The sequence below is a fragment of the Caretta caretta genome, chromosome 13, assembly GCF_965140235.1.
Source record: "Caretta caretta isolate rCarCar2 chromosome 13, rCarCar1.hap1, whole genome shotgun sequence".
Lineage (NCBI taxonomy): Eukaryota > Metazoa > Chordata > Testudines > Cheloniidae > Caretta > Caretta caretta.
Genome location: NC_134218.1, coordinates 16695553 through 16978149, shown reverse-complemented (window position 1 = coordinate 16978149; position 282597 = coordinate 16695553). Strand labels below are relative to the sequence as shown.

The 282597-nt window shown below is 44.8% G+C and overlaps 5 protein-coding genes and 2 long non-coding RNA genes across 8 annotated transcripts; 3 read left to right on the top strand and 4 right to left on the bottom strand.

The window, feature by feature from the left end:
- Positions 1–15416: 15416 nt before the first annotated feature.
- Positions 15417–27128, bottom strand: SPATA2 (spermatogenesis associated 2). Of its 2 annotated transcripts, none has more exons than XM_048820141.2 (3): positions 26989–27128; positions 22165–22592; positions 15417–19447 (listed from the first exon to the last, which is right to left on the bottom strand). In XM_048820141.2, the coding sequence occupies exons 2-3, from the start codon at positions 22480–22482 to the stop codon at positions 18194–18196; spliced, it is 1572 nt and encodes a 523-aa protein (XP_048676098.1). In that variant the 5' UTR covers positions 22483–22592; positions 26989–27128; the 3' UTR covers positions 15417–18193. The 2 variants fall into 2 exon arrangements, with proteins under 2 accessions (XP_048676098.1, XP_048676099.1); XM_048820142.2 differs by lacking the exon at positions 26989–27128 and adding an exon at positions 26834–26979.
- A 15-nt stretch (positions 27129–27143) lies between these two features.
- On the top strand, positions 27144–30423 carry LOC142068814 (uncharacterized). Its single transcript, XR_012664710.1, has 2 exons — positions 27144–27479; positions 30175–30423. It is a non-coding gene; the product is annotated as an uncharacterized LOC142068814 (long non-coding RNA).
- A 3510-nt stretch (positions 30424–33933) lies between these two features.
- Positions 33934–44828, top strand: RNF114 (ring finger protein 114). The gene is made up of 6 exons (XM_048820149.2): positions 33934–34125; positions 35963–36113; positions 38506–38612; positions 39352–39466; positions 41132–41239; positions 41613–44828. Exons 1-6 carry the CDS (start codon positions 33998–34000, stop codon positions 41676–41678), a joined length of 675 nt encoding a protein of 224 aa, XP_048676106.1. The 5' UTR covers positions 33934–33997; the 3' UTR covers positions 41679–44828.
- Positions 44829–56169: 11341 nt separating this feature from the next.
- Positions 56170–60262, top strand: SNAI1 (snail family transcriptional repressor 1). Its single transcript, XM_048820541.2, has 3 exons — positions 56170–56358; positions 57600–58115; positions 59621–60262. The coding sequence occupies exons 1-3, from the start codon at positions 56280–56282 to the stop codon at positions 59800–59802; spliced, it is 777 nt and encodes a 258-aa protein (XP_048676498.1). The 5' UTR covers positions 56170–56279; the 3' UTR covers positions 59803–60262.
- Positions 60263–151100: 90838 nt separating this feature from the next.
- Positions 151101–200094, bottom strand: LOC125622120 (uncharacterized). Its single transcript, XR_007352655.2, has 6 exons — positions 199480–200094; positions 195974–196131; positions 161118–161209; positions 154909–155088; positions 153949–154002; positions 151101–153837 (listed from the first exon to the last, which is right to left on the bottom strand). It is a non-coding gene; the product is annotated as an uncharacterized LOC125622120 (long non-coding RNA).
- A 773-nt stretch (positions 200095–200867) lies between these two features.
- On the bottom strand, positions 200868–218929 carry UBE2V1 (ubiquitin conjugating enzyme E2 V1). Its single transcript, XM_048819737.2, has 4 exons — positions 218774–218929; positions 206919–207067; positions 203011–203136; positions 200868–202646 (listed from the first exon to the last, which is right to left on the bottom strand). The coding sequence occupies exons 1-4, from the start codon at positions 218793–218795 to the stop codon at positions 202500–202502; spliced, it is 444 nt and encodes a 147-aa protein (XP_048675694.1). The 5' UTR covers positions 218796–218929; the 3' UTR covers positions 200868–202499.
- A 13799-nt stretch (positions 218930–232728) lies between these two features.
- Positions 232729–271825, bottom strand: PEDS1 (plasmanylethanolamine desaturase 1). The gene is given in 6 exon segments (XM_048819734.2): positions 232729–233923; positions 237861–238073; positions 238893–239037; positions 239765–239856; positions 261242–261361; positions 271295–271825. Coding segments are annotated over 6 exon segments (1197 nt in total). The 5' UTR covers positions 271800–271825; the 3' UTR covers positions 232729–233801.
- Between the last annotated feature and the right edge of the window lie 10772 nt (positions 271826–282597).

The window sequence follows — 282597 nt, the reverse complement described above, 5'->3', positions numbered from 1 at the left end:
TTCAACTAAAAGTAGAACTCCTAGAGCTAGAAGCATTAGCAGACCCCTTAGCCAGGCTGTGAGCTAGAGAGTAATATCCGTAACAGTTCCTTGCACGGCCAGTATATTACAACTTGACACTGAGTATGTATTAGAAGACTGCAATTCAAACCAAAGGGTGGTGACAACACAGGCTATAGGTATTCATTGCCTGGTGGGCTGAGAGTTACAAAGGGCAATGTTTAAGAACATAAGAAGGGCCATACTGGGTCAGACGAAAGGTTCATCTAGCCCAGTATCCTGTCTTCTGACAGTGGCCAGTGCCAGGTGCCCCAGAGGGAATGAACAGGACAGGTAATCATCAAGTGATCCATCCCCTGTCGCTCATTCTCAGCTTCTGGCAAACAGAGGCTAGGGACACCATCCCAGCTAATAGCTATTGATGGACCTATCCTCCATGAACGTATCTAGTTCCCTTTTGAACCCTGTTATAGTCTTGGCCTTCACAACAGCCTCTGACAAAGAGTTTCACAGGTTGACTGTGCGTTGTGTAAAGAAATACTTCCTTGTGTTTGTTTTAAACCAGCTGCCTATTAATTTCAGTTGGTGACCCCTAGCTCTTGAGTTAGGAGGAGTAAATAACACTTCCTTATCTACTTTCTCCAGACCAGTCATCCTTTTATAGACCTCTATCATATCCCCCCTTAGTCGTCTCTATTCCAAGCTGAAAAGTCCCCATCTTTTTAATCTCTCCTCATCCGGAAGTTACTCTATATCCTCAATCATTTTTGTTGTCCTTTCTGAACCCTTTTCAATTCCAATATATCTTTTTTGAGATGGGGCGACCACATTTGCACGCAGTATTCAAGATGGAGGCATACCATGGATTTATATAGAGGCAATATGATATTTATCTATCCCTTTTCTTAAAGATTCCCAACATTCTGTTCACTTTGTTGACTGCTGCTGCACATTGAGTGGATGTTTTCAGAGAACTATCCCCAATGACTCCAAAATCTCTCTTGAGTGGTAAAAGTTAATTTAGACCCCATCATTTTATATTTATAGTTGAGATTACGTTTTGCAATGTGCATTATTTTGCATTTATCAACATTGAAATTCTTCTGCCATTTTTTTGTTCAGTCACCCAGTTTTGTGAGACTTTGTAACTCTTCACAGTCTGCTTTGGACTTAACTATCTTGAGTAATTTTGCATCATCTGTAAACTTTGGCACCTCAGTTTACCCCTTTTTCCAGATCATTTATGAATATATTGAATAGGACTGGTCCCAGTACACACCCCTGGGGGACACCACTATTTACCTCTCTCCATTCTGAAAACTGACCATTTGTTCCTACTCTTTGCTTCCTATCTTTTAACCAGTTACCAGTCCATGAGAGGACCTTCCCTCTTATCCTATGACAGATTACTCTTCTTAAAAGCCTTTCGTGAAGGACCTTGGCAAAGGCTTCTAAAAATCGAAGTACACTATATCCCGTGGATCCCCCTTATTCACATGCTTGTTGACCCCCTCAAATAATTCTAGGAGAGTGGTGATGCATGATTTCCCTTTACAAAAACCACTGGTGATCATGTACATGTTATTACCTACAATACTCTTCTAGTTCACAGCTATTTCATAATAGGGCGGTGTCTGAGCTGTGGGGATAGAATGAAAGGTCTGGGTGTTGTTTTTATAGCTTGCTACATGGTGTTATCTTAAAGGGAACAGATATGCTGTGATCAAACGGCATTCCCTAGCTCTGCAATTTCTTATGTCCTTTGTGCATTGATGAAGATGAACTTTACCTGGACTTTTAGCCACCTTGGAAAAATAAAGAGAAGAGCAAGGGTTATGAAAGAAAAATTAGACTTCTGCTTCACTCATCCGGTCACTTTAAGCAGATATTGCACTTGTGTTTAAGACTGGTTTTTATGTGGCCACATGATTGTTTGACTGAAAAAAATATACAGTGCCAACACGGACAGGAAAATCTCTGGCTTCAGCCATTTTCTGGTCATATGAAAATTATTCTGACTGATGAAATAATAAAGTTCTTCACTGGAAAGCTTATGAGAGTGATATTCCTCAGGCAGAAAAGCAAAATCAAATTGCTATCAAGCCAACATTCATTCATAATACACGTCGCCTGTCCCACTCCGTCCCCATTGGGAGAAGAATGAAAGGCTGGTCAAAAGGCTTTGGGCTTGCAGTGATAGGCCAAAAGGGGATTTAACTGTGGGCACTGGAGAGTGCCAGTGAACACCCAGATCATGACACTTTATTTCTTCTGAGGTCCCAAACTGGTCAGTCCTACCTTTCAGTCTGAAATCAAGAGACAGATGTAGCGGTCACACACATTTTGGCAATAGCCAGACTTTATAACACAGTACACTTGCCAGGCAGCTGCAGGGACGCCAAAGCTGACAGAGGGCAGGTTTCAGCTCTGTAGAGATTGGAGCAGGGCATTCTCAATGACGAGAGAACTCTCTCCTGGAGATTAGAGTGAGCCTGGCTAAAACTTGACTACTTTTACAGCACAGTGCAAAATACCCCTCTTGGCATCCTTTGATCATGAAAACAGACAAGAGAAGACATTAAGTACTGTGCGAGTATTCTGAGTCATAGAGGCTGAGTTTAGAGTAGTGAAGAGCAAGGTCACTTTATGATCAAGCTGAACGCAAGGTTGTAATTTCTGTATTTGGAGTCTGGACACTACAGTTATGGGGGCATTAGAAATATGATGGGTAGTTCACACTAACAATTAGTGTGATACTTCCACCAACAAACAGATGCCAAATCCTGTTCCCTTTTCCAAAGAGCTGGAAAGGCCTGCCTGCAGTGGAACCACATACAGGGGGCAGGATCTCTATAGCAGCTTCCTGCAGCGAACCATCGCATGTGCTAATGCATACACCCATCCTAATACATACAGAGAAAGTGAAAGTTATTCCAGGCCTGAGGCTGGAGAAGCCTTTTCCTCTGCAGAAACCCACAGTGCCAGGCCAGCTCTTCAGGCAGAGTACTCGGAACAGAATTTGCCCATGCATGGATAAACAAAATAAAAAATACACTGCAGCAAGAAATGTACTTTGTTCACTTACTTTGATGAATGTCATTTAGTTTTGATTGTTAAGGATAATTCAGAGTACAGTAGAACCTCAGAATTACGATCACCTCGGGCATGGAGGTTGTTCATAACTTTGAACAAAACATTATGGTTGTTCATAACTTTGAACAAAACATTTAGGGGGGAGGGATAGTTCAGTGGTTTGAGCATTGGCCTGCTAAACCCAGGGTTGTAAGTTCAATCCTTGAGGGGGCCATCTGGGGCAAAAATTGGGGATTGGTCCTGCTTCAAGCAAGGGGGTTGGACTAGATGACCTCCTGAGGTCCCTTGCAACCCTAACCTTCTATGATTCTTTCAAAAGTTTACAACTGAACATTGACTTCATACAGCTCAAACTTTAAGATGGTTAAAAGGTTTTTTTCTTCTACATAGTAATTAAAACAAGTGCAGAAACAGTTGCCTTATCAATTTTTTTTTTAAATTTTTCGCTTTTTTTAGTAGTTTAACACTGTACTGTATTTGCTTTGGGCGGGGGAGGAGGGCAGTCTCTGCTGCTGCCTGATTGTGTACTTCCGGTTCCAAATTAGGTGTGTGGTTGACTGGTCAGTTCGTAACTCTGGTGTTCATAACTGAGGTTCTACTGTATCTTAGGGCCTTAGCCTGCAATTCTATGGCTGCAAAACTGTCCTCCTGCATCTCTCTTTATTAATTATGGTTCTAGCCCTCAGTTGTGCAGGAGCCTTAAACTAATGTAAATTTTAAATCAGTCTTTCTGAGCTTGCAGACAGCCTGAAACAGCTCTAAAATATGTGAACTGTCCTGTCAGTGATAAACAGTCATCTTTAGGCTTCAGAGTTAAATATCAGTCAGCACTGTTAAGTATTTCGCTTATGATCATTTTGTCAGAAACATCCAGGTAACGTGGCTACCCACAATCCTAAATTGCCTTCTATGTTTCCTTAAGTACCAAAAGCCCCAAATGTGACATACCTCCCCTTTTCCCCTTGACAACTTAAAGCCATTACACATTGTTAATACAAAAATCAGCAGCACGTTGAAAACATGGGAACAGCATCAAATAAACTGTATTGAATATCAGCAAGTAACCCTGGGATTACTGTATGCATTATTCAGTGTCACATCTAATGGATTGAGAACCTCCATTTTCATATTTAAACACAGTAGCCATGGTATTTCTTGTTGCTGCACCAGAATGCCACACAATCCAGGGAGCCTAGCTTCAGAATTTAGGTCCAACTTCTTACCAAGCACACAGGGCCTTGGTCTAAATACTAGCAGACCTCACCACAGAATCACCTATCAACCTCTGCTCCTCCAGTAGGGAGAGCCTGCCTGGGCATGTGTGCAAATGAAAGTCTGAAGACAGCATTACAGTTCAGGGCAAATGCACCTCAATTCCCCCTCCATGGTCACTCAAGGGCACCCACTCTGGGCTTCCAGTTCTTCAGCTGTCACCTCTCTTGGGAGGATACCTGTGCCGCTCTCCCTCCTGACTTGAGTTTTTCCATGATGAACAGTTCCCTGCCTAAACTGCAGGTTTCCCACCAAGCTATACAACCTAAACAGGCCTTTGTCTGAGTTTTTGCTTTCTCCTCAGAGGCTATGAGCAGCTGAAATTGCCTAGCATTATAAGTTACCACACTTATGGGATTATCCCGTGCCTTGTAATCAAAATGTCATCTTCTTCTGTGACTCTTGTATTCTTGAATGGGTGGAAAAATAGCTTCAGTGTGAAGTTGCTCTGCCAACTTCTGTGCACTCTTCAGAACGTTTTGAAATCCCTCATCTGACTGGTAAGACTGTAGGTATGACTTTGCTTTGTCCAGTTGTTCCATTGCTCCACATAAATCAAGGTCAACACCTTGGAGTCTCTTGCTTACAACATTTATTTCAAACAGTATGTCATGCCACAACACTAAGCCACACAAAAATTTGAAGTTATGTATGTTTCTGGTGATTCCATTTCCCTCTGCCACTGTTCTCCCACAAACAGTTCCTGTCATAGCATTATCCTCCATAATGGCAACTATGGCATCATCTATCTTCCCGATTTGGTGTTTGGTAGGCTTTATCGCCTCTACTCGACTTTGCCATCGTGTGGCACTCAGTGGTTTCAGTGTCAGAGAGGATGTTCCCAGATGTTGCTTCAAAAATTTGCCATCGATGAGTTGATGCAGAGAAAAATACATAGATGCTTTGAATTACATTAAAAAATTCAGCAGCCTCACTAGAAGCTGATGCTGCATCACTGACCACCAAGTTCAATGAACGAGAACTGCATGGGACAAAAAAAGCTCGAGGGTTTAACTCTCGGATCAGTGTCTGCACTCCTCTGTTCTTTCCTCTCATGTTGGCACCATTATCGTAGCCCTGACCTCTCACGTCAGCTATCGCAATTCCCGTATCTTCCAGCTTTTTAAGAAGCACATTTGTCATAGCAGCTCCTGCAGCATCATCAGTGTCAATACTTTCTAGAAAATGCTCTGACAGTCACCATTATGCTCCACAGTGACACAGGAGAGGCTGGTCGGCCTTGCAACCATCTCAATAGGGCGTGAGCTGGCCCAGACTGTGGACCTTCAGGAAGCAGTTCAAATCTTTGCAACCAAGAGGGCACGGAAAGCACCACTTTGATTATTCAAACAGAGAAAAATGCCAGTGTTTACTATGCAGACAAGAAAAGTTACATTTGCTGTTCAGGCGTTTGAAAGTTAAATGTTACTTAAAATGCCTTGTTCAAAAATGTTAAGTTGTTAGTTCTCCTTTATTGGGGTAGGTAGCAGAGCAATACCATGAGAGGAGTAGAACAAGAAGGCAGCAGAATTGAGTCCTTTAAAAGTTTTGGCCCATGTGAGGGGGCATGGAGGGGTCATTTGACCTCCCTGCCTCAGGTGCCAAAATGTTGTGGGCCGGCCCTGCACACAGCCCTTTCTAGGCAAGTATGTTTATTCTTAAGGTGAAGGCATTACAGTGAAAACATATAAAAAACAATGAAGGAATGTACATTCAGGCTAATAAGCTTATCAGAGGTCACCCCTCAGTCTTATAGTGCATCAATAGGCCAAATCCTTCCAACCCTTCCCAGGAAGGATTGGGGCCCTCCTTGGGCAGAAAGGCTTGGGTGTTTGCAGGATCAGAAAGAAGCCTCTGAGTCAGGTTAATCCCAGGCTATCTATCCAGAAGTCCTTTCTCTGCCTGTTGGGCGCTGGAGAGTCCAGTTTGAATCAGTTTACATGAGCCTCTTCAGGTGGTGGGACCTCTCTGGAGTCTACAAGCTGAGTGAATTTGCCTAATCACCTCCCCCTCCCTGTCCCGCAACTGTTCTTAGTTCCTGGAGGGCTGTGATCCCCCTCCCCCATGGAATTATATACGAACCCTGACCCACAGTGATACATAAACTTAATGCAGTAAGATGTCCTAAAGCTACTGCAGGAAATTGCCACGTCTGTCACAGAGAGGTGTGCAAATTATATTTACCTCCTCAGACTGTGTCATTTATATAGCACCTTTCATTCGTGGACTTCTGATTGCTTTACAGACATGAAATAAAGCTCAGACCTGCTCTGGGGTAATTCATTCTCTCTAATTTTACAGATCAGGAAACCGAAGCACAGAAATAAAGTGACATGCTCAAGACTGTGCTGACAGTCAATGGCAGAGTTGATCCTAGAACCCAGGCCTACTGACCGACAGCCTACTGCCCTAACTGCAGAGCCACATGGCCTGAAAAAAGAACTGGGGGGGGGGGGGAGTGTATGTGGAAGGGGGAGTGTCACAGGGTCTGATCTATGCCCCAGCCAGTCCTCTGGGAATGACCCCTTTAGTGTGTCAGGCCCCAAGGACCCACACAGTTCCACAGGAGTAGGCCCGTACCCTCCAAGACTCTGAGGCTAGGTCTACACTACCACTTATGACAGTATCTCTCAGGTCACTCTGGGGTGTGAATAAACCACCACCTTGAGCAACGTAAATTACACCAACCTAAGCGCTGGTGGTGTACAACGCTATGTTGGCAGGAGAGTTTCTCCCGATTACGTAGTTACCGCCACTCATTGTGGGTGGATTAAGTCAATGGGAGAGCTCTCTCCTGTCGGCTTAGAGCGGCTACACTAGAGAGTTTACAGATTGGGCCACTGGCACAAGTATTCCCTGTCTCTCTCTCTCTGTGGCTCCCTACAGTGAATCCAGCCAAGCCAAATGCCTCTGGGAGGCTTGTACTTTGCCCCTTCAGAGTGCAATGCTCTCAGTGAGTAGTCACAGTGACACAGGAAGCCTTTTCCAAAACAAGATAACCAATTATGAGTCACCTGGCATTCAGAAACTTAAAGTCCAGAGGTTAACACAGAGAGGCAGAAGTTAAGCCATTGTCCACCCGGGTCAATCCAGTGCCCTGATGGGCCAGCCAAGCTGTGATGGGCTCCACCTCCGTTTCTCTCTGTTCCACCCTTTGTCTGCCCTGTCCAGGCACCTGAGATCCTAAAAAAAATCAAAACCAAACCAAACACACACACCCTTCTTCCACTTACCTGTCCACCTTGTTTTTCAGCTTCATTCACAAGTCCCACTTGCTGGGGTTTCCTGCTGTTAGGTATTGATTGTGGAGTTGTTGGGGCATCTCTTTCTCTTGCTGGACCCTATGTAGATTTGGGCTGGTTTCAGCCAGCTCGTTAATGATCCTATTCATTCCCCCTCCCCCCAACAGATACACACACCTCCTGTCTGCTGTGCCATTCCAGGAGCAATGTTCATGCTTTTGCACCCACTGGTTAGCAATGCCACATGCAGAGGGAAACTGAGGCATGCCTAGGATTCATAAAATTACGGAAAATTCCCACTTCATCATAGGGAGTTTATGGATATGGATATTGTTTTCTATCCCCTGCACAGAACATGGTGTGACTATCTCTGAATGAAACAAAAGTGCTGAATGTGTCCATCACCACGTCCTGCTCAGACTTTCACTTGGTGGATTCAGCACAAGGGGATAGTAATGGTCAGACCTTAGTCTGTAAGAGTAGATAGGATACTGTGACACTTAATATAGTTATACTTTACAGCAGGCATTGAACAAGAAGGGAAAATTTAATTCCTGGTTGCAACTAGTGGAGTTTTACCAGGGCTGCATTTGGTCCAAAAGCTTTTGGACTCAACTACCAGGATCTGGGTACGTACATCCTCCCTCCCCTTAAGAAGCAGGGTTTGTTTTTTAAAAATAGGACACCACCGCATTTATTAGCAACTCTCAGTACTCACTGTAGTACATACAGCAATGCATTTGTCATGCTCTATTTTGCACCATTAAAATTAACTAGGCTCTAAACTGGTAAAATCTTCACATCAAACAAAGACTAAAACACTACAGGCTTGCGGGCTGCAGATGATTTGTGTGTGTGTATGCACATCTCTAAAGCATGCCCATGATTTTTATGTCAAGCAAAAGACAGTAAGGTCAGATATTTCAGTGTATTTCAGATATTGGGGGTCAAACAGAGGAATAAGAGTGAATGAGGAACATTTTAAAACCTGAAAAGTGTCTACATTTTTGCACTGCGTGGCAATGATCTCTGCTAACCTTGTGGAAGGAGACAGAGATGGATTTCAACAAAGTCTTGATGCTGGGAACTGCGGAGTTTAAACTACCAGAGCTAAGGAAGAAGAAAGATGATAGGGATCCTGGAGACTATCTGTGCACAGAGGCAAAACAGAGATCAGGGTGACATTTATCCAAGTCTGCGCAAGGTCGTCCACACTACTTAAGACCCTCTACTCTTTGTGAAAAGAGATATGGGCAGAATAGCTGCACCTGCCTGTGTGTTAACTTCTCACTAATTCTAATGTTTCTTCTGCTTGGTATCTGAAATACACTACTCTATTCTGCACACACAAGCTCAAAATCCTCAGTGGAGGAAGGGAATAGAGACAGTGACAGCCCCTGCCTGGTACCTGTAGTTGGTCAATACCATACACCAACCTTGTTCAGGAGCTTCATACAAATTCCTGCTCTGTACTCTTTGGGCTACAGCAAGAGAGGACTTGTGGCAACATCTTGTGGCCCTAAATCATTAATGCAGGTGTCTCAGGCACCACAGAGGAGAGCCTGGAGAGTTAGCACCTGCTAATTATAACATACACAAGTACCTAATATGAGCAGAGAGAGCTTTCTGGAAAATCAGATCTCTTTGATTTCAAAGTATTTTTCCAATAGCTTTCCCCCTAAAGTCAATATTTTTCACACTGGAAACAGAATTTCCTACATTGTAAAGCTTCCACTGTGTTGTCTTTAACTGTTATCCTGCTCTCATTCCTTAAAGTAAATTTCTCTCCTTTCCACCATTAATTATTGTCCACACTGTGCAACTAATTCACTGCAGAAACCAAATAAATGTACCTTTTAGAAACTGGCCAGAACTGATATTACTCCCCCAAATCAGACTGCCACAGTGCTGTATGCCTTCAACATGGAAACTGCTGTGCGCAACTAGTAACTGGTACTGCAGTGCCATCTATAGCTACGTTACAGCAAAGCAAAGGACGTGCATACTAGAGTTGCCTCCATGGGGTTTGATTAAAAAAAAATAGGAGAATTTAGTACTGGTGACCGGAGCCACACTGGCACCCCTGGAAAAGGGTTCTCATTTGAGCACAGTGTAGGTACACAGCAAAGCTGCCCCAACCCTGATCTGCTGCTGCCATCTCTAGAAGGGAGAGGGTAGGTCAGTCTCCATGCTCATTCAGTCCCTGGCTTTTCTGCAAAGACATCTCAAAAGCTAGCTGATTACAGATGCCCATTAAGGCCAGAGGATTCCATCTTGTCCTGGAAGAGGACATGAAAAAGATGCCCCCACAGTGTCCTTCATTTTACATGCTAGAATCAAACACAGGAGCCCACAGCATAAGGAGAAATGGAAGTGGCAGTCTCTGTTTCATATAAAATCTCAATGCAGAGAAGGTAACTGAGCCTCACACACACACACACACCATGGGCACATGCCCTGGCTGCTAACATGACAGTTTTCCAAGGGGATGTGATGGAACTGAGTATCTGGTGAAATTTTACTGTGTTTACACAGTGTTAAGCAGATCTGTAAGGACCATAAAGGGTTAATCCTGCTCTCATGAATACAGCCTGACTAAACAGGCTTTGGACAGGACCTATAGGGTAGATAGGAGCTGAGAGGGACAATGGTTCTGTCAGAGTAAAATAACATTAGTTGTGGCCAGTGAATCCACACAGCCACAGATCTACCGGTCATGCCCTTCCCCCAGGCTGCCATGAACAGAAGCATCAAGCTCTACATACCCCTAGCACAGTCTCTTTGGGGCTGACACCCCACCGCTGCCACCACCACAAAAAATCCACTATTTCTCTTCTACTCCAGGCTTTCTATAGCCCTAAGCATTTAGGCCATAAACTGTAACACTACACTATGTGCCTGGCTCTACCTGATAATAAATCAATATCTTTAAAAAATTCACTGCCCAGACCCTCAGGGGACAGACACACCTGGTGTGGGCAAGCAAGGTTTACTGGGGGGCGGAGATGTCTTTCTCTCCTTTCAATCACAGACTGCCACTGAGAAGTTCTACTGGAATATGCACTGGTATTCTAATCAGAGTCACAGGGTTATTTAGTATCCATGCCTGCTCACTTTTTGCATCTTTGCTAAGACTCAAAAGAAAATTCATTGTGATGAGAAACTAGGCTGAGACTCACCAAATTCACTTCACAAAGGCATCAGAGGGTAACTTTTCATCACTATTGCCTTCATGCAGTTTTGGACCAATGACCTACAGGTGCAAGGTTCTATATATTTCTTGCTCATTCTCCATTTCCCATCTCCTCTTCTTGGAGAATCTTAGAGGCACCCTGTCTTCCAACAGAACAATTTACATGCTAAAGAGTAAAGAGACTGAGATTGTTTAAACATGGAATTAGTCAATGTTTTGGGACTTGTTTTCAGGCCGTGAGGGCTCCTGTACTGACTGTGGATACTGAAGGTTTAGGGCAAGCTACTGCAAAGAGGTCTTATGTGAAGGTGCTTCTTTGATAAAGGACGGGGGCATGCAACCGCTAAGCCAACGGCTCCTCTGTAACAGCTGGCATTTTAAATCAGACACAGCCCACTATGAAAATATTACACATATATTGATGTGTAAGGTATTAGTATTAGAATATTCTCATCCCTTCAAGAAAGCATGCAATCTTATTAATCTAAAAAGAGTTGCTTTCTACACTTCACCTATCATTCCTCTTTGATATAATTCATTACATTTTAAAAGTACCTGTTTTAAACAGAAGTATTACATAACACCTGAGTAAAGGAGTGGTTTTAGTAAGATCATCAACTCCTCACTTCAAATCACATACACATAGAGGTTTATGATAGACAGAGTCTGCATTTCCTTTGGGACCATTCCCTTCTTCAGCAGCTATATGTTGTACTTATCAACATTTGAGAGTTGAACACTTTGTGTTCTAGCAACTGGAGAGCCTTCAATATTTGCCTCTCTAAGGCTGGGTGTTGACTGTTTCCCACAAGGCTGTCAGAAAGGTGTCAATGCTGGTGTCTAATAGTGTTCCTAGTGTATATGCTAAGGACTGATGTGTTATACAGGTCCTCCTTGTGATTTTTAGTAGATTAGCAGTTACTGGACCACGCAAGTTACAAGTACGGAGTGCTTTCTTTCTACAGTGCACAAGGGATGGGTTGAGATATGTCAATCACAGACCACGTGGGAATAGGCCAGGCCGTTTGTGGGAATTCTCTCTCTCCCTCCTCTCCTACAAGGAGGTTCAATTTGACTCTAACTAGAGACCTGTAAACAGGCTGTTACTTTTAGATGTACTGCTTGGTAGCAGCTGTTTTGATTATCCGAGTTTTTGGCTTACCTATGCCTCTGGCAACAAACCTCAACTAGGTCACTCCCGGAGCTCATAGTCTAGCCTAATTTGAAAGTAAATAAGAGGGTAGAATTTGTGCATGTACAATAATGAGATGTGTAATATTGCCTCTAGTTCAGAAAGATCTCAGTGTTGTTGAGCTGTTAACAGCAATTTGGTTTACAATAGTGTAGTGTGAAACTCTTAGATAGGATAGTTAAAACAGAGCCTGTTACATACAAAGCAGTGCAAATAAAATGGGCCCTATTTAGGGAAGGCAAAAGTTTCTTTTCCACCAAAAGGAGTATTTTTTTAAGTTGAGCCCAAGCCTTTCCTTTCCCTCCCCCCGGCATGCTTGGCTCCTGTCCCCAGAAGTCGGCTCCGTCCCGCTCCTTGCCCGGAGCAGCTGCCAGGTAGAGTGGCAGAATGTGCCCAGGAGTGCAGGGAGCCAGCACAATGGGAGAAGGAGAAAGCCACACCCCCCACCGCCCCCCACACACAAAGGTAAAGTGAAGGGAGTGTCCAGTTTTTAAATATTACAAAGTTGGCAACCCTAGCTGAAGATGAAAGTCTTCTCCAGTAAGAGTCTGAACTTGTAAGCCACTTCCAAAGCAGGGAACAGGGCAGGCCTCAACTGGCAACAAGTAGCTGGAACACTCATTATACTAAACATCTCAGGCCTGCTCCTGCACCACTGAGGCTAAGGGGAGTTTTGATATTGTCTTTGATGAGAATGGGATCCACTGAAAACTCACTGCAAGGAAAAACTGCTACATTTCTGGAAACAGTTTAGAAAACATTCTAAATTCTCACCGTAAATCAGGAATTGCTTTGATAGAAACGAGCCACAGAAAATGTACACCTTAGACTGAAAATTACAGGAATAGTAGTAGTCTGACCAGCAGCCAAGAAAGGAGCCTATTAGTAACTAATAGACACTGTTAAAATAATTAACATTTGACCTACCTTGAGCTAACTAGAATCTAGGCTTCAGTGGCTTCCAGATTCCTATGTGTGAAGAAAAGAATCCTTTTTGATTCCAAGCAATTAAACAAACAAACAAAAATTAAAGTGAGCGCTGAAGTAGGTTTTTATTTTTTTCTAAATTGGGCCCCCCATCTTCCCTACGCACAGTGCCATCAGATACACAGGGCCTGTGCCCACAATTCCACAAGAGTTTATTTCACTCTCGTGGCCTCACATGGATAGCCCATCCTTACATGTTGCTTCCCTGACTTTGTCTTTGTCTTCACTGCAGAAAGTCGTGTGTGTTCTTAACTCAGGTTAGCAGCTCGATTCAACCCTACAGGCTTTAACTCGGGCTGCTAACTTGTCCTCACTGCTATTTTAACCAGTTAGCTCACTGGAGTTAATAACCTGAGTTAAGTACATGCTTCCTCCCTCCCCGGGTGAAACACACCTTTTGCCACACAAGCCTACTAGCAGCTGTTAGCTGCTCCACAGCACAGGTACCTGCAAAGCCATACTAGAGGGTTTGCTGTGTTATTGCCCAAAGGTCCCAACAATCTGAACTGGGTCTGGGCACAGTATAAACAGACTTTATTCCCATCCCAAAGATCTTATGATGCTGTAAGGAGCAATATTATCTTCCACACATTACCACATGCTTGGAAATCTATTAAGTAAGCCTATCAGAGAAAGGAGCTGCTCCCGGGCTCGACCACCCGTCTCCCCACAAACCTGTGAAACCTTAACCATATAGTGTAACTACAAGTTTTCATGGCTTCAGAACAAAACCACCACTGAAGGATCCTCAGCATCACACCTAGACAGAGCAAAGGGTCAGACAGATTACCTGATCCAGTAATTTATGCCTTTGTACTCTGGAGCACAATGAGGCAACTGTCATGATGCTGGTGCATACAAGCAGAAAGTTATTTTAATTGAAAATGGACAGGGAAGGATAACAGCAAATGGAAGAGGCCATTGCCAAAGAATGTTTTCAAGATGGGTACAGCTGTAAAAAACTAGTGTAATTATAAAGGATAAACAGTGCATTCAAGTTAAAAGCTCTCTCATAAGAATAAGCACAGATGTCTTAATAAAGCTGACCTTGAAGAAATAACAAAATTATATAATTTTCAGAATTAGGTGTAGAACATCCTACAAAAAAAAAAAAACAAAAAACTAAGAGCTTTCCTAGCCTTGCTCTCTTGCTATCTACTTACTACAATAATTGACACATTAGAAGTATGATCCAATGCTCAATTACTTTAAAAGGAAGCTGGACCATAGCCTAAATAGATACATTTGATATGTTACCTTACTTTGTCTAACACCCAACTTTGTGTCTCACTCAGAGGCTCAGCATGCTGGCAACATCATAATCACCACAGAGATCGGATCACTAAGATTTTAAAATCTCTTCAATATTCTTTAAAAAGAGGCAAATATATTATAGCCTTTAGCAGGTACTGTTGGATATTTTTCAATAAAACACACAAGGTGTTTAGAACCCAGAGGAATATCCTCCATAGAATACCTTTAGTGCAAATTATACAAGCTGTCAATCTCAAATACTTGACAATGTTCTTAACTTTTATCAAGGCAATGGAGGAAGCAAAACAAATTGAACCATAACCAGAAGCGTCAGGCAGTAAGAAAGCAACAAATTTTTTGTACACGCATGAGAAATACATTAGCTCTGCATGCACAGAAGTCTAGGATGTGAGCCACTGCAAGAATGTTTTAGTTATGCTTCTTGGGCCTGATCCTCCCAGACATGCATCTGGAACTCTGATTTCTCAAATGATCTGGAAATAAATGGCTTTCAGGACTGGGCCTCTACTGGTTTAAGACAGACATTCACATAAGTTTTAAAATGTATTCAAACCCAAAGGCAGTCTAGTTTGGAATTTGGAAGATGGTTTTACTCCAAAACCAATAGGATGCAGCCAACAAGCTCAACTCAACTGCCAAAAAAAGCATGTGAATAGTTCCACTTATTTTACACTAAAGCTATAGCATATGTATGTACATCAGGAAGCTGACTTTAAAAACAGCACATATTAGGTCCTCATAATGGTGAAGTCAATCAAGTCTGAGAAGTAAACTAAAGGAGGTTCTCACACCATACATATCTGCTCTGTATATCCTATATAGTCTTAGAAAACAACATGCCAATCTTCACATTATGGACCAAGCAAAATCATGCTGCTAGGTTTCTTAAAAAAAAACCAAAAAAACAAAAAAAACCCTACTTTTTAAAGAGTCTATATTTAAAGAGACATTCTCAAATTTCCTGAACTTGAGGCTCCTGGTAGACATACACTTACACACGAGTCAGTGCCCAAACGAGAAACCTTTGTGCAAAGCGTGTATACGAGACATCTAAATGCACTCAACTTCCCCCTCCCACACTCCATAAAGACACAGGCCTTTAAGAGAAGGCTCCAAAACATGTTCAGATGTTTTAACAGAAATCAGATGCAAAACACCTGCATTTTAAGTTAGCATATATTTTACTGTCTCAATCACAGCAACCTCATACAGTAAGATACACAAAAAATAGAGCATGGTATCACTTGCAATTCAACACAGTTTTGTACTACAGTATTCAATGACAGATATAAACACAGGACTTTTCCTTTTTAAAGCAAATATAGTAGTCCCTGCTATGTTCACTGTGTAAGTTACGTGGCATCACAGTTTTAGTTAATTACTGTAGTGAAAGTAGCAATATGGAAGTTGAACTAGTGAACTAGAAGGTACATTGTATAGCAGCCAAAACAGGCATGACACTTCAGAAAGATGAACAGAAAAAATAACTACCAAAATGAGAGCCACCCTAACAGACTGTATTTTAGTAGTAGTTTTAGTAGTTGTTTTAAATTCTGCACTATATACATACTGTATCTACATGTGTTCTATTTTATACATATATATATATACACAGATACACACACACACACACACACACACACACACACACACGTGTATTTATAAAAAAGCCATTAAGATTTTGAAAACCTTATCATTCATTTAAGCAATACTGAGCCTAGCTCAACAGTTCCCAAACTGTGGGTCACAATGCACTGTCAGTACATGGGGTCACAGAGGACAGACACCATTTTGCTCCATGCAGCATGACCTTGCACATACAGTGCAGACAAGGTCGCAATGCATGGAGCATGCCATGTTGTTCTACAAAATGGCATCTTCCATGTTATCTGGAGTCCTGGCAGGAAAGAATTCATTAAAATGGGGTCATGCCAACAAAAAATTTGGGAACCCCTGCTGTAGCCTTCAGAGTCAGCAAGATAATACATGTTTATAACATTTCCAGTTGCAGTCACTGGATTTGTCTTCTGATAGCTAACCACATGCCATTTACTTTATATCTTAATGCAAGTCACAATAGCCTCTCTTAACCTTCTACAAAATCAAGTTTCACTTTTTCTTTTGTATATCTGACACACTTATGGCTAAAATATTTTAGTAAGTTCACAATATTAACCTATTTAATTCCCCTCAACCCAAAACAATAAGACAAATTTGGTGACCAATCATTCATGCATGTTTTTCCACACAGAGTCAATGGATATTTGAAAAAAACAAAAAACCTAGAATCAAACTGTTCAAAAACGTATTATTTTAGTGCAAAGTGGATTAATTTACACTTTAAATAATTTTAGATATTTTAAATGTTTGATTCCAATACTCAGATTAAGTTCCCCAATATTTTGTCTTAACTAGCTTGTCTGAATGTAAAAGAAAAAAAATAAAAGGGGGCTCTTGCAGATTTTCTTTTCCTCTAAGACTAAAGTCTGTCCATAGAAGATGTAGTTTAATTTATTACATGTTCTGTGGGCCAAACTGTACAGCACCCTGCACAATGGAATCCTGGTCTAGGACTAGGGCTTCTAGGCACAACAGTCATACAAATAAATAATAAGTTCTACTGCCCAATTCACGTCTACAACTGATGGATTTACTCCAATGGAAGTCATACAAGCTCTATGAATTTTAATCAGATCACTGCCTTACCTGCTGAGCTATGCTATAGACTTTGCAGTGGATTTAGATGCAGAGTGTATCATCTATGCATACATAGTTCCCATAAGCATAAGGGAAGAAAATGCGCACTTAGGCCCAAAATCCCGCAGTCCTTACTCAGGTAAGACTCCAATTAATTTAGGAGAGGTCTCTCCTGAGTGAGAGCTTTGAGTTCTTTAAAGGAGGAAGCAAAGAAAACAAACTCTTTCTAAGCCAATAATATCAGTCTGCCACAGTGACTGTAGTAAACCATGAAATACAGTACATGTAAAAAAACAAACAAACAAAAACAAACATCCGAACAAATAACCCAGAGAGGCTTCATAGTTACAATGATTTTACCACTTTTAGAATTCAACACATTGAATCTATTTATTAAAAAATAAACTGTTTCCAAATCACCTATTTACAGTACAAAGAATGGGATTTAATAAATGTGCAACAGAAGATGAATAAAATCAGTACTCAACTGGAAAGACAACACTCCAGGCATAATTTAAGTGACATGTATACAGATTCACCTTTTAAAGATACCACACAGTAAAAACCAGTAGGATGGCAATACTAGAAAATAAAGCAAGAACTCTTTTCAAATTCAGATTGTATAAGTTTGAGATAAACATCTTGGGGGATGGAAGGGAGAAGAAGAAACATGAAGACATGAAGAGGAGTTGTCCCGGTGTTTACATTTTAGAGCTCAGGAAACGCAGCCAAACTCTTCAAAAATTAGTCCTTTTTGGCAACCAAGCAATTTGCAAATACTTCCTGCAAGTATTTTAAAGTTACTCTATCAAAACAGACAGTGATTTCACAATACACTGAAAATGTTGCTCTTAATTTCTTGATTTTATACTGTTATGTAGTTTTATTTGGGTGAGGCAATGACTGCAATGTAATAACAAAAGTGTGGTGTCATTTAAAGTGCAACAGCTGCCAAGTTTTAAAGGAAAATGTGCTCTTCTCTCCCATCTAATTGAAAAGCAGTTATCGGATAAGAATCACCTAAATGGTAGCAGCATGAACTCTAATGTATATGCAGCATTTGTGAAGCCACTAAAACTGAAACTGGCACTAATCCTTGAAATGTATTTCCAAAAACTGCACACATCTGGTTGTTTTATATTTACATATAAAGAGGTCAGTATCATATTTGTTACCAGTGAAATCAGAAAATTCCATGTGTTTTTAGCCCTTGTTTATCCCCTCAAACACAGAATTTCAAGTTTATCTATAAACAAGGTGGGGCAGCTGGGTTGATTTATAGTTTAATTGATTGTTAGGCATGAATCTGTGTAGCTCACTCTTTCTACAGCAGGGATCATAATAGTAAGCATTGAGGCAAGCATCACATGAGACTTTTGAACAGAACGTGCATGTGTTTGCAGCTCCAGATCGGTTACAGAAGCTACAGCGCAGGGTGCCTGAAGGCTTGGATTTTGAACTGAGTTGAGCAGCTCTTTCTTGACTCTGAGTCTGTAATGCGTACTGAGATTTCTCTCTCAAAGCAGAGCCAGGAGACAAGCCATCATTTGGAATTGTTTTGCTTGAATAACTGCTCTGTTTCACTGCTGGATATTCCTGCCTATAGATGAGCAGATTTTCACACTTTTGGCAAACAGAAGTGCCGCAAGTTATGCCACAATTCTGGCACTTGAGGGAAGTTGTCTCTTTGGCTAGATGCGTACGTTTGTGGTAAATGGGATTGACATCATTTCTTATTAGCCATACATCAGGTTTACTAGCTTCTTGTCTTTTAAAGTTTAACATACTTCTAGAATCAGGATCAGTATATAAGTCTAAGTCTTCTTGAGCAGAAAAATAGGAGTTGTAGGGGACATTTGTTCTTAACATGCCATTGGGATGGGATGAAATTGGCAAAAATTCATCTGAACACCCATGTGGAGAGCTTGACATAGTAAGAAGAGATGGTGATGGACGTATTATTTCATCTTTAATGTCATCTTCTGTATCAACCAAAATTGGTTCTTTTCTGAGACTCAATGAAGTCATCAATGGTGGTTTCTTGTTTTCCCAATAGCTGTCATATGTATCCACGGATTTAGAAGGCTTGCTTACTTTTGGCTTGAAGTAATCTTTAGAGGCTCTTTCACTAGCAGATTTCTGAAGAACCATGCGTGCCATAGAAGTGTTCAAGTTTTCTTTGCATTCTGTGCGCCGTTTCATAGCTTCTGAGCAGCCTCTTACATCTTCATTGCTATTTTTTCGCTCATTTACAACATCAAGCTCCGAATAACCTTTATCCTTCACTTGCAAGTGAATTTCAAGCAGTTGTTCACACTCTATTTTTGCCAAAAAGAGTTCAAATGAAACCATTTTCACATGGAAGTCATCAACCAGCTCTTTGAGCTTATACATGGTTCCCAGTTCTTGGACATACCCCATGTAGTTCAGAATCTGTCTTACATCCTCCTCAGGTAGTGTGGACTTTATATAATAAACAAAAGGTCCCGTGTAGGTCTGGAAGGGGGAAAATAAAGGAAAAAGTTAGGTTATAAGCTCAGTGATGGACTGGATGCTCAGACACTACAATGCTGGGTACAATATAGGTACCTTGTGAGTCCTATCTAATCAATCTATGACAATCAAAGACTACGTGTACTCCACAAAAGTTGAACGCAAATTCTGCAGCATTCCTGTTTGACAGACTAAACATTCTGCATCAGCTTCAGATAAATCCAAAAAAGAAAGGTTTTGCTTAAATTTGAAGACCATATGATCAGCATGTAATCCTCCTGTTATTAAATTGTTTATTTTATGCTTCCCCTAAGTATTCCAGTTTTAATGTACCAGAAATTGAATTTACAACACAACTGCACTGTACAAGCTTTGGGGGGGAAGATGGAGGTTTCAGAAGCAGGTAGTGGACAGCTAAATATTTAAGAATCTGGAAAGTTGTGGCCGTATTGGGAATATGGGATCACAAAATTAACTGGATATTTCTGCTAAAGCAGTCAGTGAAATAGTTAATGTTGACATTAAAAACTTATCCGATATACTGAAATGAACGATGTTAGTTCAAATCTCAGCAAATACTTCAGGATGTCTGCAGACCGGAGAGGAGAGTGCTGCATTGGTTTATGTTGTTCACATTTCAAAGGTTTTCTTCATACTATAAGTGTTTGAAACATTTTTAAATGACAGTTCATATTTGGAGCACACCTCTGCAGGAAGGGATGGATTTTATAGCAAATTCTGCAGCCATGAAGCATTGACAATAATCTGTGCTTCAGCTGCCCTATCTGTAATGGACATAACATTTATTACGTGCATTTGCAAAGTGCCTCAGATGAAAGGTGTTTCGCATGCTAATAATTATTAAGGACAGAAAATTCCTCAAGAGGAGGAGCAAGTCTCCTGGGAAAGAAGCTAAAAATACAAGCCTAAGATGCAACACGTATGTAAATACAAGTGTGTTCTAGGCCAACTTTTACAAAGGTCTATTAGGTACACTCTTTTCTAAACATCCAAAGCTATGGGATTACCCACTCTGAGAAACTCAAGAAGCACTTGCTCACTGATTCAGACAGAAAAACACAGCAGCCAAATGAATTATTTGCAACTTTGTGAAACACTGTCCCAAACTTATCTTTTATTTTTGGGAACCAACTGACCTTTCTTCTGAGCTGCTTAGCTTAATGCAAATATCTGGCCAGGGACAATCATAATATTTTAAAGCAAGGAGTTCACTCAAGTCAATTTGTACAACATACTTACAGTTTTTTCTTTCAAATGACTATGCGTCAAAAAGCTAATGAAGACGTCTCACTTCAAAACTTCTTAGTACTTTTTTTTTAAACAAAATCTCAAACGTTGAGCTGAGGTGTAGCAGTGAGTGAAATATTTCAGTCTGACCAGAGCTAACAGCCTTCAATATTGTTGACAAAATTGACTCCAAAGAGGATGATGGTTTACAGTGTTTGAAATGGAAGGTAAATTCTACATTTTCTTAAGCCTTAGTCATGTTTTATATATCAAGAGTCTACAGTAAAAAACAAGGCTTGTGGGGGACGACGAAACATATGGATCCATAAGAAATATCCCTTGTGATGCAACATAGCTGAGATGTTTGCTCTGACTGGAGTTCAAATCCTATACTGGGTCACAAGTGGAAATTATTTGGATCTGTCAACCTTATACATAGTGGTAAAAAGAACCACAATATATGACCAACGTCTACAATGTTAGCATCCCAAGAGGTGCCCTAGACTGGAATAGTCAAGATCTTACCACTCAGGACTTCAGTGCAATGAGGAATTAGACATATGTAGAGTTCTACAAGTCTGGAATAGTTCCCCCTCCCCACCTCTCCAAGAGGAAATAGAAACTACTCAATGCACCATGAATTTTCTCTTTTAAAGGACACTGTCAAATCGTTTAGTGTATAGAAAAATGCTTTGTAAGGCTATATTAGAAGTATTTATAGGCAACTTTCCAAAAACAATTTTCTGTCTGGATTTAAAATTTCACCTACGGTGTTCACAACTCAAACACTGCAGCTTTGAACCAGTATAAATGAGAACCCAAAGACAAGACCAGACTCCAAACCGGCAGTGGAAGAGACGCTAACTAGTCTGCTTCCATGGTCTACTCTAAGCTGAGCTATATAAAAGTATTAAACAAATAGCACATATGATGAGAAGTATATTAGGGTTTTAAATACTATCAATCTCAAACAAAGACCCGACACAGGTAAGGAATTTGAAAGGACATTAAAAAAATCAAGGCTCCAAGTGATCAGGAATGAAGAAAGATGTTCTTAAAACAAACTAAAGAAGTTTGCTTGCCATTGTGAAAGGAGTTGAGGTTCCCAATCCAGTGCCTGGTAAACAAGTGTCTACTTCACAAAACAGTGCACATTGCAATTAGTGCTAAATTAATAGCAGTGCTAGCAAAAAGGGCAAATATTGAGTGAACTTAAAAGTCAACTATCCATTCACCCTAGCGGTATTCCCCTGCCGTCAAAGTCAGGATACAACAGTAGGCTGAAGGGAGGGGGAGAAGCTTGCACTGATTCTGCTTTTGTTGTGCCTGTTTTATGGATACAGAGAGGATTTCAGACTCCAGGACTGCCTATCTGTCACCTTTCAGCAATGTAAAAAATACTTAGGAATAAAGTTAGATGAAACTACAAATCATTGTTCTAATGTATTACCACCATATGTGAGACTTCTTACCTTTATAGTTTTGAATTCCTTCTTCCAAGGGTAAAGAAAGAGATTAATTCCTACTATCTCCAGCATAGCGAATGCACTATGGAGAGAACGTAAATTTGAGGATTTCAGGGATCTTAGGGAATTTTCAGCCATATCATAAAATTTAATCAACCGGAATCTATAAAAGGGATCAATCTTGGGAAGGCAGAGTAAGGCTGATGCTGCCACTCGCAGATATTCATCATTAACAGGGCGCTGTTTGCTGTCAGAAGCATTCAATTTGGATTCATGGAACTGTACATACTTCTTAAATAAATCGTCTTTATATTTCGTATCCATTGAAACAGGACTTTGGCTCACTCTTGGGTGGCTACCTCGTCTCTTCCATGGTTATTCTGCAACAGGCGGATTACTGAGCCTTTTACAAGTTTTCAGTAACTGTGATTCTTCTGGAATAGAAAGAAAAAACAAAGACAAGTCATTACAGCTGTATTACTCCAGCATGCCTGTAATTCCACATACCCACAGGAGCCTGTGAAAGTGTGCATAGAACAGTGGATCCCAACCACAAACTCTTCAGGCTTCTGTAACCATGTAATAGGTGTACTGGTCTTTTGGTGCCCCCTGGAGAGCCCTTCACAGTTGTTGTACACTCTTCTCCAACTGCATCCTAGAACAAAGCCAAGCTAGAGACTGATATAGACATTTGGGAGTTAAATCCCAGCAATGGGTCCACAACAATTTCCCCAAGTCCCATCTGGCAAGGCATCCCTAGCCCCAAAGAAATCAGGTGCACGTGAGCCTAAAGAGAGCGGAGATGCTTTTTGGTCCATAAGAATAGAATGGTTTGATGAGTAAAAGCAAGGGTGTGGTGCGATGAAAACAAAGTGACCTGTTTATATTGTTCTGGGGCTAATGAGTTAAATTGCATGAAGAGAACTATAATCAGAGACTTTTTAAATCTATTATTTTGCTTCTTCCAGAAAAAAAATATATAAACAAACATGAACTGCTCCAAAAGGGTTCTTTCTACTTAACTCAGGACTTCTGTTGTGATTCTCTCTAACTGCATGGACTGGACAGCCCAGCACTCTAGTCTTTCTATTTGTACCTTATCTGTAAGCCTCTGTGTGCTCCTGATATCTTATCCAGCTGTGCATATCCTACCCTGCCAAGAAGGTGGGGCGGCTTGACACGCATCTTATAACTGTGGAAGAGGTCACATGCAACTGAACAAGAGGCAGGGGGCAGCAAGTGGCACGGCCAAGATTTTAGCCTGAAACTGGCAGTTACATTAAAAGCTGGGATCCCTACTTCTAACAGCTAGTAGGGGCCCTGCTTGGACCCGTTATGCTGGTGTAATACAAAATCTTCATTACTTATGCTTTTTACAAGTGTATTAATATTTGTGTTTCTACTTTAGCGACTTGATGGCTCCTGCATAGGCAAGCCCTTTACACTGGCTTCCAAATGCTACTGAAGCTGAGATGTATTTGTGTGGCCCTGATGTCATCCAGATTCTACAGAATACAACCTCTCATTTTTAAAGAAAATATACTTCTAGTCCTTATGGTTGTGAAAACCTCCCAACTGTGAGCCAAATGTAAGTCAATGGAGTGTTGTCTTTCTGAGTCTGCAGTCAACCTGAAACAATGACTCAAAAGTGTAAACTCCCCAACCCACATTAAGCCCATGTAAATGCCACCTGTAATTATTCAGTTGCTGATCATTTTAGCAGATGGGAATGAAGCCCGGGGGGGTGGAGGGGGAGAAGAGAGAGAGGATAATGAGAATTTCTGCTGGATAGAAGATGCATCAGGAAGAAGAAGAACAGGGTGGAAAAAGAGGACGAAGAAGAAAGAGAAACAAAGGTCCCAAATTTCAATGGTCCCAAATTCAAGAATATTCTTTCACCAAGTAATGCTGAATACAACAATGAGGAAGTGAACAAACAACAAGTTAGAAGTTGTTTACAAGCGATCTTTGTGCAAGCTTCCCTCTTGATATCAGTGAGAGTTCTGCTGTGAATTACAGGGAATATGGAGTCCTAAATTCATACCTCAGCCCAAGATCCACAAATAAAAATGCAATTGAGTCTTCTCCACAGGATGAGTTTAGTGCCCCTTCCCTAAAGTTATTTCTTTATTTGTATAAAACAGAACTGGACAAAAGCAGCAGAATGCCACTACTCAACCACTACCTCCCTCCCAAATTAAATAATTAGGCTATGCAAAAGAGCTCTGATTGTTTCCAATCAACTGGGACTTTCAAACCAGTCTTGATAAGAGACTTAAACTGCGAACAATCCTGCACTAGAATGGAGCTGGATCAGATATCCTAACCTCCATCTCTGTTTTCAAAAATTGTAGGATACACAGTTACATGAATGGGGCATTAAGATTAGGAAGTCCCCTAAAGACAAGTAAGTCCTTCGTAAAGATTTTATGAACTGTGACATTCATAATCATCTCCAGCTCCCATGACTTGCCATTTGTGGCAACAGGATTTCACAGAATCATAGAATATCAGGGTCAGAAGGGACCTCAGGAGGTCATCTAGTCCAACCCCCTGCTCAAAGCAGGACCAATCCCCAGTTTTTGCCCCAGATCCCTAAATGGCCCCCTCAAGGATTGAACTCACAACCCTGGGTTTAGCACGCCAATACTCAAAACACTGAGCTATCCCTCCCCCAATTTCAATCTCTAAGGCTTTCACCAACACTTAAAAAAAGAAGAGTATTGTATTGAGCACAAGAAAATGCTTAACACAAAAATGTTTTTGAATGTTAAGACATCCTAGATCATGATTAAGTTTATTAAAAGACAGAAGACTACAAGTTACATTCATGTATCACTCTCAACCAAAGCCATCAGTTTGCTTATAAACTGTAGTATTTCAGGTAAGGAGTGGTGTCCCAGAAGTACTAAAACTCTTCAAATGACAAAACTAAAGAAAACTAGTTGACATATTAAGCACAATAAGACAATAAATGTGCCACCTTCAGAAGTGTGATTACATTAGAAAAAGCTGAATTACCATTGGCAATTTCAGAGCAATCTATAGGGAAATCAAATAATTCTGTCCCACTAAGAATAAACAAAACCCACCCAGTCTTAGATTAGTCTTTAAAATGGTTTCTAAAGCATCTGACAAGAAAAATCCCCTGACCCACAGAAGAAAATCCCCCTGCTATTTCTGCCATAAATCTTAACTACACAAATTGGTTCCATTCAAAATACTCATTAGCTCTTTGAATCAGGACTTTATAAGAGGGATTCCTTGACCCAGAAAGCGAGAACATAGCTTTCATATTACACTGGGCTACACAGCATGAAATGTGGCTGAACCATCAAAATAATTTTACCAAAAACCCACAGGCATATCCCCTGAATAGCAATTTGAGGTTGAGAGGCTCATGCAACAGGGTCTCATGGAGCAGGCAGCTATTTTTATTTTAAACCGAATTCAACTGAACCTAAAAAATAAACTGACCCGGTGTACCCAGCTCAATCAGTTTCTGAACCTATAGCTAATTGAGTGAAACCCTGATCTAACCTAGCATCCTTCTCAATCCTGTTTCCATGGTATGCTGTTTGGGAAAACTGAGCTCTCTCCTCACTTAACATGTTGCCAATTCTACATTTTCAAAGAGAGCATTCTCCTGGAATATTCTTCCACTGCTAATCATCAGCTAATTCTGCCTCTGAGCCTTCCTGGGACAGGTACAAAGTCAGGAAAAACTTTATTAGAAATCATTGCTGGCCTTCAGTTATCTACATGGGCTCCCATCCTCTCCACTCCTTCAGAGTATGTTTACACTCAAAAACCAAACAAACAAACACCACAGCATCAAGCCTCAATTGACTCAGGCTACAGGGCTAAAAGTGGCAATGCAGATATTCCTGATCCCTCTGGAACTCAAGCTCTGAGAACTCTCTCCCCCCCGGATTTCAGAGCTGCAAAACATCTATGCGGCTATCATTAGCCCGACAGTGAGCCCAAGTCTGTTGACTGGGCTTTGAGACTCGCTGCCATTTGGGAGTTAGGGGAATTTATTTATTTATTTTTGCAATGTAGATGGACTCTTAGGACCCTTTTCAAAACCTGCTGTGCATGAGATAGTCAGTGGAAGACCCTTGTCTGTATACACTACGTCGTGGCATGCGGTTCTTCCCATAGATCCCGAGGCCAGAAGGGAACATTGGGATCACCTCGTCTGACCTCCTGCCCAACACAGGCCATACAACGTCTCCAAAACGATTCCATGGGCAGATCTGTACACCCTTCGCGGCATCTTCGCCCAGCCCCCCGGGAGGAGGAAGTCTCCGATCACACGACTGGGGCTGAGGGAAACCAAGGGGAGCCCGAGATCTCTCGGGCCCTTCTGCACCTGTGCTTGGCGGGGCGCTGGGCGACAGGGCTGCACCTAGCCAGACAAACCTCCCCCGGCTAGTGAAAGCGAAACCCAGAGCCCGCGCCCCGGGGGCCCGCAGCGGGGCCGGCCGGGCACCTCGCACCGGCAGGCGCACGAGAGCCGGGCGAAGCGGGGGGCGGGGGGCGACAAGGACCCGCAGCGCTGACGACCAGGAGCCACCCGCGGGCACCCGAGAGGGACCGCCCGGGGGCGGGCAGCTGGGACAGGGCCCTGCTCGCCCTCGGGGCTCTCCCCAGCTGGGGCCGCCTCACTCACAGCTCGCAACGAGAGGAAACCGGGCCCGGGTCCCGCGACCAGCCGCCGCTGCCGCGCGCCTGCAGGAAGCCACCGGTGCCCCGGCTACAGACCCCCGTCCTCGCTCAAGCAGCCGGAAGTGACCCCCGTGCGGGCGAGTGGGGAAGCATACGGACCCGGAAGAGCTTTGGCGCATGCCCAGTGCTCTCGGGAAGGACTCGACAGCCGCCTTAGCTCGTAAGGGAGCTCTCCGCCCCTCTCCGCCAGCGAGGCCACCGCATGCCCGCTCTCCAGCCGAAGGGAAACAGCGGCAGCCACAGTAACCCGGCAGCAAATCAGTTTAGGGACAAGAAGTGACGTAATACGGGTGCAGGTTCTCCTTGCGCATGCGCCACTCGTGGGCCTTGTGATGTCATAGAGGGGGATTTAAAGGGCTAGAGTAGCCTCGGGCAGGTCTTTTCCTGTCATGGTCTCCTGCCCTGAGGGCTCTTCCTATAGGCCTGCAGGGTGCCTGGGGCCTGGCTACCCCTTTGCAGCAGGGCCTAGGCTGGAAGTGGCCTGCTAAACAAAACTGGGCTTTTCACGACAGGGCGAGTCTGAGGGCAGGGTGCTGATTGTCCTGGGATGTGCCTGGCCACTGCCAGCCCAGCCGGAACTAGAGTCCCAGGTACTTCCGCTGGAGCCGTGTTTGGTGAGGGTGCCACAGCATCAGCCTTTGAGGCACTGCCTAAGGGTTTGGCTACACTATAAAATTTAGTTAATGTGAGTTGACGTACAGCCACGGCAGTAATTAAAGTGGTGTTTCACGTCCACACTATGCTCCTTCTGTCGATAGTGCGCATTCTCACCAGCAGTGCTTCCACTGACTGAAGTGGGGCATTGTGGCGCACTGACTGCTTGAACCCTCCCCCCACTCTGCCCCAGGTCTAACAGACCGAGCTGCTGGCCTGGTGCGGGCTCACAGCTGGAGTATGGGGTTGGCAGGTTCCCTGCAACACAGCAGCCAGCCTGTGAGTGCCCAACTGGAGCCAGGATTCTGGGAACTGACACCACACCACAGCAGCAGCCCTGGGAGCCTCATCTGCAGGCAGGATTCTTGGTGCTGCTAGGCTCCCAGCTGCAGAGCAAGGAGCCTACCAGCTTTGAAATTGACATTCTTGTCAGTTTCATGGAGGCTCTTATTTCATATTTTGGCTCCTGCTCCCAGGGGCTCCAGCTGTCAGCCCTGTATGGGACTGACAGCCAACAGGCAATGTAAACAACACAGTGTCTACAAGGACATTGTATTGCCCTAACTACATTGACCTAACCAGAGCCTCTCACAAAGGTGGAGTTATTAAATCGGTGTAGTGGCAATTTACATGAGTGAGAGCAACATTGTAGTATAGAAACTTACAGAGTTAGGTCGATGTAAGCTGATGTACACTAACTCTGTAGTGTAGACCAGGCCCCAGTGACTGATAAGCTCCTCAGAGGCTTTGCAACCAATGCCTCACAATAGGATAAAGCTGCCACCCCACAGAATCCACCTTGAAAAGTAAATGCTGTCTCTGAGCCTGGGCCTGGCTACCTGTGGATGATTTAACTGTCAGAAAATGGTCTGGGGTGGAAAAAATATTCTGAATACTTTTAAAGTTTTGAGCTGGTTTAGTGGTTGTTTCATGACCTATGCTGCACAGAAATCCAGAGAGGAGGATGAGCTTTAGTCAGTCTACAGCTATAGGTTCCAAAATTGCCAATACATTACCAATGCTGTGTATTCAAAGAACATGGTTCAGCACCCCAAACCATGAGACTTGAAAATAAGTATGGGGGGGTTAGTTTGCTTTTGGTTTTTGAGCTTTTAAGTTTCACATTTTCTACCTTTTTCTAAAACCATGAGCTAGAAACATACTTTTAAATGAAAATTGAGATTTTCATGTAATTACAAGAATCCAGCAGCTGAGGTTTTAGGAAAAAAACATTAAATATTGTAAGACTTGTGATCAAGCTGCAAGAATTGGCAACATAGCATGATATATTTCTTGGGCCACCCATAGCACTCCAGCAGAACTACTAAAAAACAACCACTTGTGGGGTGGCAACAGCAAGCTGCACTACAGTAGAAGGAAGGGAAGCTTAGACAGGGTCACTGCGTTACTAGTCCTGCTTATAATCGGGATGGGAGGGGATTTTGAATGACCCCAAAGAATCAGAACCTTGATCTTACATCTCATCTGAAAGATATTAAGGCCACTTCCAGCAGCACAATTTTCTCCATTTCTAAGGAAGGAGAAATTTGTTCCATCATAATCATAGCAAAAAATTAATTGTCCTTTTAAATAATGCAGGATGTGGCTACTAAGTCAAAACAATGAAATCAATTGATAAATCATGATATAATTATTTTATAAATTGCTCTAATATCTGCTTGGTTTGAAAGCCATAAAATAAAAGCAGCATTATCCTTTTCTAAAAAGGTCAATATTTCTTCCATAGCCAGAGCAGCCTTGAAGGTAAATGAAGGGGAAAATAGTATTACATTTTGTTACTACAAGACACTCAAAACCATACGCAAGTAATAACATAATGAATAAAATGTGGACAACCTACAGCCTTTAGGCTAATGTCAAAAGCCAGGCAGATTCTGCCTGCCAACTACAATTACTTACCCTCTGTTGCTTTAGCTATTTTTAAAAGTATTTGTTTGTTTTTAGTAACAGGCAATGTTCCCTCTAATTTTTTGACAGCAGTGTGCACAAAAAATTCCTTCTGTGCAAATTGTTGTGCTTCTGTGCAAATTTTTGTGCGTGTGGTGTTTCACCGTGTGTGCGGGGTTTAGGATCTGTGTGCACGCACACAGCTTAGAGAGAACAGTGGTAACAGGAACATTTACCTCTTGTTTCACTTAAGATCAGTCTGAAACTAACAAACTCCATTTCCTTTACATTCTGCTTGAAGGGAGCTGATTTTTAAAGTCCAAGCCTGTTCACTTTTTCCGCTATGTGAACCATAATAGGCTTGTTGTTCTACTAACAATGTTTAGATTCTAAGGCTGCTGCTGGTGAGTGCTAATATGTGTGTTTTACAGCTGAATAGAAGCTGAGTGTTTTGCAAGACCAACTCAGAATGTTTCTCAAGGTATGGCTACACTATAGTTGTTCTTTCTCTGCATCTTCAGTGCCTTGTGTTCCACATATGGCAGGAGACTCCATCTGATAGAGCACTCAGTGAATTCAGTTTTCAGGAGGACTATATCACTTTCAACAGCAGCAGCAAAGTGTTAGCAAAGTCTAAACTATAAGACAGAGAGTCAGGCACCATAAGATAAGGGCTTGAATCTGACACAGTAAAACTTTTACAAGTGAATCCTTATTTTTCAGCTGATTCAGAAATTGAAACTCAGGATGAAATCTACCCGTGGATATGCATGTGCTGTTAGTATGGGTGTTGTGAGCACAGTTCTGAGAAGAGAAGAGAAGAGAAGAGAAGAGAAGAGAAGAGAGACCTTCTGTTATTGGCAATGTATCCCTGGCTTTGATTTTCTAATTCTGCTAGTTAAGTGACAAGTGTCACTTGGCACATGAATGGAAACATTTGGCTTCACATATACAGTATGTTTTCCTCCCGTATTTTTCCCTCTGTCGTCCTGATTTGCATTTCACACCACTCCTCTCTCTATAACTTCCTCCTAACCTAATGTTAATTCTGAAACATTCAAAGTTTTACTTAAATCTTGCATAGTGGGACAGTGTGTTGGAACAATATCTGCAAAATGCCCCATGAATAAATTGCGCTGCCCCTGCCCTTAGCACCATCCATGCAGCTCCCAGCTAATTAGAGCTATGGAGGTGGTGCTTGTGGGTGCAGGCAGTTCATGGAGACCCGCTGCTCCCCTTCCCCGCAGGGGTTGCAGAGACATGCTAGCAGCCTGCCGCTTCCAGGAGTGGTGTGGGGCCAGGTCAGGCAGGCAGCCAGCCTGAGCCCCGCTGCGCCAGATCAAGCTCAGCTCCTTGACTGTTTCGCCTGGAGCGGCACTCAGGCAAGCTCAGAGGGACTCGGGACCATTCGTTCAGGATTGGAGGTGACTTTTAGTGGCCCGGAGATCACGATCGACTGGCAGAGGCTCCAGGATCGACCAGTCAATCGCAATCGATGGGTTGGTGACCACTGATTTAAAGACTTCACATTACAGAGAATCCACCATTTACATTAGTTTAAATCTGCAAGTGACCTGTGCCCCATGCTACAGAGGAAGACAAAAATACCCCAGGGCGTTTGCCAATCTGATGTGGGGGAAATTCCTTTCTGACCCCAAATATGGCGATCAGTTAGACCCTTCACATGTGGGCAAGATCCATCAGCCAGAAACCTGGGAAAGAATTATCTGTAGTAACTCCAAATCCTCCCCATCTAGTGTCCCATCACTGGCCGTTGGAGATATTTGCTGCAGTCACAGATCAGCTACATGCTGTCGTAGGCAGTCTCATCATACCATCCTCTACATAAATTTATCAAACTCAGCCTTGAAGCTGGTTAGGTTGTTTGCCCCCACTGCTCCCCTTAAGCACAAAAGATTCACTGTACTGTATCAGACCATCGGTCTGTTAAAGTCTTGATCCTATATCTCACAGCTGAAGTGTTGCATTTGTAAGTCTGATGAGCAGGAGCATAGGGGAACCCAGTTCTGCATTAATGGTGTAACCCACTCACCTCCTGGGTATGGTGTTCTTTCCCATCTAGTGGCACCGAGACCACTTAGAGAGAGAGAGATTAATGAAAAAAGAAAAGGAGTACTTGTGGCACCTTAGAGACTAACAAATGTATTAGAGCATAAGCTTTCGTGGGCTGTAGCTCACTTCATGTGTTTGCTCTACAGCCTTAGCTGACAGCCAGTTGGCTTTCAGCTCATGCACTAAGCTCTAGAGTCCCCAGGTTGATCCTGCCCACCGGGGTCTGTCAGCATTAGAATGGCCGTGCTTCTGCATGACTGACAAGTAACTCCTGACTAAAAGCAAAATTAAGGCTCAGCAATCATATAACTAAATATTTCACTGGAGTGATAAAGATGCTATTTAAGGCCACCTCTCTTCAGACATGGCCATTCTTCTCCTGGCATTAGCTTCTTTTTTACCCCGCGCTGTTGCAGTGGAGTAGACATGCAAGGGGCTTGACACTTATTTGCTCATTCCACTTTGAGCCTGATCCAAAGCCCATTCAAGTCAATGGGAACCCTTTCATTGACTTCACTGGGCTTTCAATGGCCCCCTGTGCTTAGTACTTGCACCCACACATAGCTTCTGCTCACACTTAACGGCAGTGCTGCAGCCTTATGCTCCCTGTTGCACAGTGAACAAGGATTTACAAGATCAAATCGTAAATCATAAGGTGACCTGCCACCAAATAGTGGCTAATACCTGCCATTTCAGGGGAATATGAAACATGCCAATAACACACTTAGTCAGTTGTTCAATATTGTATATGGCATGACAGAGTTTAAAGAATTTAAGCCATGAGGCATGAGATTTGGCATTCCTGTTTTAGCATTACTACAAATATTTCTGGCCATATTTTCTAGCCTGTTTTAAAGTCAAGATTCGGTTTCAGTCTTTGATCTCCTGATGCAGTGGACTCTCCAGGCTAACTAGTCAATATGGGGGAGAAAGTAATGTTTTAAATTTACCTCCCCAGTGCATTGTCACCTGTTGACCTCCCCATAATATGGGATGGCATGAAGAGATGGTGCTGAGCTCCTTTCACTAAACTAGTCATAATCTGAAGTATCTCAACCAAAGCCCCTTATTCTTCTGCACCATTTCCCCCCACTCTCTCAGATATGTGCAGCCCCAGTCTCTAATCATCTTCAGGGTCCATCTCCTATCAGTGTCATGCCATATACACTTACACATTTCTAGTCCAGGCTGTTTCAGTAGAGGTGAAAGATGTGTTCTCATGTTAATTATAATAATCTTACATTTATATAGTACCTGAATCCTAATTAATTATTAATCATGTTTATTACAAGAGTATTTAAAGGTCAACCAAGAATGGGGACCCCATTGTGCAAGGCACTGTACAAACAGAGTAATGGATGGTCCCTGCCCTGAGGAGTTTAAAATTGAAATAGACCAGACAGACACAGGGCGGGTGAAGGGGTACGCCACACAAGCTGAGTGAACAATGTGACGGCAACAAACATGTTACTGCCACTTTTTGGGGGGAGTGGAGCTACTTAGGAAAGGCTAAGCTAAATGTGGAAAGGGAAGAGCAGAGGGAACGGGCAGGGGAGAAGACGTACAAGAGGCAAGTGTGGAGTAAAGCAGAGATGAAAGGACTGTGAGGGGGGAGGGTTACAGCAAAGAGCCAATCTGCACAGGGCAGAGAATGGCCACTCAAAACGAGGAAGTTCTCTGAATGTCTAGAGGTCTCTGATATGGCTGCCAGCTGGAGTCTATGGCTCCATCCTTCTGCAGTTACCTTTCCCCCGAAGGCCACATGGGAGGAGGTGTGAGAGAAAAAGCACCACTTGGGTTCTAGTACCTCCATAGTAAGTGCTGCATGAGCTGTACACACATAGAATCACTGAAATGCTGCCACATCTGCGGTGGAAGGTGGCAGCCAAAGGCCCGTGTCACACCGCACACCCATGGAGGGAAGGAGACAGGAAATTTTAGCTAATCTACCGGTGGCCGGTTGCACCTATGCCATGTTGCATCCCTTTTCTCCATTCCCTGACTGTGCTCTGCTGCCCCGGTCACGCCCTTGTGTGCCTGTGCCCCATGTCTGGGTACTTCCCTGCCCACTGCCCACAACCGCAGGTTCCTTTTCTGGGGTCACCTCCTGCCCAGCTCTGACCCCTGGGCATGCCCCTTGCCAGCTGCATCCCGACGGGCTACCCCCTGCCCTGCTAGTCCTTCACCAGACTACCCACACCCTTCCCTGCCCAGGTCTCGCCTCCCCCAGCTCAGCCCTGGGCAGAAAAGCACGTGACTGGGTGTGGGTGGAGCTGAAGAAACTGGGCCCGCTCTGGGGCGTGGCTTGGTGGCGAGGGGGCGAGGCTCGAAAAGGCCGCTGTGTCGCGCGTGCGCGTTAGGCCGCCGCCCGTTGCCTACTCGGGTGGGCGTGGCGGAGGGCCAGCCCCTTTGGGCCGCCGTCGCGGCGCTGGGGCTGCTTTGCGGAAGTGCACTGGCGGGCGGCCGGTGGAAGATGGCGGGGGTGGAGAGCAGCTCCCGGTACCCGGAGGGATCGGCGCTTCAGGACCCGCTGTCCCGCTTCACCTGCCCCGTTTGCTTGGAGGTGTTTGAGAGCCCGGTGCGGGCCCCCTGCGGCCACGTGTGAGCGGACCCCCGGGGATGGCCTGGCGCGGGACGGGGGGAGGGTCTGGCACCCAGCGGGGGGCTCCGTGGTGGCAGGGGTTGGGGCAGTGGCGGGGATCCATGGGGAACCGGGGGCCCAGAGTAAGGGGGGCCTAGGCGCGGGCACTTGGAGGCTTCTGGAGGGGGTTAGGAGGGAACTGGCTTCAGTGCAGGGCCGCCCGTGCCCCCTAATCGCCCCCGCCCTGGGGAGAGGGTCTGAGCCCTGCCGGGGAAAAGGGCCTGTTAACGGTGTAAGATCCCCATGAAAAGCTTTCCTTGGGCTTTAACCCTCCCCCTGGAGCCTCTTAACCCGTACGCGGCAGCGGGGCCCAAAGCCACCGGTCATTTAGTTGAGGGGGAGCTTTGCCTGAGTAAGGATTGAGAGATTGGGCCCTTAGTGGGATCGCTTTCGAGCAGCTGACAGAAAATCCGGCGGCCCAAATGGACAGCCGTGAGTGCGGGGAGTTCCGAAGGCTAGAAAAGGCTGGAGAACCAGTGGGCAGATTCCTGGAAACGATACCTGGGAGGGAATGGAAACCGAAGCAGTTTGGTTGTAGGTAGTGTGCGCTGGCGAAGGGGAAGTGTTGAATTGATTAAGGAAGAGGTTCGGCCTTTTTCTTTTCGGGTATATGAACTAATCTGCTGTGAAGTGGTGTGAGTCTTGTATGGAAACACTAAATAAAATGTGGGTGATATGAGCGAAGGATAGAAGGACTATGAGTGGGTTACTGACAGGATGGGTGGGGTACGCAGAAATAAGATCTCTGGCTGTGACTGAAGTGAAACTTAATTACAGTTCTGTCTGTGCTGGGACAAAATGCCCTCCCTTTCAGTAAAATTCACAGGAGACGGCCCCTAAGAGGAAATATGCCCTCAGGTTAGACCTGCCTAAGGTTAACCACAATCTGTTTACATACCTTTAAACACGGTTTTCCTTTTCTACACTAAGGGAGAAGTTGTGGTCAGAACTGTCAGTTAAAATATTCTAGTTAATGTTTTCTAACATGAGATTTTCTTAGCTGAAATGTACTGTAAGCTTTATGGCAGGGGTTCTCAAACTGGGGGTCAGGACCCCTCATGGGGTCATGAGGTTATTACATGGGGGAGGGGTGCAAGCTGTCAGCCTCCACCCCAAACCCCGCTTTGCCTCCTGCATTTATAATGGTGTTAAGTACATTAAAAAGTGTTTTTAATTTATAAGGGGGGTCACGCTCAGAGGCTTGCTATGTGAAAGGGGGCACAAGTACAGAAGTCTGAGAACGACTGCTTTATGGGGTCAAAGAGGGGAAGGAACAATGTACATCCCCTTGGAGTTCTGGGGTCTGAAGAAAAGGGCTTTGCAGAGGTAGCTGAACCCCCTTCTTTCTCTGCATGCAACTAAGGGGAGTAGTTGGGCCATTTTTTACAAGTTACATTTCAGATTACTATCACTGAAAGATCAAAAGAATAATTTTTTCAGTTTGTTTACTTTGTGTTTGACAGCACTTTGTTTAGTCAGCTTCACTCTATAATCATTGGTTTGCGTGGGGTTTTGTGTTGGAAACAGTGAAGAGAAATGCTGAAAAGAGGAAAATGTGGCATAAACCACAAATTGGCAAGAGCATTCAGGGACATGACTTGAAATTGCTTTTAAATTGACTAGATTTACAGTGATTTGACTGTCCCTTAGCATATCAACAGGTTGCTGTTTGTCAGTGGATGTTGTCACTTGTGATTTGTCTTTCCTGTAGGGTAGGTCTGTGAGTATTTTTAATTAGAACAGTGCAAACATGTTGTGGAACATGCATTTTTACAAATCATATTTCTCCCATATTAGCTTTTGCACTCCATGCCTGCAGGAATGTCTGAAGCCTATTCAACCAGTTTGTGGAGTCTGCCGCAGTACCCTGTCTCCTGGCAGTAGAGCTCTGGACTTGGAAAAGCAAATTGAAATGACAGAAACCACTTGTGATGGCTGCAATAAAAAAGTATGAAAGCATGAAAAAAGAAAGTACATATGTGGCTGAAATAGGCAAACAGCAAACATGGAAATACCATAGTTGCACATCAGCTTTCTAGGGAATAAACTTTAATTGTGATAAATAATCCACGTGGACTGCATGTAGGGTAACATTAAAAGATTTCCTTTTCCCCTGCCCCTGCCTGCTGTTTCTTCATGAGGAGGTGGGTTTCAAGTAGAAATATACAGTTAACATGAAGCTGAAGATGCAACAGGCTACTGAACTACATGCACTTCTGCAGGGGTAAATTCTGTTCTCTAAATACAGTACAAAGTGAAAACGGTGTTTTTTGGAGCAGACAGATTGGGTTCTTAATGAAAATTTTCTAATAAAGAAAGGTGTAACAGAATTTTATTTACTGTGTTTGGGGTAGTCACTTAAGACAAAACTGTCTACGGTTAGTATTTTCTATAGATGTGAAATTCTGTGTATGAAAAATACTTTAATACATTTTATTTCTAATGATAGGGAAGTAACTAGTACTTCATGTGAACAATGCAATTTAGGAATTATTGGACACCAGGTAGGGTTGCCAGTTTTGTTTGGACATATGCCTGGAAGTTTCCTCACATGATATAGTCTTAAAGATTAATCTTTAATTCCTGGAGATTCCAGGACAATCCTGGAGGATTGGCAACCCTAACACTGGGTGATGGGTCCTGTAAATAATAATAAACACTAATGAACTTTTGTTACTTTATGTGACACAAAGAGTGAAACTTCTACAGTTAATATAGTCCTACATCTAAATACTAAGTTAATTTCCTCAAGGTGAATCAAAGATTAAGCATTTAAAACTATTTAAGGGACATTGTCATGTTAAATATACTTTTTCTATCTATGGTTACTAAAAGTTCCCTCCCTATTAAATACAATTTGATTATTTATTTTTAGTTTCTCATTTTTATGCTGTTTGCTTTTTGTATTTAATTTAGCTTAAGAATGTGTAACAGCCCAATGACTTTCACTTCTGTTTCTGGTTGGTTTCGTTTTTGTGCCCTGATGTTAGATTAGCGTCCTACTGAACTAAAGTAATTCCCAATCTCTCTCTCTTGGCCCAGTGACTGTTCTACTGTCTATAAATATTTAAACAGTTGTTGGACACAGAGAGAGAATGGGAACTGCTCTGTAGTCTGGTGGTGCAGGCATCCACCTGTGAGTTGGGAGATCCCAGGTACAGTCCCGCTGCTCCAATCACTCATTATTTATCAATAGCGGAGCAACTTTGACAGGAGAGACTGAGGGAGCCCTACCTCAGAATACCCCATAGCTCAGTGGTTAGAGTGTCCTCCTAAGAGGTGGGGGGACTGCTGTTCAATCCTTTCTTCTTCTCTGGCAGAGAGGGGGAATTAAACCTGGGTTTCCCACATGCCAGGCAAGTGATTTAGCCACTGGGCTAAAAGCTGTCAGGCAGGTGGGCAGCAGCAGTGCTACTACTGCCGAATGCCTGTCTTCCCCTCATTTATGGGCCCCTGCTGGGCTTTGGTGGGAGATGGGTGTCCGGACACCCAGAGGGAGGCAGCAGTGTACATGTCCTCAAGCAAAACATAGGTGCTGAGGGAACTTTCCTTCTGAAAAATTTAGGTGCTTACAGAGATTTGTAGTTTTATGTATTGCAGTAGAGCCAAAACTGGGACTTAGGTGCCTAAACACCTTTGTGGATCCCACCCTTCATAACTAATGTTTAAATATCTTTGCTCTTCACTTGATGATGCAGCTATTGGTATGTCTCACTGGCGTCAAGACCACACTTAAAACCATTTTCTTATTAGAATGAATAGAAACGCTAGTGGTTTAACCTGGGTAAATATGTTAACCAGAACAACATAGCTAGCTTGACTTCGATTACTAAAGTTCTGTTTAGGAAAGAACCTTTGTCCTCTGCATTTCTTTGGCACTGTTAACATATCCCTGGCATAATACTCTGTGGGGTAGATATTCGAGTATATCATCTATCAGTAGCCTACTTCCACTTGATCCTGCTGTTGCGGGGAATAGTGAAGGGAAGATCTAGAAAACTGACTCAGTACAGAACAGATATAGTAGTTTTCTGCATCTAAAGAAAATATAAAATAAGAATTACAATGGTCAGGTAAACAAGTAGTCCGTTGTCCTGGGCAATAAAATGCATTGTGTCATTAACAGAAGAGTGTTATAGCTTCTATTTATAGCTCTCTAATCTATTCTGCCCCATGTGCCAAAACATTTGGCTTTCGCTACTTCAGTCTCGTCTGAACATGAAGCTTCTTCCTATAGCAGATTGTTTCTAGATTCCACTGTTTGTTTGCAATCCTTTTTTGAATTTTTAATTGAAAATAACCTTGCCTGTTAACTGCCTGCCTCTCTGTCACTTACCTAGATGTACCTCTCAAAGATGCGTAGTCATGCAGCTTCTTGTTCAAAATACCAGAATTATATAATGGAAGGCGTTAAAGCTGTAACTAAAGAACCACCTCGTAACACCAGGTGACTATGCCTCTTGAAACATTCCTTTTTCAGATTGGTTAGAGGGATGCTGTTGGGTAACTGATGTCCAAAACTAAGGTTTTGAACGGTAGTGGTTTTAATTAACTTGGAAAAGTTTTTTCTTTTCTTTGTTTGGTTTTAAACGTTCCAGTGCATTGCACCTGTGTGCCAGCAAGTGAGACTGAAAGCAATACAATTATTTTGCACAATATTTACTTTAATCCTCTGATACTGATGTTAACGAGGCCCTAATCCTGCAATTGAGTGCACAGGCATGCTGCTCCATTGACTTAAATTGCCCAAGCAGACTATTGTAGGATCAGGTCCTAGGTAAGGGAAGTAAGGAAATGACTGCACTGCTCTATTAATCTGCAGTGTAGCATATCTAGCACTTAATTGTGTGCTTTATTAAAGTGTTGCAAAATATAATGAAGAAAGCAACTTGAGGAATAGTGTCTGTATACTTAGATATATCTAATATTTGTAGATGCTGAAGAATAAGTGCTGTATAAAAGCTAATTGTATTAAGAATTGTGTTTGTTTAAGATGTCATCTGGTAACTAATAAAGAAAGCAGGTTCTTAAATTCAGTTTGCTTGCATAATGTACACTAAGGGTTTAATTTCCAAGTAGTCTGTATTTGAAGTATCCTCTGTCAAGTGACCTTGAATAGCCAGACACACTCTGGATTTTAATTCACCTTTCTATTATATAATTTTTATTTATTATTTATTTTACAGGAATGTTCCAAATCGTTTTACCTTTCCTTGTCCTTACTGCAGTGAGAAAAACTTTGATCAGGAAGGACTAGTTGAACATTGCAAAAAATACCACAGCATGGATGCAAAACAAGTGGTAATATTTACAGTATCAAACTCAGTACAACCGTTTTGATGAGGAAATCTGGTTATTTGGTCTTAATGGTAAATCTCTTGGAAACTACAGAATCAGGGACCTTACACGCACACACGAGCATGTACTTGACTTTAAGCATTTGGGTACTTCTGTTGACTCCAGTGGGACTACTTATGCAAATAAAATTAAGTACCTGCATATTTGTTTGCAGGATTGGGGCCTAGCTGTTAAAAATCTGAAGTTGGGTGTGACACGGTCATAGGTGCACCCACTTTGAGCCATTCTTTCATATTTTAATTTTTTTCAAAGTATTACAGCCTCAAAATAACCCCAAGCAGTAGTAATTTAATAAACCAAACATCTGGAATAAAATACCAATTTAGATAATGTCAAAAACACACTTTTTTGAGGTGTGGGGGGGAAGCCTGAGTCAGACAAATTGTCATAAAGACGTTAAGGTGTCTTAGAATTAACAAGTATTAACACATGCCTATACTGCAGCTTGTAAAAACTCAGTTTAAAAAAGAAAAGTAATCTTAAACTGCCTGCACCTGCAGATTATTCAAAATGGCTCATGTAGAATGAAGTTTTATCATTAGATCCTCTCTATACCAGAGGTGGGCAAACTACGGCCCATGGGACCATCCTGCCCGGCCCCTGAGTCCCCAGCCCCTCCCCTGCTGTCTCCCCCCCCACCCCCCGCAGTCTCGCCACACCACCAGAGCTCTGGCCTGCTGCTCCTACCTGGTCTAAACCATTCCCTACATCCTCAGTAAAAGAGTAGATCGCTAATCTGTTATGTTAAAAATGTCTTGTAATTGATAAACTCTATCTGCAGGTATGGCAGGAGGTAGAGCAGAAACTGCAAAACTTACAGAAATTCAGCTCTAAGAATTAATAGCGCTTTCCTTTGTGCCAAGGGTGGCTCTGGTATCTTCAGGAAATGCCTCAAGTTTCTTAATTTAGAAAGGAATATTTCTTATTCCATGTAGACATGTATCTTCTGTAAGGGGATAATGGGGGAGGAAATACTTTTTTATTCTTGAAAAATGGAGGATGAAATACTTCTACAAAACAAGGAACTTTATGCAATATTCTAACTGTCAGTACACAAAAAGAAAAGGAGTACTTGTGACACCTTAGAGACTAACCAATTTATTTGAGCAAAAGCTTATGCTCAAATAAATTGGTTAGTCTCTAAGGTGCCACAAGTACTCCTTTTCTTTTTGCGAATACAGACTAACACGGCTGTTACTCTGAAACCTGTCAGTATACAGAGGCAGCTCAAAATTAGGAGTTAAATTCAGAAACCTAAAATCTGAATCAAAAGAGTTCAATGAGGAACCAAATATTCTAGTGTTGGCAAAATGTTCTAAATTTGTTTCCTGTGACACATGAGTGTCTTACGAGGCTATGTTTATAATCGCCACAAGCCTATCAAATCATTTTTTCCTTTCATTTTTTACCATTCTTTGTTTTTTAAATCAGCTATTTGGGGGTCAGGGCACATGACTGGATTTCAAGAGGCAAACCTAGATTCCGGGACTATTGTAATAAGAATGGTCTCCAAAGAAGTCTTTGGTTCTGAGGACATTCCCCATGAACTCAAATATAAATGCAATTCAGTATTCAGTTAAAATTTGTTTTCATGGCTTTTTCTCTAAGGTTTGCCCAATTTGTGCCTCCATGCCATGGGGAGATCCAAATTACAGGAGTGCTAACTTCATGGAACATCTTCAGCGGCGACATCAGTTTTCCTATGATACTTTTGTGGTATGTAATGAGCGCGTACTGTTAAAATCTGTTTCTCTTGTAATATCTGTTGTGACTTGGATTAGGTTTTTGAAGGTAGAAATGCCACTAATAGCTGTTTTAGGATATTCCTTAATCTTGGGATATAGCAAAATGGCGGCTGTTAGTTTTTTTTCAACTGCTTCTGTGAAATCTGTTCCATCTTGATGCAATCCTGATGGGGGGCAACTCACCTCGTTGTTTTATGAGGTAGACAAATCGTGTTAGGTAGCTTGTGTGTGGGCATTTGTTTTTTTTAAGTACCTACACTTTCTGAATGTTTGTTCTCATTAGTATCCTTGTTCAATTATTAAGAAGTCAATTTTCTAATGCACGCTGCCTCTTTTGTCTTTAGGATTATGATGCTGATGAAGATGACATGATGGCGCAGGTTTTACTACGTTCCTTAAGGGATCAGTGAACTAAGTGGGAGATAAACTGTATGATACCAACCTTCCATTAGGGGAAAATGCACAGCATCCCTGACACCTGTCCCTTCTCACCCCAAGATGATCTCCGACATCTGAAAATAAATATGGAAGATTTTTGAAGAACTGCAGTTTCTTGGCTCCAGTACCTGATCTCTCCATACATTACTATGGATCTTCTCTATGTTAGTGGTCTCTTTGCTGCTGCTCATCGACTTCCGGGTAGTTCTCTTGCTTCCTTCACTCTAAAGGCTTGACTACACTTGAAACACTACAGCGGCATAGCTGCGCTGCTGTAGCGCTTCAGTGAAGATGCTGCCAACACCAGCAGGAGGGGTTCTCCGGTCCATGTAGGTAATCCACCTCTCCGAGAGGCCGTAGCTAGATCAACAGAAGAGTTCTTCCATCAACCTAGTGTTGTCTATACTGAGGGTTAGGTCAGCTTAACTAAATCACTGGGAGGTGTGCATTTTTCACATTCCTGAGCGACGTAGTTGGATTGAGCTAATTTTTTAGCATAGACCAGGCCTTACACCTGGTCTGTGCTTAAAACTTGTACTGGTGTGGCTGTGTCAGTTAGAGGTGCGAAGAAACCCACACCCCTGATGGACATACCTATGTCTACAAAACTCCCAGCTATGTCAGCAAAACTCTTATGCTGACATAAGAGTGCTTCTCTTGGCATAGAGGTGCTGGTGGTGTTCCTAAACTGGCAGAAAAACTTTGTTGATGTACACTGCATCTCCACTAGCGGTCTATGCCGGTAAAGGCTCTGTAGTGTAGACACACAGCTTAAGTTTAGCCAGTTGTCTCCACATTGCTGCCTGCTTTCATTTTCCTTCCCCTGTTCCTGTATCCTTCTGTTCTCTATGTTCCTTTCTGATTTCCTCAGGTCCCGTAAACACTCTAAAGCTTCAAGAAGGAATGGCCTAAATTGACTGTTGAAGACTATCAAAAAAAAACAAAAAAACCCACTTGAAAATATATACTTCCTAATGTTGATTGAGCATTGGAAGCCATTTTTAGTGAATGGAAACTCTGGTTTTGGATGCAACTGTCAGAAATTTGGTTTGCATTTTAAGATTACCTAATACAACTATGGATTACACTTTCTTTAACAGGCTTTATAATGCTGGTAGTCAGCCTAAAGGCTATACTTAATACATTGTAATAAGTAATAAAATATTACTTATTTTATATTAAATTATACACTAACAATTCTGTGCACCTGCATAAGAAACTGGTTCACCATATTTATTTAGTTCAGCAGCTGCATGTTACATACTAGCATAAATTTATAAACAACTGTATTCTGGTGACAAATTTCTAGCCTAGAAAGTACAACTCTGTATTAAAAAGATAGTTCTTACTATTTAAAAAAAAAAAAAACCACATGATGTATTTTTCTTTGTGATACGTCTAGTATTAATCAATCTTATGTGCTGTCTTGACATTTTATTTTTTTTATGTCTTCGGCATTGGTTTTCTACAGTTTGAACCATTAAGCATTAAATGCAGCCTTTCACTGACAGAGGAATTCAAAAGCAAAACACTTAACTTTTATCTCTGCTTTGTTTTTTAAACTATAAAATGTTCCTATACATTTTCGGTTGTCCTGTACCTCAGGACAACCTGAGAGTAACAAATTGGATTAATAATACGTAGTGTTTATACCCACTCTCTGTATGCTTTACAATTCTAACAATGGTTTGAACACCTGAGCTTCATTTAAATTAGATTTTCTGGTGTCTTCTGAAAGATGTGATTTTTAAACAGGTGAAGCTGTACTTAGAATATGGTCTTCATGTAATTTGTGTATACAGATATAGTTTTATGGCTGACAGGTGGAAAGCCAGGACACACAACTCAAATATGTGGTACACAAAGGTACGGTACATTCCATTTAAAATGTGTGACTGTAACATGCAAATCATAGTTTCTGTAATTTGTATTTCATATGCAGTGACACACTTGATTTATGATGTCCCGTCTGTTGATAGGTCAAGTGTAACACTCCACCACTTCCCCGTACCCATGGAGCCAAAAGCTTCATTACTTATGTCTGTTGGGGGTGAGCTTCAATCTGATATGAAAGAAGACTAAAGCTGATTGTTATGTCTAATGGTAACTATTGCACTAACAACTTCATTGTCTGAAACTGAAGTAAAACTGCACCAGGGTCTATGCTTTCAGAATTGACTGGATTTGCTTACCTAACTTCAGCACACAGTTATAATTACTTGCACAAATTAGGCACCTAAATGCTTGTGCAATTCAGAACATGCAATTCTGAAAACTAGGGCCCAGAGTGTGTGTTATTGATGCATACCCCAGGGAATTATTTTTCTATAATTATATATAGTTTAATCATCTTTAGTGTCTTCATCAGCTGGCTGTAACTTTGAGACCATGTATTGGTGACAACAGAATTCAGACATGTCATCTAATGACCTCTACTAGTGTGGTGGTTTATGTTCAAGTGGATCACTATTAATTCCATTAGTGGCCAACAGTTGATATTACGTTACTAGAAAATGCTTTTTGTTTTGTTTTAACTTTTTTTTAATTGGTAAGTTAGCACCTAGAAGCTTCAAATTACTGGGGTCCCATCCTTAGCTAAGCCTCCCATCTCTACTGGGTCTTTCACTCCCTTTTTTGACCTGTTCTAAGTAGTGGTTTAAAGAGTTCCAGGTAAAATGGTTTGTTTGATGTTCGGCCTCCTCCACACAGGCTGGGCAAGCTAAGTTTAAACCATTTTAAACTGAACTTGGTTTTAATATGACTTTGCTAATTTGGAACAGACCAGTAATCTGCTTGACTTGTGTGTTGAATTTTGAAAAGAGTTTCATACAGTGCTATGAAAATATAAACTACTATGTATTTTTGATACTCTGCTCAGCAGAGATGTTAACATCTTTTAACACTTTTGGGTGGAGGTTCCTAATATTGAATTATAGAATTTCTAGGTTCTGGCTAGAACCCAAAGTCTTGTAATACACTGACTGATTCCAGATTTCTGCTAGTATTTAAGTGCACTTCCATGTAATTCCGATAAAATGTTTCAGAAAGGATCTAAGCAATGGAATTGTCTTGTTCTGGCTTTTGAAGACCAGGTATAAATAAATTTCATATAATTTATAAAATGTTATCTTTATGTAAACTTCTGTAACTTCCCCATGGTTCCATATTGTTCTCTCGGCTCCTCCCTGTGGCTGGCTCCATAACACATCACTGCGTCCAATAGAAATGCATGGATGCAAACACGAGACTACAGCTCAGTCTATGCAGAGATATTTTGTGTAGGTTTTTAACATTGGCAGCAGCTATGCTGATTCTAAATGTTTTAAATGCAAGTGTAGACCGGACAACTTTTTAAAACCAATTCAGGTAAGCATGGTGTAGACCGAGCTGGAAGTAACTCTTATCTGATTGGGTTTTGTTTGGTGTATATTAGCTCTTAACACTGGTGCAGCTGCACTTGATGCTAAAGGTGTGTACTAAGTTTTCTAGGGTAGACCAGGCCAAGTTGGTGTAGGAGGACCTTCCCATGGATCTTTATCTTACTCTGTAGCATTTGAGCATTCCTAGTTTGTAGTTCTTCTGGCTGTAAAGAATAATGTGAATGCTTTTGTGTTGTCTTGAGTCTAGAGCTAGACAGGCTAAAGTGTGAGCTTCGTGTCCCCTTCCCTCTTTCAGTGAGATGGACTCTGAAGTCTAATTCAGTTTAATTGCTCACATTAACAGTGTAGCAACATGGTCTGGTCAGATTCTCACTCTTCTTTTAGTTGAAAGGATATTCTACATCAAATCAGACTGTCAGTTTATTGTCAGAGGGGTTGGGTGTGGGTTTCAAATTCAGGAGAGGTGAAAAGCTGAGAGCAAGAAATAGTTTGGGTGCTCATGGAAAAATAGATGACCAACACTCTTCTAGTTTTGCATTTCAGCAGATAAATAGGAAATTGAACAATGCCCGGACACCTGTTAACCTTAGAATAGCAGGACTTACAGGCATATGAAATACATAATAACTCAAACTGTAATCAATACTTAATGTCACAAGTTGAGCAGTAATGTGAAATATGGTGTGCACAACTCAAATTTCAGTTCTTTACAAGTATTAAGAACTATGGCAAAGTATTTTTTAAATACCCATGCCTGCTCCTTTAGCAGATAAACAGAGATAAAATACAGATTGTGTTTTATCAGTACTTAATTACTCAAAGTAACCAATCCCTAGATGCTCACTTTACAGTGAGGTTGGGTTGGTGCTTTGTATAAACTTTGTTTATCCAGAGTGGTAGCCATGTTAGTCTGTATCAGCAAAAACAATGAGGAGTCTTTGTGGCACCTTAGAGACTAACAAATTTATTTGGGCAGATAAATTTGTTAGTCTCTAAGGTGCCACAAGGATTCCTCGTTTTTGTTCATCCAGCGTTCAGAAACTCTGTATTAAAGATGGGCTTAGCCAACAAATGCTAGTTGGATTTCTTAACCAGGTGCAGTGTTTTCTGAACGAGTGTGAAGTACTCTGCCGGAGCATCTTTCAACTCATTGTCAGTAGCTGCGCTTGAGGCCATAGCATATCCAACGTGCTCCTTGTTGGTGTTTATAGTTCCAAAATAGTACAGATTAGATTAAGTCCCAGTTTCTAGGACTGAGATGGCATTAAAGAGGAGACTTAGCAAGAAGGGATGTCATGCAGTAAAGCAGGGGGGAGGGTGTTCTTGTTTTGAAGTAAAGTTTATCCTCAAGTCAGATGAGGAGGTCTAATAGATTTGCTCAACCTCCACCTTATCAAGTAGCGATGAAGGGTGACACCAACAATCCATGTCTTAAACGCAATCAGCCTCGCATCATTACAATGAATCCCAGTGATGACATGTTAAAAATCTCAAACAACTTTCCATGTGACGGATGCCTGTGATATACAGTACTAATGAAATGTATCCTGGATTCTAATTTCTCCTGAGTTACAAAGGCACTAGGCCTCTGACTATCTAAGTTACTCATCTGGCCCCTATCACTGCAGTATTTGAGTGCCTCACAATCTTCAGTGTATTTATCCTTACAACTCCCTGTGAGGTAGGGAAGTACTATCTTCCCATTCTACAGAATGGGGAATCTGAGGCTCAGCGGGTGTATCTCCACTGCACTAAAAGACTGGTGGCTGGTCCAGGTCAGCAGACTTGGGCTCATGGGGCACAGACTGTGGGGCTATAAAATTGTAGTGTAGACATTCGGGTGTGGGATGGAGCCTGGCCTGAGACCCCCTCATGAGGGGGAGGGTCCCAGAGCCCAGGCTGCATCCCAAATGTTTACATTGCAATTTTATAATCCTGCAAGTCTGTGTCAGCTGAATGGTCCAGCTTACAGCTGTGCCAATTGTCTTATCACAATGTAGACAGGCTAAGTGACTTGCCCATGGTCACATAAGAAATCTGTGGTGGAGTAGGGAATTGAAGCCAGGTCTCAAGTTCTAGGCTAATGTCCAGCCACTGGACCATCCTTCCTCTACAAAGGGTGAGCTTGGTTGTGCTGCTGGGCTATTCTCTGCCATTCACCCTGTCTGAACAGTGAGTAAAAAAGCAGAAGGTCCTCTCTGAAAACCACATAGCTTCTGTTTGAGCTTGTGTTGCCATCCAACTCTCTTTGGATAGTGTCTCTCACAGCATCTCTCTCATTCCTTACCCTCCACCCCCTACTTCACCGCTGAACTGAGATAAATAACTTGTTTTCTCTTCCCTCCTTGAGAGTTAGAAAAGGGAAGAAAGTTGGGGGATGTGAACAGTGAAGAGCGGGAGACATGCAGCCTCCGTTCTGGCTGGTAGTACCTGCTGAGAAAGGTATTTATCCTTCCACTACAACAACTGCACTCCTGTTACCAATGGGGGAATTTCTTAAATTATTTCACTGGGGTAGAAAAGGCCTTTGGAAAGCTGCTCACTACTACCATCCGTTGTCTTCAGCAATAGTTTGACTATCTACAGTCAGTTATGCCACCTTCTGCCCAGATTCAGCTGCATCCATGGCTGCTAACTCTCCCTTAAACATTTATATCCCCTGAAGTCAACTTCACTGCAAGGCCAGTTGTCAAAAGCCAGAAATGTAGTCCTATCCTATCCCATAGCCAAACTCAAGTCTGGAACTGGCCTTCCACTCCCCAGGCCTTGTCTGACATAGGAGAAAATGTGCTTTGTGGGGGAGGGAGGAGGAGGTCACTCAGGATGGCACTACCTTACCTCAGCTTACACCAATGTGGACAGTTTTAAATTGCCTTGATTTTGGCAGGTCAATTATAGCTTCCTCAGCCATGGGTCTGTTGGGGGACCTTTGCTTTATGACTAGATAGCTAGAGTTCACCTCAGCCAGCTACAGTGAAATAAAACTACACTTGGCCTTGTCTACAGTAGGGTTTTACAACCTGTTAGTAATTTCATTGTAAAAAATTCTTTCCTAGGGTAGATGTGGACCTCGTTAAGCCGTGTTGAGTTAATTTGAATAGGAAAGAATCACCCTTTTTCCTCCTTGTCTAGACAAGGCCTAAGGCTGCATATGGAGAAAGTATCTTCTGAGTGCCCTACTGCAGTGCTGGCAACTACAAAGGAAGTGACTGCAAGCAAGGGAAGTTGGGTAGCAGCACTTAAAGGAGCCATTTGTCCATCTGCAGTGGTAGATGGAGCCAAATTGCTACTTTTTAAAACAAAAACACCTTTCATCGGAAGGAGCTGTAGGTTACCTGCTGTCCTAATCAATGCTCAGGACAGCATGGAAGAGGAGCAAGAAGGGATAAAAAAAGTGACAATGGATGAGATCCACTAAGGTGCTTAAGTCCCATTTTCAGCCACTGCTGTGATCCACAAATCTGCTCAGCTGCCTAAAGTCTGTAGGGGTCTACATTCAATCAACGCCTAAGTTTTTGCAGTAAAAGTTCCCTTGGTGCTTGTTTCTGCCTCAGAACATGTGCACTGCTGCCTTGCAGTAGGGGCCTGGGCTTGGGTCCCTAAGTCCTATGGTGAGTCATAAACTGGGGAAGATAGGCATTCAGGTGCCTAACTCTGGGCAGTGCAAATTGACAGGGCATGTTCAGAGACTGCCTACACAATGGATGCAAATTCACATGCAGAACTCAAACAGCCTGGGGGCAAGGACTTGAACAGGAGAGGGGGAAGTCCCGCACATCCTGGATGTGTACCCTAACCAGTGAGTTAAAGGTTATAAGGGAGGTCTCTGCTAGGTGGTTGGGTGCCTACATGTTAAGGCTGTAGGCCAGTCTTTCTGCAGTTCATGAATCGCTTGCAGAGATAGGGGTGCCTCCCTATAGCTGGGATTTAGGTGCTGAACTCAAAGCAGGTTAAGCGCACAACCCTCTCCTCAGCACCTCTTCTTGGCTCGCTGCCTAGCATGCTGGCTTTGTGGATCATGATCAATCACAGATCCCACAATGTACTCAGATGTTCAATACTTCGCAGCTGATTATACCCTACACCCACCTCTTTTTCATACTAATTTTAAGACAGTTACCGGGATCTTCTTTGTGAGGAAAAAAAGAGCAACTCTTTGCTCTGTTGAGATGGTCATGTCTGGAGATTTAGCCCCATGACTCCAATTAACATTAATTGTAATTTCATGGTTAAATCCCCATGTTTTGCAGTGATTGTCCCTAAATTCCTTTTTCATAATGCTCTTTTCTATTACATGGAAAATCACATCACAAAGAAGCTATAATGGCCTCTAAACAGCAGAGGGAGTCCTTGCATTTTTGGGAAACTAGGTGCAGCATCTGTTTTGACCAATGTGAACTGAAGCCATATATACATTGCAGGCAGCCTGTCTTGTGGGCCTCTTCTCTGTCAGCTGTCGTCAAACCCCCTTCTTTAGAGTATTCCTTAGACTCGTCCTCCAGCATTTGTTATAATGGTACCGTGTCCTACAGAGTTGCAAAGCTGGGTCAAATCATGCATCTAAATAAAAAGTCTATCAGTCTAACGTGAAAGTTGCCTCAGTGAAGTTTTAGAACTTGCTTTTCGTTAGGGGAAAGTTCCATTTGCAGCTCCGGCCCCTCAGCACGTAGGAGTAACTGTAAGATTTTTGCTGTACAACAGGATATTTTAAATGGCCTCCTGTTGGGCGGAGAATTTAAAAATGAGAAAATCCTAAGTAGATAATCGAGCTCATCTCCTGGCTAGCACTGGATTTCTCCCTGTGCTTTATCTGACTAGCATTTCAGAGCTGAGGGAAAAGAGGCTGCTCACTTCTTAAAAGGAAACCACTTAAGACAGGGTGGGATCTGAGTTACCCAGGAAAGAATTTTCTGTAGTATCTGGCTGGTGAATCTTGCCCATATGCTCAGGGTTTAGCTGATCGCCATATTTGGGGTCGGGAAGGAATTTTCCTCCAGGGCAGATTGGAAGAGGCCCTGGAGGTTTTTCGCCTTCCTCTGTAGCATGGGGCACGGGTCACTTGCTGGAGGATTCTCTGCTCCTTGAAGTCTTTAAACCACGATTTGAGGACTTCAATAGCTCAGACATAGGTGAGAGGTTTTTCGCAGGAGTGGGTGGGTGAAATTCTGTGGCCTGCGTTGTGCAGGAGGTCAGACTCAATGATCATAATGGTCCCTTCTGACCTTAGTATCTATGAATCTAAGTGGGTACTGGTAACAAAGTCCCCCAAAAAGGGCAGGCTATCAGCACTACCCACCCAATAGGTGCAACGAGCAAGTGATGGGCAACCCTGAGCCTTGGAGGCTATTAGGACAACAAGGGAGCAACAGAAAATAAACACAGGTGATCCACCCAAGGATGTTTTAGATTTCTGCACACCATCAGGCAATGGCGTGGATCTTGCCTGGGTGACTTGCATTCTGCAGACTCCGTGCAGACCTTCAATTATAATTCTCTCCAAAAGCTATTTGACTTCAGGACAGTCAGTGCAGGGATGAATTTAGCCCAGCGTTTTTTGCCGCCTTCTCCTTTTGTTTGTGGGGGGCCCAAACCATTACCCATGTGCCCAAGGGCAAACCACTCCTCCAGCTGAAGTCAAAACAGCCAAATGAAAGGAGTGACTGCTGCTCTGCTCATTCGCTTTGGCCCGCATCCTAGCAGAAAGCAAGCTCTGTAGAACAGCAAAAGGCTAGTGCTGGATGCAGAAGAGAGATGATCTACTGTGCCATTAAGGGATTCTCATCATGTTCTTTCCCCTTCCTTCCTCCCTCAGCCATTACAAGACTGAAGCCGACAAGCTCCGTTGGAACCAACAGGAACTTAAGGCTTTTATAGCAGATGGCTGGACCAGTGCTGTCAAGTTTTACAGTAAAGGGAAAATTTAACTAATTTGAAAGGGCCAAGGGTCAGTGTGAGGCAGGAACAAAAACTTTGGCTGAGCCCTTTAAAGAGAAAAATAATTCTTCTCTATTGTGCCAGGAAAATGGCAATTCTCACTCTCCTTTGGCAAACTGGCTATGTTTGCCACCCTCCCAATAACCCCTGCCTAGTGGTGAGCTGAAACATCTATGGTGTGGCCATAAACCCCGCAAGCTGGAAGTCAGTACCCACTTGCATTCAAGCTCCAAGTGGCCATGATTCAAATAATCATCTCATGGGGGGTGGGGTTGGGGAACTGACCACTCTTGTATATGGGGGCGGGGAAAGAGGGACCTCAATTAATTCTGAGCTCACATTAAAGATCTGTGCATTCTGAACGGCCCCAGTGTTTCGTCGCTGATTCTTATCCTCCAGGAAAGAAAGAAACCCAAACCAAACCGATCACATGAGATCAGAGCAGGTGCTCCTCCTCCCCACCTCGGGGTGCCTGGGTAAGGCCTGTCCCCTGCTACAGCTCACCCAGCTCCCTGTTTCAACTTGCCGACAGCCGCCAAGGTGCGCACGTTTGGAAGCCAGGAACCCTCTAGGGGCTTTGTTCGTGACAGATGGGGAATAACAGGGGTCTGCACGTTTCCTGTAAGAAAACAGAATATTCCTAACTGTCGGCGGGTTGCAAAGCTCCCTTTCCAAGCGCGCCCGAAGCGATGCCGGGTTGGAGTCCGCAGCCAGAGTGAAACAATAGTCCCGCCGGAGGTGTGAACTGCCCCAGTTCGTCTCCATGGGGCGTTGGAGGGACACCATCAAATTTAACACCTTCCTGTCTGGGAAGCTTTTGCCTACTGCTGTGACAAGTAACACTCACCCTTCCTGTAGAGGAACAAGCTCAGGGAGCGGGAGAAATCGCTTCCTCTGGTAGCGCATTTGGCAGCGTTTTCCCTAGGGCGGTTTCACAGGTTTCCCCATGGGTGTAGTTTCTCCCGTTGCTTGTGGGAGTCTTTTCAGGGGTACACGAAAAAGGGGAGAAACTTAAAACAACAACACGGGGGGCAGTTCAATCTTAAAATTAAAACTGACAACAAACGGCAGGAGGAACTCAGAGGCAGGGCTACTACCCAAATCTACCTTTAGCTGGCTTTCAATCGGCTGAGGTTGGCTGGTGCCTGAGGGTAACCTGTCAACACTGCTAACTGTTGCCCTGCTGATTGTTTTAGCTGCACCATCAGTCTGTTCTGGGCTCATTAGGACAGCCTGGGCCGGGTTTGGGTTGGATCCCCTCGCTTCACTTCCTAATCGGACCCCCTGCTCCTACAATCCCGAGCAACGGAATCTGCCAGCCGTTGCATGGCGCTGTGCTTGCTACTAGGCAGGTTTTCCTTTTGCTCGTTAGAGGATTCCTCATTAGGGAGAAATACTGAAACACAGTGAGTGCTGGCCCAGCACGTGTTCCATTCACCACGGTTGTCAATGGGAACCTCCCTACTGACTTCAATGGGAGCTGAATCTGGCGGCTAGATACACTGATTGAATCAACCGTTACAGTCCATGGATAGACGCCAGTTGACTTCAACAGGTTTTTGTTTTGGTTGGTTTCTATCAGGTCCCTAATACCCTGGCTAGACAGACAGCTAGAAAGAAATGTATTCATCAGGAGCAATCAGCAGGATTTACCAGCTGTTTTCTGGTTTAAACTCACTTTTCAAGTTTTTCTTCAACTAAAATACCTCAGCACTCTGAGGACATATCTGTGCCTGCTAAACTTATCCCTGCTAATAACTGCCCCTTCCTTATAGTCAGTGCTGCCTGCCTCAAGCAGGATTCGTGTCTCATGAAATGGAGATGCCTTTGAAATTCATTCGCTGTGCACCTGAGCAGAGGTCAGACTTTTCCTACTTTCATGGGTATTTGCATCTGGGATTTCAGTGTGGGGGAGAGCCAGGAGGATAGGATCTGAACTCAGGGGGAGAGGGTCGGTATTTAAACTGAGGGGAAAGAGAATAGTGCGGGCTGGTGGGGGTGTTGTCCGTCACATGCCTAGATCCATTAAAGAGCCTCTTTATTTCCAAGAAAGGGTGAATTTTAGTAAAACTACATGGTAGAGCCTTTGGGGGTCGTCCTCTCCTCCCCCTCCCGCGTCTAAGTGGCACATTTGAGCTTCAATTCCATTTTCCAATTCCTCTGCTGGCTAGAGGAGCATGGGGTTGACAAGATTACACATGGCTGATATAATTAAAGGTACACAATTACACTATGCCTAACTTGATTTCTGAAATGATTTTCTTTACAATGGAGTTTGCCTTAGATGTTAAGTAGATCACCTGTATCTCTGGCTTGAGGCAATGCTGGTCTGTGTGTCTGATACCCTCTCGCATATCATCACGTTTGTGTGTTTAGTTTTAATGCAGCCACATCACCTTGGTACCAGCCAACTGTATTTTGATTTTTAGATTTCCTTGGACAAAAAGCTTGATACGTTTTACACAAACTTCATTTCCCGCCGAGAAAAAACTTCCAGCCACTTTTCTAAATCACGCACCTATTATAAATTCCTCCTTGGATCATTTAAACAGTTTTATAACTAATTTGAGCTCTTCAAACCACCCCTTCAGTCAATAGCACCTCACTTTATGACCTATGGAAATGTCTCCACCTCCTCTAACTTCTCCTAATTGTGTCAATTTTGACTCACTCCAGCACAATGGGAGTTACCAACTTGAAAGGGCAGTGATCTGGGCCCGATCCAAATCCCATTGAAATCAATGGGAAACGGCAGTGTGAGTCTTGTCCCTGCTTTTAAAGAAGAGGAAGGCTCAATAGGTATTAACTTTTATGGGAGTTTGTTCTGAGTTAGAACTGCAGTTTAGCGCGCTTTTGTTGTGCCTGCAGGTACACACGTATTTTTAAAAGCAATGGAACACACGAGTGATCAGTTTCGTTGAGGGGGGACCCTGCTGCTCCTGTCCATATTTTAAGGAGTTCCCAGCTACAGCCATAAGAGTAGTGAATCATTACTGTACTAATAACAACGTGATTTTTACATCCTCTAATTTTATTCTAGATTTTTAAAATAATCTGCGTTGCAGGTTTTCATTCTATCTCCCTCTATTCAAAACCAGGCAAGAAATTATTAAATGCAGTAGTCCAATACATGGAGAGTAGAGAGTGGCTAGGGATGTTATCCCAACAGAGCAGGCCCAGAGTTGTGTCTAGGTTTTTCTGTCTCTCCGCCATTTGGGTAAAGTTATTAGTCAAGCCATGTGTATACTAGAAAAACTGCATCGATTTAACCATATACATTTAAAATCAGTCTAGTTAAACCAGTGCAAACGCCAAATGTAGATTAATTTAAAGCCAATGTAGACACACTTAAATGGGTTTAACTCTTGCTTAAATCGGGTTAGTTTAATAGGAAACTGTTTAATCAGAGAGGAGGGGGTGTCTTAAATTCAGGGCTGTCCCGGTGATATATGGGTTTGGGGCATTAAAAAAATTATCCCAGTGTAAACTGTAACAACTCTTCCATGTTACTGATTATTCCTCTCTCCTCCCCACACCCCGATTTTTAAACCCTTTGAATTTGAACCCTTTCAAAATAGCAGCTCATCATGAAACTTGTCTCCTGCAATAGCAAGGAGAATAAATCCTGATTTATTCGGATCTGAATACAGTTTTCGTTAAATACCTGCAGAGGGCGATGCTGACCCAATTTGGAAAGAGCTGGGGGAGCCTCTGTTCCACGTGGTAGTAGTGCATTTGTTTGAAAAAATGAATTAGGTCAACAACTAAAATCGAATCAATTCAAGGCGTTTGCTCTTGTCCTAAACTGGGCCTGGCGCACAGCACCTTGTCTGGAGCAATGAAATAGACAGAAGATGTGTGAGAGCAGGTTCTTTGATGATGGCTTTTCACTTTAATTTCTATCACCCTGTAAACTCCCATTTTAGTGCCTTTTAGTCTAGCTCGTTTTTAGTGTCTTGCCTGTCCCACTTTCCCCCGTGCTTGATGATGTGCAGATACTAATCTAGCAGCTCCCCAGCTTGCTTCCAGGCCTCCTCACAGACATCTGTACCAACAGGCCAAATTATCCTCCTGGGGCTGGGATCTAGGCTGGGCTGAGCCCTCTTCAATCCCCCCCTTGCCCAGGGCTTCCCTGGCCCGCACCTGCTGTCCCTGGAATGCGGAGGGCGCAGGTGGCATCTGGTTGACATGTGTGGGCTTGCAGCCTGGGAGAAGAAGCAAAGTTCACCAAAGAGACAGGAGTTGTCTTGAAATCTGTGCTAATGCCTCCCTTTGTGGCAGCTCTTTAAAGGCATGTGCTGCTTTGGGGACCTAAACACCCAGCTGGACCTCAGCACGAGCATATTAGCTTGCACAAGTCTCCCCAGAGAAACCCCTTCTTTCGGAGAAATCCTCAAAAGCTGGACCCAAACTGGACCTCACTGGATGTGTTCTGTGAGAGAGGTCCCAACTATTGGGGCTGGGCCTAGGGAATTGGTTCTGCTTCTGGTGGAGGCAAGAGCCAGCAGTAATGTTCAAGTGCGGTCTGGATTGAAACTTCCCCAAAGTCTGTCCATGGCAGCGCTTGGACTGTGTCCCGAGCCAGCACAGGGATCAGAGGCGGAGAACATGTCTGTGTATTGCTTGAAACCTGAGAATATATGTGCTAAAGGGTGAAATGGACAGCAATAAAAGGAGCCTCCTTGGGCACCGCAGCCGGACTCTGTGCATTTCCCACCTAGTGCTTCCCCACTGAATTCTGGTGCCTTTGCAAAGGCGCCTCTGACCGGTATCTCGGGGGCCCTACTTGCTCTTCTCTGTGCCCCACACGTCTGGGGGGGGGCTCTTGCCAGCCCCGCACAATGGGACTCGGCGCAGCCGGTCAGCGGGATGGGTTTGCCCGCGCAGGCTGCAGTGCACGCAGCGAGGGGCTGGCCGGGTCTCTGTGCGGAAGCCTCACCCAGTCCTGGCCCAGCGCCCTGGGGCGCCGGGAGCTCTGGCCGTGCTGGGACGGCGGTGCTGGGCGAGAAGACGCTGCACCGACTGGACCCCAGAACGGCGGAGACCTCCCCGCCGCCGGCCATTGGCTGCCAAGTGACAAGGGGGCGTGTCCGTCTCGCCCCCTCCCGGGCCCATATTAGCCGCCGCGCGCTGGTGGGCTGCTGAGGTTGGTTGCGGCAGCCGGGGGACTGGCCGGCGGGGGCGGAGGAGTTTTGGGCCAGCGTCCCTTGAAGGCCCGGGTAGCTGGGGAGAGCGAGCGGAGACGCGCCTGGCCGCAAGATGCCGCGCTCCTTTCTGGTGAAGAAGCATTTCTCGGCCAGCAAGAAACCCAACTACAGCGAGTTGGAGAGTCAGACCGGTAAGTGTCCCTGCCGCGGGGGCTGCAGGGGGGCGCTGGGGGCTGGGCACGGGGACTGGAGCTGCAGGGAGGCGCTGGGGGCTGGGCACGAGGATGGAGAGCGGACTGGGCACGGGGATGGGGGGAGCTGGGCACGGGGGCAGGGACTGGCAGGGGAGCTGGTCAAGGGGCAGGGGTGGAAGGGGAGCTGGGCACGGAGGCTGGAGGTGGAGGGCGGCGTGCTGGGGGCTGGGCACGGGGATAGGAGCTGGGCACGGGGGCAGGGATTGGAAGGCGAGCTGGGCACGGGGGCAGGGGTTGGAAAGGGAGCTGGGCACGGAGGCTGGAGGTGGAGGGCGGCGTGCTGGGGGCTGGGCACGGGGATAGGAGCTGGGCACGGGGGCAGGGATTGGAAGGGGAGCTGGGCAAGGGGCAGAGGTGGAAGGCGAGCTGGGCACGGGCATAGGAGCTGGGCACTGGGGCAGGGATTGGAAGGGAAGCTGGGCACGGAGTCTGGAGGTGGAGGGCGGCGTGCTGGGGGCTGAGCACGGGGATGGAGGCTGGGCACGGGGGCAGGGATTGGAAGGGGAACTGGGCACGGGGACAGGAGCTGCAAGGAGTCGCTGGGGACGGGGTGTGGGGCCGGAAAAGGGCACTGTCCGCACTGTGACTTCGCCAGGCTGGTGCGCCCCGGGCACGGGAAGCTGCGCGTGTTGTGTCCAGGGCGCCACCCACGTGCGAACACCGCGGGCTTGAGCAGAGGCAGGGGAGCGGCCTGACGGCTGCCGGCCTGGGGCTGCGTTGTCCGCCCCGGGATCTCCGGGAGGGAGCCCGGCATGTGGCTGCTGCCCCATTGCTGGCCCCGGGAGGTTCTGGCTGGGCGCGCTGCGTGGGCAGCGCACCTGCATCGCAGCCTGAGTCACCGGTGCCCAAAGCCCAGCCTGCGCCCCGGGTTAGAGACGCCGCCCCCATGACCCGCTCGTGGGGTCGCGCTGCAGAGTGACGCCCCGCTCTGCGTACGGCACCTGCGATCGGAGCGTGGCCTTGCCAGGAGCTCTGGGCCCCCACGGCAGCCCCGGGAGCGGAGGGAGCCCGCCGCGCGCTTTCTCTGCGCGCTTCGCGCTGCTGGGGCCCGATTCTGCCCCCAACCCCATTGAGTTCTGTCAGCGGTCCCGGGATCAGGCCCCTCCCCAGCCTCGCGCTCCCAGTGTGGCTGCGCATCCTGGGACTGGCTAACCACCGCCCGCTCTGCTTCTTTCCAGTGATCGTGTCGCCCTTTCTGTACGAGAAGTGCCCCCTGTCCCTCATCCCCCAGCCGGAGGTCCTGAGTCCGGGGGCCTATTACCCCCCGCTTGTGTGGGACACGGGGCTGCTCTCCAACTTCTTCACCTCGGAGACGGAATACAAGACATGCGCCGCTTCCCCCAGCCCAGAGTCCAAGCCCCTAGACCTGACCTCCCTGTCCAGCGAGGAGGATGAAGGCAAGACCTCTGACCCGCCCAGCCCGGCCTCTTCTGCCACCGAGGCCGAGAAATTCCAGTGTAGTCAATGCAACAAGTCCTACTCCACCTTTGCCGGCCTTTCCAAGCACAAACAATTGCACTGTGATTCCCAGACCAGGAAATCTTTTAGCTGCAAGTACTGTGAGAAGGAGTACGTGAGCCTGGGCGCTCTCAAGATGCACATCCGAAGCCATACCCTGCCCTGCGTGTGTAAAATCTGCGGCAAGGCTTTCTCCAGGCCCTGGCTGCTGCAGGGCCACATCCGAACCCACACAGGTAACAGCTGACTCTGGAGTTTCTCCCTTATCTCCTCCTGCTCCTGCCTCAACCCCCAGGCCTGCAGCCTGAAGCAAAGCAACAGTTTTATATCTTATCTGGGGGAGATAAGGGCTCTCTGTAAAATGGCCTTTAAATACCTTTCTGGTAAAATCAGGGGGCAGATTCGTAGTGGGTGTAAAATCAGGGTAACTCCAGTCTGTTCAAACTGCACCCTTTGAGGATCTGAGCCCAGGCGTTCTGAAGAGCGCAGAGTTCATGTTGAAAGCTTGAGCAAAGATGCACTTTCAGTGACAGTTCTGTGGTTTGGGTGTGTTCTCACCCTTCTGTTAAATGTCTTACCTATGCAAGACCACTCCTGCTCTTCTCTGCCCCTCTTCCTTCCCGCATGCTTTTTTAGCTCCTGGAGTAAAGTTCACATTATAATCTGCAGTCTTTCCTTCTGTCTAGTGTCAGGGTTGTGGACACTGGGGGGAAACTTGACCACCTTGATATGAACACTGGCCTGTTATCCAGCATCTCTTTAATTCTCCAGGCATATGAGTCCCTCATGAATCAAGGAGGATAAGCTTAGTTCCAACACAAAAGCATCATTTCAAACCTCACTGATTTTCATTGTTTGGCTAATGGTACTATTGAGCAGGGAGTTGGGGACGCTGAAGGCTCATGGTCTGTGTAGGCAGGTGCTTTAATGTAGCAATGCTGTTAGCATGGTGCACCTGTTACTGTAATGCCCCAGGCAAAGCAACAGACTTGCAGCTGCCAGCCTGTTGAGGCTTTTAGCTTTTAATCCAAGAAGTATCACATTTACAATGCATCTCCTTCAGCATCCTTTGTGCTTGCCACAGGGATAGTTTAATTGTTGCTTGGCGCTGATTTCACACCCTCTTAAAGTACTAAAGATGTTGTTTGAAGGAAGCTAGAAAGACTTAATTGTGCTTTCTAAATTGACCAGGCACATTTCTTTCTCCAGCCTTTCTGCCAGGAATTCACCCTGCTTAGGCTTTTCAACACTGGGAGGTGGATGAACAGAAAAGGAAATAGCTATACTCCAGTTTTAGAGTCCTCTGCTTTCAAACACTGCCTGCTGTGACACAATTAATAATACTTATTGTTTCATCATATCACAGTTATGTGCAAACAGTCAGGTTCAACAACACCAAACTTTCCCATGAAATATTTGTGTCCTTAATTACTTTGTGAAATCGTGGGGTTTTTACCTTTCTCTGGCTTTACTTTTCATATAATCTCATTTAACTGTTTGGGAATGCTCTTTTTACTACCAAATTCCTAAGTGTAGAATTTTGTCTAAGTGGATCACGCACATACCAATGTACATGCATTTATACAGAGAGATTTATAAATGTCCTTTAAAATCTCAATAATACTCAGCACTTCTTTTCAAAGAGCTTTTAACAAACTTTGCCCATTGAATGGCTCACTCTTTGATATTCTCCATGTGTTGATGCACTGTTTAATTGTGAATGCTTCTCTTTGTTTTATAGGTGAAAAGCCTTTTTCCTGTACACACTGCAATAGGGCCTTTGCTGACCGCTCTAATCTCCGAGCCCACCTGCAGACTCATTCAGATGTAAAGAAGTATCAATGCAAAACCTGCTCCCGGACTTTCTCCCGAATGTCACTACTTCACAAACATGAAGAAACGGGCTGCTCTGGAACTCGCTAAAGGTTCTAAACCCCAAGGACTCTTACATGCAAATACATGTATTGTTACTAGTTTCTATAGGAGGTAGTTTCCTTCATATTGCCATTACAGTGTCTATGAAGCCCTGTGTATCCAGTTGCTTTGGGCCTTAAATGATATTTTTACCATGCTCTTCATCTTTATACCTCTGGCGCAATTTAAAGGCCTGATCCTTTTTCCATTGAAGTCAATGGTGAAACTCTAATTGACTTCTGTTACCACAGGATCAGATCCCCTACTGTGATTGACTGTGCCTTATAAAATGAAGGCATGAACCGAGTTTCCCTCAACTCCAGCTAAATTCAGTGGATGCAGGATCAGGCTTATTGATATCAATCTGAGTGTTGCTATAGACTTAACAGGTGCCTGTTGGTTGCTGAAGGCACTCAGCACCTTGCAGGATTGCGCCCTGAACCATTACATACAGCTGGTCTGAAATATATATCACAGTTGTGTGTGTTGTTTTGTTTTATTTTTTTAATGAAGGACAAAAGCGAAGTGTTAAACATAAACCCCTTCTTCTCCTTGATTGTGTATATGCGGCCTGCAGAAGGTGTAACTATGCAATAATACAGTATCACATTAGTTCTCAAGCAGCTGCTTCTCCCCCAGCACAATGACAATTTGCAATGCCTACAAGATTAACAATGTCCATAAAAGGCATTGGTAGCCATTTCAAACAAGAATCCTGTTTACAGAGCAGCTATGCACTCAAGCACCTGTTAATATGACTCTTAACAACTGCTTTTCAAGAGAACTGTGACTAATAGCAGGCACTTGTCAGATGATACAATGGTGGCTTGTGCAAAGCACTGGCCATTGACAGGTGTGTGCCAAAAGAGCTATTTATGGTTATTGACAGGTGCCTAGTGAATGCATCTTTCTTTGTACATTGTTTTCACACAATCATAACAGAGTATGTTTACATTTCAAAGGTACACTGGTATTTATATTTTTGTGCCACAATTTTGTACTGATGAAACTTTTATATAATTATATACAGTTTATTGATATTCAATAAAATGGTTAATTTATAATATGGTCTTGTGGCTACTTTTTCTTTTTTTTTTTTTTACCAGTGAATGCACACTTGAAACTGCAAAAAAATATATACAAGGGACCAGACTGTGACTCTCAGGCGTGTGCATAGACTCCTTGTCAGATTATGTGTTAGTAACGGCTCACTAATGTGAACAAGGGCTACTCAGTCTGGCTCAAAAGCGGCTGACAACACTTTACATTCCTGCAAGGCTCTTATGGGCCCGTGTAGCTGAAAGTAAATGGCAACGGTAATCTGACCATAGCACCAGTAGGAGTAATATGTCCTGAATGCCCACGAAAAGGGGTAGGAGGTGGCTGTAACCATGGAGATGTTTTAGATGTTGATAAAATTTGTGGTGCAGATGCAAAGAGCCTCTGTTGCAGTAAAATTAGAAAGTGGTGCATTTTGGGAAGTACAGGATATGTCTTCATCACAGACGCAGCTCACCCTGTTAACTTTTCAATTGAGTCAGAGACAGCGGACATGGAAAAGACCTATTAGGTCATCTCCCATCCACCAAACAATGCAAGAATGTTCTTGCAGGTTATTTTCTAGGGCTCTTTTCCCAGAAATATCCCAATCACTTCCCCTGGGACACTATTCAAGGATCTTAGCGGATGTCACAATTAGAAAGTTTCTCCTGACATCAGCCTAAATCTCTACCCTTTGTAGCACTGAAAAGGGTTGGATGACCCTGTGACAAGCACAGCACTGGGGTGCAGGTGATCTGTCTGCCACTGCAGTTTTAAACACCACGATTTATGGCTTCTCTACACTTGAAAGTTGATTTGGATTGAGATTGTGAATTTAAAGCATTACAGCTATTCTTGATTCGCTCCACGTGTAGACAAGCCATATTTTGGAGTAGTCTTAGGCATTTCCAGCACTAGGCTGTCTAAGTCCTGTCAACACTAGAGCTCCCACCACCATGTTCACTGGTGTGGCTGCACCACAGTGAGAGATCCCGAGCATTGCTAGTGGAGAGAAAGCATGTCTGACTTCCTCTCTCTCTAAAATGGAAGAGAATGCCCCTTACCCCTGAGGTGGAACTTGGCTCATGTAATGTTTCCAGAATGCTTTTTTTGAGACCCTTGGTTGGAAGGTGCTACAGAATTGTAAATTACTAGTAAATCATTCCTTTCCTTTGCTGAGCTCGAAATACTGTCGCATGGCACAGCGGTGTTAATGGGTGACTCTGAAACTATAAATTATTCTGTATTTGCCTTGGTGCTATTTCCATTAATGGAGCCATTTTAAGGACCCAATCCTTGCACACCCAAACCACTCATTGCAGACTATGGGGATTTTGGATGCTTAAGGAGTGCTAGAGTGGCCAGTTTATTGGCTGAAGGATGTAAATCTATATTTTACAGATTGGCTTTCCTACAGGCTACATTTTTTTGTTACCGTCCCATTTCCCCCACCCACCCACTTTTAATGATCTCTGAGATACGGTTTTTAAATCAGAAGCAAAAGAGAGATGTTCCACTCCCAGCATTACATGTCTCCATTTCACCTTTTTAAATCATTGGAAGTGGATAAAATCAAAACAGCAGCTTCCAGTCAAACACTTACTACATAGTTTCCTTTGGGTTTCAAAAGGCATTTTTATAAAACAGGAAGATGTGTGGTTGTAAAATGGAACAGATCTGCTGTGCAGTCATTCTTTAATTAAGTGCTCACCCAGCATAAACCAACTTTCCCATCTGAGCCTGGCTCATTACAATCTTTATTATTGAGCAAGGGAGGAAGTTGGGGTTTTGTTGAATTATTTTCCCCCCTTTTCCCAACAGGAAACATGAAATTAAAAAAAACCAAAAACTTTAAATTAAAAAGAGACAGAGAAAGCGTTCCACTAATTACCCTCCACTTTTCATCTATACAATCCTGGATTTGCAGTAGTAACTAAATTGTTAAAAGGGGAAAAGTTTCTAGAAGAGACCACCTTCAGGACTAGGAAAGGAAACAGAGGTTAGGTCTGGGCATTCAGGGAGCAATTTTCTATAGATACACTTTTTATATGTAGAAGGAGTGTGTGTTATATGTGCTTTGAGAGCCTTGATTGGAAGGTACAAGGTAACGGCTGAGTGTTTTATTTTTCAGTTCTTTGGTACAAGACTATTCAGTTATAATTTTGTTTAGTGTTCTGACTCTGTGTGAGTGTTTAAATATTAAGAGCCATACCTGTCTTTGGTCCATGCTTGCCATAGCTCAGGGTGTAGGGCAAGGATGGCATAGGGCCCAAACCAAACATTTTTGTGTAGTTATGTGAACAAAGAATTCCCCCATTGGTTCACATTGCATGTACTGTCAATCAGAGTTAAATATGCTGGCCGAGCACCTAGCAATGCTATTCCATTTTGATAAGAACGGCCATACTGGGTCAGACCAAAGGTCCTTCTAGCCCAGTATCCTGTCTTCCGACAGTGGCCAATGCCAGGTGCCCCAGAGGGAATGAACAGAGCAGGTAATCATCAAGTGATTCATCCCCTGTTGCCCATTCTCAGCTTCTGGCAAACAGAGGCTAGGGACACCATCCCTGTCCATCCTGGCTCATAGCCGTTGATGGACCTATCCTCCATGAACTTATCTAGTTCTTTTGGGACTGATGGTTTTTCCTTGCTTTTACATCCATTGAGGCTAAACTCTGCCTGTGCCATTGGCTTCAATGGGATTATATTAATATGTGTAAAACAGACCAAAAAGGGTTTGTTCCACATGGTGTGAGAAACCTTATCTTCTGCAATTCTTGGGCTAAACTGTGGCCTACTCAGCTACATTCCAGTCTTTGGGTGGATGATGCTTGGGATGCAGGGCTTTTAGGATTAAGGGATTGGGGGAGGATAAATACAGCTTGAAAACAGCAGAAACAAGAAACACAAACTATTTTGAAACACAACAGGCCAGATCATTGGCCCTGCCCCTGTTATAACTATATCCTGGTGTAGAGGGTGGGGCAGGGTGTGGCCAAAGCACCTTGCACTTCATGGCCAGTTACTTGTTGGTGTAACTTAGAGCACCCTCTAAGGCGATGTCTACACTACGGACCTTATAGCGGCATAGCTGTACTGCTGGAGCTGCACTGCTGTACGGTCTCCTGTGTAGCTGCTCTATGCCAGGAGGAGAGAGCTCTGCCGCCGGCATAATTAAACCACCCCTAACGAGCGGTGGTAGCTGTGTCAGTGGGAGACGCGCTCCCGCCAACATAACGCTGTCAACACTGGTGCTTTTGTCGGTGAAATTTATGTCGGTCAGGGGTGGGTTTTTTCACAAAAGTTTTGCTGACCAAAGTGCTAGTGTAGACATAGCCTAAGGCTATTTTCAATTATGCCTGGGTCTGAAATGGCCCTTGGTCTATCTCAGGATCAGGGAAGTGGTTTAGAGCCACTCCCCCCTCATTCCCTTGGAATCTGTGCTGATCACAGCTCAGCCAGAGCCCTGGATCTGCCTCACTATTTTAAAAAACATGTTTTGAACGGCAAGTAAGACTTTGGAGATGTTATAAAGTCCTTTCAGCTTTTATATACATCATTTCTATTGTGTCACAAACTGGTGAGAACCTAGATTGAGCCAGTGATGTTAAGAAATCACTCTTAAGTGGGAGGCAGGGTTACATATTGGGTAGAGCATTGGACTGACTCTCGGGAAACATAGGTTCTATTCCCATGTCTATCACTGGCCCATGAGGTGACCTCAGGCAAGTCATTTCACTTCTTTCTGCCTCAGTTTCCACATTTGTAAAATGGGGATAATGATACTTAGGGCTTGCCTACACATACACTCAGGAAAATTAATCCAAATGAATTTTTAAAGTGGATTAGTTAAACTGTATTAAATTTCTGTGTGGACTCTCTTATTTAATTCTGAAGTTAATTAAGGAAGTGAATTAAACTAAACTGAATTAAGGCCACCTTAATTCTGAATAAAGCTCCCACAGTGTCTTAATGCAGTTTAACTAATCCACTTTAAATTCACACCTTTAATTAATTTGGATTCACTTTCCTGAGTGTTCTGGTGTAGACAAGCTCTTACCTCTTTTGCAAAGTCTTTGAGATCTACTGATGAAAACTGGTAGGCATTATTTTAATTACTCAGGTTTTCTTGTTTGTCTTTTACAAAACAATGCCTCCATGTTAGCTCTAATGTGTAACACACCTTCAGAAAGTGATGCCCATTCTGAAAAGATACTGCAGTCGCAGAGCACATCACAAGCCAGGGAGTCATCCCTGACTCACTTACTGGCTCTGTAAAATGCAGACTTGATGACTAAAGCAGAGGTTCATGCTGAAGTATGGGCTTTTAAAAAAAAGAAATTCTAGAACTAAACACACTGTAAAGCTGGTCTCTTGAGCCCATGTGTTTTACCCAGGTAGGAAGGGCTGTAGTTTTTGAGGAGGGCGGGGGACCTATGATTAACAGGAGGAGCCATTTGGTGACCACCTTGTGTGACCATCTGCAAAAGATTATATTGTCAGTGCTAATAAAAGCTGTGATTCAATCAACTTAACTCCAGGTATCACAAGGGGCCCCTGCACCCCAGGGGCTGCACTTGTTGAAGATCATGAACCCCAGTGAGCAGGGTTTGTTGGTTCTGAATTGACATTCCCTTTGCACTGGAAGTGTTTTGTTTTGTGTTACACTGACAGAGTACGTGTTTGAACTCCCAGTTTTAATCTCCACTCACTCTGAAGGACCTTTCAAACAAGGACATATGGCCTCCCTGCTCTTAGGAAAACCAAGAAGTGCATTTTCTTTCCAAAGGTATTCACCCCCCGCAGGGTGAATTAAGGCTGATTTGAAAGCAGGGCCAGCTAATGTAGCTGTGTCTTTCCAAGCAGCCCAAGAGAAGGATGTGCTAAACTGCCACAACCAGGAACAGCTTTGGAGCTTCTGGTGCCCCAAGCTACTCTAAATGACACTGCCCCATACAGGGTCAGAGATGGGAGAGTTTTAAGCAAAACAAAAGCTCTAGGATTTCACTTTACTTCAAAAGAATGTTGCCTATAGAAGTACCCTCCCCCTCGCCCCCCCGCTTCTTGCAGAGTCCTCGAGGTCCTCTCTTCATTTTTATTCAACCTTATTCAAGCAAAACTCCCAGTGAATACACCCTCTTCCCACTCCTTCCCCTGGCTGCTCTGGTCATTCAGGGCATGTGGGTGCAGTGCTCAGGTTTCCTTGGCAGACCTGGGAGCAGAATTTGGGCTCTCCGCACGATAACGGGCCGGATCCTGAGGCCCTGACCCAGTTTTTAGCAACCTGTTAAACAGAACGATCTGATCACGCTAGTAATGTATAATGTCTCTTCTCACAAAAGCTAACTGTTGGAATGATTGTTTCTGATATTTACATGGTGAGGATTTGTCAACTTGTTAAAACTTTCTAAATAAATAAATAGTTTAAAAAACCCACCATGTTATTATCACTAATATTATTTGTATGTCACCAACCCAATAGGGTCTAAGCACTTTACAAAGGCATGGGAGGAAAAGATCCCTGCCTTGAAGATCTTACAATCAATAGGCTCTATTCTGTTCCCTGTTTCTAAATCAGTTTCATTCAATCAGGGGCACGTTTTGAGCATAGACCAGCTGAACTGGATATGGCCTTGTCCGCATGTGGGAAGGTGGTTACTACACACTGAGTTGTAATGCATTGGCAGGCATAAGCCGCAGCAAAAGTGTACATACGGACAGCTATTTAAATAGTTTCAATCCTTGTCATTGCGTCCACAGGACAGCGATATTTTGCAAAGTAAGTACATGTCATTCTGGGTGGGTATCCCGTCATCCTTTGCTCTACAGCTGGGCTGTGTGCATGCTGGATTTTTTTTGTATATTGTGGCATATATAATGGAAGCCAGGCAGAAGCCAGTGGAATTCTAGGAATTGGTGTCAAACTCCAAAACTCCCATGATTCTGCACCCACAGAATGCTCTGAATATTCTCCATATAATCAAACTACTTCCCGTAAGGTACATGAGAAAGTGGGCAGAACTGGGCCCTAAATTCAGCTTCGCCCAGGGCTGACACCAAAGAATGGGATAAGAGGCGTGAAAGGAAGGATGAGAGTTACAACAAGGACTGACTGTTTAAACTATAGGACAATGTTGGCACAAGAACAAATGGGCGTCAATTGGCTGTGAATAAATTTAGGCTGGAAATTAGAAGGTTTCTAAGCATCATAGGAGTGATGCTCTGGAGGAGTAGGGGCAAACAACATAGCTAGTTTTTAAATGGAGCTTGATGAATGGGTTTATGTGGTGGAAATGTTTCACCAAGTTCAACTTCTATTTGCACAGTTCAGAATCCGCGGATCGTAATGGAAATTGCTCTATGGTCATTTTGCGAATGCAATTCTTCCCCTCCCTCCTTCCATTTATTTAATTAAATCTCTGTTTTCTGATTTAGAGGAGGCTCAAAAAGCAGATTGCCGAGTAATACAGTGAGGGCATTTTGGTACATTGTTGTGCTATGCAAAAGCTAAGGACTTGGTACATGTTGTGTGTCTAACGCACAATGAGGAGAATTTCTGCTTCTTAATGGGAGGTTTAGAGACCAAAAAAAACCAGGAGAAGAACTGGACTGTATTTGAACCCAAGGAGACAGGAAACGTAGCAAGCCCCTTTCATGCTCAGCTGAGCTTCAGGGTTCCTTGTGGAGTTCTCCCCATGGTCTAGCAGCCAGGACTGCATTTGAATTACAGCCCATTAGAAAAGGTTATGAATGTCATTTATGCTGCGGTTTTGAAGCTCTGTGGATTTTCTCTCCTCCTGCACAGACATTAATGGGGCTTAGTGGGCAGAGGGGCCCAGATTAGCTGTAACACTTTCACCTGTCAAGATCTCAGAGGTAAGAAGCAAAAGAGAGCTTGAAAAGTACCCAGGCTCAGTTTAGCACAGCACAGCACAGCACCCATAAGCGTTCACCACACCAGCTTCATCATCAACAATGATTGCCACCTTCACAAAATCTGTGGCTCTGTCCACCTCCCCACCAATCCCGGTGTCTCTGACCCTTATTGTATATATCCAGTGTCTCTGGCTACTTACCACAACTGGTTGGGAAAAGTAGCCGTTGCTGCTGTCTGTGCCTTCCTGGGACCTGAGGTTGCCTCCCAATGTATGTTTGTTTACTCCCGAGGACCCTGCAGGATCTCCTGTGCCAGATCCCAGGGAAAATGCAGGATGCAGTGCAGCAGCAAGCCGAGAGATGGGAGGGCAATTTTGAAGAAGCTTGTCCCCAGCAGCAGCAGGAATTTCCTGCAGTGAGGGTGGGTGCCTGGCAATTTTGGCAATTTACCCCACCCAGTGCTAATCTTCTGCTCCTACCCCATCTTCTCTGCACTTCCTTGCTGCTTCTGTCCCACTCACACCAGGCAATCAGACGAGGAATGGCCCTGGAGTCTGAGTGTTCCCCCTGCACCAGTGGGAGATCCCTACAGGGCCTCATGGAGTTACGGGTCCTTGGCAGGATTGTCATATATGTCTCTCACCCTTAAGGTGATGCTTCGATTATCAAGCTTGAGATGCACTGGCAGGGCAGTATGGGGCAGTTTGCTCTGCTGCTGGCTGTGTTGTGCTTGCTCTGTGTATAGAGAGAGGATTTCAGGCCCCTGGCTTTTTTTCACCCCGCTCCTTTCCCCAGCAATACATTCCCAAGGAATATTAAAACAAAGAAGAAAAACAGGCAACCACAATGGGCCAGGTCCTCAGCTGGTATACCTCAGTGTAACTCCATTGACTTCAGTGGAGCCATGATGATTTACACCAGCTGAGGATCTGGCCCATGGCTTCCAAACCTGCTGTGAAAAGAAGGCAGCATAAACTTTGACTTAACTCAAAATCCAAAGTGTATTTGCCTAATTCTCCCATTGGCTCTTACCTTACAGAGAAAAAGTTGAAAAAAACCCAAACAGAATCAGGGCAAGAGCCCATCAAAAGACCTGTCAATCAAATGGACCTGTAGGCCAATGTTTATGATTTGGAGCATGGAACAACATGGGTTTTGCAAAACAAGCCAAATGGTCTTAAACAGTGTGCAGCAGAGAAATCAGCCTGAAGATTTCCCCTCTCATACACCTGGTGATTACTGGAGGGTTTGAAAGATTTGTGCATCTATTCCGTGCTCTTTGAGAAGGGCAGCAGGTGCAGGGACTAGTTTAGCTTTAAACGTAGCTTACATGTCAACATACGTCTATGGCAAGAGACTTCATCCATTAACAGTTGGCCATAAGGAGTTAAATTCACAAACAAGCTGCAGGTGTAGCTGTTGTTTATCTGGCTCTGTGCTATTGAAATGAACAATAATCCTAAATTAATCTTTAATCAGATGATAAAGAGGTAATATTGGATTGCTCTCGGGTTGTGGGGTACAATTCTTTACACTGAAACAAAGAACTTCACAAATATATAGAAAGAGAGCACAGGTGAAACAAGAGAATGCGAGAGAAAAGGGGATGAAAGATTAAATAAAAGAGAATGGGATGGATTCATTAAACAGATGCATTCATTTTTTATTACAATGTTGGAAATTATTCTTTGGTTTTGGAGCAGGCTTTGCCCCTCTTTAGTAGAAAATTTCATCCTGCTCCACTCACTTGCCCTCCATCTCACTAAATAAATCCCACACCTATATGATTATACTCTTGGTCTCATTTAAAGTCAGCCTCGGCAGTTCCTTATCTCTGCAGCTCCTTGCACGCCACCAAGGATGGGCGGTGTGTGATTGGGCATGGAAAGAGCATGCCTGATCTGCACGCACAGTTATCATGATAGCATGTGCAAATCGGGTAACTCCATGCACAAATGACCATGATGAATCCATGTGAGTGGGGAGCCATGACATCTGCATGTGCAAATTAGGTGCACAATTACACCCCTTGTTGTATAAAAATCAGGCATTAAATCTTCATTACTGGAGGACATAACAAATAAAAGTCATCCCTAGCTCATTGTCCCTGGGCGGTGCTTGATCTTCTGCTGGAAGGGATCAGAACCTCTTTAAGTAGATGAGCCTAGTTGGAGCAACATCCCTCTAGGACTGTCTAATCTTCAAACTATTTATTTAATCTCTTTACAAGTGTTGTTTTAAACAACAGTTACTAGCATGAGGAGTGGGGCGAGTCCTACAGTTTGCGGCACTTGCAGATTTTAAACCACTGCAGAGAAAAGAACAAGCACAATATCGTTTGATATTAACTGGCCATTTCTTATGTTTCATTCTCAATTGGTCTGAGTGATTCTCAGGGTGAGTCTCAGAGCTGCATCTGTCCATTGTTCAAGCTGTTTTTCTGGCTGAGTTTAGTTTTCACATAATATGTTAGGAAGTCTTCGTGTTTTGCTGGCCTGTGAACCTTTGGGGATGATGCACTGGACAACAAACAGATGTGTAAATCCACTGAAATTTAAAGGAATGGCCATTCAAAGTCAGCTGCAGAAATAGCCCTATAAGAGTCCTAGAAACTTTATTCTGTGCCCTGTTAATGACAGTCCATTTAAAACAAAACCATTGGGATATGATACTCAGCTGCTTCTTCTGAGAAATAATTATATGACCTTAAAAATTTTATATCCGCCATACAATAATAAGCACAAGTTTCACTGGGGTCAGACTATAGCTTTACAATAGCAATGTTGTGTTCTAACTTATTGGAGATCTGCCTAGAAAATCATCAGAAAGTATTTTAAATCCAGCATAACATACATACTTATGGATCACCTTCTGTTTTACTGGGCTCACTAAAAGCAATGTGAGCCCTGTTTTACTTTTCTCAATAAAAAGGCTCACATTTCACATGTGAGGAGATTGGCGTCTCCCAAGCTAATTAATATGGGTTCCCTTCCACCTCTGGATTTTCCACGCAGGGTTATGCTGGCGACACTTTGTCTGTTGCTTCAATAAAGACCAGGGTGTTGAACATTAGTCTCACTTGTTGACAATATGCTGGAGGCACAATGGGGCATGGCAAGGAAGCAGTGGTGTGTAGCAGGATAGTGGTAGCCTGTTATAAAGAGCTTCAAGGGCCTGCATTATGTCATTACTCAATTAGCCTGTTGGTAATGGCACTTCATTAAAGAGATAGTTTCTATTCAGTGGCAATAATCCACTTTCTAAAGAGGGGCTATAGCCATTGATCACCTTTCCCTGCTTTATTGGAGAGGCAGAATTTATTTATTTATCTATTGAAACTGCCTAATTAGAAAATACGTAATGTATTTGTAGCCATGTCAGTCCCAAGGTATTAGAGAGACAAGGTCTTCCAGCCCCGAAGAACAGCTCCGTGTGGCTTGATAGCTTGTTTCTTTCAGCAACAGAAGTTGGTCTAGTAAAAGATATTACCTCACCCACCTTGTCTCTCTAACCAGATAATAAGCTGGTTCCAGAGTCCATCCCAGGTCAAACCTTGAGAAGGCCCTAGATTTCAATGAAAATATGCCTCGTCACACTAATACTATAAACATGGGCAGCCATATTCAAACTCAGGTGCATAAAGTCAGGCAACTAACTGGCCTCATTTTCAGAAGAATTGAACACCTGCAGCTCCAAATGGCCTAAAATGTCAGGCCACTTATTTAGCCATATTCTGTGGCACACTTTGTAAGAAGAAGAGTGTTGACCATGATATCTTGGACAATTCCAGAATAGACCTTGGATTTAGGGGTCTAACTTTAGGCAACCACAGTTTTGGCCACACCACCTAATAGACTTGGCTAAGGGCGGGGACTGGGGTGGGGGGAAGCAATGGTAAAAGTACATGATCCAAGGCATGAACTTTCTAGGAATGCACATCGCTGCAATGAGGTGATGAGTGTAATTTCTATTGCTAGTCAAATTTTCAACAAGAATGGACTATAAGTTCTCTTCCGCTTCTTTTTCTTTCTATCTGTGCCTATAAGGGGCAAGACAGATGAGCCCATTATTATTCCATTGAGCTAAAACATGCGTTTGACCCCAGAGATACCTCTGTGCTATGCAAAATTTCCTGCCCAGCATACTCATACTCTGAGCGCTACTCTATGGCAGGAAGTTTGAGTTTCACACACGAAACTTCTCTCAAGAAACAGGACTGAATACAGAACACTACTTGGATTAAGTGTACGTTCACACAGCACGATTTGTAAGCTTCCAAACAGTGCCATGGACCTTTCAGTGTTCAAAGGTGATGCAGAGGTTGTAAAGCTAAGCACACATCTTTCTGTGAAAGTAAATGTATGTGGAAATTAAAACATAGATAGGAAGCAGCATTAGCCGTGTGTGCAGGAAACCAGTGTTTGTCAAGAAGTAATGTCATAGTTCTAGGCGGTAGGGCTCAAATGGTGAATATTTAACAAGGGGAACTTGTTGACTAGTAGATTAGATCAGATAGACAGGAAATGAATTGAGATGATTATGTATCTACAAATAAAAGCTAGTTGCTTTGATTCAGAGATAGTTACAGTGCAACCCATGAGACACATGCAGCCCAGCCCATGGAGATCTTCAATACCGCTGTGTCCAGTGAAGACTGAAGGTTGTATGCAATGTAACCTGCTGCTCAGATCAAGATGGAGCATTGCATGCCAGCCCCTGTAATATCCATACAGGCCATGCCTTCATATTAAAGAGCTGACTGATTGGAATCTGCTCCATACCATATCTTGTGGATAGTTGGCACTGTGGCCTTTGGCCAGGCAAAGCTTCTTTATCTTTCTTAAAGTTGGAGCATTCCAGTCTGAGCCCTCATGATAGATGTAGAATGGAAATCTTTGGGTCCTAATCCTGCGCCACGTGTGGTGATTCTCTGAGCTAGAAAGTAAAAGGAAGTCATTCCACATTAGGAGTTGTACCCCGCTTTTCTATTTTTTCCATCTGCAAATAATCAATATTACTATGTGCCACTTTCCCCACCTCCTCTTTCAACAGGACATGGACCTGATTCTCCACTCCCTTGCTCCTGGCGTTTTTGCCCTTGTGTCATCATTTACATCTGTGCAAAGTGAATATAAAATGCTGGTAAATTGGAATGTATCCGTACTACCACCTCCACCGTTGGCTACCCCCAGTGGAGCTGCACAGAGGTAATGTGATGATGGGAGATTTCCAAAAAGTCTAGTGTAGCCAGGGCCATACTGGACTTGTCCAGGATGCCATGGTCAACATCCTTATTTTTACAAAGTATGCCACAGAATATTTAATAACCTAAGTGGTGAGGAGTTTGGTTTTATATTTCCCCTGAATTTCACCATTAGCACAGAGCCCCCTATGGGCACTGCTTCAGTACTGGCTTGTGAAAAGCCTGATTCCGACTGACTCGCCTCTAGCAAACCATTGCTGCCTAGCGTCACGCTGGGGCACTGGTTCAGCAGTGCCTCAGACAAGAGCTGAAATGACTACACTACTTCTTGCAGCACCCGGGTTTACCTGAGAGGTCTTTTTGCCACGTACTGCTTCAGCTTGACCCTACTTGGTGTGTGAGTGCTGATAAGATTATGGTTTGAGAGGATACATTTTCCTGGGAAGTTCTCCAGATATTTGAAAGCATCCAGCATTCTCTATTCCAACACGCAACTTCACTGTGCATGGGAGGTTACACTGGTCCAGTGAAGCTGGAGGGAGGGAATAATTCATTTCCTTCCCCTCCCCCCATCCTTAGAAGAACAAATGCTAAAATACAATGGAGTTTCTTAGAAACCTGAAGAAAAAAACACTCCCTTTCCAGAATCCAGAAACCCATGAGTCACAGGCTGGGAAGGATGGTGGGAAATTTCACACAGATGGGCATTTCAGTTGATTGACAATACTGGTCAGCTAAAATATCACCTTAAAAACAATGCGGTCACAATTTTTTTAAAAAGAGGAAAACTACTGCTTTTGCACCATCATGCCAAGAATAGTAAAAGAGTCACGGCTCAAACTTAACACAGATAAAGAACAAAAAGTTTCAGACTAAAGGTGAAGGTTTCAGAAAGTTTGGAGGGTCTGAAAAGAACGAAGGATCAATGTCACCCAAATGCTCAATAAAAAAGTGGCTTTACAGGAATAAACTTCTGCTTCTGCTTCCTAGAAGCCATGGCTTGGTTGTAATTCTAGGCCAGAATTTGCTTGAAAAATTAACAATATTAATATGGGTGGCTCTGGTTAAGATCAAATGAGCAGGCACTGAGGGCCAAATTCGTAAAGGTATTAAGGAGCTTAGAGATGCTGATAGGCACCTGCCTGGTGTGATTTTCAAAAGCACCTATCTCTCAGCTCCTCAGAACGGCAATAGTCACCTAAATCCCTTTCAGGATCTGGACGCAGAGGATATGTCTAAACTGCAAGAAAATACATGTGGCTGACCCACGTCAGCCGACTCCTGTAAGGAGGAGGGTCTCAGAGCCCAGGCTCCAGCCCAAGCATCCACACTGAAATGTTATAGCCCTGCAGCCAGAGCCCTGCAAGCCACAGTCAGCTGACACAGGCCAGCCACAGGTGTTTTATGGCAGTGTAGACATAGCCTTAGTGATTTTGAAAATCTCACATGGCACCTCTCTGCATCTTTAGGCACCTAAATGCCTTTGAAATTCTGGCCCCGAGAGATTTGAATCAGCAACAGACCTAGGCCTTGATCCTGCCAGCACACAAGTGACTTTACATGTGAGTGGCCCCAGTGAATTTGCAGGATTGGACCGCCCTGTAGATGTAGAGCCCAGTATCCATTCACGTCCCTGGATGTGGATAAGTCAAAGAGGAGCCAGCCAATGAGTCCTGTCCTGTTTCCTGATGAAAGAGGGCAAAGCTTTGGTGTTTGTTCCCCTCAACTGGCCTCTGTGGCTGCTTGGGAATCTGGTGGGCTTGGGAGGGGGGCAGAAAGCTGCATCAATGTAACCGATGAAATGTCTGCATGTGAGTCAAATTTAACCCTGTGATCATTGGCATTTTCTAAGTTGTCAAGAAAATGAATGAATAGCAAAGATGAAGGGGTATATGTGCGTTAGGTGTTAGATAGCTGTATCTGCACCTGGTTAAAAGGACAATGTCAGGTGTCAGGTTAAGAATCAGATATTTTCTCCAAATTTCTCTCCATGTAACACCTTTGGTTACTCACAATGAAGTGATTGTTTTAGAAAGAAAAGCAAATGTAGATTTTGTTACACGCAATGTTTGTTAACCTTTGGTTTTTCATTCATAACTGGGAGAGTGAATCTAACTTAGTCAGTTTCCTGTTTGTTTCCAGTTTTTGTTTCCTTTTTCTGGCTCTAATGCACAAGCTCTATGCCACAGTGCTTGGGTTGTAAATGCTGTACAGCGAGGCCAGAGGCTTAAATCCAAACAAGTAATTTATGAAACTATTTGTAAAATTGTTTGTTTGTTCATTCATGGTATTGTTAACGAAGTTTAGCTTTGGAGCCTAATCTGCCTGTAGGTGTCCCTTTAAGATGCTGTAACTTACTGGAATCACCTTGAAGTTCCAATTCTGTAGGCACCTGAGGGATTCAACGCATTTGCGCTCTGAGATTTCCATTCCATCATTTAACCACTATGAAAACCCATGTGAAAGCAGGAGGAATCTGTTCTCTTATGTGCTTAAAAAAAAAACCAAAGACCCACAACACCCTGTTTTTATTCACGTAAATGATGTAGTTGCACAATACTGGCTACCTCTCCGCAAAAGGAAATAGCTGTCCCATAAACAATGGAAGGTGAAGAGCATGTGGGAGGGTATAAAAGCAGGGAAGCAAAGGGAGAAGGCTTTTCCTTGCGTGCTCCAAAAGCAATAGCCTGCAGTCCAAAGAGTAAGGGCTTGTCCACACTTGATAGGCTACAGCAGCACAACTGCACTGCTGCAGCTGTGCCACCATGGCGCTTCATGTAGACGCTACCTACGCTGATGGGAGGGGTTCTCCCATTGGCATATTTAACCTCGCCACGCGGTGGAGCTAGGTCGAGGGAAGAATTCTTCTGTTGACCTAGCGCTGCCTACACTGGTGGTTAGGTCAGCTTACTCACACCACTCATGGGGGTGGATTTTCACATCTCTGAGCGATGTAGATAAGCCAACTGAATTTTCTAGTGTAGACCAGGCCCAACAGAGATTTGGAGAGGGGCTGATAGGAGCTGAGATGCACACACACATATACACAAGCTCACACACAGACATACACATATTCACAAACCCTCATGCACACATTCATACACACACAGTGCAAGTTAAGGAGAGGATCACATGCCTTATGCCATATACTATAACTTAGCTATAATTATTCATGTCTGTGTTATGCAGCTCAACCCATTCCTTCCAATAATTTGTCTGCTGTCAGTTACCTTGTTTCAGCATTTTGATTGACAGCCCATTCTGATATTACATATAAATACTTCTGTTGTTAAACCAGCCCAGGGGATTCTGAGTAAGGCATCAATTTGCAGGTACCACAACATAGCTAGAACTGTGTCCTAACTCAGGGATGAAGCGGTCAGCGCTAAAATATAATAGACTTATTTCCATGTGAGTGTACATGTCTGAGGGAGAAGGTGGAGGTGCACATGATTGTATGTGTGTATGCGTAGGAGAGGATGTTGTGGAGGGAGGGAGAGAGAGAGGGTGTGTATATATGTGAAGGAGAATGCAAACTGTATGTGTGTGAGAAAATATGCTATGGCAAGCGTCTTTGTAAGACACAGAGCGTAGGCTGGCAAGTGCAGTGGCAGCGGGTGTGAGTGTGATATCATGGGTCTGAGTCTGAGCGGGTACAAGGAGCGAATGGGCCGGTGCTTATCTTGTGTGAGAAACTCAATATGTGGTGGGGATGGGAATGCGTGTGCAGCATGTCAGGGGGTGGGAATGTGGGTACAGCATGTCAGGGGGTGGGGGTGGGAATGTGTGTAGAGACTGATAAAGGGGTGGGGGTGGGAATGCGTGTGCAGCATGTCAGGGGGTGGGAATGTGGGTACAGGGGGTGGGGGTGGGAATGTGTGTAGAGAATGTTAAAGGGGTGGGGGTGGCAATGTGGGTACAGCATGTGTGGGGGTGGGAATATGTGCACAGCATGTTAAGGGGGCGGGGATGGAAATGTGGGTACAGCATGTCGTGGGTCTGGGAACGTGGGTACAGGTTGTCAGGGGGTGGGGGTGGGAACGTGCGTACAGCTTGTCAGGAAGTGGGGGTGGAAACGTGGGTACAATATGTCAGGAAGTGGGGGTGGGAATGTGGGTACAGCATATCAGGGCGTGGGGTGTTTGTAGGCCAGGGAAGGGAGTTCAGGTTTAGTTTCCTCGCATGCTGGGGAGGCCCCAGGTTGCTGAATGTTGTTTTGTTTTTCCCCACTCTTGGATCCTAAAGGAAAGCTATAGAAGATGATATAAATAGGCCTTGGGGCTAGAATAAACACTTGCTTCCAATTCAGTTGGGATGATTGATCAGCTCATTCATGGCTCCACTTAGCTGCTCCAATGGTAACTCTTCCCAACTCTCACAGGACATGGCAGCCTGAGCCCCATGGTAGCCAGTCACATGCAAGATGGGAGTTCAGTGCTGAAAGAATACCTGATATAAAAAGTGCTTTGAGCTGGACCCTGTAGTTTAGTCAGCTTACAACCTCAGGGCTGTAGCTTGATGGAGACAAAAGCTGAGGCACATCAGAAGGAGAGGAAGTAACAGGACAGGCAAATCCAGTTGTTTGTTAACTGAGATGGAGGAGGAGGAAGACAAGGCTACAGTCTGTAGCTGTGATTGTAAAAAGAATCCCAGAGATCATTTCCATATGCCAACAAAAACAAGACCTTTGGCCAGCATGGGCTGTATCCTATAGAAGAACTCCTGCACTGCCCAAAGCTGGGGCTGGATGTGTTCTCAGTACTGGATGCCAGTCAGGAGCCTGAAAGACAGATTTTGTACTGTGTAATTTTAACACAGTGGAAGGGAAAGGTTATTTTAGCAGGGAATTTCAGTAATGAGGTTGGGAAAGATTAGTGCACAGACCGGGCTTTGGAAGTTCCCATGGGGGGGGGGAGAGAACAGACAGCAGAACAGACAACGTTTCCCAGATGCAAAAGGGCTTGCTTTAAAATGCTCCGAGTCTGGCCTCATGAGTCAGAGCAGAGTCCAATATAACCCCAAGAATGTGTCTGACCCTGGGCCAGTGAATCAGTTCCACTGGAATGATGCGGCTGGAAACGTACATTTCAGGTCAAGTGCACTGAGCCAAGTACCAGGCGTTTGGCTTTGGCAGCATCTGGCTAAGAGAATCTTGGCCTTCTCTGCTGGAGTTTCTGTTAGGATGCAGCGCTGAGATAACTACTGCAGTGACACCGACCTTCCTTCCCTTTGCCCGGATATTCACAATCTGCGAAAATGTAACTTGGAGAGCGAATATGACCCTGAGCATCAGCACTGGCAGCAGACTGGTGGGCCCTCTGTGAAATTAATGTCAATGATGCCCACTCAAGCCCTCAAACACAACCCCCCACAAAAGAGGGGGCGAGGTCGGAGCAGACCCCAGATCCATAGCTGAATTATTTCACTGACTTTCCATCGAGGTCTGAATTTTGCAGCTCAGGATTATGCACCTCTGGGCCCCTGCTCCCTCAGAGCTGCTTCACAGCTGCTACATCAGCCCCAGGATGCTCCCCATCCTGCAAAGGTGTTTGCCGGTGGATCTGAGAAGCTGAGGATCCACTGGCCAGGACCCCAGCCAGCCCTGCCTCCAGACCCCTCTGCATTGTCATGCATGGGTCATCCACACAGGGATGGCCTTTCAAACTCCTGGTTCAGCTCTCCTGTCTAGTAGGGGGACCCAACCTAACCTGTGTTTGTGGGGGCACGGCTGCCCACCTTTCCTTCAAACCACCACAAGTCACCTCTCAGCTTGGTGCCAGGGGTTGTGCTGGCTCTTCTGTGGAGTAACCACAGGAGCCTTTCGGCCACAAGTAGGGCAGCTCAATAGCATGAGAGGCAGTGTGGTCTAGTGGGCTACACACAGGAATGGAAACAAAAGACTCCAGCAGTCTGATCCCAGCTCTGACACTGACTCCCTCTGTGTCCTTAGCTAAGTCACTTCACCTCTCTGCTTTGCTTTCTTCTGTGTACAATGGGGATTATACTCCTATTGGCAACTCTGTGCAATGCGGGACAGGAACTGGATAAGTTTGGGGCAGGCAGGCAAGAAATTGTTTCCCAGATCCACGGGATAATGCCAAGACTGTCTCTGCAGGAGCTGGCCAGGTGGCCTGTGATCCCTTCTTGCTCTCTTTGGTGGGGGTGGACAGACTATAGCAACAGCCTTCTTCTCAGGATGGGGGTCTGCCTGTCACCCCCACCTCCACCACACAACAGAACTGAAAACACTCATCTGGGTCCTACTGCTACCTGGGCCTTTAATTGCTATAGGGCTGAACAGCTCAAGGGATAGGCTTTGCCGCTAGGCCACTACTTCAAAAACAGCTCAGTAGTGACCAAAAGTTATCATTGCCTGTGGTCTGCTGTTGGCCAATGTATAATTATTTGGGCAGGTCTCGGTGCAGTGCCCCATGGACACGTGTCCACATCACAAAACCCACTCGCAGTTGGCACCAGCTGATGGTCTCAACAGAGAGGCCAAATACTGAATGTGCCATTGAGACTGAACTCCCTGCTCGCCCCCAGGTCAGGGCTGAGACACGCTGGCAGAGGACATTGTTGGGGAAGCTTGCCCAGGGCTGTCAGCCTATTCCTAAATTCACAGCCTTTTTGGCAAGATCTCCATTTGCATCTGTCTACTTCCACATCCCCTGTTTTCTTTTCATGATGAGAAGTATGTCTCTCTCTTCATGTTGGTCTTCCCTCTATCTGTTCAGCTGGCCAATTAACTTCTCTTCAGGCCAAATGGTATCTGTGCAGTTTATCTCTTGGAAAACAAGTTTCAGGCCAAATCTATGCTGGGGAAAGTTAAAGTAATTGCAGAAAACTATTCTGAAAAAGATCCAGCAGCAAAGAAGACAAATAAATAGGGACCAGATTCAACGTTCAAGTCAAGCTCACCACACAAAGATGCTCTCATTCAAAATGTTCAAATCTGAGGTTGTGTTCATAAAAAACACCCTGGAGTTTAAATGGTTTTGGCTCCAAGCTATCCAGCGCAGAGTCTCCCTGCAATGAGGGTTACTTTCTCACTTGAAAACATGTTGAAAGCTCACTCCTCTTTACTTAAAGGCTTCAGTACAGTAAGCCCAATGTATTTATATGCATACACGTGTATGCACTTTAAGTGAGCACATTCACCAGTGTTGAAAAGGTAGCTGATTTCCAGTGGAGAAAAGAAAATATAGTACATTTTTAACCTGTGAAACTCAGTGCTGCAGGATATCTTTGAGGCTAAAGCTTGTTAAGTTTTAAAGGAAAAAAAAATTAGACTGGCGACTAGTTCCTAAAGCCAGGTCTACATTCAAGTTACGTTGCTCCAGCTAGGTCAATGGAAGAATTCTTCCACTGATCTAGCTGCCGCCTCTTGGGGACGTGGACTGACTACGTCGACAAGAGAACCCCTCTCACAGCTGTAGAAAGTGGCTACAATGAAGTGCTGCGTTGGCGCAGCTGCAGGTCTGCAGCAGCGTGGCCGTAGCTTGTAAAAGGTGAACTCACCCTGTGCTACGGTCATGGTTTATGTCCTCTGAGCATACCCCGAAATAGAGAGACAGAGAGCTCTGGCCCCGGTGCTTTGACTCATTTGCAAGTCGTTCAAAGTAATGCACTGGAAACACTGTAGATGCTTTAATTGTCTGTGTGTGTTAATTATGGTGAGGGGCCTAGACCTCCGGAAATCAAAATAAATAAATAAGTAAATAAATAATCAGTAATGATCTGCTTACTTGCCAAATGTAACCTCTGAGATGGTCATTTATGTTCTGAATTTGATCCCATTCTTCAATTTCTTAGAAATAACCAGACACATTTGATTCCCACTGTTTTAACTCTCTCTCTTCCTTCGTTGTTAAATTCTGAGGTGGCAGCTCCTTTCTGACTTAGGTGCAGTTCATGAGGACTATCAGCATGCAGGGGTGCTGGCCCAACGTGTATAGTGGGGGTGCTGTGAGACATGGAACCAAACTGTAAACCCTCTACGTAATGGAAACCACTTCAAGCCAGGGGGTGCGGTAGCACTCCTCGTTCTAGCATCTACGCCAGCAGGGGTGGCTGTGATAAGTGCTTGGCTGAGGAAGACTAGGAGGCCCAGTTGCAATAACCCTTGAAGGACACATCTGCTCTCCACCAGCCTGGAGAGAGGGAGTTCCAAGGAGGCTCAGTGAGTCCCCCAGCTAGATCTGCCCACTGGATTTACAGGAAAATCCTCTGTCATTCAACAGGGACGACACTAGCAGGGCTCTATAGAACTCTAATGGGACTCTGTAGAAATGACTGAAATTATGGAGAAGGAGATCCTTTCCCTGGGGTTCTCTAATCCACTGGGCAGAGTTCTCTACCATGAACAGAATGCTACAGAGTGATTCAAAACACTTATACGAAGGTCTCCGTTTTCTGGTACATCCAATAGGACTTTTCCCCAAATGATCTGACTCCATCTGAACTGACTGGGATCCAAAACCATAGGGGCGATTCAGATCTGGCGAGTCAAACTGAACCCTTCTGCCCCCCGTCCATAGACACCACAGTTCAAAGTGGAGTTGAGTTCAAGATTCTAGTCTTGGCCACTCTCCTGCTGTGTGACATTTAATGTTTCTAAAGCGCTTTGGTATCCTCGGATGGAAAGATCGATACAAAGCTTTATGTAAAGATGGGCCTGAGTCAAAGCTCTGGATCCATTTGCCCCCTCCCAACTTCGGGGAGTTTGAAATCCAACCCCCCCTCCTCCGCCTTTCATCTCAGACTCATTTCCATAACTGTTTATTCTGACTGAAGGGCATGCTTTTAGTTACATTATTTTAAAGTTCTCTCTTGCGCCTGTCTGGAAGTAGGTAATGAAGTGAAAATCGTAATGAGCCCCATAGCTCTGCTTGTGCTGGGGGGTCCTGTTTAACATGCTCAGATGGGATATCAGGCAAGACGACAGCTAACCCTGTAACAGGCAGCCCTGCCTAGCCTGGATCTGTTTTAATTCAAGGAGCCACAGTGCAGATCAAAGTGTTCCAAGGTTTTGCTTAACCATACTGAAGTATTCTCATATGACGATAGTCTGCTGTCAGCAATGCTCTCTTGCTGTTGGGATGGGATTATCCCCACCACATCACAGCCACCTCCTTATCTCCAACTCCTCCATGGGGGGAGATAGGGAGGTGTTTGTCTGGGTCCTAGGGCTAGGCCGGTACTTTGGAAAAGCAGAAATCACCCTCAGTGCTGTTTTTGTAGCCTCTAATGTCTGCGGAAAACTCTTGGCCTGCTAATATTTGCAGCCTGGTTGCAAAGACACAGATTAGTCTTTTAATCCCATCCAGATTTTATTAAAGTTGGTTTGGCCCATGCATTACGAAAGCAAGAGCCAGTCCAATTTATAAAGCAAACCAAGAGACTTTCTTTCCCCTTCCAGCCCTCCCATAGTTATTTTTATATCTGCAAACAGCATCTTGAAGTTTGTTCACTCAGCAAATGCAAGAGACAGCAAACCTGACAGGTACATGTTTCCTAGAGATAGGGCATAAATGGGGCCATCTGTAACCATCCTCCTGACTTCCCAAATATTTGGCGTGCAAGAAAATGGGACCCATCTGGATCTTAACTCCCCACTTTCATTTTTTTATTGGTTTTTTCCAAAAGCTCATCAGTCAGTTTTCAGTTTACTTGAAAAGGAAATGAAAATTGTCCTATTTGAGTCCCAATTCTATACAATCCTAAACTAAGGGTATGTCTACACTTGGAGCTGGATGTGTAAATTCCAACTTGAGGAGACATACCTGTGCTAATGTAGCTGCAGCTGTGCTGGTGAGGGGAGGGACTAGCTGCCCCAAGTGCATGCCCATCAGAGATGCTAGGTACGTGCTCAAGGCAACCAGCCCTTCCGGCCGCTTGCACGGCCACAGCTACTCTTTATTTTTAATGTCCTAGCTCCATCAGAGCTAGTGTGAGTATGTCTGCTCAAGCTGAGAATCACACACCGAGCTTTAAGTGTAGACACACCCTTAGGGGAGCACTGGGATAGTTGGTGTTACCCTTATCTTAGAGCTTAGCTGTGACACATCAGGCATTGTGCACATCCCCTATTGATTACCGACGCTTGCTAGTTATGGTACTTCTTCCCAGATAATGCCAGTGCACTCGATATCCTCTGTCACTATCATCTGACAATTCTTCCTTGGCCTTCCTTGCTTTCTCTTTCCTCCTTCAGGTTCCCATTTCAATGCTTGCTTGGCTTGTCTCCCATCTTCCAGATGGTGTGTATGTCCCAACCATCTGAGGCTTCTTTCTTTGATGATATTTTCTAATGTTCTGCTCTTCCACTCCTTTACCCTTCTATTTGTTATTTTGTCTTTCCATGAACTGTGTAGTATCTTCCTCAGCCATCTATGATGGGAAGCCTCCAGTCTCTTACTAAAAAGAAAAGGAGGACTTGTGGCACCTTAGAGACTCACAAATTTATTTGAGCATAAGCTTTCGTGAGCTACAGCTCACTTCAGCTCACAAAAGCTTATGCTCAAATAAATTTGTGAGTCTCTAAGGTGCCACAAGTCTTCCTTTTCTTTTTGTGGATACAGACTAACACGGCTGCTACTCTGAAACCAGTCTCTTACTGTTAGCCACTGTCATTGGCCAAGTCTCCGCTCCTTATAGTAGAGTGTTCAGTACAATCACAGGGCAGAATCTGACCTTTAATTTGGTGCGGAGACCTCTGTTTGACCAGATGTTGTTCATCCTTCCAAAAGCGGTGTTTGCTTTTCCTCCTAATCTCAGCTGCATACCCTTATCACAACCACCTTCAAATGTCATCACACTTCCCAGACAGCTGAACTCTTCCACCTGTTTGATTTCTTTTCCATCCATGTACACTTTACATCTGTTATTCATTTTCCTACTTTCATAATCCTGGTTTCCTTTGCATTTGCTTTCAGCCCAGTTGAACAAATGGAAAGAACAAGTGTCAAGAGCCTGGAAAGATGGTACCATTGTGGCATTGCCAAAAAACCTGGAGGGGTATTGTACTGCTATAAATCCTGGGCAAAGTATTGACTACCGTTATGCTGAATAGAATGAAGAGGGATGTGGATGAAATATTATGAAAAGAACAGGGCTGGAATCTGTCCAGGTAGGTCATGGTGTGAACAGGTATTCACTCTTCGAGAGATCACTAAAAATGCTACTGCTGGAATATTGGTAGCTGATATGGGATGCCAGACAAGCTGATCAACATAATAAGAAGTTTCTACGATGGAAGTAGATGTCCAGTAAGATTGGATACAGGCCTGGGTGAGTGTTTGATATTGTGAATGGAGTTAGACAAGGGTGTCTGTTATCACCATACCTTTTTGCACTAGCAGCATGTAACAAAAGGCATTGTGGATGGTGTAAAATGCCCTAGGGGAGATGAGTTAAATGACCTTTCCCTTGGCAATGACACTGCTTTACTGAGTATGATGTGGAATAGGATGATTGCCCTAACAGCAGAGGTAGAACGGGTAGCAGCACAGAAATTGGATTGGAAGGTGGGGTTTGCTTCAGATAAATCAATGCTTCCATCCTTGTCCGTCGTTGATATTTGTGGTCCAGACCCCTAGCTGGTGTAAAGCACAGCTCTGTTGCCATTATCATCAAAGCCCTGTTAGACCCTGATCCTGCAAATACTTATCACATGCTTAACTTGAAGCATCTCAGTAGCTCCGTTGACTTCAAGGGCGCTACTCACGCACGCGTAGATGGTGGCAGTACTGGGACCTTGGGCTGGAGTCTTTGAGGCTGTTCTGCTGGGAAAGCACACACACAGAAGAGATCTTTGTCAAGCAGAACAATTTCTACAACAGGAAGGAAACAGATATTTACGTTGGCTCCTCATTTGCTTTCCCTGCACTTGATGTACACTGATCTCCTCGACCGAGTTTGGCACTGTTGCTTCATCTGAGCTGTTCTTGCAGCCTGGCTTTGCTAAGGAAAGGCCCAGCTCTGCTTTCACTTGACGCAGCATGCGCTTTTCCTTGGTGCAACCTGAATGCAGTGGCTTCCAGAGCACGCTGTGAAACAGTTTGCAGTGCTGTGCTCGTTGGATGTATGCACTAGGGCAGACGTTCTCAACCAGGGGTACACATACCCCTGCGGGAACGCAGAGGTCTTCCACAGGGTACATCAACTCATCTAGATACTTGCCTAGTTTTACAACAGGCTACAAAAAAAGCACTAGCGAAGTCACTACAAACTAAAATTTCATACAGCCAATGACTTGTTTATACTGCTCTATATACCATACACTGAAATGTAAGTACAATATTTATATTCCAATTGATTTATTTTATAATTACATGGTAGCAAGGAGAAAGAAAGCAATTTATCAGTCATTGTGTGCTGTGCCACTTTCGAATTTAATGTCTGATTTTGTAAGCAAGTAGTTTTAAGTGAGGTGAAACTTGGAGCATGCAGGCCAAATCAGACTCACTCAGCCCCCTGCCCTGGCTGCTGCTTTTACACAACTGGCAGCCATTCCTGCCCTGGAGCAGAAACAGCCCTTCCCCGACACTGAAAAGATGCAGCTCCACCCAGCCACCTGTTCTCTGCCCAGCCCCCACCTCCAGGTGCCCCTTTTCCCTGGCACTGGGGGGCTGGGCTGGAGAAGAAGTGGGGCCCGGCTGCCCTGCCTTGCATCCTCCCCGAATACACAGGAAATATTGCAGGGGTGGAAACAGAGCTCAACCCCTGCAATATTTCTGTTGTGGGGATGCTAGCCCCACTGCCCCGACCCCCCCAGTTCTGCTACCCCTGACCTGAGCAGGATATCTACCATCAATGCCAAGAAGGGCTTAGCCATCAGTGACACGGCCCATACTCGACTGACTGACTCCATGCAGCGTGTGGCCCCTTTCCAGCTCGCTTTTGAAGTGGGCAGGAATGGTTTGCAGATGCGTGTGTGTGTGATGTTTTATTGGTGAAAATCCTGCTAAGCATTTCTCATTTGATATATTCTTGTGCTTCAGCACTGTATTTGTATTGCAGGAGAGTAACCTTACTCCTAACCCGTCACCCTTCCAGAGCATCATGCCCCACAGGGTCTCAGAGGGCTTTTATAGATGGAGCCTCACGACCCTGCTGTGGGGAAGGTCAATGCTACATGGGAAACATGAGGCCCAGGGAAGTTAAAAGACTGGTCTAGGGTCATACAGTGAGTCAATAGCAGAGCCAGGAATAGAACCCAGCACACTAGACTCTTAGAGCCAGGTATTAGCCGCAAGACCAAATCCACATGGAAGTCGCTTTGTGTAGATATACAGAGCAGCCCCCCGGCAAAAGGACTTTAGCTATAGCCCCAAAAAGGGGGCTACAGTGAGACGGCAGGAATACAAGCCCCACCAGAGTCTGATACGGTTATAAATTTATACCATAAATTTGGTATTAGCACAGCTCTGAGGGTCAGGATCCCATCATACAGGGGGCCTAGATCCCTGCTCCACTGAGCACCAAAGTACCTTTGACGCTCTGGGCCTTACAGCCTAAGAAGACAAGTGTCTAGGTAGCGTGCAGGAAGGGGAGCATCCCTGTGACTTGGGGAGACTGCTGCTGTGTACCAAGGAATGTTTCAGATGGACTCACCCAAAGTGGATTTGTCGAAAGGACCCGACTGTTCTAAAATGTTGTTAAAATACTTGTTCAAGAAAAGCTGCCTTAGAGTGCTGAGGGAAATCCCGGAGTGGCCCCCAGGCGTTACGGTAATACAAATAAATAACAATGTCTGGGTTTGGAAAGAAATGTTATGATTAGAAAGAAACAAATAATGGCCACGGACGGTTTTCCAAAGTGACTATTGACTCCCTCAGTTTAGGGAGCCAAACTGGAGATCCCTGATTTGCAGAGACTGCACTTTCTGCAGATCAGCTCCCCTTATAGTGTCTCTCGCTAGTCACCCAAAATCACTAGCTACGTCTGTAAGCTGGGGCCAAGACCCTTTACTTGAAATGCCCAGCTGGGGCTGGGAATGAAGTGCAATGCCTGTGTGGAAGGGAGGTTGCTTCTTCTTGCAAAGTCCCCAGTGTTTATTACTGGGTAAAATGAATTTGTCATCAATAATGGGTTAGTGTTGTGTTGAGGTTTGGGCGTTACCATGAGCAAGGTTTCTGAAAATAGTCTCTGGCATTTGTCCATGCTCCTGGTCCAGGACAAACTGTCTGCAGGAGGCGCTTCCAGCTTCTTACAAACCCTCAGTGTGAAATAGGAGAGTATCTCCCGCTCTTGCTTTTCTCTCCTCCACTTTCTTCTCCCTTCTCAGTGTCTATCTTCTCTCCCCCCACCCATCTCTTCAGCCCCCTGCCCCTCACTGGCCCTGATGCACTGGATCCAGATGTATTTTATTCACCATGCTGCACATATTGACAAATAGATCTGGAGAGAGATTCAGCCTGTGTATATAAAATTAGCACCCTAGCAGGAGGCTACAAGAGGAAACCTGTTCTGAACTGCTGCAATGGGAAGCAGATGCGTTCTGATTAAGCCCACATGGGAAGGGGAGAGCAGTCTTCAGAGCGTGGGTCTGTTCATGAACAGGAAGCATTGCTCCATGTTAGCGTGGTCTAGGGCCCACAGGACGCAAGGGCGTTTTGGCATTTGAATCCTTCAGCAGTGGCCTCACGGAGGTGATTGTTACAATGAGGGGAGGGGCTGTTTGGAACTGGATTAGGTGCAGGTGGAGATTCAGGGTTTGTATTCAAGGCGGCTGCAGGGCTAGAGTTTGGATCAGATTTAACACCAAAGTCTCTTGAGTGGGTGGAAATCTTGCATGATCAGCTGTTTTCAGCCAGACTTGAACTGGACAATAGGCTCCCCTCCAAAGTCCCAACCTGGACCCAATACTGTAATGGGTTTGGAGCTGGGATTTTCAATGTGACCCCCACCCTAACACTGAAATGGGTTCAGATTGTAAGTTCTGCTTTTGGCCCACCTCTAACTAAAGGAATGATGTGTGCATTTACAATACTGCCCTCTACTGGATGAAATCAGAATTGCTGAAACTGTGTGTCATAGGCCCTATACTGCTGAGAGTTAAAGATGATTCTCCTTTTGTTCAAGTGAGAGGGACTTACACCTTTGGATCAGGAGGAGCTGAGGTCTCTCCCTGAGGCCATCATGAAATCCTACGTGTTCATGACATTTGGTATGGTGGTGACTGTGAAGTTCTCGGTAAAAGTGGATTTTTTTACATACAAGTCCAACTGCATTGACAATAACAGCCCCTGGCTGGGGGAGTCGCACGTTGCCACTGCTAGTGACCTTTCCTCATGTGTTTTGAATAGAGCAGATGAGAGGATAGCATGTAAATACAGATCCAGTCTAGGAAGTAGGTTAGGGTTTGAGCGTAAATCAGCCTGAGGGCTTGGAGCACTTTTCTGTTTACTGTGCCCCAATATACAAAATTACACCCTGCATGGCCAGAATGGGGAAAAACAGAGAACCATTTCCTTTGCATATCAGACATGGAATTTCCAGCGTGATTACCATCTGTAACACACACTCAGAAATAAGCCTGTAACTTTCCAGCAACCCAGTTTCTGAAAGGTTTTCCCAGCCCTATGGCCCCAGGTCACTGAAACACTGCCTTTCTCTCCTCCTCCCATAAAAAGATATGCTGCTAGGTTTCAAAGAGCTGAGGCCAGTGACCCTGAGACAGGCCTCGTCTGCTCTGTCATATTTAGAAGCACATATGGAATATGAAGGATCGCGGTTTGAAATCACCTTGTACAAAGTCCGGGGAGTTAAAAGCCCCCAGCTGAACAGCACTGTAACCTGAGAGTGATTTCCTTGATAAGATCTATGCAAACTGGATGAGTTTACGAAGGTCAGGTCATTTGGGGGGCTCTCTTCCTCCTTTGTACACATATGCCAACCACAGAACAACAATGCCAGCTGGGTGAGTGAAGATGTTTGTTCCTTGGTGCTGCTGACCTGATTTCTTCACATTTTCTTCCCTTTCCTGGTTATTTTTTTGGGGGGAGGGGAGATGAGGCATTTTGCGTGTGTGTGTGTGTGACTTATCTCCCACCCCCTTCATTTTCACGTTCAGTTTCTCCAGCTTCACAATAAGGACGACCATTTCTGTTTCTTCTCAAGACACTTTTCCACCCGCCCCCTCTGGCCCTGGTGGGAATTGTCAGCGTCAAGATAACAAGAAAGACGAATTGTTAGCACAGGATGTTGCATGAAGCCCTCGTTCTATTTCCAGGCCCAGGCAATTTTAATAAGTAATAATAAGGAGAGAGAACTCCAAAGGAAGTAACCTGGTACAGCAGACAAGTCAGATTTATCAAGGCAGAGAGGAAATACTCCCCAGAAATGAATCTGGCATGAGTTCCTGCACACCAGTCCCACGATCCTGTCTGCCACCCCAGGCAACTCTTATCTGAAACAGTCCAGTGTTTAAAATAGACTGGAAAATAAATAGTATTCCAACCCAACCGATCCTCTAGAGCCTGCAGTTCATCCCAGCAGCATTTAGTTTTCTCTGGAGTGTTTCCGACATGTATTTCAAGGCCTTCCAACTCTCTTCTTCTCCTCTGTCTGTGACATTAATGAACCTTAAGGGATTCTTTTATGTGAATGTATTTTTAAGAGATGCAAAGAGGTTCCCGGCCCGTCTTGTCTTGGGTAGACGGAGAGTTCTTTCGCAAGGCGTATTCCAAACAGAAATCGATCAAACGCCAGGCTGAAGTGTTGCAGCGGCAGCTCTGCTAGCTGTGAAGTTGTTTAATGTTCATTGTGCACAGCTGTGTCACCCTAATAGAGTATTTTATTGTTTTTCCAGTTGTATTTAAACCGTCATTCATTATCCTGACCGGCCAGCAAGTGGCTCACGTTTAATCAATGACACAAGACAAATGCGTGGTCAAAGTTTCCAGCGTCTTTACCACAACTGGAGCTGGCTCCAAGCCATCACAAACTGACCTGGATATTTCATTCTAGGCTGCACTAGGCCCTGAGGATCCATTTGCCTGTATTATTTGGAGGGGTAAAAGGGAACTCAGTCCATCATTCTTAGAAGAACCGGTCTCCTGTGAACGTGCCAAATGCTTGCTACGGCTAACGGGTTCCACATAACCATTAATCCTGGGCCGAGAGGGCCTCAAAACTGCGGTTGTTCTTAAAATTGGGGCTGCAGGACAAGCTTAAAACAGGTGCCAAAACCAGCACTGGCATTTCACTGAACAGGGACTGGAGCTTTACTTCTGAGCAGCAGCTCCAGGGTGCTGAGAGTAATAGAAAATGCAGTGCTGATCTGGAAAGTGCTACCCCTGATACCAGTGCAACAGGGGATCAGTGCTGCTGGCTCTGACCATTGGTCCAGGTTGTTTCAGGCGAGTAGAGAATCCAATACTGGCCTTGTGCACTAGTTCTTGGAGCTTCAGGGTAACAGAGAATGCAGTGCTGGGTCTGGGCCGGGGGTCAGAGTAACAGAAAACAGCGCGATCTGGGCAGCGGGTCCTGGGAAGTTCAGTTGTTTGGTTAACATTCATTATGTACATTGCTGTAATGTGCATGAAAACTTAAAACCATCTCCCTGCACATGGGGCCTGACTGCAATACCTACTGCAATGTCTGTTTCTCTGTCTAGTGCTCTCTGCCTGTTCCTGACATTCCTTTTCAGCTGAGCTGCAGCCAATAAATTAATGGAGTTACGTGTTCAAAGGTAATATTTCCCATTCTCTGCTATCAGTCTCTATATCTCCCGCTCTCTTCCCAACAGCGTTCCCTGAAATGATGGCCTGTCACATAAATACTATGTCCCTGCTTTAAAGGGTCACTGTCAAGTTAACAACACTTTTAAAAGAACAAAATTCCTTTGCATGCCATGCAGTACAAATGTCACCCCAGATTATTAAAATGGAAAGAATTTTAACCTGTCATTTACTGGCCTTTTATGCGGATAGAAAAGGGAATGTGTTTCAATCATGTTAACTTGTTTGAATTAGCTTAAAATGATGAAAAAGCCATTTGAATGCTTGTTAGAATGAAGGCTTGATCTGTCTATACTCTAACTGTTCCTGATTAACTCCATGTGTGGATGCTCTTATTCCAGAGCAAACATTTCCACATATGGAGTTATTCATAGCTACTGCACTTTAAATTCACACCCTACTCTAATCCAAATTAATTTTCAACTATAAACTAGCCCTAACGTGTTTGAAACCAGGTTTGCTGGCCAGGGAAAGCCCCTAGACAGAGGGCGGTCGACATGAGGAACTTTTATTGGTATAGCTACATGTCTCCGGGGTGACCTAACTCCCTGTGTAGACAGTGCTAAGTTGACAGATGAATTCTTCCGTTGCCCTAGCGACCACCTCTCGGGGAGGTGGATTACATACGCTCCCAGCGCCACAGGTAGTGTCTACACTGAAGCGCTCCAGCAGCACGGCTGCAATTTGTTTCACCCTGCGTTTGCCTAACACTGTTTCGGGTTAAGGTAGGGTGTGAATGTAAAGCACAGGAGTCATACCGGAATAGCTCCGGAATGTGGATGAGCCCTAAAACTGGGGCCTTTCATTTGGGTTAAGCTAACTCGATTGAACTAACATTTTGCCCAGCAGGACGTTCTCTAAGGCAGGGGCAGGCAAACTTTTTTGCCTGAGGGCCACACTGGGTTTCAGAAATTGTATGGAGGGCTGGTTAGGGGAGGCAGTGCCTCCTCAAACAGCCAGGCGTGGCCCAGCCCCTGCCCCCTATCCAAGCCCCCCAACCCCCACCATTTCTCACCCCCTGATTGCCCCATCCACGCCCCCTGCTCTCTATCCCCTGACCTCCCCTGGACCCCCCACCCCAACTGCCCCCCACCACCCCATCCAACCCCCCCCTCCTTCCTGACGGCCCCCCCGGGACCCCTGCCCCATCCAACCACCTCTTCTCCCTGACCGCTCCCAGACCCCCAGCCCCAACTGCCCCCCACCTCTCCATCCAACCCCCCCCTTCCTGATTGCCCCCCCAGGACCCCTGCCCCATCCAACCACCCCTTCTCCCTGTCCCCTGACCGCCTCCGGAACCCCCACCCCTGACTGCCCCCTGCTGCCCCATCCAACCCCTCCTCTCGTTCCTGACTGCCCCCCCGGGACCCCTGCCCCATCCACCCCACCTGTTCCCCGCCCTCCGACTGCCCCGACCCCTATCCACACCCCTGGCCCCTGCCCACCCCCTGAACTCCCCTGCCCTCTATCCAACCCCCCTCCCCCACTCCCTGCCCCCTTACCATGCTGCCTGGTCCACCAGTGGCTGGCAGCGCGGCTGCACCAGGCCAGGCAACCGTGCCGCCCGGCTGGAGCCAGCCTTGCACTGCGCAGCACAGAGCACCGGGTCAGGCCACGGCTCTGCAGCTGCGCTGTCCCAGGAGCTCACAGCCCCGCCGCCCAGAGCATTGTGCCCCCGGCACGGCGCGCTGAGGCTGCGGGGAAGGGGGCACAGCAGGGGAGGGGCCAGGGGCTAGCCTCCCCAGCTGGGAGCTCAGGGGCCAGGCAGAATCCTTCTGCAGGCCGGATGTGGCCCGCAGGCCGTACTTTGCCCACCTCTGCTCGAAGGCCTGGTCCACACATACTTTTTAAAGTGGTATAGCTATTTCAGGATGTGATTTTTGTTTTTTAACTGGAATAGCTATCCTGGCACAACTCCTAATTAGATGCAGTTAGGCTGGTACAAAGGTGCCTTACAGTGGCATAATACAGTTCTCTATCTTATGGGAATAGTTAGACCATATAAAGCACAAGTTCGGGTAGTTGTACTCCTTTAGCTGTACTGGTATAGTGATAGTAATACAACTTTTGCGTGTAGGTAAGACCCAACTTTTCCAGGGCCAGTGTTATTGAAGATAAGGCTTGGTCTTGCCGGCATAGCTACGTCAGGTAGGTGTGGAAAAAAATCAAACCATAAGCAGCTTCGCTATAGACACAGCAAAAGAAGCCCTTTTTCCAGTATAGCTTCTTTCATTTGGGAGAAATGGTTTAAGCTGCATCTCCAGTAGGGCCAGGTCCACATTACCATAGGCACCGACTTTTGCTGGTGCCGGTGGGTGCTTGACCCCCCTCTGCCCCCGGCCCTGCCCCGACTCCGCCCCTGCTCCGCCCCCATTCCAACCCCTTCCCCAAAGGCCCCGCCCCAACTCCGCCCCACCCCGCCCCCATTCCAACCCCTTCCCCAAAGGCCCTGCCCCAACTCCGCCCCCACCCTGCCCCTATTCTGACTCCTTCCCCAAATCCCTGTCCTGGCCCCGCCTCCTCCCCTGAGCGCGCCACGTTCCCGCTCCTCCCCCCCCACCCCGGAGCTTGCTAAACCTCCGAACAGCTGTTTGGCAGCGGCAAGCACTGGGAGATAGGCAGAGGAGGGGGGACGCAGCGTGCTCAGAGAAGGAGGCGGAGCGGAGGTGAGGTGAGGTTGGGGGGCGGGGAGGGGAGCTTGGCTGCTGGTGGATGCAGAGCACCCACTAATTTTTCCCTGTGGGTGCTCCACCCTGGAGCATCCATGGAGTCAGTGCCCATGTACACTAGAGATTTCTGCCAGCATAGCTATGTCAGTTGGGTGTGAAGAGGTGTGATCCCTGACAGACATAAGTGTGCCAGCAGAAGTCTCTAGTGTAGATGCAACTATACTGTGTAGCTTTTACTAGTATAGTACCAGTGTAGCTGTGTAGCTATACTGCAAAGCTGTGTAGGTTTTACTAGTATAGTTCGATGCATGTGAGGGGGGTGTTTTCATTATGGCTTGGGCAACTCTTAAAACATATACTGGCGTGGCTCCATTGGTCAGGGGTGTGACAAAACCACACCCCATAGTGACATAGCTATGATGGCATAACCCCAGTGTAGATGCAGCTATGCCAATAGAAAAGGGTTTGCCATTGTTTGGGGAGGTGGTGATCCGACACCGGAAGAAGAATGCCTCCTGTTGGTGTATGATGTGTCTACACTAGGGGATATGCCAACATGGCGCCAACTACTCTGTAGTGTAGACATAACCTATTCCAATACAAAGTGCAGATTTGCTGATATAGCTGCCTCCACGCTAGGAGTGCTTTGCTGGTATATTATACTGGCATGCCTAGAGTAGACATGGCCTTGCTATAGTGGCAAAGCCCAATTGGTATAGACAGGGCCTAATGCCCGCTTACTAATTCATTGTCAGTCCTATTAATAAAGATGGAGAGACATGTCAAAGGGATCAGTTACACGACATTTGTGAATGACAACTAATTAGACCTGTTGCCTTTCAGTGTTCACTTTGGAAAAGGACTGTTTTATCAGACAGGGAATTCTCTCCTGTTCTATGTAAGTCCTGACAGACCTTCTACAGTAGTTAAAAGGAGCAGCATTAAAGAAAAAGAACTTAAAAGCCCCAATGTGAAGGTCCTGTAATTTATTTACTCCCCCCAATGAATGCTGGTTGCAAATCACTCTGTACAAAAATAACTCCTTTCTCCAACTTTTGATCTCTGATATTCCTGTATTTCTCTGGGGAAAATGTAAATCTATGAACTTATTACTAATGTTTCCTGTCCCTGACAGTGGAGCCAGTTGATATTTTACTTGAGAAGCCGGGGTGGAAGGGCGGGGGGAGGGGGGGAAGAAGTGAGCATATGCTTAATGACTGCAGACTGTTTCCAATCTTAGTTTCACTTTTCAGATGCAGAGTTTCCATCTTACAATGGGGAGAGAGAGATTTTTAAATAAAACATGATTTAACTTTAGCCAAACTTCCTCCCAGTGTTTATGCTTTTGGCTCAGGGCTAGATCCATTTAAAACTGGCTTCTTTTGAAGCAGCCCTGTCTCATCACCACACACCAACACAATGGCTTGTAAATTGTCTGTTACACATTTAAACTGTAATTCTCTTGGCCTCTGTCCATTTCACTTTACTTCCCCTCCACCTCCTTCCAAAGTCGGAATTGCTGCCTGGCTAATGGATCCTACCCTCCGATCAGATCCTACTTTCAGTCAGTTGCAGAAAGAATAGCAAAGATTTACAGGGAAAAGGACTGGATATGAGATTCTAAAATCATAGCAGAATAAATCAAAGAGGGTCAGAGTCTGCCACCCTTATTCACATTGAGTAGCACTCCCCCCATAACTAGTCACATTGATTTTAATGGGGCAATTTACAGAGTAAGTGTACTGTCCAGTATGACAAGCATTGCAGAATCAAACAAAATCTCACTTATCCTTTGGACTCCTGGGGGCGGGCACAATCATCTCTATAGACTATATACACCCAATATGAACCACAACCCCCTGGAGATCCCTCTGCTATTTCCCTCCACTATCCCTCCCAGCTGCTAAACCATCCTGCAGCTAGCTTTAGGAGGCCATGACTCAATGTGACCATTGATGGAGCCCTGCAGAAGGCAGTTGAGGGGGGGTGACAGAGGACTGGGCAAGAACTGCTGAGCCAGCCCTCTGTCACACCAGCTCCAATTAAGGGAGGTAAATTGGACCTGGCTAGAGAAACTTGCACCTGATTGACAACAGGGAAACAGCTGCCAGCCTAATTAGCCTGGGGCTGCATAAAAGCCTCAGAGAAAGGAAGCCAAAGGGGAAGCCAGAGAGTGGAAGGAGAGTGGTTGTTCTTCCTTCAGGGCTGAAACCCCCAACTGTATGTGGTGAGAAGGTAGTGGGATTGTGCACTGTAAGTAAACTGCACTAGTGATTGCTGAGCCTGAAGGTCTCTAAGTGGCTTTTGGAGCAGAGCTGGGGCAGAAGCAAAGGGAGTTATGTTATGGGGACACACAGGGGAAATGCATGCAAAGAGGGTTTTAGGAGGGGTGAGTTATGTCAAGCAGGGAGTGGGTTGGTGCTAGCTGAGAATTTTTGCCAAAATATTTTCCACTGAAAAATGCATACTTGTCAAAACCCAAACTTTTCATGAGAGAGGGTGGGAGCTGACAAATGTCTCAACTTGGGGGGTGGGGTGAATTTTTTTTCAAAATGAAAAATTAATTTCCAGTTAAGAGTTCCTTTTGTTTTGAAATTTAAGCAACTTCAAGTAACTTATTAAAAATGGTCAAAATTGAAATGATGTTTCAGTGGATCCAAACCAATACTCTTCCCCAGATTTTCTGGTTTGAAAATTATTCTGAGATTTTGACTTTGTCTTGACTTGGGATGAAACCTCACAGACTTTCATGGGACAGAGAACTGTTGCCTGCCCCATTCTAGGATATGGGACACATTGCAGTGTAGCTTCTGGGTTCAATTAAATTGAATCTGGCTCATTGCAAAGGTTCCTTCTGTTTCTCTGATTTCCAGTTCTCTCCCTATCACTTCTCCCCATCCCCAAAGTTATCTTTTTAGAGATGGTCAGACCCAGAAGACCAGATACAAGCCCGCCTTGAACTTCATGGGCATTGGGATCCAAATTTCACAGCTTGAGCCCATCTCTAGGGTTTTTGTGTCTTCTCTATTTCCTTTCCCTTGATGTCTGTTTCTCTGTGATCCACTGCCTGTATGTTCTGTCTATATACCCATCTGCTCCTGTATCTTTATATCCCTGTTCACCCCACGACAACCCATCTAGAGCCATTCCGGCCGTTGCACTCATTTCCAGTGGATTGAAACTAACCAGACTGTTTCCTAGCCGAAGATCAGAATCTCATCCTTTTCCAGTCTCCCTTGCAGCCCTGGTCAGCCTCTTTTTCCCAGCTCTGACACTGATGTACAGGTAACTGATGTGGTAGAGCTAGGTGACTGTTGGAGCCAGGTTCACTTTCTCTGGCCCCTTGAGTACAACAGTGCTGAGCTGGGGCAATGTCACCACTTGGCCTCTCATCTCCAATACTGTATTATCTCGCTCTTGCCCACCTCCCCACTTCAATGCCCTTGTGCTCTGCAGACATCTCTTGAGATGGGTCACATTGGGGCTTCTAGAGGGGTGTGTGTGGGCAGGTTACACATCCTTTTAGGAGGTACAGCATGCCTTTCCCCACCCAGTACCTGATGCAAGGTTGGGGGTTACCTGGCCATGCCACATGTAGTTATGCAGACATTTTCTCTAAGTCCTTCAAGTTTGTGCTCAAGGAGCCCAAGCACCAGAGGGTGTGCAGGGACTCATGCAAGGGCCACCAGAATGCAGCCCAAAGTGGGGGCCACATGCCCTGGGGCCCTGTGCAGCGACCTACTGCCAGCATGGAAACTGTCCCCCACAGAAAGTCAGTTGTTGCTTTAGCTGAAGCCAACATCAATGAATAAAAAGAACTTTAATGGAGGCTCAATTGAGCTTCCCCGCTCTTCTTCTCCCCCCCCCCCCCCCCCGGGAAAATTTTTGGCTGCCTCTGTCTGCGTCAGATAAATATCCCTGTGAAAACCATAATGTTTAACATCCCCTCTTATTATCCTGCTGGCATCCACGGGCTCCTGTAGGGATTGAAGCCAGGCCTCGGCCACTTCTTTCACTTCATTCTTCGGCCCACTAACTGCATGTCAGCAGCACTTAAGAGCATTTTTGAAACGCAGCCTGATCCAGGTCTTCGGAGAAGGGATCGCTCCAACTTGGATCTGTTCTTTGCCACTGGAGGGATGAGGAGAGGAGACAGGCCAGGTCCTCTCCTGCCCCTGAGAAAGCTGCAAGGCTTCAGGGGTAGGAACCTTCCATCCATTTGCAAAGCTGTTAAAGCAACATTAGTCTCAATGCCCTTTCTAGTCTGACAGGCTGATAATAACATGGTGTGTGAAGGCGGCTGGAGGAGAATGCGCTCAGGTTTCTTTTTGCTGTAGAAATGGTTTCTTTCAAGAGTCCCGGCAAGGAGCTCTTGGCACAGTAAATGTCATGATTTTTCATCCGAACTCCATGCTGACAGAAAACAGCCCTGCAGAGCCCGTGGGACATGCACTTGATTGCTGAGGTGTGGGAGAATTCGCACCAAAAGGGAAAGCGATGTTTATATACAAGAGAGGGAGAGAGAGCCCTTCTTGCCTCATAGTGCCTGATCTCCATTCTCCCCCAGCCTATCGACTGAGTAAGGGAGAGGCTGAGCAGAAGAGACGAGCAAACCAGTTTGGATGAAATATGTCCCCTCACCACCACCAAAATTCAGTGCCACAGGGAGATAACATGGCCTAGTGGATAGTACACTGGAGCAGGATACAGCAGACATGCATTCTATTACCAGCTCTGCCATTGGCCTGCTGAGTGACCTTGCACAAGTCACTTCACCACTTCGTGCCTCCGTTTCCCCATCTGCAAAATGGGGCTACTGATACAGACCTCATTTGAAAAGTAGTTTGAAATCAAAGGATGAAACTGCTGTATAAGAACTGGATATTATTATTATTATCCACTCCCAAATCCTGACTGGGTCTTTCGGACAACCACAGAATAGCCTGCCCTTAATAATCTATCCCAGATCTTATGCTGCGCCCAGTTTTTGCTGGCACAGGACTTTAGGAGTTTAGTAGATGCTGTGTGGATGCCTGTGCAGCTCATACGTACTCAGAAAAACTCTGTTAAGGTTCTCTTGGCTTTGACACAAGTAGCTCCCAGCCCCCTGCATGTAAGTGGCACCCAGTCAAAACTAAACGTCATTGGGGGTTTTTGTTTTTGTGAGGCCTAGCTCAAGTTTGGCTAGATATTTCCCCCTGCTAGTATTTACCATTGTTCATGCCTCCCTGAGCCTGCAGGGTCTACCTGTGGGGGAGGGGGACAGCCCCAAAACCCCATGCTGAGGCTGGCTGAGGCCAAAGGAAGGAGAGTTGAAAATCTCTCTGGAGACTGTGGCTTTTCAGCAGACTCCAGGGGTTCGGCTTGTTGGAATAAGCAGCTGAATTTGGGAGTATTTATCTAAGTCCAACTAAAGCTTTGAAGGGCTCCCCTCCACGCGCACACACACGCCCCCCGCTGTCTGGAATCCTACCACAGGCCTGTCTCACAAACGTCCTACCGAGCCTTGCCCTTGACAGAAGGGTTTTGACTTGGGGGGGCGGGGAAGGGCTGGAAAATCACCCTCCATGAAAGGTGCGTGTATGAAACCCACAGTCTGTATGCAGGGGATTCAGTCGTGCAACCTGCCTGCCTTTAAAGGGCTGCTTGTGCAGCCATGAGGGGACCACCAGCAGGATGGAGCTGCACCGGGCGAAGCTGTCTCCCCAGGCTTCGGACCCCCTACTGACACCATGTTCAGAGGAAATGTCTTTAACTAACCACACATTCCTTAACCTCGCCAGCTGACCTTCAGTTCAGGCTCCTAAATGCTGACTGCTGTTTTCCCTGACGCAGCTCTGTCTGTGCTCGAGAAACTAGTGTGTAGTATAACGGTTGTTCACCAGGGGCTGGTCTGGATGGATTCTGACATGTTCCTGGTTGGCCCACGTGGGTCAGACTAGAGCAGTTTTATAACCCACTTTGGCCCCAACCCTGCAGGCTGAGCTGAACAGCTGGGACACAGACATAGCCCCATATAACAATCATCAACACACTGGGCTGACTTGCTAGTGTAGATGGGGGCTGTCTTGTTTGCAGTAAAGCCTGGGGGGGGGGGTTGTTTTCTTTCCCACGACGTCAGATAATGACACCGGTCACGTTGCAGCACCTGTGCTCTGGCTCTTTCACTTCGGCGGGCCGCTGGAACAATTTGTAGAATGGGGGTGCTGAGAGCCATTGAACCAAACTGTAAACCCTGTCTATAACGGAAACCACTTCAAGCTGGGGGTGCGGTAGCAACTCCGGCACCCCTAGTTCCAGCATCTATGCTAGGAACCAAGAATTACAGAAGCACGTGAAAATTTTGCAGATCCAAATTACTTGGAGCAAGCAAAAGCAAGGGCTAGGTCCCATTTTTATCAGAGCCTCCAACCTTGGTGGGGGAGGTTGAGAGAAAGTTAAGCAAAGGATTTTGAAGGACCATAAAATGGTCTTTTGGAGGTAAAGGAGAAACACTTCAGGACCAGATTTTCTCAAAAAGTTCTGTGGGCAAATTGACATGCAATTGCTGCAAGAATGGCTGGTCTGGGGAGAAGCTGTCATTGCAGTGGAAGGAAGTTGGGGGTGGCTGCAGAGATCTAAGTCAAGATTCTGGACTGCATGGGGCAGAACAGACTGTGGTAGACTTCCCCAGAGTACAGCAGGATCTCGTTGCAATCAAAATAATGTAGTTTTTAGATACAAGTGTTCCATGCCTTACAAAGAAAAATAATACAACTAGTTATGTGCCGTTATGTGCCCCATTACCTGATTTCCTTGTGCTGTAGCAGTGATCGTGAGTCTAAACTTAGGCAAGCATTTTGCACAGGTATTTTCATGCCTAACAGTTTTGCAAAACTGACCTAAGTGCGCATCAGCAGTAGGGTCAGATATAAGTGTCCCCTGCATCACTGCACAATCTGTAACTGCGATGGAATGGAAAACTGCTTGCATGCGCCAACTTGACTCCACTGTCTGCATCACTCGCAGCCAGGACACGTCGAACCGAATGACTGCAAACGAATTGTGCAGAAGCAAAATTACACATGGGGGCATGAATATAATAAAAGCTGCAGCAAAACTGCCTTTCCTGTGTTACACAGCTTGGCCCTCACTCCCTGAAGCAGGATTCCAGGGGACCAATGAGGTTTCAGTTCATCATCATTAAAGGCAGCACAAGATTTTTCTCTACTCACGTAACTTTTTTTTTATCACGGTTGCTGTCTAATATTATGTACACAACTTCCTAGCCCTTGTAGAGTTGCTGTAAAACTGCTTACAATTAACATCTAGCCCTAAAAGGAGTTTTATTAACATACATCTTGCACAACAGATGTGTCTTTCTGCAATTTGACACTCCTGAATAAGCCAAATCACTGGCAGCTTCTCTTCCAGCATCTGCCCTGCTTTCTACTAAACTGTTTCTGCAACCAACATTTCATTGCTTCACTGACTGGAGCAGAACCTCCAGAATCAAATGCTAATGATAGCCGTTCCTTTAACCAATAACAAAATCATAGATCCAGCATTAATCTTTACCAGTTCTTTGCAGATTCATAGGCAGGATGCAGAGGTGAAAGTAAGCCGGTACAGTCCGGTACAGCATACCGGCAAGAGCCAGTACGCAGCCAACCATAGCGGCAGGGGGCAGCTTCCTCAGGCGGGCAATTTAAAAGGGCCTTGGGCTCCTGGCAGCCGCAGCTGGAGCCCTGGGCCCTTTAAATCGTTGCCAGAGCCCCAGGACTCCCAACTGCCACCGCAGCTACAGCTTCCATGGGGCTCCAGAGGTGATTTAAAGGTCCCGGGGCTCCTGGCGGCTGCTGCTACCGCAGCCAGAGCCCGCTGGCCCTTTAAATCACCACCAGAGCCGCAGGCCTCCCAGCCGCCGCCCCAGCTACCACTACCTTGGGGCTTTGGCGGTGACTTACAGGGCTCAGGGCTCCTGGCCACCACTACTGGAGTGCCCTGGGCCTTTTGAGTCGCCGCCAGAGCCTCAGGGTAGCGGCATTCTCATCTCTTCTCACTAAATACAACTATTCCAGAGCTTGTCCACAAGCCTGCTGCATAGTTGGACGTACAGAAAGACAGTGTGGGGTCTGTGTTTTGGGAGTTAATTAAACATGCCTGGCACCTAGGTATGCTGGTAGTAGGTGGTCTGAAAAGATCTACATAAGTTGATATAGTAGCTAAACAGGAGGGAGCATGGGCCTATGGTGTAGGCATAGGATTGGCAGTTAAAGTAGGTGGGTTCTAGTCCTATCTTTGCTGTTGATATGTTGTGAGAGCTTGGGTAATTCACTTTACCCTTTGCAACAAATGCAAACACTGCAGAAAATGGACATGAATACTCTGCAAACAGCATACATCAGGCACTGGGTTTAGAACCTTGGACCTTCAGCTCCAAACACCCATCATTCCTCTGACACATAAATCCAAAACTTTTCCAGTCCCCTTTTACAGGCTGTCCCTGCCCTAACAGGTTGAATGAGAGCATTGTGGTATTATAAGGCAATGGAGGGGAAGCAAGAACACCTAGAAGAGGCTATGGAAGAGAGCCCTTCCAATTAACCTCCCGTTTGCTCTCTGACTTGTGTGCTTCCTCTCTTTCTTCTTCAGCCTTCACTGGTCAGTTATGAGGTTCATCTGGAAGAGGTGGTGATGGTCCTACCAATTGTTCTGATTCATTTCTGACATTTGAGCCCGCCAGACATATTACATCTGGAGCAACAAAGGCTGGAGGCAGAAGAAATAACAGTGTGGGTGAGACAGCTCTCTGTCTTGAATGATTGATGCAGGAACAACAGAGCTTGACTGTTTGATGGCCTCTGACTCACCCGTACTGATGTGTCCTATACTGGGCAGGCATTCCTTGGGCTGGTGCAGGTCACTGAAAAACATGTGGTAAGAGGCTGCAGTCCATCACCTAGGTCAGAGAGGGGAACAAACACAGACTCTCTATGCTGTGCTGCCAATCAAGAGAGAGGTAAGGGAGTCATTGTCTACTGATGCCTTGTCTCAGGAGACCTCCATACCCACTATTTAGTCATAATGACCTTTAAAATGAGGCTGTAGAAGCCCATGGTTCTAATTAAATGGGACATTTTCCACAAATGAGGTATATACTTATGTGTCCCGGCAAAACTCTGCTTGTATGTTCTGTCCATTTACATGTCTCCTTTCTCCTTTGCCTCCAGGTTGGATTCATTCCATAGCATGCTGGCTTTCATGAGTAACACAAGTTCTTCAGACATATTAAAGGAAATAAGATCTGCAGTCACTTCAGGAGACCATAGAAAATGCTTCATTGTTTGCTTTGTTTTTTTTTACCCCTTTTATAAGTAGAAATGGGTCTGAGGAAACCCCCTGGATTTGAAGACTTGTTCTTTGGTGTATTTGAATTCCAGATCCAGATGCAAGTTTTTTGTGGCTAATACCCTCTCTTACTTACATTGATCATTTTCTTAACATCTGATGCATCTTTAATATGTATAATCAAACATGTCCTAAAACATCACCATGGCTTTGGGGGGCACTAGAGAGAAATGTACCTTCTTGAAAGGAATATTTTACTGTGTTTTGTGGGCAGAAATAAGACAAACTACCCTTTTCAAAAACAGGCAGAAGCAAAACATCTAATCTATCAGTTGCATCCATCACTGTAATATCTGTCATCTAACATTATGCTCAGTCATCAGCAATCTGGTGAAAGCATGCAGTGTAGCTCCAGTCCCCCACATTCAAGATTATCTTCCCCAAATTCCACAGTAGCACTGTCTTTCTGTTCAGTCTTAGACTATAGGGATTTTGAGTTTTCCCATCATGCCTTTCTGCAGTGACCTCCTTAAAGAGTCATGGTGGCAAGAAGAACATTGTTTATCAAAATATTCAAACCAGCCCTGTGCAGCTGCCAAAAAGACACATTTCTTTCACTTGGTTTCAGCTGCCAGGAGAGATTCCTTTTGCTCATCAAAGAGCACCCTTTACCCATAACATTTCAGGCTAAATGTCAGCTAACTGGTCCCCATTTGGGACCTTCTTAGCTTCTGGTATTTCCAATAAAAGAGTGGGATTTTTCCCTAGCTGCTGCTGCTCTCAAGGATGCTCACAGAGACCTCCCATCTCCCCTAGCAGCCTCCCTCCTGTCCTGGGATTTTATGAAGCAGAGTTAAGAATCAGTTCAGTTAATCCAACCTACGCCATCACAGAATCCACTCCAGCACAGAGCCCAGACTAGGAAATGTAAATACAGTGGGCAGCAGTGGGAACAAGAAGGGAAATCTGTGGGGGGAGGGGGCATTTAACTGGTACATTCAATAGACTGAGAGATGAGTAGCAGGGCCTAAAATAACCCTCCCTATCTTACACTCCATTGCTTCGGGGTGGGGGAGGGGGAGGCACAAGATCCAGGCACAAGAACCAAGATTCACAAACTCTGAAATACCCCTAGTTCTAAGGAAACCTCTAAAAATCTGTTTTCCCCACCTCGAAGAGTCCCCAAATGGCTTCCTAGCAGTTAGGGATAGCATAAATTACCAGCACTTGAATGAACTAGCAAATGCCCTTATTAGCACCTAGGTGGTAATGCTGGGATGGTAAATTGAATCTTTGCAAATCAGGGTGGTGTTTGCCAGGTCTCCAGCCTGTGTCAACACAGCTCTTTGAGTGAGGCCTCTCCTGACCCCTTAGCTCTTAGCTGCAGGGTTGGAGGGGGATGCAGCTTGCTACGCAGCCTGGAATTTTCAAGCTTTTTTCTTCTTTTGGCCATTTAATGCTGTCTGAGAAGAGGCAGGGGGTAGGAGAGACAGAGGGAAAGAGAGAGACACTGAGTCAGACACAGTCAGAGAGGAAAAGGTAGGGTGCATAGTGAGAAAGAGAGGGAGAGCAATAGATAGTGATACAGAATGAGCACATGAGATAAATCCCATTTACGCATGGAAAATCAGCTCTTGGCAAAGGTGGGTTGAGGACACATAAGCCCAAATTCCCTGTTGGAGTAATCCTATTGACTGCCCTGGAATTACAGCAGAAGGGAAAATGGTTCACACTTGAGATCCAGATTTCAAAGATATTTGAGGTTTCTGGCTCTTCCCATAATAGTGATGAAGCCAGGGTACAAAGATCGGAGCAATATCAGAATCGAGATCCAGATGAGCCTAACCCAGTCCTTGGCTTTGGTTTGGACCTATGTTGACTTTCTGTTACACAGGTACGTGGAGTGGGCTTGTCAGAAGCACTTGGCATGGGCCTAACTCTGTTCTCATTGAAGTGAATGTGAGTTTTACCATTGGCTTTCATGAAGAGCAGAGAGAGGCCCCCACCAAGTGCTTCTGATAGTCCAACCCGTAACGAATGAACGTTGACAATGTTTATATTCTTGTCTGGCAACCACAACCACCAGAGCCTGCTCATTCCTGCAGCTGAGTGTGTGGGGCTCCCATTGACTTCAGTGGGAATGGTTCCCATGTACCTTACGGGATAAGCGGGAAGGACCCTGCCAATGAGAACTGTAGCTGAATAGACAGAACAGTAAAAGAAAGAAAGAAGGCTGCACAGGTCAGTTAGGAAAAGGTCTAACCTGCTCCTACTTATACGATATGTAGCGCAGATTTTCATATTTCATGGAAAAAGTATAGCTACTTTGGGAATCACATGTAAATTATACAAGATTGCTGCCCTCCCTCCTAGAATCCAGTGTCAGGTATGTGAATGTCTAAATGGATTTGTATATTCACAGTCCCTGATTCAGTGCCCATAAGAATCAGTGGAAAGACTCCCATTGACTTCAGTGGGTGCTGAATTGGCCCCAAAGACTTTAACATTAAAAGGCACCATTATCTTCTCTAGTCTGGCCTCCTACATAACACCAGCCATAAATTTCCACCAGTGATTCTTACTTACCAAAATAGGGCAAAGAAAGTAAAGGAAAGCCCCAGGGGGGAGAAATGGCCCGTCCCTAGCAGCACCATGCACATATTTCCTCTGCTAAAATGTCAAGAAGCATTTGGTATGGAAGCTAACGCAGGGATCTGTGCATGAGTCTCACTGACCCTGACAGGGCATGGACGGTCACATTTTCCTGGGGGGAGAGTGCCTTTTTATAGCTCTCCAATGTATCAGGCATCGGCATCTTTCCAGTGACAGGACCCCATCTGTGTTTACAGCAAGAATGATCTGCTCATGCAAGGCTTAGATCTCTCTTCCAGGAACCTGGACAGTGATGCAACAATACCCACCCTCCTTCCACCTCAGCACTTTGTTGTCTGGAGTCTCCTTGAAGGCCGTAAAGTAAGCTAGTAGTTTATTGCCTTTTCCCAGCATCAGTTCTGGTTTGCTATCACAGGGATTGAATTTATCTCCCATCCTGGCCTGTGAAGGTCTGATGGTAAAAGAAACAAATGCACAAACAGTATTCACTGAAAAGTCTTGCCGCAGGGCATGACTGAGGAGCTTTGGCAGAGATGTGTGCAGGCTCGGCTAGAAGTGCATGGGGAGCTACAGGTGAGGACAGGGTACTTACGTTCCTCTACAAAAATTCAGTGCCACCAACCTAACTCAGGTTTCAGAGTAACAGCCGTGTTAGTCTGTATTCGCAAAAAGAAAAGGAGTACTTGTGGCACCTTAGAGACTAACCAATTTATTTGAGCATGAGCTTTCGTGAGCTACAGCTCACTTCATCGGATGCATACCGTGGAAACTGCAGCAGACTTTATATATACACAGAGAATATGAAACAATACCTCCTCCCACCCCAGGAGAGTGAATTTGTGTGGGGGGGTGGAGGGTGAGAAAACCTGGATTTGTGCTGGAAATGGCCCACCTGATGATCACTTTAGATAAGCTATTACCAGCAGGACAGTGGGGTGGGAGGAGGTATTGTTTCATATTCTCTGTGTGTATATAAAGTCTGCTGCAGTTTCCACGGTATACATCTGATGAAGTGAGCTGTAGCTCACGAAAGCTCATGCTCAAATAAATTGGTTAGTCTCTAAGGTGCCACAAGTACTCCTTTTCTTTCAACCTAACTCAGCCAGTCACTGGGTGTCCCAGCACTGGCTAGAGCATGGCCAATGTAACTCCAGCGCTTGTATCTACAGCAAAAAGAATAGAGCAGGGGCGCATGAATGCAATACATAGTTGAGAACACTAGGGGAGTTTAGCAAAGGAGTCACCACTGAAGAGAGAGGCAAGAAGGCAGAGCTGGTTCAGTCTTGTACCTTTCCTTGAATGAAGAATTAAGTTCAGTTCCTAGCTGAGTGCAGCTCCCACTTCTGGGGGCAGGAGAAAAGGGCCTGGTTTTACAGGTGCCGAGCACCATCTCCATTAACTTCAGTGAGAGGTGCTGAGCACATGCAAAAGCTGAACTCTAAAAATCAAGCCATTTGTGTTTCAAAAAAGAACAGAAACAAGCCTCAAAAATCCAGTCCTAACACGCAGCAGAAGCCGACCCCATGACGCTGGTGCAGTGCGCTCTGGTGTGCATTGCTCCGGCTGTGGGGTAGTACAACTAGTGACAAGAGATGGGGCAGAGCAGCATGTGGTGAGGCTGCATCTAAATGCAGACCCTCCCCAAAGCTCAGAGGATCTGGAGTCACGGCCAGGCCTCTTGCTGCTCGTGACAGTAATACAAAGCTGAGTAACTGCTCAAAATAACAGCGCCTCTCCTCAAGGGGAGCTACCCGATCTCCACCCAGTGTGGCTGGCATGAGCCTCTGTCGATTACCGCTGAGCTGAATCCTATCAGGTGTCAAACTGCACTGAATCAATTAGCACCTCTTCTCTCCTCCCAGAGCAGCCAGCTCACCCCCGGGCTTTGAAAAGGGCTGCAGTCTGTTTATCTACAGTGGGAACCAGCAGAGCCAGGTGGCCCTGGTATGTCAGTAGCAGCTCCAGGAGGTGACGAGATGGAAGCCATGTTACACACAGCTCTCCTGAATGCAGCAATCTGCAGTGGAGATGAAAGACCTGCCATTTGCTCAGGTCACCATTTTATCACCTGCTCTTGGACTTCCTTGCAGGGTGAAGGAATTCTTTCCCATAGAAAGGATCAGTTTCCATTCTTCAAACAATAATGATGCATGCATGGTACCACAATAGGCAGCATAGAGACTCTTGCTTCTAGGAGTGGGCTCAAACCTAAACCCCAGTGCTGACACATTTGGATCCAGATCTGAACTTTGGCCTATATTCTTACAATGGACAGAACCAAAATCCTGATCCAAACACCGCAAAGCTACGGGGAAGTTTGGATCTGGATCTATAGCTGAATTTTGCGAACTTGGCTCCATGTCTAGTGTGAATTCAAATTCTAGACATATTTTTGAGGGTCAGTTTGTACTGGAGCTGAGCTAGTTTGCTCATTCCTATGATGTGTTGCCCTGGTAAATGTGATTTTGTGCTGGACAGCACCATGTCTGTTCAGCTGTCAAGGATTCAGAACACGTTTAACAATAAACAATAAGTAAATGGTTATAACCTATTTCTCTCAGAAGGGTAATGCTTAAGTAATGGATGGCTCCTTGCTTCATGGGAGGCTGTGGACTTGGAAAGATATCAGTCACAGAAGATGGATCATTGCCAAGAGGTCAAGTCTAGTTAGACTAAGTAGATTGTATGTTTTTGGGAGAAGTTTAATATTTTACTCATTTGCACAGCATCCATCACAATGGTGTCTTTAGGTGCTACCATAAGATAAATAAATGCTGACAACAGCAACAATGATCACGTTGCTGCTGCTGCTGGCCCACCAGGAGTTTCCTAACAGCAGATGCATCTAATATTACATTGATACTACGCTAGAGGCCAAATCAGACAAGGTGTTAATGGCTGGAAAATCATCCCCCGGTCCATCCCCCCAAAATACATTCTCCTCATGCTAGTGACAAGCGGTTTATAAATGGCAATAGGTCGCTGGCATTACGGTGTACCGCTTGGTCAGCATTTGGGGCAGATGCATTTATTGTGTTCTCCAAAATCTCATCTCTGCACATTGCCCAGGACTGGGCACTGGGACGGCAGGAGGGGGAAGAAGAGGGAAATGCCCTTCTCATTTTCCCAAAGTGATCACTCAGCCATTATTTACATTGCCACAAAGGGAGACAGATTTGTGAATGAGCCTGAGATCAGACTTGGCGAAAAGGAGGAAGTCATTCATGAGTCACTTAGGAATCGAGTAACGCTGAACAAAGGCAGCTCCAGGCAGAGACAGACTGTTTACATTATACGCACAGGCACTATGGAGCCATATTGGCACGCTCTGGTTTGCTTGCTCTTTTTTGTTGTTGTTAGTTTCTTTTGGAAATAGCATGTAAAGATTTGGGAACCTGAAAGAAGATATTGACTTTAAAGCCCACTGAATCAAGCCACTCCTTTAGCTGAGATTTTTAATGGCTAGGAGCAAACAGAAAGGGCCAGATTTTTAAGGCATTTAGGGCACACAATCGCATGTGCATTTGCACCATCACATTTGTATCATCTGCATTTGCACACTTGTCACTGTGCGCATGTATGTGGATTGGATAATCGTCTGTAGAAATGGCCTGTTCCGGTTGCTTGCACGTACAGCTCGGTGTGTGAATGGCACATGCAGTTGCTCACCTAAGCACTTTACAAAATTGGCCCAACATGTATTAATTTACTGGCTGTTTCTGCCATGTTCATTATGCACAGAAGCAGACTCCTAGCAGTACAAGAAATGTCCATGCTTCCTAGCCTAAACAGGGTGAGGGCTTATCATTAGCATCGCACAGAGTTCCTGCTGCACCTGCCAACAGAACAGCAAAGGTCACTTGGAAACTGACCTCTTCAGCTGATTAATGCTCCCACTTAACACCCTGGGTTGCTGTTCATGCGTTTCAGGGTGTGAGAGGCAGCGAATCCTCTGCAGGCACTCAGACAGCACTGATGCATCCATTTTCTAATGTGGGTGACCCTCGTTGATTTCAGAAGTTGCCCAGGAGAGGTAGGAGGCTTTACTGTCCAGAGCAGGGGAGTAGGAATGCAAAGACCTGCGCTTAGGCAAGTCACATCACTGCTCTGTGCCGCAGCTTCCTCTTTGTAAAATGCAGGGAGGGGGCTAATAACTCACTCGCAGAGTGTTGCAGGTTCACTGCATTAATCACTGTGCAGGCATTTAAAATCCTGGAGTGGGAGGAGCTCTAGAAAAGCAAAGTTTCATTATTTCTAATGTTTGTATCTCCACAACTTGAAAGGCTTACTGACTTCCATCGATAAAGCTCCTTTGTTCCCAAAAGTGGTATAGTTGTACTGGTACTTGTGAAAAGGTGGAGACTGTGTGGGTAACTCCAGTTCAATCTTTCTTTCGTCTTTCAGAAGAATTGTGTTACCTGTCAAAGAAGTGCAGCCTCTGCTGGGGTCAAACACAACATCTGCATAACAGCAGATACCAACACTGTACCCTTTAGGTTAGGACTCTCATAGCCCATAGGTGGAGAAATATCTTGATGAAGCCAAGAAAGGGTAGGTGGCTTTCTTACTGCCAAGGCAGAATATTCATGTTATTCTATAACTGAACAATTGCTCTGTGTCTCTAATAAAAGGGCATAGCCCTGTTTATAGAATGGGGTGATAAACCAGTGACTCTGATATTAGTCAGAGAGCTGGAAAGTTTTCTGCATACCAGCATTAGCAGGAATGGTATTTGCTAAGAGAGGAGGAGGCATAACAGAGGGGAAAGCCTCTTATCCAACTCTTCCCCATGTATGGATGGGAAACCAGGGTTACTCAGCAGGATATGGCATAGACAGAGAACCCGAGTCAGATGCACTCCATGATATATCTCCTCTCAAAGGAAACAGGACAGCTAAGTGCAAATGGCACATCCCACCTCCTCCGCAACACACACATGAAAGAGGAAACCAGGAGAGGGAGGCAGATGGAGATGGGGCCTTTGCACTGGAATGGGATGACCAAGCTCTGCAAGGTGCAAGTTTTCAATTAGCTGATATTCAGTAAAACACCCAGGACTCCAGCCTGCAGAGACGTGTTCCTCCCAAGGCAATGCAGCTCTCCTGTTTTCTGCACAGTGCCCAGAGCAGCTTTAGCCTAGGGCTTTGACTGACTCATAAACCACAGCTGGATTCAAATGTATTTCTAGTTAGCAAACAGATGGGGAGATTGGGACACATTTGGGCACTAGAGTTTGGCCCAACAATACTGGGATGAGCAATGGCATGCAGACAGCAAGCCTGGCCCTTATTGAGCCGGAAAGGAGTGTTACATGTAACCCTTGAGTGATCCCTGTTGATCAACGTATGCGATTGCTAGCTTCAGTAGCAAGCCACTCCCAGAACTCTCCAGCCAGAGCAACGTGGGGCACTTCATGCCTGGGAATGTAGTTTTGAAAAGTTCTGAGTCACTCACTACATCATAGTAACATCCTGCTCTCCTGTCCAGGGACCTCCAAGTGCTTGGCAGACACAAATGGATTCAGCATGTGCACTAGGTCCGTATTATTATCCCCATTTCAGTGTTAAGTGGCTTGCTCAGTGTCAGGTGGGAAGCAGAGCCAGGAAAAGAACCCAAGTCCCGGGCTTTTTCAGGGAGGCCCGACAGGCTAGTAGCTATGACACTGGCCCGAGAGCCAGGAGACCAAGGCTTTATTCCTGTCTCTGCTGCTCTGTGAAGTCCCATCTCCTCCATCTCCTGTGTAGTTAGATTGGAAGGTCTTCGGGGAAAGGTCTGTTCCCCTACCACAGGTGCTGGAACTACGGGTTTGGCGGGTGCTGCCGCATCCCCTGGCTTGAAGTGGTTTCCATCCTATACAGGGTTTACAGTTTGGTTCAATGGCTCTCAGCACCCCTACTGTACAAATTGCTCCAGCCCCCCATACCCTACTAAGCAACTATACAGCACCTGGCACAATGGGGACCTCTAGGCGCTACAGGATCACCCTGCTGCTTGCTCTCTGGTCGACTGGAGCAGGTAGACCAATGGTGGGGCTGGGCCACCCAGGCAGGGTCACCCTTTGAAATCATTGTCTGAGACTGTGACAGCCCCCATGATGGGAAGGAATCAGTGGCTGGCAGGCGCTTTGCAAAGGAAGGCAATTGGGCAACTGTAACTTTACACCCATGGAACAAAGAAAGAATTTGGCCCAAAGACCAATGCATGTGGAAGAGAGGTTCAGGTGGGACTGCTGTCATCTCTAGCTATCAGGTGTTAGATTTCTTTTTTGATGATCTATATAGAGATAACACCTGGCTCAACTTTCTTTATCCTCATCCAAATTCTGCACCACCACGCTGCTGACTTCATTGCTCTCTTCCTCAAGTAGGGTCGGTGTGGATGTCAGTGTGTGTCAGGTGGTCACTTGCATCTGCCTGCGAGCGACTATGGGTCAGTAAATAAATGCACTCAGGTCAGTACAGAAAAGCCTGTGAGCCGCAAGCGTCCTTTACAAAAGGCTTGAGACAGCACGCCTAACGCACTGCACCCCAGCACACAGTCCCAGGAATGAGGGGAGAAGCAGCGAGCACTACCCCCCAGCACAAGACATTTTCAGAGTGGCTTAGCACAGGCCAGCATATTTACAAGTCTGACTGTTCGGGGGAAATTCGCAGCATGACTCATGCGCCTTGCTGAAGTTCTTGAATCACAGCATTGTGCAGAGAAATCAGAAACGTGCAGCCCTCATCCAGGGCAGGACAACATCCTCTCTCAGCGTGTCATTAGATATGCGCTGCATTGCAACATCCCCTTGGCTCACCAAGGGCTTGGGAGGCTTCATGCACTGTGGTGGCAATCTGGCAAGGGCTGGTGTCCTATGGGCTGCATCTTGTCTCTAAGGTTAAGCCCCCACACTGAAGACCAAGCTGAATGCTGGAGTATTTAATGTGCTTTGATTGATCAGAGACCTGTAGCTCTCATACACAGCAACATTTAAAGGCCTCTTTCCCCTGCTGTCCTGAACCAACAAATTCTACACGTGTGCTTTCTACAGGCAACAAAGAGGAGCTTTTTCTTTGCGTTGCCCTGTCAACGCTGCACCCCTCCCAAAATGTCCCGTACACAATTTATTTTCCCTTCCATTAAAGTCTCCCCACTAGACTGGCTCTTGGAAGCTCAATTTATGTTCCTCCAAGCTCTCAGTATATTATTCCTAGCCGGAACAGAAAAGTGCAGTCAGCAAGCAGGCAGTTAGGCAGGGAAACAAGCCTGTCTTTGGTTTCTTGCAGTAAGTCCTAAGCAGGGACAGGAAGTCCCCTTGCAGACAGAAAGTCTGCCGCACCACAGTGTTTGGCATGCCGCGCCGCCCTGCTCCGTGCCACCAAGGAGGAATTCCACAACAAAGAGACGGGAGCGGGGGGGGGGGGGGAGAACACAAGGCGGCTGCAAACGTGGGGAGAGGGAAAGGGAGAAAAGAAGACGAGAAGAGAGGAGTTAGAATGTAAGTGTTGAGTGTGGAGAGAGAGTGAGAGTGAGAGTGAGAGAGAGAGAGAGAGAGAGCACACAGAAATCTGGAAAAAGGGAGAGAAAAATATCCAAGCAACCCCTGCATCCCCATCTCCTCCTCCTGTGAAACTGTCAGTCTGCAAATGCCTCCTTGGCAATTAGGTGGGAGCTGTTGCCTTGGGTATACGGGGGCTGCAGTGGATGCAGCAATGGAAGGGACTGGGATTCTGGGGTGCCCACCTGGGCAAAGCTGGCAGCTCCTGAGTGAAAATGTTCCTTCAGAAAGGACACCCATCCTCCTAAGCTGGCTGCTTCTTCTCTGTTGTTTAGCCCATTCCCCACACTGGATTTATTCTGCTCTCAGTTACACTGGTGTAAACCCAAAGAAACCAATGGAGTTACTCCAGATTTACATCAGAGTAACTGAGGTCAGACCCTGGCCCTTAGTAATGGGCAGACCTCCAAAGGCCAGATGATAACCCTGCATTCTGCTTTATTTGAACCTCCCGCGTCTATAGGACTGGGCTGGAACTCACATGAATACAGAACTGCTTGTACAATTGTGTTGTACTTGGTGCCTAGATCCCACAGTAATGGGTGCAGCATAAAGGTAGGTCAGATCCTTGAATCTGGCAGGTCCCAAGGAGGGCTCTGTGTCACATTCCCTTGGCATAGGGGAATCCCCAGCTGTTCCATTAGGTAGTTTCCAGCTGCTTTGTGGTGCCTGAGAACACATAGATGGATAGACAAGATTATCATCACAGGACTAACTCACCTGGTGCTGGCTGATCGTTTTATGTGAAATACCCCTGCTCACATCACTCCATCCCTACCCAGTCAGGTGAATGGTCACATCAAGAGCAGCAAGGCAGAGGGACTGTACACTGCAGCCTGTGCCAACATGCAGCCCAGCCGTGTAGTCTGTTATCTGCTGGCTGCTTTATGATTCTGTTTAATGTGACTAAATACAAAATTAAAGACCCAACATTGTCTGGGGCCAAGAGGAGGTTCCTGTAGTTGCTTATTGCCCTGACTTAGAGGATCTTACAGTAGGTCCTTGTTTCCCTGGACACCCATCTTCTCTCTCCATCCCACTCCTGCATCACATCCTATGTGAATACTTTGCAGTGACCTCATCTATCTTGCATAGCTTCTGGTGAAACGACATCCAGGTTGCAAAGTCAAAACCTTTCCCTTCTGAGGATTTCCCTAGGTGCAGAGTCTCCTGCAGGTAACAGAAAAGACACTACATGTTATTCAGGTTTCAGAGTAGCAGCCGTGTTAGTCTGTATCCGCAAAAAGGAGAACTTGTGGCACTTTAGAGACTAACAAATTTATTTGAGCATAAGCTTTCGTGAGCTACAGCTCACGTCATCGGATGCATGCCCTTCTTCATGAGTGTTCTTCAGACACACTCAAAAGCCATCCAGCCTGACCCTTAACTCTGGTACAAGTGAGCTTTGGAGAATAAAGAGAAGATTCAAAGTCTTATGCAAGTGATGTATGGGACCTTTAAGGGTTTGCAGTCTTGGCTGGGAAATCCATTGGCAGCTTTTCTGATGAGTTTTTAACCCCCTTATCCCCCACTTAGCTCAGGCATCCTCATGAATGTTGCCCAGCCCCTCCGGAGGCTCCCTTTCCTTCAGGGCATGTGGTGGCTTTGTAGGGTGAACATGCCGGGGGTAACTGACCCCTTGGGCTTGTGTTTGATAGCAGTTCCCAGAAGGGTTTTCTTCCTATATATACATTTTGGCTGGGACCAAGGGATGATGCTGATTGCTGCCTTGATCTGTGCGAGGAAGCCTATGAAGAAGGTGGAGATGCCATAAGTATAGATATGTTGTGCGCAGTGTTGTAGCCATGTTGGTCCCAGGATATTAGAGAGAGAATATTATTACCTCCTCCATCTTGTCTCTATATGTACAGACAAGTTTTCAGTAGGGCCAGATTCTGTGCTGCAGGGACCAAGAGGTGTAGGGTCAAAAGTGGCTTTATGCTATCTTTGTATTTTCAGGAGTCTGGGCTAGCCCAGGGCCAGCACAGCCCTTGGCTTAAGTGAGAGCAGCTCCAGGGGCTCCCAATAACTTACAGTGGCTTCCCACCGCTGCCCGTGGACTATTCCACAGCCCAGAGCAGTCAGAGCACAAAGCAATCCAGCTCCTCCCACTCACGCCCTGACATGTCCCTTCTTATCCTCAGCCACTCCCCCTGCACACCTGTACCTAGGTCGATGTGTGGGGGCATGGTGTAGCAGAACCGACACTGCCCATGCATCATCCCTGAACTACGGGGATTGTCCAGGCGGCAAAGCTTTGACTAAGCTGTTTAAAGGGGCCACAGCAGAACCCGATGTCTCTAAAACTCTTAGCACTTGGACAAGAGCTTTGACTGATTTCTGCAAAAGCACAGAAGCAGTTTCTCATTTTCTGTAAACCTTCCAAGGGAATTATATAGCTTGCTAACACCTGCCAATGTACCAGCCACAATTGATAGTGTACACCTGTATTCTAACCCCTACAACATCCCTGGGTGATACATTAACTTATCTCACATGGGTAAACTGAAGCACAGAGCATGCCTACGCCAACATGATCCTTCCATTCAGTAGGCAAGCTGGGAACAGAAGCCATGAATCACTTCCTGTGTTCTGGCGGATGTACCTGAACTTACGTCTCCAGTTAAGAGTATATACAGTTGCTACCAAAATTTAAGTGGTCTGAAAATGAAAAACATCAGTTGTGCCGTATGTAAGTTGTGCTGTATAAAAAAGAAAGAAAGAAAGATTAAACTGGATTTTCCCAGACAGTCCCCACCTTTGCACAAGTACCAGTGGTATTAATGAGGAGAGATCAACGTGCTAGTGTTTCTACCATACTGTCATTTAAACCTGCTCTGAGCAAATCTAGCGGACACATAGTCATAACAAAGTTGGTGGGCACAGGCCCTTTGTTCACACTGCTGCTCTTGTTGATGGAACTGCACCAGAAGTAGTGCAAGGGTAGGACATTCTAGGCTTTACATTCTAGTGATCGCGCTGCTACTGACCTGGGGTAGCTCTTTAACCCAAGCCTCACTTTGCCCATGTAAAAAAAAGCCAGTAGTTCCCACCTACCGGCTAGAGCAGAGGTGGGCAAACTGCGGCCCGTGGGACACATCTGGCCGGAGGGACCGTCCTTCCCGGCCCCTGAGCTCCTGGCCCAGGAAGCTAGTCCCCGGCCCGTCCTGCGCTGTTCCCCCTCCCACACAGCCACGCCGTTCTGCGGGTAGCATGGCTGCGAGCCCCTGCCGCTCTGAGTGGCATGGTAAGGGGGTGGGGGCAGCACACACATGGCAGTGCAAGGGTTGAGTAGGGGGTCTCTGGGGGGCAGTCAGGGGACAGGGAACAGGGGGCAGTTAGGGGCGGGGGGATCTGGGGGGCAGTCAGGGGACAGGGAGCAGGGGCGGTTGGATGGGGCGGAGGTTCTGGGGCAGTCAGGGATCGGGGAACAAGAGCGGGTGGATAAGGCGTGGGAATCCCAGGGGGCCTGTCAAGGGGTGGGGGTGTGGATAGGGTTCGGGACAGACAGGGGACAGGGACTGGGGGGGGGTGGATAGGGGGTGGGATCCTGGGTGGGGGGGGTGATGTGGGGTGGGGAGTCCCAGGAGGGGGCAATCAGGGGACAAGGAGCAGCGGTGTTGGATGGGTCGGGAGTTCTGAGGGGGACAGTCAGGGGGCGGGAAGTGGGAGGGGGCAAATAGGGGGTGGGGCTGTTTGGGGAGGCACAGCCTTCCCTACCTGGTCCTCCATACAGTTTCGCACCCCGATGTGGCCCTTGGGCCAAAAAGTTTGCCCACCCCGGCCTAGAATGCTGTGAGGCTTCTTTCATTAACACATGTAAAGCCTTTTCAGATCTTTGAGTGAAAGGTGCCACCGAAGCACAAAGTATTATTGGAACTCAAAGACATCTCCATCCCACAGCAATACTTGCTGAGATCTTACTCACTAGAATGAGGGACTCTAGGGCTACTCAAGAATAAGCTAATTTCTTTCTTACACCAGAGGCCTTTCTGTCTGAGATGGTTCCTTTCTGAGACATGAATACAGCATGTCCAGCAGCAGTATTAAATCAAGACATTATCAAAACACTGCCACAAGCTAGTTCTCCAGGTGCTCTGCTCTGAGATTCATCAGCTGACAGGAACCAGAGAGCAGATGGTATATTTAGGGGCTCTTTTACTGACAAAAGTCTTGTGTTCACAGCGGTATTTAATATACTATAGTTCATTCTTGAGAGTCGGGCATAATGTTCAAAAACACCCAAGGCCTGGTCTGCACACGAACTGGTACCAGTTTAACTAAAGGAGCGACTGGTGCAACTTCTGTGTGTAGATCAGGCCTAAGTGGTTTAGGATACTAAGTCCTAATCACCTAGTTTAGTGCTATTAATACTATGTCCATTTCACTGAGATGTTTTATAGTTAATCCTGAACTAAATATTTCATACTTCATTATGCACTTAGGCAGTAGTAATGGCCTGAGCATGGAACTAGGAGCCAGGAATTTCCCAATCATAATCATAATCCCAATCTGCTACGAAATTGCTTTGTGCTTTTGGACAGGTCACCTAGACCTGGTCAAAAAGAGAAAGAAGAGGTGGGGAGGGCAATATTGTTACTATTGTTTTACAGCTGGGGAACTGAAGCAGAGAGAGATTAAGTGACTTGCCCAAGGTCATCCAAGGAGTTTAACTGAACCCAAATCTCCCAAGTCTTCCTCCAGTCCTTTAACCACAAGATCTTCCTACACTGCAACAAAAGAAGAAACAATTTTCCCCTTTTTTTCAAAATTTGAAAATTATCAAAATTCAGAACAATTCAACCAGCTGACTCATGGGGAAAGAGGGAAGAATGCTGGGGGGAAAATCATTTTTTTAAATTGCAAAATTCAAAAAACATCAACCAGCTCTGCTTGAAAACATCCTTTGTGTCCATTTTTTCATCTGTAAAATCTCTCCTGCCTCAGGTCCCCACCTTTATGGGGTAATTGCTCTTCCTTACTTCCCAGGGGAACTGTGAGGATAAACATATTAAAGACTATGACGCGCTTAGCTACTATGGCAGTGGGTACCACATACAGTATCTAAGATTGATAGCTCTTTCTTGAACATTGTGTAGCTTCTGCTACTGTCTTTGGCCACAAAATCATCAGTATTTTCTGCCTGGAAACTCTTTGCCCGCATTCTCATTTTGCCTGCTCTGCTATTTCTTTTCGTCCCAGACCCTGATTGTTAGAGACTATCTGTGCTATAAGCACCACTCGTATCTCTTCTGCACTCTCTTTCATCAGCTAATACAATCCCAGGTTTTCTGGCTTTCTACATACATTTACTCTTTGAACACTTTTTAGCAAAGGGGAAGGATGATTTTGTGATTAAAGCATGTTACTGTGGTCTGCCACAGCTCCTGGTGTGACCCAGGGCAAGTCACTGCCCTCCATGCCCCAGTTTCGCTATATGTAACATGGCGATAATACTATTTACCTACTTCACAGAGGTACTGTGAAGCTTAATTAATGTTTTCAGATCCTGTTTGGAAAGATCCATAGGACTGGAAATTATTACCCTTCTGGGAAACTTTCCTGACTCTTTATGGTGTGTGTTCCCCCACCCCCCAAAATGATTAAAAATTACCTGCAAGTTGCTGCAATGCAGTGTAGCAGTGGATCTCTATACAGCACTAGAATGATTTCTGCCTGCTATTCTGTAACTCTATTTGTCAATTACAGTATTTAATTTGCTTTCTATCCAAGGCTGTTCATTGCCCTGATAGTTACATGGTTTTATCTCTCCTCTTCCTAGTGCCAGCATGGGCCTGGCTCTAATGAATGAAAGAAAAAGGAAATCCTGAGCCAGTCTCTGCTATGTGATCTGGTCCCTGTGCATATGACTCTCTGAGTGTAATTGGCCAGCAAAGAATATTCCTGGTGAAATGGAAGCCAGGAGAGCTGGCTCCTGTGTTAACTGCCCCTAACCCTAATATACAGGGTGTGTCAGAGGAGGACGGGGTGGGGAGAGTGATATGGAGATCTCCTACACCAATCCTCCAATGGCACTAGGTTTCACAGGGGCTGTCCACCAGCAGCATAAGTTACAGCAGCCCCTTCCTGATGGCCTTCCACCCAAGTTCTGACCCAGCTGGATTCTGTTTAGCCTTAGAAAACTGAGAAGAGAATAGCAGAAGATGGTATGGCTTCAGAATTCCACATCAGCAGAACCATCACCAGCCCCGCAGGTCCAGAGTGCTCAGACATCAGAGCAATAGACGTGACACAGGAGGTGTCCCCTGGGACCCCGGGAGGAGTCCAGCCTCATACCTTGAGAAATGTCCTCCCAGTCTCCATCATGGGCTAGTCAGAAACCTAGAATCAAAAGATAGGGTTAGGCAAGCCAGTAAAGTTCTGTGAATGGGACTAAATCTGGGTCTGTGTTGCCCACCAGTTACTTTTTATTAGGATTTGCAAATCCCAAACATGCACGCTCAGACAAATATGTAGGTGTGTGAGCCAGGCATTCGCCCATCCAAATGCAAGGGTGAACATCTTGCAGGATTTGACCATCCGATTAAGGCTCAGATTTAAAAGCGTGAGGCTGCCCCATGTTTTCAGGGGAGCCATCAGTAAGATTCCTCAGAGACCACATGGCCTCACTGGTCAGATGTTGCTCCACCGGCACCTGCTTTCTCTGCAGACAAACTTTACGGGATGCATTGCTGAATGGGCGTGAGACTTGGAACGCAACAACACATGCCAGTGTGAGAGTCAGCATGAGCTAATGTCTGCTGGGAACGCCACAGCTTAAGGAGCATTAAGTAGGTGTTGAAAATAAGGAGTTTCTTTCAAGAAGCTCTCTGTGTGAGAAGGTGTTACATGGCCCCACTTTGATTGATAACCGTGGCCTAGCTTTCTCTCCTTTCTTGGCTATTTCCCCAAGGTGGAGTCCTTCCCGCCAGTATTTCCGTGATGTACAGGACTCTAGCATAAGAGTTAGCATAGACTGTTGAGCTAATACAATCGTTCTGGCATACAGCAGATGCTGGATATTACAATATGCCAACAGCATTCCTAGACAGGGCAGGTGAGACAGTATAAATGTTCCCCTGGGCTCTTAACACCCACACAGACAACAAATGAGGAATTCAGGTTTCCGACTGTTGGTCATTGGGAGAAAAGATATATTCAGAAAAGCATATTTGTTTCTCAAGAATGGACCATAACTGCATTAAAGAAACAGTCCTTGTCTCCAGTCTGGGTATAGGCCAAAGGCTGCTCTTCCCCATGTGTCCATGCAACATTTTCTCTCCCAGCTTGTTTGGTTTCATGGTTCTCTCTTTGTCCCCCGACCAGTGCACACAAGACTGTATACTCCATGCAGTCACTAGACATATTGCTACACATTGTGTAAAACTATCCCACAGCCCAAAGGGCTGGCTTAAAAACATCTGAGAATAATAGTTATTTCCCATTAACTTTTAAAGCTGTTTCTTCAGTGAGGTACTGTAACAAAACTTATCTTTTCTTCTTTTCCTTGTAGGCATTAAGGAGTTAACAAACAAGGCCTGCTCCTGAAGACCCTCACCCAGTACTCTAATCGTGCTTACACTAGTACAAATCAGGAGTAACTCTCCTGAACTTAATGGAGTTGATCAGGTGCCATATTAGGGTAAGTGAGCTTAGTTTCAGGCCCAAAGCCCATCTCATATGTGTAGCTCCACCGATGGCAATGAGGCTCTCCCACATGAAAGGCTTGCTGGCAATGACTAGGTTGGCAAGATCATGGCTCTGCAGGGTTTGCCCCTGGTATTTCCTGCTTTTGTGAAAATTTACACATATGGCAATTTGGTTGCACAAATAGAAAAAGTCACAGATCTTTCCCGGTTTTGCAATGAAATCACAATCACGACTGATCACAATTCAGTGCCAACATTTGTTGATTGTTCCATGAAAATCAGATCACTATTAAATCCTACACAAAGTGTTCAAATGTCTGAGCAAAATCCACCTCTTTTATTGATGATGTATACTGGGTACTTTCATTTCCATTATGAATTTTTCATCCACAGCTAATAAATAATACCCTTGTCCATTTATTTTCTCCTAGAAGGATCGCCAAGTAGCTCAAAATCTGCACAGCAGTCTGCCTCTCTTTTTACACCCTCCACGAGCTTCGGAGTACAGCACACTCTTCGGGATCCTGTAGTCCAGCATTCACTTGACATGTCCAAGCCACCCAAGTCTTTTCTTACAAATCAACATTCCCATGAATGACATACCAGCATGATTTAACACTTCCACATTTGTCACTCTGTCCTGCCATCTTATTTGAAGAATTTTACACAAGCATCTGATATGAAAGCTGTTTAGTCGTTTGGTATGTATGGCATAAGTTATCCATGTTTCTGAGCCATATAGAAGAGTGGATAAAACACACGTTTTGTAAATATGGATTTTCACTTTAGTTGACAAATTGTTATTGTTCCAGGCTCTGCCTTGCAAAGACCAAAGTTCCTGGCAGCTTTGCCGATTCTACTAGTGAGCTCAGCATCAACACTGCTGGTAACAGTAGAACCATGGTAGCAAAACTGGTCAACATCGTCCAGATGAGTACCATCCAAGGTCATATCTGGAATTGATTCTGAAGAGCCTTAATATATGATAACTGTCTTCTTCAAGCTTATGGCTAGCCCAAAGATTTTGCATGAATCAGAGAACTTGGTAATTAGATGTTGTAGGGCATCAATACTGTGAACCACAAGGGTTGCATCATCTGCAAACAATCAGTCCCTTATGATGATCGCCTTCACTTTGGCTCTGAACCTTGCAGTGTTAAACAAACCTCCATCATGTCTAGTGCTAAGACAGACACCCTCTTGAACATCACGGAACACACGTCTACACTGACTACAATATCATCTGGGTGAATTAATCTGAACTCTCAAGGTCATGTTCTAGCACAACTTAATTTTCTAATAAAGACCAGCCCAATTAGTTCAAATTTCATCAGGACATTGTGGTTAGCACTCTTCTGTGAAAAGCGGCATGGTATTGTTACTGACCTCTGGTGGCCTGGGCCTTTGCTTTATGTCTCATCCAAATGAGAGAGAAAGCAAACAACAGGAAATACACATTGAAATATCCATATGAAATTCTACCAGTACATGAAAGGATCAGACCTTCCCACAGAAATTTTATGTCGTGTTATTTCCATACTGATGCTTGTTTAGCAGGAGATTAAAGTCTAATCTCTGGTTAAAAGAAAAGGAGTACTTGTGGCACCTTAGAGACTAACCAATTTATTTGAGCATGAGCTTTCGTGAGCCACAGCTCACTTCATCAGATGTTTATCGTGGAAACTGCAGCAGACTTTATATACACACAGAAATCATGAAACAATACCTCCTCCCACCCCACTGTCCTGCTGGTAATAGCTTATCTAAAGTGATCAACAGGTGGGCCATTTCCAGTCTCTGGTTAGAAATGCTGCTGCTGCCATGTTAGAGGTGGAAAGCAGCGTTTATCATCTCAGCAAGAAGCAGTGCCCTCACAAGCTGGTGAACCCTAGACATGTATTTTACTTACCAAGACAGGTCTGATTTCCTTGTCATTTAGGAATGCTTACAACACAACACAGAGTCTTTCTTAAAAGTCTGATCCATAAAAAGGAAATAAAAGTCTTTGCTGACATTAGTGCATTTGATTAAAAAATATAAATGCCAGTGAATCTACAATAGAAAAAACATCAACAACAACAAACACATGAGTCAGGGTCAGTGTAAAAACTGGAGACAGACCCTGAAAAGGGACCTATGAAAAGTGCACGTCAGGGTCCATTGGCTTCATGACCATTAGGATTTCTGATGCCTTTTTAAACTTTGTCTTATTTTCCTGCTTTACAGGGTCATCCTAATGCTCTGATTTAAACCCAGGCTGCCTATTTCTCACCCACAGGAAACTCAAGGAGACACTGCTGTGCTCAGTGTAGCTATAACTATGTGAAAGCCAAAGGCATTTATAATCATTCCCTATTGTGAGCTACCACTAAGCCCCTAAATATGTCAAAAACAGCCACTTGTGCAAGATGCTGCTTGCATTTACCTGCTTTGGGATTAAGTAACCCTAACCCCGCCACTGTCCCTATCTCCAAGACTATGTCAGACAGGTGTTCAGGTACAGACTTTGCCCTGCAGGCAGGGCTGCTACTTCGCTCGCCATCCCTGAGAGTCCATCAGGTTCAAAGGTTAGATGTGAGAGATGCTTCCCTGAGCACAATCCGTGCACCCTGGAGTCCTACCCAGCTCTTCCATAATAAGTTTCCCTCAGGACAGAACGAAAGCCATTATCCACACACACCATCATCAGAACTTTGCCGTTTTTTAAGGGCTGGTCCAGTTCAGAGGCTCTGGACTGTTTGAAGAAGTGTTGGTGGTGTTTTTTTCTAACTGGGTCTAGAAACAGAAATTGTGAAATGCCACAAGAAAGACTCTATGTGTGTGTGTTAATATATTTTATTTGGCCCAACTTCTTTTGGTGAGAGAGACAAGCTTTTGAGCTACACGGAGCTCTGCTTCAGGTCTGGGAAAGGTACTCCCAGCTACTGTACTGATTAGTTTCAGAGTAACAGCCGTGTTAGTCTGTATTCGCAAAAAGAAAAGGAGCACTATGCTCAAATAAATTGGTTAGTCTCTAAGGTGCCACAAGTACTCCTTTTGTATTGATTAGCTTATCTATCTAGCTATACACAGGAACTACTGGACTGAGTCAGAGCAATGGTCCCAGCTGAGCTACTCCAGTGCCCCCTCAGTGACCAGTACCAGATAATTCAAAGGGGTAAATTTCTTCCTAACTCTAGTCATGTAATGACTGACTTATGTCCTGAAGAATGAGGATTATTGTCATATAGATTTTTAAACCCTATCTTTTAATGTAACTATGCATTTCATTATCCTTATAAATATCTGTCTCTGTTTGTTTGATTGAATCTTGCTAAACTCCTAGCCTCAGCAATATCGTGTGGCAGGGAGTCCCACAGGTAGGCATGTGTTGAGTAAAACGGTATTTTTTCTTTTCTCAGTTTTAAGTTTGTTGCCTTTCAGCTTAATTGCACCCCCCCTTGTTCTTGGTATGCTGAGAGAGGCTAAATAGGAAGTGCACCCAATTTACCTTCTCTATGCCAGTCACTGTGTATCTCTTTGTCATGTTCCCTCTTGTCCAGCTCCCATGAGTTTTTCCTTGCCTGGGAAAAGATAAAGAAGACTCCCTACCTCATGGCGGATACGTACCCAGGGGATCTGATCGGGAAGCGATTTGTGCAGTGTCTCGCCGGGCTGAGCCCCACGGGGCCAGGCGGGACAGCGAGCACGTGGAATGCGCACCGCCCCTCAGAGCCACCCTGCAGTGAGCTCAGGCGGGTGGCAGCCGGCGGCGCTCAAGCCCGGACCTGCGGGCCCAGGGGCAGGCCGGGGCGCGGGCGCGCTGTGAATTCCAGCCCCGCGGGCTGGGCGAGACGCGGGGCGGAATGCGGCTCTCCGGAGAGCCGGCCGCCGGCCGGGCTTGTGCTCCGAGCTGAGGCTGCCGCTGTGGAGGCGGGGCCCGCCTGGGGCTGCAGCGCGATGCACCTGCCGGCGCTGGGCTCGCCGGCGCACAGCAGACACGCTCCGGACGCGGCCCACCCACCCCGCAGTGATTTGCAGCCCGCGGGGCCGGGCAGCGGCGGGAGGATGCTCGCGCTTGCCGGCTCCCAGGGGCGGGCCACAGGCACCCCCTTCACTTGCCCACCCCCAGGGGCGGCTCTGCGGCTTGGGCAGGGAAAGCCGGGGAGCCCCCCGCGCGGGAGGGCGGGCACCAGGGGGCCGCTGGCTGGAGGACGCGGTGTGTAGTCCCAGCGCTGCCGGGGGCGATGCACGGGGTGGGAGCGCTGCAGGTGCAAACGGGCCGTCCGGATTCAATCCCTCGTTCAGAGGGGAAATAAACCCTCCGCCCAGCAAGCGCCACGTGCATCCTCCCCTCCTGCGTAAAGGGCTGGGGCGGGGAGTCACTGGCGCGGGTGCAGGGGCGAAGTCCTCCCCAGCAGCTGTTCCGTGGACACGGCTACATCTCCCGTGCGGCGCGGCGTGGAGCGTGGCCAGGGGATCCCCAGCGTTGGGGGTGAGCCTCCTTGTCCCGCCGCCCAGTGGTGTGGCACACGGGGAGCTGGAGGTGTTTGTACCCCGGCAGGTGGGCTTTCCGGGGGGTGCCTTCACAAGCCTTTCCGGCTGCACGCACCCATGCTGGGAAGAGGAAGGTCAATTGCCCCCATACGCGCCAGTGAATGGATTTCACTCCAAGCGTGGACGGGGCAGGAAGGCCCGGGCCCCAGGGTGGAGATTGTTGCTGGTGCATTTTTGTGGCCGGGATCCCAATGCCCACCGACCCCCTTCCCAGCCAAACAGGTGCTGCGGTCCAAGGCCGGGGGTCAGCTGGAGAGAGGGCCTGCTGCTGGCCGCTGGGTCTGGCAGGCCAGCCACTGCTCTGCAAGCCTCCAGCTCGGGCTTGGCGAGCGCGGCCATGGATGGAATGACTGGCACGGGTGCAGACAGACACAGCACGTGTGGGAGAACCCTCGCGGAGATTAAGGCAGAGATTGCCCAAATTGCCCAGGAGATTTGAATACTCAATACTCGCCTTCCCAAATTGCACCCTATACACATGTAACTTGCAAAAGTAGTATCCACAGGGGAACCCTGATGGTAAGGGGTACAGGGAGAGCACCATGTGTCTGCTCAAACCTAACCAGTGCAGCTCCCCTGTCACATATTTGTAGTCAAGTGTTGCTCTTCAATAAATTATTGATTGAAGATTATTCACAGATCTGCAGAATTTCAAAGAACAAATAAACTGAGAAAATCCTGAATTGCCTGGGGACAATTTGTGAACAGAAAAAGAAGCGCAACAAACCAAAGACATTCTTTGCAGTGAATTATTCTCTCATCTCTGCTGTTCTGCATGGGCCCAGGCACGTTTTGCTGGTGTAACTACCCATTTGGCTGTATACGTTGAGGGCACTGCTGGCCAGCGACTGTTGGAAATGTAGCTCAAAGTTGTATTTTTCCTAATAGTTATTCTGCTGACATCCTCTGCAGCAACTCAGTCCTATTCCAGAAGACTTGTGACAGGGCAAAAAGCTGTGCCAGGAAACATCAGCTGTTTTGCGTTATTAGCTGAGGGTAAAAAAATGTGATTGCACAAACTACTTTCAAAACCCACTGTGCCTTATGCTCATTTCCAATAATGGTTTAAACCCTGAGGCCATGTCAGCAATTGGTTGACTGTCAGTATCTGAACCTCAGCTAGAAAGTATATCAGCAGCAGGGCTAACTATTCAGGGCGGGGCTGATAGCAGGTGTTTTACTGGAGCCTTGTGCAGGTTTGCCAATCATTCAACTTTGTTTGAGGGAAGCAGGGGAGGAGGGGCCCAAACCATGCAACTTGACCCACCAGTCCTTGCACCTGCCTGCACTACATGCTAATCAGACTGAGCCTGCTGCCTCATGTCAGGAACCAGTTACATCCCCCCAGAGCCAAGACACAAAAATGTAAGGACCATCAGCAGCTTGCATTGAAGTCCACAGCTAATAGCGGGTAATTAAGGAGCCTCCAGAACAGTACAGCTCTATTATTGCCACTGGCATCAGAGTGTTTTAAAAGAGACCTCGATGCAAAACACTTTTGATCCAGAGTCTGCCCTGCCCCAGTAATCGATGCATGAGTGCACAGGGTTAGCAGCGCTCCAGAACTGGGTGGGCAAGAAGACATTTCTTCCCAATTCTGAAAGAAGCCCCTCTAAGCAAGTTAAAAAGAAAGTGGGGGAAATATGGAAGCAGGGGAGCCTGTTCAACTCACCACATTAGGAAGAAGGCCAGTAGAATGGGACAGGGATGAAACCAATAGGATTTCATAGAATTTACTCTAAAAAACCCAAAGAACTTAATACAAACTGTGATCTTTGCTCTAAGCTTTTTGAAGCACCCTGCAGAATTCTATAGCAGAGAAAGATTTCTCTATTCGCTTAGCTGGGATGGACAAAAATCTGATAGAGATCTTAGTCTTTATCAACTAAATTCTATAGAAACATCCTGTAAGCTTAGAATAGAAACTAGCTAGGAACTTAGACCAGAGGAAAGGGATAATAGGATACTGGAGTAACATGGCCACCATAATATATCTTCAAAAATGAACAGGAGAACTTGTGGCACCTTAGAGACTAACAAATTTATTAGAGCATAAGCTTTTGTGGGCTACAGCCCACTTCAACGGATGCACAGAATGGAACATATAGTAAGAAGAAATATATATACATACAGATAAGCTGGAAGTTGCCATACAAACTGTGAGAGGCTAATTAAAGATGAGCTATTATCAGCAGGAGAAAAAAACTTTTGTACTGATAATCAAGATGGCCCATTTAGACAGTTGACAAGATAATATATCTTGTGTCTCTGTAGGGCCTTTCATGAAAAAGGAATAAAAAAAGTATGATGCCCAATCCTGAGAAGTGAAATCAGTAGTAGATATGGGTTTTCAGCAGCTGCTCAGAGCCTCTCAGGGATTCAGCTTGAGAAACATAGGGATCTCTCCAGCCAACAGCGAAATGCAGTCAGCTCTCAGGGAGGGAAGTGGCCGTCGTTCAACAGCACACAGAGATACCACCAAACAGTTTAGGACAGGAAGTGAAGAACCGCAACCCACCCAGTTGAAAAAGCAGGGGGAGGGACGGATTTAGGGAAGCACAAGTTGGAATTTGTCCAGTTCTTCTACAACCTTTCCTCTTGTGAAAAGTTCAGTGCTTTAAATCTCTGCCCTCCAGCTATCCTGTCAGATGCACAGCAGAGAACTGTCCTGCAATAAAATACTGTGATTTTTAACGTAGTGCCGGTGCCGTGCCTAGATACTACAGCGATGGGTGCCCTAGACAGATAGATGGGTATGCAGGAGGATGGATAGATCATTTCCTACATGCTTCTAGTAGCTCAGCCAGCCCTGACACCAGCGCAGACCCTGTTTTGTTCAAGGCTCAGCAGAGATAGACAGCTACCTACTTATCGGCTGTGCTATGTAACATGGACACAGCTCTTGTTCCAACGCTCGGCTTGACATGAGACCTCCAAAGGGTGATGCGGTGAACAGGTTCACAATAGTGTGTTGGCCTCTATCACCCATAAGTGAGAATGCATTTTAGAGAGGGGCATGGTCTAGTGTTCTGAGCACAGGCCTGGGAGATAGACATTCGTTAGTTTTAACCTCACCTCTAACTGCAGCTCTCTCGACAGCCTTGGACTGCCTCCTTGCCTCAGTTTTCCTATTTGTAAAATGAGGTTAGTGATACTTACTTACCTCCCACATGTGCTGTAAGGTAGAGGATGGAAAAAGTACTGTTTTTAGCCAGCCTCCACAAATTCACTATTCGAGATTAGGTGATGCGGTGGGTTAATGCAAACATAATAAAATACAGCTACATTTGGCACAGACCCTTTCATACAAACTGTATTCCAAAATGCTCAGCAGAGTTAAATAAATAACTGTCATAAGAGTGGGAAATTAAAAGGGATAGGCAAGGAAGGATCAGAGATTGCTATCTGGGATCTGAAATGGGATGGAGAACCAGTTACATTCAGAGATAAAGGGCAGCTACAACTGCAGAGGAGAAGGCTCTTGCACCCACAGTGGTGCAAGCATGTGACAGGAGGAGAGAGGAGCAGAGTGGCCAGTGATGGACATGAGAAGCTGGAACAAGACTATGGAGGGTTTTAAAAACTACATGCATGCAGCTGGGCGTATGCCTCATACACACTGGCATTCAATTTTTCATGAGTTTGGGGCAGCATTTCTCAAGGCAAGAGGCTCATCTGACTAGCTTAGCCTCCCTAATGGTACCCATTGTGTCAGTGAGCATCACCCCTTGGGAGTGGGGGGGCTCCTGTTGGTGAGCAGGAACGGGCTGGCTAGTGTGCATGTACTTCACGTGGCAGGCTACACCCGTGAATGAAAAGAGCCTTTCATCTCTGTTGACCTGAGTTCAGATATGATTTAGGTCAACAAGAATGACTTGAGCAGTTTCACACTAGCCACCAGGGGCTAGCTGGCCACATGCCAAACTCACCATGCACTTGAGCAAAATTATAGTTTGTCACTGGCAGAGCGGAGTGAGGCGTTTACACTGCCTGTCTGTGCTAGGAATGGGGTCTGTCTTGCACTACCAGATGGTGTTTAGCAGAGTTGGTTGGAGAAACTTTGCGGGAACCATATTTTGTCGGAATGTGCAGCCCCGTTGAAATCAAAACATGGTGAAATTTTTGCTGGAATTTCATTTTGAAAAAAAAAAATCAGAAAAAAAAGTTCCAACAGTGTCAAAATGTTGAGACATTTGTGGAATGGAAGGTTTCGATTTTGTGTTTTGAATTTTATTTTGTATTGTATTCTAGTGTAGTATATAATACAACATCTTGAAACAGTCAAACACAGGAACAAAACATTTCAAATGAGCCAAAACCATTCCCCCCCCACACCCCGACTTTTCCTTTGTGGGGACTTTTGAAATGTTCAGTTTCTGTTCCAGTTTGGAATGGAGCCAAATGTTGACATGACTGGAAGTTCAATCCACTGCATGGCTCTAGTTATTAGTACAGATGGGCTGAGCTGGAATCAGGGCTCCAAACACCAGTGAATCCTGAGAATGTTCAGATTCAGACCTGCATCTGGTGCTGAACTTTACAGCCTGTAAGTCCATTTCTAGTTTGTGCTAAGACATTATCAGAAAGGTAGCATGGTCTAAAAGACTATACCTGGGGCTGGGTGCAAAGAACCCCTGAGTTCTAATCCTGCTTGACTGCATGCCTGTGGAGAACTCATGTAAAGTATATGCCTCACTTTACCCGTATTTAAACTGAGGTTAATAATACTGAGCTGCCTCACCGGGGGCTAGGATGAATCAGTTATTTGTTTGGAAAAATTTTTGAAATATAAAGTGCAAATTTTTATTCATGTGAGAGTAAACCCTCACTCAGGCAACTAGTCCTATAGAAGTCAATGGCACAAATTGCAGAAGTAAAGATTGCTCACACAAGTAAAGTTTTATCAGATGAGGCCCAAGCTGCTTGGTATTAACATATCGAGCCCCTGCTTTCAGAACCATAAAAATTTCTATGCCATTGAAAGAAAACTGACTGACTATCTCTTGTTTTAAAAGAAAAACTCTGAGTTGGCTCCACCTGGGAATGTGGAATGGGTGACAGCTCCCCAACAGAAAAAAAAAAATGGAATGATAGTAACTTGCTGAGCCTCTCCTGTTCCCAGCCCCACACCACAGATGTTCCTTCCTCACAGTCCATTCCACAACATACCTGATGGATTGTCACCGGAGGACAAAATCACTTTCCAAAATATTTGATCTGCGGCTGAAGCAAACCTCTTTGTATGTCAGTTGTATCTGTTGAAGAGCTTGTGCCCATCCATTTTAAGGCAAACCCCCTCCCCTCTCTTCATCTCTAAGTGTTATACCATGCACTTCACAGGGGGACCTCCACATACAGACGGAGAGTGGAATAATAAAGTTGAGATCCACCATGCAGGGTTAGAGCGCTCTCCTCTCTGAGTCAGTGCTGACGCCAATGGGTGAGTCAGTATGAGGCACTGAGTCGGTACTGACCCTAACGCCTTAAAGTGGCACTAGAGGGCGCTGTGTGCTGGGAGAGCCTGGGGGGCTCTTCCCACTGAGTCAGTACTGACCCCAATGCCTCAGCTTGGCTCCAATGGGTGCTGTGTCACTCAATATGCTATTTTTCAGATAAAGCCATGGGCCTTAACGTCAATGAGATTTCCACGCATGCAATAAAGAAACATACCAGAGACAAGTTCTGCGGCCTTTGTTCAACACTAAGAGTCGGAGTCTCTGGTTCATTAGGGCTGCCTTCAGGCTGATCTAATTTATCAGACCAGTGACCAGATTTCTTAGGACTAAGTGCCCCCCTCCCCAAATTCCAGTGCCCTGAAGATCTGGCCTATTACCTTTTCAGGCTTGCTAGGGCCCTGACTTCGCTTTGCAGCTGTAGTGGGAGGTGAAAATATACATCTAAAAGAACACCACGCATCAAGGGTTTTTTTCCTATGAATTATAAAACACAAAGAGTGAGAAGAGAGGTAGACACGTCCAAGTTGTTTCCCAACATTTATGAAAGAGGAGGTTGTAATTAGCCAACCCCTGTGGTGAATGCATTTATCTGGAATCCAAGGAGACTCCCATCATCACTCATCTAAATAAACATTCCAATAAACATGGGCTGATGCAATTAACACAGCTTTGGGGGATGGCAGGCAGCCTCCCTCACACCTGGTGTCCTCTCAGAATCCAGGAGGAGAACTGACACCCTCCTGAGAAGGCAGTGGGGTGAGAGGAGTGGGGTGAGGGCCCAGGACCTCCAGGTTGTGGTCCCCACCAGCTTGTTAATATCCAAAGTGGCTGTGATAAGAAGCAGTTCCCAGGCCCACAGGTGGGAAGGTGTCAAGTCGTACACACGGAACTATAAACAGTGCACGCTCGTAAAGAGATCAAAGCAGAAAGAATTTATTTTCAGAATGTCTGTTTCCTCCATGGAGCTTAGAGACAAAGATCTTTTTGGGGGCTGGAAAGAGAGGTGAAACCTGAGGGGGTAGGAAGAAAAAGTTCTGATGTTTAATCTCTGAGCATTGGACAAGAGACTCCTGGTTCTATGCTCAAAATAGCCATTGATACGATCAGCCGTAGGACAAGTCTTCACCTTGGTCAAATATCAGAAGTTATTTGCATTTAATCACCCAGGCCAAATGTAGAAGACAATGTAACCAATTGATTTCTTACCAAATACCTTTTGGCCACAAATATGGGGCTCAGTTCAATACCCCTTGTTCGAGGTAAGCATCCATTAGCCATGAACTGGAAGTCCAGTTACCATCCCACCCAAGTAATTAGTTGAACTAATGCTCAGAGGCTGAGTTTGAATCATGTAGGAGATTCAGAATCAGAGCGCAAGCAGCAGACAAGTTCCTACTATTGACGAGAGGACCTAGAGCACAAACAGCACGAGTATGAGCCTGTAAAACTGGAGCCCTTAAGCAAACTATTGTGAAATCCGAGTTGGTTTTACAGAGAATACAATCCCATCATCCAAACAGGCTTCAGCATTGAAAGTGTTCACATTGAAATAAACAAATTGCAATGTGCACATGATTACAGCAGCCAGGATTACCAAACAGGCCTAAACAGAGATAGAGACCCAAATCCATCGACTTCCCATGGGAGTTGAGCACATACCCGCCAGGTCCTTTGAAAATCCCACACTGCTCCTTTTCCATGGTGATCATGGTTGTTCTGAGTACATGGAGCGGGGGTCCTAAAGGGAGCAGCCAATCAGAACAGATTTGTAGCAGGCAATCAGAGTACAAGGGTGAGAGGTCAGAGAGCTAAGGGGGGGTATTAATTTCTGTGTTAACTCAGTAATAATTGTAACCTGGGCTCCCCAGATCTTTGGCCACTTAGATTATTTTGTTTAAACATCCCCACTCTCCTGCCACCTTTGGATTTGATCCCTACACAGAAAAAGCCCAGCACCAACAATATATCCTTTCTGTCAATTGCTTCATTGCGAGATGCACCAGAATTATGTAATTCAGTATGAGCTCACTCTCCTCCCCCCACATCACATGGAGAGCAGGGCTGCACCCCTGGCTCAGGCAGCTGCCTTCTCCCTGACATGAACACACAGAAGTGTCAGTGTTAACATTCGTATGGAAATGTCCTGAGGCAGGAAATAGGTAACATCTGTCCCGGAATTCACAGCACCTGCTTCCTCAGACAAAGTGTGCTGCTAACCAGTTCCCCCTATAGGAACAGACATTGTGCTGTGTAATGCTGTTCAATGCAGCCAGCAGTGTCACTGGTTCTGTCAATGGAGAGAAACAAACATTTGTCCGTTAACAATACATTCTTGTTTTAACATGCACTGCTGACCCTCTATTCACATTTGAAACAAGATGTGTGCATACTGCCCTTAAAGAAAACCGGGAGGATTAGATTATACCCACATTGCAGTACAGCAAAGTGACAGTTACGGGCAAAAGTCTTCTCTCACTTACACTAGTTAAATCCATTGACTTTTATTAAAGTACATTCCAAATTTACACCAGTGTAACTGAGAGCAGAATTTGGCCTTCAATTTATTTTTCTAATCAACTTTCAAAAAATTATTAAAGAGAATGTAGAAATGTGATTGAATGGTGCTTGATAGGCCTAATTCATGAGGCCATCTATTCAGCCACAGATCTGGAGTTGCACTGAGTTTCTTGCTGAAGTACAAAACAATGGACTTGCACCAGAGTAACAGGGAAGGGAATTTCCCCCAGTGAGTACAGCACAAAGTAGACTTCACTGGTTCAAGTATAGCTACCTACTCCCCACCACCAACGTGCTTCAGCCCAGAGTTCAATATCCATGGTCTACTCAGTCCCTCCACTGTCTGCTGGCACATGCCAGTTCAGTGCCTGATCCAAAACCCACAGGACTCAAAGGGCTTTGGAGCTGACTCAGAGTGCCTGTCATGCTCAGCTTTTCCCATAATGGTCAACACAGTTTTTAAAATTTATTTTTAATTTACTGAAATAAAAAGAATGTATTTTCTCTTGAGAAAGAAAATTAAATATATAAACTACCCTCCCATATCCTCTCAAAAGCACCTGCTGGGGTTCTGGCCTTCACCTTCAAAGTTAATAACTAGAGCGAAGGAAATATGCTGCACATTCTTCAAGAGATATTACACTCTGTTTAAAAAAAAAAAACATTTAGCCCACCTGTTTCCCGCCTGGAACAACTCTGAGCCCTAGAGGACTCGACTGTGTCACAGACAGCCAGGAAGAGGAAACAGCAGAAGACCAAAGGCATTTTGCACACAAAGTGCTTTCTTCTTTACCACTAAGCAGTTCTCAGTCGCTAGTATTCATGTTTCATGGTTTGCACTAATGCTGTAAAATCTGGTCCGGCTTCCCACCACGTCCTCTCCCCAGGGGAGGGGACAAGTGTTATGTTTGGGTCCAGAGTTCTGGTTCAGACAGGCAGAGAAATAGGAGCCACAGCACAATTAGCACTGGGGTTTGTATTTCAATCCTCACCTTCAGTGACGTCAATAGAGTCACACTAGGATGTAACTGACCCATTGTGAAACTCTGGTAACACAACTCCCCCCGCCCATCACCACCACCACAAATAAACTCATCAACATTGCAAATTAGCATTGACTCATAAAGCTCTTTTAGGCCCATCCACAGCCAATGCTAGATTGCTCCTTGCAGTACATTTTATTTCATGAGCTACAGCTCACTTCATTGGATGCAACTCACATCCGATGAAGTGAGCTGTAGCTCACGAAAGCTTATGCTCAAATAAATTGGTTAGTCTCTAAGGTGCCACAAGTCCTCCTTTTCTTTTTGCGAATACAGACTAACACGGCTGTTACTCTGAAACCAGTATATTTTATATCACTGTTACCAGTGTAATTTTAAAAGTCCCAAATGATGGGACTTTTGTAATAGTCCCCTAGGGACCTGTTGCCCAAGCTAAAAGGTCACTTGGTTGGGATGTTTCCTCAGCGATTTAGCCTAAATTCTCCACTTTTTACGTCCATCCCATTATGCCCTCTTACACGACCCTAATTCCTGGTATTTGCACTCTCCCATATTTGTAGAACTGTTAGCATGTTCCCCTTTTACTCACTCAAGGTACACTGCACATTGTTAGCGCTTTCAATCTTTGTCCATAAACCAGCCCATCCAAGGCCCTAGTCAGTTTTGTTTCTCTCCTCTCCACTCTCCTCCAGCTGGTCTAATTCTCACTTGTATGATATCAAGTACTTTATTAAAATTAAGGTCCTGATCCTGCCATCACTACCAGTGTAGTGTTTGATACATGATGTAATCCCTGTTGGATTACGCCCCATAGTAAATGTACGTGCTTGCAGGATCACTCCCTGATTGGGAAATTATATCAGAAAAAGCACTCAAGCCTCTCCTAGCTAAGCCCTGATCCAAAGCCCAACAACGTCACTGGAAAGAGCCCTATTGCTTTCAGTGCACTTTGGATCAGGTCCCAGGCCACCAGTTTGAATCCAACCTACAGATGTAGGGACTAAGATTGGTTACCTCCAAAAGCTTTTGAGGAATAAATTTGAGGGTCTCAGTTCAATTCCCACATCAAAAAACCCACTGCTACCACTGACTCCCTTGTTAACATTCCCAGCAAAGGGGGCAAGGATTGAAGGGTTATGAGGATTGAATACTCCTCTCGTTTTTAGAGATGGTCCTTCCAGGTCCAGGGGTCGAGGGGACATTGGCAGGTCAACCGTTGGGGGAGTTGTCCTTGCTCACACTAGTCCTGTTGCCTTCAGGAACTGGCGTATGTCTGGGTTCTTTTCATATCCCACCTGCCCGCCTCCAGTGGGAATTTAGTGTGCTGTAAGTGTAGGTTCCTGGACAGCCTCCACAATGTTTATCCCAAACTCTCCTGTCCTTCCCAACTGCACACTTTGTGATTCATAACTACAGCTCATTAGATCTTCTTTAGAAACCCTGGGGGACGTACAGTCCATGGCCACATCTGCGCACGCAGCACAATTAAGAATGGCAAACTGTGTTTAGGTAATAGTGAACACCTGCATGTACCTCCTGCTAAATCAGACTCTCAGAGACACTATGGGGACTGTCTCTGAGACTCATTGTTCTTCTTTCCTGAACTGCCTCCATTGTGCAGTAAAAATGTACCAATCAAATAACCATTTTCAAATTGACAACATGCAAGTCAGAGCAGCCACGCTGAGCAAAATGTTAGCGGGAAGGACTTGACTCACAGCAAAGTTAATGAAAACAAAACTCAACAAATAAATAGCATTCCTATCACTTTCTCACTGAGTGTCTTGCTGTTTCCCATTAAGTGTATCTTTCCTGGCAAATGACGTAATGCTACTCATGACATCTCACATAAAGGGCCAGACCCTGATCCTTTTCAAATCACTGACCAAATTCCCAGTGGCTTAAATGGGACAGGACTGGCCTCCAAATCTTTTCATATTCCTATTTACTCGAAGGCAGATAAAGGCTGTAGTTGGAGCCTATGCACACTGCGCATGTGGAACCCCAAAGCAGGGGAGTTTGAATGCTTGTGAGTTTCATTACAAACCTGAAATACAAGATGGTATGAACTTCTGGCAAAGCTAGGCTAGCTTTAGAGTGAGGCTGGATCACAGTGTGAACCGCCCTGGGCTGAGTGTCATGTGAGCAAGGGGCACTTTGTGAGCAAACCTGGGCTGATTTGCAGTTCTTGGGGGGATATTATTGAACGTGTTGGCTTCCACTCAAAGGCCATGAGGCCATTCTCAATGGTTTGGGCTGAGTTTAAAGTTGACTTTTGAGGTTTGTTTGAACATAGAAACTCAAAGCAAAAGTCAGGTGGGTCCAAAGCGATGAATGACTAAAACCAACAAACAGGTCTCAAAGAGCTTCCAAACTGAACCCATTGGTTGCTGTGCAACTCTAGTTATTCTCCCTTAATGCCCTTTTCATGATAGTCACCAGCTTGTTAACTAGCTAAGTAATAGTTGGAAAGTACTTTGAAAGTGTATCTAAGTATGGGCTAGGAGACAGAGCATGGGGCTGGGAGCCAGGAGCTTCCAAATTCTAATCCCAACTCTGCCAGTGATGTACTGTGCAGTCTAGTGCAAGTCACTTATGAACAGACATTCAGCCTGGCCACTGTCTGTGCATGCATATCTGTTGTGCCGGCACTTTGCAGATGTAAATGGCTGTGTGTGATCTATAAACATTTCTAACACCTGAGCATACATGTTAGAATTTGCACCAAAGTGATCACAATGGGATTTGCGAGTGTTAATACTTAAATGCTTGCACACGCACAGAAGTTTGCAGTGTGCGTGCAAGAGTCAGAAACTTCACAGCCTGTGCACAGGTGTTTGCCTCTTCACAGTGAAGGCACAAGTGATGTGTGTGTGTGCAAACAGCAGGCCAGGCTTTGAAAATGTCAGTCTTTCCTTCATTTTGCCTCAGTTTTTCAACCTGCTTGTTTACCATTTGAAATGTGCTAAATATGGTTATTATGAGATAGCACTTCTATATGATTTAAAAGCTACAGGGGCTGACCAAGGAGAGATATTCCATGCTAAGTGTGATATAAAGTCTTCAGATCCCTTTTGCTTTCCCTCAAATGAAAACTGTTAATTAAATGGTCTATATTGTAGCAGCTGAGAATGAGTCACTGGGATGGTGGAGAAATTAATATTTTTATCCCCACTGGGCATAGAACAGCAAGAGGCTGTGGGCCTGTGAGCACACTTGCACGAATACATATTGCTCACTTACTTGGCCTTGTGGAATGTGATGTGCCAATTTTCCATGTAACATTTCTGAAGCTGTATGCTAGTGTTAATTACAAGATAATTAATTGGGACCCACTCATGGGATATTTATTTTTCTCTATTTCTCTGAGCAATTATATCAGCAGTGACCTACTGAATAACTTCATTAGAGGAATACAGGGATATGTGACAGCTTACCCAGCTCTGCAGGTTAGATAAGCTGCATGTAGACCTCATAAAGCAGGTCAGAACTTTGCACCACACAAGAGCTGCTGAGAATTTTATTTAACAAAACATGCTTTCCGCTTTTCGTCAGCGACCCCAGTTTTGCTTTAGTGAAGCAAACTAAATAACATTAAATGCACTGACTTCACTTACCACTCTGAGTACTGGCCATTACCGGACAGGTTTTGTAATGGCACCAGGAAAAGGGCTATGGCATTACCTTGGCCAAATGGCCTCTATTTTTGGATATTTACAATGTATTTCTCCTACTCTTTTTTTTCTTTAAGTGATATTGTTAGTATTGAAGCATCAGCCCTAGGGATAAAGGCTGTGTGTATACTGCAATCAAGGGTATGGCTGCAGTGTGAGAAGATATCCCTGAGTTAGCTCAGGTAGCAGAGCGGTGAAGCCATGGTGTCACTCACTTCATCAGGGACTGCTAGCCTCCGGAGTAATTACCCAAGGTTCTGAGAGTGCTTGTAGATTGCTAACAAGAAAAGCAGCACTCTAAGCCTGGCACCCCCGGAGCCCAGCACCCTCCAAGCCGCCTGAGTTGCCTGCCCCTAAATCTGTCCCTCTACAGCCCACACCGATGCATGCGGTGCGTTAGCATCGCTGCTCCAGGCCCCAAGTTAGCTAAATGAAAGCTATCACGGGTATGTCTACTCAATCTGCAGTCATGCCCTATGACTGCAGCATAGCTATACACTAAGAGTACACGTTTCAAAAGTGCCTAAGGGGTTTAGGAGCCTAAGCCCCATTTTCAAAAGTGACTTAGGCACTTAAGAACTCTAGTCCCAATGAAAGTCAAAAGGACTTTGTCTCCTAAATCCCTTAGTGCCTTTTGAAAATGGGATTTAGGCTCTTAAATTATTGAGGCACTTTTGAAAATTGTACCCCATGTCCTCTACTCCACCAGAGCACATGCAAGGGCAGTGAAAGCTTTGACGTACCTCCCTCCTCCCTCCCACCCCGACTTGGAGAGATCACTTTTAGAGGTGAGAAAGTGAGGCTCCCTCTCTTGGTCAAAATGGCCGGGGGGTGGACAGGACGGGACGGAGGGAGGGGGAAAGTGTGATGGATTTTTTTGTGATATGGACACTTACCAGCTAGGAACCAGACTGAGCCCATCATATTCACTGCAAATAGACCATCAAGCAGCCTTCAGGCAGTCATGATTTTGGGCTTATATAGAGGGAGAAATTTACCAGCAGAACTATACCTGTCTAATTATGTTATGATAGTTATAACCATATAATTCCATCCATATAATTCCCCATCTGGACCTTCTTATTCCAGAACCGCAGCATTATTATATTGGTTTGTTCTGCCATTACATTTCTCCACCAAGTCAACCCCTTAACACCATTACTAGCCCAGGCTGGACAATTCTTAGTGGCCTAGCCATGAAAGGCTCTGTCCATTCCCCATGCCTTAATCCTTCCACAACACTATGGTTCCATTGTGCCGGAATGCTGCCCGAGGATCTGACCTGGAAGCTGGATAGAGTGCTGAGCACCTCGGAGCTGATGATACCCAGTACCTCCCAGAACCAGACCCCCAGCTGAATGTTCCTCAAGGGCAGGGTACCAGGGGACTAACCAGGGAACATGCTCTTATTTTTTGTAAATGATCAGAACACCCACAGCACTTTCAAGGTTTGATCCTGCTTCCTCTGCAGTCAATTGCAAACCATCCATTGCCTTCAACAGCCCAGACTTGCTATTCTGAAGCCTTGTCTTTGTCCTAGAGAATGTGCCTCTTATAAAATCAGCACGCTACTAAACTTTTGTAGGCCACCAAAGTACATTACGTGGAACCGGCTAACCGTTTTTTGACTGAAAAATTGTGCCAGTCTAAAACTGAAGTTTCGTCAAAAATTATTTTTTGGGTGGGAGTTGAGGGCAGGAGGAAATGTCCTTTTTGTTCAGACATGTTTCCATTTTTTGAGGGCAATTTCTAAATAAAATGAAAAATAAATTGTTTCGTCTTGAATTGAATTTTTCAAAACCTACCACAAAATGAACATTCTGATTTGACGAGCAATGTAATTTTTTATTCTAAACAAAATGAAAAATTTTGTCTAGTTTTGAAATTTCCTGCAAAACTTATTTTTCAAATGATCAAAAAGGCTTCATTAGAAATTTTACACTGGGTAGGGGACCCAGTCTTTGAACCAGTTCTAATAGTAAGTAACGTACTACACAACAGGCGCTAAATTAATCCCTGGTGTCACTGTGTTACAATCAATGGATTATGTCAGGATAAATCTGGCCCACAAATTCATTATACTCTCCAGAGGATGAAACTAACCATGTTTTCTTAACCCCTTCCCAAACTCTCCTGCTGACTAACTCACGAAGAGAACAGATGTTTAAAAAAAGATCAAATCTCTTTCAACCTACTACAACCTGAAATGCACAAAACATTTCCTGCTGAGACAGCACATTCACTGGAGAAAGGAAGGATCACATCCGAGAGGCCGATGGGTTTGGCTGACGCTTCCTAACCTTGCTTTCATTCACATTTTTATCAGCTTCCATGTTTTCCTTCTGTTCCTGTTCAGCTTTAGCAAGGTCTAAACTAAGACCTAGTGTTTGATGTCTGGCCCATTGTTGCACACCTCACTTGCCTCCCCCCGCCCTTGGGTGAGATTTTTCATATTTCCATTCCAATTCTTTTTATTTAACTTATATGATTCTCTATGCCTACTTGCTTTACTAAAACACACACACACACACACCCCAGAATATATATACACACACAAGCTACCTTTGTGGCGATGACAGCCATTTGATAAACTGCGACACCCTATACTTCTCTCCACACACTTGTTGGCTGCTGTTGGGGTTTGTACTGGAGGTCTGTTTTAAGACTATAAGCTTTAAGGCCTTTAGCCAAATCACTGGAAACATTTACTTTTGACTGTGAAAGTGGCTGGTTCTAGCAGTTAGAGTAGAGCCCAGGACTCCTGGGTTCTCCACTGACTATCTGTGTGGCTCTGGGCAAGCCCCTTAACTTTGCTGTGCCTCTGTTTACCCATCTCTAAAATGGAAACAGTACTCACCTACTTCCCAGGAGTGTGGCAAGGCTTGTTTAGGGCAGGTCTACACGTAAAACACTGCAGTGGTACCACTGTGGCTCTTCAGTGAAGATGCTACTCTGCTAGCAAGAGAGCCTTTCCTGGCTGCACAGTTAATCCACGTCCACAAGAGGAGGTAATTATGTCAACAGGAGAAGCCTTCCCATTGACATAGTGCTGTTTACACCAGGGGTTAGGCTGGTATAACTGCATCGCCCAGTCCGCACCCTGAGTGACACAGTTATCCCGATGCAAGTTTATGGTGTAGACCTGCTCTTCGGTTTGTAGAATGTGTCCTGGAAAGTGCCGTGGAAGGAAAAATGGTTACTAAATTGCTGGTGGTTTGAAACCCACCTTAAACCTTTCCACTCCAAATCAGGGTTAAGGAAAGAAAAGCCACTTGGTGGTGCGTTGTGATTCTGCTGAAGGACACTACAGCCGTCTGGACATACCACATCTCTCTATAAACAGGCCCCAGCTGTAGGCTCCTTATTGTGGCAGTCATCCTCTAGCTGTTTTGTCAATCTGAATGGCAAGTGTACCCAGAGCTCTGGAAGCTCAGGAACACACACTGCCTGACACCCCATGGCGTCATCCGGATGACGTTTCCTGTTTATATCCTGTCCTGAGCCTTTGTCCCAATTGGAATTCAATTCCTGGCAACAGGAGAGCAGAGATAATTCCTGCAGGAAGCCGAGGCGGTGGGGAAGGAGGGAGAGGGGCATCGCCTGGCCTCTTGCTGGGCCAGGATGTGAATGACTTCCCGTCTTCCTTTATAAAATAAAGTCAAATGTTGATATAAAAGGAGCCACTTTCCTTGCCCCCTCCATCTTTTTTGTTATTAATGAACCAACTTAGGCTTCTTTTTATGTATTTATTTTTTAACTATTTGCTTCTCTGTCAATGGAATCTGTGCTGGGGCCAGCAGCCTATGCAGTGCAGCCTAGCAGAAGAGGGCAATTAATAATTATGACTGAACGGGGCATTGTAAAGAGGCAGGGTCGTAACATGCAACTTCCACTCTGGAAAGCAACTGTAAGAAATCGCACCCTCTTACTCAGCAGATCTGCCACACTGCGTGTTCTAAGTCATCTGTGCAGACTTGGTGGACCAAAAATATCCACAGACCAACACTTTACATTGGAGAGAGCTAGCTGCACGTCTGCCACACTGAAGGAAAGGGTCTGTTGAGATTCCTATAATGAAAAATCTATAAGAGAAAGTATGCGTCAACCACACTTCGGTGTTGTCATTATTAATGCATCCAGGGTGAAATGCACCTCCGGGTGCAGGGGCACTAAAGCCCTGATTTATGTGGGAATTATGTGAGGCATAGACTTCGTGCTGCTCTATACGCAGGGGCGAAATTCTGCCTGGAGGGCACAATCCAAATCCAACTAAAGTCAATGGAAAGACTCACATCGACTTTGAATGGAGTTGGATTAGGAATTTTACTCTGAGACTCACTGGTCCAGAGAGGCAAATGAGTTAAGTGTGACGTGGGCAGAAGGGGTAGCACAAAGTCTATGCGCCGCTTAAGCCACATTTAAAAGAGGGTTTCAGTGGTGACTAGGCCATGGACTGATCCACTGCACAGAGGTGAATTTACCCAAGATACCCAAGTTGTCTAATTTGTGTGCACTATTACAGCAATAATCCAGGTGGATTTGGCAAGTGCACATGCAAATGAAGTTGGTTACGCACACCGTGGCTGCACAGCTACCTGATTTGCACGTGATCCCTGTACCTGTATGTGCAAACCGAGCACACAGCACAGCTGTTCGGAAACTGGAACTCCCATTCTGGGGGAAACATGGACATTCTGAAAAAAATAATCATAATTCCAAATCAGAATGAAAATCCAGAATTCTGAAATGTCCCACAAAATGAACATTCTGAAAAAAGTCAGTTCAGGATCATTGAAACCTTTCTTTTCAATAGTGCTGAACTGATTCATTTCAATAAGGTTTCAGAGTAGCAGCCGTGTTAGTCTAGAAAATGTTTTGTTTAAATATATATAAATATAATATGATACAAAATTAATCATAGACATGGAGGACTGGAAGAGACCTCAAGAGGTCATCTAGTCCACTCCCCTGCACTAAGGAAGGACTAAGTATCATCTAGACCACTCCTGACAGGTGTTTGTCTAACCTGTTCTTTAAAAACCTCCAGTGAGGGAGATTCCACAATCACTCTAGGTAATTCGTTCCAGTGCTTAACTACCCTTACAGCTAGGAAGTTTTTCCTAATGTCTAACCTAAATTTCGTTTGCTGCAATTTAAGCCCATTGCTTCTTGTCCTGTCCTCAGTGGATAAGGAGAACAATTTATCACCCTCCTCTTTGTAACAACCTTTTACTGACGTGAAAACTGTTATCATGTCCCCCCCTCAGTCTACTCTCCTCCAGACTAAACAAACCCAATTTTGTCTGTCTTCCCTCATAGGTCATGTTTTCTAGACCTTTCATCATTTTTGTTGCTCTCCTCTGGACTTTCTCCAATTTGTCCACATTTTTCCCCACGTGTGGGTCCCAAAACTTGACCCAGGACTCCAGTTTAGGCCTTATCAGTGCTGACTAGAGTGGAAGAGTTAATTCCACTATTATTTTAGTGTTAATAACAGTCAAAACAAAATGAATTGAAATAAGAAAGTCAAAATGAAATCTTTGTACCTTATTAAAAAAATCTGTTGACATTATCAAAATGAAATAAGAAAGTCAGACGGTTTTGTTTAGACTTTTTCTCATGAAAAATGTTGTCAAAAATTGGCATATTCCTGCAAAACGGTTTTTGACAAACCTGCATTTTTCAATGGAAAACTGTTCTACGTAGCAAAATGCAGCCAGCTCTAGCACACCATTGCACTCCTAAACTGTCTGAAAAGCTGATTCAGGGTGCTCTAGTGCAGCGTTTTTCAAACTGTGGGTCACAACCCAGTACTGGGTCGTGGAACGTAAGGCACTGGGTCGCCTTGCTCTGGTCAGCACTGCCTACCGAGACATTAAAAGTCCCATCCGTGGTGCTGCCCAGCTAAGGCAGGCTAGTGCCTACCCATTCCAACACTGCGCTGCACCCCAGAAGCAGCCAGCACCGGGTCCGGCTTCTAGGCAGGGGAGCCACAGGGAACCGAGCACCAACGGGAACCAGCCAATGGGAACTGGGGCGGGGGAGCAGTGCCTGCAGGCGAGAGTTGCACAAAGCTGCTTGCGCACCTCTGCCTAGGAGCCAGACCTGTTGCTCACTGCTTCCAGGGCACAGCACGGTCCATGGTGCCAGGACAGGCAGGAAGCCTGCCTTAGCACCCCCACTGCGCTGCTGACCAGGAGCTGCTGGAGGTTAAGTCCGTGCCCCAACCCTGTGCCCCAATCCCCTGCCCCAGCCTTAACCCCCCCAAACCTGGAACCCCTTCCTGCACCCCAAACCCCCCATCCCTGGCCCCACCCCAGAGCCTGCACCCACAGCCCAGAGCCCTGACCCCCTCCCACACCCTGAACCCCTCATTCCCGGACCCCCCCTGTAGTCCTGACCCCCATACCCCAACCCTCTGCCCCAGCCCTGAGCCCCTCCCACACCCCAAACCCCTCATCCCCAACTTCTTTGGGTCGCGGGCATCAACAATTTTCTTCAACTGGTTCCCCAGAAAAAAAGTTTGAAAATCACTGCTCTAGTGGACAGTGCACAGGTATAGGAGCTGAACTCCAATCCCAGAGCTGCTGACTGCCATGGACTTAGTGTGTTGCCTTGGGCAAGTTACTTAACTCTGTAACATGGGCTCAATAATACTTACTTACCTACACCACAGGGGTGTGGTGATTAATTCGTTAATGTTGTGCAGTGGTTTGAATGTAAAGCGCTATAGCAGTGGTAGGTGTCATTATGAATGCCAAAGAATCACTTGGGTTAACTGTTTTGGATACAGTCCCCCTTGAATACACAGTGCGTTCAACACACCTGAATCCTTCTATGTTGCTTGTTGAGGCAGGACTGTGTATTTTATTGCTGCCTGGAGCCGATGAACCAACTCCTCTGCACTCTAGGAAACTGCCATGAGCTATATAATACTTCCCTACCTAGCAGGGGTGTTCTGAAGATTAATTACATCATGTGTGCACGATGTTTTGAGATTTGAAGTGCCAAATGAGAAGCAAATAATCATGAATGAGTACATACTAATAATGACACTAGATAATAAAATTAGGAATGTTGAATGCAATCTGAAAGGACTCCATATTTGACCTAAGCTCCTTGAGTTGCGTTAAGATAATGTGGCACCTTAGAGACTAACAGATTTATTTGAGCATAAGCTTTCGTGAGCTACAGCTCACTTCATCGATGAAGTGAGCCGTAGCTCACGAAAGCTTATGCTCAAATAAATTTGTTAGTCTCTAAGCTGCCACAAGTACTCCTTTTCTTTCTGCGAATACAGACTAACACGGCTGCTACTCTGAAACCTGTTAAGATAATGGTTTACCAACCACCCCATTCATTTAATTGCAGGATGGAGAGGTTTTGAAGTGTTCTGTTTGCTGCTCAGAGTGATAGACAGATAGCCCAAGATTACCATGAGCTAATCAAAGCCAGCTAATTTATCTGGACAGTCTGCAATTACTTCCCCATGTCTATATGTCACCAGACTTTACCTGATGGGCTTTGAGATGTACAGCGATGGCAGCCTGCTGCATTTATATTCCCGGGGAGAGGGGCTAGCTTTGCCTTTTGTGGCTCTCTTTTTACAAAGGCCTTTGTGCACATTCCTCTCGCTGAGGACATCAGATTGCCTGAATGGCCACAAGATAAAGGAAACAGGCAAGAAGAGGGGAAAGCCTCCTCCACCAGCTATACTGACAGCAGAAAGTGACATAAGCCGCTCTCAAGAGAGACCAGGGTTTCCCAATTATCTTCCATGCCAGGCACAGAAAATGCAACCACAGCTAAAACGGAAAGGGAAGGCAAAGGGATGGAGTCCAGTGTATCCCTGCAGAAGTTCTTGCAGAATTTGTGTCCCAAGGGGTAAGGGGAAGTTCCAATAAGGGCAACAAAACAGCCACAGAGACTTATTTTGCTGCCACAAAAGAAACCTCTCCCCTAGTGGGACAAGCATAGCCTGGATCTCTGACTGCTGCACAGATGGGATAAACTATGATACTGCAAATAGTGCATCCACCTCACATGCGTAGCGCTCCAAGGGTGGGATTGTCAAAAAGGGAGTTAGGAGGCTAAGTCCCACTGAACATTAATAGGTCAAGTGCTCCTAAATCACTTCAATGAAAATCTCAAAATCCAAAATCGAGGTGTCCACGTAGTAGAAAATGAAAACTAAAAGAAAGAAAATCCACTCCACTGATTTTGCATCACCCCAGGCACTTAGTACAAACGGCAGGGCGTCTTGCTGAGATTTATCATATTTGCAAGTATTTAAATACTATTGTGGGTATTTCAATCTGCTGCAAGTGTTTCAAATGTGTTGTGCATATTTCAAATCTGCTGATCTATAATCTACGGTGAGCATTCATAATCTGCTGCATAATCCACTGCAGCTTCGATTCCTGCCTCTGGATTTATTTCAGCAAGTTGCCATACTTTTTACAAATTGTGTTTTTAAATTCTTGAGTCAAATTTTCTCCTCATTTACTCTTGCCATACCCCCTTACTTTTTGGCTACTCAGTCTGCTGGCTGTCCATCAGGACTCCCCATGCACTAGGGACTAGGGAGAGGGCACCTTTTCCTACATAATGCCACTCCAATATCATTCAAGGGAGCCCTGGTGACACAGCATCACAGACTTTCCATGGACAGGCGTTGGGTAGCCATGCAGGTCCTACATCATTGCCTCTGCGGGAGTGGGAAGGAGTGGGCTGCATACCGGGGTCCACAGCAGAGGACACACAAGGGCTTCAGGATTTGACCGTATGCATTAAAAATTGACACATATTTGTTCAGAGACGCAAGCCTGGCAGTCAGGCTGTTCCACTCAGTGGATGGGTTAGGATACTCAGCTCATATACTAGCCGTGTAAATCCTGCACTTCTGCTGCCTTATTTAGACAAGTGCCAAATGCTGTAACAGCCTGAGAGGGAGGCCTCCTCCCTTCAGGGGTTTAGATGTGCTGCACTTCAGCATGTCTCAGGCAGAGTGGAGCACGGACAAGGGCAGAAGGACATTGTCCTGTTTATCAGTTCTTGGGAATTGCAGTATTGAAGCACCTAGCCAGGGGGTATGTTACAAACAAAAGGCACATCATAAAGGTATTAGCCTTAAGAATTTCATTAGCATCATTACTAGCTTTCAGGACCGGAGTCCTCATTTTTATTGTACCTGTTAAGCTAGCCACACATGTTGGAAAGGAGGAAGCAGAAGTGAATGTACCTGATCTAATCACAGCTGGGCCACTGTGGTTCTGCTCTGGAGAGTGGCAGATCTGCTTAGTGAGACACTGCAGCAGTGACAGCTGGTGACCTGAGACACAAAAATAATAATTTACCACTTTTTTACTCCTGTCAGCCCAGCAAAGCTGGCATAGCTCTGGGAGAGGGAGCTGGATTCCATGCTGGTTCAGGCATCACCAACGTAATTGTCTGTTGTATTTCATTGGCACCTGTGCAAACCTAATGAGGGCTATAGGACTGCCTAGGTGTCACTGAAGATAGAATTGAAAGATAGTGGAGTTGGACAGATGTGAGTGAGCCTTACAGAACTTTTATTACTGGCCTTGATGAGTGAAAAGGAAAGAACCTCAGCTTGATTCTCAGGTGCCAGATTTAGTTGGGGGACTGGAATTATCAAAATATTGTTAAGGCCGGAGTCACCAGATAGCTCTGACACATATGTAAACACTTACAGTTTTCATGTTTGAGCAAGATTTTAGTCTTTGAAGAAATGCTGTATTGTTGTTAGTTTTGATATGTACTAGTCCTTTGAGAGAAGCTGTGGCAGATAGGAGAGAGTTTGCACTTGTTATGTTCACGGCATACACACATTGATGTTAGATAAACATACCAAATACTCTTGCTGGAAGTCTGCAAAATAACATTACTTTTATTCTTAGAATCCAAAATAACTCACAGTAACCAAAAACACACAGAGAGACAAAGCAGACTGCTCCCCAAAGCAGATAGGCACAACTCACCACATCTTTTTCTAGGCTGGTTCTTTCCAGACTGACTCTGTCTCTGATTGCACTTTCCTACAGAGCCCCTCGCCTGAAAGCAGGAACAGGAATTACCACCCAGCTCTCTCAAAGTGACAGCTTGCAGTTCCAACACAGTCCTCAATAAACCACAGCTCTCTGCTTTATTCTCTATATTTTGAGGTAATTCTTGAGGCATAACTGGGCAGTAGTGTAGGGCTGAGATTTCTGGAAGAGGGGACTGTTTGCACGCTATTTGCAACTGCCCCTATTCTAGGAATGGATGTATATGTGTAAATAAACCAGGTTACACTTAGATTATACCCAGACTCTGTGTGACAGATTTCTCATCCCCTGGAAAGCTGATCCGCAAGGTCCCAGAATTTTGCTACTGCTGGGAAAAAGGGGCAACGATGGTAAACTCAGCACATGTAAAATCAGCACATTGCATCTGGATTCAATGAGAGAGAATAAACATGCAACCATTTTCAATTTTTTTCCCAGAATAGAACCAAAGTTTGATGCCTTTGCTGTGAAGAGAAAAGCAGCTGTGTCCCTGAAAGTATCAGTCCTTATACACATCTTACAAATAGTGTCTGCTATGGAGTGTAGCAGTTATTAAATATTGCCAGATGGTTGAAAAAGTTCCTATACATCTTATCTACTCATTGGTGATGAGCAAACTTCAAAGGGTCCAGCACAACTAGGCTAAGCATCCAGAACGAGCCAGATCCTCAGCCAGTGTACATCAGTGTCACTTCACTGAGTGATTTACACTCATTAAGGCTCTGCCCCCAGATGTTTATCCAGTCCTGTCCCAACCTCTTGGGGCTGCAGAACTTGGGAGTGATCTCTCAGTAGCCCTTCTTGTGATATTTTAACACTTATTCCTTTCAGTCCCAGCTGAACACAGGTGGTGATGGTATGAAAATGAAAAATAATAATACTTGCCATTTATATTGCACCATTCATATGAAGATTGCAAAGTGCTTCACAAACTGCTTATGCCGGCCAACAGCCCTATTAAAGATGAATAGTTTCATATCCTTATCACGGATGGGGAAACTGAGGCACGGGGAGTTTAAATGGCTCACCTGAGATCATACAGGAAGTCTGTGGTTGAGCCAGAAACAACTCAGATCCTTGGGCTCCGAGCCCTGTATCTCAGGTACATGACCACATACGTGTCCCATAATGGGGGGAAAGAGTTCTCTGATCTTCGTGAACCTTCAAAATATATTTGCACTGGTTCTTTGTTAATATGAATCAATTTTCATATATATATGTAAGCAGAGGCAGTCACATTACAGATCAAAGGCAAGGTCTATTCTCTATCAGTTTAAGAGCCTATAACCCTAAAACCGTGGTGGCAGAATAAGATTCACAGCCACTTATCACCAGCTGAGGAGAGTCGCTTAAATAGTGCTGAAAATCAGAGCAGAGCCCACGTCCAAAACTCCTTTATGTTCAGAGGACAATCACAGCTTCTTGGAAGGAGGGATGTCCCGTGGGCCAGCACCAGGCCAAACCTGGCCAGTAGTTACCTTCTTCAGCCCACGAGGTCAAGCAGAGAGAGACTGTTGAAAAGCATGAGTTCTGGAGAGGCGTCCAGGACAGCCCCTGTTATCACGATCCCTGGAAAGGGAGCAGCAACTAGCGGAGAATGGCAGGAAAGGCCAATGGATTTTTTTGAAAATGTTGTGGCCCCAGAAGAAATATTCTGAAACGCTCCGATTGTCTGGGCTGTTTCTAAGCTGCTTTGGAGCAGTGCGTTCCTCTGAGTCAACTGTTACTCTTATCAGGGTACAGCCGGAGTTACCGTGGCTGCGTTCTTTAAGCTGCCTGTCTGTCTGCTTCCGTACCAGCACTGTAGAAACGTGCAGGCAGGCTGGGCTCCTACAGGCACAGATTGTCTCTGAGAGACAAGTAGCAGTGGGAGTCCAGGTGGGGTGTAAGTTAACGGTAGGGGGATGGTAACTCGGCCCACATCCTGTGCAGGGAAGTGAAGTAAGAACCTGGCCCATCTCCCAGTGGGGGCAATTTGGACCTTGGGCCCGGGACCTTGGTGCTGGGTGCAAAGGCGGAGGCAAGCGCTGTGTGTTACCACGCAAGCGGGGAGGGGGTGAACAGGGAATGGCCAGATCTTGGCTCCACCCTACCCACAACGTATTGGCCAACACAGCTGATTTGCACTGTGGTGCAGAGCTTGCTGCCAGGGTAGACCAGCAGGATGTTACGCGCACACAGACACACACAGACACACTCCCCGCCAAGCATGGGGAAGTAGGGAGGGGACTCTGATTCAGAAGGGTCTCTTGAGGAAGAGCACTTTATGCAGCAAGTGTTGCCCAGGGCTGTGCCTTAGAGGAACAATCTAGCCCTGCATGAATACGGCAAGAGAAAGCCAGTCACTAAACAGGGGCTGTGTTGGTTTATCTCAGCAGGGCTGTGTGGGCTGCTACTTTGAAGTGAGCTGGAGGTTCTTCGCCTGCTGCTGAGAATTAGCTCTGAGCTTGCCCTTTTCTATCTAATCTATCTGTCTGCACATTAATGCCATGCTCATCGTCCCTGTAGTAGCTGAGCGCCTTTTACATATCAGTTTCTCTGATCCCTTTTCAAGGTGACACCATCTTCCACAGCCCGTGTGCTCAAGAAGCACGGCCATTTCCTAGGGCTGTGCAAGATCTAGGGTGCAGATACTTTGCCCACGAGACACAAGCTTGAAAGCCAGAGGTGCATGACAGCTCTGCTGCGGGCAAGCAGTTGTCTGCTGAAGCAGCACCCGTCAGGGAGACACAGTGCCGTTGAGCAGGTACATACCGCCAGGAAATACACACTGCTCTGCCTTATAGCCACTGCTTGGGCTTGAGGAGAGCAAACAGGCCCACAGGTCTGGGGCCCACTGAGTTAGTCATTGTTCTTTGGCAACCCATTTGTCTTCCTTCTGCAGGGACTTAAGCAGGTGGCTGTACCTCAGGAGGGTGCTAAGCGAGCCCTCATTTCCTACTGGGCAGGCAGTTCAGGCAGGGAGCTGATATGGATTAGGGCCTTCAAGCATTCTAGGCAGCCCCCTTTTCACCCCAGTACCCTCTCCAACAATGCAAACTTGCATGCTCCATGCAAACACTTCACCCCACAAAGCCAAGGACCCACAAGGCTATATTGGGGTGGGGAGAAGGTATTATGGTGGGGTGCAGAATTCCCCCCAAACCACCTTCCTGGATCCTCCTAGCCCTGCCTGTCCCAGGAAGCAAAAGTGTCAGGGACCCCATCTACACTGGGAAATTTCAGCGCTTCCCACCCCTGTTCCGTTGGTCTAGTGCTGGTGCAGTTCCCCTGGTGAGAACAGTAGGGCAGACAGTGGGTGCAAGTGTTTTTACCACTTGTTATGATCTGCTGCACCCAGAACAGCCATCTCAAAATACAAGGAAATTAAGACAAGAATCACAAGTAGGTGGTCAATCAAAACATGTAATAACCAGCAACAGCCTGAACAAAACATAATACAGTCCCAATGGCAGGTATGTAGCAGCAACTGCACACACCTAATGCTATGTACACACACACACAAACACCCCCCCGCATGCACATGTGTGCAAACTGGACCACGGAGTTGAGGGAGCAGGCACCAAAAAACAAACAGGAACAGAGGGCAGGCAGCAATAAGGATACACACACCCCCATCATTACACCACTGGGTCATCCTACCCTGCACATCTTGGAACACATCCCGTTTTTTTAATGTACATGGACAAAGCTAGTCCACGCCAGTTTTTACGGACCAGATCAGCCGAGTGCACAATTTTGGAAGCTGCAGCTAGGAAGAATAGGCTTGTGCTTAAGACCCCAGCTGTGGTATCAGGGGACCTGAGCTCGTTTCCCAGCTCTGCCCTAAATTCCAGGGGGCCTATGGACAAGTCACCTGATCTTTCTCTTCCTCACTGTCCCCATCTGTAAAGCAGGGCTGCCAATCCCTAACCATCTCAGAAGGGCTCTTTGCGGCTTAATTCATTCCAAGGCATTAAAAGCCGTCAGCTCCTTGGAAGGACACCACCACAGCAGTGTGTATTATGATGATGATGTGGCCCTTCAAGCCTGCATGACAAAAACCCTGGAGTGGCGAAAATATTTTCACTGTGAACACGATTGCAGCAGAAAACAGTCTCTGTGAGAGGGCACATGGGAGAGTCATGCTCTGTCAGTCATCTTTCTCTGCTCTCTGCATGTGTCTCCCAAGCTCTTCTGAGGGTCTGCTGCAGCAGAGCCTTGTGTCCGCTACATGGGATCAATGTCTAGACACCTCCCAACTGAGACATTGTTTTCAATATGCTTGGCGTTGATGCAAACTTTCCCTCCATTCCATAGCTGTTTATTTTGCTCTCGCCGCCCTACGTACGTTACCTTTGTTCATGTATCAATATTCCCTCCAGGTAACAAGGGAGGTTTTACTTGTAAGGGACTGAAGCCAAACTGTGCTCATCGCAAGAATTCACACAGTAGGTTAAGCAAACACAGAAGCGACACACGGCTTCCCCAGCAATCGGTCCCTTCAGCCAACACCTCAGCTTGGGAGTTTTGGTGCGGCTGGTTTATAATGGTGCATAACCAGAGCATGTCAATGGGGTTATTTCAAACTCATCCATCTGGCTGATAATGATAAGGTAATCTGAATGGCTCCATTGAGCAGACTAATGAGGGATGCTACCTTCAGAAGCTAGATCGTTCTAGCTATGAATAGATACAGAACAGGAAAGCAGTCACAGCAATGCTTCTTTTCACTGTGGGGGAACGTGTCTAGGTTTAAAGGCTCCAAAGTACCCACCACATGTTATAATTGGGTCTGACCCTAATGCGCAACCTGGCTTCCAGGAACAGGAAAGAACAACAGCTGGTGCGGGGAGGGAGCTGCTTTATACAGAGAGGGACAAACACACAAAACTGTCAAGGGGTCAGCCCCTCTCACACAGGCCGTGCAAGTCTGCCATGCTCTCGGCCTGCCAAGGAGTCAATTTGGGCCAAAGGCCCAGCAGCAGGGACACACGAGCATTATGGACAGAGGAAGCTTCCCTTATAAAATGAGAGGCAGGGCTAATTATCCAGTGGTTAGGGCACTAGCCTAGGTCTTGGGAGGCTCTTCAAGTTTCTGCTCTGTCACAGATTTCCTCTGTGACCGCTTGGGCAAGTCATTTAGGGCCAGGTTTTAGGCACCTAAAGATGCAGCTCAGAGCTTTTGAAAATCCCACTCATTGCCCACCTGGATCATTTGGTGCACTAAAAATCTGGCCTCTCATCTCTCTGTGCCTCCATTCCCCACCTGTAAAATGGGAATAACGGCACTTGCAAAGGGCATTGGGAGGATGAATACTTTTGTTCTGTGTTTGTCCATACTGGGGTCCTGGTCTGTGACTGGGGCTCCTAGGCTGTACTGCATAACAAAGAATTACTACTACTAATAATAAATGCATTAAAGATTGTGAGTCGCTCAGATAATGGGGGCCAGATAAGAAGCTTAGCTAGATAAAGACAACAGGGCAGTATTGTGCAGTAACGGATCACAATAAGTTACAGCTCCTTGCCTTCATCTTCCAGGCTCCACATGACCCCATCCTGCACATGCCTCCACCCTCCCTCCTGTACCCCATTGGCCTGGCAGCAGTCTAGCCGCCGGATGCTGTAGTCCACGGGGATGGGAGCGTTGGAGTTTATTCAAAGTTTATCCTGTTGCTCATTTCATTGGCTGGGGAAACAATAGCCAGGGTCAGAGCTTAGTGGGACTGAGCAGGTAAAACAGAGGGGTCAAGAAGATAAACACGTTCCAAATTGGCACCACTGAGGCCCAAGGCCAGAGCTCTTTCAGGGATTAAGTCCCGGGTGCTTTGTATGAGTCACGTATTTTCCTACTTACCCATAGTAATCTAGGCAGGCTCACTGACACAGTGTGGCAGGAAAGCCCAATTGTTCTAATGGAGACATCGCGTGAGGGTGAATGTAACAGCAACTGGCAGGAAGAGATGCGCTGAGATATAACCACAGAGCTAGTGGCCATATGGAAACTTTAGTTGGGCACTGGACACCCAGCCTGTGTCAGTGCCTAGGGTACGTGCATATTTCTTAGCATATTGTAAATATGCATCTGCACTTCTTGTCTTTCCTTTGTAACCACAGGAAGAGTTGAAACCACACACTGCCTGGACCGGGGAGAAGTGGAAATCTATCAGAAATGTGTGTTAAGGTTAGTCCCCTCGCACCCTCATTGTATGCACTTCCAAAGGCATATTTCATACATGGCCATGACCTACCTGCCCATCTTCTCTGGGCTGGGTGCTCATCATGGACACACCATCCGTGGGCTCCTTTCACCAGGAGAACAGAGAAGGAGAATTGGACAAGAACAGTCAGAAAATTCAGTGACAGGCCATAGAAAATTACTCATAACGCCCTGTGAAAAGCAGATCCTAAATGGCAATTCTGTACACAAAAGCATGCATGCAATTGCGAGTCTAATTTGCTCATTCAGTAACTACAGTTGCCCAAGCAAAGTGGGTAGTTGCCCATACAAACCAGCTGGTTAGACATGTGCCAGTAACTGATCAGCTGAATGTCAGACCGCCTGCACAGTCACTGGAATTGTGCACAAATGCGTGCATGATTTTCACATAAATGTACTTTGCATTTATAAAAAACTTTAAAAAATAAGGATCATTCTGAGGAGTCAGGAGGGAAAAGAGCTCAGAGGAGACCCAGCAATAACGGATGAGTCATTCCAACATTATGGGCCTGATTCCAGAATCTGGCTGTGCAGTACTTAGTGCAGGAGCTGAGCTGTGTGGAGGACGTGGCTCTAAGCCACCTTCCCGCTCTCCTGATCGTTGGCTTAAGGATTTAGAGCATTCCGCTGGCCAAGCATCAGCAGAAGGCCCCAGCTCCACCCCTCATGTCCCTTATCCTCCCTACATCTTGTGGGAGGAGATCGGTAAGTGGCATAGAGCCAGCTGCACTGGCTTTACATCCCCCAAGGATTCCCCTACATCTGGGAAGCCTCTCCATCCTCTTTGGGCAACTGTCCACCTTCTTTGGGCCACCAGAGCAGCACAAAGAGGAGAGAGGAAGGGGCCAAGCCTGGTTCTATAATTGGTGTGATAAGAATATGAGCTACACAGGCTGTAATAGACACCGCAATGAGTGCAGGAGAAGAGGACCCATGACTTATTACAATAGGAACAGACATGGCTGAAATAATGGAAAGGCCTGTACTTTACCAATGTGCTTCCCTCTGATCCAGACGCTTATGTTGTCTCTGCACTGAGAAAATACAGACACCCACGGCTCACATGCGATGCGAGGAACTTCCAAATGGTTTAGATATGCCTGCTTATGTTGCAACTCATGACCAAAGGCTGCTTGTTGCAAAACAAACCACACTTGACGTCACCACACAGCTGGGAAGAGAGTGATTTTTTTTTCAGATCACAGCAAATAGCCACAGAGATCTGTGAAGCTGGGTTACGAGCAGCCTCTTCAGCAGTTACAAAACTAAATCAACGTTAGCTGGTGTTTGTGAAATGGGTGGGGAGCTTTGTGCAATCCTTGTGGTGCAGGAGAACATCGTCAGAGTAACAGGATGAATGCTCAGAGTAACAGGATGAATGCTAGTGGAGGGGAAAGCCGATCGGTAAGGTGCTCTCCAGTTGAAGGCACTCACCATCACTCAGGATGAAGCCCAGGGTTCACAGGGTCAGTTATGAGAAGTACCCAAGTGGTCAGATGACACTACAGAGTCCAACACACCCAGGAGAGCGAGTCTGAGACTTACACGCCAATCAGTTCCAAAACATTCACTGCCACTAGATGTCACTGAGGCCAAGAGCTTTTGTAGGATTCAGAAGAAGATTAAATAGGAGAGCACTCAGTTACATTAGTAGGATTAAACAGTTATATTAAGGATCTTCAGGTTCTGTTGGCTCAAACCAACAATTAAGTGTCTGGGATTAGGTAGAAAGTTCCCCTAGGGGCTAGTTATTTCTTCATTGTCCTCTATGGGGTTTCTTGCCCCTTCCTCTGAAGCATCTGGCAGTGGCCATTGTCAGAGACAAGATATGGGACTGGATGGACCCTGGTTTTGATCAGTAGGGCATTTCCTGTGTTCCTATATTGCTCTTATTGTAGGTTCCAATATGCACGTGACGCCATGCTATTAATCTAAGGCTCTTATATGGCCTCCATTACCATGATGTCTGAGCACCTCACAACCTTTAATGTGTTTATGCTTACAATACCCCTGTGAAGTAGGACTGTGCTGTTATCCCATTTTGCAGCTGGGGAACTGAGGCACAGAGAGGCTAAGTGACTTGCCCCAGGTCACATAGGACATCTGTGGAAAACCAGGGAGTTGAACCCAGGTTTCCTCAGTTCCAGGCAAATGCACTAAGCACCGGGTGATCATTCCTCTCTCAGTTAGAACAAGGAATACGCTGGAGTGGATCCTGCAGCTTTATAAGGCTGTGTTCTTCCCAGGGTCCACAGGAAATAGCAGGGCCAACATGGTAATTGATTTTCTATTCTTTCCCTGGAGGGGTTTTTTGACTGCACAGTTTCAGCACTTTTGAAATCCCACGCTGCTCTTTTGGCTTCCAGGTAAAGAACACTTCTCTGCAAGCGTCCCAGAAGCCTTTGCAGGTGCTTCATCTGCATTTGTGCAACCTTCCTGGGATCTGGAGCCAATTCAGCAAGAGAACCTGGGCCAAGAACTGCTTGACAATCACTTGACTGCTCTTAGTGAGCTGTGGCCCACCCTGCCGATCCCCGGATGTGGCTGAGCTTCCAGCCTTGCCCTCATCTCTCCATGCCTCTTAGGCTCTGTACCAGTGAGCAGACGCAGCAGAGGGTGATGACACAGCAAGGATCTGACCCAACACTGTCTGCTGCCAATTCTCACTCCGCTCCAAGGCGGTCTATTAGATCAACGCCTGGCAATCTCAGCCTCTGGTTTACAGACTAAGGGCTCTATCCTGCAAGGTGCTGAGCTCCCTCTACTCTCCTTGAATTAGCCACCCAGCACTTTACAGGATCAGGCCCTGAATCTAACCAAAGGTCACATGTTCCAGTGTTAGTATTCCATTTTCACCCTGTGCAGAGACCGGCTTACACTCTCCATGGGTAGGCAGTCGGGAGCTTTTCTTTTACTTTGGCCGACATTGAGCCCACGGCTTGTAAACTAAAATCAAGTTGATTTGCATTTTCCATGGGCAGCTTAGAGTCATGGATAATTCATTCTCCACACATCTCTAATTAAAATGCTGCCCAGCAGGCTAAACAGGGCTGGGATTTAGCCAAATGTCCCCCTGGCCAGGTTGGGTGTGGAAGGCCCAATGTGGCTTGAATTTTGGGTGTAGTATCACTTACCGTGCTGCATCCAAACCACAGGACAACTAGGATAGGCGACCTTTCAGGACATGGAAGATTTGAAAGCTCTGAGCAGAGGTGAAGTGCAGCCGCTCAGGAAGGAATCCTGCAAATTAAAGGCCTGATCCAAATCCAACAAAGTCTTTCCATTTCCTTGGGATCAGGGGGCTAAATGCTGTTCCAAAGGGGAAGCAGTGACTTGGATTCCCGCAATATATTTATTTCAATACATATATGCAGAAGGAGCTCACTGGAACCTGCGGCCAGCTTTTTCGGGCACTAGCCTTACAGGGCACTTATTGATTTTTCCCTTTTAATTCTGGTTAGCTACAGAAATAGGGGATCTGATTAAGCTGTAGACCATCGAAGCTGGGTTGGGCGAGGCCTGTCAGGTGCAGCAGGTAGGCTGCTGGTTTTTCAAGCATACAGAGGATGACGATATAGTAAAACTAGCTGGATAGGCCTGGAATTCAGGCTCCCCAAAATAAACAGTGACTGTAGCTGTAAGCAGGGGAGGTTGTTAGATGAAGGAATCCTTCACACAGACCTTGGGACAGAGTTTTCACAGACTAGAGGCATTTGCTCATGCAGTTGCAGTTTCTGTGCATACAAATTAGCCGGACACAGCTGAGCACGTTTTGCACATGGAGGTGTGTGCAATCTGGCCGTTTAATCGGTTAGCAGTGTGCCTGCCACCCAGACAGAGTCTGGCATTTATCTGGAAACAGAGGCCAACTGAAATATGAAGTATTTTTATGTTTGTTTAGGAAATACCGCAGCTGCAAAACACCCATTGCTACCTACACCCATGTACACACACACATTCAGAAATTCAGTCATGTACACACACTCAGTCTTACTCATAGTGTCATAATCACACACATACACACACAGGTATACACACATACATCACAGATTTGGCACCATTTAGACTCATCACATGCGTAGTACACATATACAGCACAATTCATGTTCCTATATTCCTCACGCATACACCACGTACAGTACATCGTCATTCACACACACACACACAGAGCCTCACTTCCTGGAACAGTCATTTGGCACCAGCCAAAATTTTATATGTATAGAAAGCTGCTCCCACTTTCAAGACAATCCCTCTTATATTTCCCATTAATCTAACTGCTGCTGTCCCCGTTTGGAAAGTGCTTTCACAGAACTACTTTATTACATTTCCAATGGGAAGGTTTTAGCCTTGGGTTTCTTGCTTTTGTGTGTTGTTTTTTAAGCATTGCATTCTGCTTCGGGACTAAGGAAAACAGACAATTGGGGGAGGAGAATGGGGGCTACGAGAGAATTGGTTACATTTCCAGCTTTGCTAATGAGAACTCCAAATGTGCTCAGTGGGCTGCTCTCAGCATGGAGCTCTCAGCAGCGAAGACAGCCAGGGCCATTTTAATCATTTCCAGATTTGTGTGGGAGGTCAGGGCCCTGGGGTGCCGCTCCATGTCAGTTTTATAAACACTGCAGTTTTTCCAGATGGTCTCTGGCTCCAGCCTGGCTAGCAGGTTGATTGGGCCAGACCAAAATAACAACAGGTGGAGAACAGGCCATGACTGCCTGACGCTATCTCCTTTTTCCATCTATTCCCCAAAAGATTTTTTTTTTTCTTTGCAGAAAACAATTAACATTTGCTGGGGCAGATCTGCGGGGGCAGCGGTGGGGAGGCCAGCTCCAAGGTCCACACCTTTGCATGCCAACATGCATCTCTGTATGCCAGGTCCTTGCCAGGACTGGGTGTGACTTAAAGGCCAACCACACTCCTGGAATCACATGTTCCTTTGTGTTTGGGTTTCTTTCTTTGCTTGGCTGTTTGACTTTACCCAGCACAGCCCCTATGCCAAGCACCATACAAACCCTCACAACGCTGTCCACACGGGAGAGGGATTATGCACAAATTGGGGGAAAACTGAGGCACACAGTTACCTAGGGCCAGATTTGTCAAAAGTGTTAAAGGAATGAAAACATTGTGTACAAAATGCATGTTCAGTTGTGTATCTAATTTGCACAGACAGACACAAAAGTTAAGCATATAAATGGAGGAATTAGGCTTCCAAATTGGGTGGTGAACCATACCGGTATACAACTGACCATTTTGCACTTGCAGTCACAGCAATTGCACAGATTGGTTCTGCAGCCGAGCGTGCCTTTTGGACGTACATTCGTATGCCTAAATATTTTGAAAATCTGGCACTATATATATATGCCTTGCCTAAGGCTAAACCACAAAGTTCCGAAGTCCAGACTAGAAAATGGACTTCCTGCTTTCCAAAGACCGCCACTGCTTGTTCCATAGACAAGGGCAGTAAAAAAGGGGAGGCTTTTCATCTACCCACACTGATACAATGGTCCCGCTTTTGCAGGAGCAATCAACCAAACATAACGGATTCCATCCCAAAATTGAGGATGCAGACATTTCCACGTGCAAAGCATGTGCAAAGTGTAGGTCAGACAGAGCTGGCCATTCACTCCTCAGTTTCTCTCTCTCTTATTGGCATTAGTAAACTGCAGCAGCTCAAAGCACCCAATTAGACCCAAGGCATCAGGGGTTCGACTTGAAAAGAAAGAAGCCCTCTCTCCCTTAGCTGCTTTATCCTGAGGATTTTCTGTTGTTTCCTAGCTAGGGAGCTGACTCAGCAGATCAACTGCAAAGATTCAGACCAACAGACTTTATTCCATGACTGGATCTCAATCTTTACTCTTCTGAGTCCTGCGGTGACATTCCTCCTTCATCTTTTTCATTAACTCTTTAGGAATGTAGTTCCAAATTGATCACCCAGGAGTATGAAGTCTGCTGTGTACATTTCCAGGGCTTAGAGGAAAAACTCAGTCTCCATGGCACATCCACTCCTTCGCTTCTCCACTGAGACAGCCAGCAAGGGTGCCCCATTAGTGCCATTAGTTTTGGTGGCTTTGTGTTGTGGACACTTGTCCACCAGGAGCTGCTCTGAGACCCATCATCTAGAGGGTAGGGGTATATTTCAAGAGTCGGTGGGTGAGACTCTTTGGCCTGCAATCTGTACAGGCTCAGATTAGATGATCATTATCATCCCTTCTGGCTTTAAAGTCTATGAGCTCATTCTGGACTGGGCTAGATTTGAACCATCAGCCCCGTGTTGACAGGCTATTAGTAAATGCCGGCTCTCTGTAATTTTAGATTTTACAGAATTTACAAAAAATTTTAGATTTTTTCCTCCCCCCCCCCTCCAAATTTTGAATTATTCTGCTTTATTTTCCACCCTGGTTCTAGACTTTGAGTTTACGGCTCTTGTGCCACTGAAAGGCAAATCAATCTCCGGCTAGCTGTGTGGAAGCTGACATTTGGTACTGTGGGCTCCACAAACTAGCTTCTTAATAGCAGTCACAGCAGTAATACTGTAGCAGGCAGCGTAGGAAGTGTCTGTTAAACTGGGACGTCAGGCTAATATCTGAGATCTGGCGCAATCCTGCCCTCTGAGTCCATGTGCTCTGGCAAGTACCGTGGGGGCCAGTACTGTAAAGCCTCAAGGGCTCAAATGCCAGGGGGCACACGGAATATGTTCCAATGGCGGCAGGTTTGTAGAGTCGTGAGGTAACTCAGATAGACTGGGTAACACAATCCTGTTTGGGTGATTATAGAGTTTGGATAGTCAAGGTTATGCTGTACTGTCCTTGATCCACAGCAAAAGTCTCATTGATCTCATAGGGCTGCTATAAACACATCAGGCCAACTCCTCAGCTGGTGTGACACAGCATGGCTCCATTATGGCCAATGGAGCTACATTGATTTTCGTCAGCCGCAGACTAGCCCATCACATTCTGCAGCTCCAAGCAGAAAGATAGGAGTTGAGGGTTGTCTTAATAGATACCTGGAAAACCACTGTTTTCAACTACACTCAGACTGATCTGCACTTCACAGTCGGGACTATTTCACATTTGCCTTACCGTGAAAGAGGCTCTGTGGGCCAAATCCTCATACCCAGGAGGTGGAGTTTTGGCCACAGGTTATAAAATGCCTGTGGGTGTAAATTAGAAAGTGTATGTTATGCACACCAAGCCAAGTACTTACTCATGTCTGCAGCTGCTCATTTTAGACATCTAACAGCAGCGAGTGTAGTTTACTCATGCAAGTCCTGGGGTGAAACTACACAGGTACAAGGCCTGAATTAAAAGAAATAAAAACAAGCCCTGTAATCATGCATAAAAAGCCTTCACCTAACTTGTGCAAACAATTATTCCAGCAGTGCACATCAGTTCACAAGTAAATGTGTCTAATTAGCCATCTGTGCTTTCTATTGCCACAACTGTGGTCATTTCAGGTGCAAAATGAGCATGCAGGACATGGGCACACTTTTTGGGCCTCTTCTCTAAATATCTGGGCCATAGTATTGGCTGGCTGAACAGTAAGGATCTATAGTTGAAACGTTCCAAAGGGGCCTCAGCCAGGCCTCCGAGGGTGATATTTTCAAAAGTACCTTGGAGAGTTAGGCACCCAGACCCATATCCTCACAGACATTTAAGTGGCTAGCTCCTATGGAACTAAATACCTTTGAAAATCTGGGCCCCAGTTCCTACTGACATTCAATAGAAGTTAGGCACCCAGTACCCTTAGGCACTTTTGAAAAATCTGTTTTGGCGATTTGCCTTCATAGATCTTCATTTTCCAGAAGAACGTCAAAGCTCCATTAATCAGGATATTTGCCCATTCTCAGCCCTAACACTAACCTCTTTCTACAGACTACAGATTTCTTCCATAGCAAATAGTCCCCTTACGTCTAAAACACACTGACGCAGAAGAATGTAAGTCCCCCACTGTTAATTACACAATCCCAGGATAAATATAGCTCTGCCCCATCCCTGTAATTTGTATAAATTGCTCACAATGTTGCAATTTAGTATTTAAGTCCAATTTATTTTGTGTTGATTAATGGAAAAGAGGCTTCCTCCTGTGACCAATAAAAAAGCACTTGCAGGCAAAGAGCTCCATATAAGGAGCCTGCAAGGGGGCTCTGCTCTGTCAAACTGCACACAATCCCACAAGCATGTCCGTCAAGGGTCTGCCAGCTGCTCCCAGGAGACAGCCAGTTTACCCAATGGTTTGTGTGACAGAAGAATTTCCTTGCCTGTTATCACATGGAAACCTCCACCAGTGCAAAAGCAGCAAAAAAGGGAACGAAACATTCATTACTGAATGTATGTTTTTGTATATGCAATTTCCATGAGGCAGGGGAGCAATTGCACATCTAGTTTGCATACATAATCATCATGATTGCATGCACAAATTCACTGCATGTACAGATTCACTGCATGTACAGGCAAATGGCCATTTGCGTCAATTTGTATAAGCAACATACCCATGGGGGTGGGGGAGCGTATATATTTGTGTGTGAGAGAGATAGAAATAGTCACAAAACAGGTAAATAGATTCACTTCTGCCACAGCTACATCTACGCACACACACACAAAGCCAAACAAACAAAAAGCTCAACCACAGCAACCAAACCCAGGAAATCTATCTTGTCTGCTTCATTAAGAAATCTAGGAAATTTAGAACCTTATACTTTGCATTTTTGACTATCTCCTAAAATGGAAATTATGAATTTCCGCACTTTAGGGTCTGGAAAGCTTTACTCTGGGAGTTATGCAGGACAGCAAATCTGGAAACTCTCGAAGCTGGTGTGTTAGCTGTGGTAGATTCCTCTCTCTCCTTTCCCCCCAGCCTTTTGCTAGCATTATTGGTTGTTTAGGATCCCCAATTGTGCCATGTTTGAATAGGCCCCAAGCCTGAGAACACTTATATGCCTAACTTTACTCATGTGAGCAACCCAATTTAAATCAGTGATCCTACTCACATAAGTACAACTACATGTGTGTAAGCATTTGCAGGATCCAGGGATTTGGGTTGCTAGCTCATCATGGCAGACAGGCGGGCATGACAGGTCTCTACTTCTTTCTTTGAAGTACCTAGCACACTCAGAATAATAAATAAATACTTTTGCACTCATAGGTTATTTTATCCTCAGAATTTAAAGCACTTTACACAAGTATGTAAGTAAGTGAGACAGAGAGAGGTTAAGTGACTTGGCCAACGTCACCCAGTGATTCAGTGGCAGAGTCAGGAATAGAACTAAAGGTTCCTATGCCCAACCTCTAACCCCTGACACTTGAGAGTATTAACAAATAAAATCAGAGTTTGGTTTGCAGAGGGAGGCTCTCCACATCACACTGGTCATTTTCATGATCTCTAACTTTTCCCTGACATAGGGAGGTCAGCTCTTGTCTCTCTGCAGCAATGGCAGTTCCACCACCTACTTGGGCAACTTGTTCCACTGCCCTGACTGTCGAAGGGAGCCATAGAACGTTAGCTGATATTTTACTGAAGGGCTCCCTGCTGCAGCTTAAACCCTTGTTCTCGCCTTAGGGCCACATCCTGGTACCACAGAACTCATGGCAAAACGCCCTTTGACTTCAATAAAACTAGGACTTGGCCTAGTGAGAATAAATGCTGAGCCCTGATCTTGCCACACCTGTAGGCAGTGTGAACTATAATATCTGTATATTTTTTGTCAACACTTCTGAAGTGTGAGCAGCTGTTGCCCCACATTCCACAACGGGAGCCCATAATGATTTCTTCTGTTACTGGCACTCGTAACTCTCTAGGTCTTAACACCCAGAAAACACTAGTCTCTGGCAAATGCTATTTTCAGGCATAAAGGAATTGTTCATATAAAATCAGAGCATTTCTTTAGAAAGGTTCTGAAGCTACATAAATCAAGCTACCCACACAGCCCACAGCCAACACCACAAGGAGCTATCGGAAATGACACACAGTAGATCTTTCTCCAGAACCGTGTCGGGTAGAAATTGCATCATTTGTGCATGGACAGGAAAGTGGGCTCCAGTTTTTACGAAGATGCTGAATAAAAAGAACCTCCCTCCCTAGAAATAGATGTGTTTCAATGACAGGTGGCTCCATGGTAGTTGCATACGTTGATACGGCAAAACACAAAATGCAACATTCTGGCCCCACTGAAGTCTATGGCAAAATTCCCATTAACTTCAGTGGGGACAGCATGTCAACTAAACTCTCCAGAAAATGACCCAGTGTCTCCTCGTTACCTCATGAGCTATTGGGAACCTCCCATCTAATATGGATGTGTGTGAATGGATGCAGTAATTCATGCTGTGATACCCGGCTAAGGTTTTTAAAAGTGACTAGTGATATTAGGTGGTTCAATTTTTAGGTGCTCATCTCGAGATGCCTTAAAAGAGACCTGATCTTCAGAAAGTGCTCAGTGCCCCCTCTCTGAAAATCAGACCTCCTCAAGGCATCTCTCATTGGGCTTTGAAAAACGGAGCCACTCAAAATCACCAGTCACTTTGGGAAATCTTGGCCAGCAGGGTCCACCCACCAGCTCCTCATTGGAGAGGTGGGGATTCAGCCACCTGCCTTGATACCTGATAGCAGATGGGATTTAGTAACTGTATTTAACCCTTGAAATTGGGCTCATAGATTTGACGTTGAGACAGACACTGAAGGTTGAGACAGACAAGGAATGCCACTGGCAGGGGTATGAATGAAACTGCACGTGCTCGGAGTCTCAGCATTTGTACTTGCAGTCAATGCAGAATCCATTCCCTCAGCCCAGTGAGGAATGGGTTAGTAAAGCTGAGATCCTCTCCTGAACTGTTGCCTAGCATTGCTGTGCCCTGGAAAGCCCTCTTTCAGGAAAGTGGGAAATACATGCTTCATTTTAAGCATATTAAATCCCAATGGAACTTAAGCATGTGCTTTAGCGCTTCTTGGAATGGATGCTTTAAAGAGCTGGGATGTTGCACTCCAGAAGTGCAATACCTGGACACAGGGGATTCTTCAGGGGTGAATGGCAGTGTCAGCAATGACAAATTTATCATTCTTCTCTGCAAAGTCAATATACGGTTGAACTGAACATTGGAAAATATAAACATTGCTATGGACTTGGGTTTCCGACACCGCCAGTTTGGGTGGCTGCTGCCACCACCGTGCTTTGCACCTGCAAATGTTACCTTGCATAACCCCCTCGCTCTGATCCCTTCTTTCAAGGACCCTGTCCCCAAGAGTAGGGAGCTCACTAATAAATACGGTGGATGCTATTTGAAGGCCACTGCAGGAAAAGCCAGTCACCACAGCTCCACTCCAGACTGTATTAAGAACTCTTACTTTATTAATTACAAGTGAGCCTATGAATGAATGAATTTAGAGTCCCCTCCTGGAACCATCAGCCAGGTCCCGGAACAACCCAGCTGTAACTGGCAAGTCTCAACACTCTCTGCAAAGAGTTCTTTTATGTAGTACAATTATTATCTATATATGCACATATATACAGTGTGTGTGTGTGTGTATCTACACTTCCCATTCCTCTAGGCTTTTCACTGAGAGTGGGAGAAACAGAGGCTGTTTCTTTTATTAGACAAAAGAAAAATAATGAAGGACGGACATAGGAAGCCCACACATTAAGCCACCCTCTTGGAATATTCTACCAAGCTCTGTTCCCATGTTGCTTCCAGAGACTCAGGCTAGCATCCCTTATTGGTTGCACCTGGCTGCTATTAACTATTCAATCAAAAAGGGATCACAAGCCAGATCGGAACTTTTTTACACAACAAACGCTGTTTGTTTTTTGGTGGGTTTTTTTTTAAAGCTAACTCTGGCCTTTGTTAAAATGAGCAAGATTTTTCTCTGCTTCAGAAAGCAGGAGGTGACGCAAACACATTTATAACTGGCTGAGAGGAGCCAGTTACAATATTATAAAAAAAAAAAAATTACAATACAAACTAGGACCAATTGCTACCCCTGGGAAAAATCAGGAGATTGTTGGCTGGGAGGCGGGATCCAACTTACATGAAATATTAGAACCATCCTAGAACCTTCACCCAAACTGAACCTCAACTAAAACTTTGTGTGTGCGGGGGGGAGGGAGAGGAAGGAAGAATAATTATAAATATATTATTGGTGACAGTGCCATTCACCCCCAAATACTGTCTGTGTCTAGGTGTCTAAAAACTTGGGTTATATTTTTTCTACCCTGTTTCTTTTCATTGTCTAGGGGTTTGGGGTTTCCTCGTTCTGGATGAGATGACATAAGAATTGCCAAACTGGGTCAGACCAATGGGTCATCTAGCCCAGTATTCTGTCTTCTGACTGTGGCCAGTGCCAAATGTTTCAGAGGGAATGAACAGTACAGGGGAATTTTGAGTGATCCATCACCTATCGTCCAGTCTGAACTTCTAGCACTCAGAGGCTTAGGGACACCCAGAGCATGGGGTTCCGTCCCTGACCATCTTGGCTAACAGCCACTGATGGATCTATCCTTCATGAACTTATCTACTTCTTTTTTGAACCTAGTTATACTTTTGGCCTTCACAACATCCCATTGCAATGAGTTCCACAGGTTGACTGTGTATGGTGTGAATCATTATATGTTGTATGGCATAATGAGAAAGCTTAGTCTTGTGAAATTTCCAGCCTAGTTTGGGAACCTTGGAAAGTTCAGAGAGCTGAGATAAGTAGCCAGACTTTGGGGCACTTGTCTGAACCAAACAGAATTGCTGAACCTTTTTAGGTTCAACCATAATTAAAGGCCACATCAGCCCACATGTGAGAAATACCTGCACAAGATACTGGCCAGTCCTTGTGCTCCCACTCATGGAGCTTTCACTTCATCCTTGCATTGATGGAGGTTCTTCCTATCCCTAGAAGAATGGGCAAAGAGGTTCATCCTAAACCCATGGATGTCGCAAGATCTGTATGTATCTTGGGAGAATTGCAATAGGCTTGATGCTTCCTGCCTCTCCCGTCCCTCACTTATTATTATTTTTTAACATTTATATTGTGATGGTGCTCAGAGGCCTCAAAGAAGTGGGGGCCTCATTGTGCTAGGCGCTGTGCAGAAATACAGTAAGAGACAGTCCCATAGCAGTGATACTTCCTCGTGAACAACAGAAATGCACTTTTTGAATTTTCTTGACTTTAGCAAAGCTTTTGACACGGTCTCCCACAGTATTCTTGTCAGCAAGTTAAAGAAGTGTGGGCTGGATGAATGCACTATAAGGTGGGTAGAAAGTTGGCTAGATTGTCGGGCTCAACGGGTAGTGATCAATGGCTCCATGTCTAATTGGCAGCTGGTGTGAAGTGGAGTGCCCCAGGGGTCAGTCCTGGGGCCGGTTTTGTTCAATATCTTCATAAATGATCTGGAGGATGGTGTGAATTGCACTCTCAGCAAATTTGCGGATGATACTAAACTGGGAGGAGTGGTAGTTACGCTGGAGGGCAGGGATAGGATACAGAGGGACCTAGACAAATTGGAGGATTGGGCCAAAAGAAATCTGATGAGGTTCAATAAGGATAAGTGCAGGGTCCTGCACTTAGGACGGAAGAACCCAATGCACAGCTACAGACTAGGGACCGAATGGCTAGGCAGCAGTTCTGCGGAAAAGGACCTGGGGTAACAGTGGACGAGAAGCTGGATATGAGTCAGCAGTATGCCCTTGTTGCCAAGAAGGCCAATGGCATTTTGGGATATATAAGTAGGGGCATAGCGAGCAGATCGAGGGACGTGATCGTTCCCCTCTATTCGACATTGGTGAGGCCTCATCTGGAGTACTGTGTCCAGTTTTGGGCCCCACACTACAAGAAGGATGTGGATAAATTGGAGAGAGTCCAGCGAAGGGCAACAAAAATGATTAGGGGTCTGGAACACATGACTTATGAGGAGAGGCTGAGGGAACTGGGATTGTTTAGTCTGCAGAAGAGAAGAATGAGGGGGGATTTGATAGCTGCTTTCAACTACCTGAGAGGTGGTTCCAGAGAGGATGGTTCTAGACTATTCTCAGTGGTAGAAGAGGACAGGACAAGGAGTAATGGTCTCAAGTTGCAGTGGGGGAGGTTTAGGTTGGATATTAGGAAAAACTTTTCCACTAGGAGGGTGGTGAAACACTGGAATGCGTTACCTAGGGAGGTGGTAGAATCTCCTTCCTTAGAAGTTTTTAAGGTCAGGCTTGACAAAGCCCTGGCTGGGATGATTTAATTGAGGATTGGTCCTGCTTTGAGCAGGGGGTTGGACTAGATGACCTCCTGAGGTCCCTTCCAACCCTGATATTCTATGATTCTATGAATGAAAATTTCCTAGCATCCCCAACCCCAGGTGCCACCCTAAGAAATGATAATTATTCTCTCTGCTGGCCAAAGGACAGAAATATTGATATATCTTTCAGCTCAGTTATGAATAGGGTTGTTGGTTACCCACAGCACATCCCAAGCCCAATTCAACCAAAGCTGTTGCCAAGGAGATGTCTGATCTCCATATTGCAGGATGGATGATGAAGGAGTGGGAGAGGAACTGAAGAAGCAATGAAGATGGTAAAGATCCATTGGGCTGACATGTTCAGGGGTTTCACACACGTTAGAAGACCAGGGGCAAAAGTGGACATGATGGAATCCTTGTGCCTGCGTGAACCCACATTTGCACATACCTCACATTCAGTTCACAGGCAGACTCACCTGTCGTGTGTGTACTTACCTGCTTCGCAACATGTTGTATGCTCTTTAAGGTCTGAGACAGGCACACTCATCTTAGTTATCTATTTTTCAATATTATGTTGTTTGGATTGTCACTACCTGTAATGAAGCAGCGCCCCCTCACCCTCCAACACTCCAGGCAACCTTAATGATCTTTGAAGAACACTAGTAAATAAACATACCCATCAGGTCCCCCAGATGAAATATAATAAACCGGACACAATGTAAAAGCAACAAAAATGAATGGAGCTCCATACACAATCCCTGGAGTCCTGCCACTCCATAAACCTACCCAACAACTATGTCTGCAAAAAGAGAGGAAAGATAAGCCTTGCAGTGTGCCCAGTAAGCCAATGCAGTGGGCTGTTAAGAACCTGGAAAAGAAGCAAGTTTCCAAAGATGAGGGACTAACAGAGAGCACCCTGCCAGCCACCCTCTCTATGTTATACTGCCCAGGCATCTTCACTGACCACAGCTCAGGAAGAATGTCATGGGTGAGGGATGTCTCTTAGGTATGTTCCAGACCATTTAGTGCTTTATAGGTCTAAACCAACATCTTAAAATCAATCCAAATACCAACCGGTGACCAGGGCCGGTTGAGAGAAAGAGACTCTGCTTAACAAGCCAGCTGCCAAATTCTGCATCAGCCACACCACCATGTGGGTGAACCCATATTCCCTGGCCCCCAAGACTCATTCCATTCACATTAAACCTCTTATTATCACCCAGTCAGAACACGGAGCCATCACCATCCTTGCTGTCCTTCTCAGTACCTTTTTTATGCCTTTGCTATGTCCTCTGTTATACAGTGTTCAGATCTGAGCCCAGCACTCCAGGTGTAGTGTGGTGGTAGGGGGCTCTGACTTGAGAACTGCCACTTTTGGTCTTGCATTAAGTTCAATGGAAAGCATACAACAGAGAGAAAGTGCAGCCTGAGGATTTCGTAGATAGTAATAGACTTAGTAGACTGTAGATTTCCGAAGTAAGATTAACTGGATAGTAAGATAGCCAGACTATATACATAAGTAAGACTAACCAGATTTTATAGATTTACTTCAATTGTAAATTTTTGGGGGCAGGGCCTGTCTTTTTGTTCTGTGCTTGTCCAGTGCCTAAGGGTCCTGGTCCATGACCGGAGCTCCTAGGTGCTACTTCAATCAGTTGTCATCATAAATAAATAAATGAACGGAATAAATTCTGCAATGGAAAAGACACATGTGAATGTGAAACATGCAGTGCTCTTCCAAATGTCCCTCCCAGGGATGGCTGCTCTCCGGAACTGTTACTTCCCAGAAGTAAAAAAGAAATGAAGGGCATAAAATAACAATACTTTGCATTTTTTAACCTCCTGGATTCAAAGCACTTTCCAGACACTAATGAATTAACCCTCACAGCCCTCCTCCCTCTCTGTGCTTGATGTGAGCATTATTGTCCCTGTTTCCTGATGGGGAAACTGAGGCACAGAGGGGTGCAGTGACCTGCCCAAAGCCACCCAGTGAATCAGTGACTGAGAGGGGAGGACACAGGAGCTGTGACTCACAGTCACTGACTTTAACTAGTGGACCACACGAGTCCTTCTCTATGTGAGACAGTCACTTGGTGCCACTTCCTATGGTGAGAATTCTGGTTTGTCCTGCTCTCCCACCATGAAATAAGAGAATTATCATAATATTCTGAAAATTGCTGATCAATTCCTGAGGCTGTTTTGATTTCATACTAAGTGCATTAAATCACCAGTTTCCTCTTCATTTCTCCCATAATAAGCCAGTCTGAAAAACTCATCGAGTGAGTGAATGGCCTTGTATTTACTCAAACAGTAAGCAGAAACCAAGGAATTTTCACAGATTAGATGCTTCCCGTTCCATCGATCCCAAGGAATTCTTTTTAAATACTCATTTATAAGGACCATACGCAACACATTCCTGAATGCTTTTCTCCACGCATAGACATTTTCAGATGCCTGCTGAAATATGCTTGGTTTTAAGAAGGCTCCAAGGAGGTTTTGATTTATTACTGGCGATTATCATGAGGCGAATTTCCATGCTAGATAGGAAATAGTGAATTTACTCAAGCCGGGAAGAAATGAGGAGACAAGGGGAACACGCAAGCCTACCATCTTAATATTGCTTGTTTCATGTTGCTTGTTGTTGTTTTCTGATATTTACCTCATAATCACTGATATTGTCTTTCCTGACAGAAACTTTAGCTGTTTTAAAAATTTGGCTAGACTTTATATTTGATTTACAGTAGATTTTTAGCTCCCACCGTACCCAGCTTGTTGCTGATAAGAAAAGTCTAAAATCCTTCAGAATGGAATGCAATGGCTTATCTTCATTGCTTGGAGGTGAGGCCTCAGAGTTCTTCTACACAGCCTGTAAACATAAGGCATGGTCCAATGCCCACTGAAGTCAATGGAAAGACTTGAGGTTTAGCCCACGAAAGCTTATGCCCAGATAAATTTGTTAGTCTCTAAGGTGCCACAAAGATTCCACGTTGTTTTTTCCAGTGACCACAGTGGGCTTCAGATTAGGTCCATCCACAGCAGGGGAGCCCCACTGGAAGGGCTAGGGAAATTGTGGGCTTGTCTTCACTAGAGATTTTGTCTTGAGTGTTCCTGTTAACTCGCCCCCTGTACAGATACAAAAGCCTCTCAGAGCAAGGCAGCAACCTCACTTGGAGGTATGGTGGCTGGTCTGTAACTCAAGGTGTCCCTAGAGAGAATTCTGGCCAACGTCACCAGATAACAATCAAGTAATGCTGGTCCTCCAGTCCCTTCCCACAACTTCCCAGGGTACACTCAGCTGGCTTGCTGTCTTGTAACCTCCCTATTCTCTGGTCCCTGACTGGAAGTCCCCTACCTTTGTATGGTACTGAGCCTTACCTCACCCACCTTGTCTCTAATATCCTCGGACCCACATGGCTTCAACTACACGTCGTACCGCCTCCTCAGTCACACACTGAGGAAAATGGTGGAAGACCCATTCAAAACTGGCCTATGCATAACACTGGAGGACATAGAGTAACTAGGGAATCACAGTGCATTTGGGAGTGGATCACACAGCAGCTCGGTTTTCTTTACCCTCTTTCATTTCTATCATTTCAAGGGCTTTGAATGGTACCTCTAGTTTTGCAGCATTGTTGCTCAAGCCATTACTTGGGCTTAGCAAACTGGCCGTGTTTCATAGCCACATGTTGTATTCTCTGCTAGATAAGATAAGACGCCTAGAAGAAAGGATTTCAGAGTCCCTGACTCACTAGAGAATCTTTTCCTATATCTCAACTACAGAGGCCTATAATACACTTAGCTATTTGATAGGCTTATCAATGAAATTTAAATGCCCATCTTTTCCTCTGGAAGGGAGACTCTTATCGGGAAACAAGGTCATCCCAGTCAGGTGTTAAGCACAGAGGGCTCTAGCATTGTGCAATTGTCAGCATTCAAATGCACAATATTCTCTCACTCCTGTCTCTGCAGCCAGTTGGCTATTCCTGCTCCATGGGTTCCCCTTGAGCAAAAAGCCCCTTCTTTCTGGCAATAATTAATATTTCTTTATCAGTGCTTTGTGAGAGCACAGGGAGGTAGAGGTGTGCAAACCCCTCATTGAAACATCCTTTCCCCACCAATCTGCTGATGAAACCTGCTCTGCACCCCTTTCTGCTAGTTAGAGAAACACTGTTGCCTAAGGAATACTCTCATTCGTAACTAACAGGTTTATTGTATTTGTTTGACAGAATCTCAGCTTCTGATCACTTAGTGTATATATGAGCCTAGTTGGGCTGCCACTTGTCACCTGGAACTCCCATTGGTTTTCAAGACTGGGTCATTTAGCTTAGATTGCATTACTTGATTATTTTAGATTGTATGGACCTTGCCTGGTCCAGTGTTTTGTACACACTGAGAACAATGATCATACTCTGGACTCTCCCTTGCAAACAGGGAAATACTGTGCCAAATTATCCATTACGCTCTGGTCCCTTGGTGGAGGGAAATATCCTGCTGCCATAGGGCAGGCAAAGCCAATTCCTGTGCCAACTGCCCTATGTTCCCCAGCATAGGGAAATGGAGGTGTGCCAGAGACAGGAGCATGGCAGAGCTCCACCCCACTATACTACGCTATGCTGATCTTCCATTAGCATAAATAAGAGCTACCCCAACACTGCTGTAACTCATGCCAGGGCCAGGCCAGCCAAGAATCAAGGAGCTATATCCTGCTCCATAAAGGCCTCTCCACTCCTCTGCACTGAGCTGAACTCAGCTGTAGGAGGGACTTGAGCTAATATCTTTCAAATAAAATAAATTCCTGGATTAAAGATCAGACAAGAGGAAAAAAAATGTTGATGGCGAACAGGTGGAAAAGACAAGATCATTATTATTTTTCATCCGCATTTCACACATGAGAAAACTGAGGCAAAGGCCACACTGTAGATCAGAGAAAAAGCCGAGGCAGAACCTAGGTCTCCTGATTCCCAGACCAGTGCTCTAGCCACTGAATCGTACTGCCTCACATTGAGCTGAATGGTGCCGCTTGTGTGAATAGAGTTAGAGGATCAGGCCCCATTGTAGTAACACTGCAATGAAAGACCACAGCATGGCCATGGCTGACCCGGGTCAGCTGACTGGGGCTTGTGGGCTCGGGTTGCAGAGCTATAAAACTGCAGTAGAGATATTGAAGCTTGGGCTGGAGCCCCGACTCTGAGACCCCACAAGGGGGGAGGGTCTCAGAGCCTGGGCCTGGGCTCCAGCATGAGCCCAACTATCTACACTGCAATTTTTAGCCTCACAACCCGAGCCCCAGGAGCCCGAGTCAGCTGACCCAGCCCCTGCAATTCAGAGCCACCGGCTTTTTGTCACAGTGTAGACGTACCCTAAGAGCCCTCAGACCCTAAGGGTAACAGGATAGAGCTCTGCACTCTCGCAGGTCCTCAGTTCTTCTATCGACTGCTCAAGGGATGCAATTAGCAAAGCCTCTTATTTCATTAAAATATCGTTTCGCCCTCTCCCGTATGTTTCCTGTTAGCGTCGCTTTCCCAGTGTCGCTGAGGCTGGAATATCCTGTTCAGCTCGGGGTCTGAATGGAGTGTTAAATACATGCAGGTGGGCAACCAATGAACCCCCTTCCCCTCAGCCTAGCTGTGTATGAGGTGCAGTAATATCCTGGAGAGGCAGCAATAAGGAAAGGATTAGATCCAGGAAGGGGGAGGGGAAGCTTCCTCCCCTAGGGAGATAGGTCAGGATCCGTCATTGCAGGTTCTGTACCTGCTCTTGGATTCTCAGCCCTGCATTGTCCTGTCTGTAAAGCAGCTACAGAAAGGAGCAGACTCATTATAGCAGGAACTTCAAGGGGCCAGATGGCGCAGCTCTTACACAGGCAAGGCTCCCACTGAAGCTAATGAGAATTTTGCCTGAGTAAGAACTGAGACCAGTTCTGTGCTCAGTTACACTGGTGTGAATCCAGAGTCACTCCATTGACGTTGATGGAATTACTCCTGATTTACTCCAGCGTAAAGGACAGAATTTGGCCCGAAACGCTTCATGAGTTAACGCCAGGAGCCTGATTCTCCTGTCACTTACTCTGGTGCTGGCCCTCCCTTGATGTCAGTGGAGTCACTCAAATTCACATATAGGAAAGCAGACCCAGCCCTAAAGGCATGATCCAACTTTGTCAATGCAAGTCTTTACATTGATTCCAAAGGGAGCTTGATCAGCCCCAAAATGCTTGGTTTGATTTGACTGCATGAGAATTCACCATCTTACTCTCCACCTGTGTTTTTCTTTTCCAAGTATCACATTCAAATCTCCCCTGGCTGATCTGGGATCTGAGGCCTCTCTGATAATATCAGCAAGGTTTCAGCAGTGGCCTAAAAGTGATTGGGGGAAATTCTTTTTCCCAGGCAGTAAACAAACTGCCAAGTTTTGGAGCAGTTTTCATCTGCATGTGGCTCTCTCCTAGTTCTGTGGCTCATTTCAGATCTTTGTGCTTTTCTCTCCTTACTTACGCTGAGACAGAAATAGCTCTGAGAATAATTTCAATATTTGCAACCTTGCAATAGCACCTCAAACCTGGAGATTATATTGAAGCCTCCAAGAGGATGATGTCAGAGTTGACAAGGGATTTTCTGACCATGTGTATAGTTTACTTTTGGCCACACAGCATCGGGCTCCTGAGATGGCACAAACCTAAGCATGCCATTAACTTATGCTGAAGAGCATTTGTTATTCCCGTGCAGTGTAAAAATACAGCTCTGCAAAAATGGGTGGACACATGCAAAAGGTCCAGGGAAATGGCACAGTGGCCCAAAATAGATTTTAACCAGGGCATGAAATGTAAGAGAAGGGTAAAGCACTACAAACAAATGTAAATATGTTTATCTATATATCTATCTATATATATATTACAAGAAAAAAATAAATAGGAAACTGCCATCTGAATAACATAGGAAGGCTGGTCTTGTGGTTAAGACACTCGCCTGGGACCTAGTGGATCAGAGGCCAGTTCCCACCTCCGCCACAGAGTTTTTCTGTGACCTTGGGCAAATCATTTAATTGCTCTGTGCATCCTTGGACTCAGAGCGTGAGCTTCTTGTCCTTGTGGACTATGCCAGCATCATTAACCTCATTTTTGACAAGACACAGATGGACTAACTTCTCCCTTGTAGAAGGCTAGCACAAGGTCCTCTACACCACTGCAGCCCTATATCACTGGCAGGGCTTATGTGTCACAGATAGGGCGTATGGGCCGAGTGGCCGCTGCATGCTCCGTGCAACTCAGAGGTGAACTTCATGCCTGTTCTGTGACACTAGGAATAGGGTGATCCATTAACTAGGAACCCCTATATAGGGCTGAATGAGCAGTGAAAGATAATTTCATGAGTGGACTTCCTCTCCCCCTGCAGAGTCCATTTATTCTGAATTTCCGAAATTCACTCAGTAAGATCACATGGTTACCCCTGGTCCAGGAAATCTCTGCCAGCGCTGGAATCCAGTTCCTCAGAGTCCCAGGCCTATGCTTTAACCACCAGATCATGCCTCTAATACAGAGAGTGGGACAGGGAGCTGGCGTGGGGGAGGGAGCAGCATAGGGACCCATGCCATAGTCTTTTTCTGCTCAAACCTCAGCCTACAGCAAACCTGCCGTGCTCAGAACACAACAGGTTAAAATAATGGAGGACAACTGCAACTGATCAAATAATGGCTGATTTTCCTCAGCTCTGGAGGCAATTGTCAGGCCTGTTTTTAAAGACACTCTTGTAGGCAGCCTGGCTATGCTTTTTTGCTTGAGAGGAATTCCTCTGAAACAATAATAGTGACATTGTTCCTCACTTCGCTGGCGGTTTTATAGGGCTGGCTTTGGAGAAAGGTGACCATGGAAGACTTTTGGCCACATGTGTTTACATAAGGAAATGCATGTGGGTTCTGGGGTGGCGCCTGGTGTCAGCAGCCGCTCTCTGTACTCCTGACCCTTACAGAGCTGCTTTCTTGCTTCTGGGTCCGTTTACTGCACTCCAGATGTGTGCTGGCTCCAGCATGGCTGCCGAGCTTCAGGGATCTGGCATCCCCAGGCTCATCAGTCCGTGGGGTAAATGCCACGGTGGTTGTTTTAAAAGCTGTAACGTGTCTTGGTAACACATCATGATTTATTCAGTCCTTGTTTGACAGAGTTGCTTTATCAAAAGCTCATGTGAAGGGCTTTCCAGAGAGGAAAGGAAAGCCCTGACTTCCCCGAACGCTCCCTATATATTCAGGTTTGAATTGTGCTGTCTGCCAGGGAAAGGTATGAGCAGGTTCTTTTTGATACTCCAGATCTGCACTTTCTCAAAAAAATATCTTTGTTTGGCTTTTAAGTTGCAATAGGTAGAACAAATGCATAAGATCACTAAGCATGTATAGCACTGTTCTCAGACCTTCTATGCTGCAGAGGGAAAGTCCCAGGGATGTTTTGCATTATTGCACAATTGTTGTGCCTCTCCCCAAAGATGGCTGCATTTCAGGATTCCTGCGTATCAGACGTATTAAGTTTGAAAAGTCTTTATCTAACTGTAAGATATTATTATTATTAGCACGTATGAATAAAAATCATGGCCTAATCAAATTAATAATTGCCCCTCTAAGCCCCAGTTTAGTGAAATGCTTAGCACATGTTTAAGTCTGTCCCTATTCCACAGCTATGTGCAGAACGCTTTTAAAAATCTGGCCCTAGTACTTGTTACTATCAGCAATACCATTAGCATCAAGGCATGAATCCATGGAGAAGCATTTGCAGGATTGGGCCAGTACACAAAGCGTTAGCTAGTAGCTTGGACTTTGGGCGGCAAACTCCTAATTCCAGATTCACTCCTCAGACATTGTGGTTTCATATGTTGGATTCCAGCATTATCTGGGTCACGTCCCACTTGGGAAAGTTTCAATAAAAGGAGCCGAAAGAATTAAAAAAAAAAAAAACTAAAAAAGAAAAAATAAATAGGGTAATATCAGAGCCAAGAGTGGGGCAAAGTGCAAAGCAAATGGGGACAGAGAGAAAGGGTAATAAGGGAAGCACAGAAGGAGAAAGAGAAGCATGGTCTCTCATAGAGATCTCTCCTCATTACATGGCACAGGCTGCTGTTTAGCTAGAAACATTTTGTTTTGTTTTTTTATTAAAACGTGCTTAATAAATTAAAAGTTAAGCAATGTGCAAAAAAATGGTTTGGAAGCTCAGACTAGTTTTGTGACACCCCTCCCCAAAATAGTTTGAAAGGAGCAAACCTCAGAGTGCCCTGGGTTTGCCTGTCCCTAGTGCCAGCTGATGATGCTCGGTACTAGAATGCAAGTGAGTTTGTCCTTAAACAATATATACTGGAGCGTGATCAGGGTGGACAATGCAACCTACAAAGAGGGTTGTTTTAATCTCCTTAATAAATATCTAGTAAATAACTAGCTTTAGTCTGACCAGCTGAATCTCTCCAGTCTCCAAGCTATACCCCACTAGATGCTCAAGAGAATATACTAGTGCAGGATCTGTCACCAGACCGTTCAACAAGAATCGTGTTCCACTTCACCTAGTCCCATCTTTATGCTTCTTTTACATTAATCTGAAGCTGAACCTCTTAGACCCTGGTCCTCCAATATGGCCTCGTTGCACTGCTCTAGCTATGAAGCAGACCCTGAGGCTGCTCTAACTTGTGCCATGCTGGCATCTGGCAGCCTTTGGGATTGGAGAGCACAAAGATGTCATACAATCATCTTTGCTTCTCCGCCCCCGCCCTGGGCTTAGTGTGTTTCAACACCCCCTCCCCCCCACCAAGTTTGAAGGTATTTGTATCTAGAGGTTTGTATCAGGCCCATAGAGTATGAAACTCCTACTAGGAAATCTTTCCACTGAGAAGCAGTTGGGCATAGTGGACAGATTCTGCTCTCAGTTACATTGGTGTCAATCCAGAGTAATTCCATTGGAGTCACACTGTGATGGAGATTGGAATCTGACCCTGAGCCTCCATGAAGCTGACTAAATCTTCTTGACAGCCATGTTCAGCATTCGCCTTCCTGATATTATTTTCTTTATGACTTTAAAGTCATATTCTCACAGGGGCGAATTGATGGGGTAGATCTTTACCCCCGGGCTTAGACATGAGCCTTCTGTAATTTTTTCTTCCTTTTATCACAATGGAAATAAAATAATACTGGAACAGCAGATACAAAGGGAAGAAAAATCCTGTCTGGGTCAGGATCTCACACTGGGTAGTTCACTTCACAGTTTAAGTAAATAGTTCTCATCCCCAAACCCTTCAGGGTCACATAAATGTGCCTCTTTGCATGGAAGGGACTATTTGGATAGTAACTGGGTGCCTTATGAATTTGCAGCTTTCCCAAACCGTGGGTGTCTAGAATGTGACTCAGGTTTTTTCACAGTGAGATATAAAATCCTATCAATTAATCTAACTTTTATTGCACCTCTGGGGCATGAGCGTGATGTTGTTTAAACAAATGGTTCCCATTACCTTCAATTATTTTATAAATGTTTTGCACTGATTTATAGGCTTCTATTAAATGGACAATCTACTTCTGTGCTCCTGGTGGGGGGGGGGGCGGAGGGAGGGAAGGGGGTAAAAACTAATCTAAGGGCTTGATTCCCTCCCCCACTTCCTTTGCACATACATAAGTAACTCTGCCATTTAATTAAAGGGAAAGGGGGTAGGGCAAGGACAGCCAGACACTTCAGTTAAGGTCTTGCTTGAAGCTGGAGGCTGACTTGACTGAAGTCTTCCGCGGTGGATTCTCCAAATCCCTTTCTGTAACCCATTTGCCTTGTTTGTGCCCGGCTGCTACTGGGCCCGCACTAAGGGAATTCTTGCACATGGGCTCTGCCTACACCACATTTCCCCAGACACATGCTATCAGCCAAGTTTCCGACACAGGAAACCTATCCCAAACCTGCCCATTTGACTTCAATGGGAGCAGGAACAGGCCCATTGTCTCCAACACGAAAACACTGAAGCAATGAGAAAGCATGGGGCAGCGCTTTATGTACGAGTGGTTTTGTAATCTAACCCTGCACTGTTATACACCAGCTGCCAGCACACTGAAGTGACCAGCAGTCAAAAGCCAGCTCTCCATTTCTTCTAGGGGTATTAATTTGCCTGGGATTACCTGAGATTTAAGGGATTTTTCTGTTGCATGCAAAGCCTGCAGTATTACTTTTATTTACGGGGGGATTTTTTTTTCTTTTTTGTTACTTGCAAACACAATTTAAAGGCAGTTCATGGGCACAAGTGCCGCTTCTTGAACTGAAAGGGGATGATCCCTGTTAGCAGGCGCTGCAGGCAAAGCCCTAAGAGCTGGATGCTGGCCGATGTTTGTCTAAACAGCACATTGTGGGAAAGGACATGCTGGTGGTTTCTCACTTCTCACAATCTGGGCAGGTTGTGGGACACATCCCACAGCACAGCATGGAACCAGCTCCACAAGAACACAGCGAATTGCTATGGCCAAGCTCCCTCCATTCCAGAGGCGACTCATGGCTGGATAACGTGATAGCCGTTTGCAGTACAGCTACCAGAGAGTGAGAGACCCCAGTCTTATACAGTACTGAATGCCCTCACCTCTGGTCAATCTTGCTGGGAGTTGAAAGGGCTCACCATGCTGCCATAGGCACAGGAAGAAGCTCAAATGTTAGCAGCCCGGGCACTGGCTGATCAAAATGGCTTACCCCCACCCACGGTACGAGGAACAGGCTAAGTGCATTCTGGGGGTTGCTCATTGGGTATTGGCTTCTGCCAAAGTCTGATATTATGCATGGATCTGACCTCTGCCGCAGCAGCTCTTAGGTTCTAACCCATTTGGAATTGCTTCTGACTTGTGCCTTCCTATGGTGCTTTAAAAGACAGCGTGTCTCCACTCTGACTGGGTGGGGTTTAAAGTGCCTGCTGCTCAGGGCAGCTATCGGTCACATCATTCTGAACTCAGCTGACTGGTCCTACTCCTCTGCTGTGACTGAAGTCAATGGGAGCAGAGATCCTGATCCTGCGAAGTGCTGAGTGCCCTTAGCTCCCATTAACTCCAGGGGGGACTGACAGAGCTTAGCTGCTCTCATGCTCCTGCTATTAGCTTGAGAGGCAGAATTAAGCACTCGGTACATCGTGGCGACCAGCTTGGGCGTCAATGTGACCGTACAAGACTGATCTGCATTTTGTACAGGATTTTGCCATGAGATTTCAAATTAGTTTAGGCACTAAACATATCCCAGCTAAAGACCATTCCCCTGATGGCTAAGCTGCGCACAATAGCATGTGGCTAGGCACTGGGGGCACCAGCCCGTTTTTGCAAATCAGGGTAGAAGACACTTTTCTCCCAACTCTTTCATTCCCAGCTCAAGGCCCCGACCATGCTGGATTTGGGGGGAGAAGGGGGATGGGTTGTGAGCACTAGAAAGAGACAGTGATGTGAACTGAGCAGAGAACGCTTATCTCACCAAGGGTCACTCAGGGACTTGGCTGCTAGAGCAGTGACCTCGGGTTGCCATCCCATCACAGGATCTCATCCATCTCCGGTGCCACAGCGTTAGCCTGTTAACCCTCAGCACTACACATGCTGACAGACAGGACAGCAATTAAGTACTTGGTGAGCTAATTCACTTGAGTCTGTCTACATTTCAAACGGGTTTGGAGATAGACTTCTGTTTACAGAGCCTGCTCCAGTTTATTATTTTTTGGAGAATTAGAGGAACAGCTTCCATTTCAATCTGGGAGCTAAATAAGGCATAAGACGCCATAAAGGTATATATTTGTACATGTTTAAGTGTTCCCTTTTGTGTAGGCATACCTCCATGCCCCCTCACCCACCACACACATACACAGCCACCCCCATTAAACCCACCTGTAAACATCTGACTGGCTCTGATGACACTCCAGGTTAGAGAAGCCCTGAGCAACAGGGAAGAGAAATGCATCTTACCAATACTTATTTTCCATCTACAGTGCTCTTCTCAAACAAGTTAATCTTCACAGCCCTTCTGGGAAGCCTGTGGGGTCAGTATCATTAACCCCATTGTACAGATGGGGAAACCAAGGCACAGGCAGATGAAGTGACTTTAGTCAAGGTCACAAAAGGAATCAGTGCATTGAATCTCAGCAACTCCTGGCTCTGAGTCCTGTGTTCAGGCCACACCTCTCTCACTCACTCTCCTGCTTGTAATTATTGTTTGTGAATTAGTGTAATTTATGGAGAGTGTCACTGGAGTCCAATTCCCTCTGAAAGGTTAAGAAAGAGTGACTGGGTCAATGGCACTAAAATCCTGTTCCCAATGCAATGTTTGAAAGATATGCATTGCTGTGGGTGGGGAGCAAAGGAGAGAAAGGATGGAGATAGCAAAGACCTAGTGTAGGATGCTCATCAATACCGTCCCACAGAAGCAGGTGCAAGACTGTTCCCTGCTGCATGTTTTCTGGAGTTTTGTTTAGACTCCCTTACCTGCCTGTGTGAACTTTTATTAGCAATCAATCACAGGTGGGCTTGAGCCATAGAATTTGGATCTGGGTTCTGTTTGGGAATAGCTCGCAACCAGTAGAGATAAGGAGGTGTTAGTACCGTTATACAAGGCACTGGTGAGACCTCACCTGGAATACTGTGTGCAGTTTTGGTCTCCCATGTTTAAGAAGGATGAATTCAAACTGGAACAGGTACAGGGAAGGGCTACTAGGATGATCCGAAGAATGGAAAACCTGCCTTATGAAAGGAGACTCAAAGAATTTGGCTTGTTTAGCCTAACCAAAAGAAGGCTGAGGGGAGATATGATTGCTCTCTATAAATATATCAGAGGGATAAATACCAGGGAGGGAGAGGAATTATTTAAACTCAGTACCAACGTGGACACAAGAACAAATGGATATAAACTGGCCATCAGGAAGTTTAGACTTGGAATTAGGCGAAGGTTTCTAACCATCAGAGGAGTGAAGTTCTGGAACTGCTTTCCAAGGCGAGCAGTGGGCGCAAAAGACATATCTAGCTTCAAGACTAAGCTTGATAAGTTTATGAAGGAGATGGTATGATAGGATTGCCAAAATTAGGCTATTAATTGATCTTCAACTATTAGCGGTAAATATGCCCTATGGCCTGTGATGGGATGTTACGTGGGGTGGGATCTGAGTTACTACAGAGAATTCTTTCCTGGGTGTCTGGCTGGTGAGTCTTGCCCACATGCTCAGGGTTTAGCTGATCGCCATATTTGGGGTCGGGAAGGAATTTTTCTCCAGGGCAGATTGGCAGAGGCACTGGGGGTTTTTCGCCTTCCTCTGCAGTGTGGGGCATGGTCACTTGCTGGAGGATTCTCTGCACCTTCAAGTCTTTAGACCATGATTTGAGGACTTCAATAGCTCAGACATAGGTTAGGGGTTTGTTAAAGGACTGGGTGGGTGAGATTCTGTGGCCCGCGTTGTGCAGGAGGTCAGACTAGACGATCATAATGGTCCCTTCTGACCTTAAAGTCTATGATTCTGTGAACTTGAGGGTTGTATCGGGTCTACCTCCGTTAATAATAATTACGACAACTACGTTCAGCCTATCTCAAAGCTGGAATTTGCTTCAAACCCTGGCACCATGGGGCACCAGAAGCTCATTCTTACCCTTTCCTGCCTCTGCTGTAGGGTCCACCTGGCTGTGAAGCCTCCCCAGCCCAACGGAGTGATGGTTCGCCCGAGGCTGGAAGCAGAGAGGAAGGTCCTTAGCCAGAGGCTGGGGAAGAGCCTTTTGTTTTAGGCTGTTATCAATTGAAATTGACACGTGTGAGACGGAGGTTCTGGAATTCTGATCTCCTCAGTTTCGCAGAAGCTATTGTGGTTACCACGTCTCAAAGCTGACTGCTGACAAAGGAAGCAGAGTGGAGGTTTCCATCTGCCCGCAGGAGGAAAGGACTGTAGGGCTCTGCTCCAGCCACATCCCTTTCGGTTCTGACCTAAAGCCCTGAGAGAAGAGAAATCAAGCTTGGTTGGCTGCACTCGCTCTGGTTGTTACTTTATCAGCACGTGATTGTGTTTAATCCTGGCAAGGACACCCAGCTCCAACATGGGCCCGGGGAATCCACATCTGTGCCACAAGCATGGCTCATCCCCTGAGCCTCATCCTCCACTCCTCACCCAGGATCCAGCCCAGGGGCTGAGTGGGTGGAGGAGGCAGCAGACAGGCTATTACAGAGCAGTGACTGGGGGGCACTTGCTTTTCCTCGCAGACTGCAGGGCAGTGGGTAGCTGAGCAGCATCTTCCGGGGCATCAGTTAAAGCTGCTCTCCAGGATCAGGGCAAATGGTGGGGGAATGAAAGCCAGCTCCCCTCTGCCTCTCCCCTCCAGGGAGCAAAGGCTGGGATTACCCTCAAACCTGATTTCCCTCCGAGCAGCAGAACGCAGCCCCTAGCAGATCCAGCTGAGCGTGCTTCAATAACAGCATCCAGAATTGGCTTCATTACAGTCAATAGGAGTTTTGCCATTGTCTTTAGTGAATTTCACCCACACGCTTTTCCTAGTGAATTGAATGCTGGTGGGAATGGGAATGGCCTGAACAGCTCTGGGGATTGACACCCACATTATGCACTGAACAGGGTCAGCTCAGGTAACACCAGCACTGCCAGCTGCCCCCACTCAAGTGCTTAAACTACTAACTGCAGGGACTAGTCCCCATGAGCCAGCCTTCCACCGAGCTGATGAGAAGGTCAATAATGGTGCTAGTTAGTGCGGGGCCAGGGACCCTCACTGAGATGCATTCAGTTCATTTCATGCTACCCACTGTGGGTATGTTTACACTGCAGTTAAAAACCCACATTGGCCTGTGCCAGCTGATTTGGGCTCACGGGGGTGGTGAGGGGGGTTTGTGCCAAGGGGCTGTTTAATTGCAACAAGACGTTTGGGCTGCAGCCTGAGTTCTGGGACCCTCCTACTTCACAGGTTCCTAGAGCCAGGGCTCCAGGCCTAGCCCGGGCCAGCCACCGGTTTTTAATTGCAGTGTACACATACTCAGAAACTCCATGGCCCTCTGGGGATCTTCATTACAACACACCTTCATGTTGCATTATAGTTTCTTGCAGACTGGTGGCTGATGGGGCCCTGGGTTGCTTTGGGTGTAAATCTCCCAGAAAGCCTAACGGCATTACCTTTTGCAGCCCCTGAATAGCTTTCTAACCACAATGTAACAACTCCTGGCCAAGATTTTCAAAGGTGACTAGCAATTTTGGGTGGCCAACACGAGATATCTTAAATGGACCTGATTTTGATAGGATGGGTGCTCAGCACTATCTGATTCAGGCCCTTTTAAAGTGTCTGAAGTTGAGCTCCCAAAAATGGAGGCAGCATAAATCACCAGTCAGTGTGAAAATCTTACCCCACAATTTTGGAGTACTCATTAATTAAGTACCCTGAGCTAATACAACAGTATTGTCTGGTTATTTCTTTCATTTAAACTAAGATGTAGAGCTGCTTGGAGAGCCTGAAGGAAGGGACCATGTTCCATTGGATCAAGCCATTCTGTCACAATCTAAACACTTCACAAAATCGGGTTAATTTTACCAGAATGTTGTTTAGGAAGAAAACTGGAAAAAAAGTTCTGATCATGTTGAAAGTCCCATTCTGACATTTTCCAAACTGTTTCTATTTTTCATTTTGAAATGACTTTTCAGTTCAATGGTTTGATTTTGTAGCACAGTGTCTATTTTAACACAACGGTTTTAAAAAAATCAGAATGGAAACAAAGCGTTTCAACTGCAATCTTGAAATCCTTCCTGAAACGGAACTTCTGTCCTCTACTTAGCTTGAAAAAATAGCCAATATTTTGGTGCAAAAAGTGATCTTTCTGAAAACAGAACACTGGCTTCAAACTACTGAAAGCATTGCAGGGCTTTTGCTCAAAGACCAAAGCATTTTTGAATGAAAGTGGCAAAAACCTCAGGATTTTCCACACAAAGTGGTCCAAAGAGGAAAACACTGAAATGTCACATCTTTGTGACTGAACATTCCTTTCATTGTGGTAGCACCTCGGGGCCTCACTAACAGACCACGACCCCATTGTGCTAAGAGCTGTTCAAACAGAACGAAAACAAAAATAAATCCCTGTCCCAAAGAGCTTCCAGTCTAAGTAAAGAAACTGCTGCCATGCTGAGACCCTCTGATTTTATTGCATGTATTTCACACAGTCTGAGTTTAAACGGTTCTGACCATAAAAGCAAAAGGCTGCCAACCCCATGGGAATTTTTCTTAGAAGCTGCTGAATTACTTTGAGTATAATCAAATAACCTGCAAGATCACGTCAGCTTCATTAGTTAAATCCATCCCTGGCATAAGTTCACTGAAGTTAGCCCTGAAACTAGGGAGTAACTCTGGGCCCTATGGACCTGGTCCCACCAAAGTTGGGTTTGTCCCCACATTCTTACAGGTGCTACATAAGCGGTTTGATTTCGGCATGACCGCTAATTCAGTATTTTGCTATATAACGTACCCCAGGTAAGATCATCAGCCATTAGGCAACTGGAGTTACAGCAGGATGCATCAGGCCCATTAACGATACCAACCAGGGTTTTTCTGAACCAGCAAAAGCAAGGCAGAGAAATAACCTGCACTAGACTCTGCTCCCAGCTTCACTGGTGTAGATCCTGCTTAATTCCACGGACATCAATTAAATCGCTCTAGATTCATACCTATGTAACGGAGTCTCACCCACGATTCCCAGCATACATCCCGCTATCAAGTCTCTCTGCTGGCACCTTCAATTTTTCTTCTTGCCTTTGACTTTATTGCTGGACATTGTGGCAGGCAGGTGAAAGTAGGGGCAGTATGCAGGTGTGTGTGTCAGGGGTCATATGAACTGTTGCCAAGCCTGCCCACCAGGTGCGGAGCACCCCCTGCAAGCCAAAGTGCACCACAACGCCCCGTGGGCCTGCACCTACTGCCGCTCCGATTGAAGTCAATAGAAACAGAGATCAGCAGAAGTACTCTGCACCTCACAGCATCAGGCCTTTAGCCTGCATTAGCTGGCATCTATAATACACACATCACAGGTTTTATCTTCTACCCAAATCATTCCCTAGCCCTAATTAGAAGCACCTGGAAACACCTCACAAAGGATTGCATGGGGAAAAAGACCCACAAACAGTTGCTTGGATGTTACAGTTACATGAGAACCCACAGTTGCTCACCCTATGAGCAAGATGAGGACAGTGGGACTTAGCTACTCCCAGCATATGCCTGACAGACATCACCCAGAACTGATAACTGGCCACCTGCCTACTGATTCGGACTCCGTACCTACGGGCCCAGGTGGTGTGAAGGGACAGGGCTGCCGGGCGTGAGTGGGGGGGTAATTTATGAAATTCCAGAATTAACAGAATGATCGTTTTACACACACTAGCTGGCTACAGGACAGTTGCTGGGTGGAATGGAACTTTTATTTTCAGACTACATTCCTGACGGAACTAAAAAATATTCTCTTCGGGCCCTTTTCAAAGAGCTGCTGCTAGTCTGGGGGTCTTGATAAAAGGCATTTTGTCCTTTAATTCACTGGAAGGTCTGTGACCCTTACACCAGCACAGTGGGAAAGCAGGAGCCCAGCTCCTGCTGACCAGACCTTTCACACTGTTTAACTCAGCTTGTGAAATCGGTCACACAGCAGGGGGCTAATCCGTTCAGTATTTGGGGCGGTGGGGGGAAGAAGGGAGGGCGATGCACAGGATTGAGAAGCCCATCATCAGTTCAACTGCAGACTTGTTTCCCCCCCACCCCAAATACATATTGTTTTAAATCACATTGAATTTCAGTGCCTTCTAACCCAGACAAACCTTTGTTAGGATGGAGTTAAGGTTGCAAGTTCCTCTCTGAGAATTCAGGGTGTAGGAGCTTCCAAGACTGGCCGAGTTCCAGCAGCAGCAAAAGTCTGGAAGCCAGGAAATGGGGACGACTAAAGCAAAGTGCTAATGCTAACCCAGATGACAACTGCAACCTTAGCTCTGCCCCAGCAGAGACAACACAAGCAAAGTGACAGCTGAGCTCTAGAATCCCAATAAAGCTGCAGGTTAACACAACTCATCTTTTCTGCATAGTAGCTCAACACAGAGAGACAGCTGCAGGCTGGGGAACTGCGAGTGGGGAGCCACAGCGGGTGCAGAGGCACTGGGCATCTATGCAGATAGCTGTGCGATCTACCAGGCTTGGGAACAGACCTTTGCTGCAGGGGAGCATGTTCTGCCTCTTTTTGAAAGGCGGGGTTCTCCACAAGGGGATCTTCATGGAGATTTCATTCCCCAGGCCCCCCACCCTGCAGTTTGCTCGGTGAGAAAGGGTGAGCGATCCTGCTTTCACTTACATTGGTCTGACAAAGTTTAAGTCAGTGATGTCAGGCTGGCATGAAAGTGGTGTAAGTGAGAAAGTCAAGCTCCTGTTATCCAGGGGGTGTGGAAAACAACTAACATCCAGGCAGACGTTTACAGGGGGCTGGGGCATACCAGGAAATGCAACTAACGAGGGCGTAGATTTAAGTAGCCTCCTGGGGCACACACATGGCACTTTAACTTACATCTCACGCTGTTCCCAGCTCCCCAGTCCAATCTCATTCACAGAGTAAGAAGCCACTGCCTCCACTAAGTTCAGCGGGATTGTACCAAATCAGTGTCAGTTGCATGCATTGCGCACATCTCTTGCCTGCCACATCAGTGCGAGCTATGCTGCTTAGCAACCTTACACTATTTGGGGCTCAATTGAGGTGCAACTCCTTGATATCAGTGGTGCAAGAACAAGCACTTACTGACCATCTTCTGTCTTGGGTTTTTACACTGTGCTCACCCCCACCGTATCCGAATACCTGGTAACAGAATGTGGCACTTACCATGGTATATGGGTCTGCTCAGCGTGGCCTTTGCCCTAGATATTTTCCATGTGCTTCATTAATAATCACCCCCTATTTCTGTTACAAGTACATGATTTCTAAAAATAAATAAATAAGTGTTTTCCTGAAAGGCTAATAGATGGGGTCCGATGCAGGATGACATTTCTCTCAATCTGTTCTGGAAATCCATCTGGAACTAAAGCCACAACCCTACCTAGGATGCTAGGAGACCTGTGTGATTATTTCCCTTGGCAAACAACGCATCTCTCAAACTTGTTAAACAGCTGAGAACAGTTAATAACCTTTTAAGCTAATTAAACACCACAGAGCATATCAATCCATGTGGTCATTTTTCCTTTGCTCTAAAAAATGGTGGTATCCTGCTAGAGATTAACCAGCGTATTGTTCAGATCATGCTCTCTCTGCATGTATTTTACTATAACTAGAGCCCTACCAAATTCATGGTCCATTCTGGTCAATTTCACAGTCTGGGATTTTTAGAATAGTAAATTTCATGTCCTAACTATATCCAAGACACCCAGGAACTCCCCAATTGTTATCTCAGGGTCAAATTCAGGGCTAACATTAGCAGTTGTGACTCCATGGGCCTACTTCTGATCTCGCATCAGTCAGAGTCATTGTATTATTATCCACATTTTCCAGATGAAGAAACTCAAGAGAGGAAAGCAAAGGGACATTCCCAAGACAGCACAGCAAAGTCAGAATTAGAACTTAGGATCTGTCAATCCAAACATTGTCTTCAGTCCTCCAGACCACAGTGCCACCTCCTCTAAACAGCACTGGATGGCAGCACCAGTTATAGTGCAATGATAGGCTTCCCATAAAAATGCTTGCGTAGCCATAACATACAGGTTCAAACTCACCTGCAGCACATGTCTCACGATCCTGGTCTAAGACCCACCCTTTAATGCTTCCTGTTTATTTTGCCACAGCCTTTTCAGTGTTTCATTTATTAAAACAAATATAATATTATGTCTTCACCTACCACCCTGTCCTTTCTTTGGCTAAACCAGGTTAAAGCTGGAAGACAAAAGTACTGTACTTGGAAATCAGAAGTGTGTGTGATACAAAGGGGGGTCTTGTCTCGAAAGACTGGCCAGGAGTCAAACTAATGAAATGCTAACTATCTTGGAGTGCATTTTCACAGCAGCAATTCTGAAATCATATTTCACGGCAGCAAAAGATAGTCTTTATCATGTTTCACCAGATTTAGAAGGATTTGTTCTATTTTTTGCCGCAAGGTTATTAAAAACACTTGAACCTGAAACAGTTTCATTGTGTCTATGCATTTGCTATTTATTATTATTATAAGCAAGGGTGTCAGGGCCATTAAAAATAAATTGGAAGGGGTAAAAAGCGAACAAGAAGTACAAGGAAATAGGATGATTGAAAACATGCAGCTCAGCTTCCAGTGCAGAAAATTCCACTTTGGAATAATACCTTTTCTGTGGTAGGCAGAGAAAAAGACATTTAATTTTATTTCCCAATTAAACTACCTTCCCCCTTTGCCTCTAGAAAATCCAGCATTCCTGGACTGTAAAAAGAGTAGCGGCTACGACCAGTTAGAAATAGAAATGAACCCAGAGACCCACATCCAAACACACCTGAACTTTGGGGAAGTTCAGACCCTGCTCTGAATTTTATGATGCAGGCCCACCTCTAGTAACAAGGTCACATTGGTTCAAACTAAAAGGGGTTTGGATGAGCATTCCTAATGGGATAGAGAGCCTCTCACCTGTCAGTCACTGGTTCCAAAAATGAACCCAAGCTGACAGTAACTGAGTGTCATTAACATCTGATGACTGTTACGGTGGCCTGTTGGTAAAGAGTTTGGTGGGTCTCAGGACAATTCCCAGCGGATGTTAACAGTTGGAACTTATTGGCTTCTTTGTTGGCAGCCTAACCCCAGAAAGGATTCTTCCAGCTCAAGGTGAAGACAGAATAGCAGGTCAGGAGAGGAGGAAGCTTGCACTACGGCAGCCAATGCTGTACATTCTACTGAGAAACAACTTTTCAATTTCCTAGCATCAGTCCAGCATCTATCACATGGACAGATGTCAAATAGGGCAGCATCTATTACAAGCATTTAAACTCACGCATTTCTCCCTCCCAAATAAACAACTAGTAAGATTCAATACATCAAGTGATTTCAGTGTAAGGGCTTTGAGGCAGAGAGTTGTTTGTCAGTAAGCCAAATAATGAGGAAAAACATTGTGAAAAAAAAATCACATCATATTTAAAAGGGTTATTGACACAGCATCTCCACAGCTCTTGAATAATCAATAGGATTAAAAAGAACCCCAGGAACAAGTTCCAAGACTCTGTTTTCTCTTTCCCTCACTGCAGGAGGCAGCTCCAAGATGCAGAGAGGCTAATCAGCACAGGAGGATGCGGGATTACAGAGAATGTTTGGGGAATGATTTTGAAGAATGAGGGTCAAAAATGCCTGTATGTGACTGCATTCAATTAGAGAGAATGCAACCGTAGGAGCTACAGAAATGAAACATTGGCCTGCCTAACCAGCAGCATGAAGGCCCTGGCACAAAACTGCTTGGGAACGTTCCATATTATTAAATCACTCTAAGTTAGCCAAATCTCAATTATCTGTCATTTTTATACATCTACAAATAATGGGCCAGATTTTGATCTCATTTACTAGCATCCTTTGAAGATGAGCGTTATTCCTGATGGACACTGAACATAGAATTTTGCTCACAGATTTTCAAAAGTAAAATTAAAAATAAAATGGTCCAAAAACATGAGTTCAGTATTTGACAATTAAATAGAAAGAAACTAGAATGTCAGATATATGCAGTCAAATATTTGCCTGTGTGTATATCATTATAAGCATGTTTTATATGTTGAATTTTTAAGGCAAGATACTGTGATTAAAAATAATTAACTGCTTGCAATGGTATTCTTGAAAAGTGACAGTGAATATTCACACACGGGCTTCTCAGAATTAAAATATTAAGCTGCATTAAGGGTCAAATCCTTCTTGCTTTAATACAAATAATGAAAAAGGGACTGTTCTTATGAGTAGAGTAACCCTATCAACAGCAGGACTCCACTATGCCAGGTGGTTAGGGGGACCAGATGTCCCGTTTTTAAATAGGAAAGTCCCGGTTTTGGGGACTTTTTCTTATATAGGTGCCTATTACCCCACACCCTGTCCCATTTTTTCCACAGTTGCTACCTGGTCACCCTATAGGTGGTGTACACACATGTAAGAGACAGCCCCTGCCCGTAGGAGCTTACAATGTAAATAGTCAATAAGTGAGACAGATAAAATGTGGGAGACAGAGGTGAAGGAACTTGTCTAAGATCACACAGCAGGTCAGTGCAGAATTAGGAAAGTAATTGACACCCAGTTCCACTGAACTTAAAAGAGCCAGGCCAGGGATGAATTTGGTCCAAAGACACTTACTCAGATCAGTAAAGCGAGTGAGATTTGGAGGCAAAAGGCTCTGGCTATCCCCTACTGATGTCAAGTGAAAACACCATAAAGTTACAGGAAAGACATGTTACAATGCTGAAAATTTTCCATTGGATCATTGTTGTTCTTCATCACTTTTGATTGTGATTTGTGCAATGTTAAGTGCAGGGCTCATCAAGCCAAACGACTTGGCAGCTATTGAAAACACCACAGGGAAACAAGCCCCAGACCCAGAACCCCTTTCGTCCAGAGACAATACATGCTTTGGTAGGCAATAGGCAAATGAAACCGGGGGCGGGGGGCTCGGTATCTCTGCTCCATCAGAGTCTTGACACCAACTTTCTTCTGCCATCAAAAGCACAATTCCATGCTGTGGATTCAATGGGAATTGCCCCAGATATAGAGCTGGTGATGCGGTGGGATCTGAGTCTGTATTTTTCATTGGTCTTGAAGAGAAACGATTCACATTTGAACCTATAATCTGCAATATGGGACACACACTGAGTAGAGCTGGAGAAGACAGAATCTAGGCAAAAGGACAAGTCTGTTTCACAAGAATTAGTTTAATGTTTCACATGTATTTTGCAAATTTTATCCAAGGTGACACTTTGCCATTGAGTTCTCCCTTTCTGGATGAATTTTCATAGATGTGTCCCATCAAATCAGTGGGGAAATGTAACAACAAGATTCAACAAAATCCAAAAAAAGAATGGCAAAATAAACCTTGTAGCGTGACCATTTATAACTTCAAAGCTTCTCTTCACCCCGTGACTTTCAAGGACTCTGTCTAATTGTTGCTTTCTAGGTGGAGGGAAATGTACACAATTACACTGAAAACAATCTCAAAATTGTACATTTTCATAGCCTCTTTGGAAACTTAGCTCCCACAAAAAGCAAAAGGATTAAAGTAAAACAGGAAGGATAATTAACGTCTGAAGCCCTCTCTCCCCCAATACATGCACGAATGGGAAAGGACTGGCCATCTTTGCTCACACCAGGCTTGGCACTCGAACAGTATGAATGAGGTGCATTGATAGGGCAGGACAGGGACCGGGATTAGAATAGCAACGTGTGATTCAGGACACATCGAGGTGCATCTCGTGAGGACGGTGAGGACTCACGGTTGGAATTACAGAATGTAGCACAGGCCAGGATCATGAAACACTGCAGCTGCTGAGAAGAGGAAGCCTGCACAACACCTCACTGCACTGGGATGGCTCATACAAGAGCTATTAATCTTTCCTTTTCCTGACCACTACATTCACTCACACATTTTAAAAAGATAAAATCTCTGGGCCTGATCCAAAGCCCATAGAAGTCAATTAGTAATCTTTGACTGAGGCCCTGTATTAGATGAGAAAAAGGAAAAATAATATATACCCAGTTCAGCGGTGTTAAAAGCAGACAAAGAAAACAACCCAAAATAAAGTCACCCTCCTGAATTGTAGGTAGTGCATAAGAGCAATCATTTTCCAATTTTGTGTCAGGTTGATGCACTAAACAGGACTGACTAGTGTTGACTGTATTTTATTCCAGTGCTCTAATTATAACACACTTCAAAATACCAGTAGGACAAATTAGGAGCAAAAATGAAGGTTGAATAAAAGCTAAGGAAAGCACAGGCCAAAATCTATAACATCTACAGGCTTAAGTAAAGTCCTAATTTGGCGGCAGGACAATTGTGAAGTACAAGTGTATTATGTAATTCAACATACAATTTTTTACTATATATTTACTCCATCTTGACAACTGAAAACTTCAGATAGGTTGTTAGGGTACATTTCTAACCCACAAGTAAATAACCTCGTTTGTAAACAGAAATAACTGATTCAAACATTGGCACTGGAACTGATTGGCCTGCAGTCCCCCTTTGAAAAGTTAGCTTTAAAAACCTCTCTTTCTTTAACTTTTTTTTTTTTTTAAACATAATTACAGTTTAACAGGAAATGTTCACCCCATGTAAAAATGTCACAAGGCTATCAAACTGATGGATTCAATCTGTGGATCAAGCACGGACTATGTAAACAGTATAAAATCTCACAGCAATATGCAAGATTATACCCTCCACCCAAGAAGAGAATAATAAAAGCAGAGACCACTTAATAGAAAAACTAATTGAAGGGACGCCTACCTAAGGGAAACATGTTTAATTAATTAAAACCCTCTTTCCTCACCGCACCACACAGCGCTATTCAAGACAGTAACATTTGAATGAGGATCTTGCCAAATGAAGAGCTAAGACTTGCTTGTTACTAGGGGTTATGTTGTGGCTTTTAGTAAATGAAACTGTGGACTTAAGTTTCAGTTGCTTTTCATTTTGGTGCCAAACAACGCATAAGCTTGTCTTTAGTGCTGATATTTTAGATTTTATAACAGAAATGGAAGTGATTGTCAACCCAGAAGGAAAACTATGTTTGTTATTTTATTCAAATATTTTTGCCAGTTGCAGTCTATTCCATAGTAAGGCTGTCAGACATGGCCAACATTTAGTGAAGAGGTCTCAAAGACGTTTTCAACCTAAGACTCTTATTTTAAAATAAAATCTTTACCTTTTCATACTAGCTCCACAGGTTAGTGACTGCCAAGTTTTTCATCAGGTGAAATGCATCTGAATAAAAGGGTGTGATTCTACCACTTTGAGTAGCAACTTAGTTCAAGAGCAATAATCCCAAATAAATGGAACTATTTGCAGAGCAAGATACTATTCCACACAAACAAAGGTAGCAGAATCAAGTCCAGAAAAACTGTCTCGTGGACACCTCTCTGTCCATTTGTCATTGCAACATCATCAGCACTACGGCAATTGTTTACATGGAAAAGTAACATTAGAAAACTATAAAATGTGTTTTTAACTGAGTTTAATATGATTCAGCAACTTTAAATAAGGAGAGCAGCATTGTCTCACAGTTCTACATAGCACACCAACAAGTGCTCCATGGACCAGAGTTTGGCAGCCACTTCTTAGGTTCAGACTGGACTACACGTATTCATATGTAGTAGCGCCTTCCTCTACACGTAATTAGTCCCAACGGAACTGTTGTTGGTGTAAGGTACTAGTCAGCATGAGTAAGGCTGCAACATTCTGGGCCACAAATAAGTAAAACTGAAAGTATTAAAAACTTGCTGCATCTCATTTAATTTTCACCCTTTTTTGCCAGGTTATTTTACTTTTGATTTCCCTGGAGTGAGAGTAAAAAAACCAAGGACAGACCAATTTCACTTTCCATTCCTAGTGCACTAGCCCCAATGGTCTGGTTTGGCATTCACAACATTGCAGAAGAACTCATTTAATAAATAAATCCATTAACACAACCTTCTTCATGTTGGTAAAAGCTTCATTTCTAGCCGTTTTTACCCAAAATCTGAACACTGGGCTTGAAACTAGTGAAAACGAACTCTTTAAAGGAGCAAAGTTGAAAACGTTTTTGTCGGGGGGGGGAGGGGAGGGAGAAGGAGGGACACAGGCCCTGGGATTGTGTTTTGCTGGGAAGCATGACGACAGCCAGAGAACGAAGGGAGCACTCTAAGCCTTCTGGCCTAAATTATCTGCTAACACAAATAATCAAATTCCAGGGACCACACTGCTCTGGCGCCACTAAAACAAGGGGGAGGCCTAGCCCAGGCTCTATATTAGCAGGTGGCAGCCCAAGTCTGACCCACGCAGGATATTCAAGTGTGATATACAAAATACTGATGCTCTCTGAGGAAGTCAGCATCACTCACAGTATCGTGGGAAGTTTTTAAATGGCTTGCTCAAGGCTAGGCCCCTAAAATGTTTATATTAATACTTACATGTTGAATAGCCACTCATTTGGTCTCATCTGGAAATCGGTCCAACAGCTGAGAAACATCTGGCAGCTAACCTTAGACGACACAATCTGGTAGCTCATGGATTTCAGGTCTCTTTGGAGGGGATGCAGTTTGGCAAATTTCTTAGAGATCCCTACTCTAACCACAGTTGTTCCTCAAGCCCCAGTTAAAGCTTCAGTATTACACTTGCCATACAGAAAGGCTGTCGGTATAACAGAGGTCCTATTTACGTTGCCTGTTATGCCTCATTAGTGACTACAAAAGGTTTCATTAATTATACATCACAACCCCATTTTTCATCCCCCATTTTGCAGGAACATTTCTGAAGTATGCAAATGGCTTGTGTCTCAGAGAAATGAGGGGAAAAAAACAGCCTTTGCCAGTGTGAACAGCAGCCATCTCTCCCCAGAAAGTCAGCTCCCGATCATTGTGTGCGCGCATGTATGAGCATGTGCATACCCTTCAGCTCTCGATCCACCTCCTCTCGATTAATATAGCATAAGTCTGTCGGCATTTTGCATAACAAACAACAGTCCCTGCCCCAGAGCTTACAGTAGAAAGTAAACAGAAACATTAGGCAACAGGCCCTAGGATGTGGGGGCCAAAGGATTTGCCAAATAAGTGGCTTTGAATGGTGATTTCTGAATGAGAAATCAGGTTGTCTCCCACGGAACACTCTGCAGTGACTGGAGAGCTAGTGAAATATATCATAAGAGAATGAAAGTTGAGCAACTGAGGGAAAGGGAATTTTAAACAGACCATTTGAAACTTACTTTTCCAGTTTATGAACATGGATTTAACTTCCCTATGTAGCGATCTTTTGGAAGAAATGATTTTTGTTGAAGACTAAACCTTCAGTTAAGGCGGAGCTCATCATCAACGTGCTCAACCATATCCAACGGCCCTGTAGTAAAGTCATGGACAATCACACCTGGAGTGAAGAAAGATAGGACACAAACCCAATTTTTGGGAAATATTTTGCAGATACATTTAAGGAAAAATACAGAGGATGGGGAAGGAGGTTCCTGGCAGAGAAGTGATCTACAGGTCATTTTACACCATGTCCCTCCCTGCCCACTCCTCCAAGTTCCCTTGCCTTAGTTCCCACCATCATCTCCTACCACTGCACTTTGTGATTTCTTTGCTGTTCCAAATTTAGGAAATGGTGCGAAAAAGCAAAGCCAAAAACAGATGAGGAGGAGAAGAGCAGGAAGGAAAGAAGACTGGGAGAAGCACAGAGAATAAAGGTTCAATCCTGCAAGCTGCTGAGCACTCTGGCCCTGATTCAGCAAAGCACTTGAGCATGTGCCTACAGTTATGATTTCAGGGGGACTCTTTCAGAGGCTTAAAGTTGAGCACATGCTTCAATGCTTTGCTGGACCAGAGAGAAGATAGGGAGAAATGAAATTACCTGTACATGAGCCTGCTGAAAGGCAACTTCCCATTGCTGAAAGTCAGTCTGGCCAAAGATTAATACACTGACAATGATTTCCATTGGCATAAGAGAACTCTGCTAAGAAGTCAGAAAAGCTTTGCTTACAAAATAAAGTTTTGCAAGAGAGCCACGATTGAAGTTTCTTGTCCCTCCCTTGACTCAAGCTAGTTAAACTTTGAAGCAGAAGCAGCCATTGCTGTGGCTACGTGCTGAATTAGCAGGTACTCTGGTGAGGACAGTGGCGTATTTATGGTGGGTGTTTACGCCATCGCCCCTTGATGGAGAAAACATGGTCCCATAGTTAAAGCACTGGGCTCAAGTGACCTAAGTTCTATTCCCAGGTAAGCGACAGACTTCCTGTGTGATCACAGACAAGTCACTAACATTGGAATTTTCAGAAATTACTCAAGTGCCATTGACTGCTGAGTCATTTAGGCACTCTTGAAAACCCCACTCCAGCCCCTCAGTTAAATCTGGGATAAATAATACTCTTACTCCTACTATGTGCATCTGCCTTTTGCTACTACAATGAGGTCCTAGAGCATTTAGGTGCCACTCTAATACAGACAATAGCTTCTGAGCAGCACACTCTTGAATAAAGCTGGTCAGTCTCTTCCATCTGTTATATCACATTCGCTGCTATGCGGGGAAAGCATGGTTAGTAAAGACATGGTTCATGGAAACACTGTGGACTGAACACAGGACTATCACTGTCACTCTTGAATTCTCTGGCTCCTGTGCCACTGCATGGCCTCGGTAAAGTTACTTAAGCCCTTCTGTGTCTCAGTTTGACCATCTATATAAAATGGGGACATACCTTAATATTTATTTATACAGCACTCATAGGCATGCATGATAAATGGCAACAAACTTCAGCTGATCCTCAGCAAGTCAATGGCAGGGTCTGGCTTACAACTCAGAATTGCCTGGCTGCTGGGCCTGTGCTCTATGCAATAGATGGCTATGTCTGACTCATCAGGCTCAAAAGGCTTGTTCCTATGTCAGGCCTCAGGCCCAAAATGGGCAGTATGTGGACCCTAAGCCAAGGGAGCTCATTGCAGGATCTAGGCTCTTTAGAGTAGGAACTTTGTCCTTTTGTTTGTAGAGTGCTATTATGTTAGTAGACTTATAAGTAGGACAATGGTAATTTTGCAATCTAATAAGTAATGTGCTATCATGCAATTCCTTGATATACAAGTAAAAATAGAGACTGTCAATTTTCTGGCTAAGCATGTTTTAATAATTCACTTAAAATTTATTAACAGCAGATCAGAGATTGCCAAATATTTATAAACAAGATAGCCATAAACTTTCCCAAAATGTGCCTAAACAGTCTGTTTGCCCCTCCCCGTTTTAAATAGAAATGAAACAAAACCCAAGACCCATGTATTTTAAATTCTGTTGGGAAAAGGTTCTCTCTCTTCTTTAAATCAGATCATTTCCAGGCAACTTTAATACTGCAGCTTTTTTCTAGTGCATGAGAATCAGAAACTGATCTCACTTAGTAGTGATAAAAAAATTTACATCTAAAAAGCTACTGCAGGAGCAAGAGATACAAAAAAAGCACAAATAGGTCCCATGGCTTTGCTTAATTTCAGAGGAAGAAGAAAGTTTTAATTAATAAAAATCTCATTGCAGCACTGATTTGTCTCCTAGAAAAATAATGTCAAACTACAGTGCCACATATAACTGTCCACTTCTGGACAGTGTGGAAGCCATCATGCTGAACAGGCTGTTAAAGTCTTAAATCAATACAAGAAATACAGAAGTGGCTCCACAGAAAGATTTAGCATTTAAATTAAACAACATCTGCACATTGCTCAGAGAAAAGTGATGTAAAGCTGGCTAGCTCCCTCTACTGCCTGAATGCTATTTAAGTAACTGAGGGTATGTCTCCCAAGAAACCTCCAATTTCTACTGCTTGAGTGGCCACAGAAAGAGGTGTTACCATACTCAGGCAAAAAGAACAGGAGTTCTTGTGGCACCTTAGAGACTAACAAATTTATTTGAGCATAAGCTTTCGTGGGCTACAGCCCACTTCATTGGATGCGTGCAGTGGAAAATACAGGAGGATGATTTTATATACACAGAGAACATGAAACAATGGGTGTTTCAGGCTACTACAGATACAGGTGCTACTCAGGCAGCGAATCTCAGAGCCCGGGTCTATGGACACAAGTTTTCAAGGCTCGCACTACAGGTCTAAAAACAGCCATGTAGAGGCTGCGGATGAGGCTGAGGCTTGGCCTCTGAAGCCCAACCCTTGTCCCCAGGTTTCAGAGCTTGAACTCGAGCCTCAATGCCTACACTGCTGTTTTTAGCACCACAGCATGAGCCAGAGTCTGTAGACCAGTGAGTTTCATAGCCCAGTTGTGGGTTTTAAAATGCAGTGTAGGCATGAGTATAACACCTCCTTCTATGGCCATTCAGAGTGGACATGAGAAATTTCTTGGTAGGATTGTCCTTGCTGAATGTGATTATATATAAAAATATATAGAATGTTTAGCTGTGAAGTGCAGCTAAAAATTAAAGGGCTGTCAAGGGAAGCACTTTTAGGGTCAAATCCCACTCAGTCCTGCAGGCTGCTCCCACTGATTTCAGTCGAAGCTGCATACATTCAAGCCAAGTGATAACCAACAGGGCCCAATTCTGATTTCCAATTGATACCTGTTCTTATTCCACCCCTTCTCTCTCTAGAGCTTCCATTTAAGAGGAGACATGTTTCAGGACACAAATCAATTGCCTGAAAGGGTCAAGCAGAAACCCCACACCCCTTCCCTCCAAAAGTGGTATAAAGAACGAACAACCAGGCAGATGTGATACAGGATTGTTTCTCCTCCCTACCTCTTAGCAGGCAATGGACTTTTGGGTCTGTTCCACAAGGGCAATTAATACATCATCTGCAGTGGATGCACATCTCAGTGATTTGGGTTCAGATCATCTTTGACTTAGACTGGAATACTGGTATGGTGTTCTGTTGACATGTTTCAACAAAAGTCAAATACAATGAAGGTTTTAAATACACGTTAAATCCTTTCCTCAGCAACTCATCTCTATGATAGCCATGGTTAAACATAACTTAAATGGTACTGTTACTAGCATTTTCAAGATTAGTGTGGACCAGGGTTAAGGATCTGGAATACCCTAACCTCTACATCCTACCTGTTGTCAGAGAAGTTTGTGGGATTTGAAAAGTTGATTACTCAAGGTATTAAGGCCCTCAACTAAGCGTTGTCCATGTTATATGGGATATTGCAAAGGTAATCTTAAACAAAAAAGTACTGGTCTCAAGAAGCACAATAATCAGCCACCCTTCTGCTTTCCATTTAAAATCATTTTAGATGCCATGGTCTTTGAAATAAACATTACAAGCTGATGTAGCACGAATCTCAATACGGTTTCCACATTTTACAAGATAATTTCTGCTTCACCATATGGCGAGTATTTCAAACCAAAACACATCAGTAAATTCTACAGATGAACATAACCCCTTCCCCTCCACAATCCTACCTCCACCACCCCCTCCCACCTCCCCCCCCCACACACAGAGCCCAGTTTCCTAAGACTTTAAGGTGAATTCACAAGCAATATCTAAGTTTTCCCTTTTGAAGAAGGCTCTCTTCATAACCGGAAATACCAAATCCCAGATAAAAAAATAGGGAATATGAAGTTCTGAACAGAAGTCCAGGTTTGCAGAATACACTATTACAGAGAGCAGGAAAAAAATCTTATGATGGGAATGAATCTGACTAATTGACTTTCCAGCTTCGATTCCCCCTCATCTTTTCTTCCTTTTGTGGCTACACAGATAGTAGAATAGAACAGACTGCAACACCTGTATTTCATTCTCTCAGAGGGACTGCAGCAAATAAGGCCATCGTGGTAGGCACCAGGGTAGAAGTTTTCTGTCTGACAGAGTTTCTATTTCAGCAGTTCCTTAAGATCATCACAGGAAGGACACTCCAATTATTTTGGGTCTGGCTTTAACCTAAACCATCACACTGATGTGACTCATATAAAATCCTCCTTTACAAAGTACTCTAAAGGAGGCAGCAGCACACCCAAACCAGAACAGTTGTTTCTTTCACCACACAACGTTAAGTTATATGCAAAAATGTTCACATTTTACTATTAAATCAGATCACCATATTATGATCTGTAACAAGATACTCCAAAACATTTCAAGATTTCCCTAAGTGATCAAAATTCTAAACATAAATACAACTAAAGCCTTGTAATATTAATGCACACTTTTTATTATATTAAAATCAGGCAATGGTCTGATACAATAAAAAGGCTGCTTATGGAATACTGTTATGTTAAACTTTAATTACAGAGGATGTTAAATCCTTACAACTAATATTTTCCTCAAAAGAGTTAATGGAAACACCAATTGTTCATTGACTTGATAGCCGCTGCTTTAAAATGTGGTTTTTACACAAACACTGAATTTGTCATAAAACTTAGGACACACTAGGTTGTTTGTATTTAAGCTTGCATCCACATATCAGCAGTTTGTGGTCCAAAACAGTAAGTCAGAAAAGGCAGTGATTTGCCAGGAGGCATTGCCAGTAAGGTCTCTCTCTAATCTGCTGTGCACAGCATTTATCCCCAAATCTTCATGGAAGAGTTTCTCTCACAACACGTGAAGTGTCAAAAAAAAAAAAGTCTACACTACGTTGATTTGTTTCTAATTGTCAGGTCTTTAAAAAGGGTCAAAAGTAAGTGCACTGTTTATTAGTTAACATCCTCAGGTCAATTTTGAAGCACCAAAATTTGACTGGTTGTATTGGAGTGTGTGTTTAGAATTTCTACATGCAGATTTTCCCCATTAAAGTTTGGCAGCTAGCAAATCCAAGCAATCCTGGTAAATTACTGCTCTTTTCACCATGTCAAAAGCCTATCTAATAACATCAGCCATGGCCAGCTTGGCGGTGTGGCAGCAGTGCCATGGGGGCAAGGGAGATCCAAGTTTGCGAGCAGAATAGATACTCGTTTCCCAGGCTGGTGAAGACTAAATTCATTGGGAAAAACAAAATGACAAGCATGAGGGGACAGGTCAGGTGATTGCCCAAACACTTTCTCCTGCTGGCCACTGGCCAGGGGTAAGGAGAAGACTCACAAAAGGGGCAAAAATAAAGCAGCACCCCCTCTAGGAAGATGGGGGAGAGGAAAGATTGAAAAAACCCTGAATCCCTTATCCAAGGCCCATGTTATTTGGGGAGGAGGGGAGGGACAGGAGGAGAAATACAATCTGTGCCTTGGCCAAAGGGAAGAAGGAAAGCCTGCCCTAGATTACTAGGACTTAAAAAATAAAACCAACCACAGTCACATTCAGCCTTTACTAGAGATAGCACAAAGGGAGGGATGATTGAGGTTAGCACACATCCCCATTAGTAGTCCACAAAGCCCAGCATAGTCCTGGAAGCTAAAACCTTTGTGTCTATTCTAATAAATAGCCCTGAGCTTCAACTCTATTGCAAAAGACAGAGAAAGAAAAAAACCCAACAACCCAGGCCAAACACACAGCAAGGTGATTGTGTGATATATGTTTTCACAGTTGAATTAAATGTGCCACACTGGTCTTGACAGTAATAAATTTAAATAGACTTTTCTTGATACCAGAAGTTCAACTATGTGGACAGTGGTTACACATGACAAGATTAATTGTTATAGCACAACTTATATTTCAAATGAAAAATTAGTATCATTTACAGTATCTCAAGATAAACTTCCTTTGAACGGGAACTTCCTTTCCAGTACTTTGAGGTCTACAAGATGCATCTAGAAAATTTACTACTGTGGAAAATGAAGACAGCTTAAATTGAATAAAGGGGCATGATTTGTTGTTGTTGTTTTTTAAATTAATTGCTGTAACATTGTCCTTCAGGTGGCTGAGGAAGTTTCATATTTTCTTTAGACATCATTAGACGCCGAAGTTCTTGCAGAACAACTTTGATACTATAAGAATTCTGCCATTTTGCTAGGACTGATATGGCTCTGGGATCCACCTAAAAACAGACAAAAACACCACTCCTGTCAGTCCTCCGAGTCCAAAAAATATAGCTGCCTATCAGATACGGTGGTTTTTAATCAAGTTACCTGCCAGCAAGCTTGAAAAACTTAACATATGTTTAGTTTTCTTTCAAGCTTAATAAATGCTTCTATTGTGTAACAACATGAGTGTTGCTAAGGCGAAAGAGAGGAGTCGTTAGCAATATCTTACAATTACCTTATCCCTCCCCTACTTCCACTACTCAAAAAGAAAGCAAAGTATTTTGTTAAGAAACATCTGAGTAAAAATGTAGGTTCAAATTAACGTTCAAAGCTTAAACTGTGTTAACAAACCGAACAAACAAACAAAAAAACACTTACCACTCCATTAGAACTATTTACTCCATTCATATTAATTTTTGTTACAAATCTTACAAATGGAGGTGCTTCTGGATATTTGGGCCCACATTCTATTTTAAGGCTGTATATTCTGTTTTCATAAATTGTCTGGAAGAGAGGAACATCTGTGTCAGGCAGTATTAGAATCACTTAATTACAATAATCATCAGGGACACAAAGTTTGAGTGCGACACACATGGCGGACGTTTCCACGCTTGTTAAGCTACACTCTGAAAATTGCAAGAAAAATTCACTTAGTGCCCAACATAGACAAAGCTTGTCACACTGCACACCAATATTTAAACTATCATCTATTTATCACATTATGGAATATAACTGACATCCCTGCTTGGAGATTAATTTAGAGTAAAGTAATCCAATATCTCTCCATAGACTTCAGTTTCATACCAGGCAATTCAAAGGCATATGCAGTTTTGAATTGTAGGTTCAATGGGCTAGACTACCTCAGAAATGAAACCAATGCTTTATATTAGCCAGCTATTTAAACCCAATTTACCCCAAAAGCCTGTCATTTTTTAAATTTTATCAGAAACATTTAACTGTAAATACGATAGGTAGACCTTGATTTTTTTTGCCATATTCATAACTCACTGAAGTGATAGAGTTGTGGGGAGATAAGGAGAATGCTCCAAAAACACAACACATTCACAGGTCACTCCCCATCCTCAGAAGGGGTCAAAGGATTATTATTTTTCATAGCAATTATGTCTGTAAGGCACGTAACACAGTGTAAGACAGTCCCTACCCTGAGGAGCTTACAATCTAGCTAAACATAGGGAAAGGAGGACAACAAAATGTACAGGGACTGAAGAACATATCTTGTTGTTTTGCAATTTTTAAAGACCATTTAAGACAGTAGGGAGAGGAATTAGGACAACTAACGGAGTGCTGGGGGTGGGAGGGAAGCTAACCAGAAACAACAGGAGTTTTAAGTGTCCACATGATAGACTGGGTCTGGGAGGGATTCCAGCTGTAACAGGCAACAATGAAGGGAGCATGACAGAAGGCCACAAAGCAGGGAGGCCTGGATAGAGCAGTAAGTCTCCAGACTGGGAAATCTGAGCACAGATTCCTGCAGAGTCAACACGACTCTGAATGCCAAAAGATGGGAATTGCTCAAAAACTACCAGTTCTGTCGTCATGCAAGCATACGGGCGTTCAGAAACATAATGCTGTGTTTTTTTTACACAGAGAGCTCTCTATGTAAAATCCTACTGGAGATAAGCTACAGGCAGTTTTTACTTTAACACCGCTAACCGAAATCAACTGTATTCCCTCCCCCACCCCCCCCTTTGGGATAACCTTGATGTACAAACAAAAGGAAGAACTACTTCACGCAATGCACAGTCAGGCTGTGGCGCTTGCTGCCAGAGGATGTTGTGAAGGCCAAAACTACAAATGGATTAAAAAAAGAATTAGATAAGTTCATGGAGGACAGGTCCATCAATAGCCATGGTCAGGGATGCAACCCCATGCTCACGGTATCCCTAAGTCTCTGACTGCCAGTTGCTGGGACTGGAGAACAGGGTATGGATCACTTCATGATTGTCCTGTTCTGTTCACTCCCTTTGAAGAATCTGGTATTGGCCACTGATGGAAGACAGGAGACTGGGCTAGATGGACCATTGGTCTGACCCAGTATGGTCATTCTTATGTAACTACATTGAGGTAAAAAATACTTATGCCTGGTCTCCGCTACGATTTTACATTGAGAGAGCTCTCCTCAATGTAAACACACACTTAAGTGTAATCTTTTCACAATTATGGCGCAATTTGACTAAGGACAGACTGAGAAAGCGGCCAGCAAGCACTGGGATGTGATCTATTACAAGATTTAGAGCAAAGACACAGATGCATATATATCTGATACTAATAAACCAGAACGTGCCAGTTTGAAACTCAAGTAAGAGTCACGATATTCATAGACAAATACACACACAAATACATTTGCAGCTATCTTTCTATGCAACAGTGACATCCAGTGGTCAGTTATGCAGAGCAGGATTTTCTAATGACTTTGGTAGGAGAGATCTTTTAAAAAGGTATCAGACAGGAAAGGTGAAAAACAGAAGATAGTTGTGAACTGAAGCAAAAAGTTGTCACCTCTAGACAGATTGGATTATCCTACACAATTCTGACATCAGAATCACTTAGCTGTACTTTGCTCCCATGACAACACTTCTATGGTAAAACCACACGAGTGTGTGCAGATTTCAGTCTCTTTTTAAATATTTGTTTAATACAAGACCCTTATAAGGTGCCACCAGACTTGTCATTGTTCATATTTAAGGAGGTATTTACAGTGGCAGTCAAAGAGCAAAAAAAGTTAAGTTGAACAAAGAATGAGAGAAAATATTGAAAGTGTAATGCCGTTAAATAATAAATGAATGGTAAAGCCTCACCTGGAGTACTATGTTCAGTGACAGTCACCCTATCTCAGAAATGGCTACAAACAGAAAGAAAGGTGCAGATATGGGCAATGAGAGCATCTGAAGGCTTCCATATAATGATAGGTTGAAAACACTGGGATAACTTAGAGAGGAAACAGATCAGACATGAGATATACATCACAATGCAACGGTATAGTGAAGGTAACAGGCACTCACATTTATCCTTCCATAGTAAAAGAGCAAGGGGACAGTCAGTGAAATTGGAAGGCCACAAGTCAATTTAAGAGCGATGAGGAAGGTTTGTGTGTGTGTTTTTGTTTTAAGATACACACAATGCATAAGTGACATGTGGAATTTACTACTGCAAAGTAGAGGCCAAGAGCCTAATCAGATTAAAAAAGGGATTTGACATATGGATGAGAACAGAGAGTTAGATTATCCCTTCTATATTGTTAAAAAGTAGGGATAAAACCTCATGAGACATGGCAGAAGCCAATCACTAACTGATCAGGAGTCATCTATGGGGACATTCCATAGATGGTAGGGCCTAAGGGGCTCACCCCACTGTAGAGACATCAACAAAGTTGCTGCCCAAATAAATTAGTCCAATCTGTCCACTACAGCCAGAGCGTAGTCACATGGACCATAGCTCTGAAGAACCATCATACCAGCCATGTTTTAAACTAGCTATGAGATACTAAGCTTGTCACCACTGTAGGTTTCAGACTACAAGACCATGAGGTTGGTACATAAGGTACTTTGGAAATATCAAGTGCTATGGAAACATTAAGCCTATCATCAAGATGTCCTTTTTACTAACCTCTCTAAAAAGGACAGATACTCTCCAGCTGCAGTATTACTGTAAAGAGCATGGTAACATTATAAAAAGCCATTCTGAGGCATATTAAATACACAGATTGGGAGACAGGTGACAAGAAAGTCAAAAGCAAAATTTAGTTTATGGCTAGAACCAAATTCTAATCTGAGTTAGCTGAAACTTTAAAGGAGCAAGCCAGTTTTGCTGCAATAAAAATACCACAACCCCCACATCCTCAAGAAACTCCCTAAAGTGATGACCAAAAACAACTGAACTGAACTAAGGCAGAATATGTTAATAGATGAGGACTGGCTAGTGAGATATTACCAGTATTAGCTCCATATTGAACTCTTACAGGCTTTGAGACTTTGCTGTAATTCAGGGTTACAGAACACTAGAAAATTACTGTGTAAATTAATCTGTAAATGTGAATGTCATTTGTGTAACAGAGCTAATCAATTAAAAGGTATTAGCATTGTTTAAAGTCATAAGCAGAAAGATATACTGACATATCAACCCCAATTTATATGCCAAGTAAACCTGGTTGCATACACGTACCCACTCAGATACATGCATGAGAATGTCTGCAGGGGGAAAAAAAAAGGACAGGAAAGCAGAATTTTGAGTGACACTGGCATTTAGATCTGTAAGTTGATGCTTACTCTTGGAGGCCCAATAATCATTCCTGTCCATCTTGTAAGTGTCATATCTTCATCATCTTCAAGACCCCAGCTAACTGTACCATCTCCTACTCCTTTCTGACCTTCTTCAAGTTCTTCCAACAGTCGAAAATTACGAGGAACTTTTACTCCTAAAAAGAATCAGAAAGAAACTTTGAACTGAGACTATCTGGCAGTGATACAAGACTGGATAATTGGACTGCTACTTTTGGTAATCTGATGTCAAAACATTTAGACCAAAACACTGAGAAACAGCAATATTTCTGAGTGGCAGTATTTTCATGGTGTGAGGAAGATACAAGCTCAGATGTCAAATATAAAAGTACGTGGAAACAAGGAGTAGTTTGCATTTAAAAAAAAAAAAATCATACTAGTGAGCCATGGCAGCTAGGCTCTGCATTAGTGCATACAGCCAGGAGGAGGAAAAGGACCTCTGTGTATTCAAAGAAGCAAGCAGCATATTTACTTCCTGCTTCCTTACAGTCTTTCTACTTTATGTCCATTTGATTTAAGATAAAAGGTAGAAGCTACATCATTTGGCAAAAGGCTGGACATCTATGAATCTTTCCAGAGCTTTTTAAAAGTAGCAAATCAATCTGTTTTGTAACATAAACAAGTTAATTTGAAATTAATTTCAGTGGACTTCATCAGTGCAAGATCTAACTAAAGCACTTATATGGGCCCCCATTATGTAATATCTGAGCATCTCACAATCTTTAACAAACTTATGCCACAACATCCCTGTGAGGCATTATCAGTGCCATTTTACAGATAGGGAACTGAGACACAGAAAGGCTAAGTCACTTTCCCTCTAAGACCAAGCCAAAGCCATTAAGAATCCTGAATAAATCCTAATCTGTGTCATATTCTTTTATTTGCTCACAGTACATGCCTAAGAACAGTTCTAAGAGAAACAAAAGTGCATTAATAGGACATAGAATGCCAATGGAGTTTTTTCACATGACCTTCTAAAGAAAATTTTGTTCACAGAAATACCAAAAGGTTAATTACGTATTGAATAGTTGCATCACATGCAGTATAACTGAAGAGACTGCCTAGTCCCCTTGTCCAGCCTCACCTATTTGTTCGCATAGAAGAAACACAGACATTCTGTTTATGAGACTACGCTCATCTAGTGCTCAAGAAACATCTCTAGTACATGACACCAGGGACGAGGCAAAGCAAGAGCCTTGAAAATATCCCCTTTCACTGCTTGAGAACCTGGAAGGATTCTCATATGCAATGTGACAGTGCTTAGAATATGACAACTTTAGTGTCTTTAAAGTCTCCCTCAAGTGTCTTTTAGAGACCTAAAAGGGATTGAACGCCAATTCTGATTTTGTTGTGGAATCAAAGTTCTAATCCTCAAACACTACAATATACATTAAAATATATATATATATATATCTCCAAACCCATGAACTTACATAAGAATACCCAGTAATCTGGACACCAAAAAAAAAAAAAAGTCAGTTGTCTCAAACTGGGCATCTAAAATTATGACACTTGACAAATTTGGCCTTAATATCATTCCACCTCAACTCGCCATCTGTAAAGCAGGGATAATACCACCACCTCATCTCATCAGGTGCTATGAAAATAATTCATTAAGATACGTAGATACCACAGAAGAGCCTAAGATGAAGTTAGTTCTCTATTCAGTGCAAGGGTTGGATGGTTTGTGGTAAGGCATGGAGCCACATACTGACAAGGATAAAAGGAAATATTAAATAGCTACCCAGTCAGTGAGCACCATCAATTCTGTGCACTGAATAAGGCAGGGGTCCTGTGGGAAGAAAGCAGTATGTGATCATTTGATTAAAGACTATCATAATGTAAATGCACAGGGAAGCCAAACTAAAGTTCAAACGGCAACATAAACCTGGATTTGTGCTGGAAATGGCCCAACTTGACGATCATACACATTGTAAGGAGAGTGATCACTTTAGATAAGCTATTACCAGCAGGAGAGTGGGGTGGGAGGAGGTATTTTTTCATGCTGTGTGTATATAAAAAGATCTTCTACACTTTCCACAGTATGCATCCGATGAAGTGAGCTGTAGCTCACGAAAGCTTATACTCAAATAAATTGGTTAGTCTCTAAGGTGCCACAAGTACTCCTTTTCTTTTTGTGAATACAGACTAAAACGGCTGTTACTCTGAAACCTAACGTTAACTCTGTCATTTCCTAACCTGAGTGTGTTAGACTCTGGAACCTTAATCAGGTACAGGGAAGAGTGTGTGTAATATTAATATAAGTTCTTATGGGAACAGAAGGCAACGCTGTTTTAGGGCCCTTCCAAACACACTGATTCAGAATGAGTCAAAGCAATGAATAGCAAGGGTCCTAGAAATAAGAGATTGTAGAATATCAATTAAACGAGTCTGTGGATTGCTGGTGGTCCACAGAGAGCTGGTTGGTCACATGGTTTCCTTGTTCCTAACTGCTATATCACATAAAAAAAAGCTAAAAATAAACACTTAATATTACTGCTACAGAAATTTTTTAATTGAAAGTGTCACAGGTATGGTAGACAACTGCAAAGTGGTGGGTCCATGAGGCACTATCAAAATGTTGATTTCACACTATATAAAAAAAACTGGAAATCCCCTGGGGGTGTTTTTTTGGGGGGGGGGGGGGGGGGAGGGCAGGGAATCAGTGTATGACCCTAGTGCAGCCGGTACAAGGGCATCTTCTACCTGCATGCTAAAGCATAAAGTATCATGTGTAAGTTTGGTCCTAACCTGGTACTTGAATGAAGTTAAAAAAAACATACAAATTGATAAGATCAATTTGTGAATTTAATGAGGGGAGAAGGAAAGAGTAGGAAGAAGAAAAAACTGTTAGTTATCCAATCATATATCCTAAAATATGTTCTTATCTGTTCTGTGGATATTCAGTATTTGCCAAGTTACTTTTGCAAGCTAATCCCAGGGCAAGTTCAATGACAGAAGACAGGTTTCAGAGTAGCAGCCGTGTAAGTCTGTATTCGCAAAAAGAAAAGGAGTACTCGTGGCACCTTAGAGACTAACCAATTTATTTGAGCATAAGCTCACTTCATCAGATGCATTGCATCCGATGAAGTGAGCTGTAGCTCACGAAAACTTATGCTCAAATATATTGGTTAATCTCTAAGGTGCCACGAGTACTCCTTTTCTTTTTATGGCAGAAGAGTATTCTTACATCAGCTGGCTCAAGAGTGAGTCAACTACATTTTCCACATATGGCAAATACCTGAATAACTTTCTTATTAAGTGTAGTTATGGAGACCTGCCAACACAATAACAAAACAAACCTGTTTGCTTTAAGAGTCCTTCAATACAAAAACAGAATACAGAAGAAATAAGTAGTTCACTTCGAGTTTTAACTACTACATCGCCAAAACAGGCATCAGACTATAAAATTTAATTTAGCCAATTCTTTATGAATCCAGAATATTCTGAGCAGCAACTGCAAACTTCATTTAAATTATGACACAAAAGGTAGGAAAATATCTACATCATCTTAGTTCACGGCCTGCAGACCTCATGGAAATATTCCAGAGAGAAATATATTATATTATAAACTTCAGAGCAAAAGTAGAAAGATTACCATAATGAACCTGCTAAAGACTTAACTATAGCAGCACTGACAATGTTACATCTCCAATTTCACAAGTTTATAAATTGGATAAAAATTTTAAGTCTTGAGTAAATTTGTACACACCAGGCCTCAATCTTAGACTTTTGTTTACTAGGTCTGACAAACCCCATGAAGGACATTTAGTTTTATGGTAGGGATTGGATAAAAAAAATCCACTTGCCAGTCATAAGTGGAGAAACCTTATTCCTACAGAACTCAAGCTCCTAAAGAAGTTGCTAGCCTTATGGTTATGAAGATAGCATTCCAAGTGATACAGTGCCCTCTTCATGAGTCTTTGCTCCTCAGAATTTCACCAAGCAGCAGCAGCAGATTAAAATTGATTATTGGTAAGTAATTATCTATCAAGTCATCTCAGATTTTAAGTTGTCTTCCAACAATGCCCTGCCAGATCCAGTGAATTAAGGATGCAGAAGATTGACAGGATTTTTTGCTTTATCAGTCAGAATCGAAGATAATTTTTGTATTAAGAAAGAAAAATATACTTCCAGGCAGATATACGGAAGTCCTAGTTTGACAAAGGGTCTTAAAACATTCCAAAGTGAAACTCTTATCAAATCACTAAAGTACAAAACTTAACAGGGCATATGTTAACTCTTAGACCTCTTGCATCTTGTCAGTCTAAGGTATAGTATTACAAGTTGGAGCACAGAAAGCCTTGATACTTAAGTGTTTTTAGTTTAATTAAAAACACTTAAAGTAGTTCATCTAAGTCACACAAATTTATATTAGTTTATGATGAGGCAAAAAAAGCAAAGTCCATTACTCTGCTTTTCTGAGCTTTTCCAACTTAAGAAATTTCAGTTATAGAATTTAAATATCAGATTCAGAACTTGTATGACCAAACTGAAGCACACAGCATGTTTTACAGAGGTAAAGACTTCTCAGAAATTGGATCCATTTTGGAAGCACCAAAGTACTTTAGCAGTGCTAGTAGGTTCTGATACAATGAAATGGTCAAAATACTTTGACGGTCAGATGCTGCACCATGAAAGTCAAAGGGAGTTTTACCATTGATTTCAATATGCACAGAATCAAACCTTCAGAGTAAAGAGTTTTACACTGGCATGACAATGAAAGATTACATCTGCAGCTTTTCTTTCTACAGAGGAGTTAAGATACAAACATTTATCTTTTGGCACATATGGATTTGTCTCAACTGCAAGGGATAAGGCACACGAATTTATGGCTAATACATTTCAGTAATTAGGAACTCTAACAAAAAGAAGTTCTTGTTCTGTCAAAGATAATTTTCCATAACTAATTTAAAGAGGAAACATCAGATTCTGATCTCTCATACCAATTTTAATTTTGACATCAGTAATTACTCCAGATTTAACTAGCATAAGTGAAATCACGTCTTTCAACCATAAGTTATCTTTTGTACCTAAATACACAAAACAGCTAGCAAAAAAAAGTTTTAAAATACTTTCCATGTTATGTTTGATATTACAGCCTTAATTATATCTGCTCCAAGTATTCTTTTGCAGAGAGTACTGTATTGGAACAATTTTTAAATGCTAGGTTTTCCAACAATTACACAATTATAAGTACTCTTTTAGATGCAGAAGTTTGTCCTCAGAATAGTTTTGAAGTGATGTAATATTTACCGTTTAATGAAAGGCTTTTGGTTATGACACAAACTGTAAGAAGCCAGGAAATTTAAAGTTCATATGTTGCCCTTACATGTCATTGTACTCAAACAAGGCAACAGAAACTGACTTTTACTGAGATACTTAACCAGCCCCCAAACCCTATGAAATACTTCTGAATAAGATAAAGTGATAGTTGCATACTTTTATACTAAAGTGCATTCCTTATAAATTATACTAAGGGCTAATCCACACTAGAAGTGCTACAGTGGTGCAGTTGCGCCGCTGTAGCATGTCTGATGAAGACGCTCGCTGCCAACAGAAGACAGCTCTCCCGGCGGCATAATAAAAGCACCTGCCTGAAAGGCACTAGCCCGCTGACATAGTGCTGTTCACACCTGGCACTTGGGTTGGTGTAGCTTACGTCATTCGGGGGATGGCTTACTGACACCCCTGAGCGACTATAAGTTATACCGAAATAACCTGTAGTGCACACAAGCCCTAAAATGGCTGACAGAGACTTGCATTTCCATTAAAGAGCTCTCAAACTAAAGAAAACTTTGCAGTACAAATTAGACAGTTGCAACGTCAACATTGTTTCTTAGTATTTAAGTTGTGAAACAAGCCATAACAGCTACATCAACTACAATTTATTTTACTAAGGAAGGCATTCAAAACTAATATTTTGGGGAAAATATTTACACCAACTCATGAGATAAAAATCTGTTATTATACGTGACAAGAATATTGGTGAAGCTGAGTTCAACATTCCCTCACAAACTTCAAAAAAAAAAAGATAAATACCATCTCACAGTACTCCAGATGAGACCACACCACTGATTTACATGATAGCATAGTATTTTCAATATTATTCTCCATCCTATTCCTTATGCATCCTCACACTTTGATTTTAACTATAGCTGCATATTAGGCAGAGATCTTAACTGCCTTAACTCATCTGCAATGAAGCTTAGAATCCTGAACTGTATTAACTCTGGAAAAATCAGAACTTTGTAAAGTATATGAGTAGTTCCCCCCCACCCCAGTGTGTATTATTTTGCATTTAGCAATGCTGAACTTCAAATGCAATCTTGGTGCCCATTCACTTAGTCTGGTTAGCTCCCTCTGAAGTGCTGCACAGTCCTCTCTGATCTTGAATAGACTAATGACAGGTTTCAGAGTAGACTAGACTAGGTAACTCACTATTATCTGCAGATTGTTACCTTTCTCATCTCATTAATAAGTTTACTACATGACACTGGACCTAAGATGGAACCTTGAGGTACCTTGCTGTTAAATTTTTGCTACAATGAAAATTGACCATTTAATCCCAGTATTTTCTGTCTAATCGCTGGTTTTTGATCCATTATAACACTTTGCTGTTCTCCTCATGACTCCTTAGATTTTTCTGTAGTCTCTTATGAGGGACCTTGTCAGAGGCCTTTTGAAAGTCTAAAAATAAGAAGTTCAACCAGTTATTCTTTATTCACCCACTTAAAAAAATTCTGATATATAAAAGAGTGTCTTCCTTTGCAGAAACTGTACTGGTTAGACTGTATCATATCAAGATATTTCAGAAACATTATTCAAGTTTTAATTATTGTTTCAACCTATTTCTTAGATGTAGATGTAAAGCTCAGTGGTCTAGAATTCTCTCAATCACCCCTGGAGCCTTTTTAAAATATAGGTACAACTGCTACCATCCAATCCTCTGGAACAGTGCTGTTTTTAGATGAGAAATTGGGAATTTTGGTAAAGAGGAAGTGGCTGGGCTCCTAAGTTCCTTTATTGCAGCACTATATGCTACAGATATCATTTAAAGATATCCAAGTGCTTTACAAATAAACATGCCTCACAAGGATTTTGTGAAACATGTATTATCAAAATCTACTTTACTAATAAGATATAAGTTGCTTGTCCAAAGCCCCACAGTAAATCAAAAGGAAAAAAAAAAAAACAAACAGAAAACCCCAAGAGACTCATTTCCTAGGTCCTTGTTGTACCCATAAGATTACACTTATGAAGCTTCCGGTATCAATGGTGTACATTACCAACAGCATCACAGTTGTCACTGTAACATTGCTGAAAATGAGTGAACACCAATGTTCTCTCTAGCAGAACAGTCTAAAAACTGCATTGTTGGCCACATGGCAGGATCTATTACCAGTAACAAACAGTTGCTTCATTTACCAACTGAACAAAGCCCTAAGTTATATTTAAATTAAGTTGTTGGCCTATATTCTAAGGTTCCACAATTAGAGGTCAGGGGCAAGTCTCAGGATTCCCATACCATGTTAAAAAAGTTACATACCAATTTTAAGAGTTTTTGCCAAAAGTAGTTAAGGTACACAACATCCTACCAGCAGCAATTTAAACTTGAACATAACTATTAGAACATGCTCTTTACTGACATGCAAAGTTCCTGAACCATTTTTTCCCCCTCTAGCCATATATTACCTCAAGTACAAGTGCTCTACTTTCAACACTAGAAGAGCCAATAAAGCAGAGCTTTTAGAACAAGGGTGAGCAAACTACCCGCCCCTCCAGCCCTTTTAATACGGCCCTTGAGTTCCTGCTGGGGAGCGGAGTCTGGGGCTTGCCCTGCTCCGGCGCTCCAGCCGATGAGCAGGGTCGGGGACCGCTTCACGTGGCTCCCGGAAGCAGCAGCATGTCCCTCCTCCGGCTCTTACACGTAGGAGCAGCCAGGGGGCTCTGCTCCACATGCTACCCCCGCAGCTCCCATTGGCCGGGACTCATGACAATTGGGAGCTGCAGAGGCGGCACCTGCGGACTGGGCAGCACACAGCAGAGCCACCTGGCTGCACCTCCTTGTAGGAGCCAGAGGAGGGACATGCTGCTGCTTCCGGGAGCTGCTTGAGTTAAGCACCGCCCGGAGCCTACACCCCAAGCCATCCCCCCCATGCCTCAACCCCCTGCCCCAGCCCTGATCCCCCTGCTGCCCTCCGAACCCCTAGGTCCCAGCACAGAGAACCCCAAAACCCCCATCCCCACCTCAGAGCCTGCACCCCCAGCTGGAGCCCCCACCGCTCCTGCCCCAAACCAGAGCCCCATCCTGCACCCTGAACTCCTCATTTCTGACCCCACCCCAGAGCCTGCACCACCCAGCCAGAGCCCTCACCCCCTCACATACCCCAATTTCATGAGCATTCATGACCCACCACACAGTTTCCAAACCCAGATATGGCTCTTGGGCCAAAAAGTTTGCCTACCCCTGTTTTAGAATTACATGGAGATAGAATGTGATCCAGAAGAAGCAAAATACCCATTATCAAAACACATTTTACTGGTTAGTTAAGATTGTTCAGGTCTGGCCTACAATGCAATGCCATGTGGAAACCAGGTACCAAGAAAAGTTTTAGACTTTGTCTCCATGAAATGTTGGTTGCATAGCTCCTACTGCATCTCTTCATGCACATCCCCTCATGTCCACCCAGACAGTGAATTTATGGATCTGAACTGGCTTCAAAAGAAAGCCACTTGCCTTATTCTTCCAGACAAACATAAATTGAAAAGTCAGCAGCTGCAAAGGATTATTGGGAAAATATGGCTGCCAGAATGAAGTGACATGACAGCTTGATGAGGTCATGTCACAGTTTCATTTTTTATACTGAGTATTCCAACATGGTCTCCTAAAATATACAGCACATTTGTGGCAGAACAGAGATGATATCAGGATTATGAGAACTTTTATATATAGCTCCATAAAATACAAGCTTTATGGCAGTAGCCACTGCGCTGCTACAACATCAGGGTTTTCCCCCTTTAAATCTTTATTCTCTACAACCATTGTTCTTCTAAACTTTAAACTGTCTTTGAAAATAGGCTACCCCAAGAGAAAGACCTTAAGATTTGCTCATTTCCTACTTCAAAGAGGAATGTCCTATGATTGATGGATGGATGTGTAATTTTACATTTCAACAGAGATTTTAAAATAACTATTCTCATGCAACATTTGAAATCCAAACACTGGGGCAAGAACCTGAAAGTGAAACTGACTTTATTATACAACTTGAAGAAATGAAGTAGACAATGCCTGTAGAATCCGTAACTAGATTTTGAATATTCTTTCAGTTTTAACCTAAAGCATTTAGTTACGGATGTAAAGAAGCTTATTTACAATAAGAGATTATGCTAGTAGCGTTTGTTTAGCCTTTCAAATTAGAACAACAACAAAATTAAAAGCCACAAAATCCTCAGTCTTTGAAATATATTAGTCCTGTAAAGGACGTTATGTCAAGCCCTCCCTGTGAAGAGCTATATGCTGCAAAAGTGAATACAAAGACAGCTAACTTCATCTAGACAATACCAATTTTAGCCCAATAAGTGACCAAAATGATTTTGGGAGTTTTCAGGTCTCACTACACAGCATTAGCCAGAAAAAAAAATATTCAAATATGTAACACCTGCAAGTCATTGCTTCATTAACAAAGCAAAAGCAGAGCCCAACTCACATTGTTATTTTATCCAGTTGCCATTGTCTGAAATCTGATTTTAAACTTTTACCCCAGAATTCAGATAAATACCTGATAAGTGAAACAGACAAAGGAGGTCTAAGGCGCAACCTTAGGAGAGATGCATTATTCTGGTAGGCACAAGCAATGACAATATAGACAGCTTTTCCTTTATGAACTGCTAAAGAGATGTCTTTTTGAGTTTCCCAGACATTTCAGCTGACTCAACGTTCTCCGCCAAGTCAATTTATGTAGCTTCTGTGAATCCAAGGGCTGAGCTACCTTAAAATGCTGCAGCAGCACCAATATAGCACTTCAGTGAAGGTGCTACCTATGCCACATAGGTACTCCTCCTGCATGAGGAGGAGTACCTATGTTGAGGGGAGAAGCCCTCCTGTCCACATAGCACTGTCTACACTGGGGATTATGTCAGTTTAGCTGCGTCACTCAAGCGTGTGGATTTTTTACATCCCTAAGCAACGTAGTTATACCGACCTAATTTCCTAGTGTCGATCTGGTCTCACTCATGGTTGTTCTTACTGCACCCAGATACACAGGGTTCAATTCATTTCAGCCAACACACAACACCTTTTGGAAACAGATTCTATCTCCCTTCCTCCATTTCTCCCACCCCCTCCTGTGCTGTAATTTGTCATGTCTCAAAGTATATTTATACTTAAACCACTGTGGCTACGCTGCTGTAGTGCTGCAGGCCTACTCTACACTAAAACATTAGCTCAGTTTAGCTACGTCCGTCAGGGGTGGGAAAACTCCACACCACTGAGTGGCATAGTTAAATCGACTTACGTCCTCATATAGACCATGCTAAGTTGATGGAAGAATTCTTCTGTTGACATAGCTACTGTCTCTTGGAAAGGTGGATTAACTCCGCCAATGGGAGAATCCCTCCGATCGGTGTAGGTAGTGTCTACACTGAAGCACTATCGGGGCACAGCTGTGACACTGTAGAATCTTAAGTGTAGACAAGTCCCCAGTGTAGAAACTACCTACGTCAACAGGAGATGCTCTCCCATGAGTGTAGGTAATCCACCTCCTCAAGAGGTGGTAGCTAGGCTGACAGAAGAATTCTTCTGTCAACCTAGCACTGTCTACACAGGGGGCTTGGTCAGCATAGCTAGGTCTCTTGGGGATATGGATTTTTTACACCCTGACTGATGTAGCTATGCCAATATAAATTCCCAATGTATACCCGCCCTTAGTAACTTCAGGTTTACTCTAATAGCCCTGTTAATCAGGAAACAATATCATACTCAGGAGTGATAAACGAGTGGGGTTGAATGCTTTAGAGAAATCATGTTGAGGATAGAGGAGAAGCAGCCAAGAACATCCTTACAGCTTGGAACAAGGCATCCTCGTTCTCCTCCAGCCTGGTTTTACCAAGGACATACCATCTTGCCATCCCCCAGCCTGGTATCCCCAGAACCTTACTCCCCCAAAGACACCCATTCTGGCACACAAGGCAGCCCCTCCTCCACCCTGATACCCCCCCTCAGAACGCCCTTCCCCCCAGGGACACCCCATCCTGGTACACAAGACATCCCTCCTCCAGCCTGGCACCCCAGAACGCCCTTCCCCCCAGGGACACCCCATCCTGGTACACAAGACATCCCTCCTCCAGCCTGGCACCCCAGAACGCTCTTCCCCCCAGGGACACCCCATCCTGGTACACAAGACATCCCTCCTCCAGCCTGGCACCCCAGAATGCCCTTCCCCCCAGGCACACCCCATCCTGGTACACAAGGCAGCCCTTCCTCCAGCCTGGCACCCCAGAACGCCCTTCCCCCCAGAGACACAGACGGCAGTCCCTCCTCCACCCTGATACCCCAACACCCCTCCAAGCGCCTCCTTCCCCTTAAGCCCCTCCCCCCGGAACCTCGCCCGCCAGGACTGGGGCCTCCAGCAGCAGCCCCCTCACGCTGGGGCCCCCGGCCTAGCGCCCCTAGCCGCCGCCGCCCCTCAAGCCCCAGACACGCCCCGCCGACGAACCCCCGCTCCCGGGAGCCCGCTGGGCCGCAGCCGGTCACCCCCGCGCCCTCCGGTAGAAGCTGCCCCGCCCTGCGGCGCCGAGTCCCTCCTCCCCGGCCCAGCCTCGGCTACCCAAGCCCCGCTTACCCGAGCCCGTGGTGGCCGCCATCTTGCGCCGCTGTCGCTCCGACTCGCCCGGCCCTGCCGCCTACGTCACCTTAACGCGGGAAGTGCGGCGGTAAGCAAGTCCAGGGGCTGGCTGAAGGGGCGCAGTGCAGGCGGGCGCACTAAGAAAGGGCCTGGAGGCGTGGAGGGGCGGGGCTGACCAGAAGGACCTAGACAGAGAGATTTCTAGATGCAGTTATCTTGTGTGGGAAATTAGACCCGTGGGCGGGCGGATGGGTCGTATGTGGGTTTCAGAACAATGGACGTTAGAAGAGGAAGAGAGGAGGAGATGAGAGCAATAACTAGTACGAAGAGCCTGGAGGCTAGATAGGGGAGCAAGCATAGAATCTATAGGGGAGATGACATTACCACATCAGTATACCAGGGATGGAAATAGTACCCATAGTGGCATCTGTAGGCCATGGTGCCGGAACTAGGGGTGCTAATGCACCCTGGGGTTGCAGTAGTAATAACAAACACCAAATATGTTATGTATTATTTTGCAGCCCCCCCAATGTGTCCTATGTGCCTATAAGAGGGATTAAAAACACAGGCTCCCTGTCCCAAAGTGCTTACAACCGAATTTCAGACATGACACAGCACAGGCGGAAGTAACAAAATAACAGGGCAGAAAACAGGTGTCACCGATGAAAGGATTTGGTTAGTCAGGTAAGCCATGTGCACATACATGATGCACTTCATATAGGAACAATGCTGGTATCTGAAAGCCAAATATGAGAGATGCGCAGGCCACACATCTTCTGTAGGGCAGCAGGGACCTTAGAGGGTAAAAGAAGGAGAAGTTACAGCACCTCGGGAGGAGGAGCTAAAGCTGATCTATAGGAAGAATATAGAGGGAGAATATGTTAGTGTCTCTAATGACCATTTGGAATCTATTGGAGCATGTATTTTAGAATTACACTATATTCAACGTTGCAAAACAAATTTCTATTATAATGCCTGTTTCCTTACTTTCATAACTGCTGCAATATTGTGCCTTTTGGGCGGATATTGTCCATGCTTGGTCTCTACTCCAAGGTGAATGATTCTGAAAAGTTTCAGCAAAATTGAACTTTGATGTCACACACGCCTCCACCCACCCACCCACCATGGTTTCTTCAATACACATCTTTTCCAGCAGGGGACACCACACATCTATGACAGGTTTCAGAGTAGCAGCTGTGTTAGTCTGTATCCGCAAAAAGAAAAGGAGGACTTGTGGCACCTTAGAGACCAACAAATTTATTTGAGCATAAGCTTTCGTGAGCTACAGCTCACTTCATGCATTCAATGAAATGAGCTGTAGCTCATGAAAGCTTATGCTCAAATAAATTTGTTAGTCTCTAAGGTGCCACAAGTCCTCCTTTTCTTTTTTCACACATCTATGGAAATACACAGCTCCCCATGTGTTTCATGATTCACATTCAGGACCAGTTCCTAGGCAAAACACCTAGAGTGAATGTCAGGAAGGTCTTATAAACATGACTTAAAGCATTACTCTGCCCTGGTCTGGTCTTGTCTTGTTGCTGCTTTCTTCATGGTCATTCTTGCATTGTTCAGAGCAGCTTGAAGGCTGTTCTAACGTACATTGGGCTGCAAAGGGCACAAGGAACTGAAGACAGCTGAGGGCCAGCATGATGCAGGGGAGCCTGGGCTGTGACCCCTTTTCCCTTTTATGCTAGGGATAAATACCGGAGAGGGAGAGGAATTATTTAAGCTTAGTACCAATGTGGACACAAGAACAAATGGATATAAACTGGTCATCGGGAAGTTTAGACTTGAAATTAGATGAAGGTTTCTAACCATCAGAGGAGTGAAGTTTTGGAATAGCCTTCCAAGGGAAGCAATAGGGGCAAATGACCTATCTGGCTCTAAGATTAAACTCGTTAAGTTTATGGAGATGGTATGATGGGATAACATGATTCTGGCAATTAATTGATCTTTAAATATTTATGGTAAATAGGCCCAATGGCCTGTGATGGGATGTTAGATGGGGTGGGATCTGAGTTACTACAGAGAATTCTTTCCTAGGTATCTGGCTGGTGAATGTTGCCCATATGCTCAGGGTTCAGCTGATCACCATATTTGGGGTCGGGAAGGAATTTTCCTCCAGGGCAGATTGGAAGAGACTCTGGAGGTTTTTCGCCTTCCTCTGTAGCATGGGGCACGGGTCAGTTGCTGGAGGATTCTCTGCTCCTTGAAGTCTTTAAACCATGATTTGAGGACTTCGATAAGCTCAGACATAGGTGAGAGGTTTATCGCAGGAGTGGGTGGGTGAGATTCTGTGGCCTGCATTGTGCAGGAAGTCAGACTAGATGATCATAAAGGTCCCTTCTGACCTTAATATCTATGTATCTAGTAGCAGGGAAGATGTGTAGCATGAGCAAGCCCACCAGCAGCTCTACACCAGCCCTTCTCAGACTGGCAGCAGGACAGGGTCTGGGTGGGTGCAGAAAACTCTGGCTTTAATTTTTTTTATTTACATCATTAAAAAATAAAAAATGCCTCTGGCTGCCTGGAATTTCCATCAGTGGTTCCTCCAACAGCCTTTCTGAGAGCCTGCAGCCACTGAGCACGTCCTTCCAGTGACTCTTCCAGCCACTAGGACTCTAGCACGCAGGCCAGGGACACTGCCTTCTCCTTTGCTCTTACTGCTTTCCCCCTTCTGCCTTACGCAGCTTGCCTGGAGCTGCCAGCACCATACTTGCTACCTACTTGCCTCAATGGCACGGAGAGAATATGCTTGGACAGGGCACCATAGGGGTTGAGCTGAAGGTTGACCAGGGGCTCACAGTGGAACAGACTGAGGGGGACTGCAGACAGTAATGTGTTGGGGGAGAGATGGGGGGAGGACCAGGGGCCTCAAGGGGTGGAAAGCTAGGCTGGAGACATAAGACTGCTCCAGTGTGCCCCAAACAAATGTTCTCCAAGGCTCCAGTATCCCATGCCCCAGCTGCCCCAAGCTCATCCTTTTCACTGCAATGTGTCAAGGAAAGGTTACTTATACTCTCACATGCTTTGGTATTCTAGCATTTCACTGACAGTCCGTATACATGAATATGGTCTCCAGCACCCAGGAAATTGGACCCTGGGCTCGTTTGCCTTCATTATAAAAGTGGAGCATGATGGTAAAATACTTGAGAACCTCTGGCTCTATGCCCCTTGGCAGACAAGCTCTGGGCTAGCACCCTGGGGTCAGTTATGCCCTCTCGCTAGCTAGATTGCACTGCTGGTGTAGCACAGAGCAGGCAACAGCTGTAGATGAGCTTGCCACCACTGAACAGGGGGATTTAGGTGAAAACTGGACTCTGCTTTCTCTAGGGTTTACTGGCCAAAAGCCATCACTAGATTTTACATTACTCAGAAAACACACTAATTTTAGAAGGGATGTGTGAGAGCATGTGTGTTTCTATTCCAGAAAGCATCAGATAAAAGTGCTATAGAAGTTTGCAGTGTTGATGGAGCTGTAGCCTGTGTTTGTCCCAGGATTGTAGAGAGGGTAGATGAGGATAATGTCTTTTATTAGACCAACTTCTGCTGCTATAAAAGACAAGCTTTCAAGCTACACCAAGCTCTTCTTCAGGTTAGACCTTGCCTCACTGCTAGAGAAGTGAATAAATAAATAAATAAAGAAATAAATCTAGAGATAGCTAGGATTTCATTGGTGCCAGCACACTGTACATCTTCACAACTTGTAACTTCACAGTAAGATCAGCAGAGATGAAACTCTGATCCAAACTGCTCCAAGAGCACAGGCCCAGCATGGACACACAACTGCAATTCCATCCCGTAGAGGGCAGCAGAATACAGGCCTTAGCCAGTTCAGACTACACAACACAATGGCTTAGGATCAAAGTACTTGCAGCAACATAGAATGGCTTTAGGTACTTAGCAGTAATTATCATTGATTTTAAAGTCTTGCTCATATATTGTATAATGCAATTGAGATGAATAGATGAGGAATTCACTATTGGACATGTCAAGGACAGGGGAGGTACTTATCCATCCCTCTGACCATTACCGTCTATGCTGCTCATCCACATGGGCACTAATGATACAGCCAGTATGACCCTGAGCAGATCAGCAGTGACTACAGAGCTCTGGGCGCAAGGGTGAAGGAGGTGGTGGCACTCCTGTTCCCATCCATTCTCCCTGACTGGGCCTTTACCCTGGACTGGGACACATGCATCCTGGAGATGAATTCATGGCTACGCAGATGATATAAACAGGAGGCCTTCTGCTTCCTCACCTGGGATGCTGTTCCAGTAAGGACAACGTCTGGGATGAGGAGTCCCACAGCCCACCAGTCCAACAATGGAAACAACATCTTTGTTTGTTGACTCCCCAGCCTAGATTCAAAGTGGGCAGGTGAAAAAAAGCACAGGTACGCAAAAAATAAAAGGCTACAGCTGGCTAGATGCTGGGCGTGGTGAGAGGGACATGGAAAATTACAATAGGGTCATAGAAGCAACAAGAGGAAAACCAGTGGGTGAATCTGCTCAATACCTACAATGTCTACACACAAATGCAAGGAGTATAGGGAATAAATAGGAGGAATGAGAAGTAAATGATGAGCTAAATTATGAGTTAACTGGCATTACAACTTGGAAGGATAAATCTCATGACTGGACCAATATTCCAGAGTGGCATAACTTTCCAGGAAGAACATTGCAAGGTGAAAAAAGGGAGGAGGTGTTGCATTATATATCAGTAGAATGTCTCTGTAAAGATAAAAGGGGAAAAAACAGGGGTGAACTCATTGTAGGGTCCTACTGTAAACAAACAAATCAAGAAAAGGAGGTGGATGAGACATGTCTAGAACAAACAACAGAAATAGCCGAAAACACAAGACCTGGTAGTAATAGGGATCTTTAAATACCCAGAAAGCTGTTAAAGTAAATATGGCAAAACACAAAATTTCCATAAGTTCTTGGAATGTATTGGGGATAACTTTTTGTTTCAGAAAATGGAGGACATAACTAGGGGGACAGCTATTTAGACTTGATTCTGACCAACAGAGAGGAATTACAAATTTTAAGGTGGAGGGCAATTTGGGTGAAAGATCATAAAAATGATAGATTTCATTACTGTAAGGAAAGAAAGGAGTCAGAGCAGCAAAACAAGGACAGTGAACTTCAAAAAAGCAGACTTTAACAAATGCAGAGAACTGGTAGGTAAGGTCACATGGATAAAGGAAGGCTGGCAGTTGCTCAAGGTGAAGGCCCAACTGCAAACTATCCCAATGTGAAGGAAAAATAGAAAAAATAGTAAGAGGGCAATATGGCTCCATGAGGAGCTCTTCAGTGACCTGAAAATCAAGAAGGAATTCTATAGAAAGAGGAAATATGGACAAAATTGTTAAGGAGGAGCATAAAAGAATAGCAAAAGCAAAATCAGAAAGGCTAAGGCACAAAATGACAAACCTTTCAAAGGACATCAGGCAACAAGGTTCTTTATATACATCAGGAGCAGAGAAGGATAAACAATGCAGGTCCTCTTCTTGGCAGAGAAGATGAGCAAATAACTGGTGGCCTCACAAAGGTTGAGGTGTTTAATACCAGTTTTACCTCAGTCTTCACTAAAAAGGTTAATGGTAACCCGACACTCACCGTTAATATTAACAAGGAAGAAGAAACACAAGCCAAAGTAGAGAAAGAGCAGCTAAAGAATATTTAGATAAGTTAGATGTATTTAAGTCGGTAGGGCCGGATAAAATTCATCCTAAGGTATTTAGGGAACATTAGCCATCTTTGAGAACTCATGGAGGAGGGGTGAGATCCCAGAGGACTGAAGAAGGGCAAACAAAGCGCCTATCTTTAAAAAGGGGGGGGGGAAGGAATGAGGACCTGAGGAATAATAGACCAGTCAACCTTCAATACCTGGAGAGATGCTGAAACAAATTATTAAACGATCAATTTGTAACCACCTAAAGCAGTGGTTCTCAATGCATTTACCATTGTGGGCCACATATGCAGCTCTGAGTTATGCGGGCCACATTCACACATTATCTATATGGCCCTGAGGATGTCTCATGGGTCACAGCTGTGTGCTGATTGGGCCATAAGCAGTCCACAGGCCAAAGGTTGAGAACCACTGACCTAGAGGATAAGATGGCTATAAGGAATAGCCAAGATGGATTTGTCAAGAACAAATCATGCCAAACCAGCCTAATTTCCTTCTTTGACAGGCTTATTGGCTTAGTAGATGGGGGGGAAGCAGTAGATGTGATACATCTTGATTTCAGTAAGGCTTGTTGTCACAGTCCTACATGACTTTTTCAAAAGCAAACGAGGGAAATGTAGTTTAGATGAAATTACTATGAAGGTAGGTTCACAACTGGTGAAAAGCCCGTTCTCAATGAATCTTCACGGGTTTCTTGTGCAACTGAGGGCATGGCTACACTGGAAACTTCAAAGTGCTGTTGCGGCAGCGCTTTGAAGTGCAAGTGTGGTCGCAAGCGAATGCTGGGAGAGCGCTCTCCCAGTGCTCCTGGTAATCCACCTCCACGAGGGGACTACCCTAGGATGAATTTTATCCAGCCCTGCTGACTTAAATACATCTAACTTATCTAAATATTGTCAGCTGCTCTCTCTCTACTTTGGCTTGTGTTTCTTCTTCCTTGTTGTTAATATTAACGGTGAGTGTCGGGTTAACATTAACCTTTTTAGTGAAGACTGAAGCAAAACTGGTATTAAACACCTCAACCTTTGTGAGGCCACCGGTTAGATTAGATTAGTTACACTGCAACTGGTGTAAACTGTTATAGCTCCACTGAAGTCATTTTTATATTGGTTTCAATGGAGCTATGACAATTTACACAAGTTGAGGAACTGCTCCTCAGGCTCAGAGCCTGTTTACACTAGTGCTTTAAAGCGCTCTGACTTGCTGCGCTCAGACGGGTGATTTTCACACCCCTAAGCCAGCAAGTTAGAGCGCTATAAAATGTAAGTGTAGCTAAGCCCTGGGAGAGGGTATCTAGCAGGGTCCTGTAGGGATCAGTCTTGTGTTCAGTACTATTCAATGTTTTCATTAATTACTTGGCTAATGAAGTGAGAATATACTTGTAAGTTGCAGCCAACACCACGCTGGGAGGGGTTGCAAGCATTTTGGAGAACAGGATTAGAATTCAAAATGACCTTGACAGATTGGAGAATTGTTCTGAAATCAGCAAGATGCAATTCAATCAAGACTTTTGCAAAGTACTACACTTCGGAAGGAAAAACCAAAATGTACAACTTCAAAATGGGAATAATTGGGTAGGCATTAGTACTGCTGAAAAGTATCTGGGCATTATAGATTATCACAAATTGAATGTGAGCCAACATTGTGATGCAGTTGTGAAAAAGGTTAATATGCTGGGGTGTATTAATAGGAGTGTCAAATGTAAGACACCAGAGGTAACTCTCTCACCCTACTTGGCACTGGTGAGGCCTCAGCTGGAGAGCTATGTCCAATTTGGGGCCCCACACTTTAGGAAAGATGTGGAAAATTGGAGAATGTCCGGAGGAGACCAACAAAAATGGTAAGTTTAGAAAACTTGACCTAGGAGGAAAGGTTAAAAACACTGGGCATGTTTAGTCTTGAGAAGAGATGACTGAGGGGGACCTGATAACAGCCTTCAAATATGTTAAGGGCTGTTATAAAGAGGATGGTGATCAGTTGTTCTTCACATCCACTGAAGGTAGAACAAGAAGTAATGGGCTGAATCTGCAGCAAGTGCGATTTGGTTAGATATTAAGAAACGCTAACTAGAAGGGTAGTTAAATTCTGGAATAAGCTTCCAAGGGATGTTGTGGAATCAGTGTCACGGGGGAGTTTTAAAAACAGGTTAGACAAACACCTGTGTGGGATAGTAGGTTTACTTGGTTCTGCCTCAGCACAGTGGGCTGGACTTGATGACCTCTTGAGTCCTACATTTCTATTATAAGCATAAGGTAGCAAATTTGATTATGCTTTTTGTGATCTAAAAGTACCAACTCATTTCACATAGGTCAAACAATTGCTAGCTGGTGCAGTCATTACTGCTCTGCAAAGGCAGAAAAAAAAAGTTGGCAAAGTCCTCTAGCATTTTTAGGGGTAAGATCTTCAGCTGGTGTAAACTGTCATACCTCCGCTGAAGTCATTTTTATATTGGTTTCGATGGACCTATGACAAATTTACACCAGCTGAGGAACTGCTCCCTAGAAATTTCATCCTATTCTAACAGAAGGATTTTGTTGTTGCCATCCCTATGAGCACGTATACCCACAACAACGCATACCAAATGAAAATCCCACAACTGTCTATGGGTTGCTGAATTCCACTGGGACTTGTTCACTGCCATTATTTTATAACAGAGACACTGTGTGCAGTTCAAGAGATGGGGGAAATGGTATATTCCAGTCATGTCTAGCCATCAAGCAAAGTGTGTGTCTAAATCTTGAAAGTCATCCGCAATTGTTAGTTTGAACTACTTAACTTCAGAGGAAAAGGACAAACAGGTTTTGTTCCTGTTACCCACCTACTTAAGCCTATGAACACAAATACACCCCACCCTACTTTTATGTTAAATTGCTGTGGAACAGAACATTTCTAGCTGGTAAAGACTTGTCAAAAAAGAACCTCAGTCCCACCACATTTGAACTGGGATTAGAATCCTTGCCTCATTCAAATCCCCTTTTAGAGATTTGGTTCCATGTCGGATTCAGACTCACTACTACAGGAAAGAGCAGAGAAAAAAAGCCAGGAAAACTTGGAAAAGTTTTAGGGCTCATTTCTGCTCACATGAGCGTGTGTGGGAGCAGGATGTGATGGAGCTCATGTCTGTAATACACAACTCTCTCTTCGGTTTAATTTAAATAGCTTTTTTAACTGATTCAGTTAAACTGAAAGAAGTGAATCTATACCGAGGTTTGTATTGATTTAAACGAAGTGGCTTCTTCCAGTTCAGCTTTATCCTGTTTCTAATCAATTTAAGATAAACCAATAAGCTATTTATATTGATTTAGGAGCACCCATACAGCCTCATTTTGCACTAGTGTAACTAAATTGATTTTTAAACACAGGTGTATTTAAACTGGTGCGACCATGTGTAGACAGGCCAAAAGGAAAGAAGAGACTTAAGAACAGAACCCATTTAACAACTAACATGTAGGGAGTGGCATACCACCAGACTTCACTACTTTACTCTGCACTTATTACTCCTGGGGGCATTTTGCATCAAAAAATTAAAAATTCTGCACACATTTAAAAATTCTACAAATTTTGTCAGTCATGCCAGTTTCAATTATTTTGGTAATTTATTTCAAAATACGTATCAGCAAGTAGGTCTGTAACAATACAGAGACACACAAAATTTCCCCCGGGAGTAGAGTTAAAGAAACCCCTATGACAACCCAGTTCCTGTTTCTCTACCCCCTTCCTCCCCACCCAACCCAGAGCCAAGCTGGGGGTGGGGGGCTGACACCCCTAACTCCTCCCTCAGGGCCCACTTATGGGATCCCCCCAGCCAATACACCCAACCGCCTTCCTCCCCAGAACCTAGCCAAGGCCCCCCCAAGCCCACATACCCACATCCCTTCCCACCTCAGATCCTAGGGATCCAGAGGGAGAAACAGCCTGATCCTCGGTCCCAGGCTTGCACAGTTTCCTGCACAATGCCCTCTCCTTCCCTCACAGCATGCTGGTAACTGCAGCTGCAGTAGCTCTGTGGTTTTCAAACTGTAGGTCATGACCTAGTACTGGGTCACAGCGGCTCTGGTCAGCACTGCCAACCAGGCTGTTAAAACTCCCATCAGCGGTGCTGCCTGGATAAGGCAGGCTAGTCCCTACCTGTTCTGACACTGGGCTGCGCCCGGGAAGCAGCCAGCAGCAGGTCCAGCTCCTAGGTGGGGGAGAAGGGGACCTATGAGCACCATCCAATGGAGGCTTGGGGGGCGGTGCCTGGCAGCGTGGTCCACGGTGACAGGATGGGTGGGAAACCTGCCTCTGCACCCTGGCTGCACTGCTGACCGGGAGCTGCCAGAGGTAAGTCCGCACCCCAACCCTGTGCCCTAATCCCCTGCCTCAGCCCTGAGCCCCACCCTCAAACCCAGAGCCCCTTCCTGCACTTCAACCCCCTCATCCCGAGCCCCACCCCAGCCCAGAACCCTGACACCCCCTGCCCCCCCAACCTCCTGCCCCAGCCCAGAGCCCTCCCCCCCCCCGAACCCCTCATCCCCAGCTCTGTTGAGTTGCAGGCATCAACAATTTTCTTTAACTGGGTTGCCAGAAAAAAAAAAAAAAACACAAAACCTCTAGCTCCCTCTCCCCAGCAGTGTCTTCTATGTGCAAGCTGGGCTCTACCGAGTCCAGTGGCCCCTAATGGCAGCTAGCAGCACTGCAGCCCATTTCTGTGGGGGAAAGGAAATTCTGCAAACCTATTAATTTCTGCAAAATTCTGCATTGTACAGTGGCTCAGAATTCCCCTAGGAGTAACTTATGTAGTGCTTTTCACGCATTTATCCGGAGAAACTGGTAAGCATCCTCATTACCAAAGAGGCACAGAGGTTAATAAACTTGTCCAAGATCACACAGCAATCAGGGGAAGAACAAGGACTACAATAACGAAAAGCTCAGGGCTCGTTGGCCATGCCTCCCACTTTCCTCACACTGCCTCTTCCTCTGCAAGTTGAGTTATCATGGTCCTACAAACATTCAGACATCAGTAACATCCCCCAAACATGCTAGAGTGACACTGATCTGTGAGAGTTGCATCAACAATTGAACACAATTGTAGCCCACGAATGTACGGTTTAGGAGTATGTCAACATGTGCTGCCTGGATGCTACAGCCAGAGCCTAACCTTGTCCCTCTGTTTTTTATATTCTAAGCAGAAGGAAAGTGGAGGATAGGTAGTAACAGTGGGGGAGGTTTAGATTGGATATTAGGAAAAACTTTTTCACTAAGAGGGTGGTGAAACACTGGAATGCGTTACCTAGGGAGGTGGTAGAATCTCCTTCCTTAGAGGTTTTTAAGGTCAGGCTTGACAAAGCCCTGGCTGGGATGATTTAACTGGGAATTGGTCCTGCTTCGAGCAGGGGGTTGGACTAGATGACCTTCTGGGGTCCCTTCCAACCCTGATATTCTATGATTCTATGACAGTGCTGCTCTTCTCTGAAAGACACACTGATGGTCTTTAAGTGGAATGTAAGTTGCTGAAATATGATTGGGAGCAGGTGGCAAGAGATGATGCTGCAGACAATACCAGCAACTTCTGCTTGTTTATATAAGTCAGCCCAAATGCTCTTTTCATACATTTTCAATGTCCATTCTCAATAAAGGAGATTTCTGTTAGAGGCATCTGCCTCAAAAGACGTTTATTATTTAAGAGGGAAGAAGTGTTATGCAATGGATAGCCTGGGAGTCAGGTTCCTGGGGTCTATAGCCACAAGTTAGTGACCCTGGAAAAGTAAGCTAAACCAAGCACATAAGGTCTGTAAAAAGAATATAAACTCATGAGCCACACGGTAGAGGAAGGCATGAGTCATGATGTTTGTAAAGTTGAGAAATCCCGAAGAAAGATGCTATCAACATGCAAAGTATCACACAGTAACTGGCTTCTATTCAGGAAGCAACGTTTGTATTTACATACCCAAGGTGTATATATTTAAACTCCAGGAAACTTCACCGCATACTTTACCTGTAACACAAGGACTGTTTCAATTCCACTCCAATGTAAGTGTTCCTGTTTCAGTAGAACAGATGGAAGGAACTGATTTCCTGAAGGGTATTGCCCCTGGTACTATTAGAGTCAATAAAGTTAGAGGCAGCAACCTAACCATAACAAACACACTGATGGTTAAAACTATTGTAGAGAAATCATCCCTCTAGGCTCCTGGCATAACTTAAGACAGCACTGGGGGGCTGCTAAATTATGGCAGCCTCCCTTGGCTGACCAGCATCTCCCAATGCTGTGCTTAAGCCAGGCTTCAACAGGCCTCTCCCATCCCCTTCCCCATCCTTGCTCCAGAACACCCTACACAGAGTGTGCTCATTATGCTGCCTTCCACAGTGCCTGTACTGGGGGAAACCTCCCCCAGTCTGGATGCTGGTCTTTTAGGGCCTTTTTATACTGTTCTGGCCCTTCTATCAGGAGTAAAGGAGCCAAAGTGTGGGGGTGTTCTCTCCCAAGTCTTTTTAAATAAGACCCACACTTTTGCATGGTTACACTGACTGAAGAATTTGGAGCAAGCAGATAATTGCATTTTATGGAGGCGGAGGGGGAAAGACAGGTTTTCTTTAGCTTGTTAGAATACAGGACCTGAAAAGCTTAAAAACAAGGCACCGACTGCAACACGAATCTCTAGGACCACATTTTCAGAGTTCAGCACCTCTCATTGAGAACAGAAGGGAATTGCCACATCCTGAGCCATTTTGAAAAGCATAGATCATGACATTCAAAAATTTAGACTCAAAATCAAAACATGGCCAGAATTCTCAGACCAAGGCTATGCATACACCATGATTTACACGACCTAGTACTTAACCTTGAAAATGTACCTTCCTATTAAAGTGACAAACTTTAAAGCCAATGCAACTTATTTACCACCCCAAAATTAAGTGTACCAATTTTACATTGAGGTACAGAGAGTTTACAACTGGGAAAGAAAAGAATCAAAACACTCAATCTATTTCACAGCAGTTCATTTGTTGGAAGAAAGCAGTGGGTCTCAAACTTTTTTTTACTGGAGACCCCTTTCACACAGCAAGCCTTTGAGTGCAACTCCCCCTAATAAATTAAACACACTTTTAAAAATATCTACCACCATTATAAATGCCGGAGGCAAGTGGGGTTTGGGGTGCAGGTTGACAACTTGCGACCTCCCCTAGGTAATAACCTCATGACCCCCTGAGGGGCCCCAACCCCCAATTTGAGAACCCCTGGAAGAAAGGGAAAAAATAGCTACTATGCTAATCTGCTTCACTTGAGTGAGGGACTGCTAGGAACAGAAACGTAGCAATTTAAGGGCATTTCTCTCAAGCATTCAGCCCAGGGGTAGGGGTCCTCCTTATGTCGGGGTGGGCAAGCTACGGCCCAGGGGTTGCATCCAGCCCTCCAGATGTTTTAATCCGGCCCTTGAGCTCCCGCTGGAGCGTAGGGTCTGGAGCTTGCCCCGCTCCAGCTAGGGAGCAGGATCATGGGCTTGCCCCACTCCGTGCAGCTCCTGGAAACAGTAGCATATCCCCCCGTCTGACTTCTGTGTGTAGTGGCAACCAGGGGGCTCCACACGCTGCCCCCACTCCAAATGCTGTCCCCGCAGCTTCCATTGGCCAGGAACTGTGGCCAATGGGAGCTGCAGGGGTGATGCATGCAGACGGGGCAGTGCACAGAGCTGCCTGGCCACTCCTCCAAATAGGAGCCAGAGGGGGGACATGCCACTGCTTCTAGGAGCTGCTTGAGGTAAGCGCATCCCAGAGCCTGCACCCCTGACTCCCCTCCCATGCCCCAACCCCCTGCTCCAGCCCTGATCCCCCTACCACCTTCCAAACCCCTCGGTCCCAGCCTGGAACACCCTACTACACTCCCAATCCCTCATCCCCAACCCCACCCAAGAGCCCTCACCCCCTCCCACACCCCAACCCTCAATTACATAAGCCCGCCATACAATTTCCATACCCAGATGTGGCCCTCAGGCCAAAAAGTTTGCTCACCCCTGCCCTACGTAGAGCTCACTGTAGGATCTGGGTGTAAAGCTTTTCTGTAGGGTGGTAGAAACTGGAATAGTCCTTTGTTAGAGTAAAATACACTGCTATAGTATAAGCAAAGGAAAGGCCAGGTTTACAATCAACCCCCCTCCCCCCCCCAGGCTGCTGGGGGACTCATGCATTAATCCTGTGAATGCTAGATATTTCAGACTAAGTGTTGAGGACGAAGTGTGATTTTATACCATCACATAAATGAAGAACTGAAACAAGACTTAACAAATGTGATTAGTATTATCCAACTGCTGTTATAAATTATATACATTTAGAACATCACGTTAAAATATTATTCCATGTTACACCAGAATAGATTAAGGCTTTATATTATTTACAGAAACCAACAAGCACCTTAAAAAAACACCATTAACATTTCCGTGCTAAAGACACAAAATCTGATGTCTTTTGCTCTCAAAAGACAACAATTTGCAGATGTGCTCAATGCTACAACTACTTTAAACATTGATTATTGGAACAGGAAACACATACCGGCAAGATCCCATCAGTGAGCACTCTGAATCAATTAATGCAAGCATGTGGGGTACACATATACAACGTGCCCTCCAGATACTCAGACATTTATTCATGTAAAATTGAATGCTTATACATAAATGGTTGGTTCAAATGCCTCATAAAAATTTGAACAGATTTATTTTAAGGGAAACTGAAAACACTTAATTCTTTGCCTATTGATCAAGTCAAGATTTCAAAGTCTGCTCCACACCACGTTAACAAGACTTAACACAATAGTAAAGATGGAATTGACAGATTTATCAACCACTAAACGCACAAACTGTGACAATTTTATTGGCTTCCATCACTCTGACATGCTGTTTTCATGCAGCATATCTGGATGGGATTTCTTGAAATGCCGTGACAAGTTATCTTCACTATTCTCCATATTGGTCTTCGACAACAAGCTACTTTTAAAAGTTAAATAATGTTGATACAACACATGTTTACTGTGCCACCAATGTATTAGAAGTGATGGTGCATCGTCTTCCTCTCTGGCTCACCTGACGGTTTTTATGAGACTCAGTGATGAAATATTTTCTAAAACATCAGCAGACATGGCTAAAGAAAGGTGCTCAGTACAAACGGAAAAGTAACCATTCGCATTTCAAGTATTGTTTGAAGAAGAATGAGTTTTTAATTGCAGTCGATGTTAGCACTTTTTAGCTTGTGCTTTAGTCTGTTATTTCTTTGCAAGTCTTGCATTTGGCTGATGGCTTTTTTTTTTTTTTAAAAGGTTGGCAACAAAGATAAGAACTGTAGAAGGCTGGTAAGAGTTTTATTTAACTTTCTGGGCCCACTTCATGTCATCTGCTCTAGGCTTTTGCCCAGTCACTCCTTGGATAATATTCTCCAAGCATCTCCAAAATCCAATCTTCTCTAATGGATAGTTCAGCCAACCTGAAAGACCCCGGGGGGGGTGGGGGAAAAAAAAAAGTATCGAGCATTAGCTTAAACCATAGCAGTAGAAATGCAAGTTTGCATTGCTTTTCTTCCCTACTTAAGAGTGTTATTCACTTTAAATATCAAACAAAAGTGTGTTATAGAAAAGTTCAGCGGTAGCGCGTTATGGGCAAACAGTGAAGAATGGCCACTACACAAAGCTAAAGGAGACCCTATTAGGGCAAAAGAGAGAAAAAACACTTTGAATTTAGATATTTCTGTTTTAAAATTTCTAGCTAGTTACATAGATTACAAATGGCCCTTCATTCAGACCCATCAGTTTCACTTTTTGTTCAGATGGTTTCCCTTTCTGGTTCCTGTGCACTAGCACACGGTTGCAATGCCTCATTTGCAAGCTGTGCAAGAGAATATTCAAATCAAACAAGATAACTGGTCACTGACATTTAGACAGATTTATTAACTCAGATTTTGTAAGATCCAGTATATGTTGCCCCAGCCATAGCTAAATAGGCTTTATATTAATTCCTAGTTTTCAGTGGCACAGCCAGGGGAGGGGTAGGGAAAACTGCATGCTTAACTAGGGCAGCTCCAGCTAAAACAGCAGTTCAGACTTTGTTTAGCATGCAACATGCAAGACTCAAGAGCACTTGGTATGTCACCTTCATAATCTTAATCAGGATAGTTACAATTCTTTCCTGATACTGTACTTTAAACCAACCCACATACTACCAATTGAGAACAGCTCTGAAAACCTTAAATCCATCTTTTCCTGCACAGAGGTATTTAGGTTAGTCACGCCAGTGAATCCATGCTTCTGAAAACTGGCTCAAGTACATAATATTGCACCCACCAGACGGAATACTCACTCTCAAATTTTCTTCCCCCAGGAGTTGATGAGTGCAGGGAAAGCAGCAGCAGGCAGAGAGGAGGAAACCCAAGAGAAGCACAGGTGTGTGGACATGCAAGGGCTATTGGGCAAGAGACAGAGCAAGCAGGAAAGGCTGGTGAGAATGCAAAAAGTGAGCTGGATGGGAGGCAGGATGAGGAGAGGAACTGAGAGGCTTCCAGAGGAGCTGCCCCACAGCCAGCTTTGTCAGGTCAGGGCAAAGCATTCCTATAGATGTGGTACATAAGAGCAAACCGATTCAGGCTGGTGAGATTTTCATGCTGTGTATATGCCCATCACAGGATTCAAACATTAAAGTGGCACCTGTTGATCCCAAAATAAGACAAGGACACTTTCAGGGTCACTTCAGCACGGGGCACTGGTGCACCATCTCCTCCCTACCAAGCAGGTCTCTCGCCCACCAAGTCAGTCTGCAGGCTAGCGATCCAGAACCTGTACCCAGCGGTCAGCATTTACTAGGTCTCCTGCTAGCAACCCTCCCTCTCTGTACACCTCATCCCTTCTGGAAGGCAAGTAAAGTCTCATCAGAGCAATGCTGCCAGCACCCTCTGGAAATGGACCCATCCTTCCCAAACTTCTAAATGTGACAGTTGAAGGCTTTGCATGAACAATGTAACGAAACAGAGGTTAACAACAGACAGCATGAATTCACAAGTGGCCTTGTAAATAATATGTAGCTAGTAGATAAATAATAATAATAGTAATAGGTGATAAGCTTGCAGCTTTGCTTCCTAGCATAAGAACGGCCATACTGGGTCAGACTAAAGGTCCATCTAGCCCAGTATCCTGTCTTCCGACAGTGGCCAATGCCAGGTGCTCCAGAGGGAACGAACAGAGCAGGTAATCATCAAGTGATCCATCCCCTGTCACCCATTCCCAGCTTCTGGCAAACAGAAGCTAGGGACACCACCCCTGACCATCCTAGCTAATAGCCATTGATGGACCTATCCTCCATGAATTTATCTATTTCTTTTTTGAGCCCTGTTATAGTCTTGGCCTTCACAACATTCTCTGGCAAGGATTTCCACAGGTTGACAATGCATGGTGTGAAAAATGCATACTTTATAGTATATGGATAGCTTAAGATCAATACAGGGATTGGTTCACAAAATTAGGAGGTCAATCAAAGCATGTGATACAATGCAGAATGTAATGCACACGTGTTAGTCTGTTTTAGAATAGGTATATAATCTGATTTATAATTATGTACATGGGAGTTGTGGTGCATCTTAGCCCATCCCCCTCACCTAAACCTGATCACCTCAGGTATAACTGTATGAAATGCCAACAAAGAGACCTCAGTGATAAGTCTGGATTCAAACCAATTTTTTGGATTCCAGAGAACTGGATAAAGTGTTCTCTCAGAACTGGATGACATGCTCTGGTAAGCCAAGTGGAAAAAGTCTCGGAAGGAATCCCAATAGTCAGCCTGGAAGCTTTAGCATTAGGAGTTCCATTAAGAGTCTGTGTGCTCAGTTATCTGACACACTCCTGGCAAGATACAAGGGCAGACACTTATGTACATGGGGTCAGCTCTGAAGCAGTGTACGCTCTCAGGATTTGAAGTCTTGCCCAATGACACTAACAAGCAAGGCTGCTTTTAAAGTGCAGTTCATGCCTCAGTGTCTATTAGCACTTCACACACACAGCTTTACATCGCAAAGGCTGGGGGTTTCCCCATTATTCTGAACTAAGACCACTGTGGTTAGGGATCCAAAAGCCCTTGCATACCTACACTTTATTCAGTGAAGCAATCCATCGTATTACCTTGATGTGAAATCAAAGTGGGCTGGAGAAGAGGGAATGGGATTAATACTTTTTATCATGGTTTTTGTTCATTTAGAGCTTTCCGTATGAACAGCTCAAAGTTCTTCACAGAAGCTTGCTGTTGGAGGCACAGTCAGTCAAGTGACTAGCTCAATCCTAACTCCCAATCCTCTGTTCTTGTCACCCTACCATACTGTCTCAGTCGCACTGCATTTTGTTCTGACAATGATTAGGAGCAAACCATTTGCTTTGCTTCACATTTTGATGTTAGGTGAAATCCAGACTTCAGTGTAAGTACGAAAGGCCAGATAGATCAAAAGAGGACTCAGCTAGCAGCATAGTCGTACCTAAAGTACCAGGGAGCGGGCTAAAGAAGCTGAAACAGAAATGAAACAAATGCTAGCATAGGAGATGGTTTTCTGACAGGTGACAGGAACAAGTTATAAAGCTTTACACAGGGCACACAGTACTGCATGACTAATACAAAATCTATAGATCTTTATTTATTTCACAGTCCATTTGTCAGAGCAGGAGATGGAGTCAGGAATCTAGAATTTTATTTCCAGCAGTGCTATCGCTCACTGTGTGACCTTTAGCAAGTTATGAGCACTCTGTGGTTTAGCTTGCCCATCTGCAAAATGGACATAACCAGAATGACTTTAGTTGAGGTGAATATCATGATCCAAGGGAATCAGAAGCCAAAAAAAAACCTTGATAAAGAAGTCACACATGTTCTGAATGCCTTTGTTAGAAGCATTTGGAAATTCTCTCATTATGGCCATGAATTTCAGAAGTCTAAAAACTTGTTTTGGAAACTAACATTCAAGGAGAGAGCCAGTGCAGATTAAGAAAATAAAATCATTCCCTTTGTATGAGAATAGAAGCTTTCACAGAATTCACTGCACTAAATAAAGATGCATCAATTTGCATGCGAGATCAAATTGCTTGACCTTTCCCAAGCCCCAGCATCACTGACCTGAAGTCAACTATAGAAAGTTACTGATTTTCAGCCAATCAGAAGCCTGATTCTTCTTTGTGGGATTGGGATTTTTCTTATTTATGTAACAATACCAAGTGAAGAGCCTCAGTTGAATTGTACAGTAAAAGCTAAACATACTGCAAGTTGTGGCATGTAACATCATTCACATTTTATAGACTGCTAAACAGTAATATATATGCAATCAGACTACATTCTTGCCACATGTATGCTTTCTGGTTCAGTGAAAAAAAGCTCGGTCCAGGAATATATAGTTACTTTACCTGTGGTAATACAAAAATAAGTCTCATGGGGAGACACATGATGGATTCGATGGTGTTTCCGTGGCAGGATAACATGCCAGTCCTGCAGAAAGATGACCCAGCAAGGAAGACCAAAGTACGTATGAGACCATTTGTGAATTTGGTTTGTCAAGGTTACAAAGATAGCCAGGGCAAAGACATAACACTCCCAAGGGCATGTTTGGTACAGTGCTTCTGCAAATAAATAAAACAAACAAACAAATAAATGAAAAAGCATAAAAAAACAGACTCTTTCTTTCATTTTATTGAAGCAGATTCCTACCAGACAGTTTCTAATCATACCTGCCCTGTTTAGAAGTTGCCCCTCAATTCTGACACTATTCTAGCAGTTGCTGACACTTCAGATGTTAACAAGGCCCATGACCAAATTGCTTCAGCAATAGATTGTGACAGCAGAGCAGCTGAGTCATGAACAACTCATCCCATATGACATTCTGAAATGCCACAAAGTAATAGGGTTGCAAGACTAGTATGTACCACACCAAATTAGGCAAAATAAATTCAGTCTAATGGATAGTGGGAACCTGAGCTATGGATTTACTGACTGTTGTACAATTAAATAGGAGAATGTAATGCTGCATTATTAGTCTTTACATTTACTGAACTACTTCTGCAAAATAGAAAATTTCACTGGTTTTTAATCTTAAACTTTCTTCCTTAATTGCCTGAGTTTAAAAGTCCTTTGGGAAAGACTGAGATGCTAGTTCTGCTGCAGAATTTATATTCTAAGGTTTCTTTACTGAACTCTTCAGTAGGACACTTTCCTGGAAATGGGAGATCCTTGGCATGGGAGAGGTTAATCACCCATTATCAAATAGTGGAAATTTTTTTCCCCTCTCCTCCAAACATCTACTTCAAACAAAACTTAGAGCTGTTGACATGCATCACCAATTCAATTTTTAATCCCTTCCCCACACAAGGACAAGGACTTATTCAATTTATCCAGTGATGAAGATTCTAAATCCATATGCATAGTCACTGCTAATAGCTTACCTGGGGAAAGAGAAACAAACTTGTAGGCCATGTTTGCCAATGGCAGTAGTGTCATCATGCAGTTATCTCCATTGGTCTCTATAAAATCATGTCTAGTAATTGCTGTGGGGTCAATGTGATGTTCTCTAAAAGGTCTGATGAAAGCCTGAAAGAACAAAGCCAGAAGTGCCAGGCCATTACTCCTAAGAATGAATGGATCAGAAACAGAATGAAAGCATCAAACCAAAGAGTGACACAAGGGCTTCCATACTACCATGAACCTAGGAATTAAGGTTCAAGCTTTTAGAAGTAGCATTTGAAATAATTCATCCATCTGTTGCTTTACACTTGCAAGTCTTCATACAATGCTTATATTTCAGCCCAGTTTTTGCATTTTTAAGCAATGTATTAATATTGTTAACACATACCTAGCAGTTTTCATCTCAAAGTGCTTTATAAGGGTGGATATACATTTTCACAATTTTACAGATGGGGGAGAAGCACAGAAGTTAAATGACTTGTTAAAGGTCACATAGCTAGGCAACAGCAGATCTGGGAACAGAGATACTTATTCTTAGCCTACTGTTACTTCTGCTTGTTAATACTCCCAATCGGAATAGAGCACATTAGAAAGACAGTCACCTCAAACTTCCTGGCTTTTATCAGTCTAGAAGAAGTTTAACACTGTATGTCAGCTCTACCGCCAATATACCAGACCAATTAGCATAGGATAAAGAGAGGGTGAGGAGGACAACAAGTCGGACAAACCAGGAGGAGAGACAAGACAAGACAGAAAGAGACAAGTTCCTATATAGTGCACAGCACATTTAAGGTGATGGCAGCTTCCCCCAAAGTGATTTTATTTGAAATTTTAAAAATTCAGAGTCTCAAACCTTTCCAACTATGGGCAGCTCCACAGATCCCCAGGTGTCTGCTCCCCAGTGCACTAATCCCGACAGAAAGTCAGCAGTAATAACTCCTGCAACTTTAAGAAAAACAGAGTTAGGAATCCAGAAGTATTGCTTTAATGTCCACATTTTGCCCCGCCCCCCGAGAAAAAAAAATATCAACACTACTATTTTCTGGACAGATACACACTCCCAAACACAAGAGCGATCTGGCCACTCTGAATGCAGAAAGGTCAACCTTCACTGAAAAGTGGGTGATCATAACAGGGGCCATTAAAAGATTAAGTCTTCTCTTAGCTGACAATAAGATCTTGGATCTGATCTATAATCCTATCATCATCAAATAATAATTTCCATACCAGTAAATCTAGATTTGTCAGAAATTCATTTATAACAATAGTCAAATCAGTGAAACCAATTACTTAAACGTATATTTACACTGAACATGATCCTCCCTCAAATGGCTAGATGTATAGCTGGTAGATCTAATTCACACACCTAACATCCAATGTAAAGGGACAGTTTCGTTTTACCTAGTACGTACTGACAGGTTTCAGAGTAACAGCCGTGTTAGTCTGTATTCGCAAAAAGAAAAGGAGTACTTGTGGCACCTTAGAGACTAACCAATTTATTTGAGCATGAGCTTTCGTGAGCTACAGCTCACTTCATCGGATGTATACCGTGGAGACTGCAGCAGACTGTATATAAAGTCTTTACAGCAAGGCTGTTTACAAAGTAAGGTTGAAAGCCTAGCAGCCAGCTAGGGGGTGGAGCCACCTACAATAATGCAATGAGGAGCATCAGAGTCCGTATTGATGATTCCCTGGAGAAAGTCTTCTATACTGAAGAGTTATTAAAGTGGCATGGCAGATGTAAAAGAGCTGCCTCAGCTCTTCACCAGACAAGGATTTACAGCATGCCCAGAATGTCACCCATTATGGGCAGATAATTAGCAGGAAAGTCCTTAGAGAGAAAGCTCTGCCAGCAGCCACTTTATAGCGGCAAGATGGGGGGAAAGAGGGCAGTCAAGCTCAAAGGTGTCTGCTGACCACAGCTGTGGGAGCATGGCATAGGGAGAGACACGGTCTCTCAAGCAGGCAAGTCCCAAGGAATTTAGGGCCTTATAGGTCAAAACCTAACACTGTGACCATTACATGGCCAGCAACAGGTACAAAAAATTATTAATAATAGATTCTACAGATCCAACTTTACCCTTATTGCTCTGAATGGGGTTTCTGAAGTGTCACCAAGGCAGGATTTGGTGACAATTTTGTTGATACATAAGCAGGAATAGAATCCAACTCCCTTGTGGAGCTGTGTTGGCTCTGCAGGTATAATAGAATTAGTCTTTCTGTGCATTTAAAGACTTATCTGCTGAATTCAGCCACAGAGAAGAACTGTATTGAGTAAAAGGTGCATTAGTTTCTCAGTGTATAACTGCACTTAAACTGTCAAAAACAGCAGTACTCCCTCACCCCCTCCTTCTGCAGCTCTATTTAAAGCCATTCAGTAGACACTGACCTAAATTTCCATGTCTGCGAAATGTAATATGCAAAGAAGATATACCTGGAAACTGATTAGGTGTTTTATCCTGGAGGGAGTTACATGGAAACTTTACACAACTCCTGCCAAGCTAAGCATCAAACTGATCTTTCAATCCATTGTCAAAAGGGCACCTTGGGATCAGAGAAGTAAATAAATGAGGGGTGTGTGTGTAACACATTTCAGTAAAGGGACTGGCTAGCAACCAGTATAAAACCTAATGAAACACACCATTCATATCTGACCCTTGGAATGTATTTTACAAGGCAGGGGCTAGTAATCTAGCAATGTGTGTACTAAAGGCGGGTGCATGCTATATTTGAGGAGATGGTTAACTGCTCATAGAAAGCCACATAATAGAACTAGCCATATAGCCACGGTCACAGAGTTAGTTACTGGAAATTTTTTTAGTTCTCCATTTTTTACATTCACATTCATGAATTACACAAACAACAGCTGTCAGACATACTCTTGACTTTTTAACTCTAGAAACACCAGCTAGTTTTTAAAAACAAGGTAAGAACAGAATTTTATTTTTGCTGTATATAACTGGACGGAAATACCCAAACTGTCTCACAGATTCTCCCTGGGACCTTGGTCTGCCACTCCAAGAAAGCAGGGGGCTCCTGGATTTCTACTCAGCAGGCAAGCATCTTCTCTTCCAGATGCCTTAGGGTATGTCTACACTGCAATTAGATACCCATGGCAGGCCCAAGCCAGCTGACTTGGGTTCATGAGCTCAGGCCTAATTAACTGTGGGGTTGACATTCTGGCTTGGGCTGTAGCCCGAGCTTGGGGACCCTCCCAACTCGCAGGGTCCTAGAGCCTGGTCTCCAGCCTGAGCCCAGAAGTCTACATTGCAATCAAACAGTCCTGCAGCCCAAGCCAACTGGCATGCGCCAGTAAACGGGTGTCTAGTTGCAGTGTAGACATACCTTTAGACTTCTTCTCCACCTCAGCTCCCCAGTCACAGGAGGTGGTGCTTTTGTCATGTGGGTCTGCTAGGATTTAGGCAGAGACAAGCAGACCCATGTCACTACTTGTGACCCAAACCAGAAATTAATGGTTCCGTTGTTAGTTTGCCTGCCTATGCCATCCTGGCATCTCACTGCTGCTCTAAAGAGAGCCTCAAAAACCTCCTTCCAGGATGCATCACTTTAGTAAATTACCTCTGCATTTTTATCTAGAAGTGAGACAGGTTGGATTTCTCCTAGTCATGAGTTGATGTGGACATGCTTTTTACTATGGGGTTATGGAGCCACACATCCTGTTGCAATCAGGATGCTTAGATCAGCTGTCTTGGGCCTGTTAACAAGATTTTGTTTGACATTAGCAGGATTGCCAAAGTGCAGATACTTTTATGAAACAAGATAAGAGTAGTCTATTTTTATTAATACTGCAAAGTACTGCAGGAATTCTCTTCATCTGCATGTGGTACAGTGGTAGTGCAGCTCACCCACTACCCCCCTCAAAGTATATTTTGAGGGTCCCCCTCACTCTCTGCCCTTCCCTTTGTCTTTGTTTAGCTAATCCCAGACATATGTCCCTCTGCCCCGAACAATAATAATGAAACTAACATGCCTTTTCTCTGTCCTTTGTCTTGCCTTGACAATTTAGACTGTAGGCTCTTCAGAGCAAGAACTGTCCACTGCTGTTTTTGTACAGTGCCTGTCACAATGAAGCCCTGATTTGGCTAGTCTTTAGGTACTACCACTAAAAAACCCCCACGATTAATACATTTTAGAACAAGACACCCCTGTAAGACTGTCTTGTTCTAAGATAGATGAATATATTAGAGATACAGCTAGCCAGTGTGGGACAGCACTCAGCCTTTGGGATCACCCCACATCATGAATCTGAAAGAATGTGGGGCTTCTACTTAAAGGGGAAAAGGAATAGGTGGGGTTTATTTTAAAAACCTGGGCTACAGCTGCACCGCTATAGAGCAGCTGACAGGAGCGAGCTGTCCCGTCGGCTTAATTACTCCAGCCCCCGCGAGCAGCGGTAGCTATGTCGGCGGGAAAAGCTCTCCCACCAACCCAGTGCTGTCCACACCAGCACTTATGTCAGATCAGGGAGGTGGCTAATTCACATCCCTGAGCAACATAATCTAATTTCCCCCTGCTGATACTTACACCTTCTTGTCAACTGTTTGAAATGGGCCACCTTGATTAAAGTGGCCTCATTAGCACTACAAAAATGATTTTTCCTCCCTTGGTATTCACCCCTTCTTGTCAACTGTTGAGAATAGCCCACTTTCACCTTAATTGAATTGGCTTGTGAGCACTGAACCCCCACTTGGTAAAGCAACTCCCATCTTTTCGTGTGCTGTGTATTTATACCTGCCTCTGTATTTTCCACTCCATGTATCTGATGAAGTGGGTTTTAGCCCATGAAAGCTTATGCCCAAATAAATTTGTTAGTCTCTAAGGTGCCACAAGACTCCTCACTGTTTTTGCTGATACAGACTAACATGGCTACCCCTCCGATACCTGTTAATCTGTAGTGTAGCCATAGCCTCAACTACCATGAATACGGAGGTTGTAGTAGCCGTGTACTCAATTCGCTCACCTGACCTCACAGACTGAAGTATGTTCTGTGAGCATCATGTGGTTTTGAAACTTTGAAGCTAACTGCAAAAAGAAGAGAAGGAAAGCTGAAAAAAAGTCTCTGTGGAAGGGTCTGGGAGACTATTTTACACAGCGTTTCAGGAGCAGTCACTATCAAACACCAAGATCAGGGGAAGAGTGAAGAGTTTGCTAAGACATGTCTTATTCTAAGGCTGTTTGAAATCTCAGCAAGTCCTAGAAGCCACTTTCTAGCAAACAACATTGGTAGGTAGGTTTCCCTTACAACCTAGCCAATTCACAGCTCAGTAATTCTGGCAGAAAAAGAGTATGGTAAGAGGATGTGGGATTATACCTGGCACTGGTGGTGGGGATAATACTTTGCACTTTATAACACTTGGATTCAAGGATCTCAAAGCACCTTACAAACATTAATGAATTTAGCCTCATTTTCCTACGACACAGGCATTCTCCCATTTTAAATGAGGAAAAATGGAGGCACAGACGTTAAGTGACTTGTTTAAAGTCACACAGGAAGCCTATAGCAACACATGGGATAGAACTAAGGTCTCTGGACTCCTAGGCCTGTGTGACTATAAAGAACATCCTTCCTTTCTGACTGAGTGAGATGTAGCAAGGTCTGGAGAGAAAAACATAGCCCAACTGTGAGTGATAACATTAGGGAGGGCCAGTCACATATCCAGTAAAGATGGAAGTCCAGAGTTTGTGATTCAGGGATGCATGAGTCTCATGCTGATCAGAAGCAAGGCCACTGTAGAACAGCAGAGAAAGGGACTTTTGCTGAACTTGATCTTATTCAATCCAATCAATAGGAACTCTGAACAATTCTTTCATGATGGATTAGAAAGAGCTCAGAAAATATCATGCCCAAGAATAATGGACATTACATTCAATGATGGTAGTCAATTTGAAATATATAATAATGTTGTTTTAAAATGTTTTGATTAACGCTTTTTTAAAAAAATCAGTTCTGAACTTGATATATAGACCAACGAGTTAATAAAAAAAACACGTCATTTCAATAAATGGATTGGGCTACTTTTGGGCTAGAAGCCCAATAAAAATATTTGGCTAGTTCTGGGCTACTTTTTAAGTGACTTTAGACTATTAATGCAGAACATCATTCAGCTGAAAAGAAGAAGTGGAAGCAGAGGCCTGGTACACATGGGGGGGCGGGAGGGGAAGAGTTATTTTAAAAACAGCTGACTGATCATGAAGTGAATAAAAAACTGACAGGCCTCAACAGAAGGTGAAACCAGAGTTCACAGGCAAAGAATTTATCAGGCATTTTAACTAGAGCAAAGAACAGTAACAGAGGTGCTTTCAATATGCAGAGGCATAACCCTCATATCATTGGCATGCGAGGGAGGAAGTTTTATTAAAGTAAGAGGCTAGGCACTGGTTTTTGCCAGAAAGGTTGTGGCTGGTTTTGCCCTCAGATACATACAGGGTCTTGAGGTACAGAAACAAGAGGCCGCAAGGGACCTTGGCAGAGGCAAAGGTGTGATGGCTAATGGAGAAAGATCTTGAGCAGGTGGTTACTGTTACAAAATGAGCAACATTGTGGAGAACTCAGGAAAGAGTTTCTAGTTATACAGGTGAGATACAGTCAGCGAATGTGACTGACCCTTAAAAGAATTGAGACGTGTTAAGACGACGTGTTGGAACTTTTATACCATGCATCAATACAAGCAGAAGCCTAGGGAATGGCAGCATCTGGGCTGTTTAGCAATAGATGGCAGGCAGGAGCGGGCACGGAAAACCAAAAATTGTCACATTAGAGCAAGTTAAACTCCCAAACTCTACAGGAAGGAGCTAGAGAGCAGTGCACCTCATATGCCTGGGAGTTCCACAGATAAAGTTCTCTTTTTTCTTTTTGGATTTGTGACAAATCAGACACATTAATGGGGATAACTCCAATGTCATGTTAAATATAACTACCTTCCCTTGGTTGTGATTTGCAAGTGAATTCCACCAACAGAGCAGTCTTATACTGGAATAAGTGAAGTTTCACTCCTACTCAGAGATCCTACTCAGGAGATTTTTGGGAATAGGTCTGTTGGATTGATGAGTGTCTCATGTACTGAAGTGTTGTATTTTTCCCTAGGCTGTGTGCTTAACCACAATTGCTGTTTAAAGTGAATGACTGAACATTTGCAAGTGGAGGGGGTTAGAAGGGAAAAAACTCAAGCTAAATTCCCAAAACAGATTATATATTTCTATAGATGTTTACTGCTAACACATCTTTACTCCTAGAAGCAGCTTGTTTTAGGTATTCCCATAACAGTAACACCTATCTACATTCCATACAAATTTGTCGCTCCCTCACTTTTGTCAAAAATTATTTACATGACAAATAAGGACTAATGACATCGATGTTTTAGAAAACAATTAGCAGTAAAGGGAGGAAACCTGCAACATTTTATGTTTCCTGCAATTAAAACAAAAATTAAGAGTCACTCATTTTAGCTCTGTCACATATATGGCCATTACAGATAAATACAAAGTAAAGCCGTCAAGTTTGGAGCTATATGCATAGACAAGGAGCTAACCGTATCAACAGACAGCAGAGTCCCAATGGCTGGTAGAAAGGTGATCCCTAAAGGATTTAGCTAGAAGAAGCTGAAGGTTTTTTCCTTTTGCCACAACATGTGTCACACAGGTTGGCAAGACCCGATCTAAGCTACAGGGAACATCACAAACGAAGGTTAAGCAAGCACAAGACAAACTTTGTCGCTACTTGTCATGTGCTCATCAGGTGTAGTTGGTGCAGGACAGAGGGTGTGGCGACAAGACAATTTGTGACAGTCTCAAGTCGCAACAACCTGCGAAACATGTTAACCGTGGCTGCATTGTCCCCAAAACAGTGTACAAAGTTTACTCAAAAGTGGGTATAGTTTAGTTTAATGATAAAATCTACTTATATACAGTATTGTCTGAAAATTTAAATAGAAAAACCTGAAACAAACATTGGTCGATGCATTTGACTATTAAGGCACTGAATGATTATTCTGCCAAGTGTAATTACTACTACTATTTTGCCATTCTACAGCACCTCTCAGGCAAAGATCTCAAATCACTTTACAAATTTAAGCCACAAGTATTCCTGTGAGGCAAGAGGAGGAGAGTGAGGAACAGTTGTTAACCACCTCACCCAAGGTCACATGGCAAGTCAGTGGCAATGCCTGAGATGGAACACAGGTCTCCTGGTTTCCTAACCACATGCTGTCTAGTCACTGTATTACACTTCTTTCAGAAACGCTTTATTAGAATACAGCAGTATCTCTTGCCTGGCCTCCCACTATTGTAGCACACATCTGAACACAATGTAAGAATCCACCAAAAAGCCAGAAACAGTGTGAGGCCTAGAGGAGAAAGACGGCCGAGACTCCTGCACTACTTAACACCTGAAGGTTATATGCTTATGGGAGAAACAAACTAATAGGTTCTTTTGGTTAGACTGCCAAAGTGTGAGGGGAAGAGAGTTAGGGTATGTCTACACTACGAAATTAGGTCGAATTTATAGAAGTCGGTTTTTTTAGAAATCGGTTTTATATATTCGAGTGTGTGTGTCCCCACAGAAAATGCTCTAAGTGCATTAACTCGGCAGAGCGCTTCCACAGTACCGAGGCAAGCGTCGACTTCCGGAGCGTTGCACTGTGGGTAGCTATCCCACAGTTCCCGCAGTCTCCGCTGCCCATTGGAATTCTGGGTTGAGATCCCAATGCCTGATGGGGCTAAAACATTGTCGCGGGTGGTTCTGGGTACATATCGTCAGGCCCCCGTTCCCTCCCTCCCCCCCAGTGAAAGCAAGGGCAGACAATCATTTCGCGCCTTTTTTCCTGAGTTACCTGTGCAGACGCCATACCACGGCAAGCATGGAGCCCGCTCAGCTCACTTTGGCAATTAGGAGCACATTAACCACCACACGCATTATCCAGCAGTATATGCGGCACCAGAACATGGCAACGCGATACCGGGCGAGGAAGCGACGTCAGCGCGATCCCGTCAGTGATCAGGACATGGACACAGATTTCTCTGAAAGCATGGGCCCTGACAATGCATGCATCATGGTGCTAATGGGGCAGGTTCATGCTGTGGAACGCCGATTCTGGGCTCGGGAAACAAGCACAGACTGGTGGGACCGCATAGTGTTGCAGGTCTGGGACGATTCCCAGTGGCTGCGAAACTTTTGCATGCGTAGGGGCACTTTCATGGAACTTTGTGACTTGCTTTCCCCTGCCCTGAAGCGCATGAATACCAAGATGAGAGCAGCCCTCACAGTTGAGAAGCGAGTGGCGATAGCCCTGTGGAAGCTTGCAACGCCAGACAGCTACCGGTCAGTTGGGAATCAATTTGGAGTGGGCAAATCTACTGTGGGGGCTGCTGTGATGCAAGTAGCCCACGCAATCAAAGATCTGCTGATATCAAGGGTAGTGACCCTGGGAAATGTGCAGGTCATAGTGGATGGCTTTGCTGCAATGGGATTCCCTAACTGTGGTGGGGCTATAGACGGAACCCATATCCCTATCTTGGCACCGGAGCACCAAGCCGCCGAGTACATAAACCGCAAGGGGTACTTTTCGATAGTGCTGCAAGCTCTGGTGGATCACAAGGGACGTTTCACCAACATCAACGTGGGATGGCCGGGAAAGGTGCATGATGCTCGCATCTTCAGGAACTCTGGTCTGTTTCAAAAGCTGCAGGAAGGGACTTTATTCCCAGACCAGAAAATAACTGTTGGGGATGTTGAAATGCCTATATGTATCCTTGGGGACCCAGCCTACTCCTTAATGCCATGGCTCATGAAGCCGTACACAGGCAGCCTGGACAGTAGTCAGGAGCTGTTCAACTACAGGCTGAGCAAGTGCAGAATGGTGGTAGAATGTGCATTTGGACGTTTAAAGGCGCGCTGGCGCAGTTTACTGACTCGCTTAGACCTCAGCGAAACCAATATTCCCACTGTTATTACTGCTTGCTGTGTGCTCCACAATATCTGTGAGAGTAAGGGGGAGACGTTTATGGCGGGGTGGGAGGTTGAGGCAAATCGCCTAGCTGCTGGTTACGCGCAGCCAGACACCAGGGCGGTTAGAAGAGCACAGGAGGGCGCGGTACGCATCAGAGAAGCTTTGAAAACCAGTTTCATGACTGGCCAGGCTACGGTGTGAAAGTTCTGTTTGTTTCTCCTTGATGAACCCCCCCGCCCCTTGGTTCACTCTACTTCCCTGTAAGCTAACCACCCTCCCCTCCTCCCTTTAATCATTGCTTGCAGAGGCAATAAAGTCATTGCTGCTTCACAGTCATGCATTCGTTATTCATTCATCACACAAATAGGGAGATGACTACCAAGGTATCCCAGGAGGGGTGGAGGAGGAGGGAAGGAAAATGCCACACAGCACTTTAAGCACAGCACTTTAAAAGTTTACAACTTTAAAATTTATTGAATGACAGCCTTTTTTTTTTTGGGCAATCCTCTGTGGTGGAGTGGCTGGTTGGCCGAAGGCCCCCCCACCGCGTTCTTGGGCGTCTGGGTGTGGAGACTATGGAACTTGGGGAGGAGGGCGGTTGGTTACCGAGGGGCAGCAGTGGCAGTCTGTGCTCCAGCTGCCTTTGCTGCAGCTCAACCATACACTGGAGCATACTGGTTTGGTCCTGCAGCAGCCTCAGCATTGAATCCTGCCTCCTCTCATCACGCTGCCGCCACATTTGAGCTTCAGCCCTGTCTTCAGCCCGCCACTTACTCTCTTCAGCCCGCCACCTCTCCTCCCGGTCATTTTGTGCTTTCCTGCACTCTGACATTATTTGCCTCCACACATTCATCTGTGCTCTGTCAGCGTGGGAGGACAGCATGAGCTCGGAGAACATTTCATCTCGAGTGCGTTTTTTTTTTCTTTCTAATCTTCACTAGCCTCTGGGAAGGAGAAGATCCTGTGATCATTGAAACACATGCAGCTGGTGGAGGAAAAAAAAAGGGACAGCGGTATTTAAAAAGACATTTTATAAAACAGTCGCTACACTCTTTCAGGGTAAACCTTGCTGTTAACATTACATACATAGCACATGTGCTTTCGTTACAAGGTCGCATTTTGCCTCCTCCCACCGCGTGAACGGATTTTGGTTGAATGCCAGCAAACATACACTGCAATGCTTTGTTCTACAGTGATTCCTGAGTACGTGTTACTGGCCTGGAGTGGTAAAGTGTCCTACCATGAAGGACGAAATAAGGCTGCCCTCCCCAGAAACCTTTTGCAAAGGCTTTAGGACTACATCTAGGAGAACCGCAAATGCCAGGGCAAAGTAATCCTTTCACATGCTTGCTTTTAAACCATGTATAGTATTTTAAAAGGTACACTCACCAGAGGTCCCTTCTCCGCCTGCTGAGTCCAGGAGGCAGCCTTGGGTGGGTTCGGGGGGTACTGGCTCCAGGTCTAGGGTGAGAAACAGTTCCTGGCTGTCGGGAAAACCGGTTTCTCCGCTTGCTTGCTGTGAGCTATCATCTTCGTCCCCAAAACCTACTTCCGTATTGCCTCCATCTCCATTGAAGGAGTCAAACAACACGGCTGGGGTAGTGGTGGCTGAACCCCCTAAAATGGCATGCAGCTCATCATAGAAGCGGCATGTTTGGGGCTCTGACCCAGAGCGGCTGTTTGCCTCTCTGGTTTTCTGGTAGGCTTGCCTCAGCTCCTTCAGTTTCACGCGGCACTGCTTCGGGTCCCTGTTATGGCCTCTGTCCTTCATGCCCTGGGAGATTTTGACAAAGGTTTTGGCATTTCGAAAACTGGAACGGAGTTCTGATAGCACGGATTCCTCTCCCCAAACAGCGATCAGATCCCGTACCTCCCGTTCGGTCCATGCTGGAGCTCTTTTGCGATTCTGGGACTCCATCATGGTCACCTGTGCTGATGAGCTCTGCATGGTCACCTGCAGCTTGCCACGCTGGCCAAACAGGAAATGAGATTCAAAAGTTCGCGGTTCTTTTCCTGTCTACCTGGCCAGTGCATCTGAGTTGAGAGTGCTGTCCAGAGCGGTCAGAATGGAGCACTCTGGGATAGCTCCCGGAGGCCAATACCATCGAATTGTGTCCACAGTACCCCGAATTCGAGCCGGCAACGTCGATTTAAGCGCTAATCCACTTGTCAGGGGTGGAGTAAGGAAATCGATTTTAAGAGCCCTTTAAGTCGAAATAAAGGGCTTCATTGTGTGGACGGGTGCAGGTTTAAATCGATTTAACGCTGCTAAATTCGACCTAAAGTCCTAGTGTAGACCAGGGCTTACATGTAAAATAGCAGCAGCAATTCAAAGTAAACATGATAGTTTGTCAGGCTCTCCTCAGACAGCCCATCTGTTAAACTAAGGAAACGGATGACTCAACTGGCCTCTCACAGTTCTCGGAAACCTGTGCTGGGTAGCCTTACACATTGGGAGTCGCATTCAGTTCAGTCAAAAAGATTCAAAAAGCAAGTACTAGAGGGATGGAAACATCTTTTGAGATGCTCTCTGTTCCCTTAGAGAGGAACTAACCAACAGAAGTTGGCTACCTTAAAGTTTTATCTCTGAAGGCATTTCTAAATTCCCCAATACACAAGAGTTACATCTAAGAAGGTACCAAAAGGAAGAAGTGCCCAGAGGAATGGAAAACAGCCTGTCAGACACTGTTGCTTGAGTTACAGCCAGAAGCTGCCAGCAAAATCAGCTGGGAAGCCAGACACTAAACACACGGATAGGCCACAGGAATTGGCTCTTAAGCAAACATCTATCAGATAGAAGATTTGAGCAAAACAATCCATCCCCAATTCAGCAAACTAAAGAACAAAGTGTCAACTAAAGAAAAAAACCCAGCAACAAAACTAGCTGGCTTTGGATGCATCCAGCTAGCTGGACAGCCAGACAGGATTGCAGTGTATGAGACTTTCTTCCTATCACACTAGTCTAGAATTCTGTTTAGAACTGAAAACTGGATGGTTATACAGAGGATATTCACATAGGAACTCTTCTATTCTACTGTCTCTTCAGAAATACAATGGCAGCACGCGGACCCCAGAGGAGGCTGGTACAGTAGAAGATGCTGCAGGAGAACGAAAAGGAAGACTTGGTCTTTTGCTAAAAGACCCTCTCCCTCACAGCAGTTCACCTTCTGGGTGGCTTAGTGAGCAAATCCTCTTGCCAAACACTGACACTCTCTGAAGTCTCTGGTTGCAATCAAGCAGGGTCAATGCAGCCCTTTGCAGTACCACACAGTTTACTCTGGAGGTCCCTTTTGGAGGATAACATAATAATACTCAAATATACCTGCAGATACCTTAAGGATCCTATGGTGCACTTTGTGCAAGGTCCAGGTCTGCCCCTAGTGTGGCTGTTCAACACTCCCTCCAGCAGCACTAGCTAGCACCTCCACCCCAAAGGTGGCAGCATTTCAACAGTGCAGTATGTTTAGGGCTCAAGTTAAAGGGCCCAGTTTTATAAAATAACTTACATTTCTAGAGTACCTTTCACTTTGAAGGATCCCAGAGCAATCAGCTACATACTAACCAGAATCATTGCACCCTTCTGCAATGCAGCCGCAATAGTACGGAATGTGAGATTTTCTAACCAAGACATCTATTCTTTCAGAATAGGCTACGTACATATGTTTACACTGGTGCAATTCCCAGCTTGGGTAGACACACTTGCGTTAGCTCTAATTGAGTTAATGTACTTGGTTCAGCATGGAATTCCATCCATCTACCTCAAAAAGATGAAGGGATAAATTTCCTGTCTACCAAGATTTATATTACGCGCGTCCCTTGGATAGCCAAGCACCTTATATTCTAAAAAAAAAAAAAAAAAAAAATAATAATAATACATTAATTTCTCTTGATCCTGCCAGACTTTGAACTTGTTCTAGAGTCAACATATTCCATACCTGATACTTAGGTAACATAACAGTTAAGCAACCTTTTTTAAAGATAAAAATAAACTTTTACAACAAAGCAGCCAATCACTTATTTCTGCACAGAGGAAAAAAAATGGAGAAAAACTATCAATTTGGATTCAGTTTATCTGTCAAGTTGCAGTCGGATGACAATTAATATCCTAATTAATAAACCTCTAAAACACATAAAAGAGAACACCAGATACCACAAGTCAGCCCTAAAGGTATAAAAGATTTTAAGTTTCATCTGCATTTGTTGGGGGGGGGTTGTTTTGTTTTGTTTTTTTTGGGGGGGAGGGGGGTTGCTGCTTTATGACGTATACTGAAGGCCTGAAAAGCAAAGGAGAAACTACACTTGAAATGTCAAGACTGGCAAGTCTTGTCCTCTCTAGTTTTGCAGTAAGGCATCTTACATGGAGAATGGGTGGGGGGGAGGAGGTAGAGAGGGGAGCTACTATCTCACAATGTAGTCCAAGGTCTCACTCTAACTGAGGACTGGTCTACACTACACAGTTAGGTAGACATAATGCAGCTTACATCGACCTAATTATTCAGTTTCTACACTACAGTCTTCCTCCTGCCGACGTAAGTGCCCTGCTACACCAACACAATAACTCCATCTGCATGAGAGGTGCAAGGCTTATGTTGGTGTAGTTAAGGCAATGCAGTGTCTGTGTAGACACTGCGTCCCTTACATTGGCAGTTGACTGTCTTGTCAATTCCATGGCAGGAGCTGTGAAATTGACAAGAAAGCCTGGCAACTAGAGCTCAGCTGCCTCCTCTCCCTGGTTAACTTATTTTTCTAAATTTTTCTAATTTTCATACCCAGAGAGGGCACGTGTATTAAGTATTTGGCAAAGACATCCATGCAAGTATGCAATGGAGTTAAATAAAAGTGTTAAAAACCTCAGAGTTTTAAACAGTCTTACTCAAAACCACTTCCCCTTCAAACGGCTCAGCTTTGTCTCACGATGAGACTTTCCACAGCTCTCCAGTCACTAGAGAGAGATCTACAGCAAACAAGACCTGAACTTTTAACATAAAAGCAAGCAGAAGCCCATACACACAACCCACCCACCCTTTAAAAAAAAAAATAATACAAGCCTCTCAGGCCATCTTTGCACATCAGGAAAGGCCAATTTTAGGCACATTCCCAATTTCTCCTTTCCTCTCCAGGTCACCTTTGAGCAAACAAATACAGAATCTTTAATTCAGAAATCGTTCTGAAACCAAACAAAGTTCTTGGTCAGTCTCTCTCCCTGCATGAGACTTATATAGCATATGATTTGGCACAGCCCATTACAACATGCCAAATCAGATGATATCTAATAAAAGACTCTGCTCACATCGCCCAGGCAAGTGACTGCCTTTGTGACAGCCTGCACACACAGGATCCAGGCCTCTAGAGTTGGAAGTGTTTTTGGAATCACTGAATGTCACTAAATACGTTTTAAATACATTCAACAGTAAAAAAGAAAGGATTTTGTCCTATCCTGTAAGGCACTGACAGAAAGGGAGTGTAATGTGGCCATTTAAAGTGTGTCTGCACTGCAGCTGGAAGCATGCCTCCCAGCCTGGGTAGACAGACACTAGCTAGCTGCGCATGAGCTAGAGTGCCAAAGCATGGATACTGTGTCTCAGGCTACCCACCTGAGCTCAGACCCAGGAGCTGAACAGGCTTGGACTTGGGTGGTCAGCCTAAACCACTGTCAGTGCTGCAACGTCCACACTGCTATTTTTGGCGTGCTGTTTGCATGTCTGTCTTATCTCCAGGCACTCTGAACCTCAAGCTCAAATACACACTTTGCAAAGGAGCCCGAAGAAGGGGCACCAGAAAACTAACAACAAGAAAACTATTAGTTACTACTTCAGAAGCTGTTCTGGATCTTTAATATTTTAGATAAACAGGTTTTTGCTAGTCTCCCATGTTTTCACCTTCACAGGGAATAACTCCTCCCACTTCTTTTGTTTTTACATTGAAAAAAATTTAGCGCTAGTGAATGGAATCTTCAGCCAGAACTTCAGTTTACCCATAAAACAGATACAGCATAGGAAGCAGCACTACCTGCTTCCCCACACAGCCAATCAATTCATCACCCTTGAAAGACCCTCCCTATCTCCAAACCCAGGCAATTTCACTAGCAAGAAAGGAGGCAGATAACTCAGTGGATGCTGTAATGCAACGTTCATCTACTAGAAATGGACTGAGACCCCACAATTCATTTCTCAGGCTAGACAGGTGGCAAAGAACAATGATCTCTACTGATCAGTGCTGGATTTGAACAAGTGACAGGTAATATTGAATCTAGCTCAGGATTCTCAATTAAACATTCAGGACCTCCAGTGACAGCACAGTAATAATGCAGCTTTCCATCGTTACTAGTTGCTTCAATCATTAAAAAAAAAATAAAGAATATAGAGCTTTAAATTAAAAAAACTTTTAAACACACCAGCAGGTTCATAACATTAACACTCACACCAGTACATGCCATCTTCTGCAGTAAGAGAATGCGATAATGCCTGCTCTTCAGCTCAAAGCCCTTTGGGTTTTGCCAAAATGATCTCTGGGGTAACCCTTTAGCAGGGACAGAGATCATCTAAGGCAGGGATTCAGGCACTCAGGGGGTCGCAGACCGGCCATTTGTGCAAGGATGAATATTTCTGTACATTCCCATACTCAGAATAGCATTATTCAGAATTAAAAAAATCAAAGAATCCTTGACTATGGACCAAAAGCAACCTCCGAATTAGCAGGTGCACTCATTTACGTCAATATAAGATACACCTGTTTACTGTAGGGCTGAATTTGGCCTTAGTTGTTTAATGTTTTTTTAAAAAGACAAGGCTGGCAAAAGCATATGAGGAAAATTAAATAACCTTGGACCAAATGAAACACTGGTATTATCTCCCTCTCCAGAGGAACAATATTAGAGCATAGTGTCTTGTTTGTTGCTATGTGACATTTATATTACTTTATTGCACTCATTTTTAATTGTTTATCAGCGGTTTCCACACTACTATATTTACACAGAATCCAAATTCTGCTACTTTAATCATTCACTGCTATTTAAATAGTATTATCAGTGAATTGGCTACCTTATCAGTTAAGCTTGTAACTGGAACAACAGACAGCTCAGGCTTTCATCACTGTCCCCTCTGAGAAGAAAGCCAGCTGGGAACAGATACTATGGGTTAAACACGGGGTGAATCTGATTTAAATCAAATTGATTTAAATCACAATTTAAATCACTAGTCAGGAAGACTCTATTTAATCATGGATTTCTACCTAAAAGTGTATTCTTGTTGATTGTTATAACCTTAATACATATTCTTCACAACTTTGATAGATGTAGCTTTCATTTTTAGAAGGTACACACTATACATTTTTAAAGTGATTTATTTTGAAAACTTTTCAGATTAGTTTTACAGCTATATCAGAAAATGAAAGACTGTTTGGGTAGTCTGAGACACAGTATCCACGCTTTGGCGCTCTAGCTCATGCGCCCTAGCCAGTGTCTGTCTACCCAGGCTGGGGAGGCATGCTCCCAGCTGCAGTGCAGACATACTTTAAATGGCCACATTACACTCCCTTTCTGTCAGTGCCTTACAGGATAGGACAAAATCCTTTATTTCATTTACCAAAGGTAATTGAAGCAGATATTTATGAAGTCATTGGGAGGTGAACTATCTCCAATTCAACACGTTAATCATTAATATTTGGAGGATTTTCTTGCCATGCTATATTAGGAGGAGAACAGACAGACATTTAAATTGTTTTATTTTACTAAAACAAAAATGTTATGTATTCTGGATTTTTCTCTTCAAAATATAATATTTTAACAAAACAAGCATATGAATTTTTGAATTTAGTTAAACATTTTTTAAAATCAGGTTTGTTTTTGTTAAAATTGTTTTAAACTAAAATAGTTAAATGAAATATTAAAAAAAATTAAATCGACTAGGTCATCCAGGTCAACATGAGAAAATTTAAAATATGGCTTCTGCAGCTAACTCAGTCATTTTCACCCTCATTTTCCTGTTTGTTCACAATCTGGCAAAGAAAAACAAGCTTTTCTGCTTTTCCAGGTCCCAAACGATTTCTCAATTTGGAATGAATTAGTCCAAAGGAAGAAAATATTCTTTCTACACCAGCAGAAGCAGCTACTGCTGTTAAAAGTGAGGTTATCACTTCAACAGTCTCTGAATCCAAGTGCTTAGGTGACTTCCACCAGTTCACTGTTGTGACTTTCCTTAAAACATCATCAGCAAACATATTTCTTGAATGGTTCTTATTCCCAAACTGGATCTCTTATGGCCTGCTGCCATTATAGGTTTTCCCTTCTATTGAGAGAATGGTATGGTAGATCTCAAATCAATGAAGGCTACACTCAAAGACCTCAAGACTTCTGGAATATGCTGCTCAAACAGTTTCACTTCTATTTCTACTGCCTGTCCCTCCCTTCTCACATTTATCTCCAGACTTCTTCTCCTTGTCCAGATCTAGTCTGCCCCAACAATCTTCTATTTATTGAACTTTTTGAAACTTTGCACTTTTAGAGAGAGGTAAGGGATTGACTCTGTGTACACAAATTTGCAGAGGAACAATAGGGTTGAGGTCTGTTATTTCTCACCTCTATATATTATTTATTTTAAAATATTTTTGCTGTTAACAAGCATGTTATGTCTGGAGACACAAATCCACAGTTTGAGCACTCCAAAACTAAGCATCTCTGATGGTATCTTCTAGACTGAGCACTGAATCCCACTGGGTAGATAGAAAGATTAACCTAAATAATCTATACAGAAGCCCCTGGAACCCCATAAAATTGGGTCCCTAATCTATGAACTATTGGAACTCATTTACAAAACATTACATGAATATATTGTGTCATACTATAGAATTAGAATTTATAATCCCTATTCCATGATGAGATAATGTATCTTAATTAAAACTATAGCTCAAAGATATCTTTAGATAGGTTTTTTCCTCAAAAAGCATTTTATCAAAAGAGTCCAATTTAAATTTAAAAAAAATTAATTTTTTAAATTAAAAAAAAAAAATCTTTGATTTTTATCCACCCTGGTTAAACAAAATTGCTGACTTCTTCCCCTATCTATATTCTCTTGATCATGGGATAATTCCCATGCAAGATGTCATTCTCTCTTCACCCCCATCCCATACATGGGAAACAGAGAAGGGAAGAGGGGACAACATTCTAAAATTCAAGTAAATCAGGTGGAACAATTTATAGTGACGGAGGGGGAGAACGGGACAAAAAAAACAAACCACCCAAATGAGCAAAACACAAGTTTAAGAGCCATTGCCAAGCAGATTCACTGCTCAGGTTCAAGGAGCAAGCTCAGGCAAGCAATATCCAATAGGTTTCAGAGTAACAGCCGTGTTAGTCTGTATTCGCAAAAAGAAAAGGAGTGCCACAAGTACTCCTTTTCTTTTTGCGAATATCCAATAGCTGTCACTGTTGTACTTGCTTGGTATCCTGTAATAAAAGTCATACTGCTCACACTGAACAGGGATTTAGATTACCATCCGCCACCCTCAGAAACAATGTGAAACCTCACGTTACATTTATTCAAGGCTCCTTCTCCGAGAACAAGCATATTAGAAAGCACAGCAACTGAGAAGAGTTTAGGGTATTTATCTGCAAATATGCTCTTTTCTATTAACTTAATGAAGCAGTTACTGTAAAGACCATGTTTATATTTTCCTTACTATTCATCGTTAATACATGGTACAAAATTCACACACTAGAGGAGGTAGAAAGTTAGCATTTTAGGGATGTTCGTTAGCATCATGCTTTGTTGAGAAACCAGAATTTAACCTACAATTTGTTAGATAGTTAGGAGAACATACAATCTAAGCCAAGCAGGCATGCTCTCTAATCCTTTCTAAGCCGATTCCCATTACAGCCTCAGAACAACACAGAATCACAGTGACGTTCTTTTGAAGCACTGTCATTACACTAGAATGCTGACTCTTCAAAGCAGATATATTTGGCACCTGGGGATGCTTTTTGCCCTCTGTACATTGGGCAGCATTTCAAGTTGTTAAGAGTGCAACTTGTTACATAGAGCCCAATTCTATGAATATTCCAGAACCACCTTCAACTCAGTTTTGTGTTCTGTTAAATCCACACAACATACATTCTATCTATGGGGTTAATATGGTATAATTTAAGCTTGAATCTGTCCTATAAATTGAGGGTTGCCATAAATAAGATTATGAGATTGAAATACTTGACTTCTTGTTCTACTTCTCGATAGACAGAATTACTATAGCAGGAATTCACTATAAACAGCTTCCAACACATCAGATATTAAAAATAATTGCTATTCAGATTCATAAATCCCGTATACTATGAACCCTGAAAAGAGACAGTGAAGTAGCACAGTATATAGCCTGTGTTGATAACACATTTTACACCCTTCCATACTGTATTCTCTTTCCCTACTATTTTTAGTAACTAATTTGGTAGTTTTTCCCCCCCAATTTGAGGATTCACACTTAAATATTCATGGTAAATAGGCCTAATGGCCTGTGATGGGATGTTAGATGGGGTGGGATCTGAGTTACTACAGAAAATTCCCTCCTGGGTATCTGGCTGGTGAATCTTGCCCATATGCTCAGGGTTTAGCTGATCGTCATATTTGGGTCAGGAAGGAATTTTCCTCCAGGGCAGATTGGAAGACGCCCAGGAGGTTTTTCGCCTTCCTCTGTAGCATGGGTCACTTGCTGGAGGATTCTCTGCTCCTTGAAGTCTTTAAAACCACAATTTGAGGACTTCAATAGCTCAGACATAAGTGAGGTTTTTTGCAGGAGTGGGTGGGTGAGAGTCTGTGGCCTGCGTTGTGCAGGAGGCGGACTAGATGATCATAATGGTCCCTTCGGACCTTAGTATCTATGAATCTATGAATAGTGGGTTTTTTCATAATTCCTTTTCCCCTTTGAATCGCTCCACTATTTATCAGTAAAATTGTATTGATAATTGTAACAGAAAATAAAACGAAGTGTACAAGTTTTGCCAGTAGATCTCAGAGCACTTTAGTAAGGGGGATAAGCATCACTGTCACTTGTGTAACATCATGTGATAAAATGTGAATGATGAAAGTCTGGAAAAAAGGCAATTAGTAGTTCCAAACACAAATTTTCCCCAGAAATTCCTGAACTAATCCACAATAGGTACAGAAAGTGATTAGGTCAGATTCTCTGCGGTGATGCCTGTGGGAGGAGCGCGCCACAGGAGGAAAGAATTTGGCTCCCTGATTCTCAGGCTCCAGTATAATTCAGAGCAGCCAAAGAACCCTCCATTTCTGCTGATAATATCAGGATGCAACAACGCTTCAGCCACAAGCCTTCTCTCCCAACACTTACACCCTATTTCAGTGCAGGGACAAGGGAACAGAGTAGGAGCCTGCTATGCATTCCCTCAAGCAGAAGCACCTCTCTGCTCAAGCATTCGAGGCAGCTTTCAACCCCTTTGTACCATCAGAGTGAGGCAAAGGGACCAGACTGTCCCTGGCAATCTGGAAACCCATAAATGCAAATTGGGAAGAGAACAGATTTTGTCTGGCAATCTGAGCTGTTTACTTTATCTTTCCAATTTGCATTTATTGGTTTCCAGCCCAACAGACTAATAACTGATCAAAAGTCACTTCTTTATGGATTACTTACAACAAGGAGATAGCAGAAAAGACCTGCAATCTCAGTTAAATGACAGAGTTAACATTTTGAAGGTGAAGGCCAGGTCAGATTCTGATACTCCTGACATGTGGAAATAAAGACATTTGTAATATAATCAGACATACTAAGGAAGAGCGTATATCTCCAAAAGCCCAAATTATACAGATGTCTGATAATTCAGAACCAAGATCTTTCTTTGTACTCACCCTTACGGTGCAATTCTAAAGACTTTCTATAGCAGGCATTTATTTAATGGACACATTTCCATAACAATTTTGTAACTCACCTATTTATCTTTTGAACAATTCTCATGTAATTATTTCAAAGGAATTAAAAAAACAGGGGAAAAATATCAGAACAATTAGTGATCCTTCTGACCTCCTTTGTAAAATTCTTTGAGGTCCACTGATGAAAAGCACATACAGAAGTGAGCATTATTCTACAAAGCAAAGCCATTTTATCTATGAGACAAGAGCACAGAAATGGTTGGAACGACAGCCAGAAGAGTGATGAACTTCAAATTTGAAGTTGCACCCTACACTGAGTATTTAGTTGCAGATACTCATTACTCATTTCCTCAAATTATGAGACAAGCATCTGAACAAATGCTTATGATCATGCATATACTTCCAGCTTCACAAAATGAATTTCGTTAACCAGGGAAAGATGAACACTTATGTTATTACAATTCAATTACTATCTTGTGAATAGCTTCTACTTACATATCCCAACAATAACTGAGAGAGTATGGTCCAGGCTCAAGTAGGAGAGGAGATTGTAGAAGTTGAAAGAGATCAGACAGAAGCATAAGATGACACTGATCCATTCTTGCAGTCTTTTCCCTGTTGAATAAAAGAGGGCACAAACAGTAATATTTGAAACACTTAGTATTAAAAGCCAAGGTACGAAAGTAATCTATTGCCTGTATGATTTGCTCAGTTTCTCCTCTTTCATGTTGTTTAGAAATAATGAGGCAGAAACTTATTTAGTGGTGGGAACAGTATATTTTGTCTCATGTCAGAGACACTCCTCTGCTATGCACCATTATTTAAAAAAAAAAATCAAAGACAGAAAAAACATCTTTTAGCACAGATTTCAGTTTCCTTCTTGCAGTATTCACTGTCATGCCCTTCAGCAGCTTTGGTCTTGCTTTTGTAGCTGCCATACCTTTTCTATGCAGCAACAGGAAGCAGCATGCCACTTCACTGATAATGGCACATTTTCACTATTGTCAGCAGGAGTGAAGTTCAACCTCAAAGTGCTGATTTTCCTTCAGCAGGCTTCTTACCTTTCAGTCTTATGAGTCTCAGATATAGTGACTGAAGTACCCTTTGTCCCCCATATCCAGGTAGAGGCGATTTTAAAACTGATCATGAAAAGCTTCCATTGTATTAGGGAAATGAACAAAAAATGTTTTTATATGTTTAATTCAGCATATTCAAACAAGTACATGAGTGAAAAAGAAAATGTGTTCTCTGGTATTCCTGTGTCCCCTCAGAGCTGCTTTCATAACATCTTTATGTGGCTCTCAAAGCTCTTTAGGCATTAACCCCCCAAGCCTTCAAGGTCTTATCTTCACTAGGAAAAAAAAACCCTTAACTTGAGTTAGTTAAAACAAGGGAGTTTAATATTACTTGCTAACTTGTGTGAAAACAATACTGACTACTCTCCCTGACAACCTTTAACTCAGCCTGCTAACTTGTGTGAAAATGACAAATTGCCTAATCTTCCTTAGGATTTTACCTCAAGTTAGCCATCTCAAATTAAGAACACCCTTCCCCCCCCCCCCCACTAGTGAATGCCTATGAGGTATGATAATCCTCAGAGTGTTAGACAGGTTAAATTGCTTAACCAAGGTGGGTCTGTGACAGAGCTGGGAATAGAGCCCAGGAATCTTGACTCCCAGTTGCATGCAGAACTTTGTATACAGTAGAACCTCAGAGTTACAAACAGTCAACCACACACCTCATTTGGAGCTGGAAGCAGTGGTGAGCTGGAGCCGGTTCGCACAAACCGGTTGTTAAATTTAGAAGCCCTTATAGAACCGGTTGTTCCACGAGGGACAACCGGTTCTAAAAGGGCTTCTAAATTTAACTGGCCAAAAAAGTGGCACCTTGGGTGCTGACTCCATGGGTGCTCCAGCCCTGGAGCACCCAAGGGGAAAATTTGGTGGGTGCAGAGCACCCACCGGCAGCTCCCACCCTGCCCCCGGCCCCAGCTCACCTCCGCTCCGCTTCCTCCTCTGAACACACCGCCACACTCTGCTTCTCCCTCCCGCCCCCAGCTTCCCATGAATCAGCTGTTCACGCGGGAAGCCAGGGTGGGCTGAGAAGCTTCGCACTCAGGCCCAGGGAGGCGGGGGTGAGCTGGGGCGGCAGGGGGAGGGGGTCGCGAGGACAGCCACCCGCACCACAGCAGGTAACCCGGTTCTGGGGGCAGTCAGGGGACAGGGGAGGTGGGTGGATGGGGCAGGAGTCTCGGGAGGTGGGGATGGGCAACGACCCCCTCGTGGGGTGAGGAGGGAACCGGTTGTTAAGATTTTGGCAGCTCATCACTGGCTGGAAGTACACAATCAGGCAGCAGCAGCAGAGACAGGAGAAAAAAAAAAAAAAAAGCAAAGTACAGTACTGTGTTAAATGTAAACTACTAAAAAAACAAAGGGAAAGCAGAATTTTTCTTCTGCATAGTAAAGTTTCAAAGCTGTATTAAGTCAACGTTCAGTTGTAAACTTTTGAAAGAACAACCATAATGTTTTGTTCAGAGTTACGAACATTTCAGTTATGAACAACCTCCACTCTCCGGATGTTCATAACTCTAAGGTTCTACTGTACTGTGAAATAACAGTGCATACAGCTGTGACAAGATACTCAGACACTTGTGAAGACACATGAAAATGCGGTCTAAAAATCAGTCATTTCATTTGAATCTTGCTACAGTTCTTCACATTACAACAAATGCTCACTCCTTGCCTTTACAAAGAGGAAGCATGTGTTTCAGGATAGACTTACACTCTAGGAAGGTTCTGATTCGTGGGCAATCAAGACCTAGAAAGCATCCACTACTAGCTAATCAAGAAATACTTATGTTTAATACAGTGAGACACTGACATGCCTTTCCTTCCTCGGACAAAATAAAAAAGTGAATTTACAATCTTTTAAAATGGCCAGTAAGAACAACAGTTGATGAGGTTACTGGTCATGAATTTTCTATCAGATGTGAGAAGTCCCAATCACTCCCCCTTCTTAGATTTCATCTGCTCTAGCAACTCTCTCTCTCACTGATGAGAACAGGTGTCAGCAGCAACAGAGCTGATCTGGTGCTGAACACAGTTTAACTGTAAGCATTGTCAAGTACGAGTTATCAGAAGTTAACTCTTTTCTGAAAAGGTGCTGAACATGGTTAGCCACTAACTACTTTTACAGTTAAATCATGTTCAGCACCAGTTCAAATGTTTCAGATATCAACCACCAGTAAGGGATACTTTTTGTAGCGTAGAAGACAGTCAATCAGTGCTAACATATGTTGAATACCTGTTTCCAAGTGTTAAGGAAAACCTTGCCGAGCTGTACATGGAGGAGCGAAAGAAAATCATGGTGATCAAGGGTCTGGTACAATAAGCAGGGCATTTTGTTATTCTCCAGTAGGCTGAGTAACATGGCATGCCCAGAAAGCATTGCTTTAGTAAGTCAGACATAGAACTGGATAGGAATAAGAATTTTAAGAGGTAAACATGTTCTAATCTCACCAATGCAGAATTTTGTTCTGAGAAGGCTGGACACATCTAAATTGTATAGCTGGATCCTGGGATAGCAGATGACTTTGTAAGAAGAGCAAAAGTGATTAAAGGAACACCAAAAAGAACAGGTTTTCAAAGAGGCAGAAGGCAACAATATGGTAGGCTGCTCTAAAAAGGCCTCCAAGGTACCCAAAGTTAAAGTTAATTAACACCCACATTCTGCAAGGAGAAGCGGCACCCTGATTAGAAGAGCTAACTTGAGAGGTCCACAAGGAGCAATTAGTTGATAATGTGGGAAACACCAAGGCACTTCTACTCATGTCCCAGGGTGTGTGAATAGAACCCTGTAACTCTGCATATCAGGGATACTGAGACCACTTTCTTCTTATTGACATCTGAAACCAGGAATATGGCCCTAATCTTAGCCAGACTGGTCAATCAACTGCAAGAGTGCAAGTCAGCACTGATCACCTGATATTTATGGAACACTTGAACTTTAACAGTTGCCAAACAGAGAGGATCAACAAAATACAAAATACTATTTTGAAAAAGGATTATGGAAATAAGCCAAAGTGACATACACTGTACTGGAAAAAGGCACTCTTATTCCAGAATAAAAATGTCTACTTGTGAAGTTATAACAGTATAGTTACACCAGTAAGTTTCTCCATGTAGACACTCTGTCATTCTCCCACAAAGTCATTACTCTAGCTTCATATTTGGACCCCTGAAGTATCAGAATATGCTTACTTATGGAACTTGCAGTGTGTTCCCACCAGTGCATAAAGGGTTCACACATTTAATTCCTACTAGCATTAGTGAGTTATTGGTATAAAACCCCCTACAAAATCCACAATATGCACTGCTCCCTAGTTTTTATCTGTAGCTGAAGGTAAAGGTAGCAGTCTCATACTTCAGAGAGTAAACAGACCACTAGAGAGGTAAGGAAGAAGTTATTCTGCTATAAATCATGACAAAGTCAGCAAGGTAAGTTATTGACCACCTTTCTTTGAAGCCTAGGCAGTCATTGCTGGGGTTAGGTTAGCATACTTGGATTGATGGTATGACAAATACCTGACAGATACCTGATCTTTCAGCACAGCTGTGGTGTGACCAATGTACAGAAACAAGTTCAAGTGGAAAGAAAAGGAGTACTTGTGGCACCTTAGAGACTAACCAATTTATTTGAGCATGAGCTTTCGTGAGCTACAGCTCACTTCATCAGATGTTTACCGTGGAAACTGCAGCAGACTTTATATACACACAGAGAATATGAAACAATACCTCCTCCCACCCCACTGTCCTGCTGGTAATAGCTTATCTAAAGTGATCAACAGGTGGGCCATTTCCAGCACAAATCCAGGTTTTCTCACCCTCCACCCCCCACACAAATTCACTCTCCTGCTGGTGCTAGCCCATCCAAAGTGACAACTCTTTACATAATCAAGTAGGGCTATTTCCTGCATAGATCAAGGTTTTCTCACATCCCCCCCACCCCCATACACACACAAACTCACTCTCCTGCTGGTAATAGCTCATCTAAACTGACCACTCTCCAAGTTTAAATCCAAGTTAAACTAGAACATCTGGGGGGGGGGGGTAGGAAAAAACAAGAAGAAACAGGCTACCTTGCATAATGACTTAGCCACTCCCAGTCTCTATTTAAGCCTAAATTAATAGTATCCAATTTGCAAATGAATTCCAATTCAGCAGTTTCTCGCTGGAGTCTGGATTTGAAGTTTTTTTGTTTTAAGATAGCGACCTTCATGTCTGTGATTGCGTGACCAGAGAGATTGAAGTGTTCTCCGACTGGTTTATGAATGTTATAATTCTTGACATCTGATTTGTGTCCATTTATTCTTTTACGTAGAGACTGTCCAGTTTGACCAATGTACATGGCAGAGGGGCATTGCTGGCACATGATGGCATATATCACATTGGTGGATGTGCAGGTGAACGAGCCTCTGATAGTGTGGCTGATGTTATTAGGCCCTGTGATGGTGTCCCCTGAATAGATATGTGGGCACAATTGGCAACGGGCTTTGTTGCAAGGATAAGTTCCTGGGTTAGTGGTTCTGTTGTGTGGTATGTGGTTGTTGGTGAGTATTTGCTTCAGGTTGCGGGGCTGTCTGTAGGCAAGGACTGGCCTGTCTCCCAAGACTTGTGAGAGTGTTGGGTCATCCTTCAGGATAGGTTGTAGATCCTTAATAATGCGTTGGAGGGGTTTTAGTTGGGGGCTGAAGGTGACCGCTAGTGGCGTTCTGTTGTTTTCTTTGTTAGGCCTGTCCTGTAGTAGGTAACTTCTGGGAACTCTTCTGGCTCTATCAATCTGTTTCTTTACTTCTGCAGGTGGGTATTGTAGTTGTAAGAAAGCTTGACAGAGATCTTGTAGGTGTTTGTCTCTGTCTGAGGGGTTGGAGCAAATGCGGTTGTATCGCAGAGCTTGGCTGTAGACGATGGATCGTGTGGTGTGGTCAGGGTGAAAGCTGGAGGCATGCAGGTAGGAATAGCGGTCAGTAGGTTTCCGGTATAGGGTGGTGTTTATGTGGCCATTGTTTATTAGCACTGTAGTGTCCAGGAAGTGGATCTCTTGTGTGGACTGGACCAGGCTGAGGTTGGTGGTGGGATGGAAATTGTTGAAATCGTGGTGGAATTCCTCAAGGGCTTCTTTTCCATGGGTCCAGATGATGAAGATGTCATCAATATAGCGCAAGTAGAGTAGGGGCTTTAGGGGACGAGAGCTGAGGAAGCGTTGTTCTAAATCAGCCATAAAAATGTTGGCATACTGTGGGGCCATGCGGGTACCCATAGCAGTGCCGCTGATCTGAAGGTATACATTGTCCCCAAATGTGAAATAGTTATGTCCTTACCCATAACTATTTCACATTTGGGGACAATGTATACCTTCAGATCAGCGGCACTGCTATGGGTACCCGCATGGCCCCACAGTATGCCAACATTTTTATGGCTGATTTAGAACAACGCTTCCTCAGCTCTCGTCCCCTAAAGCCCCTACTCTACTTGCGCTATATTGATGACATCTTCATCATCTGGACCCATGGAAAAGAAGCCCTTGAGGAATTCCACCACGATTTCAACAATTTCCATCCCACCACCAACCTCAGCCTGGTCCAGTCCACACAAGAGATCCACTTCCTGGACACTACAGTGCTAATAAACAATGGCCACATAAACACCACCCTATACCGGAAACCTACTGACCGCTATTCCTACCTGCATGCCTCCAGCTTTCACCCTGACCACACCACACGATCCATCGTCTACAGCCAAGCTCTGCGATACAACCGCATTTGCTCCAACCCCTCAGACAGAGACAAACACCTACAAGATCTCTGTCAAGCTTTCTTACAACTACAATACCCACCTGCAGAAGTAAAGAAACAGATTGATAGAGCCAGAAGAGTTCCCAGAAGTTACCTACTACAGGACAGGCCTAACAAAGAAAACAACAGAACGCCACTAGCGGTCACCTTCAGCCCCCAACTAAAACCCCTCCAACGCATTATTAAGGATCTACAACCTATCCTGAAGGATGACCCAACACTCTCACAAGTCTTGGGAGACAGGCCAGTCCTTGCCTACAGACAGCCCCGCAACCTGAAGCAAATACTCACCAACAACCACATACCACACAACAGAACCACTAACCCAGGAACTTATCCTTGCAACAAAGCCCGTTGCCAATTGTGCCCACATATCTATTCAGGGGACACCATCACAGGGCCTAATAACATCAGCCACACTATCAGAGGCTCGTTCACCTGCACATCCACCAATGTGATATATGCCATCATGTGCCAGCAATGCCCCTCTGCCATGTACATTGGTCAAACTGGACAGTCTCTACGTAAAAGAATAAATGGACACAAATCAGATGTCAAGAATTATAACATTCATAAACCAGTCGGAGAACACTTCAATCTCTCTGGTCACGCAATCACAGACATGAAGGTCGCTATCTTAAAACAAAAAAACTTCAAATCCAGACTCCAGCGAGAAACTGCTGAATTGGAATTCATTTGCAAATTGGATACTATTAATTTAGGCTTAAATAGAGACTGGGAGTGGCTAAGTCATTATGCAAGGTAGCCTGTTTCTTCTTGTTTTTTCCTACCCCCCCCCCCCAGATGTTCTAGTTTAACTTGGATTTAAACTTGGAGAGTGGTCAGTTTAGATGAGCTATTACCAGCAGGAGAGTGAGTTTGTGTGTGTATGGGGGTGGGGGGGATGTGAGAAAACCTTGATCTATGCAGGAAATAGCCCTACTTGATTATGTAAAGAGTTGTCACTTTGGATGGGCTAGCACCAGCAGGAGAGTGAATTTGTGTGGGGGGTGGAGGGTGAGAAAACCTGGATTTGTGCTGGAAATGGCCCACCTGTTGATCACTTTAGATAAGCTATTACCAGCAGGACAGTGGGGTGGGAGGAGGTATTGTTTCATATTCTCTGTGTGTATATAAAGTCTGCTGCAGTTTCCACGGTAAACATCTGATGAAGTGAGCTGTAGCTCACGAAAGCTCATGCTCAAATAAATTGGTTAGTCTCTAAGGTGCCACAAGTACTCCTTTTCTTTTTGCGAATACAGACTAACACGGCTGTTCCTCTGAAACCTGAAGTTCAAGTGGGTATGTCACTTGAAATAAACAATCCAGAAAACTGAAAAGCTAAGCAACTTAAATGCATTCACAGATATTCATGTTCTGCCTGTGTGTGAAGCTTATTTTTCTTAACCACCTCCAATCTGTGAGCTAAGTTGTTTTAGCTGAACTGTCGTTAATGGCTGTTTTGTTGGAAACAGCAATAATAGGCACAGTTTCACGAAGTGCTGAAATATGTATTTTTTCTCTTTCTGAAGATTTACGCTCTCATCTCAGGAGGAATCGGTTGGAAATGACAAAGGCATCAAAAATTACTCTCTACCCTTTATTCCAAAGAAAGAATATATTTTTCCACTCATAGAAAGGGGTATTAGGATGAGTTTCTGCAGCTATTTCCACTGCATGATTGCACATTGATGGTTAGGGCTAAAAATAATGACGTGCAGCAAAGTTTGAAAACGGGTATGAAAAAAATTAACCCTCCCACCCCAATCTCAAAGCACTATATCACTAGTACATGCCAATGCCATGAATATTTCTGTTGGTACTGCCTTGCCCAGAAACAAGACTTGAACTACAAGACTGGGGCGAGGGAAGGGAAATAGTTTCTCTTGCTAGGCAACAGGGAAGGCTGCACTCTCTCAGGGCTGGAACACTGGGCTGGAGTCAGGGGACTTGGATTCCAGTCTGCCTGACTCAACTGTCTGGCCTAGACAGCAAGTCGTTTAACTTCTCCATAACTCACTTTCCCTGTCTGTAAAATAGGGATATAGCCAACTATCTTTTTAAAGTGCTTTGCAATCTCTGCTTGAAAACTGATACGTGAGTGCTGGATATTACTGATAAAAATAATAAATTCAAACAATTAAAATTCATCTAAAGAGTACAGAAAAACCATGGAGTGCCTCATTAAGTGTATATTATTGCAGTTCTGCTTCAGATGAGTTCATTCCAGATATCTTCACAAGACACACATCACACTGAACACAGATACCAAGTGTGGGACATTGCCGTTTCACAGTGTTCCCAAGAAAGATGACACAAAAGCCCTTTGATATGGGAAGTTCACAGAAACTTCCATGTCTAGATCTTGAGGGGTTTGGGGGGTTGTGCTAGTAGTCTGAAGAATAAAAGGATGGGTCTCCCAGGTCTGCAGAGGGAAAAGGCTGACAGAAGAGAACTAAGCCAGGTAGCTGATTTGCCGCATGCTGCATCCCTCACCTCTCTTGGCATGCACAGGCCTTGCTGTCTGGAGCCAAGGAAGGCGATGTTTTGCCTTTCCAGGCAGTAAGGAAATAGCCTAAAGCTCACTTAGCTTTGGAAAGTGGATCTCTCAGGCTCCCACCCTGACTCTGCAGTCTTCTGTTGCCTCCCTTCCACTTGCTTTTTCTTCCCAAACCCTCATCATTATCCAGCTTCCTAATAACTTTTCCTTCCTGCCTGTCTCCCTCTTGGTCTCCTCAAAGGCCCTGTTGCTGTCACTGCACTTTCCTCAGACTGCCTCTCTACACAAGCATCTGTTCTTCTCCCACCATGGGTCCCAGACTACCTCGCTTACTGCCCCACACGCCCAACTGTCTATTCCACAACGGTTACGGACCTCAGTCACTGGACTATTTCTGGTCCAAACGCCCTAACCTGTGATTTGACTTGACTAGTTGTATGCCACATGGCCATGGCCCCTATGGAGCATACTTCCTTGCCCTGCTGTGTGAATTACAAGAAAACTGACAAGTGGCAGCCTGGTTTCAGCATCACCCTCCACTCAGACACACTCCTCAATCCTGACATGTTAAGTTCAGCTCAAATCATCAGCTGCTCCACAGAGAGCATGAGGGGCCAGGCCAGGCCCGGCCCTCCTCCCACATCCCATCCCCATGGGATTCACGTCAAGCAAAATTCCCTGTCTGGCTACAAAGGCATCAAGGCCATAGGGCTTCCACCTCAGGTCTCAAACTGAGAAGTCAGAGCCCTTGGACAAGTCCCTTCAGATGAATGCTACCAGCCTGGGGGCTTATGCCCTAGCCCAGGGAACGAAGGGTTCATACATAGTGACCTGCTTGATCCAAGGGGGAAAGAAACCCCCACTCAACTCTGTGGGGGGCAGGCACAACTGAGGCTGCTCCCTCCAACATCTGCCTGGCCTAGGGGAGGAGGCTTGAAGTTGTAGCTTTGCCCCACGGGGGAGGGTGTTTTCCTGCCTGGACATCACTTGGGGAAGCCCAGGACTGCCTTCCCCACACCTCCCAGAGTAGAACTTCCCCCACCCCGCTCCCATTATACAACCGCCAGAGCAGAGCAGAGCAGAGCCCCCCCCCCCCATTCCCCAACTCCCCCGCCCCCCCATACCCTCCCGTTCCCCCACCCCACGGCGCCCCCCACTCAGCGGGGCAGAGCCCCTGCCCGGTCGCCCCGCGCACCTGGGGAGTAGAGCTCCGCCAGCTCCCGCGCCCCGACGTGCTGGGCTCCCCAGCGCCGGCTGCTGCTCTCGGACTCCTCCTGCGTGTAGACAGCCTCGGCCTCCAGCTCCGTGCCCGCCCCGTTCGCCTGGAGCCGGGCGCACTCGGCCCCGCCGCTCGCCATGGCCCGGCCTCTCCGCTCCGCCGCCGCCGCCGCCTGCTGCTCCCGCGCCCCGGCCTGAGGCAGCGCGTCGCCTTCGGGCTGCGGCCCGGCCAACAGGGCTCCAGAGCCGGGGGAACCGCCCAGCGCGAGCGCTCACGCCACGAGCATCGACACCAGCCGGCCCCAGCCGCACTTACTTGCCTGCCCGGAGTCGCCGGCCAGAGAGGTGGGAGCACCGCTCGTCCAATCACCTCCGCTCCCGCACCGCCTTTCGGCCAATGGAAACCAGCGGTTGCTATGCCTCAGCCAATGGCAAGACAGCAGAGGCCTTCGCATCTGGAGCACATCTTCTGCTCGCTGCATTAACGGCGGGGAGTATCACATCTGGAGAAGCGCCATTGCCCGGATGCCGTGATGGGGCGGGGTTTCACATCTGCAGCAGCCCCTCTCCCAGCTGTACTAACAGGGTGAAAGGAGCACATTTGGAGAAGCTGCACCATTGCATAGCTGCATTAATGGGGAGGGTTTTCGTATATGGAGCAGCACCTCTGCCAGCTGTATTAACAGGAGCGGGGCCGCACAGGGCTGTAACGGGTGAGAGGGGCAGCTGCCCAGGGTGCAGAGTGGTCCGGGGTGCAAAAATGGGGCAGCGCAGGATAGGGCCCAGTGGCGTCGCCCCCCCTCCACCCCCCCGCAGGACTGGGCCCAGCAGCATAAGCCAGAGTCCATGGAATGGGCGTAGTTTGGGGCAGGGGTGGCATTGCCTCACCCCTCACTCCCCATAAAGAGGCCAGTGGAGGGGATGGTATAGAGTTGCTTGTTCTCCTGCCAATACTTTTGCAGTTGGACACTGTCTCCTGGTGCTGATTGTCTTCCCCTTCTCTGTTTGCTGGGTACCCTATATGGCAGGGCTGGCCAAACTTACTGACCCTCTAAGCCACATACGACAATCTTCAGAAGTTTGAGACCCAGGGTGCACCTGACAGGACTTGGGCCTTCAGCCCCGCTCTTGTTGAAGCCCTGAGCCTGCGCAGATGCACCCCGCAGGGCTGAATCCCCGAGACTCCCCCTCCCTGCTGAGCAGAAGCCCTTACTGCACCACCCCGCTGCAAAGCAGAGGTCCTGAGCATCCCTGCCCCAGTCTGGTAGGTGGGGAGGACAGGCAGGGCTCTGCAAGCCACACTTTAATGGTAAAGGAGCCACATGTGGCTCGCAAGCCACAGTTTGGCCACCCCTGCTATATGGCAAGCATCCTGTTTTCTATACAAGGGTGAGTGCCCATTGGGAGGGCAGGGCCAGGGCCATGGGGGAAAGGGGGTGAGGTGAGGGAAAGAAGAAGTGGGCCAGGAAGGGGGATGGGATAGAGTAATGAGGAAGAGGAAGGGGGATGGGGCAGGAGACCATGGCAAAGGGGGATGGGATGGGGAAGAGAAGGGGATGGGGAATGGGAGGGGACACTGTATGTGCATCTGGGGCTCCCCTGTTAAGCCAGCCCATCCTTCCCAGCACTGGCAGCCCACCTCCAGTCGGTATCCCTGCCGCAGGTACACCCTCAGGTGCCATCCAAATATCCCCTCCAGCACTCCCCAAATCACAGGTGCCAACTTTCCTTGGTGCTGGTGGGTGCTCATGCCCGCCCCCTGCCCCGCCCCAACTCTGCCCCCTCCCTGTCCCTATTGGACCCCTCCCCAAATCCCCACCCAGGCCGCACCTCTTCCCAAGCATGCTGCATTCCTCCTCCTCCCTGTTTTATGGCACAAGTGCTGGGAGGAAGTGGGGAGAAGCAGGACGCAGCAGCGCGCTCAGGGGAGGAGGCGGAGCAGAGGTGGAGGTGAGCTGGGGTGTGGGGGCGGGTTGGGGACCTGCCGGTGGGTGCAGAGCACCCACCAATTTTTCCCCGTGGGTGCTCCAGGCCCGGAGCACCCATGGAGTCGGCACCTATGCCCCAAATAACCCCCCCCCCAGTACACAGACACCCCTCTGAAACCCTTCAAGTGCCTGCCTGGCTCCTCCTCCCCCTCTCCCCGGCAGTATCCTCTATTTGGGAATTTGAAATATGGCAACCCTAGGGGTTGCTCTGTTCTCACAGCTTTGGTTTCCGGAGCTGACAGGAGCAAGTCCACCCTGCCAGCAGCCAACTGCCTCCAGTGCCTGGGCTGGGCACTGGGCTCACATGGCCAAGCTCAGAGTTCCGGTTGTGTGACCAAGAGCCCGGAAGCCATGGGGCTGGGGCCGGGCAGCCAAGGGGAGCAAGGGGCGGTTCTGCTCTGCACGTAGGGGGTGTGGGGAGAGCTACACAGCTGCAATGGTAGGTCTCCAGGCTGTGACCAGATGGCCAGGGAGCTGAGAGGCACGTGCCCAAGGGGGATGAGTACAGCAGGGCACACCTCAGGAAGTATCTTATGGCAGCCAGGCTCCATGGGCAGGGGCTGGATCTAGGGAGTGTCGCTGGCCAGTGTAGTGTATTAAACTGCTCCGCATAGGAATGTGCTACTGGTAGCAGTTATTGATACACAATGGATTGTAAGAAACTGCTATTGTAGTAAATGGCTACCTGATGTAGCAAATGCCTACGGGTAGCAGTTTCTTGCACTGTAGTGTATGTGAAATTGCTACGTGTAGAAATCTGCTATCTGTAGCAGTTATTTAAATGTGTAGACTGTAAGAAACAGCTTTTGTAAAAAGATGCTACTTCCCTCATAGGTCATGTTGTCTAGGCCTCAACTTTTTTTCTTCTCTGGACTCTCTCCAATTTGTCCACATCTTTCCTGAAATGTGGTGCCCAGCACTGGACATAATACTCCTGTTGAGGCCTAATCAGCGAAGAGTAGAGCAGACATCCCAGAGTGATCTGATTTTTTGCAGCAGCATTACATTGTTCACTCATATTCAGCTTGTGGTCCACTATGACCCCCAGATCCCTTTCCGCAGTACTCCTTCCTAGGAAGTCATTTCCCATTTTGTATGCATGCAGCTTGTTATCATTCTCAAACTTTATAATTGTACTCTCTATGCCATTATCTCAATCATTAATTAAGATTTTGAATAGAAACGTATCCAGAACTGATCCCTGGAGAACCCCCCTCATTATGCCCTTTCAGCCTGACTCAGCCCTTTCAGCCTATGAATCACTGATAACTACTCTCGGAACTGTTTTCCAACTAGTTTTGCACCCATCTTATTTTAGCTCCATCTAGGTTGCATTTCCATAGTTTGTTTATGAGAAGGTCATGGGAGACAGTATCAAAAGCCTTACTAAAGGCAAGATAGATCATGTCAACCACTTCCCCCTCCATCCACAAGGCTTGTTACACTGTTAAAGAAAGCTATCAGTTTGGTTTTACATGTGAGGCTGCTTGAATTAGCTACATCAGATATCCTTTTTTTAGCAAAGTAGGACCTGTCACTGCTGCAGGTAGCCCGGTCCTACAGATAGCATTTTCACACACACACACACACACACACACACACACACACACACACACACACACACACAGTACAAAGTGCAATCTGCAGGGATGTGCAACCTGTAACACTGCAATCTGATGAAGCTAATTTCTGCAGATAGCAGTTTCTCACACTGGAGGTATGTGAGACTGCTATCTGTAGCAATTAGCTACATCAGATGTCCTTTTTTAGCAAAGTAGGACCTGTCGCTGCTGCATATGTTTCTGGATGGTACAAGGCCCTGGAATCTAATCATTGAATTGTAGAATATCAGGGTTGGAAGGGACCTCAGGAGGTCATCTAGTCCAACCCCTGCTCAAAGTAGGACCAATCCCCAACTAAATCATCCCAGCCAGGGCTTTGTCAAGCCTGACCTTAAAAACCACTAAGGAAGGAGATTCCACAACCTCCCTAGGTAACGCATTCCAGTGCTTCACCACCCTCCTAGGGAAAAAGTTTTTCCTCATATCCAACCTAAATCTTCCGCACTGCAACTTGAGACCATTACTCCTTGTTCTGTCGTCTGCTACCACTGAGAACAGTCTAGATCCATCCTCTTTGGAACCCCTTTCAGGTAGTTGAAAGCAGCTATCAAATCCCCCCTCATTCTTCTCTTCTGCAGACTAAACAATCCCAGTTCCCTCAGCCTCTCCTCATAAGTCATGTGCTCCAGCCCCCTAATCATTTTTGTTGCCCTCTGCTGGACTCTTTCCAATTTTTCCACATTCTTGTTGTAGTGTGGGGCCTAAAACTGGACACAGTACTCCAGATGAGGCCTCACCAATGTCAAATAGTGGGGAATGATCACGTCCCTTGGTCTGCTGGCAATGCCCTGACTTATACAGCCCAAATGCCGTTAGCCTTCTTGGCAACAAGGGCACACTGTTGACTCATATCAGCTTCTCATCCACTGTAACCCCTAGGTCTTTTTCTGCAGAACTGCTGCCTAGCCATTTGGTCCCTAGTCTGTAGCAGTGCATGGGATTCTTTCATCCTAAGTGCAGGACTCTGCACTTGTCTTTGTTGAACCTCATCAGATTTCTTTTGGCCCAATCCTCTAATTTGTTTAGGTCCCTCTGTATCCTATCCCTACCCTCCAGCGTATCTACCTCTCCTCCCAGTTTAGTGTCATCTGCAAACTTGCTGAGGGTGCAGTTCACGCCATCCTCCAGATCATTAAAGAAGATATTTAACAAAACCATCTGCAAGACCGACCCTTGGGGCACTCCACTTGATACCGGCTGCCAACTAGACATGGAGCCATTGATCACTACCCGTTGAGCCCGATGATCTAGCCAGCTTTCTATCCACCTTATAGTCCATTCATCCAGCCAATACGTCTTTAACTTGCTGGCAAGAATAATGTGGGAGACCATATAAAAAGTTCTGCTAAAGTCAAGGAATAACACGTCCACTGCTTTCCCTTCATCCACAGAGCCAGTTATCTTGTCATAGAAGGCAATTAGGTTAGTCAGGCATGACTTGCCCTTGGTGAATCCATGCTGACTGTTCCTGATCACTTTCCTCTCCTCTAAGTGCTTCAGATTTGATTCCTTGAGGACCTGCTCCATGATTTTTCCAGGGACTGAGGTGAAGCTCACTGGCCTGTAGTTCCTTGGATTCTCCTTCTTCCCTTTTTTAAGGATGGGCACTACATTAGCCCTTTTCCAGTCATCCGGGACCTCCCCCGATCACCATGAGTTTTCAAAGATAATGGCCAATGGCTCTGCAATCACATCCGCCAACTCCTTTAGCTCCCTCAGACGCAGCGCATCCGACCCCATGGACTTGTGCTTGTCCAGCTTTTCTAAATAGTCCCGAACCACTTCTTTCTCCACAGAGGGCTGGTCACCTCCTCCCCATACTGTGCTGCCCAGTGCAGCAGTCTGGGAGCTGACCTTGTTTGTGAAGACAGAGGCAAAAAAAGCATTGAGTACATTAGCTTTTTCCACATCCTCTGTCACTAGGTCGCCTCCCTCATTCACTAAGGGGCCCACACTTTCCTTGACTTTCTTCTTGGTGCCAACATACCTAATGTATACACATTAACCCTCACGGGGCACATCACTATACAAAAAAAGTTGTGTCTGTGCCTGTAGTGGGGCGGCTTCCCCACTCTGATAAGCAGGGGGTTAAAAGCAGCCAAGCTAGGCTGACTGGGGGAAGCAGCCACAGCTGTGGCCAGCTCAATTAGGGCCCAACTGGCCCTGATAAGAGGGCTGTGGGCCAGAAGCTGGAGAAGTCTCACTCTAGCTCTGGAGTGGGAAGGGGAGCACAGTACCTGAAGTGGAGCAGTGCTGGGGAGCTCCAGCCTGATAAACCCCCAGGCTGCAGGCCTTGATGAAGGCCTATGCAAAAGTACTGGGGCTGCAGAGGGCAGCCCGGGGATAGGCAAAGGCAGCAGGTCCTAACCCCTTGCCAATGATGAGTGGCCATGACAGACTGCACTCTGCCCCAGTGAGTGGGGGCTAGATGATGACTGGCAGTAGCCACTGAGGCAAGGTGGGTTTAGAAGGTTGGGTAGACATAGTAACCATAGTGACTCTATGCTGACATATCTTGGATTAGCCAAGATAATCAGGGATGCAGGCCCATGCTCTGCATGTCCCTAAATAATCCTTTGAGTGCCAGATGCTGGGAGTGGACAATGGGATGGTTCACTGAGTCATTGCCTGGTCTGATCATTCCCTTAGAAGCACCTGGCCACTGTCACAAGACACTGTCACAAGACAGGATACTACATTAGGCAGACTATTGGTCTGACCCACGATGGCAGTTCTAATTTTCTGCAAAAATTAGAACAGACTTTTTTCCAGGGAGAAAGACATTATAGGAGATAGTATACTGCCTTTATTGAATATTTGAGAATCAAGTTGTACACAATGGCATGTGGAAAAACACTAAGGGCTAGACTGAGAGGCAAAATAACTGTTGCAAAAATGCAACCGCCATCGGTGGATTGACTCAAAACAAAGTTTTGACACTAGGCCAGAAATTCAGTCAGCTCTAAAATGAGAAGAAAAAATTAAATTTAAAAATTCAGGGAATCCCAGTAGCACATAAGACAACTTGGGAAACTGCTAGGAGACTCTATGCATTCAGATACAGTGATAAGGGATTCTTTGTTTCTGAGGGGATATATGTAAAATGTGTCACTGAATTAAGTCTCAGGGATTATCTACACTGGCAAGTTAAAGCGCTCTAACTTGCTGGCTCAGGGGTATGAAAAATCACACCCCCACCCCCACAAGCGCAGCAAGGTTGAGTGCTTTAAAGCGCTAGTGTGGACAGGCTCGGCTCCCAGTGCTCAGAGCTAATCCCCTGGTCGAGGTGGATTACCAGGAGGACTGGCACCCGCAGCAGCGCTTTTAACTTTGTAGTGTAGACATAGCCTCAGTAGGTTAGATCAGACCAAGAGGAGTTGCATTGACTAGGCATTGGGATGCCTGTGCCTTTAAGAACCCAGCCCTGGGAAGCCGATGCTGAGAGGTGCTGTCTGTGAGAGTGGAAATAAAAAAAGCCCCTTTGCCCCCCACCATTTTTGCAAACACTGGTGTCTCAGTCCCACTGAGGTAACTGTTACCCACTGTGCCCTTGCCTGTGCCGGGTTTTGCCCTCTGCCAGTGCCTGACTCCTGGGCTTAACTCTACCTCCTCCCCCCCTCATTCCTGATTTTGCCCTTTAGCCCCTCTCCTAATCCTGCCTCCAGCTGCTTGACCCCCCTGACCAGTAAATTTCCACCCCCTGCTCAGACCCTGGCCACCCACCCTGCTCCGATTCGCCCCCTTTGCCACTTTTTAACCTCTGTCAAAAGCAGTCCACAGAATCCTATGGCTAATAAGGGCAGGGTGAAGGGCAGTGGCTTCAGCAGATGAACTGAGCATGCTCAAAAAGAACAGGAGTACTTGTGGCACCTTAGAGACCATTAAATTTGTTAGTCTCTAAGGTGCCACAAGTACTCTTGTTCTTTTTGCAGGTACAGACTAACACGGCTGCTACTCTGAAACCTGAGCATGCTTAGTACACCGTAAGTAGCCCATTACTACCGAGAGCACTTTACTACACTACAAGCGCCCGGCTGTGCAAAGGCAGCCGGCTTGGGGAGCAGGGCAGGGAGGGCTGCCAGGCAGCCAGCCAGCACCCTGGCTCCCACAGCACGGAGAACCACAGGGTTCGGAAGCTCCCACTAGCTTCTGATCTGCCAGCTCCTGGCAGGTGGTGAGCCCCACAGTTTGAAAACCTCTGATAAATAGGCAGAAATCTGGGGGTGGGCATGTGATCCCGTGTGTCCCCACTATGCATCACCTCTAAGGGGCGCAGATACAACTGCTTGCCCCGGGTGCTAAAATGTTTAGGTACGGCTCTGGGGCCAGATCTTCTAAGGGGGAACAACCTCACAGCCAAAGACAAAAATCACCTCTTACGCTCAAAACCAGAGCTTCGTGCACAGCTGTACCACCCTCATTATTACCAGTGACAATATCCACTGCAACTCCATCTTGTGGTGCACTTGGTCTATGACAGTCCAAAGAGTTCAGAGTAACAGCCGTGTTAGTCTGTATTCGCAAAAAGAAAAGGAGTACTTGTGGCACCTTAGAGACTAACCAATTTATTTGAGCATGAGCTTTGAGCTGTAGCTCACGAAAGCTCATGCTCAAATAAATTGGTTAGTCTCTAAGGTGCCACAAGTACTCCTTTTCTTTAGTCCAAAGAGTGATTCACACATACTTGGTGGTTACCTAGCACATGAATATGAGTTCTCAAGGACTGATCTGATGTGCTGTAAAGCTCATTCTAAACAGGAAAAGTGTTGTATGTGTTAGAAATAAATTCAGATTCTCAAGTGTGTTTTGGTCAGGTTGCATCTTATACAGATTCTCACACAGGTTGTGGTGGCTGTTCAATCCTGCAACACAGTGAATCAGCGCAAGCTAAGGACCCTCAGCTTTCCCCATGGGTACTTAGCACCTTGCACGATTGGGCCCCACAACAAGACTTACTTCAGTTTTTCATTGCTGGATCCCAGTGTTGAGAATTACATTATTTTAAGTTGAAGGCACCTTTAACTTCTTAATAATACAAGGCCCCCTCCCTAAAAGACTTTTTTTTTGTTTTTGCATGTTTCATAATGATATCTGATGAATTATACTTAGGGACAGAGTTCTGACTTGTTTTTTGTTTGGGACTGATCCCAGAGGTTCCCAGTAGAGCCAAGGGGTGAGTTGCTATTAACTTAAATGACAGCAGGATTAGGCCCTTGTTTGGTTTATAATAGAAAAGCCTCCATTTCAGTGCTGGAGGAAGGTGGTGATTGATAGCCCAGAGACCACAGTCCTCTATTTATCCACAAGATGACTACAGAACAGGTGCTAACAGTGCCCACTTCCCACACACACTGCCCCAGCAATTCACCTCAAACCTGACCCAAGGAATAGCCCAGTGGTTCTCAAACTGGGGGTCATGACCCCTCAGGGGGGTCACAAGGTTATAATGTGGGGGGTCACGAGCTGTCAGCCTCCACCCCATGGCCCGCTTTGCCTCCAGCATTTATAATAGGGTTAAATATTTTAAAAGTGTTTTTAATTTATAAGGGGGGTCACATTCAGAGGCTTGCTGTGTGAAAGGGGTCACCAGTACAAAAGTCTGAGAACCACTGGAATAGCCTCTAGTGGTGAAAGGGGAGTTTAGTCTCCATGGCCCATTCAATACTTGGCCCAATGGCCTCTGTGACTGGTGACAAGTACCAGTTGTAATGTTGGGTCTTGTGATGTGATTTGCACTGGGAAATGGACAAAGACCCACCAAAAACAATTAATAGATGGATTTTTAGGTAATCATTATCTCTGGTTTTGGAATTAATTAGGGCTCTTGAAGTCTCCATGTTTACTATATTAAACCTTGTGACAAATGGGGAATTTTGGTAATAGTTTTATGATTCCTATACATGCCTCGATTTCCCTCTGTGTATTGCATTGCTATGCACAGAGTGTAAAGGGTTAAAAAGCTGCTCTTGGGGCAGATCAGTTGACATGAGGTGTTTGTGTCACATAACTGTCTGTTGTGGTATGAGCAAGTCGTTAAAGGTCTGGCTGAAATCAACCCAGGTGAATGAAGGTTCCAGAACCAACTGAACAATTGACACTTATCCGTAAGAAATTCTGGCAGACAGAACATGTGAACTCAACATGAAGGGAACAATGGACCAAGAGGTAACAGGAGGCTAGGATAAGAGCTGGCCCTTGGGCAGACATGTGGGCTCACCTAGGACTGGGAGACAAAGGGACAGAGACCGAGAGAGGAAACCAAGATGTTTTCTTGATAGCAGCATGGCTCAAGGAAGTTCTGGCTTGTCCAATATGCACTGTGTTTTAACCTTTGCCTCTCAATGCAAGGACTTTCTGATGCTGCATTCCAGTGGACTAATTAAACCTACTGTGTTTTGAAACAGCTGCCAAGTGTCACTGCAAAAACTCACTGAGGTGCACTGGTCCCTGCAAAGCGTAAAAGTCTCTGACCAGGTGTCCACCTCAGTTGGACTTGCCAGGCGGAGCTCATGGTGTGGGAAACAGGAGTGCTAGAGCCCAGAGACCCAGTTTCAGAGGTGTTGTAGGACCTGAGGCAGAAGCCTGACTCTTTTGGCCAGGGGATACTTTGACAGGAAGTACACAGACTTCAGCCACAATTGCAAGGGCCTCAGATGAAATCCGGCAAGCAACGTCATGCATGTGCCTGCTGACAAGTGGCTCAGCAGCCCCAGACATGTGCACTCCATCACTGTCAGGGTCGAAGTTTGGTGCTGGGTCATATATAGTCCCCACACCTTCCAAAGTAAACCACATGTCTTATAAACAGTACTCTGTCAACCTCACATGGGGCCTTTGAGCTGACTCCCAGATTCATAGTTCTTATCCCTGGTATCAGGGAATTTCAGTAGGCTGTACCCCTTGTTAGGGAGTTTCCATTCCACCTTCCTTGGTGGGTCAGCACTTCAGAGTCACTTACCTGCTAGATGGCGTACTGAATAAAGCTAGCTTGTCTGCTGTCTGGACCCTGGAGTTCATTGCCCCAGGGTCTGAGGAGCCCTTCAAAGATTGCTCCAGGAGATAAAGCTTCAGCTGCATATCCCACAACATACACCTTCTTGTGGAAAATGAAAGTACACAGAGCGTCTGCTCAGTACGTGGGACTTTCCTAAACAAAAGAGGTTCCTGCTGTGTCCATCTTTCAATGCAACCAGCTCATCACGGGATGGGCAGAGCTTGAAGCTTGCAGGTTTCAAACTGCCCATGTTGAGAAGCCCTGTACGGGGGGCCTGACTATAAATAGTCCTGATGGGTTGACGATCATTCACAGTGATCATATGGCAGAGAATCAGAAAAGTTCTTGTGATTTTATGAAGGGTCTGAAGAAAATTAGCTAAACCTAAGGACTAGTAAGTAAACCAGGCAGTCACCAGGTTCCACCTTGCTGCCACCGGCAGTAAGAGGGACCTGAGGGAATGTTGCCGCCACTCTGCCATTTATGCCCTTGAGGAGGCAAAGAGTGCAGGTGTGGCCCCAACGGACACTGGTCTTCCAAGGAATCCAATTTTGCGTGCCTGAGGTGCATGCAAACCTGCAGCAGGGTCCACACTGATACATACGTGAAGAAGAACTCTTAGAATTTCGGGCACAAATACTCACGATGACAAGTTTGAAATCCATTTCCCCAAAAT

What these genes read in the sequence shown, in the direction of transcription:
- SNAI1 (XM_048820541.2), top strand. Translation starts at nt 56,280, where the DNA reads ATGCCGCGCTCCTTTCTGGTGAAGAAGCATTTCTCGGCCAGCAAGAAA. An exon ending in CGAGTTGGAGAGTCAGACCG is followed by an intron (nt 56,359 to 57,599) that starts GTAAGTGTCCCT and finishes GCTTCTTTCCAG; the next exon opens with TGATCGTGTCGCCCTTTCTG. An exon ending in CCACATCCGAACCCACACAG is followed by an intron (nt 58,116 to 59,620) that starts GTAACAGCTGAC and finishes TTTGTTTTATAG; the next exon opens with GTGAAAAGCCTTTTTCCTGT.
- SPATA2 (XM_048820141.2), bottom strand. Translation starts at nt 22,482, where the DNA reads ATGGATACGAAATATAAAGACGATTTATTTAAGAAGTATGTACAGTTC. An exon ending in AGGAATTCAAAACTATAAAG is followed by an intron (nt 19,448 to 22,164) that starts GTAAGAAGTCTC and finishes TCCCCCTTCCAG; the next exon opens with ACCTACACGGGACCTTTTGT.
- UBE2V1 (XM_048819737.2), bottom strand. Translation starts at nt 218,795, where the DNA reads ATGGCGGCCACCACGGGCTCGG. An exon ending in GGCGGCCACCACGGGCTCGG is followed by an intron (nt 207,068 to 218,773) that starts GTAAGCGGGGCT and finishes GATTCTTTTTAG; the next exon opens with GAGTAAAAGTTCCTCGTAAT. An exon ending in TGATTATTGGGCCTCCAAGA is followed by an intron (nt 203,137 to 206,918) that starts GTAAGCATCAAC and finishes CCTCTCTTCCAG; the next exon opens with ACAATTTATGAAAACAGAAT.
- RNF114 (XM_048820149.2), top strand. Translation starts at nt 33,998, where the DNA reads ATGGCGGGGGTGGAGAGCAGCTCCCGGTACCCGGAGGGATCGGCGCTT. An exon ending in GTGATGGCTGCAATAAAAAA is followed by an intron (nt 36,114 to 38,505) that starts GTATGAAAGCAT and finishes TCACTTACCTAG; the next exon opens with ATGTACCTCTCAAAGATGCG. An exon ending in GCATGGATGCAAAACAAGTG is followed by an intron (nt 39,467 to 41,131) that starts GTAATATTTACA and finishes TTTTTCTCTAAG; the next exon opens with GTTTGCCCAATTTGTGCCTC.